Below are 288,358 nucleotides of genomic sequence, written 5' to 3' on the forward strand. Positions count from 1 at the left end.
CACCTCTGTACTTGCAATGCCTGGTACGCCGTAGGCCTCGGGTAAATTGCTGACAGGGCAGCGCCCCCTCCCGCAGTTATTTTATAAACTGTACCTGGTAGCGGTCTTTGGGGGCGCAGAAACTGATTTCCGACCTTGCAAAATTTATCCTGTCAGAACAAAGGAGATGCTGGCGGAAATCCCTTAATTTGGTGATTGTTGCTAATGACCACAATTACCGTTAGTAATGATGGTAACAGTTATATAACTTGTCAAGTTGTTTAAAGTAATTCAGAGACATGGCTCGTGAGACCCCAGAGAGGTCAGACAGATACTGCCTGACTTCTGAGAAAGGAAAAAAGCAGTCTGGCCCCTCTCCTCCTGCTTTACTGCCCCTGCTAGACTTGCTGATGCAATTTCTTTTTCATTCACAGACTGAATCCTATTGCTTCCTTAGCGAGTGCTAACATTGAAAAAGTTGTTGATTCACTTCCCAATCTATGGTTAAATACAGTGTAATTATTATCAACTATACTTTGATTTCTAAAGAAGGAATTAATGTACAAGCATATTTGGCTTTTCCTGAGAAATTGTTCATAGAAGAATTTTTATTTAAATAGCATTTTGAATGTGCACAAAAACTTGAGGTAGTAAATTGTTCAGTAAAGGGAAAAATGCTAACAGTTATATGAATATGAGGTACCTTATAAAGGATTGCCTTATTTATACCTGCAATCCCTTTGAACAGCTTTAATCTACGTTTGGTAGGATGTTGGTTAGAAACTAAGTAGAAAATATGAACTTAATAAAATGAAGGGAAAGAGCTTTTACTATAGCAAATGAAAAATATTTTTAAATGATTTACATATGTGTATTCCTAAGTTAACCAGGAACTTTTTAATTATGGGAAATACTGTCATTTTCCCATATGCTGAAACTCTCCCTTGGAAACTGTCAACAAGTTGCTGAATTCCTCAGCCAGTGAGGAGTGGATGAGTGATTCTTTGTTGAGGGCTGCAGTTTTCACTCAGATGAAATCAAATGCAGGATTTCAAGCATGTAGTACAGCCAGAAAAGGAAACATCATGAATAACTAACAGAAAAAAAAGATTGGTTTCCAGCTGTTTTCAGAATTTCATATCCACGGAATTTGGTTGGTAGAGCAGCCAAAGAACCATTTTCACTTATAGTCCTGTCAGCCTCATGAGCTACACATGGTTTATATTGTTACAGAAAAGCTAATTTTTCTTTGTTCACATGTGTTGCCTCAGACAGCCCATACACATTTCATATTTGCTGGCTAGACACTTCCTGATGTAAGCTGTGGCTAAGACAAACATACTTTCACAGTAACTGTCAATCAATATTCTGTCCTACTTGTTTATTTAACAACTTTTCATTTTATAATGTTGCTTCTCATACTTTCCTTTCTTTGACCCTAAAACCTTCATTACCTTAGTAAAATTGTGCTCAGCTACAGGAATGAATCTGAGGGCCTGAAGCTTAGAAGAGAAACTTGTTTTAAACAGCACTTTATGGAAAGAAAGAGATTGGAAAAAGTTGGAAAGATTTGCTGAAGTTGGAAAAAGACAAATATTGCTTCCTTCTGCCAAGATTTCTTAAAAATTTGGACATTCTGCTTCAATAGCAGCTCTTTCAAGAACTTATGCCCTAATTTCTTGGTTTGGAAGATGTGGAAACCCAGCTTCTATGTAGATGACATGAATAGCCCAAGGACATCAGAAATTGTACATTTAGACTCCTGCTGTGGGCCAGACAGTCTGGATTTCATGACATAGGCTGAACCAACCAGGAACCCAGAGTAGCTGGAGGAACAAGGCACAGTGTCTCTGCTCATCCACCGTTTCAGTTTTCTTTCTCCAAAGCCCCTGGACCCTCCAGGTCAGGGCTTTTCAACTGTGACACTATTGGCATTTTGGACTGGATAATTCTTTATTGAGGACGACTGTACTGTGCACTGTAGGTTATTGAGCAGCATCCCTGCCCCAGTTGTGACAATCAAAATGTCTGCAGACTTTTCCAAATGTCTCCTGGGGGTGGGGGGTTGACACAAAATCGATTACCCCCAGTTGAGAACGATTGCATTAGCTGGGTGACTTAACCTGTGCAAAATACTGGTAACTATTTCTCCTAATTGCGGGGTGTGGATGAGTAAGAGAATATTAGAGCTGTCAATCACAGGAAAGAGTGGAACCCTGGGAATTGAGGGGGAGAATGATACTGAAGGATGTCTCAAGCCTGCCAATTTAAGAATTCGATCCTGTTAGCTCTCACTTACATTTCTGGTTTTGGTATAATATTAGAAACATTTTTGTTTGCTGTTCTAACCAAGCAACTATCTAATAAAAACTAAGATGTACCCTTCTAAGCCCTTTATTTGTTAACTTATTTAATACAGCAACCCAATAATGTAGGTATATTATTATTATCCCCATTTTTCAGATGGAGAAACTGAAGCACAGAGGGGTTTGGTAAGCCGCCTTGCATCTAGTATGAAGCAAGGGCAGGATTCACGTGTATGTCATCTTACTCGAGTCCAGGCCTTTAAGCACTATTTTCGGCCCCTTCTTATAGGAGCTTGACATTCCTCCCAGAGATGAGCTAGCCAGGACTTAGAAAATTTGTGTGCCTCATAGCTATTTATCAAATACTGTTTATTTGTTTTAGATTTAGTTATCAAATACTGTTCTAGTGCTTTCTAAGGGTATGCCAGGTATCAACTCTTTGCCTCTTGGTTCCAAATCTACTCTTCACTGCCCTGCTGTGATCCTGGAGCTGGACCCCCTAAGCACTTCCCTTTAGCCAGCTGGCTTTGTCACTGGAGGGACACTGCAGCAGGAGGGGGCTTTTTCCTGGTTCCATGAGTGTCCCTGTGTTCTTGCTCCTGCAACGGGTGCTTGGCTGGGATATGGGAACCCCAACGGGTCCAAGTTTCAGCAGCAGCAGCTTCCTGTCCCGTGGGTCTCCTGGCTGGCTCCCCAGATAATTCAACAACACTCCTGCAGGAAGCTTCCTGGCAAGTTTTGCTGGCGCCCCAGCAGGATTCCCAGTGGGTTCCGTGGCACCCCTGCAGGTGGCCCCCTGGTGAGTCGGCCAGCTCCTCCAGGGAAAGGTCCTCGGTTCTCCAGTGCCCTGGGGGGCGGGGCTTCTCCCTTGCCAGTACTTCAGGGGGCTTCTTGGCCTCTACTGGGGCCACAGGGTCACCCTCCCTCACAAGGTCAGAGTCTTGGGGGCAGGGGTGGGTGGGGCAGGGAGTTCTCCCAAACTTGTTCTTTCCTCTGCCTCAAGCTCTAGTAATAGCCATCCCAGTACCTGCTATTCCTGTTTTCTTTAGTAGCTAATCCCCTTACTAATAATTACTTCGTATATACATGCATTTCTCTCTATATAAAGCTTCCCCATATAAATTTATAAAGTGTCTCCAGTCACATTACTCTGTGGTTGCTGTCTCCCTACAAAGTACCAGGCATTACTCCAAGTGCTTTGCAAAGATTAATTTATTCAATCCTTGTAACAATCCTTCCAGGTAGGTATGGTTATTTGTCTCAATTACCCATGGAGAAATGGAGGTATTGAGATGTTTAGAAACGTGTTTACACAGCCAGCAGGTGGTGAGGCCCAATGTGAATCCAGGCAGTCTGCACCAGGGTCAGAACTTTTGCTGCTGCTCTCTTCCCACCTTCTCTAGAATTGATGTACTGGATTATTTTGCACGAGCCACTTAGAGTCCAGAATTTTCTAGGAGTATGAGAGAAATACTAGGGGTCATTCTTTCATAGCTGCTCTCTCTTCCTTGTATTTACTGAGTACCTACTGTGTCTCAGGCATTAGCAGAGGGGTAATGACATTATTGGACAGCTTGATGACAATAATTTACAAAAAGTGTGTGTTCTCTCAAAAGGCTGGGAATAAGTAAATCTAACTCAAACTTAAGTTAAAAAAATAGAATAGTTTTCTGTTTTTGACAGGAAGTGCTTTTTTGTTTTTTGAAGCTGAAAAAGAATTTATTATTTTTATTTATATTTTTTTATTGGCAAAACAAATTCTTTTTTTTATACAGCAGTTTCTTATTAGTTACCTATTTTATACATATTAGTGTATATATGTCAATCCCAATCTCCCAATTCATCACACCACCACCACCCTCCCCCACCACTTTCCCCCCTTGGTGTCCATATGTTTCTTCTCTACATCTGTGTCTCAATTTCTGCCCTGCAAACCGGTTCATCTGTACCATTTTTCTAGGTTCCCCATTTATGCGTTAGTATATGATATTTGTTTTTCTCTTTCTGACTTACTTCACTCTGTATGACAGTCTCTAGATCCATCCACGTCTCAACAAATGACCCAATTTCATTCCTTTTTATAGCTGAGTAATATTGCATTGTATGTATGTACCACATCTTCTTTATCCATTCATCTGTCAGTGGACACTTAGGTTGCTTCCATGACCTGGCTATTGTAAATAGTGCTGCAATGAACATTGGGGTGCATGTGTCTTTTTGAATTATGGTTTTCCCTGGGTATATACTCAGTAGTGGGACTGCTGGATCATATGGTAATTCTATTTTTAGTTTTTTAAGGAACCTCCATACTGTTCTCCATAGTGCCTGTATCAATTTACATTCCCACCAACAGTGCAAGAGGGTTCCCTTTTCTTCACACACTCTTCAGCATTTGTTGTCTGTAGATTTTCTGTTGATGCCCATTCTAACTAGTGTGAGGTGATACCTCATTGTAGTTTTGATTTGCATTTCTCTAATAATTAGTGATGTTGAGCAGCTTTTCATGTGCTTTTTGGCCATCTGTGTGTCTTCTCTGGAGAAATGTCTATTTAGGTCTTCTGCCATTTTTGGATTGGGTTGTTTGCTTTTTTAATATTGAGTTGCATGAGCTGTTTATATATTTTGGAGACAACGGACAATCCTTTGTCCGTTGATTCGTTTGCAAATACTTTCTCCCATTCTGACGGTTGTCTTTTCATCTTGTTTGTAGTTTCCTTTGCTGTGCAAAAGCTTTTAAGTTTCATTAGGTCCCATTTGTTTATTTTTGTTTTTATTTCCATTACTCTAGGAGGTGAATCAAAAAAGATCTTGCTGTGATTTATGTCAAAGAGTGTTCTTCCTATGTTTTCCTCTAAGAGTTTTATAGTGTCTGGTCTTACATTTAGGTCTCTCATCCATTTTGAGCTTATTTTTGTGTATGGTGTTAGGGGGTGTTCTAATTTCATTCTTTTACATGTAGCTGTCCAGTTTTCCCAGCACCACTTATTGAAGACACTGTCTTTTCTCCATTGTATGTCCTTGCCTCCTTTGTCATAGATGAGTTGACCATAGGAGTGTGGGTTTATCTATGGGCTTTCTATCCTGTTCCATTGATCTATATTTCTGGTTTTGTGCCAGTACCATATTGTCTTGATGACTGTAGCTTTGTAGTATAGTCTGAAGTCAGGGAGTCTGATTCCTCCACCTCCGTTTTTTTCCCTCAAGACTGCTTTGGCTATTCGGGGTCTTTTGTGTCTCCATACAAATTTTAAGATTTTTTGTTCTAGTTCTGTAAAAAATGCCATTGGTAATTTGATAGGGATTGCCCTGAATCTGTAGATTGCTTTGGGTAGTATAGTCATTTTTACAATATTTATTCTTCCAATCCAAGAACATGGTATATGTCTCCAACTGTTGGTATCATCATTAATTTCTTTCATCAGTGTCTTATAGTTTTCTGCATACAGGTCTTTTGTCTCCCTAGGTAGGTTTATTCCTAGGTATTTTATTCTTATTGTTTTAGTGGTAAATGGGAGTGTTTCCTTAATTTCTCTTTCAGATTTTTCGTCATTAGTGTATAGGAATGCAAGAGATTTCTGTGCATTAATTTCATATCCTGCAACTTTACCAAATTCATTGATTAGCTCTAGTAGTTTTCTGGTGACATCTTTAGGATTCTCTATGTATAGTATCATGTCATCTGCAAACAGTGACAATTTTACTTCTTCTTTTCCAATTTGTATTCCTTTTATTTTTTTTTCTTCTCTGATTGCCATGGCTAGGACTTCCAAAACTATGTTGAATAATAGTGGTGAGAGTGTACATCCTTGTCTTGTTCCCGATCTTAGAGGAGATGCTTTCAGTTTTTCACCATTGAGAATGATGTTTGTTGTGGGTCTGTCATATATGGCCTTTATTATGTTGAGGTAGGTTCCCTCTATGCCCACTTTCTGGAGAGTTTTTATCATAAATGGGTGTTGGATTTTGTCAAAAGCTTTTTCTGCATCTATTGAGATGATCATAAGGTTTTTATTCTTCAGTTTGTTAATATGGTTTATCACATTGATTGATTTGCATATATTGAAGAATCCTTGCATCCCTGGGATAAATCCCACTTGATCATGGTGTATGATCCTTTTAATGTGTTGTTGGATTCTGTTTGCTAGTATTTTGTTGAGGATTTTTGCATCTATATTCATCAGTGTTATTGGTCTTTAATTTTTTTTTTTTGTCGTATCTTTGTCTGGTTTTGGTATCAGGGTGATGGTGGCCTCATAGAATGAGTTTGGGAGTGTTCCTTCCTCTGCAATTTTTTGGAAGAGTTTGAGAAGGATGGGTGTTAGCTCTTCTCTAAATGTTTGATAGAATTCACCTGTGAAGCCATCTGTTTCTGGACTTTTGTTTGTTGGAAGATTTTTAATCACAGTTTCAATTTCATTACTTGTGATTGGTGTGTTCGTATTTTCTATTTCTTCCTGGTTCAGTCTTGGAAGGTTATACCTTTCTAAGAATTTGTCCATTTCTTCCAGGTTGTCCATTTTATTGGCATAGAGTTGCTTGTAGTAGTCTCTTAGGATGCTCTGTATTTCTGCAGTGTCTGTTGTAACTTCTCCTTTTTCATTTCTAATTTTATTGATTTGAGTCCTCTCCCTCTTTTTCTTGATGAGTCTGGCTAAAGGTTTATCAATTTTGTTTATCTTCTCAAAGAACAATCTTTTAGTTTTATTGATCTTTGCTATTGTTTTCTTTGTTTCTATTTCATTTATTTCTGCTCTGATCTTTATGATTTCTTTCCTTCTACTAACTTTGGGTTTTGTTTGTTCTTCTTTCTCTAGTTCCTTTAGGTATAAGGTTAGATTGTTTATTTGAGATTTTTGTTGTTTCTTGAGGTAGGCTTGTATTGCTGTAAACTTCCCTCTTAGAACTGATTTTGCTGCATCCCATAGGTTTTAGATCATCGTGTTTTCATTGTCATTTTTCTCTAGGTAGTTTTTGATTTCCTCTTTGATTTTTTCAGTGATCTCTTGGTTATTTAGTAACGTATTGTTTAGCCTCCATGTGTTTGTGTTTTTTACATTTATTTTCCCTGTAATTGATTTCTATTCCCATAGAGTTGTGGTCAGAAAAGATGCTTGATATGATTTCAATTTTCTTAAATTTACTGAGGCTTGGTTTGTGACCCAAGATTTTATCTATCCTGGAGAATGTCCCGTGAGCACTTGAGAAGAAAGTGTAACCTGCTCTTTTTGGATGGAATGTCCTATAAATATCAATTAAATCTATCTGTCATTTAAAGCTTGTGTTTCCTTATTAATTTTCTGTCTGGATGATCTGTCCATTATTGTAAGTGAGGTGTTAAAGTCCCCCACTATTATTGTGTTACTGTCAATTTCCTCTTTTATAGCTGTTAGCAGTTTCCTTATGTATTGAGGTGCTCTTATGTTGGGTGCATATATATTTATAATTGTTATATCTTCTTCTTGGATTGATCTCTTGATCATTATGTAGTGTCCTTCCTTGTCTCTTGTAACATTCTTTATTTTAAAGTCTATTTTATCTGATATGAGTATTGCTACTCCAGCTTTCTTTTGATTTCCATTTGCATCGAATATCTTTCTCCATCCCCTCACTTTCAGTCTGTATTTGTCCCTAGGTATGAAGTGGGTCTCTTGTAGACAGCATATATATGGGTCTTGGTTTTGTATCCATTCAGTGAGCCTGTGTCTTTTGGTTGGAGCATTTAATCCATTCACGTTTAAGGTAATTATCCATATATATGTTCCTATTACCATTTTCTTAATTGTTTTGGGTTTGTTTTTGTAGGCCCTTTTCTTCTCTTGTGTTTCCCACTTAGAGAAGGTCCTTTAGCATTTGTTGTAGAGCTGGTTTGGTGGTGCTGAATTCTCTTAGCTTTTGCTTGTCTGTAAAGCTTTTGATATCTCCATAGAATCTGAATGAGATCCTTGCTGGGTAGAGTAATCTTGGTTGTAGGTTCTTCCCTTTCATCACTTTAATTATATCATTCCACTCCCTTCTGACTTGTAGAGTTTCTGCTGAGAAATCAGCTGTTAACCTTATGGGAGTTCCCTTGTATGTTATTTGTCCTTTTCCCTGGCTGCTTTCAATAATTTTTCTTTGTCTTTAATTTTTGCCAATTTGATTACTATGTGTCTCAGCGTGTTTCTCCTTGAGTTTATCCTGTATGGGACTCTCTGCACTTCCTGGACTTGGGTGGCTACTTCCTTTCCCATGTTAGGGAAGTTTTCGACTATAGTCTCTTCAAATATTTTCTCGGGTCCTTTCTCTCTCTCTTCTCCTTCTGGGACCCCTATAATGCGAATGTTGTTGTGTTTAATGTTGTCCCAGAGGTCTCTTAGGCTGTCTTCCTTTCTTTTCATTCTTTTTTCTTTATTCTGTTCCGTGGCAGTGAATTCCACCATTCTGTCTTCCAGGTCACTTATCCGTTCTTCTGCCTCAGTTATTCTGCTATTGATTCCTTCTAGTGTAGTTTTCATTTCAGTTATTGTATTTTTCATCTCTGTTTGTTTGTTCTTTAATTCTTCTAGGTCTTTGTTAAACATTTCTTACATCTTCTCGATCTTTGCCTCCATCCTTTTTCCGAGGTCCTGGATCATCTTCACTATCATTATTCTGAATTCTTTTTCTGGAAGGTTGCCTATCTCCACTTCATTTAGTTGTTTTTCTGGGATTTTATCCTGTTCCTTCATCTGGTACATAGCCCTCTGCCTTTTCATCTTGTCTATCTTTCTGTGAATGTGGTTTTTGTTCCACAGGCTGCAGGATTGTAGTTCTTGCTTCTGCTGTTTTCCTGGCCCACGGTCCCCAGGGCTGTTGTGGCTTCGGCTGCTGAGGCCCCTCCAGAGCTCCGGGGCAGTTCAGTGACGGCAGAGGGAAGAGTCCCCAAGCCAGAAATTCCAGCTCTGCGGAAATGCGGGCTCCGTTCTGGGCACAGGGGGTGGGACCGCTCCAGGAAGTGCTTTTTTACACTTATTTTCTGTAGAGAGTCTTTGGTCCTGGTTGTAGTCATGGTTCTGAAATACTTTTTTTTTTTTTTTGCCAGAATCTACATACTCTCTCAAGCAAATAAATTTGCCATTGAATTTATATATTCTCTAAAAACTGTGTGCAGTAATTTCTCCTGTGAAACTTGAACTTAGTGGTAGCACTGAAAACTCTTCTGAGCTGTAGAGTTCACAAACAAGGGGACTTCTGAAAATCAATCACCAAAAACAATTTGTGAGAAACTTGTGTGTTTCTCAGATAGCATGACTGGGTACAGATGGGAGTTCCTTTGCCTGAGGGGCTGCTGTAATGAGATTAAACTCTGGTTTGGCTGATCTGCCTCCAAGGCTTGGGGACTTGGTTCTTGGAAGCAAAGAACAGACGGAAAACTTCTTTAGGCGTTATAAATATTTGTTGGGAAAAGGATGAAAAAAAAATCCTTTTAACAGTTTACAATGAATAGTATTAAAATTGTGCCTCAAATCCTTGAGCTAACAAGGGAAATCCTGGGACCTAGCAACTCTTCATATTTTTTCTCACAAAATTAGATCAGTTAAGATGGCTCAGTACTTTCAGGAAAATTCGAGAGCAATGTATTAATCAGTTGAATAATTATTATTTATTATCTTTTGCTATTTTATGGTTTGTTTAGGAAATTTGGGAGTGACTGTTTCTTTCTCCTTTGCTTCATTTTTTTGGCACCTGGGGGCAATCTGGAACCCTAGCCCACCTGTGCCTGAATTCCAGGTATAGGCTCTGAAGCAAGTGTGGTTAAAAGAAAGGTGCCATTACATATTTTATGGATGCTGCCACCAGAATGTCTGCTGAGAAATGAAAATGTTCCCGTCTCCAGACACAAGAGGGCACTCTAAACGGACAGCGTAGGATACAGCATCAAAAGGGAGGGATGGAGGGAAGGAGGAAGCTTAGTCAAAGGTACTATCGAATTCAGGCATCTCCCTAGCTGTCTCCGTTGTTCCCCCTTCTCCCCGCCCCTCACCTCACCCCACCCCCACCTTGCCCTAGGAAAAGAACTGTCCAGGCCGGATTCCCTCTTCTCATGGTTAAATCGAGATTGAGGCTTTCAGACTCAGAATTCCCAAATCTCTTACTTCAGTAAAAATCTGCATGTCGCTTTCCTCTGCTAACTTACATCATTAATCTCATTTGATGTTGCTTCCCTAAGAATGTTAAATTAAAATCTCGTTTTCTGATGCCAGCAGAATTGAACTGAGCTCTAAATTGGATATAGTATGAGCTAATTTCTTCCCCACAAACTCTTGTATAGCCTTTATTGAGGGTGAATTTTGCACCAACTTGTGTTTAACCTTCTGAGCCTTGCTGTACTCAGCACCCCTAGAATAGGGTCAACGGCACAGAGCTGGCGTATGTAGAGATTCTCAAACGAAATGTAAATTTGGAATGTAATTGGGAACCCAACAGGGAGGTTTTGCCTTTAACGGATGGAGTCTTGGTGGTACAATGTAGGTGAGTTTTGAAGTTATTCAATCTTCACAGGTATCAAAATGGTTTAATCTCTACTAGAGAAGTGTTTAAGAGAAAAGAATCTATTCTTCTGGCTACTGTGCATTAAGTAGAGAGATTAGAGTGCCCATAGCCCGTGGATTTTTTTTTTTGAAGAAGTTTAAAATATCTTAAAAGAATGGCAGAATTCAACCCAGATTTCTAGGATCACACCAATGATTCCACCGGAAAAGATGAAGATATGTAATATAGTATTTCAGTGGACTGACACTGGGACTAAAATATTGAAATTACCATTTCAAAGATGCACACTGGTGAATGCTTACATGCCCAGGGTCTACAAGAAAGGCAAAAATCTAGGAAAAAATCATAAACAGGTCTGAATATTTCTTAGCGTTCTTTTTTGTTTCTTTTCAGTGACCCGGAGCGTTTGCTACGTGCTTAGGAATGTGGCTGAGCTTTCTTAACCCTAAGAACAGCATGATGGGTACGTCAAGGTTGAGGGTGGAGGGTCCACCCTGACAAAGGCAGGTGTGCTCCTGACCTGGCAAACCCGTCATTTTCCTGTTGCAATAATCATTTGACTCATCTTTAAAGCTGTTTTTGAACTGACATTTTTCTGTGGTGAGCCAAATCTTGGCACACAAAATTTGTGCAAAGTCCTCCTGTCTTATAAAATATAAATCCAGGGCCTCAGCTGGAATAAATGGAGATTGCAGTCCTGAACATTTATCTTTCTTATTTGAACGAACAAACCTTCCTTCCTTCCTGGAATGTGACTTAACATTTAAAATTCCTATTAAACCTAGAAAAAAGGTACAGATGAACTGGTTTGCAGGGCAGAAATAGAGACACAGAAGTAGAGAACAAATGTATGGACACCAAGGGGGGAAAGCGGCGGGGGTGGTGGTGGTGTGATGAATTGGGAGATTGGGATTGACAGATATACACTGATGTGTATAAAATAGATAACTAATAAGAACCTGCTGTATAAAAAAAATAAAATAAATTCAAAAATAAAATAATATAAAATTCCTATTAAATCTCTGGGTACACCCAGAGACCTCAGAAGTTTCTCTCCAGAGAGAGCAAACATCCTCCCTGCACTTGGCAAAAGAAGAAACGGATGCTTGCGTGGTGTGCAGGCTCAGGTGCTCGGGGCTGCTCTGTGGAAGAGAGCCACTGAACCTGGGCTGCCAGAAAAAATGTGAACTTTGAGTTGAAAATAAGCATTTGAACTTGAAAGAGGCCAACACATCTGTAGGACACATGGAATTTCGATGCAAGCAGTGGCCAAACTGAGCTGCCTTGCCCTCCAAGACAGGGGACTTGGGGCTTCTTGGGATGTGGGCCCCCGGTATCCCCTCTCCCTTCCTCAGGTAACAGGAGCCCTGCTGCACACAGCCCCTGTGCTTCTGGGCAGCCGGCCACAACCCAGCTTGGGGGTGGGCTCTGATTAGTCTATGCTAATTAGCATGTCATTTGCTGATTGGTTGAGGGACAAGCCTACTAGTAGTCTGGGCCAATGATATGCAAGACCCTCGCTGGGACTTTTTTTTTTTTTTTTTTTGCGGTACGCGGGCCTCTCACTGTTGTGGCCTCTCCCGTTGCTGAGCACAGGCTCCAAATGCGCAGGCTCAGCGGCCATGGCTCACGGGCCCAGCCAATCCGCAGCATGTGGGATCCTCCCGGACCGGGGCACGAACCTGTGTCCCCTGCATCAGCAGGCGGACTCTCAACCACTGCGCCACCAGGGAAGCCCCAAACGGGATAGCATTTGAATCCCCCAATTGGTACATCACACATTGTGAGATTCTTTTTTTTTTTTTTTCCGCTGGGACTTTTGAGAAAGACACTTGCTCCATGTGGACGCTACCTGGAGAGCTTCTCTTTTCTTCTGGAAAGTGTAGGGGTGGACATGACTCTTAGGAGTGAGGCAGCTATTTGCCACCATTCTGAATACAATGTCAGCCCAAGGAGGAAGGGAGAGCTGAGATAACCAGGAGAAAGGGGCTAGAGTCCTGATCCATTTGGACCCAAGGCATACTTTGATACTGGGCTTTGCAGCCACTAAACCAATACCTTTTCTTTATTGTTTCAACGAGGCTAAGGTTTATATTACTTGCAACCAAGGTTTCCAAACTACCGTGTTGTGTCTAAGATGATCGGGGTGCACATCCATCTATATGTGTGTAACGTACTGGCCATTGTCAGGCATTGTTTTTTCCAAAAGGTTACCTGTCCCGAGAGAAACAGTATTGTTCAGAGCTCTGTGCCACAAAACTTCTAGTCTCTAAAGTTTTCTTGAAAGTACTACCTAGTACACTGGATGATAAAGTGGGCATAAATTAAAAAGAAAAAAAACAAGCCAGGTGTCAAATGCAGCATATTTTAATTTGTTTCAAATAAAGCAATATATGTATATATATATTTTTCAGAAAAACACCAGATGTTAAACTCTAGAAAAGCGCACGTGTCTTCAGCAGATCAAGTTTGTCTGATCAATAAGAATTTTGTTTTCAACATTAACTCTCTAAAGACGATCAATGGACTGACATCACTGCTACAACATAGGTTGCTACTGAGCCTCTGATCTTTAGCCACAACTTGATTTTCCTAACAAATGAGTAAATACTGCCTGGCTAAAATGCTGCAAAGTCTTGATGAGAAAAAGCGCCAACATATCAAGCAAAGCCATGAAAGTTATGAAGCAAGCTAGAGCTGATTATTAGAATTAGAAAAAATGATTAAGAGAGGATGACACAGCCGTACAGGGTTTGTATATTCGGATTGACTCTCTTTTGGCAGCGAATTGGGTCAGCACCTCGGGCAGGGAACAGAATCTGAATGAAAACTGCTTTTTTTTCTCTCCTAGCTCAGGCCACCAACGTCACAGCTGGGACGGAGAGAACCGCGGCATCTGTGGAAACTTCTATTCTCGTGGGGCAGAGATTGCACTGTGAAACCCTGGAGACGTTTCCCCGGAAAGGCCTGGCCTCTGAGTTGTCTGCAGCGTGCTGCCTTCGTCGGGGCTTTTCTGGATGGGCTGCAGCCTCGGGGGTCTTGGTTCCCAAAGAGGCCTCTTGGTTTTTGGTGCTGCCTTTGTTTTTGGGACGGAAGCCGTTGTGTGGTTGTCTTCTGTGTTCATGGCGGTTGTTGCCCTTCCCCATCGGATCAGCTTCGTTACCACTGCCCTGGGGCTTCGCAGACCCATTTAGCCTGTTGTTGTGATACTGCGGATTAAATCTTCGTCTTTGGCTAGAAGACCCATTCTACCAAAAAAAAAAAAAAAAGAGGTATTAGATGCCAACAAACGTCAGATGACATCAGTAGACATCAGGGAAACCAAATCTCTAAGTCACAGGTAAGCTTTTTTACACCCCAGAAGAATGTGACAACATGCAAATGAGGTCAAGCTGATAGAATCCTCGAGCTTAAAAGAGCAGCGGGGCTTCCCTGGTGGCGCAGTGGTTGAGAGTCCGCCTGCCGATGCAGGGGACACGGGTTCGTGCCCCAGTCCGGGAAGATCCCACATGCCGCGGAACGGCTGGGCCCGTGAGCCATGGCTGCTGGGCGTGCGCGTCTGGAGCCTGTGCTCCGCAACGGGAGAGGCCACGGCAGTGAGAGGCCCGCATACCGCAAAAAAAAAAAAAAAAAAACAATAATAAGCAAAGAAAAAAAGCTATGAAGCTGTATTTAGACAAGTGAAACAGATCTGGTTATGATCTTGAATCTATGACTGTATGAAATACTCCTTGTCCAAGTGCTATTTTAAAGTTCATGAAGATATCTGGGGCCAGAGAAATGCCTGTCACAGTCACTAATGAGAATTCTAAAAGACCAAGACCACAAAATCCAACAGGGCACTTGTTAGAAAACCAGCATTTTGGAATGCGTAAAAAAAAAAAGTCTCTTTATTCAAGCTCTCTTTCTGAGAGCTCAGGAAAAATGTCTTTATAGCATTCCCAGCTTCTGAATCATCAAAACCCATTTCTTGGTCATTCTCTAATGATAAGGAGGAAATCACTTCTCAAGGATATAGTGGAGAAGCAGAAGGAGAGAAGACTGTCCTTTTGGATGCTTCTATTTTTAAGGGTCATAGTAGATAAGAATTAATAATGTCATTTTGAAATGTATTCTCTTTACTGAAAGCCCAAGAGAAGAAAGTGCAGTTTGAACTAACTTTGGCCTCTTACAGAAAAACTAGACATAAATGGGAGTTAAAGGATCATAAAAAACATGTCAGATTTCTTCTCACTAATGGTGTCAGTGGCCAGGTTCTGAATCTTGTTCCCATGTCTGTGTGAGTCCCTTCCACATGTGGGCCAGTTACGAGGACCTGGGTGGCACTCAAGGCATGAGAAGCACCGTCTCATTTAGGTGGACTCTGCTGATGCTGTCAAGTGTGTGAAGACCACTTCCTCCACAGGGGACAGCGCCTATGAAATGGGGACCGGATGGGACCGGGGGAGTTCTGGGAGGCCGAACTGGCAGAAGGAGGCTCTGGAGGTCGGGCTGCTGCTGGGGGTGGGCGGAGCCTGGGTGTGACCAGTGGTGGCTGTTTTCTTTGCAAACGAGTGGTTTCTTGCCCAGGAAATGCACTAGGGTCTGCGGGACTCCTGGAAGCAGGGCAAGGTGGCCTCCCTGGAGCAGTTTACCTGCTTATTAGCCGGCACAGCCTGGTGAGAGCTGTCAGCGGTGCTGGGAAGGTTGCTCGCCAGTTTGGGGTTTGCTGCTTTACCCTCGGAGGGCTTGTTGTGATTGGATGATTTTCTGGTGAAGTTACTCTGTTTCCCAGAGGTGGTCGCGTGAGCGTTGAGCAGTGGCAGCAGGGAGCTGCAGGGAGTTCTTGAGGAATAGTTGTTCTTTGGATGTGTAACTGCAACAAGAAAGCACTTGGTGTTAGGGGCTGTGCCTCGGTAACCCATTAGGAGATGGAGAAATTGGCAGGAGCTTCATAAAAACATTAAGTTTTTGTTTTTGTTTTTCTTTTGGAAAGATATCGTTTGAAAAAGCACCTAGGTGCTTGGAGACCACCAAATGTCTTCTGTGAGAATCACTGAATAGCATAATCATTCAGGTTGGGAGACATTTGTAGGAAATGAGACAGATCTGAGCACCTTTAATATTATGCCTTAGGTCAAAAACCACCAAGGGAAGAGGGATAATGAAACCCCGAAGTGCCCTCTCAGCCCTGTCCACAAAGGTACTCTGCCTCTTGGGTTCCCCATTACCAAACCTGTTCTTGCTGTTCTTGTCATATCCCTAGACCCGTTGGTGTTGCAGAGATGCAGAAAAACCTAGAGGTACACGGACACTTGGCTGGTCAGAGCCACAATATTTTGAGAGCTTCAGAATGGGGTGATGCCAGGTGTCAGGAATTTTGTCACCCTGGGGTGGTATATATCCCCTGACCTTACGGCCATGCCTGCCGGCCCAAAAGATGCCCCAAAGCATCTTCTATATTCCATTAGAGTTACATTATCTGGCCTTTTATCAACTCCATTTTCTACAGCCCCACTGCAAATCTGCAACAATTCCAATGCTAAAGTCCATGCAGGCTAATCAGACAGATCCCCGGCAGGGCTCGGACAGGTCTGTTCAATTTTTATTATCACCCTTCCCACTGGTTTTGAAAGGGGTGGTTTTTGATGGGATGTTTCTGTGCGATTATGCTGAATCAGGGCCGGAGGGAATCAACTTAAGGACATAATCATGACTTTCCTCTCATAGTTCACCAGCATTTGACTGCCCGTTTGGACAGCAAGACCTCTGAATCTTAAAAAATTGTCACCAGTTTTTAAAAGCAATTTTCTCTGCTACCTGTGTTGGATCAGACTTAATCCTAGCATTCTTCCTGAGGATTTGGAGTGTGAATAGGGATCACAGGACATTAGAAATGGAAAGGACAGGGATGAATCTCTAGTCCCTTCATTTTACAGGTAAGGTGTGATGGCACGTCGGGTACTGTCCAATCATGACGAGGGGATTTTAGTGGCTCTTTGCTAACTAGATTCACTTTCACAGGGGTCATTACTATTTGCGGTTCAGTAGCTGTGGGCTTTCCATGTGCTCTCAACAAAGCTGAGAAGAAAAGGGGCTTTCAAGGACTGCTGTCTCCAACAAGGGAGGCTGGCTTCCAATGTGGACACCTGGGATTCGGGAAGGGATGGTTCCTCCCACTAGATGGCACTGGAGGGCTCTAGAGGAGAGCAGGTGGCACTACACCGCCCTCCCCTCCTCAGATGGTGGCAGAGTCACTTGGCATCAGGGTCTTGCCCATTATCAGCCTGGAGTGGCAACTAGGATAGGCAGTTACATTTCCAACTGTGAATCAGAGAGTCTGGTTTTTTAGAGGTGAGGCAAAATCTGGGGATGGAGAATGGCAAGTGGGGTAGATTCATAAGGGAGGGAGTGTATAGAAAAAAATAATTTAAAAGAAATGCAGTCAAAAATTCAGATAATTGCCGAAGATATGTGAGCAAGGATGCTCACAGCAGTGTTATTTTAATGGTGAAAAACTGGAAGCAACCTAAATGTCCACAATCAAGGGACTGATTATGCCAATTATATTTAAATAAATTACGGGTTAAATACATTGACATGGAAAAATGTCAGCCATATATTGTGAAATGATAAAAGCAAATTCTCTTACTATATATGTATATTGTATAGTATAGTAAATGATGTAGTATAATTAAGTATACTGTATAATTTACACAGTAGATATATGTACATAAAAAGTGTGATGGGGCCACAAAAGTAATGTCATGTTCTATTTTATATAGTTTGTAATTTTTAGATCAAGCTTATATTTTTTATACTCAGAAAAACATGCAATTTCCACTTTGAAAAAAAAAAGTGAAGCCAAATCTCAATTTTTCAGCTCACTACGAGGCTGTAGATATTCCATGTCCTTCACCAGTTGTTCCTTCCTCCTTGTGGCGTCCTTGAAGCCACTTTGGTGCTCATTCCCACCTCCCCTGGTGGGTGGGCTGGAGCAGGGGAAAAAGGATCAGGCAATTTTGTTGCATGTTAACTGCTCTAATTAAGGGAGAGACTCAGTCAGGCACTGCTGAGCAGTGTGTGTGACACACACACACACACACACACACACACACACACACACACACACACACACACACACACACGACAGCTGGGCCCTTAGGGAGACTCCCTCTCCCTGTAACAGGTCTCTATAGAACCAGGCAGTTTGAAATCAGAGAGGCAGTTGATCTGGCAGTGCTTAAGAAAAGTTTGCGAAAGATATAAACTAGTTGACCTGTTCTGTTCCGCTTAATAAATCCTGGGGATTTACTGATGGGGCAGTGGCATTTGAAGACTCGAAGTTCGGATCTTGACATTTTTAGCGACTTGTGTCATGACCTTAGATCATTAAATCTCTTTAGACCTCACTTTAGCCCCCTGGGGGACCGCACACCTGACATTTCTGATATCAACTCCAAATAGCACCAGGCTTATGCACACAGAATTATTTAGAAAGTATGCAAAACTCACTTTCTCCACAGAGCATGATTTGGGCCTTTAGCTGTTCAATGTCACAGGAGAACCGGGCAGCTTTCCCAAGCTCTTCGTCATATTTACGCTCGCTGACAAAGTGCTGTAGGGAAGAGACAGGAGACCCATGATTGCAGAAACGACTGAGGCATGCTGCTGATCCATTCTCTGCTCTCCCGCCACCACTGATGACGTGAAAGCATCCCCAGGTGGGGAAGCATGCCAGCTCTGTCACTGGGAGGCTCTGTTAAAGCAGGCTTGGTTTTGGCCTGCCTGGAGCAGGGTCACCTTCTTCTTCTGGGAAACACGTGTGGGTCCTGTCTGTACAGGCAAAATGTGTGTCTGGACTCATCTACTTAAACCTTTTAGCACCCCACGCCCTCCTTCTAGCACTTCCTGTCCTATTGTAAATTACGGGATTGCCTTCTGGCAGTCTTCCTAATCTGGCCAATGGCCTCCTAAGGTATCACTCCTCATGAGAAAGCATGTCATCCTTCCTAGACGTCCGTCTCCATTTTAATAGGGTACCAGGAAGTCCAAAAAGCCTTCAGTATCGATAACTAGAAACCATTATCTTGAATGGTAGAATTTCAAGTGCTGTTAAAGGAAGTGGGAAAGAGATTACTTTTCAGTTCATTTAAAATTAAGATCTATGTGTAGATGACAGAGTGAGCAATAGAGAAATAACTATAAGTCAGTCCCTCTGTGATCTACCAGGGAGTTTACCACATGGCAAGAGAGACAGATACCACAAGATACAATATAACGTAGAATGTAGTAGGTGCTTTAGGAATATGAAAGAGGAAGAAATTATTTCCTACTGAGGGGAATGGGTAAAGAGTTATGTAAGAGGAAGCATTTTAGCTGGAACATTAAAAAAAATATTGAACACTTGCCAGACATGGGCCAGATTCTTAACATATAATCTCATTTTCAGCTGATCACATCATTATGAAGTCAGTACTAACTGTAATTTACAAAGGGGGAATCGAGGTTCTAAGAATCTAAGAAAATATGTAATTTATCCAAGGTTGCAAGAGCAGGACTGTTGCACTCCAAAGCCTGTGCTATCAACCATTTTACGATGAGTGGGATTTTGATGGGTAGAAGTGAAACTTGGAAATGAGTGGATTTCAGTTGACCAGGAAGCTGGCAACTTCATATTTATCAAAACAAGTGTGTGTTTGTTTGTTTGGCTTTCCAGGATGTTTTTCTGGGTATCAAGATGGGTTCTGCCAACCAGCCCCATTCCCCATTCTAATCTCCTTTGGGACCAGGGAACATCTGTGACATTAGAAGTGCATCTGTGTCCACAAGACGAAGGGTTTTGTTCTACTGAAACTAATTAGCAGTGGCCATAATAAATATATACTGGAGTCCAGTGGTGGATTTTATTTTGAAGGGAAGAGGAGACCATAGTGGGGGAGACCAGACCTGCTCTAATAACTCTGGTCTCAGGGTGAATGACCAGGCTGGAGGGAGACAGTGGATGCAGAAAGACTAGTCAGGAGGCCACTGCAATTGACTGGGTTGGAGGAAACAAAGACCAGGAGAGCAGGTGAGAAGGGAAAGACCTACAGAACTTCTCAGAACCTTCAGGGGAAATCCTCATCCCCATGGGGCTCTCTTTTATGCCTAACCAGGATGGAGGGGACCAAACTCACTTGCCACTTTCTACCATACCCAACCAGTGGTTATGCTGGGATGAGCAGACAATCCTACTTATAAAGCTAGCAACAAATATGACTTCAAAGTACACTAGTTCCCTAGAAGTCGGTCAGAAGCTGGAGTGCGTGTGCATGTGTGTATGTTTACTGTATTGGGGAAAATGAGGATAAGGGAAAATTTATAAACTGTAACTTCCTATTTTGTTGTAGATACTTGTTTTTGCCTTTCTGCTAACAATTTCTCCTTCTGGTAACTGTACCCCAATGCGGTTTCCAAGATTCACAGCGTTGGTGGGTCTTTCAATCAAGACCTCTCTTGGCCAAATGGTGGATGTGACCCAAGTGGAGGCCAATCAGAATCTCTCTGTTTGGGATTTGAATCCAGTGGGGTGGCCCAAGGGGTGATGACATCTGGAGGTCACTCACTCTGATGGCGCCCTGAAGAGTGTCTGGTAATTACTGCTGCCAACATTTCTGCCCAGTTATAACCTGGAGTCTTCAGAGCACACTCTGCTTTGGTGAGCTACCCTCATGTCCTTTCCAATTCTACTTGTTCTTGAGGTTAGCCAGGGTCAGCTTCTGTTGCGTGCAGCTAAAGAAATCCACTAAATACATATTTGTGGGTGGTATTCTCAATAAAAGGGCAAGTAAGCTAGAAAAGGATATGGGAAAGAAGTCTCCACACATTGTTCATTCTTTAGAATCCTTACTGTTACACTAAGTTCATACTTAGTGTGTGTTCACATGTGTGTGTGTTTATATACATATGCATAAATTACATATGGTGAAAATAATGTTCCCCTTCCCAGCTATAATTTATGGTTCAATACATTTTATTTGGGTCAGTTCCACTGGCTAAAAGAATAGCTTGTACCTCTCCTCTGTAATGATATAGCCCTTCGACACATAGTCTACTTAAATATAGTGACTAGGTGTTTCTTTAACCCTTCTGTATTCTCGATTTCAACCCTGTGAAACACAGCTGGGTGTCTGATATTAGATCCTCAGAGAACAGCACTCTATGGATGCAGAACAGACGTAATGGGGATCAGAACTCTGGCTCAGGGTTCAGGCTGTGATATTTTAGAACTGACCTTAATTTCTGCCCTGAGTTCGGCCAGCTGCATCTCTGCCATCTGACTGGCTAGATCAGTAAGTCTCTTTAGTTCTTCTGCTTTCTTTTGACGAGCAGTCAGGATTTCCACTGCCAGATAAGAAGGAATAATACATTAAGGCCAAAGATGTAAACATATTAAATGACCTAATTTCTTGGATCAGTTCTCTCTCCACAGATGGATCGCTTTGTTGGGCCATGGCTGTTTTCTGAGTTGGTCACTAAGCTGGGCTGGCCCTTGATGCTCATCACCAACCACTCATTTCCTTATGTCTTTATCCACCAAGCCCCAAACCAAACACGGTCCTTTCTGATTCACTGTACACCCACAATCTTCTTCATTTTCCCCACTGGCATCTGATCTCACTTACTTAGTTTGGACTTTTAGATTTGTGCATTACTCAGAACAACTATCTCCAAGAAGAAAAAAAAAAACCATTAAAATCCTATCTGAATGCTAATGCAAAGACAGTGAGTCCACTCAGCAAAAACCATTATTCTGTATGTGCTGTACTATCAAATTCTAACAACATCAGACCCTCTGAACTTTAACACATATTCATTTAGGGCAACTAGCTGTGTTATTGAAAGATGACATAAAAGTTTTCCTTTATTAGCTTTTTGTGAGCTAAAAAATGCCTCTGCTTTTGCTACTCTGCAGATATGTTTCCATTTTGCAACCAGAGAGAAGTTGCAGACCAGAGTTTTTGTTATAAGTGTCCACAATGGAAAAATTTCAAGGGTGAGTCAAAGCTTGCTTAAGCTGAATTCATGTGCACTCTAGCATCTGCACATGCAGCGAAGTCACAAGGGGATTCTTGGCATCACACTTCACACACCTGTCAAGATGAACCACTCAAGGTTCAAGTAGATGTAGGAGCCCACAGGTTAATTGTGTGTGTGTGTGTTTCCCAAAAGACCATGGAGCTCAAAGGCAATGAATACGAATACACTGGGTGAGATTTAAACCAGAAGTTTGATTTTATAATAGATAAGATTTGTAGTTCTCTCATTCCAGTCACATATGAATTGCCTTCATTTCTTTTGGACAAAGATTTTGAGTTATAACAAAAGAAAAGTCCACCTAACTAATACGATGTGCACGTGGAATTCACATTCCATTCTTGGCTGGACAAGGGTCAACTGCTTTATTAGACCAGATTCACAGCCCAATGCCCAAACAAGGTGCCTTCTGACTTTAAGGGTTCTTAATTTATAAATGTCAAAAATAGTTGCTTCAGAAGCCCCAAAAGAAGTTCAGAGTCAGTCAAGAGTTAAGATTTCCTGCAAACCAGAAGCCATTCCTCAGACAGGATGAGAAATATCTTTTTATGCTGATACCAACGTTGAGATGTCAATAAAATAACTAATCTATAACTCATAAAGCCTAACCATCTGCCAAACTGCTCTAATCACGCTTTAATTATTTACCGGGACGCCCCCTGCCTCCCATGTACAATTCCAGGTAGCTAGGCAGACTGAATTGTGCCTGGTGGCATTTCAGAGTGCAGAGAAGCTAGTGAAAAACTTGTCCTGATGATGGGAGCGAAAGGAATTTTCATCTGAACGTAGAAAATGTATTACTGAGTGATGTCCCAGGTCACCCAGTCAGACCAGAGGTCACAAAAAGGTAGCCAGCTATCACTTTCAGTGACAGGGTACATATATTTTGTTTGGTCCACACATTACTTTTACAAATAAATCACCCACACTTGAAAGTTAAGTGATTCCATTCAAAAGCTGGATTTCTGGTTGCTCTTCTGGCTACAGCAGGCATCTCTAGTCCTGGCAAAAACTGCACATTTAGTTCTTTGTGTCTGGGATACCTAGGGCCTGGTACACAGTGAGTGCCCAATATGTTTGCTGAATGAACGATTCCAACGAATGGATCAATGCATTACTTAAAAGGAATATGCAAAGAATGAATCAATGCATTACTTAAAAGGAATATGCAAAGAAAGGCAGAAGTTCCTTTTCTACAGGGGCCACTTGAGAATATCTAGGACTCATACCTTTGACTGATTATTTATTTCCCATTATAATTCAACATATGGATGGGACTAAAGCCTGGAGAATGAGAAAATGATTCTTGAGTAGGAAGATGAAATGAGGTACTTTCCTCTTGCAAAGTAAGATAAATAAGAATGCTGAGGGCTCAGCTTTGATGAGCAGCTAGTAAAGGGGTCAACAGACCCTGAGTGACTACATGGATAAACAGATCTGACTTTTCTTAACAGATCATTTGTGGGACTGGTGACAATTAGGGGTAATTGTTCTTTTTGATTAAGTAGAATTTGAGCATTCATACCAAACAAAAGATTTTGTAGAAATAGATATAAATGGGCCCTAAAATAGAAATGCAGGTGCAAGATCACCAATAAATTCTGAGTTTACACTCATGCAAATGTGCATGGGAATGAACACTTTGCATCAGCAAGTGTTGGGATGAGTTTTACATATAGTCTCATTAACATTTCAAAGCCTTTCATTATGAAAAAGTCCTAAAACTTGAGATCAAAAGCCAATATTCTCTGGGGGGAAGCCAACATTTTCACCTCAAAAACATCAATCACAGAAACAGAAAGCAAAACCGAAACAGATCAGTTCCTAAAATTCATTGATCCTATAATTTCAAATAGAATAGTAAGTATGTTTTGAAAGCACCATCCTTTTGGAAATTTGTAGAGGGAGACAGTCCCATATGGCTTTAGATTTTCACTGCATTCAACACTTGATTAGTATTATTTATGTAGTATCTGGTATGCTGAAATCCATTCGCTCAGTAGGATTTATAATTTCCTTCAAGTTTCTGGAACACATTAGAAGCTTGCTCTTATTACTTGAACCATGGAAAATTTTAGGGCTTCTCGAATAATATGTCTTAGCAGAGGGTATACTTGAAATCCTGGGGGATGGGGGGCCAGAATCTGGGGCCCAAGTAGCTCTTCAAGCCCAAAGGTTCTTTGAAATCCTTTTAATTCCTTAAAAATTCTTGTGAATTTTGCATTTTACTTCATAATAGATCTATGTTCCTGTTAATATAAAGTAATGTTTTCTTCCCATCTCTAGTAAATTTGACACTCTGAGAACACACCTGTCTAGGCCTCCAATTCCCTGGGCAGGCAAAGTTTGAGATCATAGCACGACAGCATCCTTTCTTCATCTGTAAAATGTAATAATCATATACCCCTCACAGGGTTATTGTGGAACTGAATGAAATAACCAATGTGAATTGTTTAGAATAGTACCCTAAAAAACCCTAACTACAAATACTATTATTCTTTTTAATTTAAAAAAATAAATTTATATATTTTATTTATTTTATTTTTGGCTGCACTGGGTCTTCGTTGCTGCACGCAGGCCTTCTCTAGTTGCAACGAGCGGGGGCTACTCTTCCTTGCAGTGCGCAGGCTTCTCATCGTGGTGGCTTCTCTCGTTGAGGAGCACGGGCTCTAGGTGCGTGGGCTTCAGTAGTTGTGGCACGTGGGCTCAGTAGTTGTGGTGCATGGGCTCTAGAGCGCCGGCTCAGTAGTTGTGGCACACAGGCTCAGTAGTTGTGGCTCCCAGGCTCTAGAGCGCAGGCTCAGTAGTTATGGCACACAGACTTAGTTGCTCCGCGGCATGTGGGATCTTCCCAGACCAGGGCTCAAACCCATGTCCCCCTGCATTGGCAGGTGGATTCTTAACCACTGCACCACCAGGGCAGCCCACAAATACTATTATTAAAGTGAGATATATTTATCTAGAATATACATCCCTCTTGTTGCAATTACGTTCACGTTCACTAATATTGGATCCCACAGCCTGTAGATACTGAATTAATTACAATAATTCTTTTAAGAAATACAATGAAGTACCCACAGTCTTCTCAGCTTTGTGTTAGGTGCCATGAGGGATATAGGAGCTTATGTTATAATTGGGGAAATATGGTTTATATCATGTGCAGGAAATGGAAAACGTGGAAAATACTCTTGAGACCATAGATAAGGAAGCTCAAAATGGTGGTTGCAAAGACAGTTCAGCACTTTGTGGGGAGAAATTCAATGGTTCTTTCTATCGATGGAGAAGACTTATGGTTGACATAGGTGTGTCACCTGAGAGAGGCTGCATAACCCCCCTGACCTCTGTTTTCTGAGGGGTTGGACTAACCTCTCTACTAAGATGAGCTTTTCTCTTTTTATACACACCGTGTCAGGCACTGTGCTAGTAACTATTTGATATAGACACTCTTCTTATGCCCTATTTTCTGATTAGGAGCCTGACTTTAGAAATTCACAAAATAGTTCAATGTCACACAGCCAGTAAATAGGTGGAACCTGGATTTGATTTCATTTCTGTTCACCTCCAAGGTAAGCAAATTGGTTTCCCCAGGGCGCTGGGCAGTTCTAAACCAGGACCGATTCCTGAAGTTAGGGGAACCCTGTCAATCAAGCTAGCCGTTTCAGCTAGCCTGAAAGCTCCATGAGTGCAGGTCCCAGATTCATCTGTTTGCTCGTCTGTCCCTCTCTCTGCCAGTGCTTAGCACACAAGGAAGCACACAGTCAATGTTTACTGATTGAATGAGTTTTAAAAATGGGGATGCTCTCCAGAGATGCCCAAATTCCACAGGTCTTGGGACTGAATACTACTGTCCCAAGAAGGAAGAATGAGCACTTGAAATCTCAGGCCCTCTGTTAAACTCTGAGAAAGTGATGTGCTGGTAACTTTCTGTTTGGTGCTAGAGAAACATTTGTGTTTGTGTTGGCTGTTCCATTTTTATCGTTAGGATATGAAACTGAAAAGGGAAAATAAGCTGTACCTGAGAAACAGGGAAGATCCCAAGTCATGGGGTAATCTACTGCTACTGAAGAAATCAACAAATGTCAATAAAATAAAATAATTTCACAGTCAAAGGAATTGTGTAACTATCTATATATTCCACAGCTTAACCCTGGATCACATTTAGTTTTATTTAATAAAACCTGCTGTATTTTAGATTCTAAAATGTTGTTTAAAATTATTTGGAAAAATTGTCTAACAAAAATAATGATAGCTATTTTCCATAAAATAACTACTGAATTTATGGCCAAGGGCCAGGCAAGAAAAATATTAAAAGAATGAAGGATCTGGTCTGATCCTTCACTGTTAAAAGGAAAGCACTGAAGTCAAAAGTAAAGGAATTTAACTGAAACCTGGCTGGGGGTGCAGACTGCCATGTATCCAATTTATGAGATAATATTTGGGTAAGGATGAAGAATTTAAAATGCCTAGGAGATACGGATTGTAAAACTAAATCCCAGCCGAAAAATATGGTCTTAGGGGAAAAAAAAGAAAAAAAAATGGTCTTAGGGCTCCCATTAACATAGCAAATGAATTTAAAAATAAAAGAGGGGTCAGCATGTACACTTGCGTTGAATCTGACTGAGCAATCTTGTCTCAGTTGAAATTTCCAACCCATGAACCTCAGCCTATTTGAGATGGCAAATCCACCCTAATGGCTGTTGGGTTAACTTTACAGCAGTGGAAAGGCTTAGAAATAGGTATAAAAATAGTAAGATAAATCAAACCCAGAGTACTAATATTTTGTGTTAAATTCAGAAAAAGTTTTGCAGTGATCAAGATTGCCTGCGTGTGTTCATTATTTAAATATAGAGTATTCTGTATATTACACAATCTCGCTTGTGATTTCAAACACGTAACTGATTTTCTTCTGAGGTGTTAAGTTGGCAGGTGTTAGCGAATTTGGCTGAGTTTGTAAACAGAATTGGAGCGTTTTAAGAGAACTTCATTTAGTACATCTCTAAGTTTGAATTATTAATCTTATAGGAGTTGCTTAAGAGCTTGGAATACTTTGCTGGTTAGGTTTGTGAGTTCGCCTTGTCAGGTATCCGAAGGGTTTGAAAAAAATAAGATATATTAAATTTACAAATGTAATTCAAAATGTTAAGGGAAATTGAAGTAACTTTCAAATAGAACACACTTTTTAGGGGAACTTAATTTGGTAAACTTGAGTTAGTTGAAAGAACAAGTGAAAAGGATTGTATAAGTAGTATAGCAAGATTTGTAGGGTGCGAAGGCATAAAAAATTATGTTTTAAGATTTAATACTGCATTCAATGTCATTTTAAACCCAATTAACTATAAGTAGTCCTCTGTAGGCACAAAAGTCTCCCTGGACTTTAAATAAACTCAACTGGCACCTATTCTTTGCTGCATGCCTATTCTGCCCTCCGCTCAGTGGGTGCTACTACTCCATCCTTTTGGACCCCACTCAGAATCTGCATCATTGGCAATCTGACCTATGGACTACTTCTGATTGGGAGGCTCCTAATCAAACAACCATGTGTCTACTTACTGGCTTCTTCTTTAACTTTATCCATTTCTGCCATTAATGAAACTTCTTTGTCAATGATGCTGGGGGAAAAAAACAAAAACAAAAGCAAAGAATGCTTAATCAAAGATAAACTTTTAATAAGCACTGGAAGTAAAAGAAAAATTATTTTCATTAAACAAAATACAAGATTACCATAAATATTTCTATGTTACATTGCCAGCAGCAGACTCTGCCTTTCCAAAAATGAGGCAACATGGAAGGGATGCTCCCAGTGTTACATAGTGACATCTGCTGATTAAATCATTGTCAGCAAATCTAAAAAAAAAAGCCTTTTCAGACTTTCAGAATTGCACTGCTTTGAATTTCAATTTGGGAGTATTTTTGCCCTATGAATTTCTGAAGTTCCAAAACAATATAATAAGTATTTAAAAGGTGGCACTCAGGTTATCAAGGCCTGTAATTCTCAAATGTCTCTGCTTCACTCTCCCAGATTTGGGCTGGGAGGGAGAGAGGTGGGCCCAATGCTGATGCAGAGGGTCCTAGGACCCACTTTGAGAAATACGGTTCTGGGTCAATCCATCCACATGCTCTATAATGAGTCTATGCCTTCTCATTCCCCCAGATAAGCCTTTCAAGGTTAAATTAACTTTTTTCCATTATATTTAATATATTTTTGGTTAGTCCTTTGAAAAGGTATTACCTGCAAAAGTAATAATTTTCTGTCCAAAAGTTCATTTCTCTCCCATCCTGACTCTTCGCTCCCCTTGCAGTATCAACACATCATCACAAATCCCTTATGTATCCTTTCATAGATTTTTATGTGTAAATAAGCACAGATGCCAGATTTTAAAAATTTTCACTTCAACCATAATATTTCAATATAGGTATCTCAAAGATAAGGACTTTTGGGGAATATAACCATAGTATTACTATAATACCTAAAAACATGAACAAGAATTTAATGTTATCAGATATCTACTCAATATTCAAAATTTCCTAATTGCCCCATACAATTTTTTTAAACAGTTTGTTTGAACCCGGATCTAAATAAGGTCTGTTCGTGACAATTTGTTGACTGTCTCTTAAATCTGTTTTAATCTATACATTCCCTCCCATCTCTCTTTCTTCTTTTTCCTCCCTTTGTAGAGTTGTCCAAGGTCTGAATTTTGCTGACTCCACGGCCATGGTATTATGTAACCCATTCCTTTATATTTTCTATAAATTCGTTATGAGATACAGAAATTTGATTAAATTCAGATTTGTTTTTTATTTCAGGAGAAATTATGTTATGTACTTCCATCAGCAGACACATGACAGGACACACTTATAAATACTGCTCCTGAAAAAAAATTAAACCTGAAGGTACTCAACTTTATACATCTCAAAATAAATGTACAGGAAATACAAAGAACATCTCTATTTTTTATGATATTAGCAGTTGTTGGTGATCACTGCCTAGATCAAGAGGATTTGAGAAATGAGGATATTCAAATTCTCTCACTCCTTGGTTTATTTACTGAAAACTTCCATAAAGAGAAATTTTCCTTGATCAACTATTTGGTTATCATGAAGTACAGTTTGCATAGGCAGGGTAAATGCTTGGTTCTCTCTTTTTATTTATCAGTTTTCAAAACGATAGTTGGTTCCTCCAAAAGTAACCAATGAGATTTTTTTTGGCTTGTTTGTATAGTTTAATTGTGAACTCACATTTAATGTGCTTCAATACACTGCAATTATTATCCTTAAAACATCCTTATTTATTACTACTCAGATTGTTCCAACAGATGTACATTTTTTTCTCCATCAGATGTATTCTTAAAATTTAAAGTGTGTTGAAAATCTATTTCCCCTTAAGAGGAAATATTTTGTAGTATTTGTCAAGGTACGAAGCGGCTCCTGGGATGTATCTCTAGGAGTTTGGGTCTCCTCATCCAAATGATGTAACCTAAACACGTGGACAGTAAGGACTGTGTGTTGAAGAGCTTGGCTCTTTCCAACCAGGAAATCCTAATGGAAAGAGCTGACGTGGACAAGGAACGGCAAACTCTCCAGAACTGGGCTCGAAGCCTAATCCATCAGGCATAGACATCAGCTCTCCCCATGACGCATGTGGTTTTAGGTCACTGGCTATAACCACTTTGGTGTAACTAGCGTATCAAGAGAATTGTACCTTATTTATTGACATTAAACACATATGATGTCAGTGTGTTTTAAACACAGGAAATACACGATACAGAAAGGTGTACGGCGAGAAGGAAGTCTTTATCCAAACTCTGTCCCAGTTTACTCAGTCCCCCTCCCTGGAGGTCTCCACTGTCACCAGCTTCTTGTGTTTCTTTCCAGAGATCATCTATTCATAAACCAGCATATATTCGTTAATTGTACGAAATGCTGAGTTAAGTCAATAGGCTTGTGCTCCTGTGATTATGAGGTATACTTAGCTTTCCTGTCAAGTTCACAAATGTAGCCACAAGCGATTGGAGAGGGCAGTTCTATGTTAGTTTAGAAAAACAAGGCTAATGGATAAGCTGGTAGGGAGATAAGGTGGAGAACCTAGAGATTTGGAGTCAGGAGTCCAAATTATAACAACATGGCTAAGCTATTCTACCTGAGAAAATGTTTTGAATGTTTATTCCCTAAAGAAAAGGAGGTGAAAAGAGAGAGAGTCAGCGAGAACGCTGGGAGCTGTGTAGGGTGAAGAGGCTGGGAGAAATCACCAGTAGTGGGGTAAGCAAAGGAGCTTGCAGAAGCGGGAGGACCACATACGCTACTGTGCGATATCCACTGTAAGGCGTGTGATGTGAGCCTTGCTTGGGATGTCCAGACCTTCACCACGCTTGGTGTGAATGGTCTGAATATGTGTGGGTGCGCGCGCGCGCGCACACACACACACACACACACACACACACACACACACACAGGAAGTGGGCTGGGTTTCACGTCTGGGTCAGTGCAGGGCTGAGAAATGGGAAGAGCAACAGCCTGAAGGTAGAGTGAGCATTAAGAATGTTGGGCCTCACCCGCATCCCTGAACCGGCACAAATCTTAGAGAGGTCTTTTGACTTCTGGCGGACATGAAACGGGAGTCCAAGGGGCTGGGACTCCACTGACTTATGGGCTACGGGTAAGGTGAGACTTGCTCCATTCTCTTAATCAATGGAGTGAAGCCGGCTTGCACACGTGTGGGGTGACGGTACAGAATATGTCACAAAGAGCACTAGAAGACTCCAGTCTCTGGAGAGACTGACAAAACATTCATCCACTGGACAAATATTGGTTGAGTGCCTGCCACGTGCCAGGCGAGGGTGGAGCTGGGAATACAGCTGTGGATTAAAAAAAAAAAAAAGATTCCTGCCATCCTTGTGGAGCCTCCATTCTTTGGGGTGAGCTGAGAGGAAGAGGGTGAAAGGACCTGCCGAACTTGCTGGGGAAATGGCGCAAAACAGGTGGAGAGGGAAGAAAATGATGATGGCAGGAGGAGGAAGTTAGGATTTCCCCCCCCTCCAACAACCAGAAGGCTGTAATTAGTCTCCAGGATTTGAGAGCATGCAAGGTGCACAACCAAAGCAAATACATGCACGTGATACAAGATGCGGTACCTTTAGACTTCAGGGGGCAGGAGGGGGTAGACCGCAGTGAGAGTGCCAAGACAGCCTCATGTAGTCCCCACGCCCTCAGTCCCCAAACAGGGCCACGGACCCTGCAGCCTCTGTGTGTGTTGGATGAGAAGGATGGTGTAGGAAGGGGCCTTTGCTCATTTCTTTACCAGCTATAAGATTATAGTGCATTTTTGTTGATTAAACTTGTTGATATAATTATGTGCCCAGAGAGTTTACAAGATGGACATTTGGGGTGCAATCCGTACCCCCAGGTCTAACACATTAAACATTGTGGATATTCACACAATGGTTAGTTTAGGCCTCCTGGGCTAGCAACAGGAGGGATGAAGGCTCTACACAATCAACTGTTAATCTGCTTAATGCCCACTGGAGGATGTGAAAAGCCTCTGAAGCTGGCATCAAACCATGCTTCCATTCCTCTGGGTATTTCGGCAAAAGACTGTCCTCAAGCATCTTAGTAATTCAAGCACTGCTATGTGTGATTGCTTTCAAAACTCATGCATAAAAGCAATCCAAGGGATCTCTGCTGAGTCAGGACCCTGCTCAGGACCCATGAACTGGATGCAAACCAGCATCAAGGTGCTAGCTCGAGGCAGTGCCCCAGGACCTCCCATGAGAGTCTCAATAAGGTGCACCTCAGAGTTTCACTGGATTTTTTTTTTCCTTTCAAGGCAGCAGGCTTGTGGGAGGGAATATTAAGAGAAGAGGATGTGGAAGATGAAGAGGATGAAGTAGCGGAGGCCAGCCGGTCCTCTGGCAGGCTGTCAGACAGTGAGGACCCAGCATCACAGCAAGCTGAGAGCCAGACCAAAGGAAGGTCCAAGAGGAAAGGCCGCGCCTAACACCTTTTTGGGCCGCACCGCGGGGCTTGTGAGATCTTAGTTCCCTGACCAAGGATCGAACCTGTGTCCTCAGCAGTGAGAGCGCAGTCCTAACCACTGGTCCGCCAGGGAATTCCCTGTGTCTCACACCTTCTAAATGCCCGCAGTGCTGGGGGCCACACCCAGCTTCCTGAGTAACTTCATCAGTGCCATTTACAAGTCCCACTGAATCTTCTTAGAGACCCCAGGACAGAGATACGCACCGAAGTGCTGCCTGATACAGAACAACTCTGCAGGCTGGATAAAAGAGGAGGGTGCTGGGCAAAACCCAGTAGGGAGTTAGCAGATACGGAGGGCAGGAGGGAGGAATGGCACAGAGGGAGGAGATGACTCACAGAAAAACCACAGGCAGTGTCACTGTCCCCATTCCTACTGGAGAAGCAGAAAGGTCACATGCAGGCTTTCGAGATACCACTGTGTAGACAGCCTCAAAATGAGAGCTGCTTGTAACGAACACCTGAGTGCTTCCTGTGCGAGGCCATCAGGGAGAGCACCGGTGCCCCACTGGAATGATCTCACCGAAGTTTCCCAACACCCCAGGAGGTATGAGCTCTAATTCCCCCTCACCACAGGGCCTTGGCACATGCCCTTCCCACTGCTAGAGGACAGCTCTCCTCCGAGCCCTGCCTTTCTTCATCTCCTTCACTTTGAGGCTTCCTTCAGGTCTCTGCTTAATCATCCCTTCTTCAGAGAAGCTCTGATGGAGTTTTAGAAAACTTCTGTTCAACGTTATGCTCTTCGACTACGGTGGGCTGCTCGGCAAAAACTGCTTGACAGTGATGAACGGAAGGGAAGATAGCATATTTATTTTTCTATGGCATAACAATAATGAAACCCCTTAATTGGTTAACTGTAGTGCTTGCATATAAATCATCTTTATGCAAAAATTTATATAACTTTTGTCACTGACAGAATCTAATCATTTGAGACATAAGCTTATGAATAAAAGTACAACGATATTCACTAAACCACACAGGGTTTGGCTCAGAATCAAGACACATAGTTAATGATTCTGTTTGTAAATTGGGATGGTAATAAATTACTGAAGTTTGTACTTTCCCCCACGAATCATCTGCAATTCAGGTTTGGGGCATTTTTGCTTTTCCACGGTGATCCTCCGTACTTGATAGAAACACAGAACTCTTTAATCGGCTTTTTGCTGACCACTGAAAGTTCTCTAAATGGCTGGATAAAGTCCTCAGGAGGGCACCAGACTGAAGACACATCAGACGTGTTCTACATAAACTGAGCTCCCATAAAACCCAGGCTGACCTCACATGTTTCAGATGTGCCCTTTATCCTTCCAAAAACACATCTTCTCATTTTATCTAAACTGCCTGGATAGTAAAATTTTATTCTCTTGCCATAAAAAAGCTTTTATTATTAAAGCAATAAGGTGTCAGGAGAGGCAGATGACCATGGCAGAGCCTTTATGGTTTATTATATTGTTAATCACAGAGATAAAGTGTCATTTTATAAAAATGTTTCCACTGTCTTGATTCCCTTCTATAGAGGCCTAATCATAACAATAGTAAAAAGAACCAGAAAGGCACTTGAGCAGGAATAGATTGATCATTTTCTGCTCTGTGAAAGACTCTCCTTTAAATGTGGAGACAAGACACTGAGAGACAAAACGGCTTCATCTGGCAGCTCGAAGGAGCCACGCCAAGTCTGGTGCGCTTCATAAATAAAGACGCCGTGATGGGCAGCGGCCACAGGACTGTCAGTGGGTGAGAAGCTGGAGAGCTGACGCTTCTGGCGGATACTGAGAAATGAAAGTAGGATTTCAGCAGGAGTTGAACGAGATCAACCTGCCACAGCAGCCAGAGTCAGATGTTAGAGAGTTAAAACTGGGCTGCATTTCATCTTCCTGGGCTGGCCTCAGGGAGGCCATCGTGAGAGAAACGGCCTGCGACTATCTGATCCCAGACAATTTTGCTTCAGGACCTTCTGGTGGACGAAGGGCTTCGGTGCGGAGCTTCCTTAACTCCTCGCTTGCCAAGCAGAACAAAGCAGGTGGAGAGCCTCAGGAAGCAGACAGAGCCCCGCGCTGGCCGGCAGGGTGATTGTGGCGCAGAGCCTCCAGACCGCCGGCCCGTTAGAGAGGAGGACACTGTGGAGGGTGCCGGGGAGGAAGGATCCTACCGAACGCTAAGGGGATGTTTCAGCCCTCCTGGCCCGTAACAAACAGTTTAAAGCATGCGACTGAGTGATAAGCCGTAAAGCCAGACTTCCTGTTTCAAGAATTTCTGTTTCTTTCACTAAAGAGAGAGGGTAATGTACAAACATTTTCCCCCACTGCGGGCTCTGCTCCTTACCTGCTGCACCAGGAGTAAGAACTGTGCCCACGGGAGGAATGCCAACTGAGCGCCTGGCAGCCTAGTAGCACCCAGGGGCCGCTCTGTGGATCCTGAGCTGGGAGCTGGTACTGATGGAAGAGGCCACCCATACTGCCCAGGAGTTTAGGCCTCTACGTCCCTTGCCCTGGCTGAGAGGACTGTGCCCACCAGGCGGAGGGCAGAAAAACTCCCTTTATATACTTGGGGTGTACTCTGCTGTTACCATGGGTACCATTTCTAGTCCAATGGGGTTTCGGCCCACCCATTTCTCAACTATTGTTGCTGTCAACAAAGGTGTCCCTGGCATGACAGGCACAAAGACATCAAGACTGTGTATGGTTCTCTATTCTTAGGGTCAGAAGGACAGGCAGCCCTAACACGACAGGTGCCTACAAATGGTGCCCCTGCTCTTGCATGGCTGTCAATTCCCCGTTCCTCCTTTCTCTGTTCTGCTCCCTGAGGACTAGCAGAATATGCCACCCCAAATATGGCTCATTGTGAGCTGTGGGCACGTGAAAAACAGCAAACGCAGGGACAGGCTTTCTCCAAACTCCCCTTTTCTGCTTAAAGACAGATCGTCCAAAAGGAGCTCAGTTGTCATAAATTCCCTCCCCGGGAGTTTCACCAGCCAGGGAGGATGTTGACTTTCATCACAGGAGGGGAGACTAGAGAATGGACACCACACTCGGCAGACTTTGTCACAAGCTACCATACCTCCACCTGTTCTTCTAAGGACCCATTCATCTTTCCTAAAAGTCATTCACTCTCCCCTCTGAGGCCTACACCCCCTCTCCCCTTTTCCCTATGAAGATGGTATTTAATGCTGAATTCCAGGCCACCTTGGGGAGTTCTTCATATTTCCCTGGGTCTCTCCCATGTGTACATGAGGCGTACATGTTAATAAACTTCTGTTTGCTTCTCTCTGGTTAACCTGTCTTTTATTACAGGGTCTCAGCCAAGAACCCGGAAGGGCAGAGGGAAAATATTCTTCCTCCCCTGCACGTCCATCCTGTCCCCACTCCTACACCTGTCTGCTGGTTACTGCTCTTACCACTCACCAGTTTTCACGGCTCCCCTTCCTTCACTTCCCACGTGATCAAGTCCTCCCAAGTCTACCCCAGAAATATCTCTCCTACCCAACTCCACTTGCCAATTTACCTCAGGCTCATTATCAAGTAGCTGGCTATGCTCATTTATTTTTTTTATTGGGATTCCTGGGTCCATTACCTTCTACTCTGTACACTTTTGCATTTCGGTTTCACAACAACCTGCATTCTTCTTATAATTGGAATTCTTTTTCTGAATGCAGCAGTGATTGACAAATTGATCTAAAGATTTCTTGAATTCCATAGCATTATGTGATAAACATATAAAACCCAATATACATGTCTACTACAGCCTGTCAGCTGGGGTTGGGACACAACTCTTTGAAGCTGCCTAGTAATCATGACTCTCAGGGTCAAAGAGTGTCTCTAAGCATGAATCACTGTTAACATATACAGCAGAGTTACACCCCTCTGCCAGTGAATGTGGCAAGTGCACTCAATTGGCCAATCAGGTTGAGCCCATTTTCTTTCTATTTCTTTAATCAGAGGTAATATAACTTGTTAATGTTAATATCTCTTAGTCTGCATATTTTATATTGGAATTCAACAATGATTTAAATTACAGTTAATGAATATGTCATCACACTGTCCGAGGTGTGTTTCTGGAATGAGACACGAACAAATGTAGCATAAGGACTAACTCCCAACACTTGTAAAATCCTGGAGTTCCTCACAGATGACACAGTTAATTGAAAAAACAAACAAACACAGACAGGGATTCCTTTTTCTTCTTGGAATTTAAAAAATGACATCAGAGTTACAAAATCCTGCAAATTCTACAAATCCCACAACGTCACATGTTCACCTGAAAAATCTGTATTCCTTGTATACCTCTAATTTCTTATCTTTGCTGATTACTTTTTAGTTTTGTTTCTCTCCATGGAGATCACTCTTCAGGGAAAGTAACTTACCTGTATTTCAGTTTCTATAGCTATAAAAGTGATATGACTTACCACCATCTCCTTTTTAAAAAAATAAAAAACAACCAAACTACATATGCGGAAAAGAAAGCAAACTTCCATCTGTGGGTGTTGACTGTCCTATAGCACAAGGGTCCCAATGAAGGAAGTAACATTCTTCTCCATTTACTTCATTTTACATGCTCATTAAAAAAAAAACTGGGAAATGTAGAAAGCAGGATAAAATAAAACAAATTTCAAAATAAAACAAGGCAAAATCTCTCTTTGCTTCATACCCAACATAGAGCCAACCACTCTGAACACTGTCGCCTTTCCCTCCAATTCTAGGTGACGTGGGGCATCTATGCAGAAGCCAACATGGTGACTGAACCCGAAGAACTCAGGAACAGAAACTAGAGGAGACTGATGTGGCACAGAAAGTCATAGAAATGCCGGCCCGCTTCCAACCCAAGGCAGCCAGGCTCAGCCTCCACTGCTCTGGCCTCCTGGGGTCTCCTGAATTCCTTAGCTCTCCCGTGAAGAGGGGAGGGGAGAGAATGTGGACTTCCTGGTTTGGGCCGAAAGGCTCTCGTCAGCCAGCATCTCTAGGCTCACTTGCTACCCCTCCTCTTTAGGACCTGACCTAGCCAGTGGCTTCCCAAATGGAGGCAACAAAGAAAACAGTAAACTGTATGTACTTACTTATTTTTTCTTTTGGCTGCGCCATGCGGCATGGGGGATCTTAGTTCCCTGACCAGGGATCGAACCTGTGCCCCCTGCATTGGGAGTGCAGAGTCTTAATCACTGGACCACCAGGGAAGTCCCATGTACTTACTTTTTATTCTAAAAAGTAGACTTTCCTAATCTTTAGTATACAGATTAACCACAGCACACATATATGATTTGTAAATAAATTTTCTGGTTTGAGAGGGATGTGCTCAAAATTTATTTATTGATGGAGTGAGACCCAGGGAACGCACTCCTCCTAGAGCACGCTGTGGTCTCTCTTATTTCTGGTTCCTTGTGTTGTTTCTTCTGCATGGAATCCTTTCTCCTGTCTCAGGCTGACAAATCCCTAGTCTCCCTTCAAAGACCAGCTCAAATGTCACCTCTGCGGTGGACCCTTCCCTAACCAGCCAGCCAGTGTTGATTTCCCCTCCTCCACTCCTAGCTCCATTGCAGTATTTGCCATCGTGCATTACACACTTGTTTCTGTCTTCACCCACTAGCCCCTGGGCTCTATTGGGTGGATGAATGGAGAGAGGGGAAAGGAAGGTAGAGAGAAGGCATGGCAAGACGGGAAAGGGGAAAGAGGGCTGATGTGGTGACAACTGTGGCCATTCAGAATCAGGGGTCCCTTTGCCTTACTCCTCTCTTCACCAGGCAGTAAACAGTAAAAAGCTGTGAAGAAATACCCATATCTTACAGCTGGCATCTACTGTGTAACTAGATAAACAGAAAGGTGGAACAGATTAACTTCCTCCCGGTGTCTTGGTAGAGAGGGAAAGACATTTACTAAATGCTTATCTGGAAGAGAAGAGAACCAGCCTAGACTGAACTTCTATCATGGGCCAGGCAAGAGATTTTCTAGAATAATCTGAGAAGTGCATATCTTGTCCATGAATCTTCACAAAAGCCCTAGAAAGTGACAGCAGTACACCTGTTTTGTAGCTGAGTAGAAGTTAAGAAGCTCAACCATATTCAGAGCTGGAATACGTGGAGATGAGATTTAAACCCTATTCTGTCTAAATCTACACCCCACGCCTCCTAATTATGTTGTTAATAAACCTTGGAAAATGTCACTTTTGTTCGAATATGGCCTACTAAGAATCAAAGGTCATGGTCACTGGAAGGATTATGTAACATACATATATGGAATTGGCTATTCTATTATATTGGCTTCAGGTGCAGTTTTTTGTATGATTTGTTGCTGTCCTAGCTGACAAATGGTCCAAAATTTGTTCTTGGTCTCACCCTAAGAGACTACCGAATCTCACTCTGTCCTAGTCTAATAGATAGAGATAAGCTCCAAGATCCACTCTGAAATTGTGATCTAGGATATTCCACTTTTCAAATTATAATGTGTTTATATTCCTACTAATATATAGGAACAAATTTGTCTTATTTTCTCAGTGAAAATGGATTATACTGTAAATTCAAAACACACACACAAATGATACATACTTTCCTTCTGGGATTGTGTAGCTAGAACAATTTGGTTAATTCTTTTTATATTTCTGTTCTATGATGAAAACTAACAATTCCTATTCAGGAGCATGTCACAAAGCTGGTTTGACGGGTCGCCTTCATTTGCTGAAAAGATTCAGAAATCTTTTCCGATTTCAAGCTGAAATCAGAATCAGCTTCTTATCCTCCAGCTCTTCTTGTGGGTTTATTACTCTGCAAGAAGGCTACAGTGAAGGAAAGCTGTCTCCCAACGCTAAGTGTACCACTGACATGACGTATAGAGGTAATCACACATGGAGCTCAGAAAAGCTATTAATACAAGGCACTATTTATGCTAGTTCCCTGGGGACTACACCAAACTGAAAAGGCCAGTTCTGTATTTTCTGTATTTATCAGCCTGCTCTTCCTTCATGTTGACTGATTCACTAGGTCCTTGCAGTGGCCCTGGGGAAACATCTAATACAGAGAAAAACTTCGGGGAGGAAAGAGAATAGGAAAAGAGAAGCTTTCACCTCCAAAGAGCGAGCTACCCCTATTTAGAATGACACAGAGTCACAAACAAGGCAAGATTTGAAAGGCCCCGTACCATGGGGACTTGCCATAGACCCAAAGTCACAGGGACCTTGAGTTCCTCCCTGGCATAAGGTATTTACCCTTTTCATGATTTCAGAATGGCTCCTGGAGCTGATTTCTGTTCATTGGACTGGTGCAGAGTAAGGAAAAAGAGCCATTTGGGGCAGTTTGTCGGCTGGGACAGGGACAAAAATCCATACATATGGCTCTCTTGAGGCATAAATATATTTACTGGCCTCTTCTATTATTGTCTCTTGATATCCTTTGCAGGTGTATGTTCATCTCAGTAATGTGTGTTTTTTAATATGCTTGGCATAATCTCAATATTGGGTGTTGGGAGAAGGAATGGGTTTGTTTAATTTCTACTACACAGTACAAGTCACTAGCAGGTGGGCACTTAGAAAAACCATCTGTTGAGAAGAAAAGAGATTAGTCAGAAAGTTTTGTTTGCAATAGGTTTTGATCAATGGGAAGTATGTATTCCTTTCCAGAGCAGAAGGACGTAGAGACCTTGCATTAAATTTCTTTTAAAAACCATAAAAAAGTGTAATGTTAAACTCTTGATTTTGCTTGTGTCTCGTGTATAGGCTAAGGAGCTGGCAGAATCTCGCAATCCTTTAACACGTTGTTGTTCCTGTAATAGGGAACCGAAGTTCTGGTGAAGTTATCACATGACAATACTACGTGGCTGCAGAGGTTCCTAACGTCAGCTCTCCTACTGGTGGTAACATCCCTTGCTGAATGGCACAGAGAAGAGCATCACTTTATTACCGGCCAACACACTGCTCCAGACACTCGATCTCGTGGGCATGCTCAGAATGCTTACTGTTTCAGCCATGTTGTTTTACAAAGGAGGCTCAACTCATCACTCATGCTTACACCCACACCCTACACGTGACTGAGCTCAAAAACCCCGTTTGCTTGTTTTCACAGCACCTATTCTGTGACACAGATCTGATTCTAGGACCTGTTTCACCTAATGCATATTTTCCCGGTACTTACCTATCAGAGTAGACAGACTGTCATAATTTCAATATTCTCCTAACTATGAGAGGGTAATTCAATGGTCAACAAGTATTTGCCCAAGCACTACTGCACCATAAGATTGCAAAAAGACCTTCTGTTGGGAATTCCCTGGCGGTCCAGTGGTTAGGACTCCACACTTCCACTGCAGGGGGCCCGGGTTCTATCTCTGGTCGGGGAACTAAGATCCTGCAAGTGGCACAGTACAGCCGAAACAAAAACAAACAAAAACCTTCTGTTGTCATTCAATTTAAATAGCACAAGGGCAGGTGCCCCTGAAGATGTCACTGGTATCAGAGTAGGTGGATATATACCATGTATAGCCAGGAACACCAAGTAATATTGCTGCTTGACTAAAGCCCGAGGAAAATAATAACCCCCCAAAGAGACACTTAATGGAACAATTCCCTACTGTATTTATCTTCACATGCCTCAGATCTTCATCCTAATCCCAGTCTCCACTGTGATATTTGGTTTTATTGCAAAGCGAGAAAAAAGACTCAGGTAGAGACAGAATGGTGAATGGAAGTGATGGTCTATCACTAGCCACAGCCGTCAGTTCTTAATTTTTCCATTTTCTCCTACGGACTGACTTGAATTCCATGATGAAAAATAGACAAAGAAGCAAAGACCTCAATTTTCTACACTCCAGTGTAATTGTTTTTGCTTGTCTTAAGGAAACAAAAATGTAATTTGACCTTTAAAATGTGTAGCTAGAAGGTTTATGTTTCAGGAAGTATGGGAAAAATATCTCGCGACTGCACTGATGTGAAAAGAGAAGACACTATGGCTGTGTTCTGGGGTACGCACCTGATCTGGGCAGGTAAAGGAAATCTCCCCCCTCGGGTCTGCAGTGGTGGGTAGGAGGGCGGCTGGGGGAGGGGCAGAGAGGCACTCAGGTGTGTTGCAAAGGGAGGACTCTCCATCCTTCGCTCACGAGCTACAGCAGACCACGCAGAAGGGCTGTGCAGTCTTCCTCTCCCTTTCCTCTCACCCAGGCTTTCTCAGCCTTACCGATACCTTGGACCAGATCATTCTTTGTTGGGGTGGGTGGTGGAGCGGGGGATGCTGTCCCGTGCATACAAGGATAAGGAGCGCCATCCTGGCCTCTGCCCACTATATGCCAGTAGTACTACCTCTCCACAGCTGTGATAGCCCAAAATATGTCCAGACGTGCCAACTGTCTCCCGGGGGGCAAATTCATCTGGTTGCAAACACTGCTCTAGCCCCAGACATATCACCTCCTCTGCAGGATTCTCAGTCCATGGTTTTCAACCGCAGATGCACAAGAGAATCGCCTGGGGTTCTTTAAAAACAAAAGAACCCCCTCTTTCTGGGTTCACTTATGCCCAGTGAAATCAGCATCTCTCCGGGTGGTACCGAGGCAAAGGATGACCACAGAGCTCTGAGCGTGTGTAATTACAGTGCAGACACATACACTTTGGTATGGAGAGAAGTACATATTAATTTACAGACATCATCTTTCAGTCAATGTTCAGTTACTCATAAAGAGAACAAACAAAAAACCCAAAGAGCACAGAAAAACCAGGCTTTTAGCATTGTATGGAAAGCCAGGTATTAAAAAAAAAAGCAGCTAAAAGTTTAGGGAATTTTGGGGGGAGGGAGGAAACAACCAACAAAGAAAGAGTCCTGCTATGTGATAAATCTGCAAAAGTGAAGAAAAATGCTCTTATTTGGACTCAAACTGAAGTAGTTCGAAGGCTGCATGCTCCTAGAATGTGATATTATTTGGGTACCCGAGGAGCAGTAAAGTGGGAATATGGGACAGACTGCTGCTTCGCTTGTTCTGAAATGCAAGAACCCCACTGGCAATTTCTTCTCCGGGAGGCCTTCTCGAGTTGATATTCCAGAAAAAGACACAATATTTAAAATGTCACAGCAATGATATCTGGTGGTCTGTGTGTGATTCTGCTTGGATACCAACAGGGCTTCAGTAGCAGATAAAGAGCCCTCCTCTGGAGTGGGATTTGAGGGATGCAGTAGAAGATATACTTATCTCAAAATTGCTATTTCTTCAGCCTGCAGTTCTCACTTTTAGAGTAATTCTTTTGGCTGGTAGAGAGTCTCAACAGACTGTCAACTTTGGTTAACATGCAAATCTGTCACTTTGGGACGGATGACACATGGTCATCAAAAGGATGAGGTTACCAGTTACACGAAAATGAGTTTCAGTCGTTAAAAGGAAGGAAGGGAAAAGGATACAGGGAGTCTGCTACAAGGTCCTATGGAGTAGTGAGTGGGGTCATGGTGAGGAGCCCCTAGCCTGTAGGAGGCAGTAGGAGGCTCACCTGCCTTTGCTGGAAGGGAGGAAACTCCAAGATGGAGGGTGAGTCGGCAGAGAAAGGGGAGGTGGGGGAGGGCTTCGGGTCGGGGAGCTGGGAGACTCCTGACCCACTTCCAATTTCCTGGCACTGCTTCAAGAGAAAATAAACACCGACCGGGTCCGGGAAGACTTTTGGCCCCTTTTTTACAGAAGGCATGCTTTGACCGATGTCCCTTTCCTTTTTGAAAGCAAAGCAGCCTAAAAATATTATCCCCTCCAGCCCCCATTACCTCAGCACACACCGTAACCCTCTGGCTTGTTACCATCTTCTGTTTTCTTTAGGAGTGCTTTTAATTAGATGTTAAATTGACAATAGCACCTAACAATTTTTACAGCTCTATTCTGGAATCCTTTCTCCGCCAGCATATGGAAAAACTATCAAGTATTACTCTCCTTCCTCAATGTTTTTTGAATTTAATGTTTTATTGCTCATTTAAAGCCGTCAACATCAACTTGGCCATGCACACACACAGATTTGTGGTGAGAAGCTAGACTAGTTTGCACACAAAGCAATTAAACCTGGCAGCTATGATTCGAAAGGATGAATATTTTCCAGTTGTGGTAGGGGCCAATCATATAGGAAAGAAACCAGCTGTTTCATGTTAGTCCCTGATGTTGACTTTTCACATAGACGCTCATGTTGCAAAATTTATTTTCTGTGAAGACATACTGTGAGGGCATTGTGTCATCTTTGTTCCCCTCTTAAATCCCCAGTTCTTTCTGGAAAAACGAGAAGGAGTCATGTAATGGTCATTTGGCCCTGTGTAACTGTGTCTTGGTTAAGTGCCAACTCTGATATTATAATTTAGCTACTTAATGGTTTTCTTCAGTAACATATTGAGCAAAATATTCTTCACAGCCAGATTGGGAAGGACAAGAATTTCCTTCATTTCACTCAGATATCCGCTCACTCAGTACTGAGCATATGCAAACAAGGGCTTTCTCCCAACCTCACACAATCATCATTCCCGTGAATTCCAGTGGGATCTGGGGGGAATTTAGTCACGCAGGATTCACCTCCTGAAGTTGGTGCTTTGGTAGCAAAGTGAATGTGGAGAATTTTTTTACCAAGGGTGTCTATATTTCTAAACTACACGCACTGCCTATTGAGTGCTTAGGTGAGAGAATGGGGTGGCCCCGAGGAAAGGGGGCAGAACCTGCAGGGGGATGTATGCCACCTCCCTGTCGCCTGTGCACCAGATGAGTCAACATCTGCCTCAGAACAGCACTCTTTCTGGAAATCTCCAGAGGACTCCACATCCTCCAAATCTGGATATACTTTACGATGTTACCCCGAGGTTTCCATTCTATTAAATGAATAGGGCTGTATTCAAAATTCTCTCTAGTGCCTAGAGTTTGTGATTTCACCACCACTAGGAAAGCTTCATTTTTTAAGCATTTAAGCTGCCTCCTTCGATTCCGTGACCCCTATTTCTCAAGAGCAGCACAATCCCTAAAATCCATCCTTTGCTCCTCAGAAAATCAGAGAGGGGCTTAATTCAAGCACATCACGCTGTTGCCTGGACTGCAGGCTTAATTGGAACAGAGGCAAAGTTTTTCCCTCTGGCATAAATGCATGTAAATGGTTGATAAAAAATAGTTTTATTTTTAAGTTAGCATTTATGTAATTATTTTGGGATCATTTTAATGAAGGGTTAGGTCAGAAAACAAGTGGTGGTGTTTTCTCATTTTGCAGCAATAGAAAATAGTTGATCTAAATTTTTTCTTCTTCAGTTTGGAGGAAAAGTTCCATTCTGTCAGGTAGGTGACTTTTAAACAGCCGTATTGCTTGGCAGGGCTCAGTCAGAAGTGATCCTTCCCATCAGTTTAAAACACAAAACGAATTACAAGCAGAGACAAGATACACAACTTCCCTGGGTGCTGACCTTCCTGGCCTCACACTTCCAGCTCTTGAGGAGTAAAGCACTCAAAGAATCTGTTCTAAATCTCAAGATGTCTCGTGAGCCATGTGATGTTCATTTTACTAAGGAAATAAAATAAAATAAAAAATAAAAGTCTTCAGAGCAGCTGGAGGAGAGAGGTAATTTGAGGTCATTGCTACACTTTGTCAATTAGTGCGTGAGTCACTCAGTTGGAAGGTATCATAGAGAGGCCTCAGAGGAAGAGTTTATTCTAAAACGCCACACAAAAGGACAAGACAGAGTGGTCTTCTGCGAGCAGCTCACTAATGCCTCCAGACAGAGGCTGGCAAACTACGACCCCCACGAGCCAGAGACGGCCCACGGCCTCTCCGCGTGGCCTCTGGCTGCTTCCACGCCACCACAGCAGGCCTGAGTAGGTGCACTCAGCCCTCACCACCCGTAAAGCTCAAGATTTTTACTAGCTGGCCCTTTCCAGGTGAAGTGGGCTGACTCTGGCTCTCGAGAACAGGCCTGGACGTCGAGTGTGCTTTTATAGATTAGGGTAGCTTAAGGATAAATTGTAAAAGTCATATAACTGTAAAATTTGAAAACCAATGATGATGATGATGATAATAACACCTTTTATCTGTATAGCATCTTTACCTTCTCCGAGTACTTTCAAACATATTCTCGGAGTTTGCTTTGAACAATTAGTGAGGTTATAGTCTGATCAAACAGAGAAGTGTTCCACGAAGGTTGAGATGGCGTGACGGGGTGGAGGGTAAATGATTCCTCACTGAATAAATGAAGGACAGGCTTTCTTTCAAGTCCCTGGTGTCTATGCACTCTTGGAATCTCACATTATATGTAGCAGATGGTTTAAAGTTCAAGAATTTTAGATTAGGTTAGCGCTCGGCGTAATCCTTAGTTTTATGCAACTCTACAATTAGCAAAAAAGCACATCAGTGTCAAGGAAAGGACTTAGAATGGGAAGAATATGTGGAAGATGTGATTAAATTCTAGAATCACAGGACGCCAATATAGGGAACATGTTATGTGAGCCTGGGCATTGTGGACACATGTGTTTTCTTTGTTCTATATTTTCATCTTTAACACCATGTTTCCTCCCGGGAACCATGGCTCTTCAAGTCTCAGTTCATGGAGTTCAGGTGGGGCTCCCCCCCACCACTAACTCTGTGGTAGGCACATGACTCCAGCCTGGCTAGTGGGAAAACTCTGTCCCTCTAGCCACTGGGACTGGTTTATTGACAGATACATGACCCAACCCAGCCAATGGGAATTAGGCCTTTTGGACTTTTTGTTGGAACTACTGGAAACGAAGGCCTCTCTCAGATCACAGGGGCTAAAGATTATGTAAGCTTGGAGCTGCCAGCGTGTCATCTTGGCTGCTACATGGAGACAGTACCTAAGAATGAAGCCAAGAATAAGCAGAACCAGGAGATTGCGGGAGACACTGAAAGAGGAAAGGAGGCAGAGACAGAAAAATTGAATCCTGATAACATATTGGGCTTAGAACCAAATTTGCCTAAAGGAATCTCCTGGAATTTTCATGTACATCAGTCAATAAGTCCTCTTTTCTCATTAACTAGTGTGATTTGAGTTTCTGTCACTTGAAAGTGAAAGCGTCCTGATGGATACACTGGTAACATTTTTCTGCTGATAATAACTTAACCTTTTTACTAAGAGGTATTTCATTCTAGTTGTGGACATGAGCAAAAGCACAGGGCTGAAAGAAATGTCTTCCATCAAAATCTGTTGCAGAGCAGGACAGGGCAGGACCCAAACCACACTGGTGTACCATTTCTTAATTCCAGTCTTAAAGATACCCAAGAATGGGGTTCTATCACTAAGCTTACGTAAGACGTTTCTCAGTTTTGTTAAGGGAGTTTTTCTTATTTTATGATGATATCAGGCTGGAAAGTATTTTCTTCTGAGTAGCATTCATGATGTTAACCTTCCAAAGGTTTGTCAAAAATATCATTTTTGATGTTTTGTTCTTTGTTGAGGTTGTGTTCTACATCATTCACATACTTTTGGGCCAGCTTCAAACTCCAATGAATTATGTCTATCAGGTTTCTCTTTATTCCAACATTTTCTCTTCTTTTTTATTCCCAAGATATAGGCATCTGTCTGCAGGGCTTAAGAAAATCTGCTGAAGTGTTGTTCTGTGATGTTCATGGATTAAATAAACAACATTTTCCATCTGATGTCTTTACCTATAGGAATAGCTGAAGTGCCATAAATTTATAGTTTCTAAGTCAAATTACTCACCAGTTGTGTAACTCAGCAAAGGCAGCTTTGATCTTCTTCACTGAACTATCCACTTCCTCCTTGATCATGACGCGATATCTAGTTAGAGACACGGTGCAGCGTTGCAAATCCTTCACCGATTTCTCAATATTTGGGCCTAAAATTAATGTCGAGAGAAAGCATGTTAAAGTGAGCACTTTCTTTTTTTATTTTGGAGCTAAACAACAACAACAAAAGCAACTAACTCACCCCCTTCCAATAAAAAGAGAGAGATTTGTCTTTTGTTTTTCAATGGAAAAAAAAAGTTCCTTTAAGAGGATGTTTACAACCCAGACTGGGTGGTTGTGTGGCCCCTGGGACAGCTGGGATCTCACCAGTGGGCTCTCTGGATGGGCCATTTGGGGCACGTGTGTCTCCTCTGCCCTTTGGAAAGAGGCTCTGATCATTATGTTCTATTGCAAACTGTAGTTTCTTAGAATCTGATACATCTAAAGACCATTTGTGCTGCTGGCTCTCTCGATAGACACCACTCTGCGTAGTTTAAAGCCAGCAGGGCTTTTGGAAGAGGAAAATGACAGAGAGGTTGGGAGAGGTACAAATGGGCTAGAGAGAGGACAGAGCATCGCTGCCAGGTACGCTGGCTCTGGCCCCATCAGTCCTGAGCCAGGCCTGTAATTATAGCAGCAGCACTTAAAGCAGCTCTGTGGGTGCCAATCTTGCCTGATTTCCTGAAACTGTCACTAGGGTTTACAGACAGTGCAGAGCAAACAGGCAAATTGTACTTAACCCAACAAGGGCATGTTTCTTAGAAGAAAGAAATCTCTCTCAAGAAAAGTGAGAAGGTATAATCAAACCCAAGCCAAGGAAATCAGATGCAACTGAGGCTGAATGAGAAGAGTATTATTTAATCTTCTGGCAATCAGAAAGGAAGTGATTTAGCCCCTTTCATTTTTAATACCAGTTATGTGTAAAGTATATCAAAGCTCAAAAAGTGATAAAAATATAATGTGTCAAATATAAAACTCTCTTTCAGTGTATATCGTCTGCAAGTCCTAACACAGAACTGAATTTACGTGAGGAAGGTCACATCAGAAGAAGACACAGCAGCCTCTAAACTCATCTTGATTCAGTGCAAGTTCAGCACTTACAAGCTCACATATTGGGGAAACATTCAGCCTTCACATTGCTAAAAGAGCTCCTGCATCAACATTTGCTTTATAGGATGTAAGGGGAGAAAGTGTTTGTGGTGCAAATTTATCCATGCCTACAAAGAGAAGAACGGCCACAGAGGGGCAGAAAAAGGCGATATAATTCCACTTAAACATTCCAGACCTTTAATTAACAATGAAGGAATCACATCTGGCTTTCAACCTATGTGGCTCACAGAAAGAAATGCAATTTCATGTGTATCTCTCTTCACCAAGCAGCATCTTTTGGAAAGTTCTGTCATTCGGGTACTCCTCTGTGTGTACAAAATATGTTGAATCATTTGTGCAAAAGAAATCACTTTACCTCTTTTCTTTGCCAACTCATCTGGCTTTATTTCAAGATGAGCTGCAGGGGCATTGGACTTAACAGGAGAAGTTTTTGCCTTAGGCTTGCTTGGGTTACAAGGCTGCTCAGCTGACCAGTGTAGGCCATCTGACCCCTCTGGTGTTCCATGTATAGGTTTGGGGTTCCCATCTAAGGATAGTTTCTGTTGCAGTGGTCTGTTGCCTTCTGTAAGAAAACACCAAATAATGACTGTGAAGTGATAAACTAAAAACACTGATGATAAAGTGACGGGGGATGCCGCGATTTTTGTTTTTGTTTACATGTTGGCAATAGTGCCTTTCACTGCAAACAGTCAAGAAACTGTTTTAATAGATGCCCCGGGAGATGAAAGGGTATACTGGAAAGAACCTTGTACTTGGAGTTACAAGACCTGGGTGGGTGTTTTGGCTCCAGTAATTACTTGCAGAGTGACCCCAGGCGAGCCACTTATCTCTGAGCCTTAGTTTCCTCACCCATAACCACCCAGGAAGGCCATTAGGAGCCTTACATGAGGTGAACAGTTTGTTTTCCCCCATTCAGTAAAGGCTTAGGCGTCTTTAAGTATGATTTCGTATTGAGGCTACAAAAACATAGCCCTCCCACCTCCAAGTACTCCATCAATGTCTTGTGGTATTTTATTTAGAATTAATGAAGGCAGAAGAGTGACTGGAGATAGGGCAAGAATGTAGTGACAACAGGTTCTATGATCATTTCATCTAATTTATAGAAGGATTAAATCAGGAAACATCATCACAGTAACTCAACTATATTTAAAATCTAGGGAGTCAGATTCTCTCTGGAGCTTTAACAGATGTGGCAGTAAATTAAGCAGTGCATTGCTTTCAGCGTCTTTTAAAGGTAGGTCCCTATTTAGTTATTGCTGGAGTGAATTAAATGGCACCTTAGTGGCCTGAAAAGGAAATGTATCACCATTAACATCTTACTCACAACCAGAGAGCGCTTTGGGTGTGAGAAAAGGGGAAGCCGGCATGCTTTTGCAGGTCAGGTTCTTAGAGAAAGCTGGGTGTAGTGGAAAGAGAGCAGGTTTGGCACATTCTGATCTTCCCGATGTCTGGATGACCCTGTAGGAATGACTGCACTTCTCTGGCCAACTGCAGCTTATACCCAAACAGAGCACAACATCATCTCTGTGACACCCAGCCCCCTTTCAAATAGTCACCCTGCCTCACTTCTCTCTACTCCGTGGTGCCTTGTAAAAACTTAGTGCATTATACTATAACACAAGGTTTCCATGTCTGTCCCTTCCTTGCAGAGGCTATGACGCACTTGAAGGCAGGTGCTAAAATCATATTCGTTTTTGAAGCTCCAGTACTTGTGTCTAGGTCAATGGCTATCTGTAGAATTGTGACTGAATTAAAGTACTCTTAAAATGATTTCATAGGAAAAAAACAAGAAACAAAGAATACCTTTCCTGACACTGTCACAAACGTTACAGAGACTACACTTGGAAAGTACAAAAGAATAAGATCTGGTCCTCGTCAATTTGATTTTAGACATTTGCCCATTTTTGATGGGTAAATTTGACTTTAGTTGAATCCATCATTTACTACCTATATATTAAAAAGGCACAGGATACGTTTTTATGGGCTGAATACTGAGTGCCCTTTAAAAGTTACTTAAAGGGAAATTACAGCATCCAATGAAATGTTCAGCCCAGGTGGTGAACAAAGTAAATAAGTACTGAAAACATCATTTCCTCCAGTAATAAAACAGATTTAAATGGTAGTGTACAATTTTATCTTTAGTTATAATAAAGTTTGGAACTTCCCTGTAGAGCAGTAGTTGTCAAACTTTAGTGTGCATGAGTTTTTCCCCTAGTACTTACTGCAAATGCAAATTCCCCAGCACCACCTCCAGAGATTTCGATTCAGAAGTAGATCCAGGATTCAACTTCCTAGGTATTTCTGTTGGGGTGGAGATGGGTGGTACCTAGGTAGTACCACCCACCAGAAGAAACTCTACTGTGAAAGATGAAAAACTAATTTTTTGGGGGGGGGAGGGGCTGTGCCCCATGGCATGTGGGATCTTAGTTCCCTGACCAGGGGTTGAAGCCGCGGCCCCCTGCAGTGGAAGTGTGCAGTCTTAACCACTGGACCATCAGGGAAGTCTCGAAAAACTAATTTGTTGATGAATCTATAAATGTTTTGTTAAAAGTAATTAAGTATAGGCTGGTTCCACCTCACTCCCTCTCTAAATCATAGCTGAGATTCAGGCCTGATGAAATTTTATAAATTGAGAATCTAAAATACAGCTCATTGTACATAGTATAGTAAATTACTGTTATTCTTGAAAATAAGGGGATTTCTATTATAGCCTAGTGGAAATAAAGACCTTAGAACAGAGGAAAATATTACTCTGTTGAATGCAAAAGCATTTTAAAGGAGGACAAGCATGCAAATGAGCTTGGGCTCATTAACCTAGAGCTGAAAATTTTTGTTTGTGTATCACAGAACTGATATGTGGGCTATTGGCTCATCATCCAACCAAAAACTATTCATTGGGAAATTTGAGTAGTAGTATCTTTTTAGGTCCTGAAAAGCTGTCTCATTAGTGAGGTCATTGAATGCTGGAAAGATCTGAATTCTCAAAGACTACTTGGATATATTTGCACACTGGCTGTACAGATCTGTCTCCAAATAAGTAAAACTCTAGGACTCTTTCAGATGAAAACTGGTGGAGAGTTATAGAACCATAATAGAAGTAGGTTCATCCTGACCACAAATCCAGATATTTCTAGCAACAGAATAACAAGAGTTCTTTCCTGGATACAGTGATTTTCCTCCAACATTATGGGCTAGAAGTACCATCAGTTTTCTACCTTTCTGGAATCCACTTGTAAACTCCAATAGACTATAGTTGACTTGGAGTTGTTTCATATCACTGTCCATTAAGGTAGCCATTAGCCACATGTGGCTATTGAACACTCGAAATATGGCTCGTCTGAATCAAGTTGGCTGTAAGTGTAAATTACACACTGAAATTTGAGGACTCAATACAAAAAAAGAAGAGTTAAAAATATTCCTTTGGGGCTTCCCTGCTGGCGCAGTGGTTGAGAATCTGCCTGCTAATGCAGGGGACACGGGTTCGAGCCCTGGTCTGGGAGGATCCCACATGCCACGGAGCAACTAGGCCCATGAGCCACAATTACTGAGCCTGCGCATCTGGAGCCTGTGCTCCGCAACGAGAGGCCGCGATAGTGAGAGGCCGGCGCACCGCGATGAAGAGTGGCCCCCGCTTGCCACAACTAGAGAAAGCCCTCGCACAGAAACGAAAACCCAACACAGCAAAAATAAATAAATTAATTAATAAACTCCTACCCCCAACATCTTCTTTAAAAAAATATATATATATATATATATATTCCTTTGATAATTAAAAAAATATTGATCACATGTCAAAATGATTTTGGGTATGTTGTTAGATAAGATATATTACTCAATTTGATTCACCAGCTTCTTTTTACTTTTTTAATGTGTCTACTAGAAAATTTTAAATTACATCTATAGCTCACATTACATTTCTATTGAAAAGCACTAATATATACCAAAAGAAGCACAAGATTGTTGGTCTCTCTAGACTAAGAGAGTATTGATTTTAGTGCAACCTTAAAATATCCTCTGCAATTTCTACATGAGAAAAGTAGAGACAGTGATGTATTATCTTGTTCATCATTACATGCTTGGTGCCTTGTGAGTACATTATGAATACTGAATGGATGCATGAATGATTGAATCAGCATTACTTTGGTACTGTGCTTGCCTGGGGCCTTTCCAATTACAGGGAGCCTAATTTGATGTGAGTCTCTGGTTGTGTCTTTATCCTACAGTCATCAAATACTTGAACCAAAGTAGCTACATCTTGGAAAGAAAAGTTCTCTCTGGAAACACCCAATCTGCCCAGATTTCAATAAAAATTATATACATTTTAATTTAATCCTTGTCCATGTATTTAAAAAATTGCTCCTAGAAGCTTATGTGTTTCTGAATCTATTACCTAAGCCTTCCTTTTATTAAAAATACTTATCAGAAAAAAAAAATACTTATCAGATCCCAATATCTACATAACTTCTTGAGTATGGTTCTGGTTTCTGATTCAATTTAACCCAACAGACCTGTGCCCACTCACTATGCGCTTGCCTTGGCTAATTCACAGGAGTTAAATGGGACATAGTCTCTCTGCCCTTAACGACTAGTATATAAAATTGAAAAAGTAATATAAGACTCCAGCATGATAAATCTGAGTTGACCTTTCCCCACTGTACTGTCCTGGCACCTTTGTTGAAAATCAATTGACTGTATATATGGTATTCTATTTCTGAACTCTATTCTATTCCACTGATCTAACTGTTTCTCCTCACCCCGATACCACACTACCTTATTTACTAATTACTATATAATGAGTCTTAATATCAGGTAATGAATGTCCTCCAACTTTGCTCTTCTTTTTCAAGACTGTTTCAAGATCTTAGGCCCTTTGCATTTCAATATGTGTATTTCTACAAAAAAAGTCTGATGAGATTTTGACTGGTTTGCCTTGAATCTATAAATCAATTTAGAGATAACTGGTTTCTTAACAATCTTGCATCTTTTGATCACTGAACATGATATATCTTCCCATTTTTTTAGGTTTTCTTTAATTTGTCTCAGCATTGTTTTATAGTTTTTAGTGTCTTGTGCATCTTTAGTTAAATTTATTCCTAGGTATTTTAGATGACATGCAAAATGTCACTGTATATAATTTTTTTAAAATTTCATTTCCCAACTGCTGGTTGCTAGAATACAAAAACACAAATTAACTTTTTATATATTTAAGCTTGTACCTAAAACACCTTGCTACTTTCCTTATTAGTTTTTTGTTTTGTTTTGTTTTGTAGCTTTCTTAAAATTTTCTACATGGGCAATAATGACATCTGTAAATGAAGTTTAATTTCTTCCTTTCCAATGTTTCCTTGTCTTATTGGACTAGTTAGGAATCCTAGTACAATGTAGAATAATCATCCTTGCATTGTTCCTGATCTTAGGAAAACTACATTCAATATTTTATTATCAAGTATTATATTAGCTGTATAGTATATTTTTCATATGTTTATCGGTAAATTCTCTTATATTCTGGTAGTTTTTATTTTGTCAAGTGATTTGAGATGATCATGCTGTTGTTTTCGTTGATTTTGTTAATGCAGTAAATTACACTGATTGGTTTTTAAATGCTAAATTAATGTTGCATTCCTGGAAAAAAGTACCCTGGTCATGGTGTATTATCTTGGGTTTAAATATTGCTTCCTTCAGTTTGCTAATATTTTGTTGAGGATTTTGCTCTTTTACTCATGAGCAATATGGTTCCTAAATTTTTCTTGTAATGATTTTTGTCAGGTTTTGATAAGGTTATGCTGGTCTCATTAAAAGAGTTGAAAAGTGCTCCCTTCCTTCTATTTCTAAACTATTTCAGAAAATAAAAATATGTTTAAGATTGCTATTATTTCTTTCTAAAATGTTTTTAAGAGTTCACTGGTGAAGCAATCTGGGCCTGGAATTTTAATTACCAATTGCTTTGATAGGTTTCGGGCTATTCAAATGTTCTATTTCTTACGTACATTTTAGTAATTCGTATTTTTTAAGAAATTTGTCCATTTCACCTTTTGGCATAAAGTTGCTTATAATATCCTGTTTGTTGTTAGTCTTTAAATGAACGAGGGGTCAGGGTCAATTTCATTACCGATATTGGTAATTGGGTTATTGTATTTTCATTATGATGTAGTTCAAAATATTTTCTAGTATCTCTTGTGAATTTTTTTCTTTGACCAATGGATTATTTATTTATTTTTATTTATTTATTTTGGCCGCACCATGTAGCTTGCGGGATCTTAGTTCCCTGACCAGGGATTGAACCTGGGCCCTCAGCAATGAAAGCAGGAGTCCTAAGCAATGGACTGCCAGGGAATTCCTGACCAATGAATTATTTAGAAGGCTAATTAACTTCTGAATTTTTGGAAATTTTCTAGATATCTTATTGCTATTAATTGTTAATTTACTTCTATTTTTGGTCAAAGAGCATACTCTAAAGATTTCAAAACTTAACTTTTGTTTTGAAACTTATTTTATCGTCCAGTGATTGGTCTATTTTGGTGAAAATGCCATGTGCTCTTGAAGTTGTTGGGTGCAGTGTACTACAAATGTCAATTAGGTCAAGTTGGTTGATAATATTGTTCAAATCTTTTACACTGTTACTGATTTTTAATATACTTGCTCTATCAGTTGCTAAGAAAATGGTGATAAAACCCATAACTATTGTGGATTTGTCTCTTTCTTTAGTTCTATCAATTGCTGCTTCATGGGTCTGGAAGCTTTGTTGTTAGGTGCATGTAAAGTTAGGGTTGTTATGTCTTCTTAAGGAATTGATCAATTTATTATTATGAAAAGATCCTAATTATATCTGGTAATATTGCTTGTATTGAAATCTTCTTTGGTGTTAATATAGCCTCACCAACTTTATTATGCTTACCTTTTGGATAGTATATCTTTTCCTTTCTCCTTTAACTTTAGGCCTGTCTCTCTTTCTATGTAAAGTGCATCTCTTGTAATCAGCATATAGTTGGGTCTTGCTATTTTATCCAGGCTGTCAATCTCTGCTTTTTAATTCGAATTTTTAGTCCATCTCCATTTAATGTAATTTTTGATATTATTGGGTTATGTTTACCATTTTGAGTTGTGTCTACTCTTTATCTCTTTGATCTTTTTCCTGACTTCTTTTAGGTGAATTTGTTTTCAAGTAATAGTTTTATCTTTTTTTGTGATACCTCTTCATTCTTTGTCTTTAGAGACTGTTCCAAGGATTACAGTATGTGTCATTAATTTATTACAGTGTCCTTTGAATCAATATTATACTGCCTCATGTATAAGGTAACAACCATACAATAGTATAATTCCACTTACCCACTCCTGTCAATTGTATATTTATAGTCATATATTTTACCTCTACATTTGTTGTAAACCTCACAATACATTGTTATTGTTTTTGCTTTACACAGTCAATTGTTTTTTTAAAAATATAAGAGAAAAAAAACCTTTTCTTTTTATCCATATATTTACCATTTTCAGTAGTTTTCATTTCTTCCAGCAGATCCAGATTTCAATCTGGTATCATTTACTTTCAGCCTAAAGAATATCTTTCAGCTTGTTTTGTAGTGCAAGTCTGCTGGTGATGAATTCTTTCAGCTTTTGTTTATCTGAAATTATCTTAGCTTTACCGTCCTTTCTGAAGGATATTTTCACTAGATATAAAATTCCGTATTGGCAGTTATTCCCATTACATTACAGATTTCATTCTAGAGCTTTCTGGCCCATATTGTTTCTGATGAGAAGTCAACCTTTATTCTTTTTGTTGTTTCCTATTTGCAATGTGTGTTTTTTTCCCCTGGCTGCTTTTAAGATTTTTGTCTTCACTTTTGACTTTCAGCAGTTTGACTATGATATGCTTTGGTGTGATTTTCTATCATTTACTCTGCTTGGATTTTGCTGAGCTTTTTGGATATGTGGGTGGTTGTTTTATGCTGAGTTTGTAAAAACTGTGGCCATTGTTTCTTCATAAGCGCCCTCCCTCCATTCTCTTCTTTTTCTCTTCTGAGATTCCTATTGCATATCTGTGAGACTGCTTGATACTGCCCCTTAAGTCACCGAGGCTCTGCTTTTTGTTGCTGTTTTGTTTTTTCTTTTAATATTTTTCTCTGTTCTTCAGTTTGTTTATTTTTGTTTTTAATTAATTAATCTTAGTTCCCCGACCAGGGATCGAACCCATGCCCCATGCAGTGGAAGCGTGGAGTCTTAACCACTGGTCCCTGTTCTTCAGTTTGGATGATTTCTTCTGACCTGTCTTCAAGTTCACTGATCCTTTAGTCTTTATTGTCCAAACTGCTGCCAAAGGCATCTGATGACTTTCAAAAAAATTCAGTTATTGTACTTTTTAGTTCTAGGATTTCCATTTTATTCTTTTTATCTCTCCTAAAATTCTCCTCTCTTCACCTTTTTTTGGTAAAATTTTAAAATCCTTATTTATAATCCTTATCTGCTGATTCCAACATCTGGGTTGTCTATGGGTCTGCTTCTAATGACTAATCTTTTCCTTTACTATAGGTCACATTTTCTTCTTCCCATGTCTAGTAATTTTTTAAACTGGATACTGAATACTGTGAATGACACATTGAGAAACACTGGATTTTGTTATTTTCCTCTAAAGAGTTTTGTATTTTGTTCTAATAAGTCATTAAAATACCAGCATATCACTCTCTGCTCCCCCCACCCTGCCTTTTGCCTTGAAGGCAAATGTTAGGCATCTTATAAAACAAGCTGGACTGGAAGTAGGTAAGGGGATAGTAGACTGTTCTTTAAAATACCTTTATTTAATTACCCTGTTTTATATTTCTTTTCTTAAGTTTGCCCCCCATCCTATCTGCTGACTCCAAATGCAGAGTTTCCCCATTTTCTGACAGGCAGTCAGCCTCCTCCCTCCCAAAGCTCTCTCCCTCTGAATTCTATGCTGCAGTTTCCCATACTCTGCTTCATCAGTCAATCCTCTTCCACCTACTTTCCTTCCTCTAGAAATTGAGGCCCTCTTTTCCCTTTTCTTCATTATTGTGGATTTCTATATTTAAAAACCCTTTACTATAATTCAGTGGGGTTTATGATGAAGAAGATATAAATTTATGCCTTTCTTTTTCTTAAAAAATTCTTGATATGCTTTGCCAAATTATTTTCCAGTCACTTGGACCCACTGACATTCAGCTGTAATGCATGCAATTGTTCTCACACTTAACTCTTGCCAATACTGAGAACTATCAATTTTCCAGTTACTAAATCTCTGTATCAACTTACATATTGGACTTGTCCTTGACTTAATTTATTTTACAGAGCAAAACATGAACTGTGGTGGTTGTTTTTTGTTAACAGCACCAGAGAAAACAAATCTTCCTTTTGGGAGAAATATGTGAACTTAGATTCAAAGATTTTCATAATATATGTACAGCCATGTATGTGTTCAGATTTGAAAGTTTCTGAAAACTCCTTTTTCTCTTTAGCTTTTACTTTTTAGTGAAAGCCTCATGTACTTAAAAGTAGACTGAAGGAAGTATACGCAGAATTCAAATCTAAATTTAAAGGATGTCTTAAATACAGAGTAGTTCTAAAACAATTATTTTAACCCATTGAGTTTAGATGATTTCATAGTCTCCTATACAAATGTAATTTCAGTAAATCACATCATTTGATGACAATTAACTTAGTATTGTAAAGTAGTTCTATCTAGAAAAAACCGATAAACAAAAAATAATTTTGTTGTTATAAAATAATGCCTAAAATTGCTAATATCTGTGTTACTTAAAGCATTACCATTCTCTTAAAAGTATCAATACTTAAGTGAATTCAATAGTGTTTTATAATAACCAATAATAAAGTAATTGGTAGTTCTTTAATCATTGATCTTAGTGTTCTTAAGTACTCACAAAAGAAAAAATGGAAATGGAAATTAAACGTCTCAAAAATGTTCCATCTTTCTACTAATCGGTTTTACAAATAAAAACAATGAGATTAGTGCAATCTTTCTGGACAGCAATATATTAAGCACTTAAAAAATATCCATACCCTTTGAGCCCAATAATTCCACTTCTAAGAAAATATGCCAAGGAAATAATCATGATTGTTCATAAAGATTTATATACAAGAAATGTTTGCTATAGCATTGCTTATAATAGCAAACAAATGGAAACAATGCACATGGACAACAGTTTGGGAATAATTAAAATAAACATGGCAAATTGCAGCCATTAAGGTCATGTTTTTAAAGAACATACAATGATGAGGTAATGTTTGTAATGTCATGTTAAGTAAAAAGCAGAATATAAAAGTTCACCCGCTACGTAATATTTGTAAAAACAACCCCTATACATCTGTGCATTTAAAACATTCTGAAATTAAATTTTACGGTGTTTTTTTCTGAGAGGTAGGATATTTTTCCCCTTAAACCTTACTGCATTTTTCATATCTCTCCAATTAATATAAATGCCTTTTAAAAACCAGAAATACAAAATCCATAATTATCTTTAAAAAGCAGCACAGAAACTTAAACTTTTTAATTAACCTACACTTATCCACATATTTTATCATTAATAATTCAAAACAACCAGGAAAAAGGCTTGTTTGAGTTTCTATCATGTGCAGTTATTGTTCTAGACGCCAAAAACACAACAGTGGTAAAAGACATTTGTGGTTCCCATCTTTATAGAACTTGCAGTCTCATAGGAAGACATAAATCAAACCACCACACAAACAAATGTAGAATTACAGCTGTGTTAAGTGTTATGAAAGAAAAGTACACAGTATATGAAATCCTCAATTGGAGTATTTGACTTAGGGATATCAAGAATGAATTCTCCATGGAAGTAACAACTAAGCCCACCTGAAATTACATGAAAAACTAATCAGATGAAGAGGGCATTCCAGGCAAAGACAGTATTTGAGGCAGTTATCAAGTTATTGTCTCTCAACTCCAAATCCACTCTTCTTTGCCCTACTTTGTGATACTGGAGCTGGACGCTGTAAACAATTCTGTTTTGCCAACTGGCAGAACGTTAGCTTTGTCGGTAGAGGGCAACAAAGGGGTCGCACAAGGCGATGAAGACAGGAATACACTTCCTGTCTAGGTTCTGGTCCTTCATTATTATTATTATTCACCACAGGAGCCAGCAGCCATGCAGAGGAGCTCCAGCTGCACTCTCATGCCACATTCTCTGGCTCCCCAGCCCTGATAGTGGCTTTGAGCAGTTCCAGTCTATCTACACCCTATGGCAATGGTGGGCTTCTTCTACAGAACAGCTTGGGCCAGGCCCTATGCCAAGATTTCTTGCCACCGCGAGGCGGCATGCATGTTCCTCTGGGTAGCCACACACCTTGTTTGATGAGGTCAGTCTCAGTTTTAGACTGGGGGACTCTCCCAGTCCTAGTTCCTTTATTGTCCAGTCTTCCTGGAGATAGTAACTGCTCTCTTGACACGTCTAGACCCCTGAGACTCCTTACTTACCCCTTTTAGTAGTTAGCCACCTCCTACAGTTTTAGTTAGCAGTTCTTCCTATTACATTCCTCCCATCCAAATAACTGGTGTGGCTTCTCTCTCCTGACTTGAACCTGACTGTTATACACGGCCAGTACGTGGGACTAAGAGGACACCAGTACGGCTGAAGCAGAAAACAAGAATGGACATGCTGTGCATTGAGGCAGGAACGGGACACAGGGGCCAGAATATGCTGGGCTTGCAGGCGAGGGTAAGACTTTTGGCCTTTATCTTAAGAGTTCAAATATGTGTCATCTGAAAAGATTACAGGATAGAGAATGATTTAGAGGGGAACAGAGTGAATGCCAGGAGATGAATGAGTGGACACTTAGAGCAGCAGAGGCAAGAAAGGATGGTTTTGATGGGAAGGTAGAGGTAGAGACAGTGAGAAATGGATGGATTCCAGGAATATTTGAAAAGGAGAATCAACAGAACTTGGTGATGAGGAAGATGTCATGACTGATGCCTGGATTTCTGGCTTGCAGAATGGATGGACAGTACACTAAGATCAGGAACAATAAAAGAAAGCTAAGGCTGGGAAGGGAGATCAGGAGTTTGTTATGAGCATGTTGTTAAAGTGCTTTGAAATCTCAAAGTGAAAATGTCAAGTAAGAGTCTGAGTTCAGAGAGTAGCCTCGACTGGGATGATGAGTTTGTGAGCCAGTGTACATAATTAAGGCTAGGGTATGGCTGAAATGATCTACAAAAAGAGTATAGCTCTATATGAGAAAGGATTTGGAACTAACCCAGCCTTGATGAGACTCAACAATTAACAGCCAGTAAGAGAAGACTTAGAGGTAAACTTGGTGGGAGCAATTTCCTTGGACTAATGGGGCTGTAAGCCATAGGATAGGTTGATAAGTGAGAGAGAGGTAAAGGAATGGAGACCGTGAGTAAAGACAACTCTTTTAAGATGTCACAGAATAACGGTCCAGTGATGAAGCCCCAAGAAAAGTCTTCACATTACAATTATTGTGCACCTTAATTTGCATTTTTCATCATTCTTCTATCTCTACATGACAGGCTAATTAACAGAAATTCAGAGGAACCAATAACTTTGGAACAGAGACCAAAACAGGTTTATTCAGAAGACATAATGTCAGTCAGTTCTGCCTTTTCGTAACTTCTTTATCGAATACAGATAGACTTTATTATTTCATTCATGTTCTATAAGACTTGATCAGCTCAGAGGGCATAAAAGCTGGAAACTTTCTAATTGGAAGCCAATCTTTTAGTTTAATTTACATTGTCTTTACAAGGTCTCATACGTCATTAATACTTTTACAGGTTTATTTACATTAAAAGATAATAGATAACAAAGTCGCTGGATTAATAAGCTGTCAATGACACAAGGTAGGCATGTTAACTTGATTTGTTTTGCAGACTTATTTCTCTGAAAAACAGGCTTAATTCTCATAGCATTTTGATAGAACCATTTAGATCTTTGTTCAAAATTAAGAAAAAAAAGGGAAGGCCTTTTATTCTTCGCAAGGAGTGCATTCCATTTAATTAAGTCTATTTTTAACTGAAAACTGCCGTAACAAGGTCTGAGTGGGAAGTTACGAAGGTATCAGCTATTCAGAGATGAGTAGGTTTGTGGTTTTGCTGTAAGGATGCAGCAAAAGTAGTTTTCAAATGAGAAAGAGAAGGGAGAGGGCTCTGGATTTCGCTGTACCCAGGTAACAGAAAAACACCCGAGGGGTTTTCATATCCTGTGTCCTCACGTCGATACATCCTATGTCTGTCTCCATCTCTTTCTGCTTTATCACACACACAGAAAGGAAGCAGAGGCCTAAGCCACTGAAAACACAATGTAAGGCCACCCCTAATACTACCTGAACAGTTCAGACACAGTGCTGCTGGAAGCAGATGCTGAGACTGAACAACGCACAACTACAAACAAGAGTTAACACCGAGGATCTGATGCCAAAATAATAGAGTGAGCATAATGATAAATGTGCTCTAAAATATAAGCTTTAAAACGCCTGTTCACGTGACAGTACTTAATGTCAGCTATATATACGAATAAAGTACTATATCTTTAATTAAAAACCAATGGTTATAACTCTACAAGGGCTTCACCTAAAATAATCCTTAATTAAAGTTTAAATAAAACATTGGCTGTTCAGACCAAGATAGCTTGATGTGACAGAATGTGAACAGGGGCATCCTCAGCCTCAATGTCTCAGCATCCACATCTCCTCTTCATCCACTCATGTCACGTATGGCCTTATCCGCGGTTGCTACCCACACTTCCCTTCCTGCCCCAGTCTCTCTCCTACTTGCTGGCTTCACAACATTTACTATAATCTATAATCATTCAGCTGTATTCTGCTTTACTGTGCATCTCTCCAAGAGGGCAAAACCTTTTTAATTTTGTTTACTTCTTCTAGAAGAATTCCTGGCGTATGTTAGATGCTTAAAACATTTCCTGGATGGATAAAGAAATGATTCGAGGGTTTACTTTGTGCCAGATGCTGTGCTGATCACTTCATGTATCTCATTTACCGCTCACCACAATCTTGTAAAGTAGAATATTTTGCAAGTGAAGATAAAAACACAGAGCGGTTAGCTTGTCCAGGGTCACTCACCTAGTAAGTGACAAGGCCAATATTTGAATCCAAACATGTTTAATGCTAAAGCCCTGGTTCTTAGCTATGATATTATGTTGCTTCCATCACGGCTGAGATCCTGGAATATACACGTTTGGCTTTTCTATTAAAGTTCTCGGCAAGCTGCTTTCTTCTTGTTGATCTTTTCTAATCCTCTGGTCCAATATAGGGTTTAGAAAAGCAGGGGAAATAATCTTGTAGCTAGGGCCAACAACAGCATTAAAAAATCTGCCTGGAAATCCTATAGGGAACCTCACACCATAAAAATATTGTAAAACAGTCTGTTGTTGTTGTTGCTTTTTAATAAGAAGCACAAATGAAGGACAAGCAGCCAACATTCTAAAACAACAGGACCCTTTCTCTCACATTTGGTTCAGTTCACCTAGAGAATGAGAAAGCAGTTCTGTGCCAGAGGCATGCCAAACACAGAATCTGCACTGCAAAGGTAAAACGATGGAGCTGCTCCTGTCCTCCAATACAGGGCAGACTGCGAAGTCTGGTTTGTGGAGGTCAGTGAACACTGCATGGGGCCTTCTGTTCGAGACAAGTAACAGGTAACAGAAGAGCTGACTTCCCAGGATGCTTGACAAGATGAGAGGATATAAAGGAAGCCTGCTGGGAAGAGAAGCTGAAGACAAGGAAAGCCCCGCCCCCAAGTTTATCTCAATGGAGCCAGTTGGTGGCCCATAATCCTGCTCCTTTCCTATTGGATGGGAATTGTGTCCAGAGGGAGAAAGACAACACAGGAATCTGAATTCCTGTTCTGGCCCCTACGGCGATAAGCGCCTATACATTTCAGCAATCGGAGCCCTAAGAAAAGTAGTGCAGGAGCAACATTTAAGATAACTGAACCCTAAGGGTATAATGTGCTTTAGTCATTTAGATGGAGCCTTAGAAATAAAAGTGATCCTTGGCATTACATTTGGTAAAACTAAATCTTGATCTACTCCTTGTCTGAGTTTGTACTTGGACGCAGATGATCTTGATCGGATTATGTAAAAGATCTAATTTGAGCTGTTATTAAAAATTCTGAAATACAGAAAAAACTACTCCAAGGCTTAAAAAAGTAATTTTGTACTAAGTTTAAATCAAACTCCCCAACTTCAAAGCTATATGCTGACATGCAGTGTTGTCCCACTCGACAGTACTATATTTACAGCCTGAAATGATGATGCTTTGGGTGGTTATGTTTCATGTGGGAAGTCACACTAACACCCTGGAACCACCTGCATATATCTTAAAGTTAACTTTTCTCCTACCAGAAAATGATCCTTTTAAAACTTTTAAAAAGAGAGATCTTGAATGTCAAGGTGTTATAAAAAGATAAAACATGCATTCCACATGTTCACAGCCTGCTGCCCAGCTGGGCATTCAGAACAGGCTTTCCTGAGGCAGTTTCATTATTGGAAAGCTTGATAAATGCTCCACCACTAGCAGACTGGAGATTTCTTTTACGCTCATACTTCGAACTCACTCAAGTACAGAATACCATTATCTAGCTTTGTTATGATTACTTTTTCCTAATTTTTCAATTATACATCTTTTAGGAGTAAGGGAGCCTGTGGTTTTAGCAATAACTCTCTAACATGTGCATAAAATTGCATCGATTTGAGTCAGGCTTTTGCTAACCAAAGAGAGTTACCCCCGGGTGTGGGTCTTCTCAGTTTCTCGACCCAAGGGCCTTGGTTTCCTCAGCTATAAAGTGAGGGGAGTAAGGAATCGTTCCCATCCTTTTCAGTTCCAAAGGTCTACTCAAAATGGGGTGTGGAATGCCCAAGACCCAACACTCATCTGTGAACTATCTAGCAGAGGTCTCAGGATTTCTGATAGACTGAATAAGCATTTCAGAGTCATTTGACAGTTTTGGCATCAACTTCCCGATGAACTTTCATCATCTTTGGGAAGGAAAACTTAACTAGTTATAAACTCATTTTAAAATTTATGATCACAATAAGTGAGCTGCTGATGAATGGTCAACCAGGAGGATTCCCTTCCTTTTGCAAAAACATCTAATAACCTTCCATTATCATCATTTTATTCTTTAACAGAAAAATTTACATGAGTGATAGATTTGTATTATTAATTACTAACAAATAATACTGACATACCTCAATGCCTTCATGCTAAGCTTATAAAACCAAAGGGATATTGGGATGGCTCTTCGTGCAATAAAGTATTCTTCGCCAAAAGTTTCATGATAGGGTTCACAAAAGCCCCCTGGTACAGAGAACTCGTCGGATGGGTACTTAACTTTCAAGGTAGCTATCCACCGTGAAGTGAAGCGATTCACTACTGCATTTGCTCTAATGTCATATACTTGATAGAGTTACTGAAATTGCTTTAGGAAGAAGGTATAAATTATAAGTAAATGAACAACTATATGTGCTGCGCTTTTAGTGTATGATTGGTATCACAACAGCAACTTGAGTAATTAGCTTTTGAAATAATTGGTGTGAAGGCAAATCACAAGCAAAGTTGGGAATGTGCCACTCGATTATTTAATGTCTTTCTCCTGCCCTGACTATAAATCAAAACATTCTCAAAATTGTAGGCTGAGGAAAAGCTGAATGAAAAGATTACTGGAAAATCCAGATTCTAAATAGAAGTAGGTGATTTTCGTTGTTTGTTTTTAAGAAATCCTTGTGTAGTAAGGATTATCTGAATTATAGCACTATTAATAGTGTTGTTAGGTAATGTGTTGATGGAAGAAAATTAGAGCTTTGTGAGCAATTAAAAAACTTCCTAGTGTGTTATTTAATGCTTCCTCATGGTACCCCTGATTCAACACTGGTTACTATGTGATTTTCTGTTTGCACTTGTCTTTTCTGCTAGACTAAACTCTTCTCAGGTAGGGCCCCTGTCTTATTCATCCTTGGTTTATCTTAGGAGGCATTTTGAAAAACAGGGCACTTTTAAAATTTATCTAAATGATTGCGTATGGGTGGGTGTTGGGGGCAGGATGCTAAATGACTCACAATCACAGGAATCCCACACAACGAAGAACTGCCCTGTAACCTGAACTTTCTCACATCCTCCTAGACACATGACATGTAAACCCAAGTATTTTTTGTACAGTTTTCCTATGGACTTCCAAGGTTTACTTGGATTTCTAGGGTTCAACTACTGTGGAAATTAAGAGAAAATTGGACTCTTTGGTGTTCAGAACTTTACCAAGAGCTTTTCACCATTTGGAAAATCCCGTGGCCAATCACATGGGCAGTCACATTATTTGAGTTGACAATCAGCACTTGTCAGTCTGTATTTGTAGCAGCTGCATTCACAGTGATCCCATGTCTACATAAAAATATACTTATTCAGTTCTTACTTCACATATCACATATAAATAAAGAGTGTTCACGTTACCCAGTTGAGTACTGTCTCCCTTCTTTTAAGTGCAAAGTGGTTCATTATAATTGGGTGTGAACATCTGGCCATTTTATTAGGCCTTCTGTTTTAGTTGTTCTTGAACTTCTTATGTTTTTATATTATTGACATTTTGTTTCTAGGTAGAGTATATTATCTATGAATTTTATTTTAGTATTTGATATAAAAATGGAGCATCGGGTCAGACAGTATTGAAGACCACTGATCCAGTAGATTCCTGTACAGCTGCCTTATGTTGCAGAAAAGAAATGGGACACTAGAGATGAAATGATGCCCCCAAGGTCATACAGTTGATTAAGTAGCCTTTTGTCGAGTAATGAATGTATAGCTATAGCACAAGTAATTAACATTCCAGATTCTAACACCCTGGGATATATAGTCTATCACATAATACAAAATACCAGGAGTTAAAATAACTTGGCCTACCCTTTAATAACATTTCCTTTGGTCACCAATTATCCCTCCCTTATCCCAGCAAAAGTGAAAAATTTCTTTAAACTGGAATTTCCTTTTTCCTGATAATCCCAATACAGACTAGAACTATATTTTTTAGTTAAAAAAACCCTCTGACTTAGTGCAGGGCTAGATTGCACACTTCTTCTCTAGCCTTGTCACCTTCCTCCCCGCCTCCACCATCCTGCGAGAAGACCGCTTGAATCTGTGGACACCATAAAAGAACAATCTTTCCCTTCCACCAACATCAACGGTAGCAATGACTGTCCCAGTGGGTCCCTTGGCATCCTTTTCTTCTATGTCTGCCTAAGCAACTTTACTTAAGGATAACTGACCTGTGACCCCACGGAGTGCCTTTGAAGGTTCCTCGAGTATTGAGATCTTTTTCTCACGGGGGGCAAGGGCTGGTTTTTCACTGGCAGAATCAGTGGATGAGCTGTCCTTCTCACAGCCGTTGACGTGGCCATTCTGTATCTCTGGCGGCGGTGGCTGCACAGGCCCTGCTTCGGGCCTCTCTGCCTTGTCTTTAGCATCTTTGTTGCCTTGATGCTGCTTGGACTTGCTTCTTTTTCTCTTATTGTTCTAGAATGAGAAACAAATGAGAAGCTCACATCCTTGAAATAGAAGGTGAACCCCAGAGACCAAAATAAGATATGTTACCCTTTTTTTGTTTTCTGGCTCTTCTAATAGAATGGGTGAAAAGGCCTATGTCTTTATTAACCACCCAAGTTAATGTAAATGTCTTCTTTCCTACAATGAGCTGTATAAACTTTTACCTCGTAAGCATAGTAAACAAAAAGTTTTCTTTAAAAGGAAAAAAGCAGCAGGAAATGGCTTCAATAGCTGACACATTATTTGAGCACATTGACTTGCTACATATCTGAATGGCCATACAGTAGAGTCTTGTGATAACTGCCCTGGAAGAACCTGAATTCAGCTATTGTGGTATTGGAGAAGAGGTCTCATTTCTTAAAGAGATGATGGACGGGGGTGGGTGGGGGGGGGCCGCGGGGGATCAGGGAGGACACTAAGGTTCTGATCCTCTTGAGGGGAGGAGAGGCAGGGGGAGGCCTGGTACAAAAGAGGCAGGGAAGTCCCTCTGAAAGGAGGAAGTAGAGTCAGATCCCCAAAGTCCAGGTTGGATCTAGGAAAAGGCACCAGCCAACCAGGAGATCCCTGGATTGCTGTCACTGTCCGGGAATCATCCCCATGAATACTTAAGCTGGAGTGGACAACTGCTACAAAGGAACGCCGAACCCACGTGGGTCCACCTGGATTCGCACTGTGCACCTGTATCTGGATCTCTCGGCTGCTACCTGAACGGCATTACGAGACTTCAGTTACATTTAGTTCAAAATAACGCAACCCTGCATTCTAGATAATTGAAAACTTTTAGACCTTGGTGCAAGCCTCAGCCAATGAGAACAGACATGGGGCCCATCAGGGCAGACCCTGTCCCGCCTGTTGCATCAGTGTCCCACCAGCTGAACATCAGCCCGGCTTTGCTCTTCAACACATTTGGAAAAAAAAATAAAAAGAAGGGCTTCCCTGGTGGCACAGTGGTTGAGAGTCCGCCTGCGATGCAGGGGACATGGGTTCGTGCCCCGGTCCAGGAAGATCCCACGTGCCACGGAGCGGCTGGGCCCGAGAGCCATGGCCACTGAATCTGCGTGTCCGGAGTCTGTGCTCCGCAACGGGAGAGGCCACAACAGTGAGAGGCCCGTGTACCGCAAAAAAAATAATAAATAAATAAATTAATTAAATAAAAAGAAACAGTTTTCTCTTGATTCTCCACCCCACTCTCCTTCGTTTCCTTTGAAACCACAATCATGCCCCTGAGTAAGGGCTCCTCCAGGGGAGAGAAATGCACTGACTGGGTGAAGGAAGGCCCAGGGGCACTTATTCCCACACAAGCCCTGCGTCTCCTGGGCTGGGGAGACAGTTTTCCCACTGAACCTCTAAGAGGGAGGCTTAGTAATGAGTTGGGTCTGCAGCTGCCGTCTGCTCTGTTTTTCACATCAGAGAAATTTCATACCCAAACCACACAGCTGAAATTCCTCCAGGTAAGTATAAATACTGCCTTTCAATCACCTGCAAATTGTCTTCATCTCACATAGAAGCCTGGGAAGCTATGATTAAAGATAAGCAGAGATTGTCAAAGACGGTGGCATACAAAGATTTAAAAATTTTTTCATAATTCTTCCTATTCTCCATGAAGCTAGGAGGAGAAAAAGGAGGAACGGATCATTCTAGTAATTTGAGTAATCTCGGGATTTTATGAAAGCAACACTGCTTTCTTGTGTTTGTTTAAAACCTGTGCCACAGGCCTGCGATCTTCCCTCAGTGGGAAGGGTATATCCTGGGATTCCCAAAACACAAGGCTTCTCTGGGAATAGTGGGAATGGGTGGGGAAGTTACTTTGAAAAGAGAAGTAGACTTTTTGTGAAAGTCATGAAACAGGTTACAGGCCAAGAACAAGAAGGAAGCTGCGGGCTTCCCTGGTGGCGCAGTGGTTGAGAGTCCGCCTGCCGATGCAGGGGACACGGGTTCGTGCCCCGGTCCGGGAAGATCCCACATGCCGCGGAGCGGCTGGGCCTGTGAGCCATGGCCGCTGAGCCTGTGCGTCTGGAGCCTGTGCTCCGCGGCGGGAGAGGCCACAGCAGTGAGAGGCCCGCGTACTGCAAAAATAAAAAATAAAAAAATAAAGAAGGAAGCTGCACCTCACTGGAGCTAGTGAGGGCTCCAGTGCTCCATGGTCACTCACAAGACCAGAAAGGCACGTTCTGGAGACAGAGGCCAGTGTGTGCGCTGCACACCGCACGTGTGCCCGTAAGTCGAGACTGTGTGACTAGACAAGAAAGCAAAATAACGTGAGAGGGGCAGAGTAAAATCTCCCCTCTGTTCTGTGAAAATATATTTAGGGCTTTTCAAGTATCTTTAAAACACTCCTTAATTTTTTCCTTTGTGCTACAGGATACGTTCAGGCAAGTTAACGTCTAGAATCCTTTGAATTCTCCGGTTGGGCTCGCCTTAATACTTAAAAAGAAAACTCTGGGATTTCAAAAGCACACCTGGTGGTTAAAAACACTTGAACAGAAAACAAGGGCATTAGTAGGGAGGGTGGCCGGTAATTTAAGAGAGTCGTGAATCTGGAAGCTTCCTGGGTGTACATATTAACATATATGAAAGAAGCACAAAATTGGCAGCCTTGTTAAAATGATAACAACCATGAAGATTCTGATGGAAGCTGCTAATTTACAATCAATATCAATCTTACCTTCTTTTTTCCTGTCATATTCCATTCTTTTAGAACTTGAATTGCACTGCCTAGACAAAGACAAAGAATCTTCAACATGCATTCACATAATAAAGCACCACACAAAATTCATCTCTGTCTTTGCATCTTGGTAGTGCTTTTTTTCCGGCTTTTTCATTTGTTTTGATACATCCTACCTTAATAAAAATGCCAGTTTCATTTTTTATTTCCAGATTTTCATTAAATTCACTGCATGATCTTGGTTTTATCAAAGTATTAAGCCCCACTACATGAAGCTTACTTTGTTTTATCATTATGTTGTCTTAGAGAAAATGAAATAGATCGAGAATTTTCTGATAGCTTCATTGCCATAGGTAGAATTAAAATTGTTCTGTTTGATATATGAATCAAAATACCTCTAATCTTCCGGGCTAAACATGAGATTTTGAATATTATTAACCATATGAATCCTAACTTTTTGTTTGGCTATTCCTGCTCATTTTCTGCCTCTACTCATTATGTTCACAACCTGCAGGGTGATAAGGACAGACGATCTGATGTTAGCTTTGCTCTCATCACTGTGAATAGGGATGGGATGCAGTCTTTGCAAGGTTCCGCTTTGAAACAAAAGAAGCTCATCAAATAAGTTGAGTCCTAGGTTCTGTCAATGCCATTCACATGCATACGTGGCATTGCTCAGATGCAGAGGAAAAGCCTAACTTGATTAAATTAGAAAACATTTTAAAAGAGATGCTTAACCACTGGTCAGCTACACTATCTTCATGTAGTCTTAGTAAGTTCTTCACTCATTCCAACTGTGCTGGGGGTAACTTCAACAATAAGTTATTGGTAATGAGTAGACCAGTTGTTCTCATTTAAATAGGTGCTTCTAAAAGAGTAGCTCTTACATGTATCCTTTTAACAATTTTAAGCATTCCCATACAGTCTCATTATACTAATAGTTCTCTACAATGAGTGTGTTGGCTAAACAAAGATAAACTTCAGGCAGGTCGTTATAACAAATTTCAAATTAGTACGGTCCCAATTATTGAGTCTACTGTTACTGTTTGATAACCAGAAGGCCATAGTGTTTGGACTAATGTTCAGAAAGCCTAATTATTCCTATCCATTCACAGTTTCCAATTCAATGCCCCTCTTAGGCCTTTTGCGTTACATGTACTTGAAATAATAAGACTGCACTTAAAAGTAAGCTATAATTCAGTCTTTTTATTAACTGGGCTGGTCTTTTTCTAATTTGCCCAGAGAATTAATGTTTCACAGTATTTTCCTTTTGAAGAACTTTAGGAAGTCACTTTCACTAGGTTACTTCGTAAGTCACACCAGTGGCTAATAATCATTAGGGTAGTTCTTACTTATAGCTCAACTTCAGTTTTCCAGATAAAATTAAATTTTAAAAAATGTTCAATACTGTTCTTTTTAATCAGAGGGAGGAGGTGAGTTGCTTACTGCTTTCAACTGCAATATTCAATTATACATCTAATTTGCATATTTTGACATAAATTCTATTTGCAATTTGGACAACAAGCTTTTAGAGGGTAATTCTGAAGAAGAAATAACTATGTTTACAGACAATTTTGAAATTGTTGTCATTAAACTTTAATTATACTGAAACTGCTTGGAGTTCTTTAAGCCGCTCAGAAAGAGTGCTTTTAGTGTGCTTCGTAAATGATTCTTAACAATTATTTCTGATTTTCAGTGATTTTTAAACAAGTTTTCTGACTGCTCCCCATCCAAAATGATATGAGGTTTCTCAGCAATCGATGAGTCTTTAAAAATGAGACCTCAATACCGACAAGGTGAAAATGTCAAGAAGGACAAGCATGGTGCTCTATTTAAATATGATCGGATTTGATGACAGTCCATCAGTTACTGAGTATCTGTGCATCTCATCAGGGGTCATTCTGTAATAAAAACTTTCATGATGGAGAACGTCGGGGCCTCAATCCAACTGAGGCTGGGGAGGTATGGGGATAATAACCTTTTTCCTTTCCTAAAGCTTTTTTCCATGTGAGTGATGTTGGCAAGTGAAACCTGAAAAGAGTTTATCTGAGCCAGGATACGCATGTTTCCCCCAATTTTTTCTTGAGATGAATTGCACTAAATGCTGCAAAAGTGGAGTAATAATTACATTCCCTGTATTTGTATCTGGTGAGTAAAGATTCTTGTACACGAAGCAGGAAAAACAGTCAGAAAAGTTATGCACCATGGGTCTATTTTGAATGATAATCATTTTTAATTCAATTAGGACCCTAAACCCTGACTGCAGATATCAGAATGTGAGTGTGTTGCCTGGTTCCAAGACCTTGCCTGAAATGCAATTGTACTATATGTAGAAACTTAGGAAGATTATTCTACTCCTAGGAAAGTAAGTAAATCAAACTGTCCTTAACAAATAAAGTGTAACTAGGATAAACCCGAGGAATGTGCTGATAGGTCTTCCCTGACCTTTCGGTCAGATTATGTTTAGTTAGTCCGTACTGACAAAACAGAAACTAATGCTGGGACAGAAGACATACGATAACTAAGGACAGGTATGAGATCTCTGTTCATAAATGGAACTTTAATTTGAGTAGGAGAGAAGACTTTCCCATAATTTATAGGAAACCTAAAGCAGTAGGTTATCCATTTCTAGAATAAATACATTCCTGAGACTTTAGATTCTATACCGTCCCTGGCAATGCGCTGTCCAAAAAAACAATTTTTTTTTAGACAGCAAAAAGTTCTAGAGGTAGATAAGATGAACTGATATTCTGACTAAGTAGGTAATCTCAAAATCATAAACTAAGGATATTAAAGACTAAACCAGTCCTCTCAGGCTACATAAGCATCAAGTTCAAGGATTCCAGTCGTAAGGCCAAGTAGAACTATGCTGGCTGAAGAGTTGAGAAGGCTTCCCAGATCAGGAGTAAAGTACATTATCCTCCATTAACAAGGGCGCCATCAGATAAAGGACGTGTTTAGTAACAAATTGGACAGACTGGTTGACAACGGAATTAGTAGCATTACAATATGTGTCCTTTGCAAACTATCTACAGTCTGTCTTTTTTTTTCCCCAATGAGGAAAAAAGAACTTCCAAATTCTGCTCTTAATATGTAGATGTGTCTTTAAAACCTAGCATATTTTAATGAAAATTAAAGTATTAGTGAATAATTGGTATTCAATGCATTCAAGGAAAAAAATACAGAATATATGGAATATCTAGTTCTAACGTCTTCGGGTTCAGGGGACGTGTTTACTCACCATCCACGAAGGCCTGCACTGCTTTATCTACATTAAAATCAAACTGCTGTAGCACCAGAACTATTTCATTATTGCTTTTGTTGGGAACAACTGATCGAACCGCATAGATCTGCAAAGGAGAGGAAAAGAAAAAGAAAGGTAAACGTTTTGAATATTTTTCAACCATATTAGTCTCTCACTGGATAGAATGATATCTGTTAGAAAGGCCTTGAAAAGCCAACTAATCTACCTTCTTGCCATCAAGCATACTCAAGGCACTTCAGACCACTACAAATGAATCCTGGTGACCACCCTGATAGCCTCTTTACCTGAATACACATTTCTACAGAGACGTCCTTGTTAGGACTGGAGTAGCACGTGGGAAAAGCCAACTCTGGTTTTGCAACCTACTCCCCCCACCAACCCAGCCCCAAGACTCCAAGGTGTACTTTCAGTGAGTACTTTTCAGTGAGTACACAGATAGTTTTCTGTCTCAGGCTCTCTTCTCCGTGGGCTCAGGGCAGCTCTTTGGAAAATTTACAGAAATAGCCTCATGCCTCAGCTTCTCTGATCTGCACAGTGGAGACAGTCATAGTGAGGTTCACAGAAGCGTGGTGTGAAACTCCATTAATTTTTATAGAGATATAGAATGTGGGGCATTGTATTTTTGAAATAGCAATCTTAGCCATAATACGGAAAACGTTCCCCAACACACTTCTGAAAATCAAACATTTAAAACAGTAAAAGTAAATACATGTATGAGAGCTAAGGACTTCAACAGGTTAAGCTGATATTCAATTTTTAATGACCTATAGGTATTTCTTAATCACATTTTGCACATGTTCTTTCTTTTTGCCTAATAGAATTAATGGACCTTTATCTCACAGAACTTGCAATTACTACAGGACGCTCTATCCACTTCAGCAAACCCTGGCTCCCCCAGCTTTCTATCAAGGGGATTACTGCAGCCACTACTGACAAGTATGAGAGTACTACCTGGTGCCAAGGTGCGTAGCATCCACAATGATGGCCACAAAAGCACTGCACAATCCTTACCTGGTTAGATTGAGTTTTAGAGTTACATGCAGTTTACTGTAATCAGATTCATGGACTGTGGATTATATGTGTATGATAACGTGTAATGTGATTCTGTTACCCAGAACACTCAATTAAGCAGCATAGCCTATTTCCTAATTATGTTAGAAAATAGACAGCCTACTCCATTTCGATGTACATGTAAGAGTATTTAGATTATAATGAGAAAACAGCACAAGATATGGGTTTATAACTTGGAGAGGTTCTGACATTATAGAAAGCTGGCTTTGAATCTTGACATTCAGAAATGCTACATATGTAGGGATTTTCAAGGACTCTAATTACACACACACACACACACACACACACACACACAGAGTTGTATATATGTGACAAGAGTCCTTTGATTTTTTTCTCTACTTTAGTTCTTAGTTCTTAGTTTTTCTAGCTTCTATTTTAAAAAATATTATTAACTTCTTCAAACCTAAGTTCTTTCTCACTTTTTCGCTTGCTCTCTTTAAAAATCCTTTCAGTGAATAATTTTTGAATGTCTATTGTGTGACAAGGCACCAAACTTCCTGTAACTTACAGACTAGAGGGGGATGCACATATTGCTCAAATGATCACACAAATACATACTTATACATTGTGATAAAGGCTATAAATCATAGGGCAGGGAGACGACTTTATATAGGTATGCTGAAATCTGAAGGACAGGGGAGAAGAGATGGGTGGGAGGTTAAGAGGAAAGGCATCTTAGGCAGAGGGAACAGCATGAATGAGGAGGAAGGCACAGGTGAGGGAGTATAGAGGGAGGCAGAGGCTGAGGCTTCCAAAATACAAAGATGAGGCCAGAGGCGGGCAGGGACCAGATCATGCAGCCTACAAGGCTCTGCAAAAGACTTAGGTCTTGTGAGCATCCCATAACCATCCTTTTGTGTTGTCCTTTCTTATTCATTCATCATGTTAGAAAGATAGCTCTCTCTCTTTTCTCTCTCTCTCTCTCTCTAATTTATCCTTGTCATATACACATTTTATATGTAGATAAATGTATATTTATATATCATTATATTTAAGTTATGTGTAAGTTAAGGGGTACAGTATGTTGATTTGATACAGTTATGTACTGCAAAATGATTACCACCATAGCATTAGCTAATACCTCCATCCCATTAGATAATTACCACTTCTTTTTTGTGGTGAGAACATTTAAGATCTACTCTCAAGTATATGATTCAGTATAAAATCACCATACTGTGAATTAGATCCCCAGAACTTATTAATCTTGTAACTGAAAGTTTATACCCTTTGACCCAAATCTCCCCATTTATCTCTTTTTTTAAAGAGAAGCCAAGATGGGGAGAAAAACAAGAACAAAAACACCTGCATTGACCCGGGAGAATCATTAACAGTGCATGTCCAAAACTAAATACAATTGGCCTAGCAGGCACCAGTGCACTGGAGTTATGTATAAACATTACGTGTTGTCCTTCTAATGTAGTTCTTTTAAATAAAATTCTAGCATTTCAAGCCACTATAATTGGTTAGTATTATATAAAATTTCTTGATAATAATTACCATCATTATTACCACATCAGTCATGCCCTTCTAAATAATAATTTGTAGCAACATGGATGAACCTAGAGCATATTATGCTTAGTGAAACAAGTCAGACAGAGAACACATATGATATCACTTATATGTGAAATCTAAAAAAATAAAACAAATGAATGTATATAGCAAAACAGAAATGGACTCACAGATATAGAAAACAAAATAGTGGTTACTGGTGGAGAGAGGGAAGCAGGGAGGGGCAAGACTGGGGCATGGAATTAAGAGATACAAACTACTATGAAAAAAATAGATAAGCAACAAGGACATATTGAACAGCACAGGGAATTATAGCCATTATCTTGTAATAACATTGAATGGAGTATAATACGTAAAAATACTGAACACTATGCTGTATACCTGAAACTAATATAATGTTGTAAATCAACTATATGTCAATAAAAAAAAACACAAAGTTTTCGATCCACCTACATAGTTGTGTGATCAGTAAAGACCTAGAAGTATGGAATAAACATAAAATAGTTGTTTGCCCTGTTTCCAGTCTCTCCTCTGCAAAACATAATTTATTTTATTACGTTAAGGCAAAATATAATATAAACCTGAGCTTATAGAGATACTTCTTCTTTAGATGTTTATACTACTTTTGCGTGTCCCTCTTTAAAAGAAAAAAAAAAAATCAACCACGGTAGGATATAGAAAACATCTATCCTTGTCACTTTATATATCCTAGCACTGAACATATCCTTAGAATATTGTCAGTAACTGAGTTCTGATATCAAATATAACTATGAATATTGCATACAACTCCTAGAGGAAGACACAATTAAAACAGGAATGTCGAGTTTTAAAGAAAAGAGAAAAAAAAGGAAAAAAATAATTTCTGCCTATTCTTAGATATTCCATAGTAATGTTGAATTCTAGTGGATTTCTGGGCCAAGTTTCTGCTTTAATCACAGTACTTGCCTAATGTGAAGAGAGTAGTATTGTTTCTCCACCTTCTTATTTATAAATTCACTACATTTATTTTTCTATGAAAATGTGTTTGAGAAAGATGGAGAAATCCAGGCACTCATATGCACGCATAAAAATACAGGAACCTGGGCTTCCCTGGTGGCGCAGTGGTTGAGAGGCTGCCTGCCGATGCAGGGGACACAGGTTCGTGCCCCGGTCCGGGAAGATCCCACATGCCGCGGAGCGGCTGGGCCCGTGAGCCATGAGCCTGTGCGTCCGGAGCCTGTGCTCCGCAACGGGAGAGGCCACAACAGTGAGAGGTCCATGTACCGCAAAAAAAAAAAAAAAAAATACATGAACCTCACAGTGTCACTATCCAAGATGCAGCAGTCATAAGGGGTCTAAGCATTTAAATCTAAAAAAAACCTCCTTATGAAGGAGGTTTAAAATATAAGGAGTGGATGACAAAGGCAGTGTTATAGTGAGGTTGTGCTGAAAAGCTGCCTTTGCATTTGGAAATGAAGCTCCTGGAGCAATGGATCAATCAATGCGTGACTAATGGTAGTTTGCATGTGGAGAACTCATAAAATTCACGTCTGCAGTGGCTGTTTTGCAGAGGCTGTCTTTGGCGGCGATGCTTCAGACACATGGCCTTTACTTCACTGCCACAGCCCAAGCTGGTGAGTCTGTTGCTGCAGCTTCACCCCGAAGGTCACCGTTTGCAGCTGCACGTGAGTGCATCCCTCAAGGGTTCTCATGCCATAAATAGTGCGTTCCAGGGGGGTCAACCAGGCAGCGGCGCAGGATGTCAGGTGACAGTATGGCCCACTAGTTAGTGGTTCATTTAGCAACTGCTTTACCTTTCCCAAATCACATTCCTCTGTTTTGCTTTTACTAATTTAAATCTAGTTTGGCAAATTCAATTTGCTATTGAGAAATCTTCCTTTTGCACATCAAAAGTTGTTTTGATTTTAAAAGCTTTTGCACAGCGAAGGAAACCATTGATAAAATGAAGACAACCTACTGAATGGGAGAAAATATTTGCAAATGATATGACCAATAAGGGTTAATATTCAACATATATAAACAGCTTACACAACCCCAGAGAAAAACAAACAACCTGATTAAAAAATGGTCAGAAGAACTGAATAGACATTTTTCCAAAGAGGAAATGCAGATGGCCAACAGGCACATGAAGAGATGCTTAACAACCCTAATCATCAGGGAAATGCAAGTCAAAACCACAATGAGCTATCACCTCACACCTGTCAGAATGGCTATCATCAAAAAGAACACAAATAACAAATGTTGGCAAGGATGTGGAGAAAGGGGAACACTCGTACACTGTTGATGAGAATGTATATTAGTGCAGCCACTATGGAAAACAGTATGGAGGTTTCTCAAAAAACTAAAAACAGAACTATAATATGACCCAGTAATTCCACTCATGGGTATATATCCGAAAAAAACAAAAACACTAATTCGAAAAGATAACATGTGCCCCAATGTTCATAGCAGCATTTACAATTGCCAAGATATGGATATAACCTAAGTGTCCATCAGCAGATGAATGGATAAAGAAGATGTGATATATATATATATATACACATACACATATATATAATGGGATACTACTGAGTCATAAAAAAGAATGTGATTTTGCCATTTGTAGCAACATCCATGGACTTGGAGGGTACAATGCCAAGTGAAATACGTCAGACAGAGAAAGACAAATACTATATGATGTCACTTATATGTGGAATCTAAAAAATACAACAAATTAGTGAATATAACAAAAAAGAAGTGGACACAGATATAGAGAACAAACTAGTGGTTACCAGTGGGAAGAGGCAAGAGGGGAAGGGCAAGATAAGAGTAGGGGATTAAGAGGTACAAGCCATTACGTATAAAATAAGCTACAAGGATATACTGTACAACGTGGGGAATACAGCCAATATTTTTCAGTAATTCGAAATGCAGTATAACCTTTAAAAACTGTGACTCACTGTATTTTATACCTGTAACTTATAGTGTACATCAACTACATGTCAATAAAAAATAAACATTTAAAAAATTATTTTGATTTAACGTCAGCATTCTAATCTCCCTTTCTCTCCTCTCTCTGGGGCTTTCTATCTGGCTTGGCAGGTTTTGCCCCATTCTGCCTCAGGCCCACCCTGCTGTCATTTTGACTGCAGTAAGCAGCAAGGCAGTGTGACTTTCACCGTTTGATTTCAGCTTCCCACGTTAACCTACCTCCCCTGGACCTGACTTGTCTGGTTTAAGAGCTGTTAGATTTCCTCATTCACACTGCACATTTCTTGAGCCTGTCTACGATGACTCCTTAGAAATTCTTCTTGGTTTACTGATGAGTCACTTAGACTATGTGTGAGTTTCAAAAAAATGGTTCTGACAGAAGTTTTCAAGCCACCTACACAGCTGTGTGATCAGTAAAGACCCAGTATTATCAAATAAACAGAAAATAACAGCTCCCTCTGCTTCTGGTCTCTCCCCTGCAAATTCACCCCAAGGCTGTTGCCAGACTACTCTTCTTCGAGTATAATCATGACTATTTCCCCACCTTCCTTAAGAGTAAAGTTAAATGTCTACAATCTGGATTCAAGGCCATCAACAACAGGGCACCCACTTGCTTTTCCAAGTGCCCCTCTTGCTCTGCCCTTTATAGATAAGCACAAGCCCAGTGTTGGCCCCCTACCTCTGTGTGAACTTTGCCCTTGACCTGAGACGTGTGCCCTTGCCCAAATCTTACACTCCAGCTGAGATGCCATGTGTTCCGTGAAGTCCATCTCAACCATCCCTGCTGTAAGTCATCTCTGTCTCTTTTCGGTTCTCACAGACCTTATCAGTGGGTGCCTCCTAACCTTAGCATCTTCTACGTCACAGCCTAAGTGTCTGGGTAAGGTGTGTCTTCTAAACGGTAAGCAACATGTGGGCAAAACCTTCCTCTCAGCCATCTTTGCATTGTCACCAAGCGCACCCCGAGTGACTAACAATGTGCACATAGTAGGTATTTAATAACTATCTGTTGAATGAGGGAATGCCAATTTGCACCTATACCAGGCTGCTCTGTTTTTTTTGACAAGTCATGCTAATATTTTTATTACTTTTCCATTAATTCATATGTGAAATTGTGCTCCAGTGGGGTTTTGCTAATTGTATATAAATAAGCTATAACGCTCTCCTTCACTCTCTACCCTCTAAAACCATTTTCTTTTCACTGGAGTATAGTTGAGTTGATAACGTTGTGTTAGTTTCAGGTGTACAGCAAAGTGAATCCGTTATACATATATCCACTCTTTTTTAGATTCTTTCCCCATATATGCCATTACAGAGTATTGAGTAGAGTTCCCTGTGCTATACAGTAGGTCCTTATTCAGGCTGCTCTTTTGAGTCAAAGGAATATTCTGCCAGTGTTTGGACCATCCCATCACTCTGTATTTACCATCCACAATAACAGGCAGGTGAGTCTCTGTAGACTGTGATATGACCTAAACATTATATGGTTATGGAGAATAGACATATGTTCTTTAACTTTCAATAACAGAGATGGGAAGAATATTTATGAGACTTCTGTATAATAAGATACTCATGGTATTTGTGGAGTTTTAAAAATACAAAATAGCATAGTAACTGCCTATCCTTCCAAAGCTCAGCCCAGCAGACAGGTATTGGTTGAGCCTCCACAAGGTAACAGGCACTGAGGACACAAAAGGGAGCCAGCTACAGTCCCTGCCCTAAGACGGACAGTGTAGCAGTGGTTCCAGAACTGTCCGTACCTGAAAGCACGTAAAACGCTGTGCTGCCTCTATGGAAAAGGCTGTAGTATCACAGAGAAGGGAGCAGTGAAGTTTGCCCAAGGAGGGGAGAATATAGAGGAAACAGCCAAACGTCGCAGAAGAAGCTTTGGAATTAAACAGACCTATTTTCTAATCTTGGCTCTGCTATATGCTAGTTCTATGACCTTGGATGAGCTGCTTAAATTGCTGAAACTTGGTTCTGTAGCTGTAAAATGAGGATATGACCTGCTAGAGTCTCAGTAAAACTGAAAAGAGATGATGCATGTAAAGTGTCTGATATAGAATTTGGCATATATTAGCTGCTCAATAAATTTTTAAAAGGAAAGGGTGGGAGCATTTACATTGGGCTATGAAGGAGAAGGGTCTCTCTAGGTATAAAGGTTGGTGTGTCTTTGAAATGGAAAGAATGTGTGTCTAGAGTTGGCCAAGACTTATTTGGGGGAGATTCTCCCATATACTTCCCTTCTTTAGAACCTTCCCCTTCAGCCTTGCTGAGTAGTCAGTGGACCCAAGGCTCTTCTCAATCTCTTTCTCTCCTGCAAGTTGAGTGGCACCACAAGGAAGCCCGTCACTAGGGTGGTTAACAGCACGTGCTCCCAGACTCCCCCCACCCCACCCCCACCTCCTGCCCAAGTCTCATTCTTTCATTTATTTATTTACTAAGTGCCTACTCTGGTCAGGCACTGCACTAGTGGCCGGAGACAGCAGTAATAAAACAGACACAGTCACTACCAAACCTAGAGAGGAAAACAGATGTGAAATACACAAATTAAAAAAATATACAACTGCAACTCGTGCTAAGTGAGCGATATGAAGGAAGCAGAGTATAGTGACAATGATCGCAGCAGTCAGGTCTGAAAAGACAAAGTGGGCCAATCAGATTCTCTGCCTTGGCATCTGGACTATTCCACACAAAGGGAGAGAAGCCAGAATGGAGATGAAGAGGGGCCATTTGGAGCTGCCTTACTTCCTGCTTTCCTGCTTCTTTAACTTGTCCTGCAGTCCCATGAGTCCCTACCAGATCTTTAGCGTAACCTCTTTTTCACTTGCACTAGTCGGAGAGGTTTCATTTTCTAGAACAAGTAGCGAGTGCCTAGAGGCAACATTAGTAACTAGGGCTGAAAATAAAAGTAATAAAGCCAGATTACTAATCCAACTGGCAAAGGGGAAAAATGGGCGATTTTAAAGATAAATCCGGATAGAATGGGAATGACATTTCAGAGAAGAGAGGCCCATGAGCCTTGTTCACAGACCTCATCTAGCACTCATGTTGCCCTAATTATTTACTTATATGACTATTTGCTCCACTGGAATGTGAGCTTGTAAACGGCAGGGATCATAGCTGTATATCCAGAGGGCCTAGAACAATGGGTGGCATTGAGTAGATGATTCATAAATGTTCAGATAGATGAATGAACAAAAGGAAGTAGGGAGTCTAGTAAGATGATCATTGAAATATTACTTTTATTTATCCAGTTTTTTTTCCCAGTGCATCTCTGTAATTCAGCTTAATATATTATTTGGTAGTAAAAAGTATTCAAGTCCAAAAATGTATGAAGCGCCTCCTAGGTCCCAGGCACTGCTGGTCCCAGCCTTGAGGACCTTGTAATCTTGGAGGTGAGCTTAATCTTATCCCCTACAAGAAGGACAGCAGTCAAACAGCCTGCAACCTCCTTTTTGCACCAGTGAGAACCAGAGTTATTTATGGGTTGCCGTTCCTGCAGCTCTGAAAGGAATTTTATAATCAGCTTTGGTCACATTTCTCAAATGCTGAGCAGTTCAGAGATGCCTTAAAAACAGCTCATCTGTGTACGTTTCGCTTCACTTGCTGGGCCACTAATATTATCTACACTCTAATGAAGGCAGTTCGCCTATGAATCTTCTTGGGGAAGAAAATATTCTTTGCAGACCAGTACCTTTGCATCATGGATAATTCTATAATTTAATTGCCTTTTCTAACATCTACTTTCTTTCTACCAGTAAAAAATATGCAAGAAGTGTTGTCATGTTCTACTTGGCTGGCTTCTGGGGAATTAACACCAGGCACATAAATCAAAATTAACTTTTTTTTTTGGCAGGAAACCAGGATTAGAAGGAATAATGAAGATTTGAAGGTGGAAAAAAGTGCAGTTTTCACAGAATTGTGGGAAGTTTAAAGTTGAGAGAATCTTACAGATAGTCAAGTGGTGGCTCCACAAACTTTAAAGTATATTCACCTGGGGATCTGATTAGAATGCAGATTCTGATTCAGAGGCTTGGGGTGGAGCCCGAGAGTGCATTTCTAATAAGTTACCAGGTGATGGAGATGCTGACTGTCCAAGGATGTGGTGACAGAATAATAGCCCCCAAAGGCAACCACCCCCTAATCTCCAGGAACCTGTGAATATGTTAGGCTACTGGCAAATTAAGGCTGCAGATAGAATTAAGGTTGTTAATCAAATCACCTTGAGAAGGGGAGATTATCTGGATTATCTCAGTGGACCCAATATAATCATGAGGGTCCTTATAAGTAGAAGGAGGAAGAAGAGAATGTCCGACTGACTCACTGTGAGAAAGACCTGACCAGCCATTGCTGGGTTTGAAGATGAAAGGGGGCCACGAGCCAAGAAATGCAGGCAGCTTCTAGAAGCTGGAAAAGACAAGAAAATGAATTCTCCCCTAGAGCCTCCAGAAAGGAAAGTAGCCCTGCTGACAACTTGGTTTTAGCCCAATGAGACCCATTCAGACTTCTGATCTCCATAACTGTAAGATAGTAAATTTGTGGTATTTTAAGCCACTACGTTTGTGGCAATTTGTAATAGCAAACCCCATTTGTTACAGCAATGGGAAAATACTACAACAGACCACACATTGAGGAACAAAGTCTACTTTTTTCTTCCTCCTAATATGGAGCCATCTTTCCCTGTCTCAACAACTATCCTCTTTTTAAAAAAATATACCTTCCAGAGTGCGGCTCTCCCTCTCCCGCACTCCCCCGACACACACATTTTGAGGGAATTCTAACCATTCATTCCAAGCCAGATTTCATGAGAGAAAGTGAGATGAATCTGTGAGATGAATCTGACACAGTATTTGCCCCCAAGGAGCTGACAAAACCATAGGAAAATAAGGCAACGTCATAAATAACAACTAACTCAAGGTCATTCTGACAACAAATATCCTCTCTGAGTCTCACCTGTTCTCTATTTTTTCTTTCACTACCCTGGACAGGTTTCCTTTGCCTTTTGCCTGGACTCTGGAAAAAGCCTTCTAATTGGACTCTCTGGCTTGGTTTCTGCTCTCTCCAATCCATCTTAAAACAATCACCACACAATTCATCTCCACAGAGTGCCTGAGTGTGTTGAGTGACGGGAGAATGGAGCCGGCAGTGAGACAGAATTTGAAGAGAGGAAAGACGGGAGATAAATTATGAAACAAAGTCCCAGAGGAAATGAAAGAAAATGGTATCAAAATCCATGTGGAAAAGCAAGCTTTGGAAGGGAAGGCGGATTCTTTCTCTTCCTCAGAATTCTGAGGAAGGAAGAAAGGAGAGAAAGGAAGAGTGAAGATAGAGAAGAAATTTGAGATCCTTAGGAGGACAACTGAAGGAAGGTATTTCCTCTGAGAGTTTTAGAGTTTGCCTTAGGGCTAAAATGTGGAGAAAGGTTTAGAGCTGCCTTATGGGAATGTGATAGGAAACGGCCTGGATGAATGAAAGAGGGCCGAGCTGGACTGAAGGGCCACTGATGCCGGATGATCGCACGGATTTGCCGTGGAGCCAACTGGTGTGGCTTTCCTCAACAGGCCAGAGGTAGAAGCAGACAAAAGGAAGGACCCAAGGTTATGAACTCTAAGAAACCTAGTGGTAGATCCTAGGACTCGGGGATACGGCGGCTGAGAATCATAAGGTAGATGATCAAGGCATCTGCGGGCAATGAAGGGGGATGACGAATTGGGAGACTAGGGAGAGACCAAGGGACGAGAGATCCTGTTGAGAACACAGAGCAGATGCTCAACAGAACGAGAGGATAAGAGGGGTCAATGAGAAGAATGTGGCCAGAGAGGGGATGTTAGATGTTGCCAGTCCTTGGTCCTGGTTCTGCCTTCCGGTGTAATCTTTTTCCTAAAGACCAGCCCTTCATTTTTTTTTTTTTTCAAGGAACGAATGTGTTCCTCAGAATTCCATCTCCTACGGAGCGGTTATGCTCTTCTGTTTTTCGTAAGCTGTGCTTCCCAAGCTTTCACCACCCTGGTCGAGCTCCTCTGAGTGCATCCTGGTGAAATGTGGTCCTATAAATGAAGGACCTTGTTCCAGAGGTGGCTGGATCAGAGCAGAGGATTGTGGGACCGGCACCTGTCTTGGTGGGGCCCTACTTACCCATTAAAGGAATCTAAGGTGGTATTAGCACTTTCGGGGCCCTCATCAATTACGGGTTCAAACAGAGCTTACTATGTTAGTAACACACCCTGGATTGTTTCTGTGACAAGCGTCCCCCATCCTATACTTGTATAGTGACTAGAACGCAACGGGTAGGATATTGCATTCACCTTTATTAAATTTCAGTCTGTAAGTTCTGACCCATCACTCCAGTCAGCTGTTAGCTTTTAGAACCTTGCTTTCTGCCATCAAAAACAGGGAATGCATTAGCCATTCCTTCCAATTTTATATCATTTAAAACATTAGTTGCCATCATCTGTATCTTATCCGAATTGTTGATCTGAATTTAGATGGGCCAGAGCCAAGTACAGAGGCCACAGTCTCACCACAAGAAGTTCCCTCAGAGTTGATACTGCTCTTAATCCACATTCACCTGTTTATTCATTCATTCGGTCAGTCACAATGACCAGACTATGCTAGACGCTGGAGTGTAGCAGTGACAGATACATTCCCTGACCTGCTTTGGAGCTTATAGTCTAAGAAGGCAGATGTTTGATAAGTGTTACAGAAGGGGAGGTAAAGGTGAGTTGGGCACCTGTAACAAGGGGACCTATCCTAACCCAGAGAATCAGGGAAGCTCCATCTGACGTTTGTTTACACTGAGAATGAAGGGTAATAAGACCAAGCCAGGAGAGGGAAAGGGGAGAGGAGATGAATTATTCCAGGAAGAGTAAACAGCATCTACTCAAGGACAGGACCGAGTGACTGGAAGCACGTTCAAAGGAATGAAGACCCAGGATTGTTGGAGCATTAAATGTTAGAAGGAATGGGATTTCAGATGAAGCTCGATCAAAGAGGCACGAGGCAAAGTGTGCAAGGCTCTGCGAGCCATCTTATGATTCTGTGCCTTATCCTAAAGGCGGCCACTGGAGGGACCTACTCAGAGGAGGAGTGTGATGTTTGCGTATTTAAGAAGGTCACTGTGGTTTCTATGTGGATGAGTTGGAGGAGAGCAAATGGACGCCAGTTAGGATTCTAATACAGTATCGAGGGGAGAGAAAGTAGACCAAGATGGAGCAGTGGAGAGAAGGACTCACAAATTACTTGGGGGGAAGTGACTGATTTGTGTCGCGAGGAATGAGGAAGACGGAAGGTGAAGGAATCTGGATGACTCCTGGGTGTCTGGCTTGAGCACTTTTGTCGATAGCGCTGTCATTTCCTGAGAAAAGAAGTAGTGGTGAAAATGGAACCTTCTGCTTGAGGGGGCTGGGAGGCATCCACGTCCAGACATCTAGAGAACAGTCGAATCTGTGAATCTGCAGCTCCAAGGAAGAACTGAGCCAGGGATACAGATCTGGGCACTGTCAGCATCTAACAGTGGCTCTCAGCCCTGGCTGCAAACTGGAAATCACCCGGTGAGTTTTAAAATGTACCTACATCCGGGTCCCACCTCAAACAATTAAATATGGGCCTGGACATTCACTATTTTTTAAAGTTTTCCTAGTGGTTCTTATGTCCACTCTGAATTGAAAACCGCGAGTGAGAGATACAAGGGGAGGCTTGGAAGCTAAGGGATAGTGTGGAAAGAAGAGAAAAGAAGGTGGCAACTAGGACAGACCTCTTTTCAGGTATAACTGCTCACCTATTTACTAATTTACCTGCATGCAAACATCCACGCCTCTGTACTATTTAGGCAACATCGTCATTTTAAAAATATCAGTTCTAGTTTGAACAGTTTTAATTTTTGAGAGGGTATTCCAGTCATTTAGTGCTGCATAACAAGTCACCCCAAAACTCTGTGGCTTAAAACAACAATCAATTGTAATTTTTCAACGTTTCTGTGGGTCAGAAGTTCAAGAGGAGTTCGGCTGAGTGGGTCTACCTTGGGGTCTTTCATGCAGGCAGAGAGAGCAGCTGGTATAGTGGGGGAGGTGCAGCTGAGGTCCGGCTGGCCATCTCTCTCTTCATGTACTATTCTCAGGTCTTCTCCACGTGGTCCTTATGGGCTAAGTCTAGGCTTCCTCAAAGCATGGTGGCCTGAGAACAGTCAGATTGTTTACATGGCTGCCCAGAGTTCCAACACAAGTGTCCCAACTAGTGAGGAAGAAGCTCAATCACCCACTGTGAAAGCCACAGAGAGTCACTTCCTTCCACTATCCTGGTCAACCAGTTCCAAAAGCCTACCCAATGTTAAGGGGAGGGGCTCAGACCCCACCTCTTAATGGGGGAGATATTTTATAGCCATTGAAGAATACAATCTGGCTCAAAGGGTTAAAGCAACAACAACCCAGACTTCTTTCCATCAATTCACAGGCCATACTTTCTCAAGTCACTGAGCATTTGAGGGCAGAAAAAAAAGCAAATTAAGGTAACAGTTACAATACTAAATGAAAACTGATAGCTTAAAGAAGTTATATAACTTCTCTAACTCCTAGAAATAAGCCTGATAAATTGACTTGTTGAGTATCTGATACTTAAATGAATGCTTCTCCTCTGTCAAGAAATAGTAAAATTAAAATCAGATAAAGTGTCTTAAATGTTTTAATTTAGTCCATGACACATTTTTCATATCAGAATTCTCATCTTTATTCTGGCACATGTAGGTTTAATGTTTATCTCAAATGGTTGCTATTAGTAGCAGCTGCCCTTCTAATCTATATTAAGACAAGCAATGGACTTAATACACATTTCAGTCACTTAGCTACTAGCATGTATTCAGTGTATACCTGCACGTTCTCCATAACTGTGCTTTATTCTTCTTCATATTTTCCCAGAACTACCAGTTAGACCTGCACATAATTTAGGTAGGGTGAGCCTCTGAGTCCATTGGAAGTCTATTTTCAGCCAGCCTTTTATACCCACACAGTATTAGGACTTAGGTAAATGTTCTGTTGAGCTATTTTCTCTGATGAAATCCATATTTGGATTTATTAGTGAAGACAAAAAGAAAAAGGGAATTTTATTTTTACAAGGCATTTTGGTTTTGGTATTTTAATCAGAATAGTAAGATATTTTTAGTTTATCTTCTGCTTCTAACTTAGAATATTCAGTAAAAATATTTCCTCACTTACTTTGGAACTTGAGGGGGGAAGCTAATTATTGACATCTACTCTCCCTGTGGGTTTTTTCCCCCTGCTCAGTCACAGAACTCTTCAGATAAAGAGTACCATGAAAGTACAAGTCACTATTACCCTTTAATCAATACCAAATAAGGGAGTTAGTTACCTCTTAGTCAATACCTGAACAAAGGAGTTTGGTTAATCTCTAAATTATACCAATCTTGGGTAGTTCTTCACTGTGGCATGAAGGAAGGAGGCCATCTCACCACCATGGAAACCAGGAACATGCTCTCTCCTTAGGGCAAGTGTTGTTGTTCACCCACATATCACTTTTTTATTTTAACAGGTCTGACCAATTTAAAAAAGCATGGTGACTTTACATCAGTAAACATTATGATCTGTTTGACCAGATCTTGTTTTCCCAATGATTTTATGAGCTTGTTTGCTTTTTCTCTAAAGGCAGTAAAAAGGGTTAAAACTAGTTTGTGGATTCAGCCTTAGTTGAATAGCTACAATTACAATTTGACCCAATAAAAACATCAACCAAGCATGAACAAATGTCCATGGATGAGTAGGTAAAGAAAATGTGGTATATACACACAATGGAATACTATTCAGCCTTAAAAAGAAGGAAATCCTCTCACATGCAACAACACAGATAAACCTTGAGGACATTATGCTAAGTGAGATAAGCCAGACACAGGACAAATACTGCATGTTTCCACTTATATGAGGTATCTAACATAGTCAAACTCACAGAAGCAGAGAGTAAGAACAGTGATTGTCAGGGGCTGGGGGAAAAGGAAATGGGGAGTTGTTGTTCAATGGTATAAAGTTTCAGTTATGCAGTTTAATTAAGTTCTAGACATCTGCTGGGCAATACTGTGCTAGAGTTAACAACACCACAGTGAACACTTAAAGAGAATAATCTCCTGTTAAACACTCTTACCATAATTTAAAAAAGAAAAAGGTTAACTTTAAAGTATATCATTGCTCCTCAATCAACATTTCAGTACAGTTTTGTTGATAGTTATCTTCAAGAACTGAGCAGCAGAGTTCTGAAGGGTCTGTAGACAGGGAGGCATCAGAAATGACATACCAGTGAGCCATAAATGTACCTTATAAATAGTTTAATCAAATTTTTTTTTTTTTTTTTTTTTTTTTTGCGGTACGCGGGCCTCTCACTGTTGTGGCCTCTCCCGTTGCGGAGCACAGGCTCCGGACGCCCAGGCTCAGCGGCCATGGCTCATGGGCCCAGCCGCTCCGCGGCATGTGGGATCTTCCCGGACCAGGGCACGAACCCGTGTCCCCTGCATTGACAGGTGGACTCTCAACCACTGCGCCACCAGGGAAGACGCTTTTTTTTTTTTTTAAACGAGGAACCTCAGTTCCTGGACAGGTTGTGTACCACATTCAAATTGAGGCAGCGATTTGTATCAGGACTAAGGCTGCCCCCAGGTTCTCTGATCCATGATACAGTTCCCGTTTTCAGTCTTTTATGGGGCCTGTGAGGTGGAAAAGACCATGGATTCATCCAATATTAGAGCTGGAAAGGATTCTGGAGATCCTCTACATAAAGGAGACCCCGCATTTGGCGGATAAGGAAACTGAAGCCCCGTGAGGTTCCACAATGTACCAAAGGACACACAGTTTTTCAGTAAAATTAATGTCCCTTTGTTTCCTTAAATGTGGTTAGAGAGTATACTTCTGATAGAAAATAAGACTCCTAAATTATCCTTTGCCCTAGAAGTTAAGACGACTCCCTATACTAGTGGCAGTATGGCTCACCTTGCTAAGGGAAGGGAAATTCTAGAGTTTGTATTTTAATTTACTAATTAACAGAGGTTCTTGAAATTTTTATTAAAAAATTTTAAAATCTCATGCTTTCTCTTATATGATTGAATTCCAAAATAGATATTTCAATTTCCTTTTTAAACATAAAATTTTGTTATACTCTCAAATATTGTGGTGGCACAGAAATCTCCCTCTGTGGGAAACAGCGTTGACTGGACAGCCTAGCTACCGTCCCTCTGGGTCCACCCAAGCCTCACTCCACCGAGGATGCACCCAGTCAATGGTTCAGGTAGGGGGTGCTAGTGAAAGCTCATTTCTGAGGGATATGGGAGCTCCCCAGCCGGGGAATGAAGGCTCCCCATCGACCTGCACAAACCTTCTTAGAACTGCACTGCCCAGGGAGACTCTTCTCACCCAATTTTTTTTCCCTTCTCCTTCTTTCAGCTACGGCAGACCTGCATGCTTGGCAGTCTGCAGACTCTCCCTGCCCGCACATCCTTCCTCCCCTTTCTCTTTTACAAGCACCTGCCTCCACCCCCAAGGCACCTCTTTTTTTTTTTTTTCCAAGGCACCTCTTAATCATCTAATCCCACCTTGGCCTCTGCTCTTGGAGACTCAAAAGAACACAAATATGCTTTTTCTAATTACTCCCATCTTTTCCCTACTGACATTCTAATGCTCGTCCCAACACAGGGAGGCATGCTCCACTTTCTTCTCCTTTCTTCCTCCTGGCTGAGAATCACCATTATAGAATCTTGGCTCAGTTATTTGACTAAATATTGATTAACAAGTATTTTGGGGGCATAAATTCTATGATATTACTATTATAGGAGCTATTGAGTACACAAATAAATTGAAAACCCATTTGTGCTTATAAGGAGCTTGTAATCAAGTTGTGGATAAATCACAGAGAAAAAGTTGTTTTAACATAATAATAATAATACAAGCAGTATACTGTTAAGTGGTGACTCAATCAATCTACCTAACTACCTATCTAATCCATCTGGATAGATTTTTTTGTTTGTTTGTTTTTTGTTTTTTTTTTTTGCTGTACGTGGGCCTCTCACTGTTGTGGCCTCTCCCGTTGCGGAGCACAGGCTCCAGACACGCAGGCCCAGCCAGCTTTGCGGCATGTGGGATCTTCCCGGACCGGGGCACGAACCCGTATCCCCTGCATCGGCAGGCAGACTCTCAACCACTGTGCCACCAGGGAAGCCCCATCTGGATAGATTTTTAATGCTCAAGGTCAGAAGAGAAGAAACCATTGCAGCTTTATCATTTTTTTAAAAAAATTGTAAAAATTGGATAATTTAATATGAAGGATCATTGTGAAAAATAACTAGAATATTGGTAAAGTACACATAAATTCCAAGGGATTGCCAACAGAGGTAACTTTTTTCCTGTCACCAGAGGTTTTAATTTTGACATGCTCTTGTATTGTTTAGCATTAACCCTCTACCTCGTATGTAACTCTCAGCCAGAGTGCAAAAGCGTCTATGATGAAAGGCTGGAAGCAGCGGGGGCGGGAGGGCAGGAGAAGCAGAACAGAAACACTGTGAATTCCAATTGTGTAGCTTGGGGAAAAAAAACAATGTGATGCTAATCCTACAATAGTAAATTTCTTCTTATCTGCAGAAACTGATGCTGACATTTCCATTTATTCATTCAGTTCCTTTAGACTCCTTGTCAGATCTCTTCTAGTTGCCAAGCAACAATAACAGCAGTTCTGTACATAAGCGTTAGGCAATAACTATTGTCAATGTTTCTCCGTTCTTTGAAAGGGAAATTTAATGACCCTTTCCTATGAGAAAATGATGACAAGAACCTATTCATGGTGAAACCTAAAAGCTGTGTGTGTGGTTTGTGTTTTTGCTGTTGGAATCCAAGGACTGGGCTAAACTGACCTAAACACTCGTACAAAATCATGAAATTAAGATTCGCTCCAAAGCTTGCATGGTTTGGTCTTTAAAAACAACTGCATATCATTAAAACTTGTCCCACAGCCCATAAAATGAGTTCACTATTAAATGGAGTTAATATTTTAAAGATGTTTGATGATGGGTTTCTTTTGTACTTTCTCTGATCCTGGTAAAAATCTCTTTAATCAAACTCTTGGGTTTTTCTGACAATACTCCCCCACATAAAGACTTGAACCATATTTCAGTACTTTATAAAACATAAATCAAGACAGTTACAGGAAAAAATAAAATAAAATGGGACATCTGTCCACCTGTTGAGGACAGACTCCAGGACACAGAGTCTAGGTCAGTCACCTGCACAAATGTTGAGATGGCCCCTCCCTGTTCCCACGGTGGACGAAAGGTTCCTCTCCCCTTGTCTAGTCTTCCTCCTCCATTTTAATGAGTCTATATGAATATTGTTTACAACCCAATTTACCTCCATAACTTTAACAGCTCAAAAAGCTATTCATAGGGCTTCCCTGGTGGCGCAGTGGTTGACAGTCCGCCTGCCGATGCAGGGGACGCGGGTTCGTGCCCCGGTCCGGGAAGATCCCACATGCCGTGGAGCGGCTGGGCCCGTGAGCCATGGTCGCTGAGCCTGCGCGTCCAGAGCCTGTGCTCCGCAACGGGAGAGGCCACAACAGTGACAGGCCCGCGTACCGCAAAAAAAAAAAAAAAAGCTATTCATAATAAGTGGCACATTGCAGGGAGGATATTATAGACTAAGTGATTCCCCATTTCCATATCATCATATTTTCTAATCTCACTTATTTTTTGTGAGGCTCAGCAATAGCTATAAAGGTTTTAAAAAGTCAAGTCCAGTTTTATGTTCTCTCTCTCTTGCGGGTTTTTAATTGTGTTTTCTTTCTAATCTCAGTTCTATGTGAATTTATATTTTTAGTTACTAAAAAAACATTAACTAAGGCTCCTTTTCCATTTTTCAATTGTAAAATACACAGATGAGCTCCCCCAGCTCCTTTATAGTTTATAGGATTAAGAGCTCATAAAGCAGCTCTACTTTTATTACTGTATTTGATGATTTTGTCAGGTAGGTTTTGTTTTCATGTCCAATCTACAGATTAGAAAACTGAGGCCCAGAGAAGTTAAGTGACTTGCTCTAGGCTGCTCAGCTAGTAATCAGGGAGCTACTTATCTCTGCTGCTGTCTCCAAACTCCAATCTCCTTCCATGACTTTACCTTGCTGGAGATCACTTCCCAAGCATACTTGGTGTCCTACAGTGGCTTAAGGATCGCTTTTTGTTGGAATTAATTATCAGACCATAACTAGACATTCAGCAAATATTATTTTGTAACTCCATTTGTAATCCCGTTTTACAAACAAGGATCCCCTTGGCTTTCCGTCACCAAATTGTACTGCTGAATTGTATTCTATTTAAACTGATTTACAATAATGCATGAAAATATCTGACTGAAAATGTTATTTCGTGCATGACAGTTCCAATAATCCTTTCTTACTCAGTTGAGAATTACATCTGAAACTTTATAAATCAATTTAGGTTGGTACCCTAGTGCTTCACATGAGAATAATGTAATAGTCACTACTGAGCCCTATCCTCAAATCATCTACGAGGTTCTAGTGTTAAATCTCTTTAAAAAAAATCCGTTACTTAGAAAAGAGCTGTAGAAATTGAATTGGCCCTAAATATAGGATCCCTGAGTAGCCTGAAGATTTTGTTCTGGTATCTTTCCTTAATAAAATGAGATATGGAGATTTTTTTCTTTTTTTTTTGGAGGGGGTACAGTGGGATATGACTGGTTACTCACCAAAGGACCTCATCTGTTATTGGCAAAACCTACCTGAGACCACCAGTATTTGATAACCATCTCATAAAGACGCTGCTTTTCTGCAGAACCACAGGTAGTCAACCTAAGTAACCTAAGCTTGTTTTTAGAAGCAATTTAAAACTTGCTTTATTTAATAGCAAAGAGAGTACTAAAATGAGATGACACTTCCATTAACCTACATTTCAGTTTTCAAGAAGGCTTGAGGTTTTGCAAAATATCGTGAATGGGAAATCTGTCCCTAAAGAATGTAACGATTCAAGCAGGCGTGTTCATTCATTCGTTATCCATTCATTTATCTAACTCGACCTGGGGTCAACTATGTGTCAAACCCAAGAGTACGAAGATGAGAAAGGCCCAGTGCCTGCCCCCAAGGAGCACACAATCTCCCTTGGGGAGACAGACCACTAACCATCATGGTATGGAGGCAGAAGGCAGAGAGCCTCACTGAAGCACAAAGGAGAACAGAGGAAGGGCCAATAATTCAGGAGGGGCAGGAGGGCAGAGAAAGGAGCCATCTGAAAGGCTTCCTCAAAGGGAGGTGAGTGAGGGTCGGTCCCCGTGGAGGATGTCCCAGAGAGAGGAAACTACCTTTGCAAAGGCCTGAAGGCAGCAACATTCATGGTCAGGATGGCTGTGTTGAAGGGAGAGTAGAGAAGTGGCTACTGATAAAGGTGGAAATGTAAACAGGGTCAGCTCACACAGAGGATGGATGTCACACTCCTAAGGAGATCAAACTTTGACTTCAAGGATATTTCCAATTTAAATCCTTTCAGTTATAGTCCAATAATATAGAGATACTTTAAAAGAGTCACAAAGAGTGTCAACTGTAAATTTCAGTTGTCTTGGATATGAGAGACCTTAAGTTAAGCTGCATGAGGACGGAAATGATTCTCTCACCCAAGCACCTCTTCCTTTCCAATTCATCCAACAGTGGACCCACTAGAGATAACTGATGAACTCAATTCACTGCAAGACTTTTACTGAGTATTTAATTCCCCACAGTGCTTGACTAGCTAGTGTATAAAAACACCATACGGATCTGTTCTCACATCTCTAAAAGCTTATAATTTATAACTTAAGACATAACAGTTATTATTCTTAATTTTCAGAACTAAAATGTCATTGCTGTGTGACAGATTGGGAAACAAACTAATCATAAAAAGGCCATAAAAGCTAATCACTAAAGGAAATAAAAGTACGAAAATAAATCAATGTAAAATTACAAATGATCAGAATTTTCCGTTGTTTATTATGATTTATTTTATTGAGCTGAGAAATCTATTAACCTTTTGATACGGGAAGATGGAATTTACTAACTGAGTTAGAGGAGCTTTACTTCCATTGTCATGCAGATGGATAATATTTACAACTTAAACATCACCCTCTTTCAAAACGATGCCAACATTTTGATAAGTTACTGAAGTGCAATGGCAAAAACACCATCTCCTGTTACTCTTCGTACGTGTACGTGACACTGGTCATGACAAGTGGATGAATGTGGCGCCTGAGCCCACGCACGGAGCATTCACACTGAACCTCTGTGGTCTGTGAGATCACGGATCAGCCTCCTTCCCCATTTTGGCTCGAGGCCACCTCCGTTTTGAATAAGACACTCTATCTGCTTGAGCCTACCATATTGGTCTGTCCACTGGCCATGTTTTGCAGGGAATCAATTACTATGACTGATTCTTTAAAGTGCTTTTCCTTCCCATAACCCAACTTTAGGAGCTGTTCAACCCATCCATCAACAGATATTTGGAAAGGGGCCAATATTTGGTCAGCACTGTGGTGCCGGACCCAGCTTCTCAAACTGGGAACACACAGTCTCACCCGAGTGTATGACTGTGAGTCACAGAGAACACGAAGCCACAATGTAAAAGGGCCCAGACTTCTGCCACTGTTTGCTCAATGGTCGATAAGTGAAAACAGTTCTGTATTAACATAATATATGGAATATATTACGGAATACAATGGATAAAAAAATTGCATCCATTTTTAAGATCACACAGAAGACTCCAAAGAAATTATATGTGGAAGTTGGTTTTGACCATGTCCCAAAGTAGCAAGTTTGTTCTTCTGTGCCCTGGGGTTATTTTAGTGGAAAACTCTGGGAAGCAGTAATACAGTGGAAAGAGCATGAGCTTTAGAACCAGACAGAGCTGAGTTTGAATCCTTGCTCTTTCATATTCCCTGAGACTCTGACTTTGACCAAACCACTTTATCTCAAGCTTCTGTGTCCTCATCAAACAGAAAAGTTATTTAATATGAAGATCTATAAAATAAGTAGTACAGCAGCTGGCAAAGCTGGGGGAGGTTTTAAAAATATACCATAAGTCATGTTCCTGCTTAATTCCTTTCAACGGCTACTTTTGCCCTTTGAATAAAACCCTACATGTTTCTGTCTCAGCTTCTAAACCTTCTGGGGCACAGACCCCCTTTGGCAGTCTGGTGAAGCCTCGGGGGTCCCTCTCAGAATAATGTTTAAATAAAACATACACGATTACAGAGGAAACCACTCATATTGAAATAACATTAAAATATTAATAAAAAATTTTATGCTACAGTAATGTACGTGCTTCTCTGTCAATATCAAATAACACAACATAGCGGCAGGTTCTGTAATTACAGTAATTTTGAAGTAGTGATGAACAAACAGCTCTTCAGGATATCTGCAACAAATGTAATTTGATATGAAGACACCTGTGATTTCTAGTTGTGAAAGTCACAGGTACTCCTGCTACTCCTGTGGGTTGTTTTTCTCCCTTGCCTAGATTCATGATTGAAGGAAATGCTAAATTTCATTTAGATACGAGTAAAGATGAAAATTCATGTTTGTTTTCATCCAAGTTTGTGAAACCCTGGCTTCCACCCCTGGATGCTGTGGAGGTTGAGGAGACAGGTGAAGAGTCAGTATTCTACCAATTCCGGTTCCCGGCGTACTCTCTGCCCTCATCTCCCATCACCATCCCTCTGCCTACCACACTCTGGCCACACTGGCCACTCAACCACTAGCTCTTCAAACACGATGAACTTCAGTCTTCCTCAGGCACCTGCTTTTGCTTATCTACCTGGAATGCTCTGTCTTTGGATCACTGCATGGTGTTTCTTTCCTGTTTTCTCTATCTCAGCTCAAATATCACCTCCTCTGAGACGGCTGCCCCAATCAACCCCATCTAAAGTAGCCACCTGCCCGTGCCGCCCTGCTGTATTTTCCTCATCGTAGACATCACTATATGAAATGATCGTGTTCATTTATATGTTCTTGTGTTTACTTTCTGTTTCCCTGCCTTAGAAAACAAGCTCCATGGGAGCAGGAACCTCATCTACATGTTCAGTGCCACATCGTCAGCATCCAGACAGTGTTTGGGACAAAACAGGAGTCTGCTACATCTTGGCTAAAGGAAAGAAAAATTACTGAGGATTCCAGTAATGTTACTTCTCTCATCCTTCACTCAGGGTTTTAGGCACTGTGGGGATACAAAGAGATGAAAGACAACCTATGGCCCCCAAGTAGTTAGCCTAATGGAGGTGGGAGGTGGCCCTGTGGAAGGCTGGAGTGAGTTCCAGGTGAGGCTCTCTCACTTTGCTGTGTGACCATTGGACGAACCCCTTCCAGGGCCTCAGCTCCCCTGGTGCCAGATGAATGGCTTGGACAAATTTAACTCCCTGGTCTCATGGGGTCTACAGTGTATGATCATTTAAGAGCTAACAGTGCAAGGGAGCATATATGGCAAGGGAGGGGTTGTGACCCTAAGCGGAGAAAATTCACAGAGGAGGACAAGACTTGGAACGGCTCTGAAGTGCACTCAGCCTCCAACGAATAATGAGGAGGGGGGATTTTCAGAGTCATGAGCCCTCAGTGTTGAAAGAAACTGTAAAGGCTACCCAGCACGACCACTAGGGAATGCTTTGGATATCTCTACGAGGCTGTTTCTGGAGATGTAGCATAATACCCCCGCTCTTAGATGGAACCCAGCATGGTGGCTAAGAGTATGAACTGTAGAATAGCACTGCTGGGTTCAGATCCCAGCTCTGTTGCTTCCTAGCTATGTGACCTCAGGCAAAGTACTTACCTTCTCTGTGTCTCAATTCCATCCTCTGTAAAATGAAATTAACTACATGGCATTATAGTCAAGACTAAATGAGAAAATGAATATAATATGCATAACACCCATTTAGTAAATGCTACTTATGATTCTGTGGAATGGTTTTCTCGTGTGTCAAGCTTACTATGTATTCTCCCAAACCATTTTTCCCTTCTTCCATTATAATTGAGTTTTTACTAGCTAGAGACTACATTATCCAGTTTGGAGTATCTGCAAGCCAATATTTAACTATATCTTACCTTTTCCTTGACATTCACATGAGTATTGAGTTCAGCCATCTTGCTTCTAGTGGAATAAGCCCTACCAAGAAGGGGGAAAAAAAATGATTAACTTTAAAGTTTTAAAATTGATTTCTCAATGTGTTATTTTTATGCTCTCTTCCAATATAGTAAACAATTTCATTCAGCCATAATCATAAATACCAATTTAGAATATAAAAATACTTTCAAGCTAAGCACTTGTCTTAGATACGCTCTAAAAGCATGTTATGATAACTCCAGACGACAATGTAAAATATTTTATTCATACTGTACCAACATGGAAAATGACAAACACAGATGGGTATGCACCTAAACTGTGTTTCTTATTATGTAAAAGAAAGGTGGTCAAAAACGGTGAGAGGAGGAAAAGTGTACCTATTTTAACTAAGCATTGTCATCACAATCTTTACTGTTCCAATGTTCTTTTTAGTCTCTAGTCAATATAGCAAACACTGATTGAGAATTTCCTGCACATATGTAACTACACCAAAACACTCCAGGAAGAAACAAGAGAAAGGTTCCAGATTAAAACATAAGAAACACATAATAGTTTTTAAACTTGCGTTTTCACTTATCAATATATGAACATTCTTCCAGATCAACACATATATACCTGTATCATGTTTTTAATGACCATAAATTCATGATCTGTAGTCTCAAATGTACTCTTAAAACTGCCCATAACCCTTCTGTTTTCCTAAATTCTTTAGGTTTTCGGCCTTTGGTGTCCAATCTTCTTTGAAAAGTTGCCCACTATGAGAAGATCTGTATTCTTAATATCAAGCTGTGGTGTTTTTCTTCTTCTCATACGGTCTAAATCTTTTACCATTATTATAGAAGCTACATCTTAAGGCTTTAATAGTTTCAATCTCTTTTTGAAATAGGGCATAACTGACTTACAATGGGCAAACAGATTGGTTCAGAAGTTAGCAGCTAGACAGGCCGAGATATCAATATATTACCTATTTGCATGTTTAATGCTTTTTGTCAATCAGGAACCACTGAAACTCTTTCTTGTATCCTTTTTGACTTTGGCTACAAAGAGTGTATCTAGAATTGATAACATTTCAGGGATAACTTGCAAAAATTCTCTGATTTCTCCCCACCAAAACTTCTTTTAAGCCTAGGTCTTAAATAAAGCATAAATTCAGATCCATTACCTTTTGTTGATTTAGGATGAAAGCTTGGCAATATGTAATCTTAACTCTATTACCACTCAAATAGGAATCCATATACTATTATCTACTATATTATTAAATATTAGAAACAGTAAAATTTTATTTTTACAAGTTTCCAAATGACATTGCCACTGATACATGCATTTGGGCACGGTGGCAGGGGAGACGCTGCATACTCAATCCCCAGTAAGACAGCTCCTTCCCATATACTCTGCAAAGAGTGCCCATCCCACTGGATACACCTTCCATTTAAATAACACTTCCCAATGGTAAATGCTATATCCTCTGCCTTGGCATAAGGGAGAAAGTATATAATGCTAGCTGGCAAATAATGTCTGAATTTCATTCTCACTATTCTTGCCCCTGAGAGTTACTAGTAAAAGACATTAGGATTATTTTCTGATTATCCATAACAGTGAATAGAGATGGTATGTGAAGTATAAGCACAAATAATCAGGTGTGTTTGTTTACAAGCCATAGATGTGAAACCTTTGACCAGTCATCACAATGCCTGCAAGATAGTCTATAAGCATGATATCTGAAGACATTTGAATGGTTGATTTTCTTATTCAAATGGAAGTTCTGGCATTATGTATACATACACTGCGTATACATAGATTTTTCTATATGTGATAGTGTATGTATGTATGTGAGAGAATGAGGATGGGGAAGACAGAGAAAAGAGACACAGCCTGCAGCTATGGAGTGAGGAAGGCTCAAAGGAGACAGCAGCACTTGGGGCAATTTGTTAAGATGGATCTGAGCCACAATTCCTCTCATTAGACTGGATTAGCTATATCTTCCGGACACATCTACTCCTGCCATTATACATGTGTGAAATCTGACAGAAAAAGCGTTTTGTTTTTGTTTTGCTTTGATGTCTAGGATTTGGGTGTGCAGCATTTTCTAAAGCTGGAGTGTTATAATCTATAGAGAAATCAGGGAGGAATTCCACAGAGGACAGAAAATTTCTGAGATCTGAGTAAGTGGCAGTACTGAATGGTGAGCTAGATTCATAGGAATATATATATTTCCTTGGCAATTCCCTTTCTCATTGCTTCGGCGTCTAAGTCAAGGAAGACTCTTCTTTGGTTGTGATGCCAGTAAGATTGATTACAATATTATTTTTATTGTGGAAGGAAAAGGCTGGCTGTGAGAGTAGAATGGGGCTATTACAGGTTCCTCAGATGGGAAGATAAGATAAAAATAATTTGTAAGGAGCTCTTCTTTGTCCATTTTACTCTTTATTTTCCCCCCTGTGTGCTATCTCTACAGGCAATTCCTTCCAGCTGGATTCCTATGGCCTTTGCACATCAAGGCTTTCCACTGGCTAGTATGTAACAGAGAGATTGGGAAATCAGCTACAGCTCCAGTTATGGAAACTAAATGAAAGATTTCAATATAAATAGAAAATAAATCTGATTTGCCTTAAGAATTAAGAATTTAAGTGGCTAGATAGTTACATTGGGTTCTATTGATAAGGACAAACAACGGAGACAAGGTTGACCTTCAGTGTCAAAGGCCCTTCCTGAGTGTCCACACCTCAGATTGGCACTAGCCCTTCCAGAATATTCAGAAGCACACCTCGCCCTGGCATGGCATCACATGCCCATTACCTTTCCTCTGGTTCCCTCGCCCCTAGGAAAATGAAACTGTGCTGTGCCCCTATTCTTCTGGGATTCTGTTCTCTGCTATGAACTATATCGGGACAGCCAGATCCACTTAATCTGAATCTCAACTGTTTAACTTAAATAGTTAAGGAACTAAAAAAAAAAAAAAAATAGTTAAGGAACTTTTCCTTTAAGAAACAATATATTGTCACCTCCTCCTAAATGACAGGCCCAGAGTTCAGCAACTTGAAACTCCATCCCTCAAAGCTGCAGACCCCCTGGGTTAACCCGAGAAGCCTTTGATGCTGTGAGTAAGTTGACATGTTTGGGGCCAACGGACCTCCTATTTCCTTCCCATCACGCTTGGTCACCATGCTTGATGGTCTATCTCTAACATAGCTTGATCTCGAGAGCTTTTAAGTCCATAAGAAAGGTACAACGATCTCTGACTTCTTGGGGGAGAACCTGTTTCTAATTCCTATTATCACTACAATTGTTCTTAGAACAGACCAATTACTGGGGCCTAACTATTCAAATCCACACATACATGTCCCATGCATATAAATAATCAATAGAAAATGAAGACAGACAGAAATACAAGTCCTGATATTGGTGCAACATTTTAATAGCTTAGGTATTGTTTGAAATGTTTTCCCTATAATTACATCTCAGCTTTCAGTAATAACATTACAAATATACATATACATCATCTAAGTTTTACATATATCCTAGAGAAAAATAAAGATCAAGGAAACTGTTGACTGAAATTTTATTTAGGAAATCTCAGATTGATCTCTCACCTCAGTTTAGATATATGTTCCATAGTCAGAAACTTATTAGGAAAGATGTCAATCCCAAAGAAAAGCATTTCACCATTTATCTATCACCAATATATCATCTATACACATCTCCAGTGTAAAATTAATAATCCACAACTATAGTTACCATCAAACTGAACTTACTTATGCAAAGATCTTAATAGGTATTAATGCTAGTCAGAAAATCTATTAGTTTGTAAAAAAGAAATATTCTTTATGAAAAATACACCTGAATAGTGCAAATTCCAGCACATACATTTGTTTCAGTATTTCTAATTAATACAATTCAGAGAAGTTTAATATATACCACAATCTGATCAACTACCAAACTAGGAGTTTAAAAAAGATATGTATATGTTTATATTTCTCATGCAATCATAAAAACTACAAAAAGTTAAAACAGTATATTGAAATGCCAATTGCTTTCTGACTTACCAATCTCCGTTTTCGCTCCTGTTTCACTATGTAGACAGTAATAAACTTTCACTTTTGTTTCTCTGAAACCTATTACTGCTCTTAGACTGACTTTCCTGTTCTCAGATGTCATATCGCTTTTCTTGAATGGCATTTAGAGAGCCAGAGGAAATACATAAGAAAAAATTTAAAATAATGATTTTCACAATTTTTTTCAAGGTCATTTATGCAAAGTTTTCCCATTATAAAAAAACATAAAAATAGAGAATGCCAGTTGGTATGGGGGGGGAGGTGGAGGCCAGAAAAAAGAAACTTCCTCGGGTCATTTTCTTGCAAAGTCAGATTTGAATGCGGCTGGTCTGAACCAGAATGTCCTGGGAGCGTAAAATACATCCTGGATTTCAAAGGCTTGCTACAGAAAAGGAATGTAAACTGTCTCAGTAGATTTTTATGTCAGTGGTGTGTTGAAATGATAATATTTGACATGTTGAGTTAAATAAAATATAACATTAAAATTAACTTCACCCATTTCTTTTTACTTTTTTAATGTTACTACTAGAAAATTTTAAATGGCCTATGTTGCTTACATCGTACTCCTACTGGAAACTGCTGTCCTAGAGCAGTGGCTCTTAAAGTGGGATTCCCAGAGAAGCAGCAACAGCAGCATCTGGGAACTTGTTAGAAATGTAAATTCTCTGCCCCTCTCCAGAAGGAGTGGATCAGGAAGCTCTGGGAGCGGGGCACAGCAGTCAGTGCTCTAACCCGCCCTCCAGGGCATTCAGACACACGCAAACCAAACTGTGAGAACCACTGCTTTATAGTCTCTGGCCTGGGAATATTAAGAATGGGCCACTTCCTTGATCCCAATCACCACACACAACAAACAGATTCTCCAGATGCCTAGATGGATAAATGGGTGGGGAGCTAGTTTCGTTAGGGAATGGTCTTTTCACCAACATATTAATAATAATAATAATATGGAGCACTTAGATTGTGCCAGGCACTCTGCTAAGTGCTTGACACATATTTATCCATTTAACCCTCATACCCCCCATAAAGTAGGAACTGTGATTATCTTCATTTCATACACGTGAAAGCTGAGGCACAGAGGTTCAGTAACCAACCCGGGTCCCACGGTAAGTGGCAGGGCCAGGACTCAACCCCAGGCAGTCTGAAGCTCTGGAGCCCAGAGCCATTGGGCTGATAGCACCTCAAAAGCATCATGAACAAGTCACGGGGCTCATTGTATATGAATTGCAGTAAGAACTCTGCAAGGAGAATAAAACCGGTCCCGGGTGCTGCCTTCTGCAGCCGGTCAGGCATGTGATGTATGCTCTGTACATTCGCAGGGCACACAGACTGCAGAGCAAAGCACTAAACTCTCACAGGAATGGGAGGGAATGTACCTGTTATAAAGAGATGGCTGTTTTCCTGCGGCTTCTACCTCAGATGAGAATGTTAGAAGCTTCATTTAGTGGGCCCTTGACCAACAAGCTGCTTTCCTGGTCCTACAACGTTGCCCAGAGGCTCCAGGACATTTCAGGGTCTAATGTTTAACTACTTCATCTTTCTAAGCTAAAGTAATTAAAGTGTCTGTGTATTTGATTTTGGTACAGCCTAGACAGTGTTGTGATCACATAGATCCTGAGACATTTTCTCATGGCTGCCTCAGAGAGGAAGAATCGGGACTGATCTTGTGGGGAGGAAGTCAGTTATGCGATGTGATTGGAGAAGCAGCAAAAAGCCTCTCCCTCAAAACAGAGCGTCCCACAGTCTCCCAGAGAGCCAGCTCCTAACCTGGGGAAACTTCTTAAGAGAGGTCTACATTTTTACTCAGCTTATGCATTACCACCACCTCTGGAAGAAGGTGCAATTTCACACATTAATTTATTTCATTCTCTACTGCCATCATTTGGCCCTTAGCAGAGAGAGGTGCTCTGAGAGAATGGGAAACAGGACAGGGAAATTTTGACAGAGAGCTTGGGGAAGCCTGCACACCTGTTTATGTGGGCCACCATTTGCCCTGACGGAACATCGGAGTAAAGGTTCTAGATTGTCAGAGTATATAGCACGAGGGCCTCAGGTATTCAGTTGCAGAAAAAGAGATTGGAGTTGTAGGGGAAGAAAAATAAGTTTCCCTCTACCCTTTGAGTTCTTAGCTGGGACCCCTGTAATAAAAGATGAATACGTGAAAAACAAACAAATGTCTATTAACATGTATATCTCACATACACATGGGAGATACTCAGGGAAAAATGAAGAACTCCCCCGAGGTGGCCTAGAATTCAGGATTAAATACCATCTTAACAGGAAAAGCAGAGGGGAGGGTAAATGACTTTTAGGAAAGATGAATGGGTCCTTAGAAGAACAGATGGAGGTATGGTAGCTTGTGACAAAGTCTGCTGAGTGTGGTGTCCATTCTCTAGCCTCCTGCGATGAAAGTCAACATCCTCCCTGGCTGGTGAAACTCCCGGGGAGGGAATTTATGACAACTGAGCTCCTTTTGGACGATCTGTCTTCAAGCAGAAAAGGGGAGTTCAGAGAAAGCCTCTTCCTGCATTTGCTGTTTCTCAAGTGCCCACACCTCACAATAATCAATATGCCAAAGCGGCATATTTGGGGTACCATGTCCTGAACCACCACTGCCGTATTTTGGGGTGGCATCTTCTCTAGCCTTCAGAGCACAGGACCTCTGTGGTCCTTTCCAGCTCTCAGGTACTCAGGTCTGTAAGGGCCCTGGAGGTGATGCAAGCCCTTAGTAGCCAGGGTAGCTGAAAGCTGAAAATTCACCTTAAAAATAAAATAAAATAAAAGACGTGGGTGCTGTCTCCCATGTACTAGGCTATTTCTCTGTAAAGATCACCTTTAAACTGGTCAAGGACTAACTGTCCAGTCCCCTAAGCACAGTCAAGGGCACTTACATGCCAACTGGAGAGGAAAACAGTGCTCCCTCTATAAAACTGGGACTTTGCCTAAATGTATCAATAACATCATATAGGTTTTCTGTTGCTTAACTCTTCCATTGCCTAATCTTCTCTCTCTTCCATTTTGTGTCCTCTTCCCTTTCACTCCTACCTTAGCTGTTCCTTACCTGGTCTTGTAATTACTGAGGTCTCTCATAATCTAAGTACTTTAGCTCTTTTTTCTGTGGTTTAATCCCCACAGTTTAATAAAGGTTCATGTGCAGTGCCTCGCTCCTCGGAGGAAAGTTGCCTTAATTATTGGGAATGAAGACACATAAACAATGAAACAGAGAATAGTGACTGAAATATGAATTTCATATAAAGACTCTTACCTAAACTTTTTTGTTTAATTTAAAGGGGGGAAAAAAATCTCAAGGTTGCATTTTTATTCAAAGACACTTCAGTGTTCTAAACCCACTGTTAGAACAACTTCACTGAAAAGCATTTTAAGGGCAAATGTCAGGAAAAAAAAATTTCACATTTAAAAGCCCTGTCTCTGCCCCTTTTGAAAAGCAGGGTTAGCCTTTGGTTTAGAAATGTCACTGCCTACTAAGTTCTTTGTGGGGGGAAGAAAGAAAATTGAATGTTTTCTTTAAACAGGTCATTAACAGTCAATACTGACTCGAAAAATCCTGCTTCCAGAGGCAGATAAAAGCTTCCAATCACTTAGGATATCACTTGAGCACATCTAGGGCAAGATGTGCTGATGCAAGCTTCAGACCTTTCTGAGAGAATATCTTGACTCAACAGCCCCGAGTGCTTGCGTAGGAAGCAGAGTCATCGGGACTGTGCGCCCTTGGACATGCTGCACACGCAGTCGCCGGGAAGAGCACAACGCACGCTCTACGGCAGGCCCGGCTTTGCATTTTCCATTTTAGTACCGGCACACGCGTATGAATGAAGATTAACCATTTTTGCATAAAGTGCCAAACCACCTCCCCAAGGCAGCAGAATGCAAACGGGCGGAAAAGAGCAAAGGACAGCTAAAATAAACGTGCAGATCTCAGGCACCGCGAGCACAGTGGGGGGGGGGGGCACAGGGGGAGGGCGCACGGCAGGCTCTATTAAGGCATTCATCTGCGGCCTGATTTCTCTATTTAATTTGAAATTATTTCATTGCATAGGTCTCTGACAGCTCGAGAATATAAATAAATGCCTTTTTCTAAAAGTGACCCGATGCTGGCTCCTGAAAGGCTCTGCTTCTGATTGCTGGGCTTTCAAGCAAACATGTGTTTCCATAGAGATGTGGGTGACCCGGGCCCGATGCAAGTACCCACTTGTATCAGCAATTCAATTATGCTCAGTTCTTTTAAGATGCGATGATGTCAGCTCAAGTCTTTAAAACAGGCCTATCCTCAGAGATGCCTCGGGAAAGGTGAAGTGGGCAGTGTTACAAGGTTCGGAAGAATAAATTCCACTCTCTCCAAGCACGCCATAATAGGCTCTCTCCCCACAGATCACACCGCCTTGCCCACCATCCCCTACTGCCGCCCGCAGAACAAATCCCAAACTCCAGAGGGGTTTAGACAAAAGACTAAGCACAGTTCTCCTTTACACCCCTGAGCACCAAACTACCTCACACCAACTCCCCAAATGTTGAAAAGGAAATACCATGCCTTCTCTTTCTTTTTTTCCTTTCCCCCAGCTCTTCAACCAGCGATGGCAATTCCTACACACAGGGCAATGTTTTTTATTAGTATGTGACAAACATTTACTAAACACCTACAATGTGCTGGGCTCTATGGGGAATGCTGGCAATGGTTACAAAATACCACTTATGCAACTCTTGCTGTATGCCCGGCACCTTCCATGTATGAACTCATTTAATTCTCATAAAGACCCTATGGAGTATGTCAGCCCTCATTTTATAGAAAAAGAAATGCCAGCATAGAGTCACACTGCCAGTAAGTGCCTGAGCTGAGATCTGAACTTGGACCTCCTGACTGCAGCGCTCCTGCCCCCAAAGGAGCTTAAACCCTCTGATGAAGACAGATATACAAGCAAAAACACAGAAAAGAGGAGGTGGGGAAGGAAATCAGCGTGTGGACTCTGGAAATTAGACTAGGAATTGACCTGGTTCAAGGCTCTGGGCAGAGCAATGCTGGTGCTGTGATCTGCCCAGCTGGCCAGTCTCACCCCAGAGACCGGGCTCCCCAAAGGGTTACAGGTGGGCTTGCCATTAGAGGGGGTGGGCTGGAAGTGGAGGCTGTATACTTTTTTAAAAGATTTTACAGCAAATTTTGAAGGAAAACACTGATATTCATCTCCAAAGAAAACATGCACTGTGGTTCTGCACTATAGCTCTGGCCTGGCAAAGAGAAATCCTGACAAAACCTGGCAAACAAAAGCTCTACGTTCACAGCCAACTCTGGGCAAGCGCGCTCATCTGTCATGGAATAAACACCTGGTAAAGGAAGCCACGGTCTCTCCTGAGGATATTCTGGTTTCAAAAACCTCTGTTCTAAGGAACTCACAATATTCCTTGTTCATTAAGTCAGAACCCTCCTAGTAAACATTTAATGGTTTTCTCAAAGTAGCAGAGAAAGTCAGGTCCCTCCTACTTCCTTGAAACGTCCGTCACCGGCACTGGCTGAATCAAAACGGTCTGTGATGTTCTAACTTACGGGCACTGGCGTTTGCTGGGAGAGCAGTGCTAGGGAACTGAGGCAGAAGAGAACTACAGGCAGCCAGCCCCTCTCACGCCTCCTCCCCCCACCCAGTACTACTGCTCCTAAGCCTTTCCAACAAAATCCACCGCGACTCACTTGGTAAGGTGCCCTGGTGTTCCAAATCAGGGCTTCCAGTGCATGGCCTGACTGCCTTTTCTCGACAGACAGAAAAGCCCTGTCCCTGAACTGGCCACCTTTATCAACTTGCTTAAGTCATCTCAACAGCGAGGCAGGTGGAGTCAGAGACTGGGGTAGGTAGCAGGATCCTGGGGGTGGCTGAGGCCACCTGAGGCTCGGAGAGACTCACCTACTTCGAAAATACTTGTTTCCTTTTTGCAAAACTGTCCTGTGCTTTTGCCTTCGGGCCTCTGGTAGCGAATGCCCAGCTCTTCATTCTTCTCCTCTTGGGGAACGCATAGCTGTAAGACTGAACTTGCGAACTTTACACAGACTGCCCGGAGGCTAAGAGACAGTATGGGCTGGGACCGCACCATCGTTCCAAAGGTCAGTTCCTGAGAATGGGCGTCAGCTAAGGGCTTCTAATCTTCCAGTGACAGCAGTACAGGCAGATCAATCAATTAGCAAACATTCCTAGCACTGCACCCTGAGCCTTTCTCTCTCCCCTCCCCATTCTAAAACCTGTTCCTGGTTCTAGACTTAACCAGAGGCATCTGCTGGCCAATTTTATGCTAAATGAATAAGGTACTACTGTGTCCAGGGGTATATACAGTTTATTAGGGGTCATGCCCTCACCCAAAGGAATGAAGTTTTCATGGTGAATTTCACCAGGGAAAAAGCTAGTGTGAGGAGCATGGGAGTGGGGATAACCACTGGGCAGCAGAATGGAGAAGGCCCGTCAGGCCTGCGCCACCTACAGGCACCTTAGCCCTATCTATGTTTGTTTGCTGGTTTGATACTTTAAAAAAATTAACTTGTGGGCTTCCCTGGTGGCGCAGCGGGTGAGAGTCCGCCTGCCGATGCAGGGGACATGGGTTCGTGCCCCGGTCCAGGAAGTTCCCATGTGCCGCGTAGCCTGGGCCCGTGAGCCATGGCCGCTGAGCCTGCGCGTCCGGAGCCTGTGCTCCGCAACGGGAGGGGCCGCAACAGTGAGAGACCCACGTAATTAACTCGTAAATTCAACATGTTCTTAGAAAGGCACTATCTCTCTTTAGGGTCAGGCCTCTCACCCACCATCTTGCTCAACAGCCACAGGCAGTCACCCCGGGAGCTCCTATAGCCAGTCCTGTGGCAGAGACATCTGCATTAATTACTGTGCCTCTGTCACCACCACACAGGATCTTGGGCCCCCAAATGATCACAAACAGGAAACACTGCCCATTTCTGCTATTCAGATTCTTCCTTATCCCCTTATGATAGAAAATAAGTAATTACCATTTACCAAGTTTGAATCTCAACTCTGCCTCTTACTGGTTTGGGGATTTGAGCAAGTTATTCAACCTTTCTACATCTTCATTTCCTCACAGGTAAACTGAGAATGATTATAGTAACTACCTCATGGGATAGTAATTTGGATGAAATGAGTTCATATTTGTAAAGCAATTAATGTGTGCTATGAAATAAATAAAAATAAATAATCTCATTCGATTCCTCCATAGCTTATGTGGTTGCTTTCCCCTCCATCCTCATTTTGCAGGTGAGAAACTAAGGTGGAAGAAGTTATGGTCATGCATCTAGCCAGTGATGGAACTGGCCCTTGAAACACAACCTTCTGACCACAAGTTGCCCTCATCTGGATACACCTTTCCCTCACCATGGACACTGCCACCTTAAGGGAAGCCTAAGGCAATTCTAGAGAGGTGTGGGTAGCAGTCCAAGGCTGAGGCCTGACTGCAGCACTGCTGAGAGGGATAGAGACTTCCAGGGCTCAGTGTCCACAGAGTCATTTGTTTATCATGTTCTTAAAGTTTCAGCACAGGCAAAAGTGAATCCAAGACTATAATACCTCTTCCTTGTAGAATGGCTCAGAAACCCATGCCAGGTCACGGTTTCCTGTCTTGTGGCTACCAGATGTGGTCAGTGCTCTAGTGACCAAGTTCACAGCTAAGGTACTTGTCTTTAGAAGACAATAAGCAGTTATAACATGGAAAGAACAAAGTTCAAATAAAGTCTTAGAGCTAATAACAGAACAGCCTAAAAATTACAAAATCTCCTTTCATATGTGCTGATCTCAGGTAATTGTATCAAGATGGATAAAAGAGAGAATTAACATGATTTTAATGCCCTTGAATTTATTCTAATGCAATCACAGATAATAAAACTCATTTTGACCGTTTTATGATATGGTCAAAATTCTAGAGGTCATATTCACTGCCTTAGTGAATTTTATTTCAACTTCTAACTATAATAAAAAAATAGAAATGTGTCACCTGAAATATATGCTGTTTTGGGGAAATTAATAACTGTTTTTAAAGTGCTTCAAATATATGAGATATTAATAGATTTAATGAATCACAAAAAGAATTTCTTCCTTTTAAAAAGCCTGTCTCTGATCAATTCCATTTCCCCTTTCCCTTTTCCAAAGTACCTAGGAGAGTGCCTTTGACCTTTTAAATGTTCAATAAAGACATGTGGGAAAAGAGGAGTGAATGTCCTCTCATTTTATTTTTCCTTTCTTGGTTTCAGTGAGTCTTCAATATATATATATTTTTTTTCAGTGCGCGGGCCTCTCACTGTTGTGGCCTCTCTGGCCTCTCCCGTTGCGGAGCACAGGCTCCGGACGCGCTGGCTCAGCGGCCACGGCTCACGGGCCCAGCCGCTCCGCGGCGTGTGGGATCTTCCCGGACCAGGGCACGAACCCGTGTCTCCTGCATCGGCAGGCGGACTCCCAACCACTGCGCCACCAGGGAAGCCCGAGTCTTCAATAATTTATTCCCCAGGTTTCAACATCTAGTACTGGAGTATCACTTTAAATGCCACCATTAAAACCAGCATTGTCAAATGCTGCTCTAGCCACATCGCTTTACACACCCTCCAATCCACTCCTTCTCCTCCTCCCCCCATATCTCCAACCCAGTAGTTTTTCAGTCATTCTCAGAGTCCAGGTCGAATCATGAGTGCTGAAGCCCTCTACATCTTCCTGTATTGGACCCCCCGTAGCCCATGTCTTTAACCAGGTAACATCCCCAACATCTCCTACTTATTTTATTTCTTAACTCAGAGCCTCGTATTCGGGATAATCAGGTCACTAGGCTAGCCCTCTAGTTCCCCTGCACCAAAGCGTATGCTCTGTCTAAAAGAGATAGGCCAAAAATTTATCTTTTCTGTGGAATATGACGGGAAAAAAGTGGTTTCCAACCCAATGCTAAACACATTTAACCACTAACCTCACCAATATATACCCTGTAACTCCACCTATAGATAGGGATTTTTATTGCTGTTGACACACTTATGCACTCTATGGGTTCTTTGTAAACCTTCTCACGACCTGTCTGCTTATCCCTTTAGTTTACAGCAATCAAAGGCCTGCCTTAAAGCATACACCTTGCTCTGAGTCCCAGCCTGACCTATGGCTCAACTCACATTGGGGGAAGTTTGGAAGGTACCAAAGGCTTATGATGGTCTATAAGCCATAGCAATATGTAGTTTAATCTCTTCCAAATCATTTTTCTAAAGATTGAATGAATCGAAACTAGTTTTTGTACAGTAGTTCAAATATTGTACAGGTCTCTCAATTAAATATAATACCATATATTATTTCCCTTTGGAAGACTTTCTGTTAGTCATCCAATCTCCTTTAAAGCAATTCTGAGGTGTAAATGTATTAGGTTTTGATCACTTGTCTGATGAAAAAGATCCATCTCTCACAGCCTTGACTCCATTTATACCCATTCTTGGCAGACCGACAGAGACAAGCAATCAGAGTTGTCTGGTTTCTAACACTAATGTTAAAAATTTCATTACCTAGCTATAGAACACGTCCTTTGAGTGTGCTTTCCATAGGTGGACACTGCATGTGCAGGGTTGTCCCTGTGGGAAATAAGACTCAATGCCTATTCTTGATGCGTGTATATTGTGGGGCATGGGGGATGTCAGAGCCAAGAGAAATAAGAATCTTAAATCATTCTGAAATGACTACAGCCATGTTTATAAAAGGGGCTTCTCGATGGGTGAGATGGTTTTAATTCAGGTGGGTTAATCAGAGAAGGCTTCTAGGAGGAGGTGTTCTTTTGCACTGCATTGAGGCAGTATTGCCAATGATGAGAATGGCATTTCAGGTAAGAGAAAGAGCAAAACTGAAACCTCTCTGGTGGAAACAAGTAAGTCATGCATGAGATCAGAAAGAAAACCCACCTGCGTAAGTGCACAGAAGTCATTCAACAAATATTTACTGGGAGTCCACTATGTGCCTTGACTAGGTGCAATGTGTTTAGCTAACTGCAACGCAGTGTAATTTTAAGATCGGCTCCTGAGGGAGATAAGATTAGCAGGCAGTAAGTAATTAGATGACATCAGAAGGCAGTATGTGAAAAGGTGTTAATGGTTTGGTTTCAATTATACACGTCCTGTTCATAATACAGCAAATAGTTAACATCCTTCTTTCGTTTTCCTTTTAGAGAATGCGAGAGTTTCTGCCGAACCCCACACCAACTCCCCATCCCACTGTCAAAATAACCACACTGTCATTTTTGGTTACAAGGTTCTGAAATCAGACCCTATTTTCTCTGTTATTCTTGACATGCAGAATCAAACACTGGAGATATTTTTTTTGTTTTTTTAGCTATTTTAACATAATTCTTTGTCCTTATAGTTTTATAAAAACATAAGCTTTAATCTGACTAATATTAAAGGCCCCAAAACAAATAAAAGCTATGAAGCTGAGTTTCATTTAGCTCTAGGAGAGAAACTCATAAATTACATTAAAGACTTCATTTGGTTTTATTTTTTACCCGGAAGATGACCAACAGCTAATACTATGTAATTTACCAAACTCAGTCTTGAAAAAGAGATAACCAGACACTGAAAAGATGTTCCTGTTGTTTTACTAAATGCTTCTTTAAAAACAAGGAAGTCTTAAAGAGGAAAAATGTCTTTGAAAATTAATCTACTTTAAAAAAAAAAATCTATTTCTGAATGGCTACCAGCCAGACTTAACTTGGTTTCATTTTTCATTTCAAGCTTTCAAACAATATCTGACTAGGCAGAATGAGACCTCTCTAGATACCTCATGGAAGAATGGTGTAAGGACTGAAGAAACACTACAAAGACGACCTAATGGTCACAGTTTTACTTTAGCTTTCAAAAAATCCTGAAGCTACGCTGCATGATGGGAAAAAGTAAATTTTGCTATGACAAAGCATTCCCCTTCTTCAAACCTGTGAATAATCAGTCTCTTGCTTTACAAAGACTTCTCACACCTGAAAACACTGCCATGACTTTAGTAAGAACTATCCTCTACTGAACACATTCATTCACTCATCCATTCATTCATTCATTCAGTATTCACTTAGCAAACACCTCTGAGCACCTCCTCTGTGCCAGGTACTGGCCTACATGATGGGGCTACAACGGTGAACCAAATGAAACCCCCTCAGGCACCACGCTGGATGATTTTATCTCTTTATGTCTATTTCCCTGAGTCCTCAGGATGCTCCTGCAAGGTAGGCATTATTATCGCCATTTTCTAGATGAGGGAACTAGGCGTACGGACGTTAAGGCCAAGATCCCAGAGCCAGTCAACAGCAAGGAGGGGACTCAACCTCTGGGACTGACTCCCAAGCTTGTGCTTATTCCACTAGTCTGCTGCCATTATTTTGGTTCAATGAAAATAAAGGGAATCGTCTGAAAATTATTTAGTGGGTTCATTCCAAATTAGAAACCTTAGTATTCCCTAGAATTAGAATAAAAAATGTAAAGCTGACTTGGTTAAAAAAGAAAGTCAAATGGGGTGGAAAATTATGAATGGGAAGAAGAACAATGTTTTTAAATTTTGCTCTAAGATTGCATTTTGTTGATAATCACACTGTACATCGGTCATAATGTGCCTATATTAAATGAAACTCCCAAGACTTCCTCATTTGATCTATTAGTAAGTCCCATCTCCCCAATCTTTACTTTTGCAGTTGAGTTATTTGGAACTTAAGTGTATGAGTTTATATTTGACTCAAATTAATTTTATCTTTATTCATTTGGCTAATTTTTCCAGTCTATTAGAGTTTTTTTTTTCTTTTTTTGGATACCAAATCTATAACTTTACAATTTTAGCTATACATATCACTTTGGTCATCCACAATTTAATGGATATCATTTATGTAACTTATGCCACTAATTAAACAGTCTGGGCTTGAATGGCAGCTCTGCCACCTAAGAACAGTGTGACCTTGAGGAAGTTACTTCAACTCTCTGTGTTACTCATTTATAAAGTGGAGATAAATATAGCAACTGCATAGGGATTGTTGTAAGGATTAGGTCCCATTTGTTTTTGTTTTTATTTCCATTACTCTAGGAGGTGGATCAGAAAAGACCTTGCTGTGATTTATGTCAAAGAGTGTTCTTCCTATGTTTTCCTCTTAAGAGTTTTATAGTGTCCGGTCTTACATTTAGGTCTTTAATCCATTTTGAGTTTATTTTTGTGTGTGGTGTTAGGGAGTGTTCTAATTGCATTCTTTTACATGTAGCTGTCCAGTTTTCCCAGCACCACTTATTGAAGACACTGTCTTTTCTCCATTGTATATCCTTGCCTCCTTCGTCATAGATTAGTTGACCATAGGTGTGTGGGTTTATCTCTGGGCTTCCTATCCTGTTCCATTGATCTATATTTCTGTTTTTGTGCCAGTACCATATTGTCTTGATGACTGTAGCTTTATAGTATAGTCTGAAATCAGGAAGTCTGATTCCTCGAGCTCTGTTTTTTTCCCTCAAGATTGCTTTGGCTATTCGGGGTCTTTTGTGTCTCCATACAAATTTTAAGATTTTTTTGTTCTAGTTCTGTAAAAAATGCCATTGGAAATTTGATAGAGATTGACTGAATCTGTAGATTACTTTGGGTAGTATAGTCATTTTCACAATATTGATTCTTCCAATCCAAGAATGGTGGATGGTGTATCTCTGCATCTGCTTGTGTCATCTTTGATTTCTTTCATCAGCGTGTTATAGTTTTCTGTATAGAGGTCTGTCTCCCTAGGTAGGTTTATTCCTAGGTATTTTATTCTTTTTGTTGCAATGGTGAATGGGATTGTTTCCTTAATTTCTCTTTCTGATCTTTCGTTGTTAGTGTACAGGAATGCAAGAGATTTCTGTGCATTGATTTTGTATCCTGCAACTTTACCAAATTCATTAATTAGCCCTAGTAGTTTTCTGGTGGCATATTTAGGATTCTCTATGTAGAGTATCATGTCATCTGCAAACAGTGACAGTTTTACTTCTTCTTTTCCAATTTGTATTCCTTTTATTTCTTTTTCTTCTCTGATTGCCGTGGCTAGGACTTCCAAAACTATGTTGAATAATAGTGGCGAGAGTGCACATCCTTGTCCTGTTCCTGATCTTAGAGGAGATGCTTTCAGTTTTTCACCATTGAGAACGATGTTCCCTGTGTGTCTGTCGTATATGGCCTTTATTATGTTGAGGTAGGTTCCCTCTATGCCCACTTTCTGGAGAGTTTTTACCATAAATGAGTGTTGAATTTTGTCAGAAGTTTTTTCTGCATCTATTGAGATGATCATGTGGTTTTTCTTCTTCAATTTCTTGATATGGTTTATCACATTGATTGATTTGCGTATATTGAAGAATCCTTGCATCCCTGGGATCAATCCCACTTGATCATGGTGTACGATCCTTTTAATGTGTTGTTGGATTCTGTTTGCTAGTATTTTGTTGAGGATTTTCGCATCTATATTCGTCAGTGATACTGGTCTGTAATTTTCTTTTTTTGTCATGTCTTTGTCTGGTTTTGATATTAGGGTGATGGTGGCCTCATACAATGAGTTTGGGAGAGTTCCTTCCTCTGAAATTTTTTGGAAGAGTTTGAGACGGATGTGTGTTAGCTCATCTCTAAATGTTTGATAGTATTCACCTGTGAAGCCATCTGGTCCTGGACGTTTGTTTGTTGGAAGATTTTTAATCACAGTTTCAATTTCATTACTTGTGATTGGTCTGTTCATATTTTCTATTTCTTCCTGGTTCAGTCTTGGAAGGTTATACCTTTCTAAGAATTTGTCCATTTCTTCCAGGTTGTCCATTTTATTGGCATAGAGTTGCTTGTAGTAGTCTCTTAGGATGCTTTGTATTTCTGCGGTGTCCATTGTAACTTCTCCTTTTTCATTTGTAATATTATTGATTTGATTCCTCCCCCTCTTTTTCTTGATGAGTCTAGCTAAAGGTTTATCAATTTTGTTTATCTTCTCAAAGATCCACCTTTTAGTTTTATTGATCTTTGCTACTGTTTGTTTCTATTTCATTTATTTCTGCTCTGATCTTTATGATTTCTTTCCTTCTACTAACTTTGGGTTTTGTTTTTTCTCCTTTCTCTAGTTCCTTGAGGTGTAAGGTTAGCTTGTTTATTTTAGATTTTTCTTGTTTCTTGAGGTAGGCATGTATTGCTATAAACTTTCCTCTTAGAACTGCTTTTGCTTCATCCCATAGGTTTTGGATCATCGTGTTTTTGTTGTCATTTGTCTCTAGGTATTTTTTGATTTCCTCTTTGATTTCTTCAGTGATCTCTTGGTTATTTAGTAATGTATTGTTTAGCCTCCATGTGTTTGTGTTTTTTACATTTTTTTCCCTGTAATTGATTTCTAGTCCCATAGAGTTGTGGTCAGAAAAGATGCTTGATATGATTTCAATTTTCTTAAATTTACTGAGGCTTGATTTGTGACCCAAGATTTTATCTATCCTGGAGAATGTCCCGTGAGCATTTGAGAAGAAAGTGTAACCTGCTCTTTTTGGATGGAATGTCCTATAAATATCAATTAAATCTATCTGTCATTTAAAGCTTGTGTTTCCTTATTAATTTTCTGTCTGGATGATCTGTCCATTGGTGTAAGTGAGGTGTTAAAGTCCCCCACTATTATTGTGTTACTGTCAATTTCCTCTTTTATAGCTGTTAGCAGTTTCCTTATGTATTGAGGTGCTCCTATGTTGGGTGCATATATATTTATAATTGTTATATCTTCTTCTTGGATTGATCTCTTGATCATTATGTAGTGTCCTTCCTTGTCTCTTGTAATATTCTTTATTTTAAAGTCTATTTTATCTGATATGAGTATTGCTACTCTGGCTTTCTTTTGACTTCCATTTGCATGGAATATCTTTTTCCATCCCCTCACTTTCAGTCTGTATGTGTCCCTAGGTCTGAAGTGGGTCTCCTGTAGACAGCATATATATGGGTCTTGGTTTTGTATCCATTCAGTGAGCCTGTGTCTTTTGGTTGGAGCATTTAATCCATTCACGTTTAAGGTAATTATCCATATGTATGTTCCTATTACCATTTTCTTAATTGTTTTGGGTTTGTTTTTGTAGGCCCTTTTCTTCTCTTGTGTTTCCCACTTAGAGAAGTTCCTTTAGCATTTGTTGTAGAGCTGGTTTGGTGGTGCTGAATTCTCTTAGCTTTTGCTTGTCTGTAAAGCTTTTGATTTCTCCATCGAATCTGAATGAGATCCTTGCTGGGTAGAGTAATCTTGGTTGTAGGTTCTTCCCTTTCATCACTTTAAGTATGTCGTGCCACTCCCTTCTGGCTTGTAGAGTTTCTGCTGAGAAATCAGCTGTTAACCTTATGGGAGTTCCCTTGTATATTATTTGTCATTTTTCCCTTGTTGCTTTCAATAATTTTTCTTTGTCTTTAATTTTTGCCAATTTGATTACTATGTGTCTCGGCCTGTTTCTCCTTGGGTTTATCCTGCCTGGGACTCTCTGTGCTTCCTGGACTTGGGTGGCTATTTCCTTTCCCATGTTAGGGAAGTTTTCAACTATAATCTCTTCACATATTTTCTTGGGTCCTTTCTCTTTCTCTTCTCCTTCTGGGACCCCTATAATGCGAATGTTGTTGCATTTAATGTTGTCCCAGAGGTCTCTTAGGCTATCTTCATTTCTTTTCATTCTTTTGTCTTTATTCTGTTCTGCGGCAGTGAATTCCACCATTCTGTCTTCCAGGTCACTTATCCGTTCTTCTGCCTCAGTTATCCTGCTATTGTTTCCTTCTAGTGTATTTTTCATTTCAGTTATTGTTCATCTCTGTTTGTTTGTTCTTTAATTCTTCTAGGTGTTTGTTCTTTAATTCTTCTAGGTCTTTGTTAAACATTTCTTGCATCTTCTTGATCTTTGCCTCCATTCTTTTTCCGAGGTCCTGGATCATCTTCACTATCATTATTCTAAATTCTTTTTCTGGACGGTTGCCTATATCCACTTCATTTAGTTGTTTTTCTGGGGTTTTATCTTGTTCCTTCATCTGGTACAAAGTCCTCTGCCTTTTCAGTTTGTCTGTCTTTCTGTGACTGTGGTTTTCCTTCCACAGGCTGCAAACCTGTCGTTCTTCTTGCTGGTGGATGAGGCTATCTAAGAGGCTGTGCAGCTTCCTTGTTGTAAGGATTAAATAAAATACACATAGAGTAATAGAAAAGTGTTTGACACTTAAGAGTTCAAAAGATGACACTTATTTGTATTATCTCCATCAGATTAATCATCATTCACACCGCTGATACAGAGAGATCTAGAGAAAAACAGAAGTAGATGTCTATACATCACCCCTGCGATCACATGGACCCATTCTTTAGCACTCCTTGGGTTTGGTTATGCAAACCTAGCTGTGAATCCACTTGACTATTCTGTCATTAAGTTCATATTTCTCCATTAAATTCTAATAGGATCATAAGATATTGTGAAAACTGCCTTGATGAAATTCATACATACTGAATCTACCACATTTCCTTCATCCTGCATTCTAGTTACTCTACTGAAGAGGAAAATCATTTAGTCCTGCTTGACTTCCTTTTGGTGCCTAACGATTACCTCTTTCTCTTTTGAGTGTTCTCAAAAAGTTTCAGAATAAATTTTAGAATTTTGCTGGGATTTTATATTTTCTCTTTTTGTCAATCTCCAGGCTTTGGGGGACTTTTCCATTCGCTGAAATGCCTCCAATGTGGCTAGCTGGAGTGGGACAGTCACAGGCATGAGTGTTCTCAGGACTGTGGATACAGTCTGGGCCAGGAGACCCCAATCCATGCCAAACAGCTAAGGATCTAGTGTTATGCTGCTGTGGGCCTCAATTCCCTCTTGTTCACATTTTGTTCTACCCTACCAGGTGGGAAATCATGATCCTCAATTAAAAGGCAAAAATAAGAAGAGATGAATAGGCTTTGTTTTTCTCATCAGAGGTCCTATCCCTTTGTTGTTCTTTTCTCTACAAAAGTAAAACAAAAAGTCTACAATAAAAATAGTATTCTAGTCTTGACAGAAATTATAACTATGTCATTAGCAAAAATGGGCACAATACTGAACATCACAAGCATTCCAGTTTTCTATGTCTGGCTTGTTTTGCCACCATCATTTTCTGTAGAATTTTTCCTTACCAGCTTTTTAAGTCTCTTTTGTTGTTTTTAGAATTTTTTACATACTTCAGCTCACTCTGGACTTTAGACTTCCTGACACTATTCTAATGGGATTATCTCTCTCTTTGGTATTCTCAGTTATTTGCCTCTCCTTGCGTTCTTCTTGAAATGGTCTTTTATATTTTGAGTTAATTTGAGCATTCCCTTTGCAGCCACAGCCATTTCTTTTCCTCATTATTTAGAACTTTCAAACCTTTAATTCGAATTGTTCAAAAAATTGTGAATTGTTAGACTTGGAAAATGTGTGTGGGTGTATACATTATCTTTGATAATTTGGAAAAATATTCATGATTATATTATCAGAATTTCATCACTATTTATTGCTTAATTCATTATATATATAATGAATTGTGGGTGTGTATGTATACATAATTTATTGGGCATATATAAGGTATGTGTCAGGGACTGTCCTATTTGTTGGGATACAAAGATAAACATGATAGATGCAGCCCCGCTGTCTTGAAGCTTAAAGCTTCAGAGTAAATAGAGATGAGCACAGGGGAATTATGACCAAGCATGGTACTGGATTTGAGAAGAGTTTTGAGGAGTCTCAGGAACACATAGAAAGGGCCCTAATCTGAACTTAAGGATTGGGTTTCTCATCTCCTTTGTCATCTCCTCTTTTAGGGTCTCAGACTATGGAATCACATCTACTTCTTTGACTATTTGAAATTTCCCTCCTGAAGTCTGCTGTATGTACAGAACCTGCTCCTTGGTTATCACAAAAGCTAAGATGACATCACGGCTACAGTCTTCCAAGTGCTTGGCCCATAGCAGACGTCCAGTAAATATTTGTTGAATAAATGGATACACATTCCTTCCACTTCTATTTCACCAAGCAATCTCTTCTTGGTTAAAATTTGATCCCTAAATAGAAGTTTCCTTCATTTTCTTTACCTTTCTAAAAAGGAAAATGTCAGTTAGGTAAATTGGTATCTGAGATTTGTCTTCATTTAAACATGAACAAGACTTCTTTTGGGCAATGCCCAAAGAGCTTAAGTCTCTCCTCACTCCTACTAACTACCTTTGTGTCACTTTTGTATGCTATATCAAAAGTAAATTCGATCAATGCTTCATATGGTTGGGTGGTGTAAGTTCATTTATTCACTCAAAACTACTTATTGAGTGCTTACTATGTACAAAGGACTCTTCTGGGCACTGTATTCCTTCTTTCTTCCTTTTAACTTCTCCAAGTGTGTGTCCTTTCTTGGGTCTTTAGATATGTACCCTTCTGCCTCCCCAAGAATGTCTGGATTTCTGCTCAATGAGAACAACTCATTTTCCTTCTGTTTCTTGCCTGTCAAAAATTATGCCATGGACCAACCTTTTCTTAACTGCACATTAGTTAAAATGGGTTTCTCAATCTTTTGATAATGAAAACCTTTCTTATTTTCCTATAATGCTATTGGAAATACCAAATTAAGGATAGTAATTTAAAAAATCAGAGCTACGAGAGAAGTACTACATTGTTTATAAAATAGACCCTTACCACCCACCATTAAGAATCACTGACCTTAATCATGGAAATAATGAACATTTAAAAAGAATATGGCCAAATTTACAATATTCAGTTGATTATCAACATAATGAGTAACTTTCAGGATTTGAACTTTAAGTTACTTATCCATATACCCCATGTTTAGCATAAAAATTGGAATTCACTTCCAATAATAGCACATGTAAATATGAGCATTACTTTCTTAATTTCTTTAACCTACTTTTTGCAAAGTAATTTAAGTAGTCTATAATAAAATGCAAAAGCTGTCCCAAATAAACCACCACAATTTATCTTCCATATGAAATAAAGATATACTCTTATTTTCTTGAAAAGTATAGATTTTCATCAAGGTTTCTGTACCAAATATTTGAGTCTTTAAATCATTTTTACCAGTTATGATTTGAGCTCAGAGTTAACTTGTCAGTAGAGAAACAACAAATCCATTTGTCTTTGGTATTTTCTTGATGTGCTGCTAACAGACCATGCTCTGTCCACACAAGGTCATGGCCACCTGACCTGGAAGCAGGCTTTGCTGAGTCAGGAGGTCAAAGATCATTATGGATTGCTAAATAAGCAACAAACATAAAAGTAATGGAGGGCTTCCCTGGTGGCATAGTGGTTGAGAGTCCGCCTGCCGATCCGGGGTACACAGGTTCGTGCCCCAGTCCGGGAGGATCCCACGTGCCGCGGAGCGGCTGGGCCCGTGAGCCATGGCCGCTGAGCCTGCGTGTCCGGAGCCTGTGCTCTGCAACGGGAGAGGCCACAGCAGTGAGAGGCCCGCGTACCGCAAAAAAAAAAAAGTAATGGAGAGAGAGGAAAAGAACCCTAATGGTAATTAGCCTATAACCTAAGCCAAATACAGTTTTGTCCAAAGATAAAAGAAATTCTGCATTGGGCAAGATAACTTTCAGTTAAAAACAGAAAATAAAATCCATTTGTAGTGAGTTTACTTAGAATACTGATGATACTGCTGTTTTAACCCATCAGGTATATCATTCCAATAATATTGAATTGTGCAAGACTTCGTAGTAAGGCTAAGAAGTAATTTTTGAAAAAAAATCAGTCTATTTTTAAGTCTTGAATTAGTCATAATTACCAGGAAACAGAGCAAATTTTAGGAAAAATTAATTGCATCTACAGAAACTCTTAGTAAATTACTACTTCACATTATTACATGTACTATATTAATGAAATACCCAAGCATGTTTAATTTAGTAGCAAGAAGTACTTGAGACATGGTAAGATTCTGATACATATGATAATAAACGTTAGGAATGTAGAAGGAAGCAACCTCCAAAATCTGTAATCTCAGATGCAATCTTGTAGTTTGGTGTGGATTCCCTCTTCAGGGATAACCTAGCAGACCTCATGTGTGAGCTATTATAATGATTTATATTTCACATTCGTACTCTTACTGCTGGCATGTTCTCTTTTTTCCTTTTATTTTCATATCAAATATTCCACACTGTTAATATATGGTATTATATCCATTACGAACTCACGTTCACGAATAATCAGCAAAATTTGCAGTTGTTTTCTTATTTGATACCGCTGCTCCCATATAATGGTTTATTTAATTACCTTCAATTGAAATTATTAGTACAGCAGAAGATTTCATTAAGTCCCTCTCTAGGTAAAAACAGATGGACATAAGAACAAAAAAGTAGACAGAAACAAAATTTATCATTTTCTCAGGCTTAAAAGGCTCCTTTGGGATGTGCTTATCGGCATAAATGAAGAGTATCCAGCAGAAAATAAACCTTTGAGTTAAGGACGTAAATATCAACACAAGTACAGGTATGAATCTATTGACCATTAATGTATATAAGTAGATGAAGTGAAATAATCAATCCATGTTAAAGAAATGAATTCCATGGCAATGCTCCCAACTTATCATTTGCAAGATATGACTGACTGTCGATTTGTGTTTTCTGGATGGCTAATGAGTTGCATTAGAATCCCAATATGTTCATGTTTGGAAAGAACTTCATATCATCTCAATGAAATTTCTCTTTTTAAAAATGAGGCAACTGAGGCCCCAAGCATGTAAAGAACTTGTCAAAGGACGCACACTAGAAAGTGGCAAGGCCAAGACTTCAACAATAGGCCATTCAAGAAAATTTTATTGAGCACTTCCTGCATACATAGGCTTGTGCCAAGTAGTAGGTAGAAGAGTAATAGTGAATGAAATATGGACCCTGGCCTCAGAGAACTGAGTAGATGTGGTCACTCAGATTCTGGTGAGGGTTACCAGACAAATAAACAGGACACAAGTCAACACAAGCTATTATAGAGGAAGTACAAGGTTTTATTAGATCATTTTAACTTGGGGGTAGAGGGTGGGAGCAAATTACCAAGATTAGGAGGATCAAGGGAAGCTTCTAGTTGGATGTTAGAGCTAAGCTGACCCCTGAATTAGCCAGATGAATGGGGTACAGTGAAGAGGAAAAAAAGGGGAAGGACATGATCTCAGCAGAGGGACCAAAATACACCAAAGTCCAGGTGCATAAAAGATTCAGGGCTGACGGGGGTGTTCAGTATCCTTAACACTGAGTGAAGGGAGGAAAGATGAATCCAAAGAGAGAGAGGCCTGTGACTTAAGTAATGGAGCCTCAACTTTATCCTGAGGGGAGCAAGGAGTCCCTGAAGGGTTACAGCAAGGGAGTGAAATGGCCGGATGCATATTTCAGAAAGAACTTGGGGGCACTGAGGGGATCAGATTGGCATTAAGGGCAAGAGAAGTCTGTGAGCTCTTGATTTTGGGAAGAGGATGTCCTGGTCCTTAGAAAGAACAAATGCCCTAATAATAAAGACATAAGCTTTCTGTTTGATCCATCGTCCATAGAAAAACTGTGTTAGCCTGAGTATATCACTATAGAGTCTGAGCATCTCTGAGCTCACAGAAAAAAGTCCAATGTATGGACCTCCAAGACTAAAAACTGGGCTTTGAAACAAGGCCTCAGTGGAAAGGTCCTGCCTAGGCAATCACTCGCAGCAGCCCCACACAGCAGTCACATCGCTGTCCCAGCCAAACCAGTACAGCTGTCACCCTCCCTGAGCCCCTGGGGCCTCAGCTGGAATTGGGGGTCATGATATCTATTTATCTATTTCATAGTGATATTGTGAGGATACTCGCCCTTCCTCAGCGGGAAGTGAGAGTAATAATATCTATTTCACAGTGATGCTATGAGGATTAAAAGACAACATATGTAAACACACACAGTTTTAGCACTTTAAGTAGTAGGAATACCGTTCCATTGGTTTCTCTTCCTGTGATAACGCAAAAGCTGTTCTCTGTGAAAATAACCAAGAGAGAAAAACCTGTGGCCTTCACTTCATTTACACCAGGCTCAACGCAACTGACTTAATGAAGCAAGTCAGTGAATGCTACATTGTGAAGACTCTCATTTTCAGCAGAATTTTCTGTCATTAAAAAAAACAAGAATGAACACACACACACACACACACACACACACACACACACACACACACACACTGTCCTTAAGTTAAAAAAAGAAAACAATGCATCTGAGTTCATTCTTCTCAGCCCAGGCAGGGTCTGACTTGGACTGCCTCTCTGGAATGGCAGCCCACTTGGGGCTCCCCCTCCCTCACTGGAGTGCTTGGCAGCTGGCCCTTTTCTCCTCTCTGCTATTGCTGGAAATTTCCTTCTCCATACACTCCACCAAGGTTTCAGACAGAGCAGAAGAGGGGAAGAGAATGGGGGGAGAATTGCTTAGGGGAAGGATCTAAGAGTTGCCGGTACCTGGAAGGCACTGAAAGAAACATCCCACAGTTGAAATATAAAAGAAATACATGATGGTTTTCTTAGGTCAGTCTCCCAGGGCAATAGAAATAAAAGCAGAAATAAACAAATGGGACCTAATCAAACTTACAAGCTTCTGTACAGCAAAGGAAGTCATAAACAAAACAAAAAAATAACCTGTGGACTGGGAGAAAATATTTGAAAATTATGAGGCTGACAAGGGCTTAATTTCCAAAATACACAAACAGCTCATACAACTCAATAACAAAAAAACAAACAACCCAATCGAAAAATGGGCAGAAGACCTAAATAGACATTTCTCCAAAGAAGACATACAGATGGCCAATAGGCACATAGAAGGATGCTCATCACCGCTAATTACTAGAGAAATGCAAATCAAAACTGCCACGAGATACCATTTCACACCGGTCAGAATGGCCATCATTAAAAAGTCTACAAATAGGGCTTCCCTGGGGGCGCAGTGGTTGAGAGTCCGCCTGCCGATGCAGGGGACATGGGTTCGTGGCCCGCCCGGTCCGGGAAGATCCCACATGCCGTGGAGCGGCTAGGCCCGTGAGCTGTGGCCGCTGAGCCTGCGCGTCCGGAGCCTGTGCTCCGCAACGGGAGAGGCCACAGCAGTGAGAGGCCCGCGTACCGCAAAAAAAAAAACAAAAAAAAAACTCTACAAATAATAAATGTTGGAGAGGGTGTGGAGAAAAGGGAACCCTCTGACACTGTTGGTGGGAATGTAAATTGGTGCAGCCATTATGGAAAACAATATGGAGATTCCTCAAAAACCGAAAAATTGAGTTGCCATATGCTCCAGCAATCCCACTCCTGGGCATATACCCAGAAAAAACTATAATTTGAAAAGATAACACACCCCTATGTTCACAGCAGCACTATTTTCAAGAGCAAAGACTTGGGAACAACCTAAATGTCCACTGACAGATGAATGGATAAAGAAGATTCTGTACATATATACAATGGAATATTACTCAGCCATGAAAAAGAATGAAATAATGCCATTTGCAGCAACACAGATAGAACTAGAGGTTATCCTACTAAGTGAAGTAAGTCAGAAAGAGAAAGACAAATACCACATGATATCACTTACATGTGGACTCTAAAATACGACACAAATGAACCTATCTACGAAACAGAAACAGACTCACAGATACAGAGTACAGAATTACAGTTGCTGAGGGGAAGGGGGGTGGAGGAAGGAAGGTTTGGGAGTTCGGGATTAGCAGATGCAAACTAGTGTATATAGGATGGTAAACAACAAGGTCCTACTGTATAGCACAGGGAACTATATTCAATATCCTGTGATAAACCAAAATGGAAAGGAATATGAAAAAGAATATATATTGGGCTGGCCAGAAAGTTTGTTCGGTTTTTCCGTAAGATTGTACAGAAAACCCGAACGAACTTTTTGGCCAACCAAATATATACATATATATATATTAAAAACTGAGTTACTTTGCTGTACAGCAGAAATCACAACATTGTAAATCAACTATACTTGAATAAAAGTTAAAAACATAAAATAAAATCAATACATGATGAATCTGAGAAATCTACAAAACCTCCTTAAAATAACAGGGCCCGTTTGAGGCTTGACTGTTGTCACTGAAATAATCAGAGAAAGAAGTCTCTCAGCAGCCTCAACATGGGAAAGTACACTGAGGGTGCAAACCTTGCCTGTCTGAGTACTGTCAAAGCCAGCATATATCACTAGGTTCCCTATGCTAAGTACCACTCACAAATTATTTTATTTAGTGCTTACAACAAACTGTGACATAGATCATTCTATTCTTCTCAGTGAACAGGAGAGGAAACTGAGTGTATTCGTTTTCTACTGCAGCTGGAACAAATTAGCACAAACTCAGTGGCTTCAAACAACACACATTTATTATCTTACAGTTCTGTAGCTGCAGAGGAGGATCTGTTTCCCTGCCTTTTCCAGATTCTGTAGTTTCTCCACATTCCAGAGCTCATGTCCCCTCCCTCCATCTTCAAAGCCAGCATGGTAGCATCTCTCTGACTATCCCATAGTCACATCTCCCTCACACTCCGACTTCAGCCATAATATCTGATTTTTTTTAAGCCCCAAGAAGCAATTTTCACCCTCATGAGGGAAATACAGCCCCTGTTGAGAATGCACAATCTATACAAACAGGAATAATAATACTGAAGTAGAACCTATTGTTTATCTTCCACCCAAAGCTCCCCAGTATCCCTTCCTCTGCTGTGTAGCGGCCATGCAGTTTGGGTGGGACCGAGTCAAGGCTTAAGCTTTGACCACAGAAATTGGCACAGGGAAGATACACACTAAACGCTCAACAAATGAGAGTTTTTATTATTACTATATTATTATTTCTACAATAAGCGACGAAAATGTTAAGATTTGTATACCGAATACATGATCAGCTGAGAAACACATTTTAAATGCAATTTTTAACATCCCCTGTATACTTAAATTAATCCAATACTTAGGTAGAGCCATATATTTCTTTTTTTGTTCCTGGTTAAAAATAATGAATGTCCCTGATCTAATTCAGCCTCAGTTTTTATTACTTTTCTTAATAACAAAAGCCAGGGACAAAATCAGATTTTGCTTCTAGCAGTTTAAATAGATAAAAATCGGTGTGACTGTCAAAATCCAGGTTGGTCTTGTCAGGTTGAGATGAAAACCAGGGTTACATTTGAAAAAGATGAATGTGGACACTAACAGGAAAAAGCGCCTGGCTAATCAAGTAAGCAAATATGACATGCGAGTCCCGGATGGAATATGTATAGCACTGTAATCAGCAAAGTGTCTTTTCACCATTATTTTCCTAGAACATTCTTAAAATAATGCAGATCTTACAATGGGGTGGTAGCAGTAGTACAATTTTTTAAACTTAAAATTTGCATTTACTAGGATTTTAACAAGTTTTATTTTTACCATCACAGGGCTCAAATATATGTTACTGCTCCTTTCAGAGAAGTGTAGCACTATCTTAGACTAATAGGATGATTTGGATCGAGGGGTGATAGGGCAGCATGGCTTCTGGAGCCTGAAATCACAGTAATGAAGCAATGTGTGATCTGGGTTTTATATTGAACCTATTTAGTCTGGAAACTTCACCTAGATAATCTATTTTAATTCAGTTATACAGTAGTAAAAGACATTTCTGGAATTTAGCTTCAATTTCTTTCCTAGTAGCAGGAGAGGTATGCCTTATTGTTAACCCCAGGCCTGATATCCCCAAGGTTGCAACACCAGGCTTAGCCAAGAGTTTGGGCTTCTACTGCAGAGCAAGATTCTCTCCTTCTTTATATCCTTAGGTATCTTCTACATTGCTTACAAGTTCCCTAGTTGACATCATGGTCAAAACACCTTTCTCTAGGCTAGCTCTACCAAACCAGAGGCAGAGCTAACTGTTGTCTCCCACATCCATTCTCTCGTTCTTCCTCTAGTAATAGAACTTCTAAGTCCTACTTAGGAACATGACCAACCAGCTCAAGGAGACAACTTCCAGCCTCCCTTGCAGCTCAGTGTGTTCATGTAGCTACGTTCTGGCCAATGGGATGTGAATGGAAGGGACACACAGAACTTCTGGGCTGTACTCTTAAAAAGAAGGGCTGTGCTTTCCACTTCCTCTTGTCCCCTTCTTGCTGGCTAAAGTGTACAAGATCTTGAAATGGAAGCCATAAAGACAGGAGGACAGCATAACAATATAGTAAGACTGGTCCCCATCACTGTGGAGCCTCCACATCGGCCTGTACACTTAGATTGTTCATAAAGGAGAAATCAACTTTCAAGTTTTTTAAGTCACTGTCATTTGGTGTTTATCGCAGCAGCCAAGTCGGAACCCTAACTAATATTTAGTCAAAAGATTTCCTGGGGCTTCCCTGGTGGCACAGTGGTTGAGAGTCCGCCTGCCGATGCAGGGGACACGGGTTTGTGTCCCGGTCTGCGAAGATCCCACATGCCGCGGAGCGGCTGGGCCCGTGAGCCATGGCCGCTGAGCCTGCGCGGCCGGAGCCTGTGCTCCGCAACGGGAGAGGCCACAGCAGTGAGAGGCCCGTGTACCGCAAAAAAAAAAAAAATTTCCTGAACTGACCTTTCTGAAATTTCCAGCATTCATATTTTTGAATTAAAAAGGTTTCCATAGCCTGAAGACTTAGGTATAAATGTCCTAATACCACAAAGAAATCCAAATGGACAGGTAAAGAGCTGTTTCTGAATTAGCATTGTGTTTTTAAAGCTGAAGACTTGGGAGAAACACATGGAAGCACACAGAAACCATCATACCATCCTTGTATTTAGTTTCCACAACTAAAGTGAAATACAGAAAACTGGAAAGGATACCGAGAGGTACCACAAAGATGAATCAAGGTAAACAAAAGTAGGTCTATGATTGGCTTATTCAGTCATAAACCTAGTGGTCAGCTGAATATCACTGAATCAGACAGAGGATGGTGATAAACTGTCCCTTCCACTATGAAAAGGAAACCATTTTAAATTGAAGCAAGAAAGCCTTGAAGTTTTGAGGAAGGTGTTCTTTGAGCCTACGGTTAATCATCTCAATTAGTTATTGAGGGCAGTTGTGAAATCTTTCTCTGTAGATGTTTAAAAACTGGACAGATTTTAATCTTCTAGAATGTCATGTTAGAGTTCTGCCCTATGAGGGCAGACAAGAAGGAGAGCAGATGGACTCAATGGCCTCAACGAAGTCCCTCAGCCAGGGACCAGATATGCTTCCAATGCATTCCTCTCTCTCTCGAGAATGACACAATATTGTTTTCTGCTTATGAGCAATGAGAAGCAACAAGCTTTTGTTTCTCTTTGTTTTGTTTCTCATGACCACATGCCTTGACCTATGTCTTCCCTTCCACAATGTGCCACAGACTGCAAAATTTAATAGTAGGGACAGCTTGGGTCGGGGCGGCATGCTGTGCATGGTGGGGAATGGGCGAGTGGAGCTCGGAAAGGAGTTACATGATGTATCTAGATGAGATTGACAGCCAGACCATCCTTTTCAAAGAAACACACACACACAGCACTCTTTTCTGTGTAATGAACTCTGGGGCAGGGCCACATAATGGCATATCTTAGGCCTTCAAGTACACAATTCAAAATCTGGTCAACAGGTTTATGTGTTTTGCTTGGTCTTTTGGTAAAAGAGAGGAGTGCTCTTTTTTAGGCAGACACATTTGAAAGAACAGGAAATCTTACTTAGTAGGAGATTATAAAAGCTGAAGCAACAGTGGCATATTTATGAGGAGAGACCTCTCTTCACCTGCTACCTCCTTTCCTTCCCCCAAGAAGGAGTGGCCTATCTCACAGGCATATTTGAAAGAATAAACTGAGCCTGCCCCACTCCATCCCTCCCCCTCTCCTCTGTTAGAAGCCTCTGGCCTGCTCACCTGCTCTTGGTCACGAAGGAAGCTTTAGGTGCAGCCCCTGGCTGGGGAGGAGGGAGGTAGAAAAGGAGCTGTAATTGCCCACCCACTTTACCTGTGACTTGTCTGCTAACCCCAGCGGTGAAATATTAGCAAACAATCCTGGTCCTGATCTAAAGCCACATTTGCCAGTGAGCTTTTTTCAGAAATAAAGCTGACATTTTGATCTTGCCTCATTTCTCCTCCAACTGCCTGGCACACTGTAGGGGAAGAGTAAACAATTTTTGAATGAGAGAATGAATGGACCTGGGTGGGCCAGTTTGCTGACCTCCTAAAACCCCGATGAAATTGTCCTGAATTTGAGGCTTTATATACTTTTTGATCATTCACTCTATTAGTAAAATGGACCCCGACATATGTATATTATTTATTTGTAAATGTTACACATGTATCTTTGTACTAAATATACTTTATAAAAATACTCTAAAATAGGCATTTTTAGAGATATGAAAAAATGTAAATATAAGTTCCAAGAGATTCTTCCTGCACCATGGAGTTATTTTGAGAACTGCACTCTGTTGCCTTCTGGTCTAGACTTCTAGAACTTAGAAGTTCAGAAAAGAAGGATGTGGAGGTCTGGAGCAGTCCAGTGTGACCCTGTTTCACACAGCCTTGTACTCCTCACCATGTACTCACTGTAAAGTGATTTTCAATTTTTTTTTTTTTTTTTTGCGGTACGCGGGCCTCTCACTGCCGTGGCCCCTCCCGTTGCGGAGCACAGGCTCTGGACGCGCAGGCTCAGCAGCCATGGCTCAGGGGCCTAGCCGCTCCGCGGCATGTGGGATCTTCCCGGACCGGGGCACGAACCCTTGTCCCCTGCATCGGCAGGTGGACTCTCAACCACTGCGCCACCAGGGAAGCCCGTGATTTTCAATTTGATGGCAGGTGCTCAGTCAGTATGTGTTAAAATGAATGGGGAGGAGATAGTGAGTGGGTGTTTATCAAGCTAGAAGGAGAAAGGGAGGGGTATCCCAAGTGAGACTTATCTTGGAATACCTTATTCCAAGAAGAGACATCACAGAAATGGTATAGAGGCTTGCGCACCAGTACATTGTAGAGTAGCAGGAAATAAAGTCAGTTATTAGATGAGAGAGAGAAGACAGAAGGTAGCAGGTTATCCTGAACCATGAAATCTAGGCAGAGATAATCTGGATCTAAGTGCTGTAGAACAAAATATGATACTATTGAATGATTTTGAACATCATCATGGTTTCAATGTTTTATGAAGATTACACTGGAATTAGGATGCTATTCGATGGAACAAAATTTGGATTTGGTCTGAGCAGCTCTGAAGAGTCTAGAATGAGAGACCGTGAGAGTCTGACTAGAGGAACGAAGGTAATAATGGAAAAAAAGTATGAAACTAAAAGTCCATTAGAAGGAATAGGAATCAAGCATTGGTAACCAATGAGATACGGAGGAAAGAGAAGAAACCAAATATGCCTAGAGATGATCCCACCATTTGGAAAATGAACGACCTTAAGTGATTTCTTGAAATGTTTCTCTAACCTGAATTGTTATGGTCTAAATAATCCCAGTGTGAGTTGATGGTTTTTTGCTCCTATTTAAAAGCTTGGGGCTCACCCTACAACCTCAAAGTAAAATTCTTAAACACAGAACATGAACTAAATCTTCATGAGTCCAAGGTACCTAGTTTGCTGGAAGATGCAATTTAGAAATGGCACTCTGCCTCAAAAAGAAAGGAAACATCACGTTTGAGTGTATGCAGTTGAGAACTGCTGGTTTTCTGCACTTGGGTGAACAATCTAGTCAAAGACAACACTAGTAATAAGTCCATCACCTTTTCAGCCCCATTTTTCCTTTATGTGAACTCCACAGTATTGTAAGCTACGGAGTTTAGCTCTGGGGTAATTTAGCCTGCTGAATAGTAAAAAAGATAGGATAGAGGAGTAGGTCATAACAATGCTGGAAGAGAAAGAAATCCAAGCATTTCCACCAAATAGCTATAATTCTGTGGACAGGTTATATGACATGCCTATGTCTGTGCAGCTCATTTTTTCGAAACCTGTGTGCTTTATCCCTCAATGACTCATTCTGAAAGTGGTCTCCTAAGATGGTAAGAAATGACCAAAAATTACATAAAGCTCACTTTCCAAATAGAGTTCTGCAGAAAATACAGCTGCCATCTGGCCTTCTGGCTAACTTCACTTCTTTCCTTTCAGGCAGATATTATTTAATCCAGACCACATAGTTTGTGCGTCTAGTTGGTTCATGAACATTTCAGAACATGAATCTTGAGCAGGAATGTCTGGCAAGTGACAGAACATTAGCTGCTTGACACGAGGGCAGTTTCCTTGTCTCAGTGGTTAAGCAAGTCTCTCCCAGGCTCTGTGTGCTCAGGTGCCTTCAGCTATGAAGCCAAACTGATCATCCTTGTCATTTCTCAAAGATGATGTCTGCAGTGCACTTTGAGACAGGTACTGCTGCTGTACATATATTGATGCCTTCAAATTAACTACGAAGACTTTAAAACCCAGTGCTAGCTCACGGTTAACGTGATGATGGTCTACTTGAAGGTAAACGGATCTAAACCAAGTCACCGTACTTGTCATTTCACGCGAAATAGGAATAAAGTTTCCCTCTTCTTATTATATAAAATACAACCTGTGCTTTAAAATTTATCCAGGGTGTATTAAAGTATGGAAAAAGTAATTTGGTCTGGGTTGGCTTTTCAAATCCTGTTTAAATGAAGAAAAGAGGCATTTAATAAAATAACTCACATCAGTTACATAGTTGCTTTTTCTCCTTGCCAGGTTTTCAGGCAGAAACTGCTGGTGTCTGTAACTGCCTCCCTGCCTCCAAAGAAAGTGAGAGGGTAAGGGAGTCACAGCCTGCAAACTCCTGCCCTGTTCAGATACGGAGAGTCTTTTCAATACACTCTAGGCCTGGCTTCATTTTTCAGTGGTCTCACTTAAGTAGCAGCGCTAAAGACTGCGGCAGAGCCCAAAGCATAATTCTACAGATTCTGCCAATGAAATCGCCATCAGGAATAGTAGTAACCCATCCCAGTGAGGCAGATTACAAGGGTCAACATAGGTCAAAAAAACCCAAAAACCTGGCCATACAATAAAAGTGAATGGAAAAACTTACAACATCTGTTAAGAATGTTAGAAGATGATATACTATAGTTTTCAAGAAATATTCAGGTAGAACTTTACACAATTCTAATCAAGAACAAGATTCTAGCAAATAATAATTCCATGATCCTTAAGGTTTTATTAGATATTTACCGAGTTTGTTTTCAGATTTTCATTTCCTATTAAATCTAATTGGTAAGTTTATCTTTCATTTGTATAATTCCATTTCCGTCACCATTTCTTATTCAGAGCATGACATCATGGAGTCAGAGAAGGGAAACTGTTTCTATACTTTGGGAGGAAAAATAGCAATGTTTGTGATAAACGAATTTTTTTTCCCTCCTTCTAAGCTAAACTCTTAGAATTCTTAACACATGCTTTTTTCTTGGAATCATTTTTACTTCTGGCTTTATGTAAAATGTGAGAATTTTCTATCTCAGGAAGTGACATTAGTTCATCTCTTATGACGCTCCCATTGTATGTTCACTGCTAGTGACATAATTTGTTTAGAGCCACCATTATTATTACTATAAATTGACCTGTATAGCGTACTTTTATGCATGTCTATTATTTTCAATCTCAGAATTGTGTTACTTAGGCCCTGATCAGAAAGGTTATCACATGAAAATATCTAATGAACCTGGCTCTAGGGTATGGAATTCAAATATACTTTGTAGCTACAAATAATACCCATTTACTAAGAGTGGACTGACTTACTATAAGTAATTCAAAACCACAGATGTAAATATACTATCAGGGTTGGAATTAGGCCTGTAAACAGAGATATAATTCATGAGTCTTATTATTTAATCAACCATTACATAGATAGTTCTAAGTCAAGTTGTAAAATCTTAACACTCAGCTTTAAGTGTGTTTTATAGGTACACGCAGTACTTTCAATCTCTAACGCTTATGAAATGAAACCCCGTCATCTAATTTTCACCCTCCAGGTATAAGGATCTTATAAAATAGCAGAATATCGAGGTAAGAGATGGTTTGAGCTTCTCTGAATTGTTTGCTGATCACCTGCAAATGTGTCTGCTTCACTATTTAAAAAGGCAGAGATGTGATCATGTGTGTGTACACACAAAACCCAGACATGTATAGAAACACACACACAATGGGATGCGGAAGGCAAGGAGAACCCAATTCTGAATTTAAATTTGCAGTTTCTAAAGTCCTGCTTGCAGCACCTCAAATACTTCAAGCTCTCTAAGTCCCAGTCTCACCATTTGCAAAGCAGCTGTGAAGAAGAGATGCGTGTGGGGAAACCCTTTGTAAACAGTGAGATACAAAGCACTAAGCATACGTGAGAGCTGTGTGTTTGTGTGTGTGGTCACTGTAGCTTGACCCAGTTCACACAAACATACAAATGAACAAAGGTTGTTTTCTTCGTTTCTCTCACAGACATCTGGACATTTTTTTTTTTTAAAAAAGGATACTTGTAAGTCCAAATGAATAAAAGTAAATGGTATTTAAAAGACTCCTACCACATTAGAAAAAATATTGGGGTGTCCACCTGGTCCTGCCCAGGAGTTGTCTCTGGGGTCAAGCCCAACTGTGCCCATTGTGTTCAGCTGCTTCTTCCACGTTAGAAACGACAGTTTTTCCAGAGTAGCCAAGCTTTTCCACGGGCAGTTTCCATGGCAGTGCTGAAATGGCTCTGGCATTGAGGGGACGGGAGGGAGGAAGTGGAAAGGCAAAGAGGAGAAATGAAAGGGATCCTGAGAGGGGAGAGGTGGAGGAGGGGCAGCCTTTTATGTCTCCTGGAAACTTGTTTGTCAAGTTCTTGTAAATCAGGGGTTGTACGTATATCCAACCATACTTTACTAGTTTTTTAAAAAGCCATTCATGGCTGACATTTCCTAAATGTCATGTTTAGCTACAAAACACAACCCTGGCAAGACGTCAAAGGTGCTGCCTTTGTTGCTGAAATCTGGTTTCTTCAGTCACAGTAAATAACTAACAAACTTACGGCTATTTTCTCTTAAACACAAAAGCATCTTCTTGTGTATACCAGAAAGTGCATTAAAATACATGTACAGACAGTTAAAAGCTATTTGTATTTTCTACAAACTACCCCCCAAGATGGGAAGAAAGGACATTAACAAGAATCCTTGGCACTACAATGTTCATTGCAGCACTATTTACAATAGCCAGGACGTGGAAGCAACCTAAGTGTCCACTGACAGGTGAACGGATAAAGAAGATGTGGCACATATATACAATGGAATATTACTCAGCCATAAAAAGGAACGAAATTGGGTCATTTGTAGTGAAGTGGATGGACCTAGAGACAGTCATACAGAGTGAAGTAAGTCAAAAAGAGAAAAACAAATACCGTATGCTAACACATATATATGGAATCTAAAAAAAAATAAAATAAAAGGGTTCTGAAGAACCTAGGGGCAGGACAGGAATAAAGACACAGACGTAGAGAATGGACTTGAGGACGTGGGGAGGGGGAAGGGTAAGCTGGGACGAAGTGAGAGAGTGGCATGGACATATATACACTACCAAATGTAAAATAGATAGCTAGTGGGAAGCAGCCGCATAGCACAGGGAGATCAGCTCGGTGCTCTGTGACCACCTAGAGGGGTGGGATAGGGAGGGTGGGAGGGAGACGCAAGAGGGAGGAGATATGGGGATATACGTATATATATAGCTGATTCACTTTGTTATACAGCAACAACTAACACAACAATGTAAAGCAATTATACTCCAACAAAGATGTTAAAAAAAAAAAAAAGAATCCTTGGCACTAAATAGCTTCCCACTTCGGTGAGGATCTCAGAGGCACGACAGTGAAGCAGGTAAGAGATGGCCACATGCAACTCAACTGGGGCTGGTTAACTGCACCAGCCCTACAGCTCCACTGCCAGCGTCTCGAGCTAAAGCTGAAGTCATCTCATTGCACGAAGGTGAGGGGCATCAGTATCCGTTTCTACTGAGAACAAAGAGCCTTCACTAAAATGCACGGTGTTGGCCAATGCATCTTTTCCTCTTCGGGATAAAAGAGGGGGTCTGGGCTAATGATTCACAGTGTTTATAAAATGACAGACGTGGGCAAACACTTATTCACGGTCAGCTAAGCTTCGGTCTGCTCCAACATGCCTTCCTGAAGCGACTCCTCTCAAAAACAAACTCACTTGGCAAATGTTTAACTTCATTAAGACTGAATGACATCAAGAGGGTATATTTCCAACGGATTCAGACATGCAAAATGTGGATGGGGTGTCTTTACCAAAGGCCCATTTTGATATTTGTGGAATGTTCTCAAATGGAGACAAAACCAGAGCGTGGCCAAGAAAAGGTAAAAGCTGTCATTTCCTACAATAGTGTGGTACATTTCTGTTTTAGACTCTGGCACGGTACTTGTAAAAGTCACTGCTTCCATAAGAGCTGACTACCTGTTTATTTCTCAAGAACAATGTGTCTGAGTGGCAAACACCTTCGGAATTATTTTTTTAGGGATAAGCTAAAGTAAGTCAGATTTCTTTGTGAAAGAAGGGATGCAGGAAGACAAAGGGTGTTGAGATTTAAAGTCTGAAAATTTAGGGTCTGACAGCTATTGGGGGTGGGGGATGGTGAAGGCCTCTTGGAAGAGGATAAGAAGATCCAGGGACCACAGCCATGGGCTCTGGTTTTCCTCTTTAGGGGCAGTGACTTCTTTTGAAAACTGAGAGGTTTATTTTCCTAACAGGCAGGGAGGAAAAGCTAGGCAGATGTGTGTGGGCTGGTTCTGGCCCTTGATGAGCAGACAGAAATGATGCTGCCTTTATGTCTCACCAAATATATCCATCCAAACACATATGAATAGGGGCCTCCACTTGAGTTGCACACTCAAGATCCTAAATTTCAATGCAGTGCTGGTGCTGTTTTAGGAAAGTTTACGTGGCCACATTTCCATTAGCAGAACCGCTCTCAGATGTGGTTAGCAAATTACATGGACATTTCCTCCCCCTCCCCTCCACACCGCCCCCGCCCCCGCTCCTCTAGGTTGAAAAGTCTGAAATCAAGGTATTTTGAAAATGTTTCTGTGATTTGATCAAGGAGGTAGTTGATAGGGGGCCAGACGTAATTCTTAGGGCAAAGTGAAGACTACGACCAAACAGGCCCCTTCCTTTGAACAAGAATGCTCCCGACCTTTTAAAGACTGTCCCTGTCATGTACAACATGTAGATGCTCTTGTCAGTGTAGCTCAGGGTTTTGACAGCTAAAAGTGGAATGCGGCTTTGAGCATTCACTAAAAAGCTCCCTGTGCAGCTATGTTTGTGTGTCAATGTGGGTGTTCCCCCCAACCCCCGCTTTTTCCGTGTTTTTTTTTTTTTTCCTCCTAGAATAGGGGTTTTTGTGCTGTTAATCCTCTTGGAATGTAGCTCTTATCACCACCTAGATGAATTCATTACCCTTTTGCCCTCAATGCTCCCCAGGCCCAGGAGACTTGGGAACAAGAGAGCAATTGTCTAGGGAGCTGCCCCCTGAATTCAGGTGTGCTGGCGCTGAGTTACCCTGCACCCGATTTTTCCTATAATCAAAAGGGAAGGGGAGAAATTAATCATGCTTCCCTCTCCAAGGGAGTGGGAGGAAAAGAGCCTTCGGGAACAGAGGCTGAGGCCCCCTGCCATTAAATCCAGCTATTCTAAAGCTAAATGTTTTAAAAAAAAAAGGCAGCAGGTTCACAAGAGCGTTCTGTAGCTGTATCTGCACAAGGCCAGAGCAACTGATCAATATAGTGGGGAAAATACTAGTTAAACCTGTTACCTGGGAGGATGTTTAAGAGAGAGAGGGAAACATTGCTTGTTTGTCTTTATTTCTCCTAAACTTCTACTGGTTATACAGTGGCATCAAAACCAAAATGTTCTGTACTTTATACAGAGCTTGCAAAACTTATTTTACGTCTTTAAATGTATGTCCTTCTCTATCATCTTTAAATCATGAGTTTTTGCTCACACAAGAAAACAAACTGAGAATACAGATGCAGCGTGCACCTCTTAGGGTTGTAGACCATAAGTCATTGTAATGTCATCTAGGCAAGAGGTGCAGACACAGGAGTGCATCCGTCGCTGGTTCTTCCTTCAAGCGCATAAACATGAAGCTGAGATGTACACTGAAACGGGCAATGACCCAAACCAAAAAGGTGGCCAAATAGACTGGAGAAGAGACATGAACATTCTTAATCCGTTAAAAGGCAATAGAAAGCAACCATTAATTGAACAATACTGAGCTAGATCCCCCCTCTTAAAGAACTCTGTCAAAGGGCAGGGATTTCTAACCAAACTCCTCAGATACTTCTAGAATCCAGTACTCCCTGAATAAAGTCCACAGGACCACTTTACACTAAGGTCTACATTCTTTTTCTTTTTTTTGAATTCTTACAGCCGTTTATTGCTTTTTTTTTTTTTACATCTTTATTGGAGTATAATTGCTTTACAGTGTTGTGTTAGTTTCTGCTGTATAACAAAGTGAATCAGCTATACATATACATATATCCCCATATCTCCTCCCTCTTGCGTCTCCCTCCCACCCTCCCTATCCCACCCCTCTAGGTGGTCACAAAGCACCGAGCTGATCTCCCTGTGCCATGCGGCTGCTTCCCACTAGCTATCTATTTGACATTTGGTAGTGTATATGTGTCCATGCCACTCTCTCACTTCGTCCCAGCTTACCCTTCCCCCTCCCCGCGTCAAGTCCCTTCTATACATCTGCATCTTTATCCCTGTCCTGCTCCTAGGTTCTTCAGAACCTTTTTTTTTTTTTATTTTAGATTCCATATATATGTGCTAGCATACGGTATTTGTTTTTCTCTTTCTGACTTAACTTCACTCTGTATGACAGACTCTAGGTCCATCCACCTCACTACAAATAACTCAATTTCGTTTCTTTTATGGCTGAGTAATATTCCATTGTATATATGTGCCACATCTTCTTTATCCATTCATCTGTCGACGGACACTTAGGTTGCTTCCATGTCCTGGCTATTGTAAACAGTGCTGCAATGAATATTGGGGTGCATGTGTCTTTTTGACTTCTGGTTTTATCAGGGTATATGCCCAGTAGTGGGATTGCTGGGTCATATGGTAGTTCTATTTTTAGCTTTTTAAGGAACCTCCATACTGTTCTCCATAGTGGCTGTATCAATTCACATTCCCACCAACAGTGCAAGAGGGTTCCCTTTTCTCCACACCCCCTCCAGCATTTATTGTTTGTAGATTTTTTGATGACGGCCATTCTGAAGGTCTACATTCTTGTTAGCTATGTTTTCACAAGGCTGAAATGTCTTGTATCAAAATAAAACTCAATTTATAATCCCTCACTACAGGGATGGTGTGGGGAGGAGTGAATACAAAACTTTTCATGCCTCCTCCTTCAGTTTAAGGCTATGTAAATCCACCATGGATTCTGAATACAATATTAGAGAATCCCTTTGGTAACAATTATGCATGTCAGAACACCAGGAATAATGGAATACTAACTAAAATACATCAGGTGTTGGATAAAGGTTACTGACAGGCTAATATATTTATTTTTTAATGGAAAATTTTAGTCCCTGATAAAATAAAATACGTGCCATTCATTTAATTTTCTCAGGATCTTGAAAAGCGTCTTGCCTTCACTGTTTTTATTGCAAACACGTTGCTGTAGTCACAAAATCGTCTACCATACATTAAGTTTATTCACTTAACAAACACTTCTTCCTCTGCATTGCAGGTATGTACACAGCCGGAGGAAAGCTTCCCATTGCTGGTTGGTGCATCTAAAAACACAAATACCGAGAGATGTTGTGCGCTTCCTCCCAGCAAGTGTTCAGCTACAGAAGAAATATACAAACACGCCTCTCCCTCAGCAGTTCTCATTGACTTGCAGCCATTGACTTCATAGTGGCGCATTTCATTTTCAAAACACTTTCATAAACGTGATTGGGAACCATGCTGGGAGATTAACTTTTGGTGATAACACAAAACCTGATAAGACTTGTGTTTCGGAAGGTTTTCGGCAGTGAAGGAACATATGGTACACTCTTTGCTGAGCATAACTCCTTACACCCAAGAACTGAGATTTCCTTAACTCATTCTCTGTATTGCTGAAGGCCAAAGTCCTCAACACTCCAAAAAAAAAATTAACTGCTCTCAGTCCTGGTCAGTCACTATCCACTTGGCTTTGGGTCCACATTAAAACCTTGTATTAAGAGAGAAAGAGGAGGGTGGGAGGGAGGGAGACGCAAGAGGGAAGAGATATGGGAACATATGTATCACTGATTCACTTTGTTATGAAGCAGAAACTAACACACCATTGTAAAGCAATTGTACTCCAATAAAGATGTAAAAAAAAAAAAAGAATATATCCTCTGATCAAAATTAAAAAAAAAAGAGAAAGAAATAAACAAGGTATAAGCCCCAAAGGACAACAAATGGGAGAGGAGACAAAAACGGCTGAGACACAATTCTGAAAGATAGAAAGCAAACAGAGGAATGGTACCTGACTCAGCAGAGGCAGGTGAGAAGAATACAAAGGAGAAGCCAGCAAGTTGGGCCCCAAAGAACCCCCAGGAAGGCTAAGAGGCTGGAGACCAGACATTACAGAGGACAGTGTGAGGCACCGGGCTGAAAACAAGGGGCTGAGGAGGAAGCCTGGATAGTAACCATGACGCCTCCAGCCCTGCTCCCATTCAAAGCTGAGGATGGGGGCTACTCTTAGACCCCTAGGCAGGAGTTGTGGGTTCCATTAGTGGCAGATTAAGTGGCCACAATAGGAAGATCATTTGGGGAGGGAGTAAGGTGGCTTCTAACAAAGTGAACTGGCTGAAAGAAATGAATTCCTGTCCTTCAGTGGTTGGATGAGACTAGCAATTAGCAGAAGACCAGAAGGAGAGGTTTTGAGGATACCCAGGAAAGTCTAGGGACTACTGTCATCATTTCCTTGACCTGGACATCAGGAACCTTGGGTTTAAGATCCTGCCTGTGTCCCTGACTCTTCATGTAGCCTTTGACTTACTTTTCCTTTCCAGGCTGCAGTTCCCTCATTGTAAAATGAAGGGTTAACAGTCCTAGGGTCCTGTTATTCTGAGATGCTCACTCTTCCCAGCAGATCCAAAATGACAGAGTCTCAGGGGTCTCTGACATGGTGCCGTGCAGCCCGAGGCTTCACTGACTTCTCGGGGTCCTTGCAGCTCCCACAGCAGGTGGTTGCCATTCCTGGATGTGATGCAATGACGTCATCCTTCCAAAAAGGCTGTTTTCAACAAACTTGCATCAAAAGTACAGGACAGGACTCTAAGGCACTTACGATATGCCCGTATCCACTCTCCATTTATCCATATAACAAAGTAAAAGCATTGTCAGGTGCAGCTAACCCAAACTCAACTGCTTTACTCTCACACTTTTCTTTTTTTCTTAGTGAAACTCAGGAGAAAAGAAAAGAGTGAAAAACTCAACACTCCTCCCTCTTTTCAAGGGGCAACTCTGAAAACAGAAAAATAGTTAACATTTATTGAACACTTAGGACAGGTCTGAGGTACTGGGCTAGAAGCTTTACATGTCTTTTCTCACTAGATTCTCAAATACCCCCATTTTACAGATGAGGAAATCGAGGCTCCAAGAGCTTAAGTCATCTACTAGTACACGTGGAGGGGCCAGTGTCAAACCGAGGTCTCTAAACTACGGGGGCCACACTCTTGTTCCTACTATTTTCGGCCCAGGTAGCCAGTCCCCTGGACACTGCAAGAGAGCATTCTGCAATCCAGCCTCCAGTGATGTTTCCAGTAGCTTCAAAGGATTGACATGATTGGCCCTTCTGCTGAAAAGCTAGGAGGCATTCTGAAAAATCAATACTGGCTCCTGCAAGAAGCAGCCTTGCCCAAAGCTAATTGAAAGCCATCTCAACATTTTCAGAACTGTGGCCATAGTCATCTGTCTTGTGGCATACCATGTCCCATCATGCAGTAAATCACTTCCAAATCACATCTACATGTTCACTCATACAAAACAGCAGACCATGATATTTTTTGTCATTGCCCAGTAACTCCTCCACCTAAACTCAGAGCACTGGTGTTGTGGTTTACACAATAGGCAGCTTGCTGACTTTACTATTTTAAAGTACCACTTTTTCAGGGTTTGTCACAAGTCATTTTAAATTTCATTTAGCTCTAACTTGTTATATAACTTTATGTTTAGAGACAATGTCCTCTGCTGCATCAACAAGCTGTGTTGGAAAATACCATTATTTGGGGTCTAAACATTTTTTTGGCAAACTTTGATTCTACCCTTTTAGAAGGCCATTAAATAGGGTGGTAATGAAAAAGGGAAGTTATATGGCTTATTGCAAGACGTTAATCTGGAAAACTAAAAGATATATATTTTGATATTTAATCTGGATTCATGGTATGGCCTTGAGACTTCAATTTCACTTACCATAAGTGAACCCAAAGACCAAATCATTATTCAGTGTAACTCTGCAAACCAAATGATCATCTACCTCGTTACTAGAGACTAGAACTCAGAGAAGAAACTGGCAGATTTGGTGGGGTGGATATTTGTGGTTTGGTCATCATCCAGTATCTACTCACTCCCACTTCTCCTGGCCACGAAAGCTCCATTTTGCTACCTCCAGAAAGGGTGGGGAGTGAGGTATATGACCCAGGATGAACCCATCAGCACATCATTCCATATGTCTCAGTTATGGGTTCGACAAAACCCCAAATGGTCACTCGGGCCAAAGAGAAGCCAATCCAGGGCTTTGCTTAAGGCTATTAGGAAACTGGACTTTCTTTCTGCTAGGCTTGAATGGAAGAGGATGATGGAACTAAAGCTACCTCAGCCATCTTGTGAACACGAGCTCAGAGAGGAGAGTACACAAAAGAACACAGAGGAAGCAGGAGTCAAGAATCACAGCCCAGTCAACCCCCGCCAAAGAGGTTTCCTGAGAGTCCCATCTAACGATCTCTCCGCTGGCTACCCCTAACTGCAAGGGAGGTGTGGAAATGCAGTCTTTTGGCTGGGCACGCTATGCCCTTGAATAAAACCAGGGTGTGCTACTAAGGAAGAAGGAAAGACAGGGTATCGGAGGGGCAACTGGTAGTCTCCTCTGTGGCCTGTTTCGGTTGGGTTTTCTGTGCTCACTATAGAAAACAGAGATCCTATATATGTAAAGGAGTCTACAAATTAGAGATAAAGTAAAAACACACAAGTGTTTGATTTATAAAATCTTTCATTAGGGTAACCTGATTCTCCTTTTATAGTAGATTCATTTGAAATCATTACTCAATCTTAAAATACGGTATCTACAATTAAAAGTGCAGGATCAGCAGGCATGTGCAGCGGCCCAATTTTGCATATTCAGTGTAGTTACTGAAAAAAAAATGTCGCTAAAAATGTTAAATATCCTAATTTCTTCTTAAATTATAGGGATAAATCATACTACATATTTATGAGTTCACTGTCTCAAGGCAGGAATTTTTCTGTTTCAAATTTTGCCTTAGAATTCTATAGGTTAGGTTAGAAATGATAACAAGTATGGGAATCTTTGAATTGACATTTAGTTCTCAGGCGATAGCTTTAAAAACTAGAGAAGCAGCTGCTATTAAGAATTTTTTTTCACTAGTCACAAAGACACATCATACATTAGAGGATATACGGCATGCCAAAATGAGATGCTCTCTGAAATTATTTAGTGTGGCACAAGAAAAGCAAGATAAACAAGAAAACAGCATTTATTGCACCAAGGGAGATAAGAGACTGAGGACTCACAAGGCTGGATTGTTAACAGACACCCTGCCTTTGGTCTAGAGTCATGCAGGCAACAATAAATGGCCTCTGTAAATCATTTTCATATAATTTCAGAACTGGAAGGAAGCTTGAAAATCACTGAATTCAACCCTCTCACTCTACAGAGGAGAAAAACTTGGACCTAAAAAAACTCTAAGGTTCTACTAATTCATGGAAGAGCCAGGATCAAAATACAGTTTGCTTTCCTAACTCGTGGCACAATAGTCTTTCCACCAACTTCCATTCAGAAGTTACAGAATTAAGAAGTCAACCCGCCAGATGTGCACTGTAATTTACCTCTATGTTGATTGTGAACTCATTCTGAAATTGTATTTTTACAGGTAGGAGGAACTGATTGTAATACCATGACATCTGCCAAGAGTGCTTAATGAGAAAAATATATGACATCTCGCCTCACTGAGCTAAACCTGGCCCAGGGTGTATGGACATAGAGGGCTTCCTTGATACCAAAGGAAGAGGCTGAGGGGCTGTAAGGGTTAACAGCTGGCGGGACTTTTATTTTCTAGTGGAGGTTAATTCTCTGTCACTCTTTCCTTCAACTGCTTCCCACCTACTGCTGAAGTTCCCCTGAAACACATTCCCCTGCAACGTGACCCTTACCTTAAGCTCTCCCCAAACATTCAAAACTAGGGTAATCAACAAGTGATGGAAAAACTAGATCATGTGAAGGTCTCTCTCCAAAGCATCAGAAGACAGAATCACGAAAAATCTTTCAGAGTGGGTTGGTTTGAATGTACTACAAATAATAAGATGAATCCTTCTTATTAATACACTTCCATCATACGGCAGCTTGTAATTATGAGAAATGCAGTAAGTCCCCCACTCAGCAGTTTCTCAGACCTAGCATTTGGGAGTAGGAAGGAACCCCAGAGATGGTCTAATAGGTTGAGTTCCTTCGTTTTGCAGAGATTAGGAAGAAAGCTTATAATCTCTGCTAAATCAGGTGTAGGAAAGAGCAGTTACTGTTCTCAAATCATGGCATATTCAGCTGAAGTACGTTTACAAATATATTCTCCTGAAGAGCATCACATGAGGTGTCTAGAACCCATCATTTTCATACGGTTTGACTCATATTTTCCTCTTTTCAATTAAAAATAAACTTTGTTGGTTCTTTCTTATTAGGAAAAGCAGTATATGTTTAGAGTCGGAAATTAAAGACACACAAAAATGAAGAACATTTGAAATGCTCATGGATCTTACTACCCAGAGAACCACTTTAAAAACACTTAAATAGGGTAAGCTGTGATAAAGTGAGAGAGTGGCATGGACATATATACACTACCAAACGTAAGGCAGATAGCTAGTTGGAAGCAGCCGCAAAGCACAGGGAGATCAGCTCGGTGCTTTGTGACTGCCTGGAGGGGTGGGATAGGGAGGGTGGGAGGGAGGGAGATGCAAGAGGGAGGAGATATGGGGACATATGTATATGTATAACTGACTCACTTTGTTATACAGCAGAAACTAACACACCATTGTAAAGCAATTATACTCCAATAAAGATGTAAAAAAAAAAAAATCCTTAAATATATTTCCAGGTCATTTTCTAAGAATATATCCATATATTACCAAAATGTGATCATTCTGTGCATACTTGTTTTTTTTAATAATGGGATCTTATCACTTAACAATATATGATGAACATCTTTTCATTATCAATATTTAACTATATCATCTATAGTAGCTGAACAGTATTTCACTATTTGTAACATAATATATTTAACTAATCTGTTATTGTTGTACATGTAAGTAATTTCCTATTTACCCTATTATGAGCAATGGTGTGGTTAACACCTTTGTGGCCAAAACCTTTGCACATATCTTTAATTATTTCCTTAGCATAAATTCCTAGAAATAAAACTTCTGTGACAAAACAGTGAACACATTTTTAAAGGTTTTTTAGAAATACATATTGCCTTCACCAATTGAGTCAATAGTTTAATTTAGTTGAGTTACATGCAAATCAAGTGCTCTGATCAGTTCAGCACTTCATGAAGAGAAACCATATAGGCTGGGGTTGGTGAAGTGTAATAGATGTGCTATTATCTATAATTCTGATGAGTGTTAACTGCAAACACCTTAATCAATTAGATAATTGTTTTTACTAGAAGCTCTCTCTTTATCTACTTCCAGTCATGGCTGACTTATACACTCCATTTTGACTCTTTCTTTGGAATTTGATGTCTTTTTCCCCCCCTTGTGTAAGTACTCTTTTTACACACTTACCAATATTCTTAAAGAGATTCTAGATGTTTAGTCCCTGGCAACATTCTTGTAGTGCACTGATTACATGCATCAGCTAGAAAATCTATCATCCAACTTATGCTCCCCATTAGATGGCAGAACCGGTTTGCAGTTTGACATTTTAAGGAAATGATAAAAACAACACCTGAAGTTCAGGCAAAATTGACAAGTACCTACAAGGCTAAAGAGAAGAAGTAGAATGTGTTGTCAGACTGCACATTGTACTTTAAATTTTTTATTTATTCATTTTTATTCTACCTGGTTCCAAAAAGGACTTAAAGCAGCTTTTCTTTTTAAAAGTATCTTCTAAATTGGACATTTTCACATCACTGAGGCTGCCAACTTCTTTCCTAACATAAGGATATCCTTCTACCGTGACTGCTTGCTATATTTGAAAACTGAATGGCAAGGATATTGTTCTTATCCAGAAAAGAGGAAAAAATAACTCATTATGATCATGACTCCTGCCTGGAAGACCCTCCAAACAGCACGCCCTAGGTATGAAATGCAAGTCTCGTAAGAAACCAGGAAGAACTCCATTTCTAGGATGTATGAGAGCTCCAATAAATCACAAAAATTCAGGCCTTTGGGGATTCACTTCTCCCAAGGGACTGTAAATACACAGAGCTCCAGCATCTTGACTTGTGAGAACACTGTGAGACCCAAAAACACATAGAGGGGCCTGAGAGCAGGGAAAGCCAGGCCGGGCATCACTGGGAAGAGGGAAGCTTCCATCTCCCCTGGACCAGCTGCAGGAAACACCCATCTCCTGCTCGGCTCGTCCTTCTGAGTCTCCTCTTTCTGCTTCTTCCCAAGTCCTCCCTCTATTCCAGCAACACCCATCAGACCTCTCAGGGGTCTGGCTCTGGTGTCCTGTCCCACATTTTGAAACATGGGGTTTTTCAGCCCGTGGTCTTTCTTTTTTTTTTTTTAATAAGGAAATGGAGATCCATTTTTAAAAAATAAATTTATTTATTTATTTATTTTGGCTGTGTTGGGTCTTCATTGCTGCATGTGGGCTTTCTCTAGTTGTGGTGAGCGGGGGCTACTCTTTGTTGTGGTGCGCGGGCTTCTCATTGCGGTGGCTTCTCTTGTTGCAGAGTATGGCCTCTAGGCGCGCAGGCTTCAGTAGTTGTGGCACGCAGGCTCAGTAGTTGTGGCTTGCAGGCTCTAGAGCGCAGGCTCTGTAGTGGTGGCGCACGGGCTTCGTTGCTCCGTTGCATGTGGGATCTTCCTGGACCAGGGCTCAAACCTGTGTCCCCTGCATTGGCAGGCGGATTCTTAACCACTGTGCCACCAGGGAAGTCCCAGCCTGTGGTCTTTCTAAATCCTCATCTTTAGACTCCATTTCCACCTCTCTTCCATTGGCCTAAATCTTGCCTGATATCTCCTATTTCAGGGCTGGGTGTTGAAAAGCATGGTCCCAGACCCCATGTTATACACTGAAGGACCCTTCATGACAAGTACTCAGTATGTAGTAAACAGAAGACTTGGAAGAAAATAAATTTTGCGTGATTTAGAAAAAAACGGAGGGGTGTTAAGTGCTACATTAATGTTAAAGGGGTTAAAGGGAACGAATGTCATTGAACTTACTTGGCACGTTAAAAGTGTTACACTGAGTTTTGCCTATGCTCTAAATACTCCCAGATGCTACCATTTAGGAATAAAAGGATCATTTTCATTGTGAAACCTGGGGTTTTCTGAAATTTCAAAAAAACCCTCAAGACAAACACGCAGTGTTTCATCTGAACCAGCAGTATATCCAAGGAGCAAGGGCCAGATTCAACAATAAGACCCACCTAATAGAAAATATCTTATCGACAGTTAGCCCAAAATTAACCCTGATGTTTTAGCATTTCACAATCTACACCGGGCCCTTTCAAATAATCATTTCATTTGATCCTCCCCACAATTTAGTAAGGTAGGTGTTACTAGTACCACCTCAGAGATGACGAATCAGGCTCCCAGGGGTTACGTGATGCACTCAAGGCACTTAGGCAGCTAGTTCAGTAGTTGAGAACGTGGGCACTGAGGCAGACCCCCGAGGTTCAAGTCCAGGCCCTGCCCATGCTAACTGTGTGAACTTGGGCAACTAACTTGTTTTCACTATGCCTCAGTGTCTACATCCTAAAACACAGACAAATAACAATACTACCGGCCTCACAAGGCCGCTGTGAGGATTAGTTGAATTAGTACATTAACGCGGTTACAGAACTAGTCAGTCTGTCTGCGGGTGCCTGCCACACAGTCGGCACTTAAGAAATGTTCGCAAGACTCAATTCCCAGAGCTAAGTGTTTTAAGGCCAGATGAGGTATCCTTATCTTTACGTGGCTTCTATGATTCATAATTTTATCAGTACAGAAATTAGCAATTTCTCACCAAAGAAAAAGACATGCTAAAAGGAAACCTTGAACTGGATACAATGACTCAAAAAGGAAGGAAAGGGCAAAAGTTCAAGTGTGGCTTCTTAAAAGAACCCCATTTATTTTTGTTTCCGGAAACATACTGCATACCATTTAAGTATTTTCAGTCATTTTAGAGCACAATGAAAGGTCAAGCTAAATGGAAGTAATATTTGTATAGCCCATGGTGACTGTCCGGGAGTCTGTTTCCCATGGCCTGGTCCTGGGTGCGGACAAATGAGGCACTTCTAGAGCCGCGGAGAAAGGGGCTGTGCCCCCCCCGCCAGTCCTCCCCCCACCCCTGCGCCCACTCCACGCGAGCTCTCGGGCAAGAGAGGGGAACAAAGATGCAGCTGGCAACGCTGGAGTGCTGGAGAAAAGAGCAATTTCACCCAGGGAAGAGAGAGGGCAGTGGGAAATGGGCAGAGGAATACTACCAGGACACATTTTCTTGTTTCTAGTTTCTTGCAGCCACGGGGGCAAAAAAGGAGGCGGAAGCGCAGAGAAGGTGGTGTTGGGAGGACAGAGAGAAACAGAGCGACCGACCAAGACACGGTGATGGCAGGAAAAAAACGCAGGCGGCTGGAATAACTACCAAAAAAGGACCAGTCTGCAGAAGATACCAAAGCAGCGGAGTGTCATGGCAGAGAAGTTCTGGAAAAGTAGGCATGTCAGAGGCCCATAAAGGGGGGCCACATAAGGCCAGGAATGAGTGATTTCTCAGTCCTATTCCAGTACGCAGGAGGGACTGGGAGATGACCACGGTGGGGCTCTTAGCCGTCATCTATAGATTGCAGTTGTGATGCAGGTTGAGGTTCCTTCCTAGAAATCATACCACCTTCTAAAGCAACATGTGAAGTGTGCTTCTCCTGGCACAAGCATGGTCTGGAGGGTTCAAAAGTCAAGTACAGTGTGAAGGAATCCAATTAAGGAACTCAGGGAGTCTCTGACACAAGGGTAACATGTGAAAAAGGAAATCTCACTTGAAACAGGAACATATTCAGCATTAAAACACAAAGTTATGGACTGTCATTCAGCCCAGAAGTTCTGCATGTCACAAATGTAAAAATAATGATTACATGTGTACAGCACTTTAAAGTTTACAAAGAAGTTTTATAAAAGTCTGTCCCACGTGGATGCTTTTCATGCCCCAACATGACATGTTCTTTGTATTATTATGAGTCCCTAAGAATTGGCTTTATGCTACTGCAAACACTTTTTTTAATCTATAAATAGTCCTCATAGAATTTTAGCTGAAGTACTATACATAATAGGCAAACAGTGGGTTCTAGGTACTGAATCTATTCTAAAATATCTACTACTTTCCCAGAATGACTAATTAAATATAATTTACATGACCTGAACGAGGTGTAAATATTGCAATACTCTGCACAGACCATTAAGCGTATTTCATTAAGAGAAGTTTCTATATTTCCAAACCCTCAGATATTCTAAAGGGGTACTATAGGTGAAAGACCCCTCAAGGGTCTTTAAAAACAGCTCTTCATAGCATAAACAGGAAGCCTGCTATAAGGTAATGAAGAATGATGGAATAAAAATGATTGTGGCCTATTTCCACAAAGAAGCATGGAAAAAAGATAACACGCTAATATTACTCCCAGTTTGCTGAGTTAAAAGGAACTGTTTTGTCATTAGGCAAGTGTCTTATTTACTCTTTGCCCTATATACAATAATAACGTGTTGTTGAGAGTCAAGAGTTCACGTTAGTATTTTTTAATTTAGGAAAAAGGGAAAATTATAAACACTAAAGAAATTTTTCTGGTTGACACAGTTGAGCATGCCTGGAGGGTGATGTGTACTTTGTACCCAAATCTATATTAAATGTTCTATCCTTGAGGGACTTCCATGGTGGCGCAGTGGTTAAGACTCCGCCTGCCAATGCAGGGGACATGGGTTTGAGACCTGGTCCAGGAAGATCCCACATGCCACGAAACAACTAAGCCCGTGTGCTACAACTACTGAGCCTGCGCTCTAGAGCCTGCGAGCCACAACTACTGAGCCCACATGCCACGACTATTGAAGCCCGTGTGCCTAGAGCCCGTGTTCCGCAACAAGAGAAGCCACCACAATGAAGAGTAGCCCCGCTTGCTGCAGCTAGAGAAAGCCCGCGCGCAGCAAAGACCCAACACAGCCAAGAAAACAAAAACGTCCTGTCCTTGAGATACAGAGATAACATTTCTGACCCACAGTTAGCAGAGCATTCATTTTGAGGTTCTTTCTCTCAGCTCTGACGATAAATTTGTGCTGATTTACCCTCTTTGGGTCATCTGGTTTCCTACATTACTGACAGCATACATTTGGGAGACAGCTGCCTGGCGTTGTGAGAGAAGTTGCAGCTTGGAGGAAGGAAGTGAAGCAGCGAGCTAACCCTTGGTCTTGGCACTGGGTGCGTGCCAACTGATGTATTAAAAGCAAAATTCTATAAAGTTGAAACTGATACTGTCAGTATGGTAAGAACTCTGCAAACCTATTTACATTAAGAAAAACTGTGATAAGCTAAAACTTTTCACTGGATATGCTAACTTCTGGAGTAAATTAAGCCTCCTGGAAGGTTGTATCAGTTCCTTTAATATTGCTGAGTATTCAGGTTGTTCCAAGTTTGGGTTTCTCCAAGCCCTTATTCTCCATCATACTGGAAGGTCCCAGTCTACTAAATTTGGATACTGATTCCTTGATCAGAAGTAATGTGGCCCAGAGTATATCTGGCCCAATATATAAATCACCAATATACAGATCACAGAAAAACCTACCTGAATATATTCCTTCATTCAACAAATACTAATGGAACATTTCTTATGTATCAAGCAGTAGTCACAGCACTGGAAATACTAGTGAACAGAACTTACAGTCAGCCGGTGGTCTACCATGGGGCTAGCTGACTAGGTCATGCACCATTTTGCTAAATCTTTGAGCAGACCATAGAGAAAGAAGAAGAAAAGAGAACATCAACTCATTAGCAGAGAGCAAGCTTAGAGGACAAAGCCACATCTCTCCTACTTGTTGAGTTCCTCTCCCTAACTCTTTGTCACTCTAGGTGAGCAACTGCATGCCTCTTAACTGGCTGCCAGAGCCCTCTTCAAGCTCTCTTTTCAGAAAGCTTTGCAGAAGTCTTATAAACAATTCTGCTATTCCAGAAAATGTTAATGCGCAAGGTACTCCTTTGAAAAAAAAGGAAAATTCCTGTGAGATTTTTGTCTCAGTAACTAGGAATGCAGTTAGGCCTATGCTCGGCACTTCGTTAGTTCCCAGAGCCAAGAGATCTCAGGGTTAGGAGAACAAAGCTACCAAGATGCTTTAGCTGTTGCCTATGGCTGGCCCAAAATTCAAGAGTTAAAGCCTGAGAATGTTTTACCCCTTTACTTTAATTTCCCGTTTAAGCAACTTGCAAATACCAAAGCTTAGAGGACCTAGAAGGCAAAATCCTTTCCACTGCTTTATCGAAAAATTATGTACGCTGTGATTTATTGCTAATGCTGGTCTTTCAAAGCATTAGTCAGGACACCTGCAAACCTTTGGACAACAGCTGTCAATACAAGTTTAACATTTCATGGGTCAGCACGTATAATCTGACAAATAATAAATCATCCTCATAACCTAACCAGTGTGAGGCACTGGGTTGGTAATCTATTGAGAGTTGGTTTAAAAAGTATAAACCACAGATTACATTATAACTCAGCACTTGGGAAAATGGAGACCGGGTAAAATAATGATTGTTGTTACCACTTCTCTTTCTTCAGTGGTAGAAAGAACTTTTCTTTTTACATAAAGATACTTCACTCTCTGTTAACAACATAAAATTTGGTTCTTACATTATGTGTATGTGCTTTAAAAACAAAGAATTTCTGCACTCTGTATAGCTATATAGTGAATGTTCCAAAGGGGACAATACTCTATTTAGGACTTGCCAGGGCAATATTTGATAGCAATACTTAACTTGTTTGGGAAGATATGCATCGATTTTTCAGGGATATAAACATTTTCATCATTTCCGTTATTAAAATATTATAAGTAACTGCTTGAGCCCTGGTAGAACAAATGCTATGTATCAAATACCCACTGGTGTGAGGAACAGCTGGATACGTCTGTCTAGAAATGGCTGTGATATATTCCAATATACTTTAATAGGTTCACAAGAGAAAAAAATTAAGGTCCTTTAGTGGTATGATGACTTGCTTGTGGTACACAGTCTCTGTGTACCTCTCTTACCTTCTTTCCACATTGGCATAAAATTTTAGGTCAAGTCAGGCTGTCAGTGAAGACTGCATCGGCATTAGGAATCCTAAAATTCATTTAATGCCTTCTTTCTGACCAGAGGTAAAGCACTAGCTAAAGGTAGAAGTGGAGTCAAACCTTAGAGAAGCAGCCTGGGCAGAAGGACCCCTTGGGACCTACAGAGAATTTTCAACATCTAATGAAAGTGATTTCAACTTCAGTGTTCACCTCAAGAAAAATAGGAGAAGCCCAGACTCAGTTAGGTGCATTGACATGTATTGAAGAAAATGCTCATATATACTTCCGTATTTAAGTTTCTTTGATTCCTTTTATTCAAACCCCTTAAAGAGAGTTGAGTCATTAGCAGCTATAGAAACATTAATACCAGTGGTAGGCAGAAGCTCACAGGGATGCCTCATTTCCTGAGATGGCCCAGACATGCAGGGCTAGAGCTCCCAGGAACCTTGTCTATCCTATGTGACCTTTCCCCCTCACCTGAGGCTGACTGGTCAAAAGGCGGTCATCGACCTAAGTTGGATAAATTAGGTTCCCTCTTCTTGGAGCCTCAGACTTTGAACTATGAACCCCAGCACGTAGACGTCATCAGCACTCCATCACACTGACAGCAATGCCTTAGAGAAGAGACCACAAAGCCCTATGTCGAGTCTGCAAGGCCTTCCCTGGTGGTGGCCCTTCATGCACTTTGAAGGTTCTACCATCCCTTCAATGCGATAGATGCCCCAGGATCCTGCCAATAAAACAATTCAAAACTAATTCTGTTTTGGTTTAAGCTAGCCAGTCAGTTTCTGTAGCTTCCAATCAAAAGAGCCCTGTAGGTTAAGGACGTTAGTACTTTAATAAGAAGCTACGTTTTGTTAAAGGTGAAGTAGAAGGGACAGGACCATAATTCCTTCTGTTTGTAGGAAACTCCATTTTACAGATGCTCTCACATGTGATCACTGTCAGGGCCAGGGAAGGGTTGTTATTATCCCCTCAGGAGAGAGAAAAGGCAAGGACAGCTCAGAGAGGGTACTGCCTCTGTGCTGTGGCCTGATTGCTGGCAAGTGGCAGAACTAGGCTTAGAACCAGGTCTCCTGAATGCTGGTCAAGCACCCTTCCCACTACACCTCGGTGTGTGTGTATATACGTAACCATAAAGGAATCTTACAGGGAATATAAGCAAAACAGAAAAACAGAGCTATTCTGAGTATATACATCTTTTCATTTTTTCCTACCCAACTCCAAACCAAGGCCTTGGGGAAAGTCTTAATAAAGTAAAAAATATAAACTATTGCCTTATGATGATATTTGTCAATAAAAACATTAAGACCAAGAAGTGCCTCTTTTTGACGCGGATAGTAAGTTTACCTTCTCCTACACATTTTAACTATTAGCAGGGAGTAGCCTTTGAACTACAGGGCAGTGGTGTCCAAGGTATTTTTATCTTACATGTTTGAACAAAAAAGGGTTTGGCTGTTTGTTTACGATTCATATATATGTATTATTGTACTAACTACATATAATCGTTTGTTACGATTCATATACATGTATTATTGTATATACATTATAAAATATTAAAAAATAGAATAGAATGACAGAATTGATGTACTATTTTGCTAACCATGATGTCTCAAGTCAAATACACCCAGGACGAGATTCATGACTAATTAACCACAGTGGATATAAATCTGTACGTCTTCCAGATAATTTAGAATTTTGGTGGCCAGCTTCTTGCAAGATCGGATTAGATGAACACTGTCATTACCTCATAACAGGGCCGACAGAGTTCATGTTAAACTTTGACATTTTCTTGTTGCTTGCAATATTAAAATTATCTTCAATTTATGGGAATTCTTTGTAGAATCTTTTTAAGACTCTGTGAGGGTTGTTAAAACTAAAACACAGAATTTGTAAATACAGTTGACCAGGCATGATATATTCCGCAAAATAACCAAAGCAGATGAGCCAGAGGGGAAGCCACTGTGAAGAGGAGGCCTCACCTCCCTCCCTCCAGGTGATACTCGACCATTTGACACGTGGACCCAGGAATGATGCCAGTGCCAATATAGTCACCATCTGTTACCATAATGCTTCATGATAATAAAATGAATGTAAGTGAAAATTCTAATCACTGTCTTTCTCAACCAAATGAATCTTCTCAAGAGCTCCCTGTGGGTACATATCCTATTTTGGAGGCCACTTTGCCAGGCAGTGAGGTAGTAGTTTACTTCTAGAGCCACTTATAATCACAGGAATCTCTTGGCCTAAAACTATGCAGGACAAGGATAAACCAACCTGGGTTGGAAAGAGTTTATTTTGCCTTTTTAAAAACTTTTAAAATTATGAACTCTAAGCCACAACCAGAAAAGCACATGAAACATTAATGTTTGATGTATATACTGTGTATTACCCATGCAACTGCCAGCCCCTGTCAAAAACCAGAACATTGTCAGTACTTGCAGGAGCCCCGCAACTCCTCTCTCTCCCCCAGCATGCCTTTCAGAGGGAACCACTATCCTGATTCTTTCAGTAATAAATTCCTGGCCACTTATGTCTGTAACCCTTAGCAACAGAGTTTAGTTTTGTCTGTTTTCATACTTTACATAAATGAAATAAAATTGCTATGTATACTTAGTATCTTCTTTCTTTTAACATTACGTCTTAAGATGTATCCCTCTTCTTGTGTGTAGCACTAATTTATTCTTTTTTCGTTGCTGCATAATATTCCGCTATATAGTTATAGGCATCATAATTCCTTACGATTCCACCACCGTTTATTCATCCATTCTACTATTGATGGATGTTCTGTGTTTCTAATTTGAGATGAATACAAATAATGCTGCTAAGAACAATTTACGCATCTCTGGATGTACGCAAGTGTACATTTCTCTAGACTACACAGACAAGTGCACACCTGTGCATGCATGAGAGTGGAATTGCTGGATGGGACCTTAGTTTCTAAAACAAAACAAAACAAAAACCTAAGAAAGGTAATTCCAGTGAATCACTTAGAAATCAATTTTAATATAAACTAACTCTTATGTAGCCATGAGGAAAGTTCATTAAATTACTAGATTTATCTTTCCCTAGACTTTCACTCCTGCACACTGACTAAATTTGAACCAAGACATTAAATGCATTTAACTCTGTTAAAAAATAGTTTGAAAATTTCCAATAATTTACTGAAGCCAATACCCCCAAATCTCCTTTCCCCACCACATATATATTTTTTACATACTGTAATTGCATTTTTCCTTTTAATGAGGGCCAATATTGTGTCTACTGAGAGAACAAAATGTTCATTCAAATTTTAAAGCAATTTTGCACCAAAAGGTTTCAAGTTAGCACTCATTGATCAAGCATGGAAAGTCAAAAATGTTAATCCTGAGCTAAACTGAGGAGTACAAATATAAACAATAGAGATTAATTCCAACCTCAGAGTCTCCAATGTTTCATGACCATCATGAGTGATCTCCAAATGGGCTACAGAAATGGGACATACTTGGATGACAACATTGTGGCACCAGCAAATCTGCTCCTCCGTCTCCCACTGTCTTATTGACAAAAAACATAATAACTAGCATCTATGATAATGCCAGGCACTGACTGCCTATTAGTTCTTACATGCAATGCCTTTTTTATTCTGCTTTTTTTGTGTGTGTGGTACGTGGGCCTCTCACTGTTGCGGCCTCTCCCGTTGCGGAGCACAGTCTCCGGGCGTGCAGGCTCAGGGGCCATGGCTCACGGGCCCAGCCGCTCCGCAGCATGTGGGATCTTCCCGGACCGGGGCACGAACCCATGTCCCCTGCATCGGCAGGCGGACTCTCAACCACTGCGCCACCAGGGAAGCCCGCAATGCCTTTTTAAGCCTTAAAACAACCCTATGAGCTATGTACTATTATCCTTCCCATTTTATAAAAGGAAACTGAAGCCCAGAGAGGGAAAGTAACTTGACCCAGGTCCCATGGCTGTAAGTAGTTGAGTTGGGAATCAAACCGGTTCCTGGTGCCTCAGTTCACACTCTACTGCCTGGCAACATGTTAGTTTTGTTGTTGTCATTGTTGTTATAATTTTGATTACCAAGAAGAATAGTTCTTTAAGACCAGGGCAAATGTGTGAACCAAAGGGGGAAAAAAATCTATGTACGTTTGTTTTTATTGGAAATTTTTGTGGAAATGATTGTAACCAAGCAACTCTAATTCTGGGAGAACTAATTAAGAAATGAATTAAGGGATTCGATGGATACCCAAATTAGTCGTTAGAGCTTGAAGATCTGGAGTTCTGGTCTAAATCCAGCTTTGGCACTTGCATCCCAAATAAACATGGCCAGATAAGTACCACAGCTCACAATTAAAATGCATTTAGATGGCTTATGCGTCCGCATGGGAGAGGTCGCTTCCTAATTGAATTCGGACACCTCTTCAGTTACTGTGGGTTTCATTTGCCATCTCCCTGTTCTTTTGTGACTGCCGGCAATAGGATTATGCTGAGGGAGAAATCATTTCAATCAGTGATGTCTGCAGAATGAGCGTAAAAAGATAAAAGTAAAGACTTTGAACTATAATTAGAAAATTCCTTAAGTGTGCTCATGTGACATGGGTTTGAGACTACGACCGACTGGCAAGATGAGTTACAGAATGGACGTCCAATGTCACTGTTCGGGGATGAGCAGCCAGTAAAACCGGCGTTCCAGCGTGAGACAGCCGTAATCTTTCGCAGGCCAAAACGTTCCTGCTTTCTACCTCTAATATAATGAGTGACAGACAGCTGGAGGCATCTCATTCTCCTGACAAAAATATGATCAGAATTGTTTTCAGTTGGTACGTCTTTCCATCAAGCTGTTTGTTGCCTTCCATCAGAATAATCAGAGCTTCTGATTATCTGGTACGTTCCAAGAAAACAGGAATTGATTGTGCCCTTGCTTGTCTGATGGGGAGAAGGCTGCCAGAATTTACATAGTAACTCTTCAGTTGCCTAATGGAAAGAAAAACTAAGCTGTGTGTGTGTGTGTGTGTGTGTGTGTGTGTGTGTGTGTGAGAGAGAGAGAGAGAGACAGAGACAGAGAGACAGAGACAGAGACAGAGAGGAAGAATCAACCAGTAGTTTCCACAATAATTCTCTCTGAACAACAATAAAGAAAATGTTTTCGTGGTGATTCAGATTTCAGATATGAGGAAGTAAAGTATTCTATTCCATTCATGGAAAACAACCAACGTTAATGGCTCTTTTCAAAAAGTTACAGTCATCTTACTACTGAAGTTTCAGGGTTATGTAAAAAGAATCAAGTTTAAACATTCATGGAAACATCCAGGTACAATAAGACCTCATTATTTTGGACTAATTCAATTTGGAATTTACAATCATTTGACAGGATCTAGACCAGAGGTGATCTTTTCACAGTGAAAAATGGCTTGTTAAGCAAATTACTTTAAACAAGCAAGACTGCTGGGGGGAAAAAAATAAAAATAAAAATACTTTTGTAAAGTATGAGGAACGAAAAATAACAACATGCTTCCCCTCCAACAAATACTTGTGATGAACCCAGTCAAATACCAATAACTGATAACAATAATAATTACCATTTAACGGAAGGTCAATCTTATATAGTCCACTTTACATACATGAGCTAGAAATATCCCAACAACTCTGCAAGATGGGTATAATCATCCCCATATTAAAGAGAAGGAAACTGAGGCTCAGAGAGGCAGGTGACATGCAGAGACCGTACAGTTACTAGGCAGCAGAAGCAAGATTCAAAGCCAGGCTGTCTGGCTCAAAAGTCTGTGTCCTTCCACTCCCCACTCAACGCTGAGTGAGCACTGACGACCGCAAGCCAGACTTCCAGATTCACTGGACCAAGTTCTTCGACAACAGCAAAAATGGTCATCCCTTCAAGGAGGGAAAGCCATGTAGTCTGGCCCCAGAGCCCACACTCTTAACCATAATTCCTTTCTACAACACAACGATCTCTATAAATAAAGACTTTTCTCCCCTGGTACTTTGAGGTATTTCGCATGCATGAAACTACAGAAATCCATAGAAACATCGATGTAGGTGATGTAGGTGGAGAGGGCACAGGTGGGTGGGGGAGGACCGCTTCCAGTCCTCTGCTCCTTGCCTCCAACCCCCATCCCCTACCCCATCATGAGCGACTTGTCTCTTCGGTCTGTACACCTAGACAGGAGCACTGTGGTGCTAAAATGCTGAAAGGCTGACAGACTGTGACAAGAGCTGTGGGAGTCAGCTGCAGGTGCAGGGGCAGCCAGCCATGTGGGCAGCAGGAGGATATAGAAAAGGGAGGGATCAGCTCTACTTACCTGGGAATCCACGGAGATATTCCTGACAGTGGTCAGAGTCTGCAATGCTCTAGGAGAAAAAGAAATTTGGGAAGTCAGATCTCACATTTCAAAGCCACACCACTCATCTCCCTCACACCCACACCCAAGCACAGGCTCTGGAGTCAGGCAGACAAGGAATTGGGTCTTACCTGTGACTTAAAGCCTCAGTTTACTCAACTGTAAAATGGGGGACAATATCAATAATAGTAGCTTCCTCACAGAGATGTTGGGAAGACTGGATAGTATATAATTTGTGCAATGAATTTGGCACACATAGTGGTGATATTTTAATAACAACAGCTAACATTTATTACTTTCTTACAAGGTGCTTGGCATTGTTCTAGGGCCTCAATGGGTTAACTCTTCGTACTCTGAGGTAGGCACTATTACCACTGGCATTTTGCAGATACAGAAAATGAGGCACCAAAAGGTGAAAGCACCTGTCTCATAAAAATATACAAGGGGCTTCCCTGGTGGCGCAGTGGTTGAGAATCTGCCTGCTAATGCAGGGGACACGGGTTCGAGCCCTGGTCTGGGAGGATCCCACATGCCGCGGAGCAACTAGGCCCGTGAGCCACAACTACTGAGCCTGCGCGTCTGGAGCCTGTGCTCCGCAATAAGAGAGGCCGCGATAGTGAGAGGCCCGCGCACGGCGATGAAGAGCGGCCCCCACTTGCTACAACTAGAGAAAGCCCTCGCACAGAAACGAAGACCCAACACAGCAAAAGTAAATAAATTAATTAATAAACTCCTACCCCCAATATCTAAAAAATATACATATATATATATATATACAAGGCAAGTGATGGAGCTGGGATTCTGTGACCATCTGACCACAGGGCCTAGACTTTAAACCACAGGGATATGCTGCCTAATTTACCACAAATAAATGTTAGTTACTGTTATTATCATTATTGTTTCTGTAATGATCTCCTTTCCAAAACATAGCCTGTAATATCCACACAAGCCCAGGGAACTCACCATTCAGCTAGTAACCACTTAGGCACAGAGACAGGTGCTGGGCTCCTAAGTCAACCAGGCAATCACTCACTAAGTCAACAATCTCTTCAAGCGTTCCCTGAGAACCCCTCTGCATCCGTTGCTCTGTTAAGCACCGCGTGGGGCTTCAAATGCTCTGGTCACTGATCCTGCAAAGTCAGCTCAACCTCCATGAAACAACCGGGGAACGAGGACAGGAGGGAGCACTGGGAAGGACAGGACAGGACCTCAGGATGCTGGATGCTGTGCCTGGCTTGGCGCCATCTCTCTAGGTGACCTTTTCCAAGTCAGCTGACCTCTCCGGTTTTCATCTTTAAGCGAGAGGACTGACCTAGAGGCCCTTAAGCCCTGAGATTCGAATCCACCATTCTATTCTGACTCTCTTGTAATCAGACTCCCTTTCCTCCGAACAGTCCATTTCTGCGAGAATATATTGTAACCCTTCGTTTCTCTAACACACTGACTGAGCACAATGCCAGGCACTGTGAATAGCGCCCAGGATTAAAACACAAGACAAAGCCTACACTTTGTAATGAGCTCTGAGAGCACGATGAAGTCTCACCACGGGAAATCTCGGCAATCGGAAGACCAGGGAAGGGGGCAGCCCTTAGGACACCTGCGCGTGCCCGGTGGGCCCCCATCGGGGCTCTGGGTGTGGCCCCGAAGGACTCTGCACCAATCTTAGGACCCAGGGTCCCGGTGTCCCAGGTGCCCAGCAATCTGGGAAGGGGGTGGCATGCTAACCTTATGGGGCAGATAAGAATGTCTGTGAAAAATAAGGCACAAGCCAGACAACCAGGGAGATGCTTGAGCTGAGGGTTAGGTTTGTTTTCTGAAAGTAATAGTGTTGTGTGCAATAAACCAAAGAGATGAGAACTCAGCCGGCACTTAATTACTTGACTTTCTTCACTTTGATAAAGTATACCAATGGCCATTTTGATAGCGATCTTTTATGTATGTGTGTGTGAGTGTGCACGCGTGCCTGCTTCTTTGCGAAACACTTCGACAAAAGATGCTACCGACTTTATTTAAAGATCAGTTCATCACACTTAAGATATATTTGCTTTCACAGAAACTCCTTGGAGGGAAATAATTCAGTGAGTATAACACTTCCATTAAAAAGAAATTGATTTTAAAATGTGCTTTTCCAACTCTGACAAAAACAGTTCTTTGATTTTCTTTATGTACCACAAAAGGCAAACGTTGTGTGGACAATGTAACAAATAACATGAGTTGTCAAATGAGACATTAAACATTTATTGATTTAATTTTTAATAAAGACTTTTAAACATAACCCAAAATGTTCATCAATCTTTGACATGGGAGGAAGCAGCATTTTGGTAAATTCCATCTCCTACCACAATTGAAGTCGCAGAAGATGTTTATGGTTCTTAGAGAGGGCAATGACGGTATTCTTTACAGGATGGTCAAATATTTGCAGCATATAACATTAGAAGGCACAAAAAGGTAGAACATAAAAATGTATTATTTTGACAGGTATTTAGGTAATGGATACACCCTCTTTGCTATGTCTCTACCGAAGTACCCAGTGCATGGGAGTCTACAGAGAATTTAGTTCCTAAATTGGCTCCACAAATGCTTTAAGCAATGGCAACATTGTTAGAGAACATGAATAAACTTCAAGGATGACAGCTCTGAGGAACAATACCCTCTTGGATATATAAATTATAGCTTTCTTAAGGCTAGAAAGAAAAATAAAATTTTAGTAGTGATCATCCCCGGGGTGAAGAATTTGAGTGATTTTTTTCTTCTTTATAATTTTGTCTGCTTTCCAAACTTCCTATAATGAGCACGTGTAACTTTAACAATTTGAAAACAAAATCTTTTTACACTCTCAAGATTCCTGATGTAAAAGTGAAAAGGCTTTGGAACCAGACAAACTTGGGTTCAAATCCCTGCTTATACCCTTTCTAGCTTGGTGCCCTTAGATAAGTTACTCAGCAGCCGAAGCTGAACATGAAATGGAAATAATAATACGTGCTTAAAGCATCATTTTGACTGTTAGAGGTGAGATATTGTACGTGCTTAGCACAGAGTAGGAGCCCAATAAATGACAGTCACTCTTCCATTGATAGTACACAGGCAAGAGAAGTTAGGCTCTTCTAATAACAGTAAATAAATTTGTTGGTGTTTATAAATTGATGCTTCAGGCCGTTTGTTTATGGAAACACTGAGTTTTTACTACATAATTTTCAGAAATTTTCTAACAATTAAAAGTTCAGAAAAAGAGTAAGTAAGAGGCTTCCACCTCACTCTCCCTTTCATCACATTGATTAGATTCCTACAGTCTGAGACTTGGGCTTACTGGTATTTGCCACTTTGCGGCTGTGTTCAGAAATCCTCTGGTTGGGATGGGAGTTGGGAGAATGGGTTACAGTGAACACTTTAGAGAAAAGAGAAAGAAACCACAGCTACCACAATCAAGATCTTTTCCATATTGTCATTCCTTATGATGAAAGTGAGCAAAATAAACTATGGGATTGCTTAAATGAAGGGCGAGGGACTAGATCAGAGATTCTCTGGCTTTTCTTTTTTTTTAATGGTAGTTATGTTGATATTTTCATCCTATTCATATGAAAGTAGTTCAGTCAAGTAGGTTTAGGATAAAATACATGTACCTAACAGAATACGGCTGGTGGGGGTATGTTGCCCTTGGTTATATGTTGCTGTACCTGACTACAGCAAGAAATATTGATTTAACTGGCTTTAGTATCAAGTCAAGTATTTGTTGACACATGGAAATGAAAAATATCAAGGAAAAGCTTGATATATAGGTCAAATCCCATTTCAACTCACTCCAAGGGACGGTCCAAAGTCTTCTGCTGCCCTAAAATTGTGTTCTAAATGATGCTTGTCCCAATCATAGATAACAGGACTTCTCACTACAATGGGATTTGCTACATAAATGAATACTGGTATGGATTTTTAGGCAGTACAACTTATTGTAGAAAGTACAGCTCAAAAAAAAAAAAATCATGACATACTTAACCTCTCCCTCTCTCTCAACCCTGGAGGCATGTTTTGCTTTCTACCTGAGGTGTGAACTGTTCTCTCCTTTTCAACGTTTGGTTGCTTTTTGTTCCTCTCACTTTGCCTAGTACAGAGCAGACGCTCAAAACATAGCTGATGAAGAAATGAGCTGAATGAAATGCGGTACCAAAGCAAATAAGGGAAATTCAGAATAGTTTCCTGCATAGGAGAAACAAAATTTAGAAATTGATTCAAGATGAGTATAGCAAGCAGGGTTAGCATTCCCAGCTAGCGGGCTCAAGGAGTCCGGGGCTCCGTGGGCCCTCTGTTGGCTCCCTACTGCTAAGTGTTCATGGGGGTCTGTATAAAACATCCAGCACTTGGTTGACCCACACCCCTCCGATCTCCGAGGAATGCCACGGAGACATTTCAGTCATTAAGTACCTGAAGCACCTTCATAAGGGTCCTACAGTGAGCCCAGGCTGGGGTGGCCAATGAACAAATCCTGTCCTTTTAAAGGACAGAGAGAAAGGGCCACCACGACCACCTGGGAGGCAAGGAAGGGAAGGCAGGTTAGCCGGCAGCAGCCCCAGGGGAAAGGGAATGAGCGCAGCCCCTGGAGTAGGATTGACTCTGGCAGCCTGACTCAAAGGCAGTTTCTGAGCCCTTGCCTACGTTACCAGGGGCTGGGAGAAAACCACAGGAGACTTCAGGAAAGTATGCGTGATGTCCAGTGTCAAAATTCCTAACTTCTTCTCTTTCATTCTCCCCTCTGGCAAAATGATTGCTTTAATAATCAAAGAGTTTCCTATCATTGTTTATAATGCAACCCTGTTGGAATATGCTTTTCTATCTGATAGTCTTTTATTGTGAGCCTTTTTTTAGTTGAAAGCTAAAATAATGCATCAAATACACAAGTTTTGCTTCTATCTTGGAACAACATAATAGACCTAAATGGCTATTTTTATAAAGGTTTGTTCTGTGTTCAAAGGAACCACCTACTGATGCCAAGGGCTTCCTTCCCTCATCGAGGGATGTGCCACGGGAGTGAGTAGTTAAGCTCTGAGAGATGCCAAGCTCGCTGGGCACTGGGGGCTTCCTGGGCAGAGAAAGGGCCTGTCCCTTTATCATTGGATAGAGTATAAGCAAAGAGTTAGGAGGGTCTGGAGAGGTTAGCCCCAGGAGTGGTGTATTTTTACATATATTTTACAAATATTACAAATATATATTTTACAAATATTCCCATTATTCATTTGAAAATATTTTAAATGGTAAATCGGCTTCTCCTTGGGAGGCACGACCTGTGGCCATTAATTAATAACTTGGGAGCTAACCATGAAAGCACTTTTGAGTTCACCCACTGGTTTGCTCAATGCATTTAATCCTCCCTATGACCTTTGTGCAGGAGTCATTATCTCTGCGTGAGAGCAGAGGGAGCTGAGGCTCAGAGACAGTAAAGCACTTTGCCTAGTGTTAGACAGCTACGGAGCGCGCGCTGCACGGAGTCACATCTCGGATCCCATCCACAGATTCACACCCACCGTCTTGTGCACAGTTCTACCTACTCACTAGCTGTGCAGCAAGCCCAAGCTGAACTCGCTGGGCCCTTCCCACCTGCAAACCACGATGGGGCACAGACTCTCCACAGGCCAAGCTGGTGGGCATGCTGTGTCGATACAAACCTTCTTAGTCATTGGGCTACGACGGACACTGTTCCTCCCTTGTAAGAACTAAAATGACCGAAGGAACGCTGGGACACTTCTAAGGCAAATGTGTAAGCTCAAGGGCTATGAAAATTCAAGAACTCAAAAACCAAAGATAACTTTCTTGACGAGACAAGAGTTGGGTATGAGCTCTGCAACAAAGTAGCTCTTGGATATGAAATATTACTACTAGGGGGTTTTTTCTTTCATTTTTACTAAGAACTGAAACCTACAAAATGACAAACCAGGATTACCCTATTAAAAGACAACTTCAATTGCTCCTTTGTTCTAAGAAACTGTGTGTTGGGTACTGACTGGCAATACCTTATACCTTGATTTTCATATTAATTATGCGTTTTTCCTTCAAAAATTGACTGCCACACTACACGCTGTGAGTCAGATTTGAGAGCTGCCAAGATAAATGTTCCGAATGGCTGACTTTTTAAAGACAACCTGTCAGTTCACCAAATAATTCTTTGGGGGTTTGTCCCAGTAAATGTTATGTCTCCCCTATACCTATACTTATACCTACAGCAATTGTTACAGCTCTTTCCTGATGTAGCATCTTACAACTAAGGCTAAAGATTTTTCCTTTCAACCCCTAATATACAAGTAATGAAACTTATAACCCCTTTTGACAGCATCAATTTACTTTGGCTGTTACTGTTTAATTCCTATACTGATTTGTGTGAAATACTCTGATTCCTAGCGAGATAAGTAATTCTGGCCTAGTCCATCCAACTAAAACAAAGATGACTTTTGTGCTTTTGACTAAATAAATGTTTTCTTCCCTGAGGTTTGCTTTCATCAAATCATCATACCAATGTTTGATTTCCTTTAGTTAGCACCTTATTTTAATGAGGCTTGATTCCAAAACATATAAGAACATACGCACACAAGAGGTACTATATTGAGTAAGCCCAGAGTTCCAGCCAAGTGTCCTATCTTTTATGTGGCACCAAGTGACATTTTGTGAAAAGCACAATGGTAACTATTCATGCCGCCAGCCTTAAAAAGATAGGCATGAACTGCCTGCCAGAATGGAACGCTTAAGCTTTGAAATCAGACAGCTGGCTTCAAATACCATCTCTACCACCACTATCTCTGTGACCTTGGGCAAACTACTTGTCTCCCCTCAGAGCTTTTTCATCCAAAAATAGTGGTAACAGATGTACCTCAACGGGGTCGTGGAAGAGTTCAATGAGAATTTTGAGATTAAAAAACCAAGCATATAACCTGGCATATTAAGGAGATACTAAAGAATTGATCATTTTTTTCTGCCTCTCTGTAAAATGCCATTAGTCATTCATTTTGTTGTCTATGCACACAAAAAATGTAAAGGATGTTAACTGTGCTGCTCTTTATGACAGCAAAGAACTGGAAATGGTCTAAGCATAGGGAAATGATTACATTAAGGTACATTCACATATTGAAATGTATGCAGTCATTCCAAATATTTCTCAAATAACATTTTTTGACAAGAGAAATTACTACCCTAGAATTTAAGTGAGGAAAACAGAGAAGAAAACCTGTATAATAACAATAATAGCTCACATTTACTGAGCATTTACTATGAGGCATGCACCATGCTATGTACTTTACATTCATTATTTTATTAATTCTTACAATAAACCTACTAGATACATGCTATTATTATCCCTATTTTATAGAAGTAGAAATTGAAGTTTTGATAGTTTAAGCAATTTACAGTCACTACATGAGTAGCATAGCCAGGACTGAAATCTCCAAGTGTCTGATTCTAAAGCACTTTTAACTACTATGTCACACTGATTGCTCAGTACAAACTGCCTAGGTCCACCATGAAGCTAGTTTAAACACACACACACACGTATGCACATACTCACAACTACACATACATCCATGTCTGGAAGGAAAACACACCAGATACTAACAATGACAATCTCTGGGTGGTGAAATTTTAGCTGACTTTTAATTCTCTTTTATCCATTTCAGTACTTTTTCCAAATTCAACGAGTATGCAATTATTTTTACAGTCAGCAAAAACGTTTTTCAAAAAAAACTTGTGAGAGTATTTTGGAAAATCTAAAGCACTACCAAAGAGTAGTATTTTTAAGAAGCAAGAGTTTATTCCTTGACTTATTACAGATTTAAGTTCCTCATGCTACTATTCTTTCAAATTATTTTTTCTTTCCATCCAGTCCAAGGTAAAAAGTGTGTAAAAGACTATTTTGTACACAAGTAAAACAAAACATAGTACACAAACACCATATGTATAAGTGACAGACATTTGATATTAATATAAAAGTCAAAGACTTTGTGTGAGAAGGAAAAAAACCCCTCTTTGAATAATACAGGATTTTCCATTTAGAGAAAACACATCCATTAGTGACATGATGCCATCAGTGCATCCTCTGTCATGGTCACAGTTAGTGAAACTGTCATGGATCCATTTACATAGACTCCAGCATGCTATTTGGACATGATTCAGCCTGATTACTGTCTGTCCCAGGAGATGTGAGTATAATGATGTGCTGGAGTGACACCTAAGGAGTGATTTCCTGTCCCACCACCAATTAGTTTCCAAAGCAATGATTCCATAAAGAGAACTGAATGATATACAAAAAAGCAATTCCTTTGAACCAAACAATTTCACGTGAATTGAAATTATAGGTGAAGTATGAATTTACTTTACAAAATTATTTTTTAATAAATTAAAAATATTTACATATGTTTTTTAGTAAACTTTTCTAAGGAAAAATGAATGCGATCTAAAAGTTACTCCAATTCATCTCGTTTCATTTTGTAATATAGTTCTATGATTGGCAATAAGTGGATCAATAACGATAGTGCCACTGAGGCATCTGACTAAGTCTTTCCTAACTGTATCCTCTTAGAGAGCTTGGGGGCAAGAAAGTAAACACGAGTGCAAGATGATCAAACTAGTTCAAACAAAGAAACAAAAAACAGCTAACACAATTCATGTATGGATGTCAAGAAGTTTCTTGCAGAAAGATACAGGGCTCTCTCTGTCTTGGTCCACATTTTATCAATGACAGAGGAAGTACCTTTCTCAAAAAGTGTAATTGACAAATAAGTGAAAAATGTACCACTGAGAGATTGAACTTTTAGAAATTAGTATTCAAAAATGTCTTGATGGAGAGGAAAAATGATCTGCCGAAATGGGACAAAATGTAACAAGAATAAAGGTAAAGTCCTCTACGTGTGTTCCCAAGGTTAACTGCACAGATACAGAATACGGGAGAGCTGGCTTTGTAGGGGCTATCTAGAAAGAGACTGGGAAGTTTTACTTGACTTTGAATATAAACTAACAACGTGCTGCCCCTCATTTAAAATGGAGGCCAACACAGGATCTGACCAGATCAGCAAAAGAAGGTGCCTTGGACGGGGAGTTAGCGGCAGCCGTGTGTCCTCCGCCACTCAGAGAACTCAGGAGCAGGGTGTTGAGTTCAAGATGCCTCGCTTTTAAAATGGCACAGGCAGAGTGGTGGGCGACCAGAGTGTTAACAGGATGGCGAATCTCAGCCAAAACACTGGAACCACGTAAGCCTGAAAAGAGAAGACTTCGAACAGGAGATACAATAGCGATGGTCAAATATTTGAAGACCTACCACACTCAGGTGCACGACTATTCTGTGGCACTCCAAAGGGCGATAGGAGATGAACAGGGAAGCTACAGGGAGGCAGACTTCAGTAACTGATGTGCTAATGATGTGATAATGTGTGATAATGAGTATTGGTATATGATATGATATGATATGATAATGAGTATAATGTGTGATAATGAGTATTGGTCTAACCACAAATGAGACAAGGTCCAAATCTAAAGGGGCTCAGGATCTAGGAGCACTGCAGGCTACCGTGGGCAGCAGTCCTCAGTGTCACAAAACTGTGACCACCTCATTCTTGGCAGGGTTCGAACGGCAGCTGGCTGACTGGGATACTGTGGAAGGGATTCCTTCTTCTGGGGGGACCGTTAGGCCACAGCATCCACTATCTCTTTCCAGTGCCCACCTTCTATGCTTCTAATTTCACAACAGTAAAATTCACGAAGATACTCAGTGCATTTATGTAAGCAATAGCTAAATATGCCTCGCCTTAATAAATGAGAAATAACTATAAACTTAAAGACAATCCAGGAGATTCAGAAGGTGAAATCCTACCAAAGTTTGGAAATGATAAATTAATGTTGTCATGACAACCTTAGATGATATCACCCATTGCAACTGCAACAGTTCTTGCTCTGGGGCTACCAGAACAATAAATGAGTTTATATATCCAGTGCCACAAACCAGCACTAAATACTATTTTTAATGCTTTTATTTTTAATTTTAGAGGTAGTAGGTTTATACTCTCTCCTTGAGTATTCTCAGGTTGAATATGACACTATACTGAGGCTGTGGTATTGCAGTGGGGCGATCAAGATTACATCAAGAGCCCAGGAAGTCACTGGCAGCCCCCTGCATGTACTGAATCCAGCCCACCATTCAGACTTCACAGGAGAAATGAATGAGAAAGGATAAAGACCTTCTAGATCAGGACATTAGCAGTCACAGTAGCCAGCATAACATCTTCCACTTTCCCCTTTAAAAATTATAGGGCTGCCCACGTTCCTGTAATAAAAACAGGTCGATCATAAGTGGCGGTATGTCAGATCAGACTATCTTACTGCCGCTTATGGGTTTTCTCGGTTATATATTAGCAAACACTACAATATAGGAAAGTGAGCCCTCACTGAGAACAACACTGCCTCCAATCAAAACCATTCTCTCCTGAGTATACTAAAGCTTTTTCCCCCTTCTTGTAAGCAACAAAGGCTACAATAAAAGAACTTCCCAAACACCCACAGTTAAGGAAAGAATGGCTCCTACAAAGTAAGTGTGAAATCTGTCCCTGGTATCTAATTTGTATATGAATCTTCCTTTTCAGGGTATTTTAGTGGCTTCCTTTATCTATAATTTATCAGCAAAGAATAGAAATAAAAATTTATTTTGATGGCAGTGCACCTGACTATTCAGAGACTCGAAAACTTGCTTTGTCTATTCTTATATTACCCTGGCAGAGGATGTAAACATGCCTTTTTTTTTCCATGGCTTCATGTTGCATTCATAATCCCAGACGAATATTTTCACAAATGCAAACCATTAGGCAGGACAGGCCTTAAGCAGAATGTGAAGGCAACCTGCTTCTTGTCCTTTTTCACCCAGGGATGGCTGAATTCTGACCCTCCTGGCCCAGGTTTCTTACCTCCTTCTTATCAGTCTCAGGGAAGAAATCATTCAGTCTAGGGAGCACATGTCTGACCAGTTTAAGTTACCACTTTCATAGCGTTGCATTTTAGGCCCTGGTGCTGGGCATCTTATACCTTGTTTTATTTAGTCGTAAAAAATCGTAACAAAGCAAGTAGGTATTATTAATTTCACTCCATAAATGAGAAAACTGAGGTTCAGGAAGATTAAGTAACTGGCTCAAGTTCATTACAGCCAGCCAATTACATGCGCCAAAACCAGGCTTCTCAACCATCAAATCAAATCTGTTTTCCTTCTCTTCTAAACCATACTGGTCTTAGGAAAGAGAATAGAGTTTTTATCACGCAGGCTTTTGCATATTAGAGAGCAGGAAAGAGAAGGTGTTGATATTTGAAAAGCCCTTTTGAGCAGAATGAATTCTGAAATCACACCATAAAGGCAGGCACTTTTCTTGCCCACACTTAAGACCAGCCTTCTCACAGGGAACAAAGAAGTGGATGTACCATAATTTAGGAAAATCAGCCCTATACTTGCCTTCCCCTTCCCCTCCCAAGTTGCACATGTGGTACAAATGGGACCCAGAAACCAGTGGGGCAGCCAAACAGTGTTTGGTGTCAGGGGTCTGGAATCAGGGAAGAGCCAGTATCAGGCAAGCTCTTCAATTCCACAAATACCTATTAAACTAGCTGAGGTAAATATTTCCCGTATCACCACGAATTACCTTAAAAGGTGGTGTAAGAAAAAAGCCACTGATCAACTCTGCAGATTGATCAAGCTATGTAACTTCCTAGAGTCCCCTCCTTAAAAGGATACATAATCTCTACCTTGCAAGATAGCTGTTAGGTTTAAATGAGATGATCACTGAGTGGTGGCCATCAGGATGATGACGATGATCGTATTCACTTTGTTCTGAATTTCTAGGAATTGCGTGCTGCTGTTAATGAATTAGTGCTTGGCAACAATTAGCATCTTGATCCCCCAAGGAGAATTAAAGACTCAATCCTAGCGTTAGGAAGGGCCCCTAAAATTCCTAACGGCCATCTGACGTTTGCATCCTTTCTTCATCCAGTACATATTCAGTCGCTGCCCTCAAACTGCCTGGGCTGACACCTGCTCTACAATGTACTCACTACTCAACCTTCCTAGGCTTCAGTATTGCCCGTCAGTAAAATGGCGGGGGGGGGGGGCAGTAGCACTGCTTTGAGGAAGAACAGAGATGATGCATGTATTGAGACATTGCCTGGTATATGGTATAGCTCATGCTTAAATACATTTAATCATGGGGTCTTACCACCTCATGAACTAGCACAGTCCATAACAGGACCACCATCTTCCTTGTACTGACCCCAAATCTGTCTCCCTGAAACTCACACCCATCGGTCCTAGTTTTACAGTCCATGGAGTAGTTATACAGAATCAGAATCTGGGAACTATAACAGTATGTTTACTCATTTCCTGAGCTCTGCTAGGATCACTGGGCAGGGTCCCACAGATGGCTGGCTACTTGGGACCACAATCAGTGCTGACCTCTTCCTATTTACATTACTATGAAAGTGTCCATCTTCAGTGGTGTTTCCATACCGCAGGAGACCTCTTCAAGCATTCTAAGCCAGTTGGATGCTACCCAGAAACGCACCAGTTATACGGCTTACAAGACTTATTTTGCGCTTTATGTCATGGTCAGTTCAGCACTTGGCACCAAAGTACCTATTTCAGGTCTCTGTATCTCCTTTAAGTTTCATTACGGAACACTGCAGACCACCAGTACCCAGGAGAGTCCTAGTGGCATTTCAGCTTTTGAAGCAGTGGTAGTATATTAGAGGACCGATGTTAGAGTCAAAACACCCTGGAATGCCTGGCCTGTGTTCCTCCCAACCCTGCTGCCCTTCCCTCATCTCTATATTCCCAATAATAGCTATTGAAATCTGACCCAAAGCCTTTCAATAATCAGCTCAAATAACTGTCACTCTAGGAAGGTCCCCACCGCCCTCCAATCTGAAGGAAATTTTCCCTTCTGAGCTCTCTTAGACCTTTGTTTCTGAGATACATGTGTTATTTCTCCTGCTGGACTATAAACTCCTTCCTGGCAGAAACAGTGCCTTGTACAAAGTGAGTCTTATTAAAAGTTGAAAGAACTGCATTTTGTCCTGAATACTATATGATGGGCGTGGCAATTTTTCCCTACCTCACTTTTCATCCCTAGATGGATCCCCAGATGATTTATTTTTTTAATGCACAAGAAGCTTTTAAATGAAAAAGTTGGGTGGCTCTGCAATACAGTCTTGGATTTTGGAGCCGATTAGCTGAATGTTTATAAAACTGATAACTCTAATTGTTTTATGTATAAAATACTGGCATAAGGCCTCAATCCTTTCATTTTTGCTAACTAATGGGACTCATCACTCCACCTTAAAATAATGACAGCCTCCTTAATTCTAACTCACATTGCCAGCCTCCATCAGTACCTCAACTCTGGAAAATGCCAAGCCCTCAGAATCCTCACAGCTGATGAATGGAGAGGCTCATTAGAACCACTGAAGAAAAATGGGGAAAAAACTCCTTGACAGATGCCTCCTTCAAACGCTTGTCCCTTTTATCCAATGTCAACGTTAATTTCTGTTAACAAATATTTATTGAGGTCATGACTAGGTGTCAAGCTGCAAGCTAGGCTCTGAGGACATGATGATGAGCAGTACACAGGCAATATCAAAGCCCATCTTTAAAAAAAAAAAATTCACCTTTCTAGTTTATTGATTCTATAGGTCTACTTATCAAGGGCTTGCTATGCCCAAAGCTTGTAGATGGTTCAAAGATAGCATACAAGGTACATCAGTGCCCTCCAGGGACTTGCAATCTCACTGGGAAAGCAAGAATTGTGAACACAATAGTATAAGAGAGTATCTACTGGTCTAAAGAATGATGTGGACAAAAGGGCAGAAGAGGAAGAATCCAATGAGAGTAACATGATTAGGGCGAGCAGACTTAACTTGGAGATTGTGCTTAGGTCAGAGGAAAAAGGAAAAGACATTCTAAAAGGGAGAGCATGAACAAAAGGGTACAAAGTCATCTTAGAAGGACAGTGAGATACAATTAGTAGGAATAGAAGGTTCATGTTAGAAAAGTAGAAAATAAGGTTGGTAAGTAAAATTTGGGCAAGAGTGAGGTATATCCAAACCAGGTTGAGGGGCTTCCCCGGTGGCGCAGTGGTTAAGAATCCGCCTGCCAATGCAGGGGACACGGGTTTGAGCCCTGGCCCAGGAAGATCCCACATGCCGCAGAGCAACTAAGTCCGTGCACCACAACTACTGAGCCTGCGCTCTAGAGGCCGCGAGCCACAACTACTGAGCTCACGTGCCACAACTACTGAAGCCTGCACGCCTAGAGCCCATGCTCTGCAACAAGAAGAGCCACGACAATGAGAAGCCTGCACGCCGCAGTGAAGAGTAGCCCCCGCTCACTGCAACTAGAGAAAGCCCACACGCAGCAAAGAAGACCCAACACAACCAAAAATAAATAAATTAATTTAAAAAAATAATAAAACCAGGTTGAGACCTTGGACCAAAGGTGGGGGGAGGGGAGGGGGAGGGGAGGGGAGGGGGAGGGGAGGGGGAGGGGGAGGGGAGGGGGAGGGGAGGGGAGGGGGAGGGGAGGGGGAGGGGAGGGGAGGGGGAGGGGAGGGGGAGGGGCATAAAAAGAATTTGAACTAGTGGAAAGAGCACTAGCTTTGGAATCAGACAAATCTGACTTCAACTCAGACTTCCTGTGAGACAATCCTTGGATAAGAATTCTAAGGAGAAGAGGCTTTAGGAAGGTTGATATGATGAAGTGCGAAGCATGGGGAGAACTCAATTACAGAGAGACGGTATGTAGCAGATTACAATCATCCTAGAATGGGGATGGCCGAGGGCCTGGGCTATCGGGGTGTGGGGAGTGAGGAATGCCAAGGAAATGTGGGAGCTGGCTCGGAAAAACTCTTACAAAGGAAGAGATAACAGGACTTGGGGCCCGATTTTACTACTGGAATGAACGAGAGAGAGAAGAGTCAGGGGTGGTTCCTAGGTCTCCAGTCTGGGTGATGAAGAGAACGCTAACAGTATGAAGAAAAGAAAAGTCTTTACAGTGTGAAAGGAAGAGGTTTAGCAGAGGATATAAAAAGTTGATAGGCATGCAGCCGTTGGCCTAACAACAGGACATCAACCATGAAAACTATTAAACAGGTGCATAAATGAGAATAGAGTTTGTGTCAGGACTAGAGAGAAAGATTTGTATGTATAAGGGTAAATAACACCATCACATTTAAGAATATTTTTATTAGAAAATAAGAACTCTAGCTGTTAAACAAAAATAATGGGAAGGATATAAATAGTAGAGAGAAATGCATCCTCACAGACTATTTTTCTTAGCTATGGTACTTAGGGGATCCTATCCATTATCACAACACTGAACGAATAAACTTCTATAGAAATTCAACATATGGCCTATTTACATAACAAGCATCACAACTCCAAATTAGCCATTTTGATGTGTCAAGGAAATAACACCTTCATAGCAGACTACTTCAAGAAAATGGAAGAAAAAAGAAAGGTTTGTTTTTCTTCTAGAATTATGTGTACTGGGTTTTTAACTGTTTGTATCGTGAAAATCACATTTCAATTGTGTGATTACACTCTAAGACAGAACAGTGATGGAATGAATTGATTGGCTGAATTATGCACGATCATTCAGAGATCAATAAACAGACTCCATCACTTAAATCTGCCCATATTATGTATCTGCCCTCATGTCCTATGTCATGCTTGTGAAAGCAACTGTTCTGTGTACAAAAACTATAACAGCCATCTGATTCAATTATCACAGTCAAATAACAGTAAAGGGTCTACAGAAGATGCCTGGGAAAGAAGCACAAGGGAGCAGTGAGTAAGCAGTATCTGTCTAATCCAAAACCCACTCCACTCTAATCATATGGCGAGACAGGTGGTAGCACCTTAGATCTTACCGTGAGCAACCTCGACTTCTTCCATTTATCAAACTGTAACCAAAAGTTCTTGTCCTGCCTCATGAGACACTGATTAAAGCTGTGTAAAGGTAAACAGGATGAAGACCACCTAGGTGCCTTCAACACAAAAGCCATAAATGAATGTTCACTGATGACAACAGCACAACTCTATGATCAGAGGCTGAGAAACTGATAAAACTTAGAACCAAAAATGAAACGTTTCTAAAGCTTAACTTCTGATGGAAAGTATTTCCATTTGCACGGCAAAGCAGGTCTTTGAGACGCTTCCTATTGGCAGCGCATCAAAGACTGAAATGGTGTGGCCTAAGCATTTTCTTTTCCTGATCATTACAGCGGTTGGCCAAGCAGCCTCACAAGCCCACAGACACCTATCCCCACAAAGGCCACTTGAAAATCAGTGCAAGCACAGAAACAGTCAATTGAAGGCTTTCATTATGGGGCTCCCTAAAACAAAACGAATACAAAAGGAGTCTTGATCATTTTGCCTAAGTACTTTAAACTAAGTTGATTCCTAGAAAAACTATTTAATATTTTCAGAGGCAAGGATTAAAGAAAGAAAGAAAATTTCCAATTAATATACTCCTTCCCCAGATGTTGAGGTTTTTTTACTGTCCTCTGAAATATTCCCTGCATTCAAGTGATTGTATTTTTATGCAAATTATCCTTTGGAGCTAGTCGTGTGTGTGTGTGTGTGTGTGTGTGTGTGTGTGTGTGTGTTTAAAGCCACACAAAGAATCGGACATATTTTTTGTTCTGCTGCCCCATAAAATAGATTTTAACAAAGCTTGAGTTTAATCCAAAACTCTAATTAGAGACTGCAGCAGTATTTGCCTTGTCCAAATAGAAAATCATTCCCAAAGTTGATTTTTCCCCACTTAGAGCTCCAACAAATATTTTCATACACAGATTTTTTAAAAAACACTACAATTAAAAAAAAAACACTACAATTACTTGATTAAAAACTGCCCCCACCCATACAACACACTGCTTTCTGGTTGATACAATTTGATAAGGCCAATCAAATACTTTATCCAGAAGGCAACTGCAGACTTCACTTTCAGAGTATCTTTCAAAGTCACTGTATTTGTTACTTGAATATTCTTTTCTTTCTTTTCCAGAATGAAGCAATTTCTGACTTCCTGTCCCTTCTTTTCCCTGCCATATTGCACATCTGCTTTATCTCTAGAAAACAAAATCAATCATAATGGCAATGAATCGTTCCTTGAAGACAAACTAAACCGGTCATAAAGGTTACACGACCTTACCCTTTTCAATACTGGCATAAAGCTTCTTCCTCTGCATAGGTTCTAAAATTTCAGAGTCGTTTTTTTTTTTCTTACTTGCAAGACGATTGGTAAAAGTTTTCAATATAATATTTCTTTAAATGTAAATAAGTGAAAAATATTACACATAATATTTTATGTAAAGAAAGAGACTGTGTTTGAAGTTCAAGGTTTTTCACTAGCTCTCAACCTACAGATTCTGTAATACACTCAAAAGAAAATGCTGCACAGAAAGAATCTTTACATGTCAGGTTTCCAAAACCTTGGCATCTGCTAAAACCTGGACTGCTGGGAATTGAAGGCTCAGGAAGTTCACAAACACACACACCAAACCCCCAAGAGGAGGAAACCTCCAGTTGAGAAGATGGGAGGTTTCAGTCGCATCCCCGTCCAGGTAAAGTCTCAGCCCTTCACCTCCTACGTCTGCAGTAAGTATTAACCGCCGAACAGAGTGGGAGAGAGCGAGGCCGATCTTCCAAGACTCGGAAAAGTCGAGCATGGAGAGAGAGCGGGAAGACCCTCTCGCATCTCCGGAGCCACCGCTGTCTTGGGCTTGGGCCGCTGTCGGCCGACTCCGGGTCCGCCCGCTCAGACGCCGCAGCGCGACCGCTTCGTCCCGCGGCCGGGTCGCTCGGCATCTACTCCTGTCACGCCGCGGGCAACTGCGGCGACTTTGCTGGCACCGGGGGTCGCCGCATCCTACTCCCGCCTGGCGCCCAAGGGGCGCGGGTTTCCCCGGACCCGCGGCCCCCGGGCCGGGCGGCGATCAAGGGCGAGACGCTGCCGGCGGAGGCGGCTCGGAGCGGGAGGGGGTGGGTCTCCGTCCGCCGGGCGGGTGGAAGGGGACTCTCGCGCGGGGGAGGGGAGGCGAGGGACCGCGGCCGATTCAGATCCGGGGCGGGCGGGTCCACGTCGGAGCGCGGCGGCCACACGCTCGCCCCGGGCGCGCGAATTGCGCCGCACCCGGCGCCTCCTCCCGCCAGCCGACTAGCTCGCCCGTGCCGGCCCGAGAAAGGAAGGACGGCGACCTCCGCGTCCGGTCCGCTCGGCCAGCCCGCTTCGGCGCCGAGCGGGGGCCACACCCAGCGCCCCGGGAGGCGGCTGGGGCTGGGCGGCCCAGGCTGCGGATGGCGCGGCCCAGGCTCAGTCACCGTCCCGGCCGCGCAGGCCCCACCGCGTCCGCCCGAGCCCCGCGTCCCGGCCCGGGCCCGGCGGGCTGGCGGGGAGGGGGTCCCGGGCGGCGGCGGCGGCCGGGGATCCCGGGCTTACCTCTGTGCCAAGCGCCGTCCGCTCCGTCCCGGGCCGGGGAACAGGGATCGGGGGCGCGGTCGCCGGTGGAGGCGCGGCGGCGGTGGCGGCCCCTGCGGCGCGGAGGGCGGGCGGAGCAGGAGCCGCTGCCTGGGCCGCGCGCCGTCCGGAGCTCGCCCCGCGCAGCCGGCGCTCGCGGCGGAGGGCGCAGCCGGTTCGGCCCCCGGGCTAGATTCCTTCACTGACACAACTCCGGGTCGGCCCGCTCCACGCAGGGACACTCCCGCCCCTCGTAGGCTGCCCCCGCCCGCCGGCCGGCCGGCCAGCCCGCCCCTCGGTGTCACTCACCCAGGCGCACACACCCCGAGCCGGCGCCCCTCGCTCCCGCTCGCACACACAGCGCTGCTCACGCCTCTCTCGGGTTTTGTATCCGCTCACACGCACGTTCTGACACAGATCCCTTCCCTCCACACGCCCTCCCTAGCTCCTTTCCCACCCCACTTTCTAGAAGAATCCCCGTACAGCTTCCGCGCTTTGCCTGCCCCACACCAACCTCCTCGCCTTTCCCCGAACCCCCGCCTCACTTAAACTGCCACTGTTATTCAAAGGTTTTGCCACACCCCGCACGTGTTGCAGGAGAGACATCCTCCCGTACCCAGGAGAATGAACTTTGCTCCCCCCAGCATCGTCTACAAATGCAAGATGCTTTTATTTTTAGAAAGCACTGATGCTTTCTGGTGCTGAGCCAAGCTCAAAATGTAAACAAAGGTAGCCGATTCCGAAATAACCTGAAGAACCAGACGCGGTACTGGGTTTGGTTGGGTCTGACCTTAGAAACGCGGCTAACCGGGAGTATCCCGGCTCCTCCCTTTCGCTGCCTTTCAGGCTGGAGGACGGGTTGCTCTAAACGTGCGTGATAACGAAGTTCCAGATAGACACCGTGGGCACCAGCCCATGGATTTCTGCCTGGGAGTACAGTAGTCGGGAGAGTAAAGGCAGTTTCTCAATCATTATTCATGATGGAAGCACTTTAGATAACACACCTCTTCCAGAGGCAGTAGAGTGAAATGCAGGCATCTCTCCAGTTTTGTTTTGTTTTGTTTTTTCAGGGTGACTTAACCTCCTTTTTTCTCAATACCAATAACCGATTCTCAGCGGCTCCTTGGATGTCAAAGCCCCTTGCAAATACGCAGGCCGGAGTTACTTAACGCCTCTCGCGCTCCAAACTCTAAGGGGCCCCTGAGTGTACAGCAGAATGGTATATGATCCGATGTTTAGGAATTCATAATTTGAAATTAGATACAAACACCTTTCTGGTAAAGTTCAAATGTTCTAACATAGTGTGCCCCTGTGGACAAAGCACAGCCCTAATAAGGGATAAAGGAGCCGAAAGCCAAGGAACCTATTTTCTTTTGTGACTTGTGGTGGCGGTTCTTGTTGCACTGGATGGGTGTATGGATCATATAATTTATTTAAAAATATTTGTAAGTGCTTTATAAGTATTAACTTGTTTTTTTTTTTTTTTTTTTTTTTTTTTTTTTTGCGGTACACGGGCCTCTCACCGCTGTGGCCTCTCCCGTTGCGGAACACAGGCTCCGGACGCGCAGGCTCAGTGGCCATGGCCCACGGGCCAAGCCGCTCCGCGGCATGTGGGATCTTCCCGGACCGGGGCATGAACCCGTGTCCCCTGCATTGACAGGCGGACTCCCAACCACTGCGCCACCAGGGAAGTCCAGTATTAACTTGTTTAATCCTTCAAACAGTTCAATCAGGTAGGTAGTATTTTTGAACTTTTTTAATAAAGAAACTGAGGCATGGAGAGGAGAAATGTTAGAGGGAGGGTTTGAACCTATACAATCTGGCCCCCCTATGCTACAGAAAGGAAAATCTGCTTCTAGAAGCCATATTACATGTAAATATAAAGGATAAACATCATATTGCTTATTGAATTAAGATGGAAAGGTAACTTGTAACAATTTGACTTGGAATTTGATGCACTTTTTAGGTCCTCTGGCAAAATAATTCACTTAAGTTTTGGGGAGTTTCTCCTCATAATTAGAATTCCAAAATGAGTAATAAATTATTGTTTTCCTAGGAAGGGCTTTGGAAAGAACATTGAACTCAGTCTTCATTCCTTTCTTCTACCACTTCATTACTTCCTAGGACTCCAAATCTAATTTGTTTAGTAAAGTCTGAAAGAAGAAAGCCTTCAAGACCTGAATATGACCAGAGGGAAGAAAGGGTTTTCAGAAGCCCATACATGGCCTTTTACCTTTAAGGGCTGTTTCCCAGTAAGTAGGTAGTAACCACAAGAATAACTGGTGTGTATATGGAGAGTGAAAATATTAAAGCATTGAATTTGATGAAAAATAAATAAATGGAGAATGGGTGTATAGTAGTAGCCACTGTACCACAAACTAGACTAAAACTAATTTTCTACTGGGAATGGAGTGGACGCCTAGTCCATGAAAAGACAATTATAAAGTAACTAAAGAAAATAATTACAACTTTCAAGGGTTATTAAGGGACCTAGCAAAAGAAATCAGGCTTTTAAAAGTTTATACACAGTGAGTTTCAAATAAAACTTAAACCTTTTGCTGTTCAAATTAATCTACTCTTAGGAAAAAAAAAGTGAAAACTTTCTCGGAGAGAGGGTTTATTCAATAAGCATTTGAAAATTTCTTGGACACCATATAACTAACAAAGCAGTATTTTGATGAGTCAAGCATAAGTGATTTTTAAAATATATGAATTACATTCCTATAATTACGTGGAGATATAAAAATCCAAAGAAATAAAATATGAAAAAGATATGTATTGGTGCTGACACCAGATATTGAGAATTTATTTGAAAAATTACGTTATTTGAAATTTTGATCAGAAGGTTATCTGTATAATGCTAACATGACTCTTTTTCAAAATGATTCTCTATGATTATAATCTGTGAATCTCATTTTACTATTTTCTAAGCTAAATGGAAAAGTGAAAGTCTTTTCTTCAGCAAACAAACAAGAATCGTTAAGAGTAGACATTTTCTGGGCTTCCCTGGTGGCACAGTGGTTGGGAGTCCGCCTGCCGATGCAGGGGACACAGGTTTGTGCCCCGGTCCCGGAGGATCCCACATGTCGCGGAGCGGCTGGGCCCGTGAACCATGGCCGCTGAGCCTGCGCGTCCGGAGCCTGTGCTCCGCAACGGGAGAGGCCACAACAGTGAGAGGCCCGTGTACCAAAGAAAAAAAAAAAGAGTAGACATTTTCTGAGAGATGAACAGAGTATGTTAGTTTGTATATTATAATATTTCCATATAGGTATTTTTAATCTGTGTCTGCTGCTTTCCTCCATATTGTCACTTACACCCCTTATCTGATGTGCATAATTGTAAGCGTGGGGGAAAAATGCATATCCTGCAATGAGGCTGACCTTTTCCTTGAAAGATTTCAGCAAAATGCCATATTTCCTATTTTCCATCTCCTAGATTGTCCTGATTCTCTAGCCATGGCCATTCAGAGCAGGGTTCACATTCATGGAAGCAGCTCAGATCCCAGAAGCCAGTTTTAGGCCATGGTCAATTGTCTTTATCAGAATTTTGGCATCCGAGTAAGTATGGAGACAGAGAGTGATTTTTAGTTGCTAGGCTCCAGACCACTGACCGCTGGGCTCCAGGCCGCTATCCAGACCTACTGGAAGGCCTTTCATCTAGAGATCCTTGACTTTGACTAGGTGCAGGGACTGGGTACAATCTGAGGGATCTCCCTTCGGGAGGAGTTGAATGTGTTCTGTGTGTGTGAGTGTGGTGTTCATTAGAGCTGTTTACAAATATTCCAGCTCTGCTTTCTTCAAAGCATATGGTAGGTTTGTGTGTCCCCAGCACACTGAAGTACAGGGTAGCTCTGCAACTTGCTGCAGCCAATGAAATCAGCTCTGGGCAGAAGTTAACAGCTAGTGTGTGTTCTATTTTCCCCTGTAGCACTACAATCAGCAAGGTGCCTGGTGGTAGCTGCTCCGCTGGACTGCAGTGCATGATGATAAAGAGCAATGCCACCCCTGCTGACCTTCCCTTCCTGGACAGGAGTATGAGTGAGAAATAAACCTTGTTGTTTTAAACCACTGAGATTTAGGGGTTGTTTGTTTCTGCAGTATAATCTAGCCTATTCTGATTACAAGTAGGGAGGGAAAAAGAAACAAATAATTGCAGGGCATACTGTGGCAGAGAATGGCTAATAATTCCACAACTCTGTTTCTCTTTTCTCCCTGGTGCACAACTAATTCACATTTCTCAACCTCCTGTGTAGTGAGGTGAGGCCATGTGACTGAACTGCGCCCAGTGTAATGTAGATGAAAGTTTTGTGCTCCACCTCCAGCCCCAACCGTGGAAAACCTCCTGCATGATCTCTCAGTCTCCATCTGCCATATGGAAACGAAGGGTTCTGAGACTCCAGAGTAGGAGTCAGCAAACTTTTTCTATAAAGGGCCATATGGTGAATATTTTAGGTTTTGTGGATCATGAGGTCTCTGTCATAACTATCTGCTGTTTTAAAGTAGTCATAAGCACTTTGTAAACAAATGGACATGGTTGTGCTCCAATAACGCTTTATTTACAAAAACAGGCAGTGGGTCTACGTGTCCTGGGGGTGGTAATTTGCTGACTCCTTACCTAGAGGAGGGTAGAAACACAGGATGGAGGGAGCCTGAATCTCTGAGTCACTCTATGGTATTTACTTGCTGAACACACACATTGAAATGTTATCTGAGTGAAAAAAGCAGCCTTCTGATGAGTTAAGCATAACTAATATGCTATCTTATTCCAGATTCCAGAAAAAATTCCAGATGGCTTAATAATCTAAACAAAGAAAACTATAAAATACTAAAAGAAAATGTAGGAAACTCTTTTACAGTATTGCTTATCTTAATAAAACTAGTTAGAAATATCATGATAAAACCCCCAGAAACTATAACAGAAAAGATTAAACAGATTTGACTACAAAACAAATAAACTACCCAAACATTTCTATACAGTGACAGGAACCATAAACAATATTAACTAATGGGAGAAACTATACGCAACATATATACACAATAGGAAAGAGTTAATATGCAAAATAACAAATAGCTTCTAGAAATCAATACAAAAAAGAGAACCAGCAAAATAAGAAAACGAACACAGGATATGAAGAGGTAATTTTTCAAAAGAAGGAATATGTGCCAATAAGCATATAGAAACATATTCAACCTCATCAATGATCAGAGTGTAAATAAGAACAAGACAGCATTTTTTACTTATGAGATTAGCAAAGAAGTGTTTTAATATAAGGTGTTTGTGAGTGTGTATAAAAACATAACAACTTTCATACTCTACTGACTATAGTATGAATTGATAAACATTTCTGGAAAGCAATTTGTATTATCTGTAAATATTAAAAATGCATATATATTTTGACCATGCATTTCCACTACAAGTAGTCTCTCCTACAGAAATACTAAGTGTGCAGAAATATATTTACATGTATGTCTATATACATATAATACAAATATTATAGTATTATTTGCAGGAGGAAAAAAGTTAGACTCCACCTCAACATTTATGAATAGAGGAATTGTTAAAAAAAATGGAGTGTATGTACACTGTGGAATAGTAAATAACTGTTGAAAACCAGGGAGCTATGCATGTGTTGACATGGAATTGTGTTCATGATATATTTTTGCGTGATGAGAGCAAGTCAGAACAATATGTACAGTACGTGCTCTAAAAAGAGGGCAAGGAGGGTGGAAATCTACGTATCTTAAAGGATAGGCACACTGTTGACATTGGTAGCCGCTGGGGTAGGGCTTTTCCATTTTTAACTTTGTACACTTCTCTTTTTCCCTTTGTATATAATTTTTATAATTACAATTTCTTTAAAAGGTACAAGGACAGAAGTCAAGAGAGACTGAAAGAAAAGCCCATTGTGGACCCTGGCCAACGCCGAGAGGTTGAGAGATGGATGGGCAGAGGAACAAAGACTTGTTGAAGACCTGCTGAGGCACATCCAAAGGCATGAGTCACTCCCGTGGCGTTCCAATGGCAGCAGATTGAGTGGCTATGATCTGGAACCAGGGGTTCTGCTTGGAAATTTTCCAGGAAAGAGGAAAACTTGGGGTGAGAAGAGAAAGGATAACCTTGCCGGCCTGAGGGCAAAACATGTTGGAAACACAAAAAACAAATGATGTCCCTTGGCTGAACTTTCTTAGTCTATACAGGTGCTAAATATTAGGTTATCTTTTCACTTCTTCAGATTTTTTTAAAAATCTTCTCTTCTCAGGAGCTGAAATGAATATATACCTAATAGAAGGGGTTCTTTTTTTTTTTTTTGGTTTTAAAGGTTACATGTCACTGTGTATTCTAGGAAGATAATTTGAGGTTCATTCAACCTTAGTTGTGCCAGCAGGAAGACAAATGGCCCCGGTGTGTGTTATAGGTGTACACACTGTCACTAATTCAGGATGCCTTCATTCATTCGTTCTCTGATGTGTATTAGCATTTTCTGTTGACCAAGAGTAGTTTTGTCACAAGTCTGATTAGTAGTGAGATGGAACATCTTGTACGTTTATTAACCATTTATTTTAAGTAATGCCTTGTTGATGTGTTACTTAAAAGAAAGTTTTATCTCTTGGATATAGCTTGTACACTAAAATTCCCCACATTGTTGTATATTACTTACCTTATAAACAAAAGCCCACCGGTGCCGCTTTTGGATACCACACCAGAGAGGACAAAGGAAACTTGTTGTAAACCCAAACCCACTATTTAAAGAAATCTCGTGATTCCTCTGGGTCACAGCATAGGAATGAGCCAAAGGCAGGCAGATTCAGGCATTTTTCTTGTTGGTTGTACTCTGAGCACTTTTGCCCAGATCTTCACACATGTGGGACTGGCCTTGCCTGGCGTGGAACCTGAGACATGGGGGTATGCTGGTAACAAGGAAATGGTGCATTAGTTTGCTAGGACTGCCATAACAAAGTACCACAGACGAGGTGGGTGGCTTACAGCAGGAATTTATTGTCTCACACTCCAGAGGCTAAGAGTCCGAAATCATGGTGTCAGCCGCGTTGATTCCTCCGAGGGCTGTGAGGGAAGGATCTGTTCCAGGCCTTTCTCCTTGGCTTATAGATGGCTGACTTCTCCCTGTGTCTTTTCACATTGGCTTCCCTCCATATGCATCTGTCTTTATGTCCAAATTTCCCCTTTTTATAAGGACACCAACCATATTGGATTAGGGCTTACCCTACTGACCTCATATTAAAGACCCTATCTCCAAATGAGATCACATTCTGAGCTACTGGGGCTTAGGACCCCAACATATCTTTTTTCTTTCTTTTTTTTATTTTTTCAGGGCAGGAAAGCAAGGACAATTCAACAACAACTGATGGCATAATAATGACGTTAATAGTAAAAGTGGGGTCAGAGCCTGGCTCTCTGACTAGTTACCCAGGATTTTTTTATCAGACCCCGCACCTCTGCATTCCATGCTGTCTTCCTGCCCTTTTCCCTGGGTTCCTGTTGATACCTGTGCATTTCTCTAATGTAATAATGAGGTAATTGGGCATTTATCTCCCTGATGAGACTTCAGCACTAGCTGTGAGCAGGGACTGTGTCTTTTGTTCCTGTGTCTAGCACCGTGCCTGACCCAGACAAGGTGATTGAATGGATAACAACATCTATCTTGTAAAGAGTGCCGGTCCACACTGCCATTCGTCTTCCTGATTGCACAACTAAATATAAGTGAATCTAGACTCAGCCCTGTGAAACAAAGTGGCATGAAAACTTGAAACATTTAAAAATCCTTATTAAGTATATTGTGGCACATTGTGGATAGAAGCTTCTAGATGGGATGGTGGAATAAGGAAGTCCAAAATGGGGGAGTCCTTACATGCAGCTACTTCATGAGTGAAGCAAGTTCAGCCAAAGGATACTGTGCCCTACTTACATTAATAATGAACTTCAGATTTAAAGTCTAAGTTAAAAATTACAGTTAGAGAAAATGGAAATACTTCTGTGGAGATTATTCTATGGTTAATAAATAGAGTTCATGAGGAAGGCCTATGGGAGTTGTGTGTTTTTAAAACCAAGAGAACACAGAACCAAGTCAGAAGGGCAACTTAGCAACAGTCTTCAAGTGGAAGCACAGGGATGTTGATGAACGTTCCTGTCTCTGCTGAAGACAGAACCAGCATAGTTTATGCCACAGCATGCAAGGGTTTGGTTGACTATGAAGGAAGCGTTTCCCAATAGAATACTAAATATCCGGGTGGCTTGGATTCCAATACAAGCTGTGGTTTTACATCTTTCTATCATTTAAATGAAAACTCCTAAAATACATCAAGCCAAGCTCTTTCACTTACTGGCCATGAGACCTTGGAAAAGTTACAGCATTTCGTTGAGAGTCTGTTTCCTTACTCATAAAATGGGTTTAATTTTTACCTCAGAGGGTTATAGGAGATTGAATATGAAGCATGTAGTACAGCTCCTGGCACATTGTAAGCACTCCAGAAATAGCATAAATAATGAACACAGAGCAAATATTAATTAATTAATTGTAATTAATTAATTAATTACATGTCAGACACCATTCTAAGCACCTTATGTGCTATTTCATTTTGGTTTCACAACGATCACGTGAGGTAGGTGCTTTTTTTTCCATTTTACGGGTGAGAAACTTGAGGCACAAAGATATTAAGTAACTTGCCCCACATCATATAGTAAGTGACAAAGCCCCAATACAAATCCAGGCAGTCTGTCTCCAGAGCCTGTGTGTCTAGTCACTAAACTAGCAACCTCTCTGTGTTTATAGTAACTAAATATTAGCTTTTTTAAAATAAAAAATTGGCATGCTCTTTAAAACTTCATAGTCTAATGGTCCCCAGCCTTTCAACATCCTTTTTATTATTGTTTTCCTTCCGTGTTTTGAATGGTTTTATTTACTACAATACTGCAATGATAAGTAATAATTTATTTTTCATTGCTATTAATGGAAGAAATATGTAACAGAACTCCAGATCAATATGAACTAACAGCATGATCTTAGAAGAATCTTGTCAAAGGCAAACAACTTGATGCTTTGGTTGGCTCATGCAGTTTCATCACCACACAGTCTGTACCAGCCTTTCTGAAATAACTATAATAATTAACTGGTCCTCTTTCTTCCACTCTGAAGTTCACAGAAGTTAATATTCTGTGATGAGTCATCTATGATACTGACACATGAATTCCCTATACTGAAACATCAGAGTAGGTAGGTTCCCCCCCACGAATGACTGCTTCGTGTGATTAAATCTATTCTGAAGACACAGATGTACTGCATTAGCATTCTCAAATAGTGTGGTCAGTAGTTTTGGATACGTCTAGTTAAAGTCCCGAAGGTATTTTCAAAATATATATTCCATTATTAAATGTTAAAAGTGAATGTTTTAAAGTAGGAAACAAAATGTCAAATCCCTGGATGTAGGTGGGTATAAAAGGGTTCTCTGCAGCTGGAGGCTAAGGTAGACTGAAATCTGGCGGATCTGGAATTAGAGCTGTCCACTGCGTGTGCAATTCTGCAGGGGCAATTATGGGGAGAAACAAGCACTGGTGTGCTAGTAAACCACCTTTAAGAAGGGGAAAAGGCCCCAGTTGTAGCATTTGCCGATTTCCATATTACAAATACTCCTACCATGGGCAATTTCAAGGTACCAACAGTTTGACAACATTATATATTTATGTTTATTTTATCTTACTATATATTTATATTTTACAGCTGGCTCTATCAAGCCAGCATAAGCTTGCTCCATCGAATCCCTGGAGATAAACTAACTTGTTTACGAGTAGTCTCAGAATGGAGCCGGGAGATGCTACTAATGAGAATGAGTGTCTGACAGGGCAGGTGAAGGAGAAAGTCAAGAAATCAGATTTTCTAAGATGAAGTCCAAGACTGAAGACTTATAGCCAGAACTGATTTTGAGCCAAGGAGGCCACAAAGAGGAGAAATTCTGGAAGGTAGCAATCTAGTTACCAAACTGGGGATGAAAGGCTTGGACGCAGGGGCGTATCCCAGAGATGATGACTGATTGGACAAGGAGGAGAAGGGGGGAAGATGCTGCAGTATAAGTAGGGTGAGGATCCGCTCACCTCAGACCAGATGTGTTTCCGTACCGATTGAAATTCTTGTCTGATACAGCCAGCTAATAAGCCAGCTACTAAGGAATAGGAAGCAGAGTGGGGATTTTGTTCCAAAAATTCTAGTACAAGGTGAGGAAGAAGGAGGAAGTACAGTTACTGAGACTAGGACATAAGATAAAACCTAAAATAACAAGCCTACTCAAAGTCAACTTCTCTGAAAGAGAGCTACTTAAATCCAAATCTGAAAGACTTCCACCAAGGATCCCCTTTAGCCAGTAAGCCACAAGCAGAACAGATGGTCTACAGATAGCGATCAAGTGCTTGCAGCTGTTAGCAGAAAAGGGCCATCTCAGGGCAAGGGAACAGGTAGGTCATTATACTAAAGAGTAAAGAGCATTGGTTGTGAAGAGCTCAGACATTTCAGTATAGTTCTCGGCTGGAAAATCAAACCACACTTAGCTTCTCACAGCTTAGCGACCAAACTCTCTAGGCTACCCCTGATCTGACAGTACAACCCTTTCCCTGCCCACCCCCCCAACATATCAGGACCAAATTTCTGGATGCCTGAAGATGGTGACAAGCAGAGGGAGTGTGAGGAAGTGGAAACGATGGACATGGACCACCTTTTCTAGCAGCATGAAGTGGAGAGATGGAGCTAGAAAGAAGTAAGTGACCTAGGGGTTTGAGTGAAGGGGAAAAACAATAATGAAGTGACGACTGCCATGAATTCTGATCAAAATTAGGAGTATGACTGTGTTTATCTGGGGAAAAGAAAAAGCAGAGAAATAAAAGCTAGAAGTCTAGACACACAGACGTCATCTTTTCAGTGCTCCAGTGTGCTGTAACATCCTGAGAAGGGACGATTCAAATGTCCAACTGCTTCTTTTCTGCCTCCTTTATAATAACCAAACTGCAAGGTGAGAATATTAGAGCACTGGTGTCTGGCTTCTTCTCTGCAATGACACACGAAGTGTCTCTCTCCACCAAGGTCACTAGAGACTTCCTATGTGCCAGAATCAGTTGACAGTGTCTACCCCTTATCTTCCCTGGCCTCCTCGAGTGATCTGACACTGTCCTCCTTGTGAAAACACTCTACTCCCCTGTGTTATCACTCTGAGCTCATTCAAGCTCTGGGATGGTCTCTTTCCCGTCTCACACTAGGGCATCTTCCTTCTCCTGCCTCTTAAATGTTGGTACTCCCAGTGTTCTGTCCTCAGTATTTTCACTCCTGAGTCTCTACTCTATTTCTAGATGACCTCCTCCATGTAAGTAATTTCATTTGCTCTGTACGAATGATAACTCCAGTATCTTTATCTTCAGCTCACAGCTCTGTCCTTGGCTCTAGACTTCTAGATCCTAAATCTATGTAATTATGTCCCACAAACAACTCCATTCCACAAGTCCAAAATTAGAACTCTCCAACAACTTCCAAAGCCTTTAGAGTATAGGAGTTACAACTCACGCCTATTTTTATAGCCTCAGTGCATGGAAGGTTCAGCAAATATTGTCAAAGGACAATATGGCTGGATATTTTCCACAAATGTATATTTAAATTGCATTTATTTATTTAATATATTACTGAGGTCAATTGATATACAGTAAATTGCACATATTTAAAGTGTACAGTTTGATGTTTTAACATGTGTATACCTTTCACCACAGTCAAGATGCAGAACAAAGGCATAACCCCCAAAATTTTCTTCTTTGTGCCCCTCTGTGAACCCTCCTTCTGTCCTCCCTACCCCTTCCCACTGCCAGACAACCAGTGACCCAATTTCTGTCACTATACTAGTTTCCGTTTTCTATAATGTTACGTAAATTATCTCATACGTTATATGCTCTTTTTTTGGCCTGGCTTATTTTGCTCAGCATAATTGTTTTAATTGTACTTATGCCTCATGTATCAAGAGTTCCTCCCTTTTTATTGCTAAATAGTATTCTGTTATGTTGGTATATCACCATTTGTTTATTTATTACCTGTGGATGGACCTTTGTGTTGTTTCTATTTTTAGCTATTACAAATAAAGCTGCTATGAATCATTTGTGGGAAAGTCTTCGTGTGGCATATCCTTTCATTTCCTTTAGGTAAATAAATAAGAATGGAATAACTATGTTATATAGTAGGTATACGTTTGACTTTATAAGAAACTCCCAAACTTTTCCTAATGTTTTGTACTATTTTACTTTCCCACTAGCGGTCTGTGATGTTCTAATTCTTCCACATCCTCAGTAACATTTGGTATGGTCAGTGGCTTTAATTTTAGCCATTCTGATAAATGTGAAGTGGTATCTCACCGTGGTCTTAATTTGCATTTTCCTATTGACTGATGATGTTGAGTATCTTTTCATGAGCTTATTTGCCATCCGTATATCTTCTTTGGTAAAGTGTTCACTTCTTTTGCCCATTTGAAAAATGTGTTATTGTGAGTTCTTTATACATTGTGAATATAAGTTCTTTATCATATATATATGGTTTGCAAATATTTTCTCCCAGTCCGTGGTTTGTCTGTTTATTCCTTTAACTGTGTCTTTTGAAGAGCAGAAATTTTTAATTTTGGTGAAGTTCATTTTGTTCTTTTATGGAGTGTGCTTTTGGTATCACGTTCAAGAAATCTTTACCTAAAGAATAGTCACAAAAATATCCTATATTTTCTTCCAGAAATTTTAGATTTTATAATTAGGTCTATGATCCATCTTGAGTTAATTTTTGTATATGGTGGGAGCTATGAATTGAAGTTCATTGTTTTCCATGTGGATATTTAATTTGTTGAAACATATACATTTAAACAAACTATAAGGGTGTCTGTCTTTATTGTAAATCAGTGGAAACCTATACTTTAAAATTTTTAAATCAAAAATAGTGTGCCAGGGACTCCCCTGGTGTTGCAGTGGTTAGGAAATCTGCCTTCCAGTACGGGAGACGGGAGTTTGATCCCTGGCCAGGGAACTAGATCCCACATGCATGCCAAGACTAGGAGTTTGCATGCCACGACTAAGGAGCCCACGAGCCACAACTAAGGAGCCCTCAAGCTGCAACTAAGACCTGATGCAACCAAAAGATAAAAAAATAAATGATAATAATGTGCCAACAGCCCAAACTGTTTGCCTAGTTTTTAAAAACATACTCTTTACTTATTCTATTTTCAAGGTATCTCAACTTTTAAATTTTTAAAAATTTATTTTATTGAAGTATAGTTGATTTACAATGTGGTGCTAATTTCTACTGTACAGCAAAGTGATTCAGATATAGAGATATATATATATATATATATATATACACTCTTCTTCATATTCTTTTCCATTATGTTTTATCACAGGATATTGAATAGAGTTCCCTGTGCTATACAGTAGGACAAACTTTTAAATTTTTATAGTAAAAGAATAAGTCGACATTTATGTCTTGTGTCCTATTGGCTTATCAGCTTATCAAGTTTGAGTTCTATTAGCTTGCTTTGATCCAAATTGTTCCTAGGCCTTTCAGGGTGGGAGAAGAGTAATGGGAAGCAGGGTAGGCATGAACTAGGGATAAATGTACCTTATTGATGCCTCATTAAAATGCTCATAACTCTGAACTGGCACATTAGGGGGCCTCCAGGATTATTGCATGAAGCATCTTTTCTGTACGGATTTTGACCCAGGAGAGAATGGAATACTTTTAACAGTATGTGTATGTCTGTGTATTTTATTAGGAGGCAGGAAGAAGATGGCTGATTACAGATCTCGTTTATTTCAGTTGAGTAGAGAGAAAAGTCCTGGGACAAACCCATCTTCCTTCTTTGGAATGGCCCACCAGAGTTTAATAAAAAATGACTCAAGTATCTAGAGTGGTCTGTGAATTCCTAAAGCCGTTCTCAGACTGGAGATGACACTGCCTGCTCAGTGCAGCTGCGAGGAACCTTATTGTGGGTACTGGGAAATAATTTTGACCATTAAAAAAGTATCCACTTTTAAAAATGAGACACAATTTGTCATTAGCATCCTAAGTCTCTTCTTCACTTCTCCTTCTGGTAGTTTCTTCTCCTTTTCAGGTATTGAAGCCTCTCATGCTTTTGAGTGCTCTCTCCCTTTCACAAATCTACACCTGCCCATGATTGATGATTATGTCTGAATGTATTATGTAGCAGGGATACTTGCACATTAGCAGAGGACCAAGCCTTAACCAAAGGACTTTCTAAGGCTGGAATACTAGGGCTCAATAAGCCAATAGAAGAGGTATATATTTGGGTAGCCATTTAGGCTAGGTAGTGGACATACGTAGGTACTGTGTTACTTCCAAGCATTCATTTTCCACTATCCCATTCTTCATAGCCCCCAGTATCTTTGGGAAGTCGTGAAGTTCCATAAAAGCTGAGCCCACCTGTAACTTCAGCTGTGGAACATTGACCAATTAGCTCTTTCAATGCTCCTGGCCCTTGAGATTGGTTCACAGATGGGACTATTTCACGAGTTGGTTCAGTGAGAGTGAATCTCAAGACATGTGTGGAAACTACCAGAAGTTTCTTCCCTATTCCTCCAAGCACTGGATTGTAAAATTGTAAGGGCTGAAATTGCTGCCACCAGGAGAGGAAAACTTCTATCTCAAACTTGGAAATGAAGCCAACACTGTAGATGGCCGAAGGGATATTCAATGAGAAAAGTTCTCGGTGATATAATTGAGCTGCTGGACCAAACTTCACTTGATTACTTCAAGATTGTTCCACTGCGTGAGGCAATACGTCTCCTTTTTCTTTTATGGCTGTCACTTAACTGAAAGAAAGATACAATGGCGTAGCTTAAGGCTGCAAGGAACTGAGATCTGCTCAGGTTTCCTCAGGGTTATGCGGATAAAGCACAACACCTCAGCAGGTCTCCTGAAAAACTAAAAATTGGTTCAAGAAACAGATGAGCTTGAGCAAATCTAATTTTTTTTTTTTTTTTTTTTTTTTTTTTGCGGTATGCGGGCCCCTCACTGTTGTGGCCTCTCCCGTTGCGGAGCACAGGCTCTGGACACGCAGGCTCAGCGGCCATGGCTCACGGGCCCAGCCGCTCCGCGGCATGTGGGATCTTCCCGGACCGGGGCACGAACCCGTGTCCCCTGCATCGGCAGGAGGACTCTCAACCACTGCGCCACCAGGGAAGCCCAAATCTAATTTTTTTAAATCTCCTCAGAAATTAGTATCTAACCTTATTCTGATGCTCTACTATGTTGGTGATTTAGCTGCTTTCCGGTCCAAATACTACCAGTTACCTGATTCTCTTCTACTCTATTTCACATTCATATTTGAGTTCAGTCAGTTGGTTACAATTCCAGAACCCCTCTCAAACATCACTGGCAAACATAGATATCTGCTTGGCCCACTCCACCCTGGTGGATAATCAGGTGCAGGGTTAAAAAGCAGGGTGAGGAGGGGTAAGGAAATCTTCAGCTGTAGGCTGTGGGTGTGGAAGTCACTCCAAGCTTTCTCAGGAGGGAGTCTTGTTAGGCACCGTGCGTGGGCTGTGCCAAACAGTGTGCTTTCTGGAATCCCTACACTTGTGATGGGTACTGTGAGAGAGCTGAAGGAGCCAGGGAGCTGAGAGTTGCCAGGGATCTGACTGTGTGTGTAGGAACTTCTGGAATGGTCTTGTTGGCAATTCCTATGTAATCATATGATAAAAATGATGAAATATGATTTTGACAAAAATCACATGGGAATGTAGATGCCAAGGTGATGTGGGCAGGGTCCTGACAGTGTCTCCTATGATTCTATCAACCAGCTTTCCTGTCCTTGTCTCCTGATTGGGTTCAGTCAAGAAGGAGCCATCGTGAAAGGTGGGAGAGAATGGAGGAGAGTAATATTAGGCTATTTATGCCCCTGGCTCCCATCCTATGGGATTGCCTTAGGCTGGCTGTGTCCCTCGACCAAAGGCCACTGCTCTGCAGTCTGAAGATCACAGCTCCTCTCAAGGCGACCTTTTCTATATGAGTCTCTTTTTGTGGTTTCTGGTAACTGTCCCCTGCCCTCTGTTGTTACCAGCTCTGGTCTGGCACTATCTCTCTTGGTTCCTCTATATCCTTATTACACCCTTATAAATAGTCCTCTGCTAAATAAATCTCAGTTTTGTCCTAGTTTGTGGCTTATCTATTCTTTTTCTTAACAGTGTCTTCTAATGAGCAGAAGTCTTTGTTTTTGGTGAAGTCTAATTTATCATCTTTCCAAAGCAGTGATTGCTTTTGCATCCTAAGAAAATGTTGCCTCTCCCCAAATCATGGATCCAGTTTCCTGGATTCTCTTCTAAAGCATTATGATTTTAGCTTATATATTTTCATCTCTGATCCACTGCAAATTAATAATTGTGTACAGTGTGAGCTAGGGGTCAATTTTTTCCACATATGGATAATGCAGATTCCAGTGTCTTTTATTGAAAAGACTCCTTTCTCCATTGAATTGATATAGTTGGATTTATGCTACCACTTTGTTATTCATTTTATGTTTGTTCTTGTGGCTGATTTGTTCCTCCATTTCTCCTTTTATGCCTTCTTTTGGATGAATCACGTATATTTTAGAATTCCATTTTAATCTATCTATTGGCTGTTTGGCTATACTTCTTTGCATTAAATGTCTTAACTAATTTCTCTAGCAATTACAATATCATTCTTAACTTTTTATGACCCTCTTAGGTTATTCTTTATTATTTTATGTAAAATGAGGAAACCTTGAAATCATAGAGGTTGCATTTACCCCCTTTTTCCTTATGCTATAATGGCCCTATTTATTGCATCTCCATATAGTATAAGTCCCACAAGACAGTGTTATAACTTTTGCTCTAAACTGTATGAATTCTTAAAGGTTGAAGAAAAAAGAGGCTTTTATAATTACCCAGCTCTGTGCTATTTCCAATGCTCTTTATTCCTTCCTGAGGATCCAAGTTTCCATCTAGTATCATTTCCTTCAGCCTGAAGAACGTCCTTTGTATTTCTTGTAGTACAGGACTTCTGATGATGAATCGTTTTAGCTTCCTTTTCTTAAATCTGAAAATGTCTTGATTTCATCTTTATTCTTGAAGGATATTTCCACTGGATATACATTTTTTTTCAGCACCTTAAACATGTCACTCCACTGTATTTTGTCCTGCATTGTTTCAGATACAAAGTTAGCAATAACCTAGATGAAATGTGGTGATTATCTCAGGCTGCTTTCGAGACTTTTATTTTCTTCTTTTTCGCAGTTTGATTATCATGTGCTGGGTGTGGGTTTTCTCATCTGGGTATGGTTTTCCTTATATTTATTTTGCTTGACCTGGCTGAGCTTCTTCAATCTGTAACTAGTTTAATCGCTGCTTTAAAACTCTTGTCTCCTAATTCTAATTTCTGAATCATTTTGGGTTTGGTCTGTATTGATTGTTGTTTCTCTTGAGGCTGAGTCACAGTTTCCTGGTTTTTATATGTTGGGTGTATTTGGCTGTATCCTAGACATTGTATTACATTGTAGAGACTAGATTGTAATAAATTCTTCTGAAGAGTGTCGACTTTTTCACTTTTTCTCATCTGGGTTTGGTTTATCAGGCAATTGACTTGGCCAGACTCAAAGTTCAAACTCCATTCCTTAGGTGGCAGTTCAAATCTCTGTTCAGTTCTTTGATTGTTATCTAGACTTGAGGGGTCTGGCAGAGATGTGTGTAGACTATTAACTCCATCTATCTAAACACTTTCTGGGATAATTCTCTTATTTTCTTGCAGCTGTATTTCTCTACACTCTGTCTTCTGGTTCTTTAGGGCAGAATAACTGAGTTTCCTATCAGAGTTCTAGCTGCTCTGCCTGGTGCCAACTGCAGCCTATCCCTGGGCTGAAAGCCATAACAATGGAAAATTCACCGTATGCCATTCTCTTCTTCCAAGCATCTTCTCCCTTCCAAAATCTATCTTCTTTTATTCACTCTCTAACCTTCAGATTGTTATTTATTATATTTTTCCTGGAGTTTATAATTATCATCTATGGTCTCATAGGAGCTTACTCACCTATTTCTAGAAGCAGAATGTCTTACTTCTTGAATTTTTGGAATGTGTTCTCTCATAAAACAGGCAGTTTCTGGATTCATGCTACGATAACTGGATCACTGTGAAATTCACGTACCTAACAATGTTTTGTATATTCTATGTTGATTTTTCACACATTTTCTCTCCAAGTTGTCCAAGTTTTCTGTTACCACTTGGTAGAGCCATTTCATTCTCCAAGGGGTACTTCCCAGTTTGCACTTTTATGGGCATCCTATTTATAGCTTTAAGGGAATGCTGTTCGGTACTTCTTGCATCTGAATTCTCTCAAGGAATGCCATTCTAGTTTGCTCCCTGAAATCTTGAGTCTTCCTCTTTCACATTTCTTCTGGGCCCCATCAGCCTCTCAAGGGCTAGCCATGACTAAAACATCACCCTGTTTTATACTCCTATATTTATAACAGGTTAGACTTTCCATACTTTATAGATTGTCTGGCCTCTAGTATATTATTTTTCTCTTCATATCTTTCTAGCCTGATTACTAAGATCCCATTTTTCCCAAGGAAATTTCTTTCCTCCTCCAGCTTAATCAGCCTATATTTCTTTATTTTTCTTTTACTCCCCTGCTGCTCCATTCAGAAAGTAAATCAAAAGCATGTTTTAATATTATCTTTTATCTTCACAAAAGAGATACATGTACATGTACCAAATAGTCAAATAATATTACAGAGTTTTAACAGACACCAGCTGTTTCTTACCCACCTGTTTCCCAAGCCTTTTCCCAAAACCCCTCCCCGGAGCAATCACTTTGAATTGTTTCACTTCTTTCTTCTGGTGCTGTCCTCTATGTTTCTAAATAATATGCTTAGACTCCCATAGTCAATTATTTATTGATTCTTTTCACCCTGTATGTACTACTGGTATAGTTCGGGTGCACCCAGAGCAGACCTGAAGCAAAGACTTGAGTAAAATAGTTTATTGGGGAGGTAATCCTTAGAAGTACAGGTAGGACAATGGGGAAATGAGACAAGGAAGGGCAAGGAGCCTAATAAAGAGTGTACTATCAAGCATATTGCCAACGTGGACACCTAGGACTCAATCCTACTGGGGAACTCTGGAAGATAGTGTAGAAGATGCCTTGGAATTATTCCTGAGGAGCAAGGGGCTGAGATAGTTGTCCTTCAACTCCTTTCAGTCATTGACTGAGGGGTTCAAGCAGAACCCACTCTCTGTCTGCACTTTCAGCGACTCAGTATGCAAGTCAAGTAGATTCTATTGGTCTGAGAAATCCATCAGACAAAGAGTTGCAGTTGCTTGCAGTTAGATGCCATTGAGTAGCACGCATTGAAATGGGCGGCGCCAAAATGGCAAGATAATGTGAGTGGGACTCCCCTAGCATATTTGTATCCGTGGGAATTCTCTAAAGAGACAAAACCAAGAGATGGGGGTGGGGCTGGGATTTATTTTAAGGTATGGGCTCATGTGATTATGGAGCCTGAGAAATCCCGCAATCTGCTGTCTGCAAAGCTGGAGAACCAGGAAAGCCAGCGGTGTCGTTTTAAGGCCTGAGAGGCTGGAGAACCAATGTTGTAGATTCCAGTCTGGCTCTGAAGGTCTGAGAACCAGGAATACCAAGGGCAAGAGAAGACCAATGTTCAGCTCATGCAGAGAGCAAATTCAACATTTTGTCTTATTGTTCTCTTCAGCCCCTCAACAGATTGGAGGATGGCCACCCACGTTGGGGAGCTCTGTGCTGGCACAATCCCTTGCACTTTTCCTACACTCTGCTCCCATCTTTGTACGTTGTCCTTTTGTAAATATACCCTCTTCAAATTATCCTCATTTGAGTGCACCATCTGTTTTTTTGTTTTGGGACCCCAATGGGAGAATGTGGTTTGCAACAGCAGCTAAACGGTTTTGAACTAGACTACCTACTCAGCTCCCCAACGCAAGTATAAGATTCTCCCCCATGGAAGGCAAGCCCCTTCCTGGCAGAAGAGGATAATTTGTTTTTCCTGCTGACTCACCATACCAAAAGCAGAAAGAACTAAGCTAAGAACAGTTCTGTTCCTTTCCCCAAATTCATCAGTTAGATACATCACTCCTCCTTCCTTGAGGTGAAATGAAGACAGACACTCTCTTCCCATTACCTTCAAAGCAGCGGACTTTATGGGCCAAGGAATGAAAGCTTGGAGGAGGAAGAGAGGATGGTTTCGACAAGTCAATGAGTTTGAGTTCAGCAAAACCTGCTCATCTGATGCTTTCATACTCAGAGTTGTGGGTTTGTATCAGGTGTCAAACCTGGTAGCAAACTGAAGTGGTAGTTGTTCAGCTCACACTCACACCAAATGGCCCTGTTAGCATTAAAGCCATTATTGCTGACCTGTTGGATATCTCCTTATGGCTCTAGCAATCTATTCCTTTATTAGGCACTACATTAAATAAAACCAGTAGCATATAACATTATAACTCAAAGAGTGGACCATGGGAAAAAGGAACCCTCCTGCACTGTTGGTGAGAACATAAATTGGTACAGCCTCTATGAAAAACAGTATGGCCATTCCTTCAAAAACTAAGAGTAGAGTTGCCATATGATCCAGCAATCCCATTTCTGGGCATATATCTGGAGAAAACTATAATTCAAAAAGATACATGCACCACAATGTTCATAGCAGCACTATTTACAATAGCCAAGATAAGGAAGCAACCTAAATGTCCATCAGTAGATGAATGAATAAAGAAGATGTGGTACATATATACAATGGAATACTATTCAGTCATAAAAAAGAACGAAATAATGCCATTTGCAGCAACATGGCTGGACCTAAAGATTGTCATACTAAGTGAAGTAAGTCAGAAAGAGAAAGACAAATACAGTGATATCACTTACATGTGGAATCTAAAGTATGACACAAATTAACTTATTTACGAAACAGAAACAGACTCACAGACATAGAAAATAAACTTATGGTTACCAAAGGGGAAAGGGAGTCAGGGGGGATAAATTAGGAGTTTGGGATTAGTAGATACAAACTACTATATATAAAATAGATAAACAACAAGGTCCTACTGTATAGCACAGGGAACTATATTCAATATCCTATAATAAACCATAATGGAAAAGAATAAGAAAAAGTATATATATATATATATATATATATATATATATATATATATATATATATATATATAACTGAATCACTTTGCTGTACACCAGAAACTAACACAACATTGTAAATCAACTATACTTCAAAAAAAAATAAAAATAGTGGACCATGGACTGACAGCAAGAGCGTCACCTGAGAACCTGTTAAAATGTAGGTTCTCAGGTCTCACCTAGACCTACTGAATCAGAATCCTTAGGGTTTGGGCCTGAGAATCTGTGTTTTAGCAAGCTTTCTAGGTGATTTTTACATGGGTTAAAGTTTGAGAAGCACTTGCCTATAATCCACAAAATTTCTCGAGTTTGGTTAAGCTAACAGGAGTTGAATGTAGGTGAGATATAACAAAAGTAAATAATCGTGTCCATCTGATGCCCCCAATTAAACCTCTTGGAAAATGGGGCCAACAGGGAGTTTAAAATCAGTTACCAGCCACTCTTATCTTGGCCTGCCTCTAACATCAGTATCAACTGTAAAAAGGGAATGGTGATGATGGTAGAGAACTTACTGGGCTCTTGCGAAATCAAATGAGAAACTAATGTGATGGTTCTTTCCTCCCAAATGTCAATAACAGTTATTAATAACATAAATCTTTTGAGTCACTTGAATCCCATTTATTAAATTTCCACTTTAGTAAACTAAATGGTATGCATCAATTTCTCATAATGCCAACTTTCAATCAATAAAAAAGCCACTGACATTGCTATTGTAAATTTTAATATTTGAAAATATTTATTCATCTTTTATCCATGTTTTTCTATTTATGGATAATTAAAGAATACCTTCTTATACTATACCTTCCACAAATTGCTCCTAGAAGGGGTAGGGTTTGTTTTGTTTTTTCCTTACAAGGAAGGATTTTTAAAAGTCTTTTATCTTGGTAACTATTCATTGCCAATCAGGATAAAATAGCTTTTACCCCACTAATAATTTCTATTTTATGGTCACATGCTTGGTCAATTTCAGTACAATTTTAAGGTACAAATGGATCTACTTAAGTGCTATTACTTTTTTTTTTTTACAGTAAGAGAACATTTTATTAATAAAACAAAAGTATTCTCTATGTATCTAATCATAGAAAAAAGATATTTGCCAAGAGGTTAACAGATGATTTTTGCTTTCTCCTCCTGGCTTATCTGTGTTTTCTATTTTTTTTTAGGAACATCAGTTACACAGATTATTTTATTTTATTTTATTTTTTTGAGTTTCAAATTCTGATGATCAATTTTTTTTTATTGGAGTATAATTGCTTTACAATGTTGTGTTAGTTTCTGCTGTACAATGAAGTGAATCAGCTATTTGTATACCTATATCTCCTCCCTCTTGGACCCCCCTCCTACCCTCCCATCCCACGCATCTAGGTAATCACAGAGCACAGAGCTGAGCTCCCTGTACTACACAACAGGTTCTCACTAGATATCTATTTTACACATGGTAGTATATTTATGTCAAACCTAATCTCCCAATTCGTCCCATTCTCCCCTTCCCCCCCATGCTGTGTGCACATGTCCATTCTCTGCATCTATGTTTCTATTCCTGCCCTGCAAATAGGTTCATCTGTACCATTTTTCTAGATTCCATATATATGCATTAATATATGATATTTGTTTTTCTCTTTCTGGCTTACTTCATTCTGTATGACAGACTCTAGGTCCATCCACATCTCTACAAATGACCCAATTTCGTTGCTTTTTATGGCTGAGTAACATTCCATTGTATATATGTGCCACCTCTTCTTTATCCATTCATCTGTCGACAGACACTTAGGTTGCTTCCATGTCCTGGCTATTGTAAATAGAGTTGCAATGAACATTTTGGTACATGACTCTTTTTGAATTTCGGTTTTCTCAGGGTATATGCCCAGTAGTGGGATAGCTGGGTCATATGGTAGTTCTATTTTTAGTTTTTTTAAGGAACCTCCATAGTGTTCTCCATAGTGGCTGTATCAATTTACATTCCCACCAACAGTGCAAGAGGGTTCCCTTTTCTCCACACCCTCTCCAGCATTTATTGTTTGTAGATTTTTTGATAATGGCCATTCTGACCAGTGTGAGGTGATACCTCATTGTAGTTTTGATTTATATTTCTCTAAAAATGTCTTACTTTATGTCAATGGAGTCTATTAGATATCAATGAAATGAAATCCACTTTTGCAACACTCAAAGAACATATCACACCTAATGTAAATCTGTTCTCAGATTTCCTAGAAAATAAGCTGAACAAAGGGAGGACTAAATAAAATGTAATTTTAATATTGAATGAACATGACAGAATAGGAGAAATAGAGTCAAAATGCTGAACACATTTTTAGTTATCCAGGGTAGCCGAGGAGGTTTTATTTTAATTATACACTAGAGGTAATGTTTTTAGGGAGTTCAAATAAATACTCATCATTCAACTTGACCTTTATGTAGGCATTGAAAACCTTCTGCAAGGGGAAGGAAACCATCCAACAAAATGAAAAGGTAGCCTACTGAATGGGAAAAGATATTTGCAAATTATATATTCCATACAGGGTTAAAATGTAAAATATATAAGGAACTCATAGAACTCAATAGAATCAAAAAACCAAACAATTCCAATTAGAAAGTGGGTAGACGACCTGAATAGATTTTTTCCAAAGAAGACATAAAGATAGCTAACAGACACTTGAGAAGATGCTCAACTTCACTAATCATCAAGGAAATGCAAATCAAAACCACAATGAGATATCACCTAACACCTGTCAGAATTGCTATTATCAAAAAGACAACAGGGCTTCCCTTGTGGCACAGTGGTTAAGAATCTGCCTGCCAATGCAGGGGACACGAGTTCGAGCCCTGGTCCGCGAAGATCCCACATGCTGCAGAGCAACTAAGCCCATGCACCACAACTACTAAGCCTGTGCTCTAGAGCCTGCAAGCCACAAGTACTGAGCCCACGTGCCACAACTACTGAAGTCCGCGTGCCTAGAGCCCGTGCTCCGCAACAAGAGAAGCCACCACAATGAGAAGCCTGCACACCGCAACAAAGATCCAACACAGACAAAAATTAATTAATTAATTAATTTTTTAAAAAAGACAACAAATAACAAGTGTTGGCAAGGATGTGGAGAAAAGGAACCTTGTACACTGTTGGTGGGAATGTAAATTGGTGCAGCCACTGTGGAAAGTAGTATGGAGATTCCTCAAAAAATTAAAAGTAGAACCACCATACAGTCTAGCAATTCCACTTCTGGGTATTACTCAAAGAAAATAAAAACACTAATTTGAAAAGATTTATGCATTCCTATGTTCATTGAAATATTGTTTATCATAACCAAGATATGGAAGCAATGTGTCTATTGACAGATGAACAGATAAAGAAGATCTGATATATATAATATATATATATATATATAATGTGTGTGTGTGTATATATATATAGTGTGTATACACACACACAATGGAATATTACTCAGTCATAAAAAGGAATGAAATCTTGTCATTTGCAAAAACATGGATGGATCTACAGTGTATTATGTTAAGAGAAAAGAGTCAGAAAAAAGACAAATACCATATGATTTCCCTTATATGTGGTACCTAAAAAACAAAACAAATGCACAAACAAAACAAAACAGAAACAGACTTATAGGTAAAGAGAGTAATTTGGTGTTTGCCAGAGAGAACTTGAGAGGGGAGAAATAGATGAGAAAGATTAAGAGGTGCAAACTTCCAGTTACAAAATGAATGGGTCACAGGGATGTAGTTTAGAGCATGAGGAATACAGTCGATAATACTGTAATAACTTTGTATGGTGACCAATGGCTACTAGACTTATGGTGATCATTTTGTAATATGTTTAAGTGTCAAATCATTATGTTATACACCTGAAACTAACATAATATTGTACAACTATACTTTAATTATAAATAAATAAGTGAATAAGGCATTAAAAAAATCTTCATGAATTCATGAAGAATCATCAGACTTCTGTTATATCCTCAAAGTTCATTACTTTTCCTTTGTTTTACTCTAAGCTTTTTATCTATAATTAAAAGAGAGAAAATGTATGAAAGTACCTAGCATAAAAGTTAGCATATATACACATAATAAATGTTTGTTTCCTTTCTTTCCCTGTTGTATAACAAACTTAAAGAAACTTATTAAATTTCTGGTCACATATTTATCTTGGCTTTCTCTAGCCATTTTTAAAAGAGCAAGTAAATATGCTTGGAAAACGGAATTAAAACTCAAGGGAAAATTAGAGCTATATGAAGACAAAACCTTTTAAGTGCTATTAAGTGCTTAAAATATTACATAATCACATGCATTAATGGTAGGCATTTTAACTTGAACATAGTTGTGTGTATGTTGTTGATACTCACATTTTTAACTACTACTATTTTCAGGCATTGCAAATCCATGCACAGAATTCAATTCAGAGGGAAGCTAGGAGTCTCAGATGACAGATGATTAAGTCAAAAGGAATTCATATTTAAAATAAAAGTAAAAGAACTTCTTTAACTATTTTTAGATCATTGGCAGAAATTCTAACCAAAAGAATATTATTAAAATGATTAATCTTGCAGTCTTGGAATTATGAATATTTGTTTCTTCCAATTAAAAATGTTAGACTCATACAAAATGGTATAAAGTTTCAATTGCATAAACCTACAAGTTAAAAAAATCGGTTATTATTACGCAGAACAGCTGTTACATATTAATGAAATTGGACTTTATGGGTGTTTGTGTGTGAACATGTTTATGACACAAATGGATCATAGAATGTTCAGCTTTTCTAAGTTCAGAAATGTTGGGCCAGTTTTACTCCCTTCCAAAGTGAAATTAGGGCTCTCAAAGATTCCAGACTTGAATACAGGAAATGAAAGTTCCTGAAATGCCCACAGAATAGGTACCAGATGGAGATCAGGGTTACCAAGTATTTGGGGCAAGGCAACGCAGAAGATTATATCCAAGTAAGTGACAAAATGAAAGTAAGTGAACCATTCAGTAAATGCTGTGGTTCATTATGCAGTCTAACGTACCAGTACTGTCTCGTCATCTTCTCTCTTTAATCATTTAGGTTGGAGTCTTCTCTAGGGCCATAAGGGATTTTAGATCAATCTAGTTTGATCTCTTTATTATACAAATGAGGCTCAGAAAGATTAAGTGACTAGTTCAAATCACAAAGGCAATAATAGGAAACATAGGGTCTTGAACTCTGCTCTCTCTGTTCTCAGCCCAGAGCTTTGCCCATTCTTTCCCAAGGCCTTTTTCCAATATTATCTGCATCACAAGTGCTGCCTGAGGGCTGAAGTCAAAGCTTGGCTCTCCCTTTGGTGTTGCAAACAGGGAGGGATTCCAGTCCTGCCCATACCCGCCTGGAGGTTGAGACTGGTACAAGTGAGAAGTCCTAAGGAATCCTTGGAACGTGGAAAATAATGTCTTTGAGGGTGAGTGTGTGGTATGTGAAGACACACCTGAAAAGAAGGCTGGAACCACACTGTAGGGCCCTCAACTGCCAGGCTACTGAACTTGAAATTTATTTGACCTGTCAAGGAGTACCTCTCCTGGTGTCTAGCACAGTGTAGGTATTAATGTATATTTGTTATATGAATGAATGAGTCGTTAGTAATCTGTGAGCTGATCTGGGACTTGTTCTTATCAGAGATGCACTTCAGGCTGTGTTAGAGCTTCAGTGAGATTTGACTGAGTTTCAAGGAGGCTGGCAGTTGGGAGAGTAGATTCAATCACAAAGATGAGAAAGAGACTACAGCGAGTTATACGATATGTATATATATAATTTTAATAGCCTTGTTGGTATATAGTTAGGTTTTTTAAAAAAGATTGCTCATGGGTGAATTAGCATATATAATGTTAAGTGAAAGAAGCCAGACACAAAAACGTGTCCGTTCAGGTCCTCTAGGAAGCAGATGCCAAAATGGAATCAAAGTCCAAGAGATACAATGTGTGAAATAAAGGGAAGAGGGGGTGGAAATATAGGCAGGGTGAGCTGTCATGGTACAATGACACCTGTGACACCTGTGAAAGGAGAGGAGAAGGAAGGAGTATTGGTAAGAAGAGACTCAGACTGTAGGACTGCCAGGCCGATAGGGCTCCCTAGAGCACAGCTTACCATGAGAGGGTCCTGCTTTGAGCAGAAATAGCTTGGCTCTGGTACTCCCACCCTGCTAAGTCATTGGCTGGGTGCAGCCTAGGGAAAGCATGGTCTTGGTGTAAATTCGGCTTACTGCACTCCTCCCTGCACGTTCTCTCCTAAAGGGAGATCTGAGTGGCACATATCCATGGCCATTATAATATTATTTGAGTCTGTTTACATACAATTTAAAAAACAGACAAGCCAAGATAGTGGTTACTTTTAGGGAGAGGTAGAGTCTGGAACGGGATACAAGGGGGACTTCTTCTGGGGTGCTGATAATGTTTTATCTTTTAATCTGGGTGCTGGCTACACACCAGATATGTTCACTTTTTGAAAATTCACTGAGCTAACAATTATGATTGGGTATTTTTCTGTGTTGTGTCATATTAACATCAAAGGATGAAATAAAAAGGTTGCTCGCTAAGCTGGAAAGGAAAATAATATTGAAGATTTTAATACAGTAGAAAAAAGCAAAGAATTTGCTGGAAAATCAACTATTTACTTCAAATATAATAAAACAGTTGGCCTAGCTTCTTGTCAGGGCTTGAAATTGAATCAAAATGGAACATTGTGGACTAGCACAGGGAACAAGCCGGCAGAATCTGGCAAATCTGTAAAGCTTCTCAGTTGGGGGTGGAGGCAGGGTGGGTGGGAAGAGGGACCTATAAATGGAGACCAGTGGTGGTGGGTGAGGGCAAAGGTCACCACGAAGAATGACCAGGCAAGGTGTGGGATCCCAGAGGACAGAAAGGCATCAGCACCCAGAGAGCCAAGTTGGGCAGGAGAACTAAGATGTATTTTGTGGTCTACTCATGACATGCAAGCGTTTAACACATACTTTGTCAACTATGGGACAGAAAAATGTCAATATGTAGATTTGAGGCATCAGCTCCATTGTTTGAATTATGAGCTTGGATTTCAGGTCCAAGGCTTGTTATCAGGTAAATGGATGAAACTGCTGACCCATTAATTATACTAATCCTCTGCTCATCGCTGATTATGTTATGTCTCTGGTAAAAGGAGCAAACATATAACAAACACAGCAATTGTTTCCATGCATAAGGAAAGAGTGACTGCCTTATAAAAGATATTAAGCTTGAAGTTGAAAAAGTGGTTTACTTGTGGTGTGAAAATACTAGGAGGTTCTATGTGACCCTGATCAAAAAAAAAAAAAAAAAATACGAAGCTATAAAGGCATTTCCATTTTCCTGATTTTAGGAATACGAGAATGTCTCAGGTCATCTCCCTCCGACATTGTTTTAGACAGGGATCTTGTCTTCATCATCTTTGGATGCTCAGTGTGTGGCATATGATGGGTTTTCTATAAAGCCTTGTTGGAGGAATAGGTTTTTTTAAAAAATGAATGAACAAAGAGGTCACTGTGTCATCAGTCTGGACTTAGTGAGTAAAGTGTACATGAAATCAGAGGTCATGTGGCAAACTTCTGTGTACCCTGGTAAAGCGAATGGGGACCTGTTAGAGACAAGTTAGGACCACCCTCCCACTAAGAACTGGGTTAATGACACAGGGAGAACAACCTTGACATTCACCTTAAAACAGCACCACTTTTTATGAGACCCTTGAGGCCACACTTGGGTCAGACTTGTCTGAGCCCACTGGTGGAGACCTGATCCAAGGTTAGAAATTCATGCAAGGGCTGTTTGCAGAAGAAATTTCTGGTGCTCATCTTTAAGTAAATTGCTGATTTACTATAAATTCTTGAGTTCAAGGTGTACTGAAAAAAATCCTGTGTTTGTTCAGTGCTTTATTTATTTCAAATCTCTTTTGTACATATTATTTCTTTAGCTCATCATAGCACCATGATGTCTGTAGAATGGATTCAATTTTTTCCATAATGTAAAATGGAAAAAAAGAGGGTTGTATTAGTCAGTGTTCTCCAGAGAAACAGAACCAATAAACTTAAAAAGAGAGAGAGAGAGAGAGAGGACGAGAGAGAGAGAGAGATTAAGGACATGAGTATAGAGGCAGGCAAGTCCCAGCAGACTGGAGACCCAGATATGAGCTGATGCTGCATTTCAAGTCTAAAGGCTGTCTGTCTGCTGCAGAGCTCTTTTTTGCTCCAGGGAGTAAGTCTTTTTGTTCTATTCAGGCCTTCAACTGATTGGATGAGGCCCACCTACACTACAGAGGGCAATCTGCTTTATACAAAGTCCACAAGTCCACAAGTACAAAGTCCACAAGTACAAAGTGCAAAAACACTTTCACAGAAGCATCCAGAGTAACATTTGACCACCTATCTGGACGTTGTGGCCCAGCCAAGTTGATACATAAAATTAACCATCACAAGAGTCCTAGACTCCAGGACTTGCTCAAGCCTATGGATTTAATTAGTCAGGATTGTTTCTAAAATTCTGGGCTTCTGACATTTAGTCCCCATGAGAGACTTACTGAACACTAGAATTAGGTGATGGTTTTTCATTAATTCTGATGTGGGAAGCAAGAATGGGAAGGAGCTAGCTGGTAGTCAGAAATGTTAGTTACTCAGTAACTGCTGAAAGAAAGAATCAGACCTCAGGTCGTCAGGAACCATGAAAAACCTCAGTCTTCCTTAAATAATGTTATGTGTAACAGTATAAATTCACAGAATCATAAACAAACTCAAAGCAAGAGAAAAGAAACTAAACCATCTGCTAAATTTAGAAAGACACCCATAGAGACACAAGTCTAGGTCTGGAGTGAGGATTTCACCATGATGATGTGTAGTACAGATGGGAATAACCACGGCCTAGGGCAGGGGTGTGCTGGCAAGGAACTTGGATCTATTCTAGGAAGGCTGATCTACATTGAGGGTCAAGTTTAGGCTTCCAGACTACCAGACAAGTGAAGAAAGCAGGATATCAAGTAGCACACAGTCCTTTCCCTTCCACATAGGACTCCCCAGACCTCCTCATGTTGGCAGGGGTCTTTGTGTCTCACACAGCTCAGCCAGAGGAACTCCCCATCACGATGAGTGTGTGACCTGTGGCAAAAATTCATATTCAAACCCCATACATCTATGAATTGATGATTCTGGAGGTTTTCCTGTCACAACGCTGGGCAGTAAATTCTTATGCACTGCACGTTCTCTCCTATGACCTGTGATAATGAAGAATACAATTTGTATGAATATTTGAAGACCTCAGATAATCCCCAAACCTAATTTTAAGTTAAAAGTTTTTTAAGTTTTCAACTTCCTATTTCAAGAAACGGCTGTTCTTTTGGTCAGTTCTTCCTTCTAGCCCTTCCTTCACAAATCCAAATGGAAGCAAAATGGCCCACACAAATGTGTGCGCTGTTTCTTACGTCCTCAAAGTATCACTGAAAAGTTGTATGTGAACTGTGCATTTTAAATGCACCCCGAAAGAGGCAACTTTCAGTTTAAAATCATCCTGCAGTAAAGAGTCCTTTGCTTTTACAGTATTCGTGTCCTAATTTAGCAGCCTATGAGGTTCTGATTTTCACAAATCGTATTTACATAAAGTAGACGGTATTAACGGAAAACTGGGGGGAAAAATACAAATTATTAAGCACACACTAAGTGTCAGGTAATATGCTGGACATGGCACACTCAGTGAGAATGAGATGTGTTGATGACTCTGCTTCCAAGAAGTATTTTGCAGCCTGACACCAATGCTGAGGATGGACATGTTTCTAATGAAAGGCAAACTACAATATTTAGCGCGGTTATGGAAGAGTAAACGTGCGACTGCTTAAGACAGAACAATGAATCACGTTTCATTTCCCTGCCTGAACAAGAGAAGCAACTCTTTGTCCTGCCTTTCCTTCAACCTCAGCAGATGCTGGCTCCCCCCAAAGATAAAGCATTCTTTGTGTGCTGTGCCCTCAGCATCCCTGGGTATTGGATGGCAGCTTCTGTATGCAGATGCTGAAAAATCTTTCTGGGAGTGTTGACATAGTATTTGTCTCTTGAGCACATGTTTATTTTTAGCGGTAAATTATCAGAGCTTGTGAGGCTGAAACCTCAGCTACTTTTTGCATGTGTTTTCAGTAGCTGAATTCCAGACCAGGGCACCACAGACTGCCTATCAGCCATGACGATGATTTCCAGACCTCATCCTCCCATCTTGCCAGGTAACTGAAATTGATTAATGACTTACCAATTTAACAATGGTCAGTGAGGGCCTGTAAAATGCTGATTTTCAGATTATTCATAGTTGGAAGTCTATTTATTCAACACAGAGAGGAATGAGAAAATATTTCTTTTTGTGGAGGTAGAAACCTTAGATCAGTGATCTCAATTCATTGCTCAGCATCTGCAGGGAGTCAGAGCAAAGAAAAATGGTCAAGTCCCAAGACCTGAGGGCAAACCATTCAAATTGCTAATAGGGAGGTGAAGGCTGCCTTGGTTGCTTAGGATTCCAAGATGCTGCTTTCAGTAACATCCTAGATACTGAAGGAGAGTGGCAGGGATTGCTCCACGTCTTTTTGGAAGAGACCTGGGAAACACGGTGAACTCATAACCAAGAGAGGTGTTCTTCTGGGCACAGCAAATGAAGAGCAGGGCATATGCACCAGGCCCTCTCTTTTGCATCTCGTTACCCTCAGAGATTTAAGGCTGCAGCGCCACTAACTGCAGGGTTTAAGGATATTACAGATTTTTTTTTCTTTTTAAAGTCAGGACTCTTGGGTCCAAGAAACAGATAAACCTTAGGTTGCTGCTACTTTCATTAAACCTAATTCCTCTGTTACGATAGCATGTCATCCAGTGATGTCTTTTTTTTTGCAGTACGCGGACCTGTCACTGCTGTGGCTTCTCCCGTTGCAGAGCACAGGCTCCGAACGCGCAGACTCAGCGGCCATGGCTCACGGGACCAGCCGCTCCGCGGCATGTGAGATCTTCCCGGACCGGGGCACGAACCCGTGTCCCCTGCATCGGCTGGCGGACTCTCAACCACTGCGCCACCAGGGAAGCCCTCCAGTGATGTTTGATAGACCAAGATGGACAGAAATATGAGTTTCTTGGGAGATAGAACTTGGTTTCATTTTATCTTTGTTTCTCCCATAACAATGAGCACCGTGTCTAGCACATAGAGGCCTCAGATCACTGTTTGTTGAATTGAATCAAGTAGGCAGACATGTTGTCTGGGGGTTTAATAGATCCAATAGCTAAAGAACCTACATCCTCTGAGAACTTCTAGTTCCCCCAAACTCTTCCATATCAAAAATTTGATTTTTTTCAAAAAGATTCCCTTTTGCTGAAGACCTTCGAAGAGCCTAAGCAGATAACATATGAGGTCAGCATATTGCAATAGCTGAATTTTTAGAGTTAGACCTGGTTTTAAAATTTCCAATGTCTTGGAGTATAGAGGTTTCTCAAAACATTATAAATAGAACTATCCTATGACTCAGCATTACACTTTTTGATATTTATTTGAAGAAAACAAAATTTGATATTTTGTTTGAAGAGATATCTGCACCCACCCCCCATGTTCATTGCAGCATTATTTCCAATAACCAACACATGGAAACAACCTAAATGTCCATCGATGGATGAATGGATAAAGAAAATGTGGTATGTACACACAATGGAATATATTCAGCTGTAAAAAGAATGAAATCCTGTCATTTGTGACAACATGGATGGACCTTGAGGGCATTATGCTAAGTGAAATAAGTCAGACAGAGAGAGAGACAAATACTGTATGATTGCACTTATATGTGGAATCTAAAACAAAATAAAAAATATAAAAGGCACTGAGCTCATAGATATATTCTGAGAACAGGCTGGTTGTTGTTAGACGTAGGGAGTGGGGAGGTGGGCAAAAAGGATAAAGGGGGTCAAAACGTACAAATTTCCAGTTATAAAGTAAAATAAATCCTGAGAATGTAATGTACAGCATGGAGACTATAGTTAATAACACTGTACTGCATATTTGAAGTTGCTGAGAGAATAGATCTTAAAAGTTTTCATCACAAGAAAAAATTTTTCTAAGTATGTATGGTGATGGATGTTAATTAGATTTATTATGGTGATCATTTTGCAATATATACAAATATCAAATCAAATTATGTTATATACCTGAAACTGATATGTCAATTATACCTCAATAAAAAATTTCCAATTTTAATAAAATTTCCAGTAAGTTGGACTACCTTGGGCAAGTTATTTAATCTCTTGGATCCTCAGTTTCCCCTCATTATTATCCTCAGTGAAAGGGTAACAACCATACCTACCTCACAGATTGATATGTGGAATAATGGAAATAATATTTCAGAAATCTGGTACCTAACAAATGGACAGATATTGTGGTTGCTGTTGAGGGAACAGAAACAGGTACTGATAGATGAGCCAGGAGATGGAAGAAGTACTTAGGGTGGTAAAAGGTTGGATGAGAAAGTTGAAGGTCCAGAAAAAAAATTCATTCCCTTAAGACTTGCCCACAACAATGTATTTGTGTTGTGGTGACTACAAAATCTAAAATCACTGATGGAGAGGATGTGTTCCTTAATCAACTAATTTCCTGCCCATCTTGCATCCTTGGGGTGCAGCCCCTACCTTTGGTCACAATATTATTTTTATCGCCATCTGGTGGTATCATAACAAAATTGCAAGGATAGCTATCAAAGTGAAACACCATCACCTGAGAGTAGACGACGAAAAAAACTAACCCCAGAGGTGAGAACAGCTCTGAGTAGGCAACACCATTCAGTGACATTTTTATTAAACCCAAAGACACATTTAAAACTTTACTAGAATATGAAAATTTCAGAGAAATAGCTTAGTATTAAACTTTTTTTTTAATGTGTTATTGGAATATAAAAAGTCTCTCCAGAGAAACGTCCCACCACTAATGACTTGTGTTGAATTAAGTACTGTTATACTTGAGAAAGTTTTACCTTTCTCCCAATGCAAATCTATTTAAAGGTAAACAATGCAAATCTATTTAAAGGTAAACTAATCTATTTAAAGGTAAACTAAGCCCAGTGTAGGCCTGCTGCTAATGCTTTATACATTCCATTTATAAAAGGACTGGTTGGTATGATGTTGTATATTGATAACTGGTAGGCCTGTTGTTATATGTTGATTATTTCTGTATCAGCCCAACTGGAAATTATGGGTTGTGAGGTTTTCAGTACATAATCATTTATTTTTAGTATGAGCTATGTGATAAAAACTTATAAAAGTTTGGGATTTTCATAATTTTGAAAGTATTTTGTACTATGATTTTAAGAATAAAGTCTAAAATAGTATGGAAAAAATTCAGTCCCATATTAGACCTCCATAGACCTGCACATGGTACTAGGATTGGCCTAGGGCTGCTTCTAGCTCAGGTTATCTGTATGGCTGTCTATTCTTCCTTCCTACAGGTCTAAGAGATCTGTCTGGTTTCCTCTAGGGAAATGAGAAAGGCATAACTCAGGTAATGGCAGTGAAAAGTTTTCAAAAGGGTTAAAAAAATCTTACATTCCTTTGGCAAATGTCCTTGCTTGATAATTCCTGTTGGCTCTGCCTCTACGCCTGATAGAGTTCTCACAATCAATATGGCTAAAACTCGAGTTAATCTTTTCCTTGCCAAACCTATCAATTCATCATTGATTACCAAACTGTGCTGATGGCACTATTTCCACCCAGTCCACCTGACTAGAAGCTTGAGTCACCTTTGACTAGTCCTGTCCCTTATCTCTATATCAAATTGATCACCAAGTACTTCCCCAGGATATATCCAAATGGTTTCTTGGTTCCATTATCACTGTCACCGTCTGATTTAGACACAACTGTTTTTCACTTTGACTTTGGTAAGAGTTCACCATGGCTTCTCTCCTTCCTTCCCTACACTCTTCTTTCCCATTTATTATCCATGGAACAGAAATGTTATTTTTACAAAACATAGATATAATCATTTACCCCCTTGCCTAAAAACCAAAAGATAGTCATCCAAGATTTTTGTTGATAACTTTGGTCCATGCAAAATCTTTTCAATATTTAAGAAAGAATTGAGAATCATTACATTAATATTGCAACAAAGTTTATAGATAGGTGAAACTTAGTGAAGCAAGATCAGCACAATTTATTAGAACTTAGCCTAGGAAACTATCCTTTATTACATAGAGAGTTATATCAGAATCCTGTTAAGATCATGACTTCTTATAGAGATATATCAATCTCTATCTGTACCTCAAAATGGAGACTTAAAACATTAATAAGTTAAAAGCTAAGCAGACTATATTATTAAAAGTTGAGTCATTTTTCTATTCAAATTAATTACCAAAATTACATTAAAAAGTGACAAAGATAATGAACTATCACTATTCTTAGTTAATTCCAACAGACCGTATATACTTTGAACAACAACAGAATAACACATATACTGTTTTAAAGTGTTTGGAAGCCTAAAAGAAAAATTTTAAATACAGTAATGTTTTTTCATAATTTTCTAATTATGGTAGCATGACATGTTATGCAATATAAACAATTAATAAACAATGTATTTTTTGCCTTCTTACCATTAAAAAATGTTGTTAGATATACCCAAAAGTTTGTATGTAAATATATGTAAATTACCAGATAATACAATAAACAACAGAAATCTGCCACCCACCCAAGAACAGGAACACTAGCTATAATTTCCATATATCTGTTTGTTCCTTTCCTATATAGCCCCCATTTCTCCTGCAAAGGTAACCCAATCTGAGACAGCTGTGGTACCAGGAGTGATTGGAGAAAATGGGTGATAAGATGAGATTTTGAAGCTGGATCATACCCTACTTACTGGCAATGAGGTCCCCATCACTGAGGTAGGAGGAATAAATACAGTACCTGGCCCAAGGTGGCGAGCCATTGTTAACATTCTCACCAGAGGTGAATTGGGATGCTGTACTGGTGGGTGTAGAACATTAGCTGGTGTGACATAACAGGCAGCTGAGAAGTATGTGGGGAAATGGTAACTTTAAGGGCAATGAGGTTGGATGGCTATTGCTACTGTTGATGCCCTAGAAAAAAATGATGAAACGCTGTAAGTGATGAACAAGTAATTCGAAAAGCTTGGTATGAAAACAGAAGGGCTTCCCTGGTAGCTGAGGAAGGGCACTCATAAAAAAAGCCAGGTGGACACAATTATTGTAATGACTGGCTAGATTGGAGGGACAGCCAAAGGAGACTACCCTACAAAGACTTACAGAGAAGGGTAATAGAACATGGCATTCTTAGGCACGAAATAGATGGGCAGCTGACAAGGGTACTACTCAGTTTTTACTGTCAGAAAAAGAACAAAGATAAAGGAACAAAAGACTAAGGGTAGTAGCCCCAGTAAAAAGTCATAATCTTTTGCTTAATTTCTGTACATGCACCAGTTTTCAAACTTAGAACCTAGAAAGTGAAGAGAAGACCAGGTCCCCAGGAGGAAGAACTAAGTATGCCATGGCGAATATACGTGGTAATGACTAGCCCAGAGCTTCCCCACAGGGACCTATGGCCATTTACTCTGGTAACTGTATATTTGGGAAAGGGCAGTACCTAAATATTCCTAGGACTGTTGGATAGGTGTCATCATGGCCTATTAGCGTGGAGAACAGTAAGGCCAGGTAATGAATGAAGCCCTAGCCAAAGTCAACTTACAGCGGGTCCCCTGGGTTCATGGACTCACCTGCTCCATAGTCATTTCTTTGGTCTCGGAATGTATAGTTAGAATTCCTATGCATGGCAATTACAATACTTCCCATATTGGATCTTTTGCCTGTGGGGAAGGCAAAGTGAAGACCTCTGAAACTGCTTCTCTGGGAGTGGTAGTAGAGATTGATGTCACTTTTAAGGATCTAAAGCAGCTTGGGAAACTTTCTCTTGAAGGGCCAGATGACAAATGTTTAAGGTTTTGTGGGCTTAATGGTCTCTGTTGTAACTATTGAAAGTTGCTCTTGCAGCAAAAAGTAGCCACAGGCAATATATAAACAAATGGGCATGGCCGTGTCTCCCCAGATATGGTTCGCTTCTGCTGGTGGCCTCGGGCTCTGTGCAGGGGACCACTTCAGCCTCCCTGGGGGTCTTGGCTAGCACAAGGAGTCTCAAGTTCCTTTTACTCTTGCTGCAGTGGGCCATGCTATTGTCCAACCAGCCTCAGTAACCCTGTCCCTTCCAGCTGCCCCAGCTCCTGCTACTTCTACTCTCAGGTGATTTGGGGGGTAAAGATCTCTGAACATATCCCCTGTCTCTTGTGAAGCCAGTCATGTCTCAGTGTGCCTTCAAGAGGATTTAGCAGCAAGAGAGTCCCTCAGAGCATCTAGTTAGCCATAGTGAAGGAAGTGATGACCTTTGTTTTAAAAATACAATAGACAAGGATTTATTAGGCCAAATGTGCGAGACCCTGTTCTTTTACTCTATACGTGTTTACACACATGTAATCGAGCATGACTCTGATAAGAGATTTTTGAAGCTAACTGTGTGCTTTAGATAAATATTTTTTGGAAAATATCTTATCTTTTAAGTATGGAAAATTTGAAATGTCTACAAGAGGAGAGATCATGATGGAATAAGACTTTATGTACTTTTTCATCCAACTTCAACAATTTTCAATTCATGGCCAGGCTAATTTCATCTATCCTCTCCTCCTTCCTCTTGATTATTCTGAAGCAAATCCAAGACAGCCTATAATTTATCCATAAATATTTGAATAAGTATCTCTAAACAATAAAGACTATTTTTCAAAAACATAACCCCCTAGAGATTTGACAATGATTCCTTTATGTCATCAAATGTAGTAGGGATATTAACCCTTTGTGATATCAAATTTTTTTCCAACTTTGTTATTTGTCTTCATACTTTGCTTATAGTGTATTTTTGCCATTTAAAAGTTATTTTTGCTTTATATAGTCAAATACATCAATCTTTCCCCTACTGCTCTGGGTATTTGAGTTCTAGTTGAGAAAGTTTTCCCCATTCCCAGATTTTAAATTCACTCATGTTGTTTTCTTCTAGTTATTATATGGATTTACTTTTTTTAAAAAAATTTACCATTTTAAAAAATTGATTTATTTTGGCTGTGTGGCACGGCTTGCAGGGATCTTAGTTCCTCGACTAGGGACTGAACCTGGGCCATGGCAGTGAAAGTGCCGAGTCCTAACCACTGGACTGCCAGGAACTCTCTTTACTTTTCTACATTTAAGTCTCCTATCCATCTGAAATTTATCCTGGTGTTTGGTATGAGGAATGGATCCAATTTTACATTATTCCTTGTAATTCTCCAATTATTCCTAACCATTGACTAAAACATACATTTTCCCCTCACTGATTTAAGATGTCAAGTTTATCATACATTATAATCTCATATGCAATTGAGTCCAGTTCTGCATTTTCTATTCCTTTCCATGTGTCTTTCCCTCTTTTCATATGCCAATACCACACAATTTTAATTATAGAGGCCTGGTAACATATTTTAATAACTGATTCAACTACAGCTACCCTACAATTGATCCTTTTTAAAAGATTTTCCCCTGCTATTCTAGCTTGTTTTTTTACATATGAACTTTAAAATCAGCTTAAAGCCCTCATACTTAATAGATATGTTTTTTACTAAAACAGAAGTATTTTGCTAGTTAACTCATATTTACTATCTTACTTGCCTATACATAAAACAATATTTCTCAATACACTGCAGTGATATTTATAAAAACCATGTATTACATAATATTGTATCCCTTATTTTGAACAATTTCTAGTATTTGTCTTTGCACTAAGCTGGAGAAGATACTAACAGAAGCTGAAGGTAGCTCACTAATGGCCTCTATGCAAAATATCTGGTTGCCCCAGTATAAGTAACTCTCATTTCTCTAACGTTTAAATAAATCCCTCCTTGTTGGAGATCATGTCCTTTCAGAGGGATAGCACAGTGCTGGTTACTTAGTAGCTGCTTAGTAAGTGTTAGTTGGCTTTTGCATGGCAAATACACATTCTCATTATATTGTTTATATTTATAAAGAACTTAACAGAAGCAAAGTAGGGTGCTGAGCACTGTGCAAAGCATAAAGATGAGATGAGATTGAAGAGTTTACCTTCAGTAATTATCCCACAAGGCCCATAACCCAGAAGAGATGTGTAGACGAATGCTACGGAAAAAGAAAAGAAATTAGTTCCAGCTGGAGGACTGAGCAACAAGTTAGTATGCCAGAGTCTTGTTTGTTATGAGAATTAACCAACAAAAACTCTTATCTGTTGGGGGATCAGGGTAGAACTATCAGTTTGTCTAACTGGTTTGCATGAAGAGAAATTAATGCACGTTTCCATGTAAAGCAGTTAATTTTTTCCTTCCATATTTACTTACTGTCCTGTAGATATACCCCAGAGAAGTGCATATTTTTGGCTGGTGAGTTACTTGTAAGTCATTATTATAAAGAAGCTATTACTCCAGAATCATATTCAGGAAGGATTCCTCACCTGGATGCAAGGCACACCATTTCCTGATTAAGCCTTGGGAAGAGTTGGTGCACCCTGATGTAAGAGGGAGGGTGCGGCTCAGGTATGCCTTTAGACTGCAATGTATTTCTGACTGCAAAACAAAATGAAATGAGCTGTGAAGGACCAAGCAAAGCAGAGAAATCGGCTCTCTAGGGCTGACCCGTGAGCCCAGCCATGAGCTCCCTTTTGCTTTGTCTTTGAACAACCTCATTGTTCCCTTAGCTGTGTGTCCAACAAAGGTTGTCCAGCTCTTGAACCTCTGGTGTGGAGGTGTGAGGTCTGGGACATTTCATGCGGGAAGAAGTGGTCTCTGTGGACGTGCTCTAGTGAGGCACCCAGGTAGAAGCCTCTTCGGACATCCCACTGAGCCCCTAGAGGCTCTTACCGTGCCCCCTACCCACCCTGCTCTCAGCCTGCTGCTGATTCTGCATTTGCCATCCATTCACTTCAACTGGTGGGAAGGTGCGCCCTTCAGAAGAGATGCCGAAAGAAGGAAAACAGCTGTGAGGCGAATCCCTCAACGTTGGGCATGTCCTGGCCCCAGAAGATGAATTCCTGGTTGGTTGTCAGGCAAACAGGCAGAGACACATCTCATACTACACTCTTTCGAATAAAAATATCGTTTTATTTAAAATTTTATAAACCCAGCTGTGGTTAATTTTATGGGTCATCTTGACTGGGCCATGGGGTGCCTAGAACCCTGACTAACGTACCAGCCTTGTGATAGTATTGCTCATTTTGTTGAAATGTTCAGTATGACACAAATGGTACAGACACAAATGATAATCTGATTTGTTCTCTTACTACATCTTTGGGAGTGTTATAAAGAGTCAGAGAGGATGACTTCGCCAAAGCAAAAAAAATCTGTGGTTGTAACTGGAAATAGATGATGGTAAGGCACATGACTCACATGTTAATTTCTACTAAACCATGTTGCATCCTGAGAAACACTCACTTTCATGTAAAACGGAATCTTTTGCTTTCTGTATCTTTGTGGAGATGTGAAAGAGTTTCTAGTTGTCATTTCGAGAATTTTTGAGGCCCGTGAGGTAGGTCTCATTACTAAAATCTCACTAGATTTCTCATTTGAGTTTTGTCAGTGATATGTTATCATTCAGACAATATATATGCCATCAAAAGATACTATGGGGCGTCCCTGGTGGCGCAGTGGTTGAGAATCCACCTGCCAATGCAGGGAACACAGGTTCGAGCCCTGGTCTGGGAAGATCCCACATGCCGCGTAGCAACTAAGCCCCGGGCGCCACAACTACTGAAGCCCGCGCGCCTAGAGCCTGTGCTCCGCAAAAAGAGAAGCCACTACAATGAGAAGCCCACGCACCGCAGTGAAGAGTGGTGCCACCCACCTCACCACAACGAGAGAAAGCCTGCGCACAGCAACGAAGACCCAACGCTGGCAAAAATAAATTAAAAAAAAAATACTACGGCCAGAGTGACTTAATAAAAACTACAGCATCCCGTGGCCCAATGTTACTTAGTGTATTATCCAGAAAACCCCACAGCCTAGCATCCAAAGGTAATTAAAGAGCCATTCACATCTTTAATTGTGTTTTTCAAAGAACTTTTATCATCCAGTTATTTAATGGTTTTACTTTATGATCTAGTTCACAACCTTTAGAAACCTTCCTGAGAGTCTTTCTTCCTCTCCAGTTTTCTCAAACACCAAGAAATGAGGAGATTCTCATTCTTTTAACTTACCCCTCACGTTCTCACCAGCTCTCTTCTCTGTCTGTGTCTCAGCCCCCGTGGCCCTGGTCTCCTCCCCACTTCCTCGTACATTTCTGGTCCTATTTTTCTCCTGTTCATTTACCCCATTCTGACTCTTAGAACTTGGAACCTGGGCTGGCCAAGAAAGAAGACTATTTGTAAAGTAGGGGAGAAGAAGAAGTTGAGAGGACAAAAATGTAAGTCTTTTTCAAGATGAAATCTTAAAATACTGATCTTTATTTTCTCATTGTCACACTTAGAGGTAGCACTTCACGTTAGCCAGGGATAAGAGCCATATTAGCTGTCGCTTCAAGATTCTGGGTATGTTTCTTTTTTTCTTTTTCTTCTTTAATTGAAGTATAGTTGACTTACAATGTTATATTAGTTTCAGGTGTACAACATAGTGATTCAATATTTTGATAGATTATACTCCATTTAAAGTTATTACAAAATAATGGCTACATTTCCCTGTTATACAATATATCCTTGTTGCTTATCTATTTTATACATAGTAGTTTGTATCTGCTAATCCCCTACCACTATCTTACCCCTCCCCCTTCCCTCTCCCCACTGGTAACCAGTAGTTTGTTCTCTATATTTGTGAGTTTGTTTCTGTTTTGTTATATTCACTCATTTGTTTTACTTTTTGGATTTCACATGTAAATAAGAACATAAAGTATTTGTGTTTCTCTGTTTGACTTATTTCACTGAGTACAATAACCCTCCATGGTACATGTTGCTGCAAATGGCAGAATTTCATTCTTTTTTATGGCTCAGTAATAGTCCACTGTGTGTGTGTGTGTGTGTGTGTGTGTGTGTGTCCCCACATCCTCTTCATCCACTCATCTTTTGATGGACACTTAGGTTGCTTCTATATCTTGGCTATTATAAATAATGCTGCTCTGAACATTGAGGTGTGAGGTATGTTTCTTTTATCCATAGTTGCCTGCACAGTAGCCCTGGGTTGCCCATCAGAAGAAAGCTGGCACATCTCTGAGACTTTGCCAAGCTCCATCCAAACTCTCTTGTGTGTTTGCTCATCCTTTTCAATGATCCAAGACACTTGGACCCCTCCTCCTATATACAGATGGTGTCAGGCATTGACAACCAGAAGCTGTGTGATAGAATGAAGAAAAGCCTTTGTGCTGGTGCAGGGTTGGACCCCTGTTGTACATACTACTGGCTCATTTTATCTCCCAGGACAACCCTGTGGGATGGGCAGGGGCAAGTATGAATATTACTATTCTCATTTAATAGCCCACCAGGCTTGGCATTTCTGTTAAATGTTGGTGAGTGCTTCAAAGCAGTAGGGAGAGTTGTTCAGAGTAACTGTAATTTTATTAACTCACATTAAGCATCCCGGATAGTTTTTCCATTTCTATACTAACAAAAGTCTATATTCAGATATAAAGTAAACATCTCTTTTTTTCCACTAGAAATCACACACTGCATCTTTTACAAAGAAAAATATTGAATTTATAAGGACACTTATACTGTAATCATTTCCTGTGATTACTTTTCATTTTTATGCTAACATAACTAGAATTTATGTAGTGCATTATTTTTCCGTAGTGCGTGTATTCTGATAGATACAGAAAAAGAAAAAGCACCCAAAAACATATTCTGAGAAGAGCCATAAATATACATTTTTATCATCCTTATTAGCAAAACATTCTTTATTCTCTCTTCTCTCTCTCGCCTCATTAGAAACAATCCGTAATATTTATATACATTACATAGATTTATAACTAGATTTATTTATAGAAATAAGTAGATATGGACCTTAGTACACTAAAGAACAAGTCATTCATAGATCTCTGTGACTCTCCTAAGTTTGCAGCCTGTTCAGATACATAACCTGACGTTTCCTTGGTCTGTGAGGTTTTGGGGGACCATTATGCAGATTAAGAACTCACCTCTTGGTCAACTGATTGCTCTGACTGACACAAATTATCTTCAGGCAACAATACGTGCATATAGGGGGTGCTTAAAGGCATGACCCTTGACAGCCCAAGGAATATACCTGAGATGAAAAAGGAAGAGACCTGGCCATAACAGCTCAGATGTCCATACTATGAACATTGGCCAATCAAGGTTTCTAGAGACATCCCGTGTCTTATGAGATGGTGGCGGGGCGGGGGTAGGGGAAGGACAAACTAAATGGCAGGTCTGCGTCACACTGAGGAGGTGGGATTTAACACCCAGTTGCTTGGCATTGTTTTCTCCACTTAAAGTTTTAATTTAATAATCAGGTCTGAGTTTCTTTTTCGGACCAGGAAAAACAAATCAGGCTTGACATCTGTGGAAGTGTTTGCTTTCCTCATGACAGAAGCCCAGCAACCTTCCTGTTCTACATATGTTTATGAAGAGCAGCCACCTCAGGGAGCTGAGTTTGTCTCCATTTTGTTTTTGTTTTTGTTTTTTTTTGTGGTACGCGGGCCTCTCACTGTTGTGGCCTCTCCCGTTGCGGAGCACAGGCTCCGGACACGCAAGCTCAGCGGCCATGGCTCACGGCCCAGCCGCTCCGCGGCACGTGGGATCCTCCCGGACCGGGGCACGAACCCGTGTCCCCTGCATCGGCAGGCGGACTCTCAACCACTGCGCCACCAGGGAAGCCCTGTCTCCATTTTTTAAGGGACTGAATAAAGATAGATATGACAGAGAAAAGTCCAAGACTGATAACGATTTCTGAAAAGAGAACTCAGATTGTGCTGTGTTTAAGACACCAGCAGGGTCACCCCTGCCAGTGTTCCAGTCATGGGTGTGGGCCTTCCCTGGACTCTTCTGATCTCATGGGCCTGTGTCCATCCTGAAGCCCCCCAGGACAGAAGCCCATGCTGCATGGCTGCTGCCTAATTGCTTGCTTTTTTGCATTGTTCCCTAAAGTTCACGCCAGTTTCCTTTCTTGAGGGGTCCATCCCCCTGCATCTCCCAGTCTTTGCACAGTGTTGATTCATGGCAAAGTGCTTCAGCATCTGGAATGCGGATCATATTTGAAAGTATTAAGCAACGTGCATGTCATTTTTCTCCCTCGTAAATTGTGTCCTCTGACAGCCATGGTAAGCTCCAGGGAAGGGATGGGTAATGCCTTCAGTAAAGATGTTTCTGACCAGAGCTGCTGATAGCACTTACAGTGCTTTTGTGAAAAGTAGAAAAAGGACCTTCTTGCTCTAGATACAGCCCAGTGCCAGGGCTCCTGCTGGGTGAGCAGAGGACAGCCTGGATTTCGAATCCCACTCGTTGTCTCATTCTTGCACAGGCCATATTCTGTGTGACTGCCCATGGTGGCCCCTGATGGAACATAGGGCTAAACTCTGCTAAACTGGAAGAAGGAAAAAAATAGCTCATCCTTCTGGTCCTTAGGGGGTTGTGGGGAGGAGAAAGACAGAAGTAAAAGAAGCATCAACCATGAGTCCTGATCATTCCTTTTCAGAGAGAAATCCCAGAGCGTGAGGCATTTTGGATAAGTTCAGGGAAAGCCCAAAGAAGGGGATATTTACCCCTGTTCCTATTTGGGACTCTAGGAGGATACCCCCTTGCAGCACGTACCTTGTACTCACTGTAAAGTGATGGCACAGTGTGGCTGGGCAGAGAGGAAGACTGTACTAGCATTGCTCTGCCTTTGAGCAGCGTTGCAGAGACCTGAATGGTCTGTATGGTCTGTCAGAGCACCTGGGGACTGAGAGTTTGGCTGGGAAACCTGCCAGAGGGTGTCACCACAGCAGGGACATGGTGACCTATACAGAGCGCCATCCAGGGTGGCCATCAAATGGAAGTCACAGCCAAACTTCAGGATGTCTTAATGCCAGGGAGATACTTGGGGTGTGTAGACAGCAGAGGAGTGGGTTATCCCCTGATTGAGCCAAGGCAGCCACTGCCCATTCCTGAGTTCTAGATCAACACCCAATGCCATCCGGGTGCCCCGCAGCCAGTGGACAAGGGCTAAGAGACCAGGCAGCAGGCAGACAGGTCTGAGCCCTTGATGCCCAGCTCTGAGGTCCTCCTTTCTACTGCCACTCGGCGGTAACACACCCTCCTTCTGTTCTCCCGGACCAGGAGTAGGACATCTGAAAGAATAGCAGTTGCCTAATAAAGATTGATTTATCTAAAGAGTCTAAATATTTAAATGATTGGATGAGACAGTGTTGACTAGGCTGGAATTTCATGTCGTCCTCCTTATACAGTGGGACAGGGCCTTATAAGAGAGACTGAATCAGCTCTAGGCGATAAAAAAAACATTTTTTCCTTACTTGCGTTTGTGGAATTGGTCCCACTTCACTCTCATTCCATATCCTCCCTCTAGCCATCATGTAGCACGAGTGGAAACTGGAAAAGCTGAGGGTTGGGGGACTTGGCCGAGAGCAAACATCTGGTTGGTGGTGAAGCTTGGACTTGAACCCAGTTCCTCTCATCCAAGTCTAGTCTCTGGAGGTTCCCTCAAAGGCCATGAACATGCTGACGCTGATCTGGGAAGAAATGTTTACCCAAGTGTCAAGTTCCTCAGAAGCTACCCTGAGGGTTTACATGCAAGTGAAATTTTAAGGAATGGCTCCCAGGAGAAAGCGGGAAAGGAGCAGGGGAAGCAGGATGGGATGGGAGGGAAGCCAAGCAGGGCCATGGCTTCAGAGGCAAGCCCAGCCTCAGCCTGATCATATGTAAATTACCCCTCAGATGTTGTCCACCTCTCAGGAAGGGATCTGGGCTTTCACACTCAAGCAGCAGTCAGGCATGCCCAGGCACTTCTGGTTTTCTGTACGTGAACCCAAAGAAACTCCAGAAGCCCAAGGGCAGTCCTCTGAAGCAGGCTGCTGATAGATGTGGTCAGAAGCCAAGCACAGAAGGGGTGGTGTTGGTAAAGAACAAAAAAGAGGGGGCTGAGGAGATCTGCGATGACCATGGGAGTCCCTGACAGTGTTCTCTCTCTCTCTCTCTCTCTCTTTGTTGTTTAAGGCTACCAGCCATCCTTTCTTAGGAAGAATAGTCCTTTATTCCAAGGTTACATTCTTCCTGCTTTTTTGTTATTAGTGTTGCTCCTTTTAGGAAAACCTAGTGATTGTGGATAATAAGACACTGTATTATTGTTTTAATGTCTTACTTGGGCAATAAAAGTTGGCCACTGTCTCTTGGTTTCCCAACTTTATTTTTGACATATTACTGGTCCATGAAACCCCAGAGTCTGGGAACCACTGCAATAGTGCATGTCACTTTTCTTTTTCAGTTGCTTTCCAAAGTACTTCCTAATCATCTCTGTGTGATTTAAAACAGGCAACTAAAACAATAAAGAGTTTGGAATCCAGCTCAGTAATAATTGTGTAAACACTGCTTTTCCTCCCAGGAGGCCCTCTGCAATCACCAGCAATATGAGCTTTCCCATGTAACTTGAAGGCAGGGGGGTGAGGGGAAAACTGACCCAGAAGGAGTGTCACAAAAGCTACCTTTGCCTCACCTCTCCATGAATCCTAGGCTGAACAGGTCTGGCTGAGGTCACAGGTGGGAGAGAATCCTGCAATCTCATCAAGAAATCCCTCGAAAATCCCCAGATGTGAGCGTGTGTGTGGGTAGCTCTGCGCTGTAGGAGACCCGGGAGAAGGGTGAGGAAGGATAATCGTGATCAGAGTGAAGTTAAATGTGAAAATTAGGAGTCCGTCGGTCTGTGCCTCTTCCTGCTCAAAGAAATAAGTTGCATCACCTAATATTGTTCCCAGTGACAAATTCTAAGAGCTGAAAGGTTTTTTTTTTTCTTTCCCTCTACTTTACCAAGAATGACTGAGTTTTCCATTTGGATAAAGCTTCATGTGTTTCTCATCTGCCAGCTGAAAATTGCAAACAAGAAAATTCTGTTCTCTGGAGCAGTTCCTGGAGCAGAGGAATAGTTTCAGTTGATCAAAAGAATTTATAGTGTCTGATGCTTTTTACTTTGAACTTTAAGAATCAAAGATTTATTTTTGTAAAAGAGTTTGGCTGATTTTTCAGTTCAATTATATACTACTGACTCTTGAAAAATGCGTGACATTCAATAAAGGTATTCCAATGGTCTTATTTTAATGAGTAATAATCAGTATTTCTATTTTGATTCCATATGACCTTATAAAAAACTTTATTTTAAAACTATGGTTTGGGATATAATTATATGTCTAAGATTGATTTAATGAATTATTATTATATTCAACTAATATTTATTTGTACCAAGTATGTGCTGGGCACAGTTCTAGGTGCTGGGATGCAGCAGTGAACAAAACCGTTAAAGCCGTAGTGGAGTCATTGCCAAAGAGTTAAGCTGGCATTTCCTGTGAAATTGCCTTTGAAATAAAAGTATTTTCATGGGGCCAATCCAATGCTATATAATGCAGGAATTGAAAGTTACCAACAAATATAGGATCGCTATTATTTTGTCCTTAGAGTAAAAAAGAAAGTTCCCCCCAAGGCAGAAAAGATCACATTTTAATACAGGTGAAATCTTCTCTCAAAATAAGTAATGCATTTAAATAGAAAATAATTTTTGAAGTTCAGAAATTCCCACGTCTTTAAGATTTAAATAGCTTAGGAGTCAGGAAAAAACCTGGATTTCATCAGCCGGATGACGACAGGGAAATCATGTCGAGAAAAGCCCTGATTTCCTTCCGGGAGACCAAGGTGACTTGTGGATTATCTAGATAATTGTCTTAATTCTCAACCTTGAAAGATGACCTGAGAGATAAGCTAGATCACGTGAAACTTCTTTAGTGTCATTTAGTTCTCTGGATTTGCTAACAATGTAAGGAGATTTACCGTTAACTGCATCAAATCACCAAACCAGGGGTTGTGAATTTGTTGAAGTATGTCGTGCTGAAATCTACAAAATCCCCAAAGAATTCCTTGTCAAGGATTCTGGGTGGACAAGTGATCAAGAGAGAACAGGCAGGCTCCTTTCAATGAATGACAGTCTGGAATATGATCTATAGCTTGCTACAGCACACTGATGATGCCTCTTTTTCCTCTCTAAATATCTATTAATCTGTTGTATTATTTTGCCACATGATGCCAGTAAACGGTCTTTCCATTAAATTTTGGAGAGGGCCAAATTCAGTCTATAGAGGCCTTTCTAAATAAATATGGAGTTTTATAAGAATAATAATGCTTCTCTAACCTAAAGGGATCTGCTCATGAGTGATTTAAAAAAAAGCCTCACAGTTATTTGTTATTTGTTAAATTCCTTCTTGGGTCCTAAAATTTAACTTAACAATAGTATTCGCTGTACATTTTCCATACACCAGACGTTTCCCCAAGTACTTTACATGCATTCTCTCATTTAATCTCCATAAAATCCTATAACGTAGGTACTCCTGGTTTACAGAATTAATGGAGGATTCGGAGAGCTTAAACAAATTGCCCAAAGTCACCTAGATAGTAAGGAGAAGAGTCAGGACTGGAACACATCCACTTGATACCACACTGATGCTACCAGAAAATGATGTCAAATTCCAGGATCATAAGCCAATTCCTGGTAACTTGGAGAAAGTGATGGGAATCTCTTCTCCTAGAGTCCTTTCGTTTCCCCCTTCCGTCCCACCCATGTAGCATTACGATGCTATTGTGCCTACAGTGTGAATTTCTCAGTTGAGTAAACACTCACCTAGCCAGCTGGATCCCACACCTAGCAGCTTCCTCATAGGAATAAACACTCGCTATTTATAACATTAATTACCCTGTGCAGTACAATTCTTTGAGGAAAATGTATGATGTGTGCTCAGAAAAGCATTTTTTCCCCACACAATCTTGTTAATCAAAAGAGTTGGCAAGAGATCATAAGAACATCATAAGCCTTGCACAGAATGTAAGAAAAATAAAAATACAACAGAATTTAAAGAGGGTGTGTTCATTTCAGAGATTGTTTTTGCTTCTTAATGATCATTCTTCCTTCAAGATCAAGAGGCTGTGTGTCTGATGAGGATAGTCCTAATCTGTCTCCAAAGGTTACTCTTTAGTTCAACTTTCCAAGTGACCCTATAATTAGAAAATAACATTGTGAAACAAGAAAGAAGCACACATATCATTTTAAAGTTTTGCATACCTGTGTGTTTAGAAAGGTTTTTTTTTCTTTTAAGAGTGGAGATTCAGAAGTAAATTTAGAATTTCTGAGGCAAGACGTTTTTAGAATTTAAATATTTTTGAGAGAAAATTGAGTTCAGTATTAAGACAGATGCATAAAAGAGAAAGCAAAATTGAATCCTTGTTTTTCAACTCACTCAAGATTCAAAATACCTAAATATTTATAAACTACAGCTGATATTTCTATAGGCAGGCATCTTCAAATTTTAAAAATATGTAGATTTAGAGAATAATATATTATTCAATATAATTATTCAATAATAACTTTGAATAATATATTATTCAAAAATTCAATAATATATTGAATAATATATTAGTCAATAATAACAATAAGTAGACAAGGTAAGCACTTGTCTACTTCAAATACATTCAAATTTTCCAGCAAAGATACTTGTATCGAAAATTTAAACCAGTAAATGTATACTGTTTTAAAAAAATAATCCCTGGGCTAATGACTAGTGCTCACAAGTGTAGCACAAAGTGGCTGCCAACTACCTGTGACCTCCACTATATCACTTAACTCCTCAGAACTTCATGTGTGTCATTTCTAAAGTGATGAGCTAGATCTAGTGGGTCACAATCCACTATTAGGCTGAGAAATCAAGTTATGTGTCAAAAGTAGTGATAAAAAAACATTAAAATCAAAGAGTAGAAAGTATCTGCATCATGCATAGGAGGAAAAAGTATTATTTTATGTAACTTTTGTTTCAGATACACACACACGTGTGGTGTACTGGGTTATGATGTAAAATTTATTTTATTCTGTATGTCACCGTCAAAAAAGTTTGAGAAATGCCGAGGGAGATAACTTCCAGGGTGCCCTCTAGTTCTGACATTCTTGACATTCTTTAGGCTTGTTGTGTAAGTGATAGGGTGGCAGGGATTGCAAACAAATTGTCAACCCTAATTAATGCTCCCTTCCATACCACAAAGTCGTGGCTCTGCACCCAGGGACTATAATTCCTAGCTCCTGTTCCAACCAGGTGAGACCGCACGACTTGTTCTTGCCAGTGAAGTGTAAACAGAATGATACATCACTTCCAGGTTGAAGGTGAAGGAGCCCGTGAGTTTTCTCACGCTTTTCTTCCCTGTCTGCTTTGGCTCAACACAAACATATCAACCTTGGGAACGCTGTGTTGAATGAAGATGGTGGAGCCAGAAGATGGAAGGAGCCTGGTGCTTCAAACACTGCTTGGAGAACAGCCCTTACCTTTCAGGGACACCTGTTTCAGTCTTCACATGAGCAAGGAATAAAATTCTATTGATTTGAGGGCCGTTATACATGTTGAGCATCTGCTTGTCAGGAGAATGTTACTCTCACTAATCCAGAGACATCCAGCGGCTGGAAGTACTGAATTACTGGTATATCTTCCTTATGCTGTCTGTCAAAGGCCTAATAGAATATGTGTTCAGTCATTTTGTGTTTTCATAACCCTTTTGACCAAAACTTTCTGGACACAGATTTGTTTCCTCTGTCTAGCCATCAGAAAGTTAGAGGATAGACAGAATAGCCTTCTTCTGATGAGACAGCCTCTTAATAGCAATTAGAAAAATAATTAGGAAAATAAAAGATAATATATTCCATCATCTAAAGAAAATCATAGTAGGTTTAGTTGAAAACATTTCATTTGTCTTTTTTTAAAGTAATGTTTTCTGTTTCTTTGATCCTTCATAGTTTACAAAGCACTTGTATGTATAAGATACATCACTTGATTCTGTCAACGATCCTGGTAGTAGGAAAGCAAGAATGAATTGCCCCATTTTACAGATGAGAAAATAAAGACTTTGTGAAATTAAGTAATTTAAGGTTTGTACCAAGAGTAGCGGAGCCAGCACCTCAATGCCACAATTTTAAAGTCCAAATCCTTTTCTTCTCTGAGGTCATAAAGGGCTGGGTCTTGTTTGTTTCCAGCGCCAGCCTGGAACGTTATAAAGATCTCATACTGCTTCCCCTGGTTTGGTCTCAAATACCTCCTGTCTTTGCAGTAGGAAGAAGCCTCTTTTTTTTTTTTTTTTTTTACATCCAACAAGGGGCATTGACAGCAGACCTGAGAGCTGAGTCAATTAAAGTCGTGTTAGAAAGCAAAAAGTGGAGTGGTGCACATTTTGCTGATTAAAAAGAGTAGTTTTTGGATTTAATGACATTTAAACAATTTTGCACGATTTTCCAGGGAATTCAAAACTCCTTTGGAATTACAAAATTTGTTTTAAGCCACATAATGACAATATACACAGCATTGTTAAGCATTAAATGAAATTAAAAAATCCACAACTATTTTTGCATGTTTAAATACAGGATGGTGTAAAACAGAACAAAATGCGCCCGGATTTTCTGGGGAAGAAAAGTTCTTATCAATGAAGCGCCAAGTCGTAAGCAGACGAATGGGCTCTGTTTTACTTGCTTTCTGTAGCCTTGTTTACACTTACTGAGGTAGCTGTTGAGGAAAAACAGAAGAGCTTTTGATTTTACCAGTTGAAAGAACTTTTCCAGAAATCCCCAAAATATTCAATACTCAGCCCCACATAACTATTTCAGAAATGGTATTTTTGTAACTATGTATAAATAAAACCATTTCCAAAGCAGAGGTCTCTGTAGGAAATTTCAGACCAGTGTTTCCATTATTAAATATGTCTATGAGCTGAAAAGTTTCCTAGATCCAAACCTGGCCTGTCTAGTTATTTTTGGACACAGTGGAGTCTCAAGCTTGCAGGGAAACGTCTGCAGTGTTCTGCTGTGTCACAGGGTGACTGTAGCACAACCCAGAGACCATCTTCTGAGGAGTGGGGAGCAGCACAACCTGGCTTCCACGTGGGGCACATCTTGTTGGGGAAGAACCAAAAGAGTCAGTGGATCCATTCTTGAGAGTGTGATCCGAAGTTCACCTGAAAAGTTAACAGCTAGAGTTGGAGATAACTCAGCCCACTGCCACAGGAGAGTCTGAGGCCTCTGAAAATGGTGGCTGGGAGCTTGGCGCTTACTGCAAATGTTTTATAACTGGGACATCTCTCAAACTGGTTCATAAAGAAATGTGCCTTTCATTCTAGAGCAATCTAGTTTGGTGATCAGTGCAATACATGTAAAAGCCAAATGTTCTGCTCTGTTTTTAGATTAGCTCAACTGATAAAGCATTCTAAAAATCAGTTATTTTGTGTGGTGTGTCTGCGTGTATGCAAGTCTGTGCACGTTAATAGTTTCTTCCAAAGATCAGGGTGGGAGAGGCACATTCTTTGATTTAATGCCTTGATGTTTACAACGGTTCCATTTTGGAGACTGAGTTCACGTGGGCTGGGCATCCTCTAAGAGACTCCTACTTGAATCCCGAATTAAAAGAAATTACCAATCCAATAAACATATGTTAATTACCTTCACATTCAATAATTAAGGAGATGGAAAATACCACTACTCTGAAACCATCCTATACGTGCCGATAAAGCGTCCTGGTCATAGCACATGCAAAATACAGCTCCCAGCATGGTGCACAGTTTAATGAACACCTCGGCTGGAGCTGACTACATCAGGAAAGGCTCACATCAGACAGCAGTGTTTACCAGAGTACATTACATGTTCATTGCAATGATTAGAGGAAAATGGTTTTCTAGACATGCATTTGCTACAGGAAGAAATAAAAGCCAACATTAGCTTCTCCCTCTGTACCAGCCTTTATATTTTCCTATTAACGTGAGCAGGGAAAAAAAAGTCTTATCAGTAATTTTGAGGGGAGAAGGAAAAACATATTCTATTCAGCAAGGATTCTGAACTTAAGAGAACCATGATGGATGTAGTAGGCAGACGGGTTGATTGTTCACTAAAATCAATTGTGGAATGCGTTCCAGGCCAAAGGCAACATGAGAGGGGCTAAAGAGATCTAAACATAAATTGCTAAATTCCTGCCCTTCAAGAATTTACAATTTAGAAAATGAAACAGAAGAGACCACGAACATCTCTAAAATCAGGCCTGATGTGAGATGCTTTGTGTTATAGGAGCAAAAAAAGAGGGAGGAATAATTCTGGGGATGGGGGAGATTTTAAGACGGTTGTAGCAGCTGAGCTGGGCTTGGAAGGATGAGTGGGATTTCAGCTGGAGAATTACAGGGAGGGCAGAAAGACGTTCTGTCTACAGAGGAAGAAAGGAACAAAAGCACTGTAGGGGAGGAGGTGGGGTGTTCTGGGGACCAGTGGGTAACATCATGAATGGAATCTGTGCCTGGGGAGGTGCAGTGGGAGACAGGCGTGGCAGGGAACAGGAACAATGATAAAATTCTTTTAAAAGTACTTTATAGAGTCAGGGTGTTGCCACTGCCTCCAGGGAAATTACATTCTGCACCTTACACACCAGCCAAATTGAGGACATAATTGGTTGTTTTAAGTCCAATTATATTTAACTCAGTTGAAGGTAAGGATTATGGATTTTGATATTACTTATGATGGGGTGTGCATAATAAGGCCTTTGATAGAGGCTAAAACAATGATGTAAAGCACAGTGTTCTGCCCCTCGGCTAGGCAACAAGAAAGAGATGACAAAAAATGAGAAATGAGTCAATTAAATTACGCAAAAACATCATGCTTGCAAAGAAACAGAAAAAATAAAATCAGTCTTTGTGGTTGTACTTCAAAGTCTAATTTTCCTTCCCCTTTAACTTCCTCTTACTTCATTAGGATTTTTTTTTCTAAACCATTTAGTAATTGGATTATGCTCAGAAAAAAAAAAAGGGAAAAATGAATCCAATGACTAATCTTAGGAAGGAATTGGAGTGACAGATTTGATTCAGTATTTGTTATTTCTAATATCAGTTTCTTTGCTGGGGGAGGGTGATTCTCGTGTCCCTCCCTCTCAGAAGATAATTCTAAAGATTACATTCTGTCCCTGATAAATAAAGATAACAAACACAGATCTAAGCATATGCAGCCCAAGTTAAAGAAGAGAGGGGTAAATTATCTGATATTCTTAAGAGGTGTAAACAAATGTCTTAGAAGATTCAGTTTCAAGTGATACTTTTTTTTTAAAGCCAGGGTATTTTAACAAAGGAAGCAACCTCACACTCATTGATTTAAACCAGTACACAAGAGTCAATCCTGTAAAAATTACTTTCCCAATTTTTCTTATGTGATACCTCATTGAATACTATGTTGAAGGTGGTGGATACATGTTTGTTAAATAAATGAACGATTTCACTTAAAGAAATGGCATATAATTTGGATACGTTCTCTAAAGTTTAATTGGGTTTGACTTATGACCTAAAAATTGGAGCTGTTAGAGAGATCTTAGAAGGGAAAGAAGTACCAAATGAAAAGAAAAGGGTGGTGGCGGTATTTTACCTGTCTTTTTCAGTCACTCTTATTTTACAAAATAGCCTTATTATTTATTTTCCTCATTATTTAAGTATGCATGCTCAATGCAGCCCTTCAATAAAGTTCATTCCATTCTAGAAGCATTTCACTCACCCTGCATTGCAAGAGCATCTTTTTCCACTTTGCAGGAGGCTTCTTAATGACACACCACCACCCATATAACGGAAATTTCGGTCCTTCGCTGGGACTCAGTAAATTCACTGATGATTAATTTTAGCCCAGAGAGAGCTAATTTTTCACTGAAACAAAATTTCAAATCAATATATTAAATTTCTTTCTTAAGAACCACATGGATTAAAAATTAAAGGGCAAATTAATGATCTTTTTTGACCCACCTCCTAGAGTAACAGAAATAAAAACAAAAATAAACAAATGGAACTTAATTAAACTTAAAAGCTTTTGCACAGCAAAGGAAACCATAAATGAGACAAAAAGACAACACTGAGAATGGGAGAAAATATTTGCAAATGAAACAACAGACAAAGGATTAATCTCCAAAATATACAAACAGCTCATGGAGCTCAATATCAAAAAAGCAAACAATCCAATTAAAAAATGTGTAGTAGACCTAAATAGACATTTCAGCAAGGAAGACATACAGATGGCCAGGAGGCACATGAAAAGATGCTCAACATCACTAATTATTAGAGAAATGCAAATCAAAACTATAATCCCACTACTGGACATATACCCTGAGAAAACCATAATTCAAAAGGAGACATGCACCACAATGTCCATTGCAGCACTATTTACAATAGCCAGGACATGGAACCAACCTAAATGTCCATCGACAGATGAATGGATAAATAAGATGTGGCACATATAGACAATGGAATATTACTCAGCCATAAAAAGAAACGAAATTGAGTTCTTTGTAGTGAGGTGGATGGACCTAGAGTCTGTCATACAGAGTGAAGTAAGTCAGAAAGAGAAAAACAAATACCATATGCTAACGCATATATATGGAATCTAAAAAAAAAAAAAAAGAGGTAGACGTAGAGAATGGACTTGATGACATGGGGTGGGAGGGCGAAGCTGGGGCGAAGTGAGAGTAGCATCAACATATATACACTACCAAATGTAAAATAGTTGGCTGGTGGGAAGCAGCCGCATAGCACAGGGAGATCGGCTCGGTGCTTTGCGATGACCTAGAGGGGTGGGATAGGGAGGGTGGGAGGGAGGCTCAAGAGGGAGGGGATATGGGGACATGTGTATGCATATGGCTGGTTTGTTTTGTTGTGCAACAGAAACTAACACGGTATTGTGACGCAGTTATACTCCAATAAAGATCTACTAAAAAAAAAAGTCCACTCCTTGCTGGCATGTATCAATCCCCAAGATCCTCAAATATTGAGGCATGCGATTAAACCAATTGAGTTTATCGTGATGAAAATTAATAGCCTCTCAACCACAAGCATTTAAAATTTTCTGAGTGGTTTAAAATGATGTACATTTTTAAAAATTCTCATAATAAATATGTTCAGAGACCGTCACCTCATCTGGTCTCTGCCATCCCTCATAGTTGAAGGAGGCAGGTGACGGTGTCTTTGGAACTTTAGGAGAGCGGAGACCATGTGAATGGCAGTGGCACAGCCCCAGCAGGCAGCATGCTTGTGAAGGTCTCTCTGTCTGAACCATCTGTCTAAGTGGTTTCCTACAGTCCACAAAATGCATACATGCGTGGTATCTACATCAGATAATTTTATATCTTGTGGCTTACATGAGGTCTGGAAATGGTGGGCAATCTGGAAAAGCAAGAAATCGTTCAAATGCTGGAAGAAAGATGGCAAAGGCAGAGCTACTGCAGAGTCTGTTGGTTTTAGAAATGAGGGTGAGTGTCTCTACAGGGTGAGGTTGTAGGAGTGTCTGCTTAAAGGCTGGAGCCTCAGGAAATCCAAGTCACATTTCTTTCTCCTGCTCTTTTTAATCCCTTCCTGACCCTTCCTAGACAAACGTCCGTGATGTGAACATTTTCCCGTGACCATTATTTCACCCACATTTTGAGTGCTCTCCACTAAGAATTAGCTTCCCTCTCTGCTAGGGAACAATGGAAGCCAATGAACTGTGGTCATATCCTTATAAAGCTCTGAAAAGATGCTGATGCCTGATGTGCAAAGAACTCTCATGTATAACATGTTCTTTTCTTCCTCTAGCAATCATATGAAACAATTAGGGTAGGAATTCTTTTTCCTTGGTAATTGCTTTGTCAGTAAATGTTGGAGCTGAGACCCAAACCCAGGTCTTCTGATTACAAGCTCATTGTTATAATAACAGGGACCTCTGCTGCTCATGCCTCCCTCCACCCTAGTGCCTACTATCATGTCAGGCACATCAGTAAACTTGTTCATTTATTTCAAGTTAGTTCTTTAAAGGAAATTATCTTGTTTCTTCTCTTGAATAATAGTAAGAGATCTTGAGGACAGGTACTATTTTATTTAGATTCCCAGAAAGAACAAGAAGGTCCACTCAAGAGGCTTAAGGATAGATTTTAACAAAATTCTCTTTACAGAGATGTGGGCAGGGTAAAAAACTCCAACAGGAGATGGTGAGGCACCCAGGAATTAGCAGGAATCCACATCCTCCCTAAGCCTGAAGAGGAAAGGGCGTGCTATTACTGGAACAGAGTGCAAACCGAATCCTTGAGAAGGAACCATCTAAGAGAAGCTGAGGACATAAAGGAAGGAGCCTGGAGGAACCTAGGGGAATGCAACCACTGCCTACACCCTTGGACTGGCAGAGGCTTGGGAGTGTGGGGCAGGAAATAAATACTCCAGCATCTGTCTCCTCCTGCCCATTGACCTACTATTATTGCCTCTAATTGGATGAATCTACCAAGACCAGGGGCCGAGTGAAACTGTTCAAGAAGTCAGCCTCCTGGGACTCAGAACGGGGAAGAGATAGTAGACAGTAGATCTGGAGAGGCAAACAGAGTCCTAGCACAGGAAGATAAATAAATACTTGGCGACCGGAATGTTTTCTTTATTCCCTTCACTTTTATACCATAATTTACCATACACCTCCTTCCTCCTTCTTTTCCTTAAATCAAGATGCCCGTTACTTACTTTTGTGTTTTTCTGTAGGAAACACAACTCCGCACAAGGTATATATGTACATGTACACGTGCGTGCACGCACACACAATTAAAAGGCATAAAGCATAGTTTTCTCTTTCGCTCAGTAGAGCCAATTTAATGAATGTGTAGGGTCTGTGGAATGGCCTTGTGAAACAGCTTTATTTTCTTACACCACAATATTCTAAAACTGCTCTACTTGCTCTCCTCTTTCCACCACTGAAAGATACATAAGGCAGACATCGTCATTTTTTCCAGTCACTTCCACATGTTAATAAACAGTGCTATTCTCAGGTATTAAAAAGGCCAGCTTCATCTAGATCAAAATCTCTCATGTCTCATGCAATCTAAAGCTTTGCCTGTGCTGCCAATATCTTCACCTGATCCATGGTTGAATCCTTGCAGAGGAATGGAGGACACAGGGGTCCTCTTTTCTCTTTTCGGTCTGAGTTATCTGGCTCTGTGTGGCAGAGGTCTAAGTGATGTTTTTCTGTCTTGGGGTTCTTTGGTGACCTTCCTCTCTCAGAGCCTTCCACTATACCCTTCCTGGTTGCCCATGGCTTACCCTCCAGAACCACCGTGTCTTACATGGAGGGGCGCAGTGCAGTGACTCACAGTTTCTGCTTCTGGCAGTACACGTCTCACAGGTTCGGGGATGAGGTCATCCCAGGACAGACCATACTGGGCTACCTGTTGTGATGGCCACTCTTCTCCATGTGAAGCACCAGGAATATTTGCCTTGACACACTCTGGAAGTGTAGACTACTTCTACTGTAGCCCTCTGTGCTCAGAGTCCTCACTGCAGACTGAAATTTAAGTGAAAAGGGGGTGTGGGTCTATGCCCTTCAAACCTCATGGACCCACATCAAGCCCCCTGAGAGGTATTCTTAAATCCCCTTCTCCTTTGAAGGTGGCTGGGGAAAGCACAGCCCTCTGACAAATCTCTCCTAAAATACTTCTTCACTAACCTTCTCCTCACTCTTACCTTTGAGACTGAGGCAGAAGAGCCTAGAAGTCATACACACATGGTTTGGAACCTTCATGAGGATATGTGAGCACTTAACAGCTATTGCTCTCAGCCTCAATTTATACACTAGAAAAGCTGAATTTAGATTCCTGTTACAATCTTAGTATTGTGCAAATAGGAGAAAGTAAATTCCATAATTTCGCCCCTACAGGGACATTATCATCTTAAGTATTCTATTCCTACTCTTTTTCCTACTCCAGGCCTATTTTATGTAGTTGTAAACTCAGTATTGTGACCTTTTCCCTAGGTTTTATTACCTTTTGGGTTACAAGCACTTTTCATATACCTATATGGCTCATCTAATAATTTAACAATCCTTAATTGAGCACCAATCATGTAAAGACACTGTGCAGCCACCAAGAATATGGTAGGGGAGAAAACAGACATTATAGGTTGGTTCCATTCTATAAGGGCAGTTAGGCATTAAAGAGAGAATCGCAAAAAAGTATGATGAGTTGTATGATCATTTAACATGTATAACTAATATTTTATCAAGTGGATAGGCCATATTTTACTTATTTCCCTATTGTTTCATTTTCTGAGCAATGTCATAATAATGTAAATAGTATTTTCCATATTCTGCATCATTGTATTAGGCTAAATTCCAACAAAGATTAGGCACAGTGTATTTTTTTTTTTTTTTTTTTTGCGGTACACGGGCCTCTCACTGCCGTGGCCTCTCCCATTGCGGAGCACAGGCTCCGGACGCGCAGGCTCAGCAGCCATGGCTCACGGGCCCAGCCACCCCGCGGCATGTGGGATCCTCCCCGACCAGGGCACGAACCCGCGTCCCCCGCATCGGCAGGTGGACTCTCAACCACTGCGCCACCAGGGAAGCCCCACAGTGTATTTTTTACTTAGCCTGAATTGAAATGCTTGTGTTTTGAGGCTCCTCGAGCAATTTGACGACATCCATATAAAGCACTTAGAACAACGTTGGGCGTATGGTAATCACCCAATACACACTAGATACTATTACTATCATTACTATCCTTTGAGATAATTAGAATTATCTTGAGACGTTGTGACTCTTTTTAAGAAGAAAATATATCTCATGGTTCCTTTAAATATAGCATAGGATATATATGCACATATCCCATGAAAACAAAGCAAAAATTGCAGGAAATAGAAATAAAATCAGACATTTCATTTAAATCTCTTTGGTATCCTTAGACTTCTAGGCTAGTGCTTTTCCCCCGACTACTCTAATTTCTCTTTGCTCCAGAGCTAAGCTGATGGCGTTCTAGAGTTAAAGATAAGGGTCAGAAAATTAAGTTCCTCAGTTCATGATCCCATCATCATCTGAATTTCTACCAGTTCCTTCTAGGTTATCTACCACTTCTTTATGAAGTTTATGAGAGAATATTTGTAAAGCACAAAATATAAAAACATGCCTGCCACTGGAAACAATATCCATGTTTTTGCACTTAACTCATTCATGCTTGCATCATTTATTATTGAGTGTATACTCTGCATATGAATGATCTGAAAATGTGAGCTATAAAATATATCTCTCTCTTATCTCAGCTTCTCCACTGAAGCCACAGTGCTTTTTTAAAAATACAAATTTGACCATTTCAATCCCATGATTAAAACTCTTCAATGACACACTTCAGGTGAAATTCAAATGCAGTCCAAGATTTAACGTGCTAAGTTGTCTGATAAAAACCTAGGAACTGGGAATAGGAGGGCATAAGAGGGAAGTAAAAATATTCTAAAAGTCATATTCTACTGAAGCAGAAGAGAAACAGAAGGGAAAGAGAATTTATCAATGAGGAAACAGTGTATCATGTTGGTGAAAAGTGTATTTTGTTTTCAAATAATAAAAGAATTAGGTGAGTAATGATGAGAAAAGGATAAAAGAAGTAGGAGTTAAATGGTGTAGAAAAATATTGTGAACTCACCAGGGAAAAAATGTAATGAAAAGCAATTTGATCAAATCAGAAATATAGGAGAAAAAGGAAAAGAGATAATATAAAATAAATATAAGATAGAAGAAATAAAATCAATTACATTAGTGATGACAGTACATGGGCAATAAACCTAATTCTCCCATAAAAGACAGACTATTAAATTAGGGCTAGAACAAAACTCAGTGATGTACTAATTACAAGAGAATCACTTACAATGAAGGATAAAAATAAAGGACTAGGGGAAGAAATACCAGGCAATTGCAAAAGAAAAGAAAAAAAACAGAAAAGATAAAAAGGAAAGCAAGAAAGTACAAGTATAATATTAATATCAGACAAGCTGAAATTTAAGGTTAAAAGTGCTAAATAGGGGCTCCCCTGGTGGCGCAGTGGTTGAGAGTCCGCCTGCTGATGCAGGGGTTGCGGGTTCTTGCCCCGGTCCGGGAAGATCCCACATGCCGTGGAGCGGCTGGGCCCGTGAGCCATGGCCGCTGAGCCTGCGCGTCCGGAGCCTGTGCTCCGCAACGGGAGAGGCCACAACAGTGAGAGGCCCGCGTACCGCAAAAAAAAAAAAAAAAAAAAAGTGCTAAATAGGACAAAGATGCAAATTATACAATGATAAAAGTCACAATCTATGAAGAATTTAAAATACTTATAAACTCATATGCACCAAACAACCTAAAAAAATAGATAAAGGAAAATCCATTGGGAATTCAATGAAAACAATAAAAATTATAATAGGAGATTTTAATACATTTCTTTCAAAATTGAATGTGTCTCGGACAAAGCCCTCAGATTTTGCACATATTTTTTCTTCTGTCCAGAATGTCTTTGTCCTAACTCATCACCGGGGGACTGAGGCTCACCTTTTAAATTTTATTTTGGAATCATATTTTCCATGAAACTTTTCAATTACTCCTCTCTCCTGATAGACTTTACCATTCTCCTTTGGATTCCAATGAGTTCCTTACATACATGTACCTAATACAGTTCTCTGAGACAACTCACTGGGGCATTGTTTTGATTTACTAATGAAGGGGTTTCCACCCCCACCATGGACTTCACTGAATTTCTTCTTCTGAACACTGATCTTCCTCTGGCCAAGTCACCAAACATGGCCCCACCACACCCAAGGGGTGGGAAAGAGCAACTGGGAAAAATAATCCAATTTACCACAGTGTAGTACCAATAAAGTAGAAATGTTCATCATAGTATGTGCTCACTGAGAGGCTTAAGACTGCCTCCAAAGGCATAAGAGAGCTTCTGAAAGTTCTTCTGCTCCAAGAGGATCATGCAAGTGATTGACAGGCTTGTAACACCCAGATGAGGAGGACCCAAAAGAGTGTGGACTGAAGACAGAACTTGTCTTATTAATGCCAGATGGAAGTGTGGCCATGCCTGAGAAACCAAGCAATTGATTAGTCACCTTGGCAGATGCTAGCACAGAGTAGAGAGTGGCTGCCAATCAGATCCTTCTTCCTCCTCCCACTATACCAGCTATGTTAGTTCATGAGAAATCAGAACCTCATGACCTGGAGAAGAAAAAGAGGGAAAGGGAAAATCTGGAAGTAGAGCTTGAAACAACTGATTTTATCTGGAGATGACTAAATTAAGGAACATGCCATCAGACAGACAGAAGCTGAATCCAGTTAGCCAAAAATAAATTGCATTTGTTCTCATCCAAGTGAGTGACTTGAAAATATCACATCTGCCATACAAGTTTATACCCTTGGCATGGTGCCTGGTAGGTAGTAGATGCTCAAGGAATGATTATTTATTTGAACGAAAGATCAAATTATAATTGAATCATTAAATTCTAAAGTTTCTTATTTGTTATTGGAATTTGGATAAATCATTTGTCTTTTTAGACTTTAAAGATTTGCTTTTATTTGTTTATTTTTTTGCTTTTCACTTTAAAGAGAATGGTTTGAGACAGTATATTCATCTAGATGTTTGATGTGATTGAGATATGGTTATTTTGAAACTAATGCATGTGAAAGAGAGACCAGAGGACTATTTCCTCAGTGAAATCCATGTCCGTTGATGACCATCTTAGATCTGTTCTCAAGACTCATTCATTGTTACTCGGGATAGAGCCTTAGTACCTTGGAATCCATTTTATTCTTCTCTATGAAGTTACGAATGAAATAAAATAGAAACAGTAAAAGGATCTACTACCACATCTTCAGAGGCTTAGTTATACACATGAGCAAACACAGAAATACTTATCTTTGAAGTTGAACTAACAATTTTAATTCCTGATGACTTGTGAGGTTGCACACCATTTCATATGTCTATTGGCCATTTGGATATCTTTGTGAAGTCAATAACCAGTGTTTATACTGAGTTTTCTGTTTTCTTTCTTCTTGATTTGTAGGAGGTTGTTTTTTCTTTGTTTTTTTAAATGTTCTAGATTCAAGTTCTTTATGTGAATGATATTTTCAGAAGTTCTTTATCTTGTTCTATAAACAGAAGTTCTATATTTTAATAAAGTCTAACTTATCCATCTTTCTTTTATGCTCAGCACAATTTTTGTGTCCTGTTTAAGAAATTTTGCCTACTCCAAGGACACAAAGTGTTCTCCTATGTTTTTTGTACTCTCCTTTTAAAGTTAGTTTTCAAATACTTAATTTTCCACACTGGTCCTGTTGTCACCTTTTCTCCTTCTTGTACTCTTGTGGTGCAAGAAAGATGGCTCTATTACACTTCCAGTTTTATAAGCTTGGAATCTGTGTGTATTCTAAATCGACACCATCACTAAATATTGAATCTCTATGTGTAGAGTGTTGCGCAAGAGTGACATTTGACTTTAAATTTTGGGTGTGAGTTTAAATTTTTCTCTTCTTTGAGAAAAACCCTTGAATTCTTAGCAATTCTCTTCCCTCCCAGTGTGCCGAGATTTTTATGTGCTTTTGTAGTTTATTGCTCATCCAGAATGCCTATCCAAATCCACACAACACAAAACCACACTAGGCTGAAGCCATGTTTTCCTTAAGGTAACTGAGGAAGCAAAAGTACAGAAGGATACTAACTCCAACCCAAAGAAACTAGGCTCCAGGCCGATTTTAGCTCTGAATGTGCCTTTCCTCATAACCAGAAAAAAAAAAAAAAAGTAACGATTTTGTTACTGTTAAAAAAGAACGGGAACATCAAATTTGTTATTCTGTAAGATATCACCTGGTATAACCTCCATCAAGGGCTTAAAGTGTTATCTTTACTTCGACTTCATGGTTTTAGAGTTAAGCTATAGTTTAGGATTTTTAAAAATTATTTTATACTTGGGAGAAGATATTATGAATGCTGGTCTCTGGGATGAATCCTTATGGGGGACAAAAATAAGTAGTTTCTCTGTGAAACTCATCCAGAGTTTCATTTTGTTTCAACAATTTGACCAAATATTATATCGGAAGAATAAAGCCACTATTTAAGCATCATTTTGAAACTGCTATAAGATTAATGAACAAATTTTATGTCCTCTGCCAAACTTCATTTTCTCTACAAAATGGAAAACTCTAGAAAACTAGAGTGTAAAAAGAAATATATCTGGCATTAAGCTTGAGAAGGCCTGCAAATCAAGCAAAGTCTGTTTAGAAAGCTTTTACTCTCCCATTTTGGTCTGTTATTAGAGGAGCCCGACAGTAGCTCCACAAATGGCATTACAGTCTCAGTGTACTAAACAGCCATAACTATAAAACATGCCTACTTAAAACACACACACACAACTAATGCTTTCTTCCTACTACATTCTGATTTAGAATGAATTTTGTTCTTTGAAGTCTAGGAATAAAAACCCAGATTCTCTTTTCAGACTCAGCATGTCACTTCTGTCAATCAGTTATTCATCCTCTGCACACTGAGTGCTTACTTTGTGTCAGGAACTGTACTAGGTATTGAGATTATTAAGATGAATGAGCTGTGGTCTCTGTCCTTCAGGATTTTACAGTGGGGAGAAAGATAAGTAAATTGACAACTATATTACATGATGCAAAGTGTTATGGAGAGGAATCACAGGGTATAAGTACCATCAAAATTCAACATGAAAAAAAAATTCAACATGGCATTCAGAGAAGACTTCTCGAAGGAGGTGTTATGTGCACTGACAATTGGTAGATGAGTTTGATTTTGCTAATTGAAGACGAGAGTAAACTAAAACTAAAATATACAAAAAGAGGCACACATAAATGATATTACACTTCAAATAATGATAAAGAAGAATCCTTGTGGGGAATGGTAGGAAGGAAGCTACAAAGTTAGGTGAGGAAGAGATCATAAGCTGTGTTTAAGGTCAAGGACTTAAACTTCTGGAAATAAAGTGTAGAGAATAAAACGCTGCAGAGAAGAAGAAAAGTGGAAGAGGACAAAAATGTTATTGGATTTGGTAGCACCGAGATCATTGGAGAGTAAATCAAGGTCATTTCAGTTGGATAATGGATAAGGTTAATGGATTGCCACGGGCAAGAATCAATGAGAAGTGCAGACACTGCCAGATACCTCCTTCTAGAACCTTGATTGGAGGACCAGAAATGAAACGAAGTTTGGTTGGCTTGTTGTGGTTGTTAGTTTGTTGCTTTTTTTTTTGTTGTTAACTTTATATTGGACAGAATTTTAGACTTCAGAGAATTTCCAATAGTGCAAACAATTCCTGTATACTCCTCACCTATGTTTCCTAAATGCTAATATTTTATCACATTTTACACATTTGCTCTCTCTCTGTCTCTTCCTCCCTCTCATTATAGTTTTTATTGAACTGCTTGGGAGTGAATCACAGACATGGTGCTACTTTACATCTCATTCTTCAGTGTATTTACTAAAAAACAAGGATACCCTTTTACCTGACTACAACACAATGATCAGAATCAGGAAATTAATGTGGATGCAGTATTATTGCCTAACCTATAGACCTTATTTAGATTTCGACAATTGTTCTAATAATGTCCTCTACTGCAAAAGAAAATCACAGCTCATGTGTTGCATTGAGTTGTCACGTCTCTTAGTCTCCTTTAATCTGGAATAGTTCATCAGTCTTTCTTCATACTTCATGAAGAATTTGCATTTTGGGAGAGAATAGGCCAGTTATTTTGTAGGATGTCTCTTGATCTGGCTCAGTCTATGTTTCCTCCTGCATATATCCTGGTAATGCGTTTATGGCAGGAATTCTGTAGAAATGATGCCGTGTCTTTCTCAGTGCGTCGTATCTGGAGGTGTATGTTGTTGATTGGTCCTAGTACTTTTCAATCATTTGGCCAATTCAATCATTTGGTCAATGTGATGGTATTTGCTAGATTTCTTCACTGTAAACATACTGTTTTTCTCCTGTAATTCTTGTAATTAATAAGAATCTTCTGGGCGATATTTTGAGACTATGTAAATGTCTCATTTTTCTTCAATTTTTTTACCCCAGCTATAGCATCTGTTGGTGATTTCCTGACTCAATTATTGTTATATTGGTTGCAAGATGCTAATTTTCTAAATTCATCATTCCTTCTACATTCATTAACTGGCTTCATGGTCTAAGTAAGAACTTTCCCTTCTCCATTTTTTAAATTTCTTATTCATTCATGTCACTGTGGACCCGTGGATTCTTATTCATTCAAAGAGTTAAAATAATTTACTACGGTTTGTTTTTAAAGACACATGCTGTTTATAGGCATAGGAAAAAGAGCCAGGGGAGATATAGGAGAGAGAGTGCATGATTGATGTAGCAAAGTAACTAATTCACTTTTATTCTGCAACTCTGTTAGACTAGGCTGGGTACTAAGGATGCAAAGATGAGTAAAATAGGACCACATCCCAAAAGGAGGTCATATATTGGAAGAGGGGGTTAGGGAGGGGCAGCCCACTGGGAAAAGGAACAGAATCATTTACCAGTATGATTTGTAAGAGCTGCAGACATGAAAGCAGAGCTGTGGGTGTCGCTAAGGGGAGAATAATTAATTTGGGTGGGTTGGTGAAGACTTCCCAAATAAATGACCTTTGAGACAGATTTCAGCAGATCAGTTGAATGGGGGGAGCAGGGAAGGAATAATAAAGAGGAGTGGAAAAGACATTCCAGACAGAAGTGACAGCCATGGAAATGTGGAAATGGCTTGTTAATTTCATCTAAAACTTTGAGAAAATAAAAATTTTACAGTGAGCTGACACCAAAGGCTGCAAGGTTATGTGGTCACTTCAGGTTTAGGCTAAATTTGTTCAATTTGTGGATTGAGAGTCAGAGGATGTAAACACTTTGGTTCAGAACAGATCTTGACTTTTAAGAGAAATCTCTCAAGGACCAAGCCTCAGAGAAAAATACCTTCTGTCAACCTCCAACATGACCACAATTATCAAAACGAACTCTATGCCCACTTTGAGGAGTTAGTTGCCAGATCTGTGTTGGTTCATTTAGGGAATCCCATGGGAATGTAGTGTATTCCTTAAAACATTTGCTTTTAACTTCTGAAAGTGTACTCACAAACCTTTTGCATGAGCAGAAAATGAATCTGACTGTGATGTTAATGATTTAGCTTTATTTATTTCGTCCACACTAACAAGAAGCCAATGTGAATCAGAATGCCAAAAGTTTGGTTTATTTCAGATTTTACCTTAATTCCCAAAAGGCAGAAATATGGTTAAAGTTTTAGTAGATTAATATTTGGTACCTGAAAAAGCCGCTGTGAGAGTTTTTGTGTTTTGTTTTTAAATAATGCAGAGACAGATTAACATGGTTTTAAAAATCTGGAAGCAAAAAAAAAAGGAATGCATCCGTTACCCCATTATCCAGGACACATAATACTCCCAAAGAAATATAAACTAAAAGATTCTAAATCTTAGATTTCATTTTAGCAAAGGCCGTCTAGCTGCAAATGTAGGTCACATAGTTTTGGCATCCTGTGTGGGTTTCCAGCTGTCTGCTGAACACAGAAAACAGAAGAATACGTGTTCCATTGCACAGCACACTTGAGAGAGAATTTCACATTAAGGCCTAAAGTTAATCAGTTATTGAAATTTATTTTTCTTCAACATTCTCACTTCTAGTGTTTCCTTCTTTCTCAGGTCAGGATTTTTAGGTGGTAAAGAAAGTATAACATTTTCTCTCTTTATTTGCCATCTGTGGACTTCAGTTTTCTACTACATTGAATTATAAATAAACTCAATCATGGTATTAACCTAATTAGTACAACAAAACCTGGTCTGTGATAGTTCAGGCTATTCCCAATGCAAATATAGAAAAGCTAACGTACCAATGGATTCATTCAACTTTTTGGGAAGGAGGATAAGTAAGGTAGAGCCATGCCCCACTACGGTTTATGAGCTAGATTTATACGTGAAGACTGACCAAATATGGCAGAAAATGCTAAATGTCAAGTGAGTGCCCCAGACAACAAATATCACAGAAAGCCAAAAGAGGACACAATTTGGGACAAGGGCGAAAGAAAAAGAGTGTGTGAAATTCTTAACCCATGTCATTGTTCCATCAAATTGCTATAGTGGAAGAGCTCCCTCACTTTGTCAGTAAACAATCTGTGACCATCTATCAGGTCAGTGAAATAAAATTCCACAGATATATATTGACCTTTTTATTTTAAGGAACACAATCTAGCTAGAATTAGCTTAAATTAAAAGTGGTCAAGTTATAAAAATCAAAGGTGTCTCATAGAATTCAAGTGCCAGAAAGCATCCTGACCTCTGGAAGGGTTGGGCCAAGCAGCTGGAAGGTCATCACAACCTCTCTCCGTCTCTCATCCATCTTTTTATCATACTGCAGACTGACATTTACCACTTCTCCAGGATTTGCGGTAAAATATGGCTGCCCACAGCTCCCAAGGTTACATGCTGCCTTGGAATTCTACTTTCATTTCTCAGAAGAGAGACTCTGACTAGGTCAGCTAGGAGAAGGGTGTCCATCAGCAGGAGCCGTGGGCAGTCACAGAGTAAGACAAGATGGTGGTGGCCATGGGAGTGGGTGTGGGGCAATGGCAGTTCTCAAAGGAGGGAGAGTCTCTGTGAGCTGGAGCAACACCCAAAATATGTCTCGACAAACACCTAGTCTGCGTATGTGGCTATCTGCCCTCACGTAGAAGAGGAGGGTGCTGGGGTAAGATTAGTTTAGAGATGACCACTGTGAGGGAAGGCACTGCAGACGGGAATTAAAAGTGCTGGAGGAGGTCTTCCCTGGTGGCGCAGTGGTTGAGAATCTGCCTGCTAATGCAGGGGACACGGGTTCAAGCCCTGGTCTGGGAGGATCCCATATGCCACGGAACAACTAGGCCCATGAGCCACAACTACTGAGCCTGAGCGTCTGGAGCCTGTGCTCCACAACAAGAGAGGCCGCGATAGTGAGACGCCCGCGCACCACGATGAAAAGTGGCCCCCGCTTGCCACAACTAGAGAAAGCCCTCGCACAGAAAGGAAGACCCAACACAGCAAAAATAAATAAATATCCTTCTTAAAAAAAAAAAAAAAGTGCTGGAGGAATCTAAGGAGTGGGAGAATCTAATGACTGGAGGTTTAGAAAAGTGCTCCTAGAGATGGAGATGGGCCTGGACATGGGTAGACTGCAAAGGCAGAGATATGCGTAGCAGAGGGCGATGGGAACAAAAACAGGTGGGTACAATGAGCAGAGGGAACACTGGGAACAGAGAGGCCTGGAGGCAGGAGTGCCATGTTCTGAGAGAACAAGAGGTAACCCCTGGTAATCCTCATGGTTAGGTGTGCCTGCAAATGATAAAACAAAGCAAAAGAACAGACAACAAAATAACTGTGGCTTAAGCAAGATAGAAGTTTATTTTTCTCTCATATAAAGGAGTCCAGAGGTTGAGAGTTCAGGGTGTTTGGATGACTCTGGCAACGCAGGGGACACGGGTTTGAACCCTGGTCTGGGAAGATCCCACATACCTCAGAGCAACTAAGCCCATGTGCCACAACTACTGAAGCCCACGTGCCTAGAGCCTGCGAGCCACAACTAGAGAAAGCCCGCGAACAGCAACGAAGACCCAACACAGCCAAAAATAAATAAAAATAAAATAAATAAATTTATTTAAAAAAATTAATAGCATCAGAGTTGGGCCTGCAGCAATGAGAAGAGGGGATAACAGAGGGAGAGGGAGAGGAAAAAGGCAATTCCAAAGTTTTGAGCCTCAGGGATTGAGGACTGATGGTGTCCTTAATAGAAACAAGGAAGTCAGGAGGAAGAGCTGGTTGGAATGCAAAAGGGGAAGACCATTGCTTTGGCACCATGTCCTGTGGTTAGGGCATCCATTCAGGGTTGTCCAGTGGGATAGCTGGAAAATGAAAAGATGTGACCGAGAGCCTCCAGGACAACTCTTGGTGATTCTAGGATCTACAGTGTCACATCGCCGGCACTTAAATAGCAAAGTGTGGCCAAGGAGTTATGATGCCACTGATTCATAGCCTGTTCTTGCGTCGCTCTGGGAGGCTAAGAAGGCAATAAACCTCCATCACTCTTTAGTATTGAAATCTCCAATTATTCCAGGGACTCTGGACACATTTCTCATGGGTATATGAGACTTGGGTGTACTGATACTGCTATATTTCCAGAAAAATGTCAGTAAAGCCTCAAATGTAATTTTTGACCTAGGTTTTAAGTGGAGGAGATTGATGTCGAGGTGAACACTAAAGGCTTTTCGGAGAAATTCTTATTTCAGGGGTTTTGAATTTGTTTATAAATCAACCATTCATTCAATACATATTTACTGAGCACTGCTATGACATACTAAATGCAGGGTTTATAAGGGTGGTTAAGGCAGACACGGTCCCTGCCTTAGTCTAGATCAAAGGTTGGCGAAATATAGCCCATGGGCCAAATCTGGCCTGCTGCCCGTTTCTGTTCTGCTTGCAAGCTAAGAATGGTTTTTGCATTTCTCAAGGGTTAAAAAAAAAAAATCAAAAGAAGTGCAGTAATTTGTGATACACGGAAATTACAAGAAATTCTAATTTTAGTGTTCATAAATAAAGTCTTATTTTGACAGTCATACCCATTCATTTAAATATTGTTTCAGGTTGCTTTCACTCTAGAAGGGCAGAACTCAATAGAGACTGCTTGGATTGCAAAGCCTAAAATATTTACTATCTGGCGCAAAATATTTACTATTACACAAAAAGTTTGCCAACCCCTGGTCTGGAGAGAATTAACCAAACACATGATCACACAAGTAAATATATATTTAAGCAAAGTGGGTAGGTTTTGCTAATGTCTGGTCTTACCCAGGTACTTTTTCTCACTACCATTCACTCCTTGAATATCAAGGCCCATGGTACATAGTCTCCAAAAGTTGTCCCTCAATGAACTGTGCTTCCCAGGATTCAGTCTTGTATCATCCTCTCACCTTAAACCTGGCTAACCTGTAACTTGCCTGTAACCGGGAGGATATGGCAGAAGTTACACCATGTGGCTTCTAAACTAGGTCCAAAGAAGCCTTACGCCTTGTCTCTTGGAAGGCTCATTCTGAGATAAACCAGCCATTGACCTGAGTCCATCATTCTGTAGGAAGCCTGAGCTAGCCATGTGTAGAGGCCATGTGGGGAGAGAAATGCCTGGACAACCTCCAGTGATCCAGGCATCTCCAGCCAGGAAATAGACATGTGGGTGAAGCAGCCCTTTTGGATGTCCCACCCAGTCAAGTCTTCGATGATCAGCCCCAGCTGACATTCTACTGCAACCCCATGAAGGGCCCCAAATGAGAACTATCCTGCTGAGACCCATCAACCCTGAGAACCATTGGAGGTAATAATAAATTTGTTTTAAGTCATAAGTTTGGGGATGACTTGTTACACAGCAGCAGAAACAAGGCACTGACCTTTATTTCTGACGGGACATTGGAAGGGGCGAGGTGGGTGAATTCCACGTGTTGATATTTAGATGGGACTTGACAAAGCCTTAGGGATGGACAGGTGATCTTCTGGCTTATCCTCTGGGCTACACAGGCCTATCCTGGAATGGAGATAAAAGTCTGCAGGTGAGACTGATCATCAGTAGGTTCACTGGTTTGACTGCACTAGTTATTAAAATATGGAAATATTTTCATACCAGTTGGGAAATAATATGAGTAATTGCAATATACAGTAAAACTAAGTAAATGCTATGCGTCTCAGCACGTGTGGTTTAATCATTGAAATCCCATGCACTGTAGAAATGAGACTTGTTTTTCTGGGTTTGGCACTCAGAATGCAGATCAGTGGAACTTGCTACGCACTTTAGGTTATTTATTTCAGGTGTTGAAAGGTTGCCTCCGGTTTCTAAAGTTGTTGTTGCTGATTTTATGTTAGCTTTATTGATGTGTAATTGAAATACAAAACTGTAAGATACTTACAATGTACATTGTGATGATTTGATATACACATATATTGTGAAAGGATTCCCCCCATCTAGTTAATGAACACATCCCTCATTCCAGTTCCTAAAGTCTTTTTTTTTTTGCGGTATGTGGGCCTCTAACTGTTGTGGTCCCTCCCGTTGCGGAGCACAGGCTCCGGACGTGCAGGCTCAGTGGCCATGGCTCACGGGCCTAACCGCTCCGCGGCATGTGGGATCTTCCCAGACCGGGGCACGAACCCATATCCCCTGCATCGGCAGGCGGACTCTCAACAACTGTGCCACCAGGGAAGCCCAGTTCCTAAAGTCTCGATGGGGGAGGCAGCACCGCAGAGCTGAGCTGAGGAGGACCTATTCTGCAAGCCCCCAAAGGAATGCCTAACTCTGCCCAAGGGGAAAAGCAGGGTCCAGGTTCAGGTAGAGGTTGAAGAGGCTTCTGGGGGTGGTTGCACAGACTGGAATTTGTGTGGGCAAGCCCTCTGGTGGTTTTCATAACCTTTGTTTTCTTTGGCATCATATCCTTTGGTTGGGGGCAGCTACCCCTGAACAGGTCTGCGTAGAACCCTATTTAATGGCCAGGAAACTGTGTGCCCCAATAAGTGACAGTGTGAGTCATCTCTGTCACCTCCTCTTCCCTGCACCTGGTCTCTGAGCAGAGGAACCAGCCCATTCCCTTATTCCCTCTATGGATGCCACTCTCTCATGCACCAGGGCAGACATGCAGAGCCAGCCCCAGCATAAGCCCTACCCACCTCTGGGTAGTGTGAGTGGCAAGCTTTTGCCTACTTGTCAATTAACTGCCATTTGTGTGTTCTTTTCGTTTATCTCTTCTATTCAATTTGTTCTCCTTTCTCTGTGTGTTGCATCTTCTAACCGCTCCCCTCTTCCTCTCCTCCTCCTACCTATCCCTCCATCTGGCTTGTCTACCTCTGGTAGCATGAGAGTGGCTGGAAAGAGGCCTGGAGAGCAATGGACACAGCTAAGCTGAGATGGGGGCAGCTGCACAAACCATCACTCAGGTCCTCACAGGCTCTCTAGTCACCTAATGCTTACCACTGCAATGGGGAAGTCACTCAAAGAGTTTGATGCAATTACCAATGTCAAACCATGACTCATTCCAGGATATAATTCAGAGAGCATCTTAGTTTGGGTTTCTCTCCAAAGCAGAGCCTATGACAAGGACTTGGGTACAGGTAGGCTGTTTGGAAGGTGATCCCAGAAAGCAGGAAGGAAGGAGCGGGAAGAATGAGATGGGGAAGGAAGAGAAGCCAGCAAATGGGATGTTATTGTGCTGGTTTTCACTCTGGACAACTGAGACCTGATCCTGCTGGGGGACCCTTTGAGAAACCACATAGAACACACCTCAGAGTTGTCTTCCCTAAGGATGGGCATCTGGAGCACTGATTACCACTGACACCTGTTTAACCATTGTCTGAGTTTGTCTCTGGGGTGCTCACTCCTGGGCACTTCCAGGGCAAGGGCTGGGTGAACCCTTGTGGCTTCAGGGAGTGCTCTGAGGCAGACCAAAGGAAGAGATGAGCAGGCTCTTGTGTTGGGATGCTGGCAGTGTGCATGGGAAGCAAACACCTCAGCTGCAGCTGAAATCAGAGAGGGGCCCAGGGGAGGTGGCATGGGGAGCACAGAGAATCTTCCTTAGATAGCGACAGCTGCAGCAAACACAAATGCAGGCCATCACTTGCTGTAACCCAACAAATGCTTTGGGAATTGTTAGAATGTTTTAACAAACGGGTTTTGCTACAACTTAGGTTTCATGGTAAATAGTTTTATACTCCAGTTTAGATAATGTAGGCAATAAAAGAGAATCTTTTGTTCTTAATTTTTGACTTATATATCAGTTTATATACTAGTGAATATTAGCATCGATTGTCAAATATTTGTTGTACCACCCCTGTCTGTATGTTACTGCTCCCTCCCAGGACTCCCTGGTGCTAGCCAAGTATGGTACTTAGTCACCTCCTGATGTTGACTCCATATTTTTTCTTTACTTGGTCCCCAGCATCTCTCCTCAGGTGACAGCATCACCTCTGCTCTCCACCCCCATCCTCACAACCTGCCCTTTTAATTCACACAAGCCTCTACTGGAAGTCGAAAAACTGAACATTAAATGTTTCTTGCTCTTGTCACTCCCTTTATAAATATTCTACTTGCCCTTGAGTAAGTGGATGTGTCTGATTAGGGAAAAGGTCATATATAAGTTGTGGAGGGAAGAAAACACATTTCAAGTTATTACTGTACTGCACTGACACTTATGATAAGTGCTGTGCAGGAAAAGTAGTGACTATTATGAAGAAGTATAATGAGGATGATGCAGTGGGGAATCAAGGAATGCCTCTGAAGAAGTGACTTTTAAACTCAAATCTAAGGGATAAGAAGAGAAAACAGAAAAGAGATTTGAGGAAGAGAAAACAGCATGTGTGAAGGCCCTGTGGCACGTGATAAAGGATCTGAAACAAAGCCAGGAAATGTGGGTAAATATCGCAAATGTGACACACGCACTTACTTTGCTTGCTCCTGAGATTCCACTAAATGATAATAAAGGGACATCCCAGCATGACAGCTGCTCACCAGATGTAGAAGTCTGGGCAAGTGAAGGGAAATGTCTTTAAGAAGATAAAAATTGACATGCATTTCATTGTTTGGAAGTATGGAGATGTTCACACACCTCAGGGGGAGTTTAGGGTTGATGTAGTGATAAGAAAGTCAAGTCAATGGAGAAAAAAAAGACAGTTATCTAGGAAAAGTAAAAGTTATTCAGGAAAGGAAGAGTAATCTTTGATACTATATGGCTTAGCAAAAATGTTTACATAGCCCAAATAATGTAAACACAGGGTACTGATCTAGCCACAGTGATCAAGTAACTACGTTGGAAAGACAAGCAATGGGGAGGGTGGTGTCGAGGGAGGGTCTGGAGGGGAGGGTAAGAGAACGAATTCTCATCTTCCATAGTAAGAACTCAACAGGATATGTTAAAAACAAAAATAAAAAGTAGCCTTAAAAGCATGGTATTTAGGGCTTCCCTGGTGGAGCAGTGGTTAAGAATCCGCCTGCCAATGAAGGGGACGTGGATTTGAGCCCTGGCCTGGGAAGATCCCACGTGCCGCGGAGCAACTAAGCCCATGCACCACAACTACTGAGCCTGCGTGCCACAACTACTGAGCTTGCGTGCCACAACTACTGAAGCTTGCATGCCACAACTACTGAAGCTCGTGCGCCTAGAGCCCGTGCTCCACAACAAGAGAAGCCACCGCGATGAGAAGCCCGTGCACCGCAACAAAGAGAAGCCCCCCGCTCAGCAGAACTAGAGAAAGCCCAGCTACAGCAATGAAGACCCAACGCGGCCAAAAAAGCATGGTATTTAGAGATATGGGGACAAAATCCCAGAGAATCAACTGAAATTATTGCAAGCATTTGCCTTGGGGAAGTGGAAGCTGGGGTGACGGGGTGCTCTGTGACATCTCTTCAAATGGGGGCATAACTGTAAGCAAGCAACTTCAAAATCACAGGTAATAACTCTAAAATTATTCCACAGAAAATCCATTCAGATTAACGTTGAACGTAATGTTGCAGATTGGCAAGGACATTCATTTCAGCCTGAGTGCCTCTGGAAACTATGCCGGCAAGCCCCATCGTGGCCTTGCATCCAACGATCCCATTTTCTTCAACTAAGTGGCTATTTCAAAGACATGTCATCTGCTTACTGTTAATACATACGAATACAGCCATCCATGGATCAATAGCCAAGCCCATCTAGAAAAGCTACATTATACTTGTACAATTTGTATATGCTTTTCAGATGCAGGTATGTTTCAATTCCAAAGCAACATCTTCTGAGTGACATATCACAGTGAAAATAAAATGACAGTAAATTTAACTCTGCTGGGGGAAAAAGGTATCAAACCTTAGATTACTTAAAAATCAAAGTTCTTTTTCTGTCTCTTGCTTTATTCATGTTTCAAGTGAAGACATTTGCAGTGATCCTAGCTCCCATCCCCTACATAGACACTACCATGTACTTTCAGGCCATCCGGCAGTTTTTCCTTGCCAGGGTTGAAAATTTTCCTAATATTTTCTAACAAAATTTGGGTGTCATTTTCTTTCCGTAACAGTCCTTTTCATTTCCCTAGGAATGGAAAGAGACTCTGAGATGTTCTGATAACAGTTTAAAAAGAAAAAAAAAAAGTGAGTGAAATAACTCCCTCCAAGCTCCGTCCTCTCTGTCCTTGATTCTGCATCCTAGTAACTTGATTTGCTGACTCATAAAGCAGCCAAACACGTTAGAAAAACAAGCAGTAGTTTGTGTGTCTGGGATTTAAAATCAAAGCCCACAAGTGATCAGAATAAGATGAATGGAGTTTGCTCATGCCTGGTAATCATTTTTGGTTTAATTTACTTTGCATTCATATCTGGAGCAGTTTCCAAATGTTGACAGGGAGTGGGGCAGGCAGAGAGAGTGGATGGCTGGAATCTCCTGGTGTTTTGTAACGGACAATCCTTTCTATTCCAGGGGCCCCAAAACTATTTGCTTGGCTCTTTGTAACCCTTTCCTCACCAAACCTCCAGACTAATATGAGAAACATCTATCTCATTCAGCATTCAGATTTAGCAGGTGTTAATATCTTCCCACATTTGCTTCATATCTTTTATATTAAAAATAGAATATCAGAGATACAGCTGAAGCCCACTTTGTCTCCCTGCGTGGTCCCATTTGGTCTGTTTTTTCTCCAGAGGTAAATCACTGTCCTGAGGCTTAAGTATATCTTTCTCATCCATGTTTTACATGTTTACTATATATGTACATATCTATAAAAAACATGTACTATTGTCTGGAGCATATGAAAACGTGTCATAAATAGTTTTATGCTCTACATTTCGTTGTGCAATTTTCTTTTTGTAAGTCAACATTTCATTTGTGATGTTTATTACACATTGATACCGGTAGCCCTGGTTTATTCATTTTCATTACTATACAGTCCTCTGATGGATGGAAACACCACAATCTATTTACCCATTCCCTTTTAGATGAACACTTAGGTTCTTTTTGTCTGGTAACAAACACTTTTGCAGTGAACGTGATAGATCCCATTAATAGACCAATTCTTCACTGATCCCTGCAACCGAATCCTTTGTCAGGTGACTTTGCAGTTACTCCCCCAGGATGTGTTTTTCTGTTTGGTCATGTGACTTGCACTGGCCAGTGGAATGTTAGCAGGCACAAGTGACCAGAGGCTTGGGAGGTACCTATGTGACTGGGTTGGTGCTCTTGGGTCTCTGCCGTAACCGTGAGAATAACATGCCTCAATTACTCACGAGGCCCAGGAGGCGGATCCACGTGGGTCAGAGCTGGGCTTCCTGGCTGAGGCCAGCCTATAGCAGCTGACCCCCGGATGGGTGGGTACCACCCCAGCTAACACAGATAGAGCCACCTAGCTCAGCTAACATCCGGCCAACCTATAGATCCACGAGCTCAAGAAATGTTTCTTCCTGAACGCCACTGAAATGCTGTGGTTGTTTCTTATGCTACAATATCTAACGAATATGATAAATATCCTTGTAACTGAAAGAAAAGTTCCAAGATTTTACTTAGACATGGAATTGCTCAGTTACAAGGGATGTGAATTTTCTTTTTCTTTTTTTAACATCTTTATTGGAGTATAATTGCTTTACAATGGTGTGCTAGTTTCTGCTTTATAGTGAATTTTCAATTGCACTAGATGTTCTTAAATTCCAAGGGATTAGACTAATTTACACTGGTGAACCAGTGGTATATCCTATTTTCCTACCTTCTTACTAGCACTGGTTATTTTGTGTATCTTTTTCATTTCTTTCTGCATTTCCCTACTTTCTAGGGAGGTTTACAGTCCCAGCTGAGCCTGTTCTTCTGTCATCCCAGCTCAGGCTCCAGACAGGTGAGTCAGGAAGCCACCTTGGAAATGGATTCCGAGCTGCTCCAGCCACCAGCCGTTCTAGTCACTCCCTGTCGAACGAGCTGGCCCAGCTGAGGCCCCAGATACTGTGGAGCAGGGAAGAGCTGTCTCTCCTTTGCCCTTTCTGAATTCCCAACGCATAGAACCCATGAGCAGAATAAAATGGTTGCTGCTTCACACCGTTAAGTTTTGGGGTGGCTTGTTACGCTGTAGTACATATAAGGAACACTGGCTCATCTTTCCTGGTGTGGGACCCTTTTAGTCCCATGACAGGGGAGGGGTTGACCACCCCCCCCTCCCCGCCCCCCAGGCCCCCGCTGCCTCTGGCTGCATGTGTACGGGGATCGTGGCTCCTGGCTCACTGTTTTGAATTGATGTTTCATTTCTCATCCAAGAAAATTTTTGGTTTTGGTTTGAGCCATGTCTTTTAAATATATTCTTTTCTCTCTTTGCTGTATGCCTGGAGTAGCGGTGCCAGGTTTCAATCCAAACTTACAATGCTGTCTTGCCTGGTTTGCACTTTTAGTAAAAGATCTCATCAAACGTGTATCCAATTCAAGATCCTGGATCACAGTCATACTTAGCTCATTCATTTATTCCAAAGGTTAGTTAGCACCTACTGTGTGTAAGCACTTTTCTAGACACACTAGAGGATACCAGGAAAAGTTAGACATGATCCCTGCTCTCAAAGAGCTTATAGTCTGGTAGGGAGGACAAGATGTACATAAATAACTATGATAGCATGTAGACTCCTAAACTGTATGAGTAAAATGATGGAGTTACAGGAAAAGTCCTATGACTGAAAGATGACAAATAAACCAACTTGGTGGTAGCAGAGGAGCCAGACTCAGCCATCTGCTCCCACGTGTCTGTGTTTCCTTGAGAGCACCACCAACCATGCATTCGCTTCCACTCTATTACCAGCGCATAGATGACCCTTAAATTGGTATCTCTGCTCTGGACTCCACACAAATCTTTCTCTTGCAACTTCGCTGCCTGTGGGCGAACTCCCAACATTCTCCCGGGTGTGTGGATGTGAACTCTCGGATTTGACTTTCACCTTTCCTCTCGCTTTCTCCTCCATCTAGGAAGTTCTCGCATCCTATCACACGTTCTCTCAGACTGTCTCTGGTGTGTGTTTATGTACTTAGGACCATCCCAGTGCAGGCTCTTAACAGCTTGCACGTGTGTTACTGCACAATTTATATTTAGCATCTCTAAGGCTAAGCGTTCACATTTCCCATCCACACTTCACTCTTGGGCTAGATTTGTCTTCTTAAATGACACTTTTATTATGTTCCTTCTCTGGCTTCCAACCCTTCAAGACTTCCCTATTTTCTATTGTACCTCATTTAAACTCCTTGGCTGGACCCCAATACCTTCCTTACATCAGCCACACTCTCAGTAGGGCATTTCCTTAGTCATATTGGACCATCTCCTCTTTGTCCTGAGTACTTATTCTCACATTCACAACTTTTTCCAATGCTGCCCATTGTCCGGGAGGCCCTTGCTCACTATTATTACTTCTTGGACATTTTGCTTCAATCAGTTCATATTATAACATATTCCTGGTCCTTTAAATTTTTCAAATGAAAAACTTCTAAAGGAAGTAAGTGAGGGTGCCGTCATGTGGGGAAATGTTGAAGGGTGGCCAGCGAGGTGGAGCATGATGGAGCTGTCAGGGAGTGTCCAACAGAACCCTTGGAAGGAGCTCTTTTTGTTACTGTCGCCAATTCCTAGAGCAATTGAGGTTCAGGGAAACTGATTTTGTCAAGGTCACAAAGCTGTCCAGTGTCCAAATGAGGCTTAAAGCCCACATCTTCTCACTATGAACCCAGAAAGATTTCTATACCATAGCAGAGTTAGACATTGTGTGTATAGCCAATGGATAGAAGTTTCCAAAAGATAGACCTCTGCTCAAATGAGAAATAACTTTAACAATAAAAGTTATATAAAGGCAAATGAGCGGCTTCATTTTAAAAATGAGTTCTGCACATTAGAAGCAAAGATAGGATGATGGAGGGTGGTCCTGTTTGGAAGAGAGGAGATGAGACCTCTAGCATCCCTTTGAAGGATGAAATTCTGTCATTCCCAGCTTGTTTGTAAGTGCTGCTGTTGTTGCTGTTCTTTTGTGGTACGCAGGCCTCTCACTGTTGTGGCCTCTCCTGTTGCGGAGCACAGGCTCCGGACGCGAAGGCTCAGTGGCCGTGGCTCACGGGCCCAGCCGCTCCGCGGCATGTGGGATCTTCCCGGACCGGGGCATGAACCCGCGTCCCCTGCATCGGCAGGCGGACTCTCAACCACTGCGCCACCAGGGAAGCCCCTGTAAGTACTGCTTTTAACTGGCTCAATGAAGTGGAGAAGGATGGGAAGAGGGATGGGAGCTATTGTTTACCGAATAAGTATTATAAGTAACTTCCTAAGGGATTTACATTTTTGTTTAGTCATTACAGCAGCCTAGTGGATTAGGTTTTTATCATCATCCCAAATTTGAAAAAAAAACTTCAAGGTTAAGTGAGGCTAATAAATTTACCCATGACCACATAACTGATCAGTGGAGAAAATGGGATTCAAGTCAAGTAGAGGGATGGAGGGGAGTGAGGTCAGGTATTTATCTCTCCAGTTCCCTCTGTGTGGGGTGTCTCCAAGCCTCGCTGCTTCTCTGGGCCAAAGGGTTCCTGTCAGGCACCTTCCCCAAGGTTCATTTTCTGTTTATCACATTGTGCAGCACATGGCGGGACCTAGAAATGCTTATTATCTGATTACCTAATGAAAGGATCAAATGAATAGACAAAGAAAAAGATGCCTTGAGAATTAAGCCAGTGTACTAGCAGGTCAAAATTGTATTGCTTTTGATCAAAGTTTGCTGCATGACTTATAGGGCAAGAGTAGATGTCAAGGAATATTTAACACAACATATAGGATTTAACAACAACAAAGTATAATCATAAGAGACATTTAGAATCATTATTGTAAAAGTATTCTTGACCCAACATGGAGATATCTAAAGTAGCTTTAACTCTAAGTACAACATAACTGGAGTTTGCAGTGACACAGATGCAGGTATATCTGTGTTAAAGAACCAGCAACTCCTCGTTCCTGGTATTATTGTGGACTAGATAGTTCTTAAATTACTTTCAAGAAACTCTGGTTTGAGTACAGATATGTGGAACAAATTAAGAGATAATGTCAAACGTCTGCTCTTCAAGTGTCTCCGTGTATTTATGTTCACTCGTCTGGAGGCGTCCGGAGGCGTCTGGAGGCATCCGCAGGCATCTGCCTTCAATCATGGCAGTGGGCCGCTTTGGATGTGGAGTGCTGGAGAGGTGCGCCTGGCCAGGTGGTTTGATCTACCACAATTGGTTTTCCACTTGGAAAATACGGTATCCAAAAGAGTCAGCCTGAGGGACGTGGTGTTTTGATTGAAAATCCACTCATCGAAACCGATGCGTGCTTGAAAAACGACCCGTGTGTGACCTGAAGTTATTCTGTGCTTAAAACCAGTTCTTATGATTCTCTGGCTGGATATCATCAACTGATGGCTCTCCTAGGAGACCCAAAGTGGGGGTAATTTTGTTATGGTCGTATGAGGGGGAGATGGGGTGGAGGGGAGAAGAATCTCTGCCCGTGTTATGGTGTTGGAGCAGAAAGAGTGGTGGCCAACGTAATAACTTTGCAAGTAAAATGTTCTTTATGGTTTCCAAGTTTGAATTCCATGTATCAAGCCAGATTCAAGTCCCTGTTCCATAAAGAATATAAGCTACTCTAGATGAATTTTAGCACAAAATTGATTATGTGGTTAACTTTAAGAGACCTAGCATTTTAGTCTAGCTTCTGACTGAGGGATTTTAGTTTTTACTCTTTTAGTGTAGGTGCCAGGAAAAGTGTGTGTGTGTGTGTGTGTGTGTGTGTGTGTGTGTGTGTGTATTGTGTGTTAATGTAACCCTAGATATTTAAAATCCTAATATTGAATATTTGAATACCCATCACTCTCTGCTGATAATAAGTACCAGACCGGTTTTCTAAATAATCACTTTGGTTTGTGACTTTTGAAATAATCATGGAATTTGGAAAGTAGGCAATCAAAGTCTATGAAATTAAAACAAAATAGGCCATATAGTCAGCAGATAGAAGCATAAAGTTTCCTTGAAATCTAATTGAGGGAGGGAAAAATTGGGCTCAAAGACATCATAAGTATGTCATTAAGCTAGAAATTAAATGTGGGAGCTGGGGATGTGGTGCTATGCTGCTATCTTCTGTTCACCCCTCCAGATCCACTCTATCCCTTTCTGCCCTGCTCTGTGCCCCAGGAGTCTGACCTGCTTTGAACAGATTAACAGCTTCCTTTGCCTCTGGCTTCCATTCAGGTGAGGTCAATGGGAAGCACCGGAAGGAGATATTGATTCCCTAGTTCTCTCTTTGTGGGGTCCCACAAACTGATGGGAGGTCTAAGCTCCTGTCAGGAGGCCCTCTCCACACAGCCCACCCTGTCTCACTCATCCTTTGCTCCCCTGCCTCTTCAGGCCTAGGCGTGGTGACTCCCAAAGATGCTAGCCTGGGTACTAATGAGGCACCATCCCTTGTGCTTTTGCTACTCCCGTTAGTAGCCCCTTTCTTAAACTCTCCTCAAATTATCTATTTCTTTTTGCTTCTGTCCTCTGCTTCTTGCACAGTTTTAACCCTTGAACCATCAAAATAAACAGAAAGGAAAGGAGGAAGGAAGGAAGGAAGGAGGGAAGGAAGGAGGGAGAAATCTGTGATTTGTGGTGTCTTTGTGAAGTTGCTAAAGTAAGAGACAACTGGGAATGTCAGTGCCTTGGACAATTTCAAAGGGCAGAGTAAAAGCTATGGAAGAGCCCCTGCGGAAGTGTCAGGGTGTCTTAGAGGTGCTTGTAGACTTGATTGCAGTAAACAATGGAGTGGTAAGTGCTGGTCGCTTGATAATTGTCCTCCCCCAAATCAGCTTGTTCTGGAGGTGGATGCTATTGGATTTCTCTCAGGCTCTGTGCTTGTTCGATACCTGTTTGTCACACAACTTAGAGGTTTATTGGTCAGTAGGGTCCTGGGTTTAGTTTTTTGCCCTTTTAATTATTGAGACAATAGTTTTTCTTTTCTGGCTAAATTGGATGTCCAGGATTTGAACCCAACAGAGTAGAGATTTACTAAATAATCCTGGAGGCGATGCATCCTTCTGGAAGGCCTTACCTAAGAGAAGAGATCTTTTTGTTTCTTTCCTGTTGGAACAGAAGATCTGTCAGGTAAATTGGGTGTGTCCATTAAAACATGGACAAAGCTGAAGAAAACAAAATCCATTTAATAAGCCGTCTGTTTGGAGGTCAAATCTTAGTAATAACATACTTCAAATATGTGTTTTTGACAACCGTTTCATAGGCAATTTATAGAATGGTTTAGCCTAGGTAATTCGGTCTTTAAAGCATTCAACACATTATCTAGGGCCCATTTGGTGCAAGGCATCATACCAGGCAAAAGAGACCCAGTGTTGGCCAAGATAGACAAGATTCCTGCCCTCAAAGGGATTGTATGCCGGCTGCACATGCATCGCTGAGCAAAATTCATTGCCCCTACGTGTCATGTGAAGTGAATAACAAAGTCTTTTACTATATCTTACCCTCAAGTTCAACAGGTCATAGAGGGTTGATCAAATACAGTTTTTTCAATATTCTTCCATATGAGAGGCTTCAACATGTCCCTTCTTGCTTCCTGAGCTTTATACTTTTGCCATGAAGCACTTTCAACTTTTAAATGGTTTCTGCATCAATAGCAACTTCAGGGAAACCCAGCTGTACAGTCAGCATCAGTCAGCATCAAATATTTTCTGGACTTCATGCTTGGGGCATGAGGATGTTGGAGCCTTCTCTTCTCTAGGTGAATATTTGGTCTGTGAATCCCTTTGACTACAATACTAGGTAGCTAAGTAGCCAGGAAGGACAATAACTTTCCAGTTTTCAATGAACAAGATGAGCCCACAAGCCATATCTTGTAGGAGTCCTCCAGTATAGCTTTTCTTTGACCAGAGAGGCATTCTGCTTTGCCTTCAAAGGACTTTTATAAGTCAGATGTTCAACCCATATTGTATTTTGTGACTTTGGAAGGAAATCTGAGCACCTGGACAAATGCTAGGAGGAGGGAAAAGTTTAAAGAATGATAACAAAATGCTTAACTTACACAGTCTATTGTAAGCACAGGAGGCACCAGTGTGTGATGAGTCCTCATTGTTAGATCAAACAAAGCAGAAAAAACTTGCTTTCTTTTTGTCACTAATGAGATATTTCTGTACAGCTGGAGTCTTTTAAAAGATCTCAAAGAAACCACACTTTATGAAAATGCTATACATGCAATATCTGTACTTAAAACAAAAATAAAAACTAGCAAGATCCCATTATCTTAAAGACACTGAAAATACATCTTCAAATTTAGGAGTGAATCACAGTCTGGATGAAGTCCTAGTATGGTTCTGAATAGTTCAATCTAACTGTTTTGTAAATATAACCAAACCTTATGGTCACCATCAGCTGGAAGATAAAATTTTATGTATGCACAGTGTTTTGTCCACTCCACACTCCTCTTTTCTTTCCCCTTTATGACCTTGTTTTCTGTAAGTCTATTTTTTTTTTTTTTTTTGGTTGCATTGGGTCTTCGTTGCTGCACGGGGCTTTCTCTAGTTGCAGTGAGCGGGGGCTACTCTTCATTAAGGCACGCAGGCTTCTCATTGCAATGGCTTCTCTTGTTGTGGAGCATGGACTCTAGGCGCGTGGGCTTCAATAATTGTGGCACTCAGGCTCAGTAGGTGTGGCACACAGACTTATGCTGCTCAGTAGTTGTGGCAAACAGACTTATGCTGCTCTGTAGCATATGGGATCTCCCTGGACCAGGGAACCCATGTCCCCTGCATTGGCAGGTGGATATTTATTTATTGGGCTGTGTTGGGTCTTCATTGCTGTGCGCGGGCTTTCTCTAGTTGTGGCAAGCAGGGACTACTCTTCATAGTGGTACGCGGGCTTCTCATCGCAGTGGCTTCTCTTGTTGTGGAGCACGGGCCCTAGAGTGTGCGGGCTTCAATAGTTGTGGCATACGGGCTTAGTTGCTCCGCAGCATGTGGGATCTTCCCGGACCAGGGCGCGAACCCGTGTCCCCTGCATTGGGAGGCGGATTCTTAACCACTGTGCCACCAGGGAAGCCAGGCAGGCGGATTCATAACCACTGCGCCACCAGCTGAGTTCCAACTGTAAGTCTTTCTATTAAAAATTGAGTTCAGAAAAAACTTGCACAATGAGATGTAAATGACTGGGTAGTTAGACTTCCACAGAGTATGTGCACTTTAGCTGGATGCAAAGGAGTAAATCTCCACCCAGGATGTAGGATGTCAGGAAAGCAGGAGGAGGGAAATGAGGGGACATTGATTCTTTCTCACCATCTGGCAGACTCACGGGATTGAGAGATGCTACACCCAACTAGCATGGCCCACATATGTGGGTGGGGATAATGGCGATGGTGGGAAGAGTGGAGTGAAGCTGCAATTGTCATATGTGGTAGTTTTTTTTAAAAAAGTGTGCTTCCCAGTCCTTCTGGGATGGAACACCAAGTCTTATGTCTGACCTAGGTATTTTAGAATAAAGAAAAATGGAGTTGAGAACTTCCCAACTCCGCTTCCTATTTCCAGGCTGTGTCTGAATGTATATATACCATAACGTAGCAAGTCTGGCTCATTTGTTTCTCCTTTTAAGTAGAAAAGAATGTCTGTCCACGGATGTCAGAGAAAAAGATGCTGAGAGACAGATGAAAACAGATGGCATATAGTTACAATCACGGATTCTACAGCCAGACTGTCTGGGTTCAAATCTTAACTCTTCAGTTATTAGCTGTGTGACCTTAGGCAAGTTAATTAACTTTTCTGTGCTTTAGTTTCTTCACCTGTAAAATGGGGAAAATACTAGCACTGGCCTCATACCGCTGTTGTGAGTTATTTATGTGAAGTATTTAGAACATTGCCTGGCACATAGGAAGCCTTGTATAAGTGGTAATAATAATAATAATAATAATAGTTTTTAAGTTAGTATAATAATATTATTAATGGTGACCTCTTAGATTCCAGACCCCAACATTTCAATCACTCTTTCTCTTAGATTCCCAACCCCCCAGCCCCAGTCTCCTTCTGCTGTATTTCCCTGGCAAAACCTCTGGCAACACTGGGGGAACCTAGCTGCCCCACTCCTGACGCTATAGCCAGGAGTCTGGGCTACCAACCTCTGCCAAAGAAAGCGTCACAGTGCAGCAGACTGCTGTCACCACAGTTATGGGCACCAATCTCGACGGGGCTCCTGACACCACCCAGAAATTCTATCTCTCATCCTCATTTTCCACAAGAACTATATCAAACCTTGACCGGTCCCTTCCAGTCTCCAGCTCCCCGTCTCCTTCATTCACTCTCAACTGATAACCTTGGTTCCCATTTCATAGGAAAAGAGATGTGAGCATGAAATTCCCCTCTGTCTCCAAATCTACAGACCCCCTGGCCTCACTCACACTGGAAGAGATGCCCTTCTCCTTCCGGTGTGCTTTGCAGCCCCTCTCTACCACTTTCTAGGGCTCGCTCCCTCTCTCACCCTTCTTTCCCCCATATTTTCAGTATGTCTTTCTCAACGAGTTTCTTCTACCCACATCTAGATAAGCTCAAGTCTCTTACTACACATACACAGACACACCCCTTTTCTTAATTCTGACTACCCTTCAGTCAAGACCCAAGCAACCACACCCTTCTTGTTCATAACCAAACTTTTGCTGTTCCACTATCCATAAAGATGTACCTTATCTCTGGGCTTCCACGTCACTGAAACTTCTCTTGCCTAAATTCCCGAAGTCCTACATGTCGTGAGATCTTCAGGAAATTTTTCAGTAGTTGTTTTGCTCTCTTCTTTCAAAAATTCCCTCCTCTTGCCTTCTAGCTACAATCATCTGATTCTTCTTCTACTTCACTGACTGCTTCTTCTTACATGTCTTCACAATGTTTCCCTTTCTACTCATTCCTTCAATATCTCTCGTCCCAAGGGATCTTCTCTTGACTGTCTGATCCTCTTCCTTCAAACTCAATGGATAATGTCCTCCCCCTTTAGTTTTAGGTACCAGCTGCATGCTGATGGCCCCCAAAGCTACAACACTAGTGCAAACTCTCCTCTTAAGTTCATAGCCCATACACCCAATTGCCTGTTAGATGTCTCTGTTTGGATGCTTGGATGTCTCTAATGCCATAAATTTAACACACCAAAACAGAACAGATCAACTTTTCTCCTAAATCCACTTTCTCTCTTTCTTTTTTTTCCAGATCAGAATTTATTATCTCAGGGAATGGCACCATCATTCACCCAGTGCCCATATCAGAAATTTGAGGAAGTTAACTTTAAATCCTCCATCTCCTTCATTCTTTACTTATCGATTACCTTTTATCTTCCTTCCATCTCCTAGATGTCTCTTGAATCCGTTCACTTCTCTCAATTCACTTCTTTCTGCCTTACCTGGCCTTTCTACTCACCTGAATTACAACACTGCCTCATACTTGGTCTTCCCTTCTGTGTCCTATACTCTAACCTTGAGATCTTTGAATATTCAAACTTGATCATGGGAGTTGCTTAAAATCCTTCATTAATTTTTCATTGACTTTAGGATGAGTTCAAATTCCTCTAAAGGGCCTCTGCTTGGGGCCCTCCAGGCTCTGGCCCCTTACAGTTCCTCTAGCCTCCTCTCTCCAATTTCCCCTTGGCCTCTGCCATCCAGGTGTATAGACTTTCTTGGGCTCTGCAGAGACGCCTTGTTCACGCTTACCTCTGGGTTTCCCTGGGTGCTGTTCCTTCCGCCTTGAACACACTCCTTTACCCTATGAATTTTTTCTGGCATGTACTTTTATAATCCTTCGAGAGTCTAACCACTAGACCATTTCTCCCCCTCACATCTGTACCAATTTTTAAACCAGTGCCTGATATATAGGAGGTACTCAAAAACCATTGATTGCCTGAGAAATGAATAAACAAACGTAAGAATTCTGGTATTGCATCTTTTCAATTGTCTCTGATATCTCAGAGCTTATCAGAAGTCCCATCTATTCCCCTATTCCCATCTCAAAATCCAACTTCTCTACCAACTCTCCACAATTTTCTACACTTTTAAATTTAATTAATTTTTTTTTAATCCTCCTTGTAGCCCAGAGTTTGCAAATTACCAGTTTATGGATCAAATATGGCAGATCATACGTTTTGTTTGGTCTACACAATATTTTAAAACTTGAATTAGTTGCCAACCTTTAAAATTCAGGAGGTTTACATAACAATTCAGCTTCTCTTGAAAACAAATTGGAAAAATCAAGATCTCACACTATACCAGCATTCCCACATGGTCATAACTAGTTCGAGTTGGGTAACAGTCACTCTAAAAAGTGGGGAGTTTCCAGTTTACCTTAATCATACCAAGCCCACTTCATCACTAGATTCCTTTGTGATGCCTGCAGTACCTGTAGGCATCTAGTTTGCAACACCTGGTATGAATTTGCTCCCTAACAGTAGATTCCCCAGGCAAGAAACTCAATCTCAGTCATGTTTGTAGAGTTCCCCAAAGTGCACAGGAATGCATAGGATTTCTGTGCTGGAGTGGTTCCCAGAGAATGGGGTCAACATTGTCATCATTTCTTGCCCAGTGTGGGTCCCCTGCTGTCTGGGTGTGCTGCTGCCATGCCGGGGGGGGGAGGGGTAGGCTCAGAGATGTTGTCTCACAGGGGTCCTTTCCATGGGACTGACGACTCAGTGATAGAGGCCCTAGTCATAGCACTTAGATTTCCAGTTTCCATAAACATCCCATAGCCTCCCACCATCCAGTCCATCACTCTCTCCTGGGTCCTACATATAAGTAGGGTGCATCTCTGCCTCTCTTGAGAAGCTCTCAAGTACTATCCTCTTTCAGTTTTGAGGAAGCTCCCTCCTGGGTTTGGGCCAGGCCCCCACTCTAACCCAGAACACCAGCCCCAACTCTTCCACCGCTGACATCATCTGTTTTCACCCCTTTCGTTCCTGCCAAGAACACAAAGGATGTTTTCTGCCCCTGTGGAAGTTCTGGAAGGGAAATCCAAGCCTTTCAGAGACACAATAATGGCACTGTGCTAGCATATGTTTTACTCTTCCCTGGTGAACTCATCATAGCAAAACAGTAACAAAATAAGACACCATCAGCATTTTTCTCAACATCTCACCCTCTTATATCAGTTATTTCAGGTTCCTTGTATTATCTTCCCCACTGGACTGACAGTTGCTCAAGGATGAGACTTCTTTTATTCATCATTTTCATCCCTAATACTTAGCATAGGTTCTGCCATATAATATTTGCTCAATAAATATTATTTCAATAAATGAATGAATTATAGGTCAGTATACTGAGCCTCTGAGTCTAGTAAGTAAGTGGTCAATATTTAAGGGAATACAAACCCTAAAGCAGTTATCTTCAAAGACCACTTGTCAAAAATAGCCTGGCTCTGCGTGTCCGGAGCCTGTGCTCCGCAACGGGAGAGACCACAACAGTGAGAGGCCCGCGTACCACAAAAAAAAAAACAAAAGAAAAACAAACAAACAAAAAATAGCCTGGCTCTGTAGAAATCTGAGGATCTACGGAGACAAACAGTTCAATTTATCCCATTCAAAGTAAATCCCCCCTTCAAACATTCATTGGTGATAACTAGAGATTCCATTTCTGAGTAATTATTTCTCTTTCAGGGAGTCAAGGTCGGGATATTTTCAAAGCTATAATCCTGACTTAGCCACACTGATTTCTGTCATTTAAGATTATCCTTGAAATAGTGAACGCACGTTTCTTACCCTGGGGTTAAAATTCATTTGAAAGTCTAGCCATTCTTTGTTTGCTCCAGATGAAAGTTCACATTTCTCTGTAACACAAGTTACATGAACAGGTAAATTAAAACAAGTTTTGCACTGTGATTTCCCATTAATCATGATTATCAATTCATGAATTCCTGATAAGCCTGTTTGGTTAAATCTGATCTTTCACCTCCATGTTTGGAAGTTGAATTAAGGATAATTGCATGCATTATGCCACTTGTGACAGTATTTGAGCTGATTAGCTCGTGGAGGACTGATTAGGTGAAGGCTATAGTAGTATAAAAATGTGCATTATAATAGGCTATGTAGATGAGCTCATAGTGATATTGTATATGACATGAAACTAAAAGAACAGACTTTTATTCAAATTAGAGACGCATCAGGGTGCATGACAGTCATTGAATGACTATGTAAATTCAGCCCCACATTTTTATCAACTGCCCATCATGACTCCTTTGCTCTCTGCTGAAGAAAAGGAGAAAGCATAAATAGAAAGTTCTGGCAGGTGGCATAAAAATGCACAACAAAGAACACAGCCCAAAGCGCTCTCGTGTGAACCCACAACAAGGGATACACTTGTTTCTACTGCCGAACACATTATTTTGATAAAGGTCTTTGAGAACCCCAGCAGACCCTCCCACAGCAGGTAAAGCTTCTTGTCTCATTTGCAAGCAACACCTCCCACTCCCACACGCTTTCCTTCTTATTAGCTTTTTTTTTTTGCGGTACGCGGGCCTCTCACTGCTGTGGCCTCTCCCGTTGCGGAGCACAGGCTCCGGACGCGCAGGCTCAGCGGCCATGGCTCACGGGCCCAGCGGCATGTGGGATCTTCCCGGATCGGGGCACGAATCTGTGTCCCCTGCATCGGCAGGCGGACTCTCAACCACTACGCCACCAGGGAAGCCCCTTATTAGCTTTTGAAGTGTGACGAGATCTTGCTCAGCGCTGGTGTTCCAGTTTGCTTTATGCTTTTCCTTTTGACTTGTTCATCATGGATAATTGCATCATAGTTGCTTCTGGCAGCCTCCGTGTGCCGTATCCTTCTTCGTTTCTGCATGGTGCAATTACCTGATGTGATCTGGGATTCTAATTTTCCTAGAGAGCATAAAGCATCAGCAGTAGCTACTCTGAAAAGTAATAAAACAAACACGAATATTCCCTACCCCACCTCCTCTTGACAAGCCTTCCATTTGCCTGCATATATTAAAATGTCTCATCTTCAGTACAAGAAAGAAAGCAAAATGTAATGTTCTGCTGTGATGGGGACTGGGGACTTTTGAATTACCTCAACTAGCCAACTCAGGACGTTTAGAAAGGATGTGATTTTCTTGGAAAATCATTGTGAGAAGTTTCAGCAAAAAATTACCAAATCTTATAGAAAGGTGGCCTAATAAAAATATTAACTGGGCTTTCTCTTTTTTGACCACATACACTTATATTTTAGTTGTTTTTTTTCTAAAAACATATATTTTCTAACTTGTATCTTTTCTTATGCTACAGGTGAAAACATTATGAAAATATGCAGCTTAATAAAAACATTTGGGAGACAGGTCAAAAAATGTAGTTATCATGTGACTTTCAAAGGTGGCCCTGTGATTTTTCTACAGGGATCATATATGGGCTGAGGGTACAGTCTAGGTTGAGAGGTGAATGACGTAGGTTAGCCCGACCCTTGGTTTAGCTCATATTATAGTGGGACATCCAGTTCAGTGCAATGACCTTGTGACCTCAGCTTTTCCATCTATAAAATAACAATAACACTTATCATGTGTATTAGGTAGAATAATGGCCCTCCCAAAGATGTCCATGCTCTAATCCCAGGAACCTGTGTATATCTTACCTTATAGGACAAAGGGGAATTTACAGATGTGATTAAGGATATGGACCTGGAGATGGAGAGAATACCCTGGGTTATCTGGGCAGATCCAATCTAATCACATGAAAAAGAAAAACAGAAAATCTTTCCCAGATGGGTTAGATAGAGAGGTGAGTTGGAAGAAGAAGGAAGGATTCAGAGCATGACAAGGACTCGAACTACCAGTTACTGACTTTGAAGATGGAAGACGGCTGCCAGGATCCAAGTAACGTGGGAGGCCCCTTGAAGCAGGGAATGGCCATTAGCTGACAGCCAGCAAGAAAACAGGGATCTCAATCCCCATTTCTTAGTCCCTGTTGCTGAGTTCTGCCTACACCAATAAACAAGGAACTAGTTTCTCCTCTAGAACCTCCAGAAAGAGGTGTCAGCCTGCTGACACCTAGATTTTAACTCAGTAAAACCCTTGTTGGACTTCTGACCTACAGAGCTGTAAGAGAATACATTTGTGTTGTTTAAACCAGGAGTCCCCACCCCGTGTTCCCTGTTAGGAACTGGGCCGCACAGCAGGAGGTGAGCGGTGGCCTGAGAGAGCGAAGCTTAATCCGCCACTCCCCATCGCTCCCCATCGCTCATATTACTGCCTGACCCATCCCCCGCCACTGCCCCCCACGCCCGGTGGAAAAATTGTCTTCCATGAAACCGGTCCCTGGTGCCAAAAAGTTGGGGACTGCTGGTTTAAACCACTAAGTGTGTGGTATTTGTTACAGCAGCAATTAGAAACTAACACACCATGTGATAAGGGATTAGGAAGGTCTCAGCCTTTTTATTTTTTCTTCCCCAGACTATTTCCCAGAGATGGAATATTCTGGGATTGCTCACTTAGCTACCCCCTGCCTGCTGAAGAGCATTCTGGGTCGGTTCGGGTTTTGGCCCTTTGTGAGGAGGAAGTGAGTGAAAGGAGAGGAAAGAGGGAGGGTTAGAATACACCAAAGCCTCAGAGGAGGTTCTTGACCAAAACACTCTTATAAAGAAAAGAGGCACGAAGTTCTCTATGGGGCTGGGTAGGCAACGCGCCAGCAAGTGCCTGGGGGCACTGTAGGAATGTGGAGGGGGTAGAGCTTGTCTAGGGAGTGGCAGGGCCCAGGCCTGATAAGCTGGAAGGAGAGGGGCAGGAGGGAAGAAGGGAGAAGAGAGAGAGAGAGAGAGGAGAGAGAGAGAGAGAGAGAGAGAGAGAGAGAGAGATGCAAGTGGAATTTTGGGGTTGAGAGGAAGAGACTGCCAGGAGATATAGGATTTTTAAAAACTGTTAAGGATTTTGTGCTCATATCCCATACTATATTTTTCAGAAATATTGGTGAAGATTGGAATTCTGATTTGGACTATTGTTTCCTCAAAAACAACTCCATTCTGGCCTGAGCCAAAAGTCCATGATGAACACGTTATAAGGACACAGGAAACAAGCGAAGTAAAAATTAATGAAATGTTCAGACAAGGGAAGATACATAAAATCTAGATCCAACTGGCGCTTCCGTTAACTTTTGATAGATTTCAACAGACGGATAAATAAGATAACTGAGACCAGCTTATTAGAAGGTTCTTCTTCTGTACCAGTAGCTTAATCTCCATGGATAGAACATTTTTATTTCAACAACTAAACCTCCAGCTTAAACTGATGTTTACTCAACAATAAATAGAATTAGAGTTAGACCAGCATTCAAATTCCAGCTCTCCCTCTTATAAGCTGTGTGATACTGTTGGTGAAGTGAGTAACTTCATAAGCCACAGTTACTACCTCACCTCTATAATGGGATAATAATCCTTGTCTTTCAATGTTTGGTGAGAATTAGACACCACATCTGAAAAGTGCCTAGAAGTCTGGTACATGGTAATAAGCATTTAATAAACAGCAGCCCCTGTTATGATGAGGCAAACTGGAGGATATTATTGTAATAGCTTAACCCAGGATATGAAAGAGGACAAGTGGATGACAGTTGGTAAGACTTAATAGCAATTTTCTTTGGAATTGTTGACATAAATAAATGCATGAGCCCTTGGTTATACATTTTCCAACAACTTCAGTTAATTGTGGTTTCATTTCTCAAACTGTTCTCAACTCTAGGACCTCCACAAGTGAAAAATAATTAGCATAAAACGCAGAGTAAATGAAAGCAATATAGAATCCAAGTGTTAGTTCCTCAGCACGTTACAATCATAAACAATATAATGTCCTTGCTTGGAATCAACCTTTCTTTTCTTGATTTTTTCTCCCCTATTTATGAGAATTCAGATTAAAGTCACGCTGCAATGCAGACCTTGGTCAAAATTGAGAGGTGTTAAAAATCGGTATTTGTAAAAAAAAAAAAAAAAAGTCGGTATTTGTCATTTTTTTCCCTCTAGTGTGATACTCAATCAACTATCCAAGGCCTGTCTCCAAGCTGTGGTTGGCTGCTTCGGGTGCCGGCTGCCCCCGCTGCACTCTGCCCATCTGTCGCTCCTCTTTTCAGGGTCCAGGAAACTCATCAGTTGAAGTCTGTTTAACAAGACTCCATTTCCTTTGAACATTGCCTGCACATACAATGTCTCTTTTGTTTGAGTTGCTCTCATTTGTTCATTGTTTATGCGATATATTAGTTAGCTGTAGCTACAGCTACAGCTGTGTAACAAACAACTTCAAAACCTCGAGGTCTTCAAAAAAATCATTATTCTTACACTCACATGAGTCTGCAGGTGGCTTGGGGTTCAGTTGCTCTAGGCTGGGAGGCTCTGCTTCAGCCTGCAGACCAAGTCTGTTGGTCTCAGCTCTAGGCTGTGGTGGACTCCACATGTATTTCATCCTCCTTGGACTAGTGACAACACAGGGATTGTTCTTCTCATGATGAACAGTTGGTGTACAAGCCAAACCACACATGCACATTTCAAGTTTCTGCTCACAAACATTCACCATCCAAAGCGAGTCATGTGGCTAAGCCCAGCATCAACAGGCTGAGGGAGAATACACCACCTCATTGGTTGAGCACTGCAAAGTGACATGGCAGAAGGTAAGGGTGCATTAGGTTAAATCACGCTGATATTTGATCATTTTTCACTAAACCAAAAATGTCAGTTATACATAGTTTGATCTTACATTATTATTATCCAAGGGAATGGAGAATTGGAACAATGATCCAATCTACCACAGATGGCTAGTCAATAGACTTCTCTGGTTAACTTACTGACCTTCAACATTGAAGCTTTTAGTCTTTCACATTAAGTATGAGGTTAGCTTTGGTTTTCACAGATACCCATTACCAGTTTGAGGAAGTTCCGGTCTGTTTAGTTTGTTGATTGTTTTGACCATGAAGGGATGTTTTGGTCTCTTTAAGGTTACTTTACATACTCCGATAAATGAGTAATCAGTGTCAGCGTTCAGTTCTTGATGAGAGATATTCGCCCCTTTTTTCCCCAATATTGGGAGTATCTCTCTTGCCTAAAATAGCTTTTCAATTTGTTGTAGCTAAAGTACTCCATTCTAAAATACATCTCTGAACCCTGACACTTTTTTAACTTTTAGGAAATATTCAAGTTAAGGTGAATGTACACAGACTAAAAATTTCATTGATTGTAAGCCAGCCTGCTCACGGCAGGCTATCTTAACAATTCTTTCCATCAAAAGCCCCTAACCTGAAACAAGTTTGCTACTCTGCAATTTCCCCATTTTAATTAACTCTCTTTAAATCTTATATCAACTGAGGAAATTTTAAATGAGTTCATTAATCCAAATACTCAACATCTTTTCCTCTCAACAACTGAAATAAGAAGTTAAAAAGAAAGTTCCTTTAAAAATTAGTCTTAAAAAACAATAAAAATCCACACACTGTGCATTTTAAATGCTTGGGCTGAGTCTGAATTGCAATAATGAAATGAGAAAAATGTCCTTATAAATCTAATGTCCTTCACCTCATCGTCTTTCATCTTCTAATTTAGCATCTGTTGTCTAGTTTACCTGTGCTTCTTTGTGGTCTGTTCTTGACTCTTAATCTGTCTTGACTCTTAATCTGTCTCCTGACTCTTAATCCCCAATGATGGGAAATGTACCCTCTATGACTGAGAAAATAAACAGGACAACAAATACCTTATTGTGGTGAATTTCACCTTGAGATTCAGAGTCCTTTAAAAAAACCGAAGATTGCTATGGGTCTTCTCCCCAGAAAAACGCACACATGTGCAAGTAAATAAAAGTTTGTATGCAATTTTAGTAAGTCTTCAAATGTGTGCAGAGAGTATAAAAGTCCAATAAGTCTTTGAGCCTACAGTTAAAGAAGCAAATGTACTAGAAAAATTCCAAAGGAGTAGGAAATAAGAGTATTTTTTCACAGTTGGTTGTCATTTTTATGTCCAGTTTAGCCTCCTGTGTTCAGACTACTAGTTACTCTGGACATCCCTGATGCTTCAGAGACTTTAGTTTTCTGCAGGCAAATCCTAGAAATAATCCTGCCTTATAACACAGCAGACAAGTGGTTAATGCTCTGGCGGATTGGAGAGAAAGAAAGCAATACAGACGGGGAAACAATATTTCATTTCGCCTAGAATCTCTATTTTATTGAATTCCTTGCCCCTTTGTTCCCTTCTCTCCCAGCTAAGAGCTTCCTGTATTGTCTTGAGGATGGGAAAACACAAGCTGGGGGAAGGAGAAGGCTAATTTTTCAGCGAGGCTCTTCAATGCCAATGACTTGACAGATGGATTTGGAGGTTCACACAATCACTTTTTCCTTAATCACGCCGGCTACCACACGGTGCATAGACACAATTGGAAATGAAGGCTCATCCAGGAGGGATGTTTTTAAAGTACGTTTCTATGCACAGCTATGGAAAGTACAGACAGTTTGCAGAGCTATGGAGCAGTCTTGCATTCTAGGCATAGAGCCCTGCTCTAAAATGCTGCATGCATGCATGCACACATGTGCACACACACACACACGCATCCTCCTTCTAGTCAAGCGATTGTCTTATAAAGATCTGCTTTAAAAGAAAACACATCTCTATCTGAAAAATGCCACAAAGAAAGGAAAACTCATGCCATCCATCAATCTCTGGTAACTGGCATTCAGCTCACAGATAGACTCCCCCCTTTTAATTTTTAAATCACCTTATCAATCAAAGCACCGTATTGTTCTCAGTCTCATTTTAGCTGTTCTGCGTTGATCCCATCTACTTGTCTCCTACTGGCTTCTTGGATTTTCTCCTATTGTCTGTGTCTTACAGAAATCATTCAGAGGCTTTCCGAGACACATGCTTAGAAGAAGGTATTCATTTTTCTTTAGTTAAATTTCCTTGGGAAACTGTGTTGGCTCAGTGAAGTTCAGGCTATCAATCTCCGACTTTGGGTCATTGTGACAAAAGGGCGAGGCACTAGCAGTGAACCACAGCAAAAGCAGAGAGTTCAAGTTGAAGCTGTGGCAAACAAAACCTAGAGGCAATTCTCTGTACACTGGTGCCTGGACTGTTTCAGAGAATGCCCCGGGAGATAAAACTTTATAGTGGCTCTGCCGTCATAAATCCTGGGAGGAAATTAAACAGAAGGAGACATAACTTTTTAGTAAAACATCTCAGCCCGGTTCTGATCCCAGGTGACCCACGTCCCATACCCTTCATTTCAGTTTTCCTGAGCTGAGCTGTGTAGCTCTGGTCCCAGTCTATCTGGAAGAAAAACAAGGTGGTAGAGTATAATTATTCTCTTTTGTGACATTAGACAGTAAACCCTGTACTATTGGCGGAATGGAGCATTTTTCCTGTTAGAGTAACTGTCTTTCTTTCTGACACTTTTGAAGGCAAGTGAAGAGGAGAAGTTATTGGTGCTTTCTTTTTTCATCTAAAACTGTTTTATTTGAAGTAATATTTTGATCACCTTTTATGAGCTGCATTGTCCTTTCTAATCAGAAACCATTTATCTACACAATAGTAAAATCCTTGCCATATTTAGGAAAGCCAGGGAAAGGCAAGGGGAATGGGCAATAAAGAGCAGGGCTGAGATGCTGGATGCAGTATTGTGAAATTCAGAGCACTCCTACAACCCACGGAACAATACTCCAGAGACCTGAATCAGTTAACCACCCACACTGGTTGTGTCAGACTCATTCTCAGGAAGCAGCCATATAGGAAGACAGCATTTACTGTTTAAAAATTATACTTCTTCAAAAGGGAACTAAGCTGCTCCTAATGCCACGTGTGTTATCACATCTCATTTTCTCTCACTGGATGCAGAAAAATATGGAAAATATTATATTTGCAAGTTAAATATATTTAATATTTAAATCCTGAAGTATTATATTTAAAACCCTATTTAATTTGCTTATATTAATTCAATATGTATTGAGATTCTATTAGGTCATTGTAGATAGTTGTTAAGGAGGGTGTAATGGTTAAAAAATATGTCTTGCTCTCAAGGAGCTTAAAATCTTGTACATAGTTTTAATAATATTCGTGACCAGGTTAATTCTGCAAGTCCCATTTTGCATAGTCATATTAGGAAATTAAAAATTCGAGTGTCAATTTGAAGATAGGTATATATCAGCATCCTTTCTTTAAATAAAACCTTGCCTGCATCATGTTGATTGCACTTTGATACAAGAATTACAATAGCTTGCTAGGGAAACGTGCCTCTGTCATGTGATCTAGTTTTCTCTCTGTTCGTTGTCCAAAATTCCAACTGGGGAAAGACTGAATTGTAAACAAACGGTTACAGAAAACTTTCAGAAGGGCAGTGACCATTCCTTCACATCTTTTCTTCTGAGCTGGTGTTCTTGTCACTTGGTCTGTGCAGCACAGATCCGGCAGCCTAAATCATACTTGTAGCTCTTGCCATACTTGAATAGGCATACTTGAATATTGAATGGAAAATGCTGAGTGTTCGGGCTGGAATGAATGACTTCTTACATCGTGAAGCTACTTGCTAACTATCAATACATATACACTACAGGAAAAGACTTCCCTTCCCTTCCCCCCATTCCTATGGCCTGAGTCCCCCTACAATGCCCATCTCCATGCCCTTAGCATGGGACCTAGAGAAAGTCCTTTGAAATATTTTATTTTTTTCCCTATTCTTTCCAAGAGTCAACCTTGGTGTTTCTGTAATCCAACCCTAGCAGTTGTTCTGTGTTTATGGGACAAGCTGCACAAGGGCGCAAATTTCAGCAGCATGAAAATCCAATTTCCCCAGTGTCCTCTGGCAGCCGGGGGTGTGGTAACATTACACTCATCATGGGATGACCTGCTGACTACTTTTAAAAACATTTATCAGCACCTAGTTCAACGCCTGGCATGGAACTGCAGATTTCTGTGCACTTTGTCCCATTTAATTCTTATTTCAACCCAGGGATGTAGACATGATAATATCCCCATCTTACGGATGGGGGTGAGGGTACTGAGTTCGAAGGAGATTGGATGACTTGGCCACATGGACACTTAAATCCAGATCTCCAGAGCCACTTAAATATAGCTCAACTTTGTCTCCCGTTTATAACCTAAGAACAAAATTGAGCCTGAAATATGAAAAATCAGTCAACTACGTGCCTTTGAATCCATAATAGGAAGGGAGCCAGGGGTGCACTTTTCCCTCAAGTTTTCTAAACAACGTAAAAAAAAACCTCATCTATTTTAGCCTGAACATTGTAATATAACATTTCAGCATTTTCCATTAAAACCGAGAAATTACCACATATCCAAGTAAACTAGAGAACGCTGTAATTGTTCATGTTTCAGAAATGTCATTGGATACGTTAGCAAAGAGGCTTGTTATTCTACATGTCACAAATATTATTGTTTGAGTGAGTAAAATGCAGGGTTTTAAAATTCCTAAGCAGTGTTTTCAAGCGCTCCTATTGGCACTTCACGATCGCAGTTTCACTGGCTGTTCTGGTTGTTCCTTCCAGCTATCAAAGAAACCTGCACCTTTGTATTGGGTTGGCCAAAAAGTGCGTTCGGGTTTTTGAAAAACCCGAACGCACTTTTTGGCCAACCCAATATTTCTCCAGGGCTATCCCACCAGCTTCCTGGGCTCCAAAGTTCTGGATCTCTGCATGTCCTTCCACATAAAGTCCTTCCACCTGTCCCTGTCTCTGTGTTTCCAGAGGAAGTATTACTTCCTCTAAGTAATACTCCTGGTCTCTCCCCTGGGCCCCTTTTCACTCTTCCACATGAGAGGAGGGGTAGTTATGTGATTGAGTGAGTTTGCAAGGAATTAACACCTATTGGTCATGCTCCCCGAATGTGTGGATAGAAGTTACTAAAACACTGCAAACACTGAAGGGTCCTTCTCTCTCTGTCATGAAGGGATGCAGCAATCCTCATTGAATGGTTTGCTCTGCAGACCCAAACTCTCTCTTTGGGAGGGAGTGTTTGAAAGCCCAGCTTGGCCATCAGATTAAAGGCATGTTCTCCAATTGGTTTTAATTGTAATAAGACTAACATTTGACTCTTAATGTTCTTAAATCTTAGCTCTCAGTTGACTGGAAGGTGTTATTTATTATCTCCCAGTCCCTCAAAATAACCAATATTTCAACTCTCACATGTACCAATGCCAACTCCCAACAACCTGGAGCCCCTGGAAAGCCAAAAGCAGAACTTGAGGTTTTCATCAGTTATTTGCTGCGATTAAATGCCACAGGACAATTACACTAAGAAGGTCGTGATAGCCATGCAGTCATTCACCCATTCATCTAATTTATGTTACCATCTACAAACTGAGGATCATGCCAGGTGATTAGGATATGAAGATGGTTAGGGCGTGCTGCCTGCCCTGAGGAATTTGTAGAATAGTGGGGAAGACAGGCAGGTAGCAGAGGTGATACTGTGATAAGATCAGTGATGTAACATGAGTATGTACAGGGACCACAGAAGCACAAACTCAGGCCCTTGGGTGAGGGGTTGGGGTGGGACAAGGTCAGGCCAGATCAGGAGGAGACATGAACTGAATCCTGAAGATGAAAAATAATTGGACAAACAGAGAAGGTCGGGGGCTTCCTTGGTGACGCAGTGGTTGAGAGTCCGCCTGCCGATGCAGGGGACACGGGTTCGTGCCCTGGTCCGGGAAGATCCCACATGCCGCGGAGCGGCTAGGCCCGTGAGCCATGGCCGCTGTGCCTGCGCGTCCGGAGCCTGTGCTCCGCAACGGGAGAGGCCACAACAGTGAGAGGCCCGCGTACCGCAAAAAAAAAAAGAGAAGGTCGGGGGAGGGTGTAAGGCAAGGGGCTAAGGCTGTGCTCAGGGAAATAGCAAGGGTGCAATAGGTTTGGGAGTAAAAAGCCTGTGGAGACCTTGATGAGGCTGAAGAGCAGGTATAGTGGACATGTTGCATTCCAGTGTCCAGTGTGGAGAGGGGAGAGTATTTTCCCCAGTAAATTTCATTGTCCCTGCTCCAGCCTGAACAGCGCTCTGGGGAATGGGATGTGCTAATGGGCTGAGGCCAAGATCATGGGGCAGAGCTCCACCCAAAGCACATGCAGAGGGAATTTGGGGGTGCAGTTCCAGGATGATTGGACGCAGGATGGCAGAGATGACCTGTGTCCACCATTAAGGAGATTAATTTCCACTGGGGCCAAAATAGCTAGGAGGTGGCCAGGGTCAGTCTTGCAGGAAATTTCTGGGTGTGAAGCTTAGCTCTACCACATACTAGCTGAAAAACCTTTGACGCATTGCAGAGCCCCTCTTCACATCAGTTTCCTTCTCTGTAAAATGGAGGTAATAAAGCCTACTGTTCTGGGGTAACATAATTACAGTAGCAGGCAGATGCTAGGCATTTAGTTAGTAGAAACTGTTGACATTAGCTTTGGTTAATAATAATTTTTGTTAACATAACTTTGGTGCCATTCTAGCTTTTCTCAGTCCCTTCTCATTCTGTGACCTCTCACTCATATGTGAGCAAAGCTTTTAGTACAGCGTATGTCATCTGCCTTGTGACAATTGCCACAAAACTTAGGGACTCGAAACAACAATGACTTACTGTTTCTCACAAGTCTGTGAGCTGACTGGAGCTCAGCTAGATGGTTCTCCTGCTGGTCCCACTTAGGGTCTCTCCTGCCACTATCAGCGGACAGGAGCTGGAACATTCGAGGCTCCGGGGTGAGAGCCAGAAGGATGGACGCAGATGGGACACTGCGATGGCCAGATCTCTCCTCCTCAAGTGATCTCAGGACTCCTCCCCTTCACTTAGCTTCTCCATGCGGTCTGTTCATCAGGGCGCCAAATTTCTTGGTGGATCAGGTTTTTTTTAAATACAAAAGTGGAAGCTGCTAGGATTTTGTCAGGCTTAGACTCAGAACAGCCCCATGCTATTGGTAAAGCACCCAGATTCAAGACGAGAGGACTTGGAATGTTCACACAAAATTCCAAGACTGGGAAGCAAGGTTAATGAAAGCCTCTTTGAGAGACCAGCTACTTCAAGAAGACTTTACTTTTTGTAGAGCACAGGTCTATAGCCTCTTTTTCAAGATTCTTGGAGTCAGATATTTTTCATAATTCAGATTTTTTTAGATTTTAGAGAAGAACTATGAAGCATATGCTGTGTATTTTATCACATGCCCAGGAGAGTCTGAGGCAGCACCCCATAACCAAGCACCTTAATAGTTCTGTAATAAAATGTATGACTCAAGTGGAGTAACTACAGGCTACAGATAGCCTCAGAGAAGGTCAGATCAAGTTTTGGCGTTTTCAGAGATTTTTGGATTTTAAATTGTGAGTAAAATATTATGAACCTGTATTTTGAGTCAAAATAAGCTTTTAAAGACACAATAAATTTCTCCTCTCTTGGGCATATACCTGCTGTCAGTTTGGGTCCTCTGGGAAGCAGACATCAAAACAGAATTAGAAGCGTTGAAGGTGCAGGGGAGAGGGAACTAGAGCAGGCAGGGAGGGCCTTCAGACCACGAGGCACGTCTGATGTCCATGCAGGGGCAGGGGGTGGAGGGAGGTTGGGCAGGAATATTCTTAGCAGCAGGGCAACACTGAGAAATTTGGGCTCATCCAGTGGGGAGCTCCATCCAGAGCAAAGGTTGCCTCTCGTGTTGGCATTGGCGGTAACAGCCAGACCTGGTCTCCCTGCCCTGATTGGTCACTGGCTGGGAGATGCCTAGGAAGTGAGCAGCCGGCACTGCACATCCTTGGAGGCCATCAGTCAGCTCCTGGCCTTGGGCAGGTTCTCCTGGGAAGGGAGATCTGAGCTTGTGCTCTGTGGTTGCCACCATCCTTCCTCAGCTTCCACAGATTTAGTTCCTCTGGTTCTTAGTTTCCAGTTAACACAGTGCTCTTCAGGAATGCGTCCTCCATGTAACTGGCGGGTGGGGGGGTGAGGGTGGGGTCAGTTCCCATTTCAGGACTATCCAGTTAGTCCATCAGCCACACTGTATTGCTTCTATGCCCTCTTCCAAGTCTATCCAAACAGAGTGATTTTACAAGTTCTCCTTCCTTGGTTTTCTTTGATGTCAGACTGGACAATAATTTACAGCACAAATCAAGAAGGGATATCTCTGAGACAGAAGCCCCCAAAGGCCTGGAAGGGCTGTGTGTGTGTGTGTGTGTGTGTGTGTGTGTGTGCGCGCGTGTGTTTTGGGGTGGGGCGGGGTGGGGGCAGGACAGGTGACACAGAACTTGGCAAACGTGGGGTACCTTTCAGATCAGTGAATCTTCCTTGTGGCTTTTAGGACTCTGTCCCATCTCTCCATCCCTCAGCAAACCTCTGCTCCACACATAGCTGTGGAGTGGGCGATGCATGAACGGTAATGCCAGCACCAGCTAATCACCCAGTCCTTCATAGTGCCGATCCCATGACATGCACAGCCGTGGTCCCCTTCCCTGCTCTTGTGCTCCCCGGAGACAATCAGCTTAAGGCTAATCAAGTGCATCTTACAGAGCAGGGAGCCCAGAGGGAATGTGCCCCAAATCCCCAGCTAGTGACAGAACTGGGACCGACTCTCATTCCAGCCCTTTTCCATTGCCCTGCTCTGCCCCTCCTCTCCTCATATTAGGAAATTCACTCCCACTTAAGACCTAAGGTGCTAGTGGCGGAGTTGTTATTTTAGCAGTGTCTGAAAGGTCCAATGGTAACAAAAAATTAAAAGTCACACTTCTCTTTAAATAATTATTCCAAAGACCCCTTTAAAAATACATTGGATCTTCCTGCCAGATTAGAAGTCCTGGGGAGTCTTCCAAAGACTTCTTGGCCCCTGCGTGTTCTGCACACTCCCAGTGTTTTCTACTAAGTTCCACATTCTCTCAGTCAGTAGACTGTTCTCACAGATATTTATGAAATCTTCTAAGGCAGTCATGCGGCACATGGCTAGGAGTTGTGAAGAGTGCAAAAGAGGTCTCAGAAACAACTCTCACCAAATCTCTGACCAGTTTTTCTAAGATGTGGGTAGATAAGTATCTTCTACATATGGTCAGCCATGCAGAGTGGACAAACTGGCTTAACCGCTCTGAGTGTGCTTCTGTAGAGCTTAATGTGATAATCCAATAAAACTTATAGCAAAGTTAGTCTGACACATATAGTGGTATACATAATAGTTATTGTCCTACATGGTAATTACGCATAAATGAAAGCAGTTCCCATAAATGCCTATAATTAGATTTGGAATTCCTCCTTGGGTGGAGGAAATGGATAGAGAATCTAGAAAATGCTATTGCATGTTTCATATATTACAGAGCTTTTTTCTTAAAGAAAAATTACCCTCAGCTAGCTGCTCTGATGTCCATTTTGTGACAGAGTTCTAGATCCATCAGCGCATGATCAGTAATTTTTTTTCTCTCAGCTGCTTCTCTAGGATTAGAGAGGTAAGGAGGAAGGGGGTGAAAGGCACCATAAGGCTCCTTGGAAGCTGAGCACACGGTTCTGCTATCACAATAGGAGGATTTTCAGAAGAGGCAAAGAAAAACTACTTGCAGTATGGGAGAAAGTGATTAAAATGAGTATAATTTTTAAACAGATGAGTCAAATTTCTAGTTTTTATCTTTGTTTGGTTCATCTTCTCCTAAACTCTGCTCTGTGTTGGTGCTGATTGAATTCTTGATGCTGTGAGTCACTTGGTCCCTGTAGCCATATTCAGGACCACACAGTGGGAAAACCGTGGTCTCTTTTTTTGTAGTTCTCTTGCAACTGGGGCTCCAAAGCCATTTAAGACACATTTGTTGAGCATCTGCCCTGTGCCAGCACAGGGTTGGGGCTGGAGATAAGGGTGAGTCAAGCAAGGTCATTGTTCTCAAGTAGGCCGCATCCTAATGGAAGAACAAGCCACGTAAGGAGACAGCTGCGACCTACCTGTGAAGAGTCACAGTGGAGGTGTGAATGCTGTGGGGACACAGGGCAGAGGTTGGAAGACCTATGCAAAGAAGGTAAGACCAGGAGGGAACTTGGTGTCAGGGTTTTCAATATAGAAAAGGAAAGAAGGGGGACTTCCCTGGTGGTGCAGTGGTTAAGAATCTTCCTGCCGATGCAGGGGACAGGGGTTTGAGCCCTGGTCCGGGAAGATCCCACATGCCGCGGGGCAACTAAGCCCGTGCGCCACAACCACTGAGCCTGCGCTCTAGAGCCTGTGAGCCAAAGCTACTGAGCCCACATGCCACAACTACTGAAGCCCACGTGCAGCAATGAAGAGCCCATGCAGCCAAAAATCAATGAATAAAATAAATTTATTTTAAAAAAAAAAGAAAAGGAAAGAAGGGCCTCCCACCCTGACTGAGGGGGCACGGAGACACGAAGGCCACCCAGGAGGCAGTGGGGAGCTGGTGTGGGGGAAGATGTGGGAGATGAAGCTGGACAGCTACTATGCTGGGAAGGGCCCTGGACACCTTGAAAAGGGTTTGGACCGCGCTTTGAAGGCAACAGGCAATGGGGCGTGAGTCCCATGCTAATGGTCTGGGGCTAGGTTCCCCGAATTGGGCCCATGTGGCCAGATCTTGGAGCAGCCTCTTCTGTGGGATCCGTGCAAGAGTCCAGCTGCTCCTGGCTCTTCATCCTCTTCTTTCCACCTGTTCCTCACTCGAACTTGTGTGGCCAGCTGGAGGGGGTGGAGGAATCCATGCAAACAACCGTCCGTGCCAGCGTGTCATCCTTCATACCACCGGTTCCCAGGCCAGAATCTCCAGCAGTTGCCACTGCTTCCCCAGGGAGCCCAGACAGTTGTCGTTTTTGGCACGTGGAACTGGTGGAGATTTGCTATTCCTTCCGACTCTGGCTTACTCAGCTCTCTGGCTTCCTAGGAAAAAACTCAAGTGGACTTAGGAACTGATTTTCTTTATGTCTTTAGTTGTAGAAGATCTTTTCTGGTAGGTTCTGGTCTTCTTCTGCAGATAGTTGTGATTTTGGTGTACCCTTGAGGGGAGGTGAGCTCAGGGTCTTTCTACTCCGCCATCCTGGCTGATCTCTCAGTAGCTGATTTTGAGGAAGTCTGAGCTCAGAATCAGAGAGAGGTCCCAGACTAGCAAGTGAACCCTAATTCCCACCTGCACCCCAGATGCTTGGGACCCTTTTTAGAATAGTCAAAGCCTTCCACAGTCAGAGATAAAAGACTGACCCCCACAGGAGCCTGGGGGAACCATTATCCACTATAAATGAGTTTCAGTCTCACCAAATTATTTCCTTTCATGTAATGTGGAGGAAGAATCAGAATTTTAAAAGCACAGGGCAGTGAGGTTGAAAGGAAGAGACAGTTCCCAATAGATGCCATGCACTGTGTTAGGTAGCTTATATACATTACATAAACTAATTCTCACCACAAGCCCAATAAGATGGGTATTACAGTTCTCATTTTGTGAAAGAAGAAATTAATGCTCAGAAAATTTATCTAACTTATTTAAATGAAGCTTGAGATTCCAGAGTTGTCTACCTGGATGATCCTGGGGGAGAAAAGGAGAGTATGGACTCATTGGGGACCAACTTCTTTGCTGTGTAGGCAACGAGAGACAGGTTGTCCCAAGGGCTTGGGGGCACTGGTGGCCTGATTTAAAGGAGCTTGCATTTCAGTTGGGCATGAAATCCTAGGAGCTAATGACATCTGGCATTTAGTTAAGCACAAAACTGTCAAGGACTAATCATAGAACTTAGAACTAGCGGATTTGTGTTACAAATTATCTTATCCAATCCTCACTTCACTGATAGGGAAACCAAGGCCAAAAGAATGGAAACGATTTGCTAGGATTAGATCATTTGTGAAAGAGCCGTGATGAGAGCCTCAGTCCTTACCAGCTGAGTGAAAATATTCACTGCCTCCTCAATAGATTATCTACCTAACTGTACCATGCAGCTTCTAGGCCATGTTTCTGCTTCTGCCAGTAAAGCCATTGGCAGACCGAGGCCTGGCTCGGGTGCCTTGTGGGGGACATGGTGGATCTGGAGCGCCTGACAAGGTCAGGAGAGGGGGGAAGACAGGAACGAGGGACAGCAGCTATAGTTTTTCCTAAGTTTTAGTCCTGACCATGAAGTTTACAACAAATAAATGCCCTCCAGAAACAGTGGTAACTCTCCTTCGAAAAGCGTTTAACATTTCCAAAATAATTTTGATGTCTAATCTGTAAGGCCAGCAGTCCGGGGAAGGGCCCAGGGAGCCAGACGGAACCCCCGCCAAAGTGGCTGATGCAACCGACACCTGACATTGCAGGCCCGGGACTTCCCACTCGGCCCCGGTCTTCCCGCTCCCCGAGGGGCGGAACCAACGGCTCTGAGGCTGATGCAACCGACACCTGACGTTGCCACAACACCCGAGAGATTTACCAAAAAAAGGGCTGCCTCACACAGCAAGCGCCTCCCCTGCGTCCACCCCTATACATTTTGTTCGTGCCCACACCCGGGCGCGACTTCTCTGGCCCCTTTCTCTCGGACCAGTGAACCTCGCCCGGGAGCGTTTCCAAATAAAGCTTGTTTAAGCTCTCCTCCGTTTTTGGTGCCGTTCCTTACATAATCAAGTTCAATAAAAAGGATTTTTGTCTATATTTGTAATATCTCTGAGGTCTAATGACCAAATTAGGGTGTTCCAAGGCAGTCGTGGGATATGTGCTGAGACTAAAACCTTATGTACGTCATTAAATTTGATGTCCGTATAAGTTATTTGTAATTGTGGAGCAGGTGAAGTTGTTTTCCCAGCTGCCAATTGTCTCATGTTGTTTCTCTCTACCTCTGGGGAAGTTTCTCAGAATAAGACCCAAAACTCACTCATTCTAAAGTGTAAATAGCTAATGATGCTTAAAGTAATATTTCTCCTAGGAGTATTTTCATTTTAACATTTAAGTCAGATAAATTATGCTTTATTGGAGAAACAACAGGCTTTATTTCAAGGAGGAAGAGAACCTTCTAAGAGCAGAACATTCTTAGTGCTTCTGAAATCTCACGATATAGGTGGTTCTTTAGGCTTTCAGCCAGAGGAGTCCTTTCTGCTCGCAAAAGTCATAGCTACCAATTAGTTAACGTAAATCAAATGTCTAGACTTTACTAATGCTGTGAGTAGATAATAATAACGGGTTAAAATTTATTGAATGTTTACTAACCACCAGGCATTTAAAGAAGCACTTTACAGCTGAAATTAATTTCATCCTCCCCACTCCCTGTGAGGTAGATAGTATTATCATCTCGATTTTATAGATAAGGAATTCAAGTTTATAGAGGTGAGGTAAGCTGTTCAGGAAGCTTTAGGTGTTCCCGTTTCACAACTGAGAAAACTGAGGCTCTTAATTACTCTTTACTCCCTTGCTCCCAGGTTCTCCAACTCTAATTACCACAGAAAAGAGTATCTGTTTCTTTTTATTTTATTTTGTTTTGAGATTCTGTGTTCTATGTGATGTTTAGTAACAGGCTAAGTTATTACATCTGAAATGAATACAAATAAGTCCAATTTGGCACATGTTCCGAAACCAAATTGATAAGGGCAGTATTCTATGAGGTTCCTTTGTGGACATATGTGACTACATTGTTTCTTAAACGGACATGGAAACCATGATGATTATAATCTTTTGAAAAATTCATGATTGAACCAGATTCAACTTAATTATGAGATTTGCCTTATGAGGTTGTGTGTACAAGTCATCAAGCAAAAGAAAGAACAGAAGGTCATAGAATTCACATCCGTGCAAGCATATGGATCAGTGTTTAAATACACACACACACACACACACACACACATACACACACAAACACAGACATTTCCACACATCTGGCTTGATCCAGAAAGAATCAGGAAATTCAAAGTTAAAATACAAACCCTTTTTATTTGTGTACTGTCTGAAGAAATATCATGGAATGTTATGGAAACAAAACTCTAAGCATGGCCGTGGGACAGACAGTCCAATTAAAAGCTAAATGAATAGCAGGGCCCAAACCCTGTGAATGGTAATTAAGACCAAGGGTCTGAATCTCCCTCTACCCCCCAGGTCTTCCCTTTTTATATAGGACAAGTGACTGAAGTGGGGCGATCACAGAGACTCAGGCTGCATGCTTGTTGTGGAGACAATAACTTTTTTGCATAACGTTCAGAAAGAAATGAAAAAATTATCATTTTATTGTGGTTTTGTGCTAGACCCCTGACTTTTTACCTTGATCAACCATACATGAGGCTTTCTTTGTGGACACAAGGTATTGAGAACTCTCAGAAAACAAAAGTGTCAACAGGCTTCACTTTAGGCTTTTTATCTGGCATAATGTAAGCACTCAATAAAATTTGGGGAACCATCCATTTGACAAGCAAATAACTCATTTCACAAATGTATACTGAGTTCCTAACATGTGCCAGGGACTGTTCTAGTCTCATGGGATACAGCAGAAAACAAAATGGAAAAATCTTTTCTCTGAGGCAATGAAGACTATATTCTAGTAAACAGTACATAAATAAATACATAGACTATATAGTGAGTTAAATGGTGATAAGTGTTCTGGTAGGCCGAACAATAGACCCCAAAGATGTCCACATCCTTATCTCTGGAACCTGTGGACAGTTACCTTATATGGCAAAAGAAACTTTGCAGATATAACTAAATTAAGGATCTTGAAGTGGGAAAGTATCCTGGATTATCCAAGTGGGCCCAGTGTAACCACAGGTTTCCTCATAAGAAAGAAGCAGTAGGGGCAGGACAGGAATAAAGACACAGACCTACTAGAGAATGGACTTGAGGATGTGGGGAGGGGGAAGGGTGAGCTGTGACAAAGTGAGAGAGAGGCATGGACATATATACACTACCAAATGTAAAATAGATAGCTAGTGGGAAGCAGCCTCATAGCACAGGGAGATCAGCTCGGTGCTTTGTGACCGCCTGGAGGGGTGGGATAGGGAGGGTGGGAGGGAGGGAGACGCAAGAGGGAAGAGATATGGGGACATATGTATATGTATAACTGATTCACTTTGTTATAAAGCAGAAACTAACACACCATTGTAAAGCAATTATACTCCAATAAAGATGTAAAAAAAAAAAGGAAAGAAGCAGGAGAATCAGAGAGAAGGAGATGTGGTGATGGAAGCAGAGGTCAAGGTGATGTGGGGCAACAAGCCAAGGAATGCAGGCAGCCAGTAGAAGCTGGGAAAGGTTAGGGCAGAAATTCTTCCCTAGAGCTTCCAGAAGGAATGCAGCTCCGCCTACCTTAATTTGCAGCTCTGTGAAACTGACTTCAGACTTCTGACCTCCAGAACTGTAAGAGAATAAACTTGTGTTGTTTTAAGCCACTAAATCCGGGGTAATTTATTACAGCAACAATAGGAAACTAATACCAATGGAATGGGAAAAAAAAAGGGAGGGGGATAGAAAATTTCCAGGCGGAGGAGCCAGGGGCCAGAGAATGGTTGCAATTTAAAACAGAGTGAACAGGGCGAGTGTGCCAGCTTGCATTTTCTAAAGATGGGTAACACAGTATCTCCCATCCCATATGCTTTCCTTCCAATGTAACTTTGTTAGTCCTTCCATCAGAAAAGTGGGAGTCTGTGTTCCTCCTCTTGAACCTAGGTGTGTCTGTGACTATTTTGAAAGGGATACTGTGTTACTTCTGAGACTAGATCATAAAAGGTGATACGGCATCTCTTTGGGATACCCACTCTTGGAACTCAGTCAGCAAACTATAAGGAAGCCCAGTGAGCCACACAGATATACCATTCACAGGTGTTCTGAATGAGGTACTAGCTGACGGGCAACATTAACTGCCAGACATGTGAGTGGGTGAGCCTTCAACTCCCAGCTGTCATGTCACACTCAGACTTGAAGGTCCAGTCACTGTGGACCGAGAAAGGCCATCTTCACTGTGCTCGTTCTGAATTCCTGGTGCACAGAATCCTTGAGCATAATAAAACAGTGGTTATTTAATCACCAAGTTTTGAGGTTGTTTGTTATGCCATAAAAGTAACTGAAATAGAAGGCCACATTGAGAAAGTAACATTTAAGCAAAAGCCTAAAGGAGGTAAGTGAGCATTGACGATATCTAGTGGAAGATTATTCAAGACCCTATGGGAGAGCGCCTGGCATGTGCCAGGAACAGTTAGGGGGCTGCTGTGGCTAAGGCACCAGCAAGTAAGGGGGAAAGTGGTGGAAAATGACTTCAGAAATGTACTGGAGGAGTGCAACTGTGTAGGTCCTTGGAGGCCATTGAAAGAGTTTGGGCCTTTCCTCTGATTGAAACGGGAAGCTACTGGCAGGTTTTGAGGAGATAGCAGAATGATCTGACTTACATTTACAGAAGATCATTCCAACTGCTATGTTCAGAATTGACTGTGGTGGGGCAAGGGTGGAGGGGACATTCTTCTGATAAAGGAGAGAGACTTGGACCAGGACGGTAACCATGGAAATGGTAAGGAGTGGTGGCATTTGCACATATTTTGAAGGTAGAGTCAACAGGTATTTAAGATATATATTGAACGTAGAGGTCCTGTGATAGATATGAAAGGAGTGAAGAAAAGAGAATGATTACAAAGATTTACCTAAAGAACTAGAAGAATATAGAGTTGCCATTTAGGAGATAGGAAAATGTTAAGAGAGACTCAGAGGGAAAATCATGCGGGCTGTTGATGGACAGGTTAGGCAGCCAAGGGAGGGGTATAGGCTGGAGACATAAATCTAAGTGTACTCAGCCTTGAGATTGGCTGAGCTCTCCAAGGGCATAATTGAAGAAAGAAGAGGTCTGTAGACTAAGCCCTGGGGCACT

At 41.0% G+C, this 288,358-nt stretch overlaps 1 protein-coding gene and 1 long non-coding RNA gene across 9 annotated transcripts; one reads left to right on the forward strand and one right to left on the reverse strand.

The window, feature by feature from the left end:
- Positions 1-13,147: 13,147 nt before the first annotated feature.
- On the reverse strand, positions 13,148-176,778 carry SPATS2L (spermatogenesis associated serine rich 2 like). 8 transcript variants are annotated; one of them, XM_030855301.3, is made up of 13 exons: positions 176,665-176,778; positions 157,806-157,854; positions 96,781-96,841; positions 72,104-72,212; positions 68,863-68,912; positions 65,921-66,167; positions 48,001-48,207; positions 46,510-46,645; positions 27,405-27,463; positions 21,052-21,161; positions 18,291-18,393; positions 15,431-15,651; positions 13,148-14,044 (listed from the first exon to the last, which is right to left on the reverse strand). In XM_030855301.3, exons 3-13 carry the CDS (start codon positions 96,817-96,819, stop codon positions 13,649-13,651), a joined length of 1,677 nt encoding a protein of 558 aa, XP_030711161.2. In that variant the 5' UTR covers positions 96,820-96,841; positions 157,806-157,854; positions 176,665-176,778; the 3' UTR covers positions 13,148-13,648. The 8 variants fall into 8 exon arrangements, with proteins under 8 accessions (XP_030711161.2, XP_030711153.2, XP_060158069.1 ...); XM_030855293.3 differs by lacking the exon at positions 176,665-176,778 and adding an exon at positions 176,338-176,544; XM_060302086.2 differs by lacking the exon at positions 176,665-176,778 and adding an exon at positions 175,483-175,849.
- Positions 175,314-184,378, forward strand: LOC115852442 (uncharacterized). Its single transcript, XR_009564573.1, has 3 exons — positions 175,314-175,462; positions 180,283-180,392; positions 182,218-184,378. It is a non-coding gene; the product is annotated as an uncharacterized lncRNA (long non-coding RNA).
- The last annotated feature ends 103,980 nt before the right edge of the window (positions 184,379-288,358 follow it).

Source organism: Globicephala melas, chromosome 7 (assembly GCF_963455315.2).
Source record: "Globicephala melas chromosome 7, mGloMel1.2, whole genome shotgun sequence".
Lineage (NCBI taxonomy): Eukaryota > Metazoa > Chordata > Mammalia > Artiodactyla > Delphinidae > Globicephala > Globicephala melas.

Coding starts and splice junctions, on each gene's coding strand:
- SPATS2L (XM_030855301.3), bottom strand. CDS start 96,819: ATGGCTGAACTCAATACTCATGTGAATGTCAAGGAAAAG. Junction 66,168..68,862: donor ATATGACAGGAAAAAAGAAG/GTAAGATTGATA, acceptor TTCTCATTCTAG/AACAATAAGAGAAAAAGAAG. Junction 46,646..48,000: donor TGAGTTGGCAAAGAAAAGAG/GTAAAGTGATTT, acceptor CATTAATTTTAG/GCCCAAATATTGAGAAATCG.